This window comes from Erythrolamprus reginae, chromosome 2 (genome assembly GCF_031021105.1).
Source record: "Erythrolamprus reginae isolate rEryReg1 chromosome 2, rEryReg1.hap1, whole genome shotgun sequence".
Lineage (NCBI taxonomy): Eukaryota > Metazoa > Chordata > Lepidosauria > Squamata > Dipsadidae > Erythrolamprus > Erythrolamprus reginae.
The window spans coordinates 263,890,206-264,115,826 of NC_091951.1; the positions used below are offsets into that span (position 1 = coordinate 263,890,206).

The 225,621-nt window shown below is 40.0% G+C and overlaps 3 protein-coding genes across 7 annotated transcripts; all 3 read left to right on the forward strand.

Moving 5' to 3' along the window:
• The first annotated feature begins 18,365 nt into the window (after nucleotides 1–18,365).
• Nucleotides 18,366–140,188, forward strand: FREM1 (FRAS1 related extracellular matrix 1). 3 transcript variants are annotated; one of them, XM_070742547.1, is made up of 37 exons: nucleotides 18,366–18,430; nucleotides 27,741–28,181; nucleotides 37,311–37,405; nucleotides 38,415–38,716; nucleotides 39,922–40,073; nucleotides 42,314–42,637; nucleotides 45,292–45,400; nucleotides 55,002–55,133; nucleotides 59,506–59,850; nucleotides 61,209–61,351; nucleotides 62,508–62,704; nucleotides 63,299–63,389; nucleotides 63,932–64,099; nucleotides 66,342–66,550; nucleotides 67,973–68,066; nucleotides 70,057–70,309; nucleotides 73,411–73,602; nucleotides 77,736–77,921; nucleotides 79,828–80,024; nucleotides 81,500–81,725; nucleotides 82,787–82,931; nucleotides 92,481–92,622; nucleotides 96,362–96,557; nucleotides 97,663–97,927; nucleotides 106,141–106,555; nucleotides 107,084–107,285; nucleotides 109,498–109,642; nucleotides 116,205–116,334; nucleotides 117,758–117,830; nucleotides 121,710–121,859; nucleotides 126,802–127,031; nucleotides 129,164–129,211; nucleotides 130,549–130,704; nucleotides 132,346–132,474; nucleotides 132,838–132,953; nucleotides 137,103–137,188; nucleotides 138,524–140,188. In XM_070742547.1, the coding sequence occupies exons 2-37, from the start codon at nucleotides 27,960–27,962 to the stop codon at nucleotides 138,721–138,723; spliced, it is 6,465 nt and encodes a 2,154-aa protein (XP_070598648.1). In that variant the 5' UTR covers nucleotides 18,366–18,430; nucleotides 27,741–27,959; the 3' UTR covers nucleotides 138,724–140,188. The 3 variants fall into 3 exon arrangements, with proteins under 3 accessions (XP_070598648.1, XP_070598646.1, XP_070598647.1); XM_070742545.1 differs by lacking the exons at nucleotides 107,084–107,285; nucleotides 109,498–109,642; nucleotides 116,205–116,334; ... (7 more) ...; nucleotides 137,103–137,188; nucleotides 138,524–140,188 and having other exon boundaries at nucleotides 106,091–106,189; XM_070742546.1 differs by lacking the exons at nucleotides 107,084–107,285; nucleotides 109,498–109,642; nucleotides 116,205–116,334; ... (7 more) ...; nucleotides 137,103–137,188; nucleotides 138,524–140,188 and having other exon boundaries at nucleotides 97,744–97,927; nucleotides 106,091–106,189.
• Nucleotides 140,189–144,527: 4,339 nt separating this feature from the next.
• On the forward strand, nucleotides 144,528–146,865 carry CER1 (cerberus 1, DAN family BMP antagonist). 2 transcript variants are annotated; one of them, XM_070736259.1, is made up of 3 exons: nucleotides 144,531–144,842; nucleotides 144,939–145,094; nucleotides 146,143–146,865. In XM_070736259.1, exons 1-3 carry the CDS (start codon nucleotides 144,621–144,623, stop codon nucleotides 146,425–146,427), a joined length of 663 nt encoding a protein of 220 aa, XP_070592360.1. In that variant the 5' UTR covers nucleotides 144,531–144,620; the 3' UTR covers nucleotides 146,428–146,865. The 2 variants fall into 2 exon arrangements, with proteins under 2 accessions (XP_070592359.1, XP_070592360.1); XM_070736258.1 differs by having other exon boundaries at nucleotides 144,528–145,094.
• Nucleotides 146,866–161,687: 14,822 nt separating this feature from the next.
• ZDHHC21 (zinc finger DHHC-type palmitoyltransferase 21) lies at nucleotides 161,688–188,290 on the forward strand. Of its 2 annotated transcripts, XM_070742549.1 has the most exons (10): nucleotides 161,747–161,946; nucleotides 163,798–164,667; nucleotides 165,799–165,899; nucleotides 168,730–168,942; nucleotides 169,190–169,288; nucleotides 172,564–172,675; nucleotides 173,951–174,089; nucleotides 175,935–176,051; nucleotides 186,240–186,283; nucleotides 186,727–188,290. In XM_070742549.1, exons 4-10 carry the CDS (start codon nucleotides 168,789–168,791, stop codon nucleotides 186,857–186,859), a joined length of 798 nt encoding a protein of 265 aa, XP_070598650.1. In that variant the 5' UTR covers nucleotides 161,747–161,946; nucleotides 163,798–164,667; nucleotides 165,799–165,899; nucleotides 168,730–168,788; the 3' UTR covers nucleotides 186,860–188,290. The 2 variants fall into 2 exon arrangements, with proteins under 2 accessions (XP_070598649.1, XP_070598650.1); XM_070742548.1 differs by lacking the exon at nucleotides 163,798–164,667 and having other exon boundaries at nucleotides 161,688–161,946.
• Nucleotides 188,291–225,621: the final 37,331 nt, after the last annotated feature.

The following is a 225,621-nucleotide window of genomic DNA, read 5'->3' on the forward strand; positions in this document are numbered from 1 at the left end:
TTACCTCATTTTTGATACCTAGATATAGAGAACACATTTTGTCATTTACACTAGCAAACTTGAAGACCTGTGGCTAAATGTGTGGTTATGATACTATATTGCCATTCCAAATACAGTGCTAGCTCTACATATGAACTTAATTCATTCCGTGACCAGGTTCTTAAGTAGAAAAGTTTGTAAGAAGAAGCAATTTTTCCTATAGGAATCAATATAAAAGCAAATAATGTGTGCGATTGGGAAAACCACAGGGAGGGTGGAGGCCCTGTTTCCTCCCAGGAGATTCCTAGAGAGGCCCCATGGAGGCTTCTCCCTGCTCTTTTCAGCCCTGTTTCCTCTGAGGAGATTACTAGAGAGGCCCCATGGAGGCTTCTCCCTGCCTTTTCCGCCCCCGTTTCCTCCCAAGAGATTCTTAGAGAGGCCCCATAGAGGCTTCTCCTCGCCTTTTCTGGCCCTGTTTCCTCCCAGGAGATTTCTAGAGAGGCCCCACAGAGGCTTCTCCTTGCCTTTTCCGGTGACAGTTTTGGAGGCTCGGGTTTGTAAGTGGAAAATGGTTCTTGAGAAGAAGCAAAAAAATCTTGAACACCTGGTTCTCATCTAGAAAAGTTCGTAAGTAGAGGCGTTCTTAGGTAGAGGTACCATTGTACTTCAGTAGGTCTGACTGGGTTTTTTTACCTATTTCTGGAATTTTGAGTCATTTGTATACTCCTATTTGGAGATGCCTTCATTCTTAAGCAAACACTATGGGTTTTTTTTTAGTTTGTACAGCCCTTCTGTCAAAGACTTTGGTTCTTCTTGGTAATTCTGATGCTATGTTAAGCTTGCCTCAAATCCAGTCTAATGATCTCAGTAGAAACTATAGAACTGAGGCAGATTCCATTTCCGTTATCTTCATTTTATTGATAAGGGACTTCCAAGACCACAGTTTTATTTATGATTAACTTTGAGCAATGCTGTGCTTGATTTTCCTCAGCAGGTGGCAATCTTAACAAAGCCAAATGGGTTTTCTCTTTCTTTCTGCTAAAATTCTCATGTCCTTAATGTGTAATTTCATATTTTCTGTTTAACAGCTATGCCTCTTTTATAACTTGCATATAGAATAGCAGGGAACTCGACCTTATATGTTTACATCAGTGTTTTTCAAAGTTGACAACTTTAAGATGTGTGGGCATCAATTCCAATTCTTTTGGGGGAATTTTGGGAGTGGAAGCCCATGCATCTTAAAGTTGTCAAATCAAGGACTACCTGTACCAAATTTCATTCTGGAATTTCGGACATGACTATTCTATATATTGAATGGTTCCAATTCAGGAGCAACATAGCCGTTCTGAATATGGATTTGTTGCAATAGGAATGATTAGCAGACCCAAGAGCATTTTCTTCCCATTCTCCTTTCTCTTGCCCACCAAGCAGCACGAGGACTGTGCTATAATTTAACTGTTCCATCTAATCTAAAGTTGTAAAACACAACATGATTGTCAAATGAAGATAGAAAATCTTGTTTTCAGTCATATGTGAAAATTCTTATGGGGTCCAACCTATTTTATGTTGGCTGACACCAAAAATATTATATGGGAAAATACTTGTTTTTAATTGCATAAAAGTTGCAAAACCCATAAACCATAGGCTTAATCTGCAAACGCTTTGAAGAGCTGGATTAAGGCCAATAATTGACAGAGAATTCCTCTTCTGTGTTCCGGCCCACCGGATAAAATATTTTCTTCCACCAAAACATCTGAGAATGATGTTTTCCTTTCATTTGAGTATGTTGATATTGTGCTGGAGTGAAGCCTTAATCTTTGTTATTTTGGCCATCCTAATATTCTGTAATATATGCTGTCCAAATATTTCATCCAACTATATATTTAAACCTAGTGTGCTTAGGACAATGTCTACACTAGCAAATGTTTTTTTCCCCTAGCCTTTATTTAAAGGAAGGATTAATTTCATTCACAACTATGGTATACACATAGAAGATTAGAGTGATTGTGACAACAAAGGGCATTCAGCATCCAAAATATCAGCACACTGGTGTATAATTGTTATTGTAATATATGTGTCTTATCAGTAGAAAAAACCCACAACAGTTTAACCAAACTTTAGGACTTCGAAATTACTACGTTGCCTTAAACATGACCTAAGCATAGTCCGTAAAATCATCTGTCAACGACTGCTTCAGCTTCAACCACAACAATACACAAGCACACAACAGATACAAACTTAAAGTAAAACTTTACCCTTAAACTATCCACTGTTGACCTCACCTGATTCCTATAAGAAATAAGGGGCGTGCATAAGTGCACCAGCATTCCTTCCATCCCCTGTCCTAATGTATCTCTCTCACTAGTGTCATGTATATAAACATAGTTATATCTTTGTATACTACCAATATGTACTTGACATTAAACAAACAAACAAACAAATAAAGTATTTTGCTCTGTAGTATCACCATTCTTTTTTAGTTAGCCTTCCAACACAAATAATACAAGACTGCATTCTTATAATATAAGGGCAAGTGAAGTCCTATGCTGCCATAGGGGAAAAGAGTGTGAATGGGAGCCTCTTTGGATGAAGTCAGTCTGAGGGTGGTTCTGCCTCCAGATGATTCCATTTCAGAACCTTTCACTGATATAACACAGTTTGTTGAGATTTCACCCTCTAACCCCCAGCAGGTCAATTGGACCAGTTGGTCTTTGTCAGGAGAACTGATGGGCCTCCCTTTCCTGCTGCCATAGCTCTTCTCCATGAGGGGTTGACCTCATCCGTCAGACCATCATGGATGATAGCTCCATACCTACAAGAAGGAGCAGATCATGTAAGACTACGTCCCTTCTCTAGAACTGTCTTTAGGGATGATTGAGGTTTGCTTTTCCTGTCCTACTTGCTTAGCTCATTAAACACCTATTCAATCCGATTAGGACTTTTCTTGTGAAGACTATAGGTTAGTGATGGCGAACCTATGGCACGGGTGCCACAAGTGGCACGTGGAGCCACATCTGCTGGCACGTGAACCGTTGCCTTAGCTCAGCTCTAATGTGCATCTGTGTGCTGGCCAGCTGATTTTTGGCTCGCACAGAGGCTCTGGGAGGGCATTTTTGGCTTCCAGAGAGCCTTGGGGGGGGGGGGGGTAGATGGCTGAGGATATTTTTTACCTTCCCCTGGCTCCAGGAATGCCTTTGGAACCTGGGGAGAGCAAAACACGAGCCTATTGAACCCACCAGAAGTTGGGAAACAGGCCATTTCCGGCCTCCAGAGGGCTTCTGGGGCTGGGGGAAGCTATTTTTGCCCTCAGGCATTGAATTATGGGTGTGGGCACTCGCAAATGCGTCATAGCGTGCATGCACGCTCTTTTGGCCATTATAGTAAATCTTGAAAAAGGATTCCAGTCAGTTAAAATACCCACAGGAACAACTGTGACCACTGTAGAGCCCATGCTGCTTAAAAAGAAACCAGCAATCGATGTCTGGTTAGGAACAATAGTTCTAATAGATAAGGAACAACCAGTCTATCTGTATTTGATGTGTAGACATGAAAAACTATATTCACATGTTTTGAACATCAGAATAGGCAAATGTTCTGTGGGGAGACTTATTTGGAATGTTGGTCGCACTTACAAAATGGCAGCCAGGAAAGTCTTGCCTATCTACTGATATGACTTCAGACAATCTTTGACTTATGACTGGTTGCTTAGTAACTGTTTGAAGTTACAACACTGTCCCCCCAAAGCTACTCATGATTTACTTTCCAAGTTAATGTTCCAGTGTCCCTGTGGTCACATGCAGAAAACTCGGATGGATTTGCACTTACCTCCATTACCTCCCTCCATTCTGCCTTGCTGAGTATCCATAGGCCTTGGGGCTGGTTTCTCACCCCACCAGCTCCGACCACCTCCTCCCTCCCCATCCACCATCACCAATGTCACATTGTTTGTGTGGAACCAAAAAACATTGTTCCAGATTGTTTCTTTGCAATATGGCATCTATTTAATTTAATTTAAATTAAAAATATGTTTTTAAAAAACAAGGCAAAGAATCTGGTGAGTCCCAATGATGCTTTCAGAGGCACATTGGCACTACATTGTTGCCCCTAAATGATTCTGTTAGCAATATCAGCCAGATGTATAGGCATCCTTATTTAAATATTGTAAACATTTAGTACAATTTCATCATATGAATCACAATTTATTTGTGCTGAAATTTTGTTTAAGATAAATAACATAGCTGTCTCAGCATTGCGTATTATATGTACTATATCTAACTCTAGGTGTATAGCTTTTTTTGTAATTATGAAATGAAGATATAATTTCTAATTTAAAACACTGCCTTTTGGTCTTCTTGAAAACATCATGCTCCACCTTCCATTATTGCTATCTGGGAATTAAAGCAGAGTTTTGCACATTAAAAACCAATGAAACTTAGTGATGAATGATGGCCAGCTGTACATTCTTAGTACTTTTAATTACTTTCACATGTTCCTAGAACAGTCAATTGACACGTACCAAACAATGCTTAAGGCTCAGGACTAAAAAACATAAATACAATGCATGCTTTTATTTATTAAAAAAAAAAAACTTGAAAGAAGCACCCAAAAAAACGTACGCAAAGTTTACACTTTAAACTGCTCCCAACTCCCAATTTTTGCAGGTGTGGCTTTTAACTTGTTTAATCACGTAGGGCAAATCTGCTTTATGGCATGAATCTCTGGATTCCAGTATAAAACTGACTGGTTCAAAGTTCCTTCTTTATAAAAGATGTTAGAAGGGAGTGTTTTCTCAAATGAATGGCTTTCCCAGAGGAATTTATCAAATGAAAAATGACTCCAGAACAACAGCAGTCAGATCCAGACAGATCTTTTAAAAGTTGCCTTTTTTGGACTATCCTTTTATTTGTTTGTTTGTTTGTTTATTTTGTCCAATACACAATGAGGGTTTTAGTGGGTATATATCTATATACACATAGTAAAATACATGATGAAGGTTATAGAATATATACTCAAAGTAAAATATATCTAAGAAATAATAGAAAAGAAGGTATAGTAATAGAACATATCAATGAAAGAATAGAAGAAGAGATATAGGAATAGAAGAAAGGTATAGGAGATATAGGAGAGCACATGGCACCGGACCAGATTACCTCAGGGACCGCCTTCTGCTGCACGAATCCCAGCGACCAGTTAGGTCCCACAGAGTGGATCTTCTCCGGGTCCCGTCAACTAAGCAATGTCGCCTGGCGGGACCCAGGGGAAGAGCCTTCTCTGTGGCGGCCCCGGCCCTCTGGAACCAACTCCCCCCAGAGATTAGAACTGCCCCCACCCTCCTTGCCTTTCGTAAACAACTTAAAACCCACCTCTGCCGCCAGGCATGGGGGAATTGAGATCCTCTTTCCCCCTAGGCCTTTACAATTCTATGCATGGTATGTATGTATGTATGTTTGGTTTTTATATTAATTGATTTTTAATCATCAATACCAAATTACTATTGTACACTGTTTTATTGTCGCTGTTAGCCGCCCCGAGTCTCTGGAAAGGGGCGGCATACAAATCCAATAAATAAATAAATAAATAGGACAGGGGACGGAAGGCACTCTAGTGCACTTGTACTCGTCCTTACTGACCTCTTAGGAATCTGGATAGGTCAACCGTAGATAATCTAAGGGTAAAGTGTTGGGGGTTTGGGGATGACACTATGGAGTCCAGTAATGAGTTCCACACTTCGACAACTCGGTTACTGAAGTCATATTTTTTACAGTCAAGTTTGGAGCGGTTAATATTAAGTTTAAATCTGTTGTGTGCTCTTGTGAAGCTGAAGTAGTCGCCGACAGGCAGGACATTGGAGCATATGATCTTGTGGGCAATACTTAGATCTTGTTTAAGGATTTGGATTTTGGATTTGTTCTAATACAGCTATTATCCACTGTTTTAAATGTTTTAAAAATGCAGTACTACTAAAAAAAAACTTTTTGTGACATGGACGTTATAGGATTGACTTTTCTCAGAATTATTAATGCAACTGTAACTAAAGTTACGAGGTCCCACTAATAGCTAAAACAGATTGGCAAAAGGAAACAGTTACTAGAAATCTGGAAGAAAATTCAGTCAACAGTCTTAATTCTGCCCCCAGGTTCTATCTGACTTTCTCCTACAATAGCAGCCATAACTGGGGTTTTTTTTTTAAAAAAAAAATCTTTATTGGTTGTACACATTAAAAAAGACAAAAAAATGTATATAACAAAAAAAAAGAAAAAAGTAATAAACACTTTTCATAATACAGTGGTACCTCGAGATACGAGTTTAATTCGTTCCGGACCTGGGCTCTTAAGTCGAGCAGCTCTTATCTCGAACGACTTTTCCCCATAGGAATTAATGTAAATAATTTTAATTGGTTCCAGCCCTCAAAAAACTCACAAAGTTAGTCTAAATTATGCAGAAAGACATGTTTTTAATGAAGAAATGTACATGTACATATAAATGAATAATGAAGTTTCTTTCACTTAACTTGTAAACTTTCTTAAACTTTTAAATTTACATATGTTCAACTTCTCTGCCACCCAATCCTGTAGGACAGAGGTCCCCAACCCTTTTTGCACCAGGGACCGGCTTTAAGCGATCAAGAGAGGAATGGGTGAATGAATGGACGGAGGGTGGGAAGGAAGGAAGGAAAGAGGGAAGGGACAGGAACAGAGGAAGGAAGCAAGGAAACTTATGAAAGGGGAGAGTAAGAGAGGAATGAGTGAAGGGAGGGAGGAAGGGAAGAAGGTGGGAAGGAGAAAGAAAAGAAGAAATAGAGGAAGGGAAGGTAAAAGAGAGAAAGAAAAAGAGAAAGAAAGAAAGAAAGAAAGAAAGAAAGGGGGAAGGGACAGGAACAGAGGAAGGAAGCAAGGAAACTTATGAAAGGGGAGAGTAAGAGAGGAATGAGTGAAGGGAGGGAGGGAGGGAAGAAGGTGGGAAGGAGAAAGAAAAGAAGAAATAGAGGAAGGGAAGGTAAAAGAGAGAAAGAAAAAGAGCAAGAAAGAAAGCTGCAAGCACCCCCCCGAGCCCCCCAGGCCGGCTGCAACCTTTTAAAACACGCGCGCCGCTTCGCAGCTGTCTCCTGAAGCCGAACGCGGAAGTTAGCGTTCGGCTTCAGGAGACAGCTCCTTGGCGCTTGTATCTCGAATTTGGGCTTGTAAGTAGAACAAAAATATCTCTCCCCTCCCAGCTCTTATCTCGAGTTGCTCTTAAGTAGAGCAGCTCTTATGTCGGGGTTCCACTGTATAATTGTAGGTGATGCACAACATAAAATACAAAAATAGTAGTGTGACTATATGAGATTGTTTTTACAATACTTCGAGTTTGTTTCTTATCACTGTGTAGTCAGTATACGTATAAATATATAAGTATAAATTTGTATAATTGCATTTTTCCTCATATTCTTTGTGTATAAGTCATATACACAAGATAGATTTATGATGTTACTATCCACTCCTTCCACATATACAACTAGTTTGTCAACCATATTGTTGACCGCTAATTTGCGACTTTTTAGATTTAAATCAAAATATTTCAAACTATTTTAATTTTATTAACTGTCATTAATATGTCCATTGCCTGGATCACATGAAATTTTCTGGAGCCTCTCAGAAGCCATAAGAAGAACAGTACATTCCTGACCTTGTTTCCTTCTGTAATTCCAGACTATTAAAGATATTATTGAATTTGACTATGAATATAAGACCTGTCATGATCAGTAAACCAATTGGTGCTTTCCATTGGCACCAACAGGCACATATGACACAATATTAGGATATTCCTTTCTCTTTTTCAATTTGAGTTCCATTCCTTGTTTTTCAATTATCATCTAGGGCAGTGTTTTTCAACCAGTGTGCCGTGGCACACTAGTGTGCTGTGAGACATGGTGAGGTGTGCCATGGAGAAATTAAACATGGGTCCCCAAGCTACGGCCTGCATACCGGTTACGGCCCGCGGAGGCCATTTATCTGGCCTGCCGCCAGCCGCCTCCATCCGAACATAAACATTCCCCTCACAATCCCTCCAATTATCAGTGACAGGAAGAGTGGAGGCACAGGGAACACTCACTGACCAATCACCTTCTAGGATTCATCCCGACCACTAGCAATGAACCAATAGCAGGCCACCTCTCATCCACACCCAGGAAGGTCCCCGCTCGGGCTGTCTCGCACTCGTCATTGTGGCAAGTAGTTGAAGCTGCTACTCCCCCCCATGGTCCCGATTTCTAATCCTGGTCAGGACTGGAGGTAAATGTTGCCACCACTAAATGAAGCCTCAAAAAAGTTTGAAAATCATTGATCTAGGACAGAGGTCCCCAACCTTTTTAGCACCAGGGACCGGCTTTAAGTTAGACGAGTTTTCTACGGCCCGGGGGGGGGGCTTTGGTCATATGGGGGTGGGGTTATGGAGGGGTGGAGCTTAGTGACGCAGCCCTCCACACTTCTCCACAGGGCGGGGAGAATGAGGAGGCTCCTTTGGCGGCTGGGGGCTGCCTGGCTTTGTGATTTTGACTGGGGGGGGACTTAGGAAGGTCCTACTTCTCCCCCCCCCAGCCAAAAACTCAAAGCCTATCTGCTGGATACGGGCGATGAGCGGGACGAGCGGCGCCGAAGCCGGTGGCTTTGGCAGCTGCTGCAAGAGGCTCTCCGCTCTCGGGAGAGTTTAACAACAGAGGCTCTTTGGCTGCCCGGGGCGCGCGCGGGCGCACACACGCACACACCCGGAGACCTTTTCCCGTCTTCTTCTCCTCGCTCGCTCCCCTCATAACCAGCCGCCCCGCTCGCGGGGGGATGCTCGTTCGTAGCTACCAGCCCGCCAAGCGTCGAGGGGGCTTCTGAGGCTGAAGGGAAGAGCCGGAATGCCCTTCCCGCGTTTAGATTGGGGGAAACGGAGGAGGCGGCGGTTGTTTTCTCCTCGCTCCAGAAACTAGGCGATCGCGCCCCACCGCCACTGCCGCCTCCTCCATTTCCCCCAACGGCAAGCAATCTAAACGCGGGAAGGGCATTCCGGCTCTTCCCTTCAGCCTCAGAAGCCCCCTCGACGCTTGGCGGGCTGGCGTAGCTACGAACGGGCATCCCCCCGCGAGCGGGGCTGCTGGTTATGAGGGGAGCGAGCGAGGAGAAGAAGACGGGAAAAGGTCTCCGGGTGGCCCCGCTTGGCTCCGTCTCCCTCCACGCAGGATGGGCTTTGGGTCTCCGACGCCCTCGCCCGTTCCCTCAGGAGCGATGAGTGGGACGTCTTCTTCTCCTCGCTCGCTCCCCTCATAACCATCCCTCCAGCGTCGAGGGGGCTTCTGAGGCTGAAGGGAAGCACCGGAATGCCCTTCCCAGGTTTAGATTGCTTGCCGTTGGGGGAAATGGAGGAGGCGGCGGTTCTTTTCTCCTCGCTCCAGAAACTAGGCGATCGCGCCCCACCGCCGCCGCCGCCTCCTCCGTTTCCCCCAACGGCAAGCAATCTAAACGCGGGAAGGGCATTCCGGCTCTTCCCTTCAGCCTCAGAAGCCCCCTCGACGCTTGGCGGGCTGGCGTAGCTACGAACGGGCATCCCCCCGCGAGCGGGGCTGCTGGTTATGAGGGGAGCGAGCGAGGAGAAGAAGACGGGAAAAGGTCTCCGGGTGGCCCCGCTTGGCTCTGTCTCCCTCCACGCAGGATGGGCTTTGGGTCTCCGACGCCGCGGACCGGCTGGAAAACCCCAACGGCCCGGTCCCGGTCCGCGGACCGGCGGTTGGGGACCTCTGATCTAGGACAGTGACGGCAGTGACCTTTTCAGCACCGAGTGTCAAAATTGGAGCACACATGCCGGAGTGCCAACCTGAAACTCGGAAGAGACCAGCTGGCTGGAGCGCATGCTCACAGTGGCCAGCTGCTATTCTGTTGTGTGCATGCCTGCCGGACACCTGATCTCAGTTTCCGTTGCGTGCATGCACACTGGACAGCCTTTGGCCAGAAGAAAGCAGCTAACTGTCCAGTGGACATGTGTGCAATGGGACCCGGAATAGCAGCTGGCGGTACACATGCCCACAGAGAGGGCTTTGCATGCTACTTCTGGCACGTGTGCCATAGGTTCGCCATCATGGATCTAGGAAGATTGATTTGACTGGTAGAGGAGTACACAGTGATGGGCTACCAAAATTTTTACTACCACACTGTGGGCATGGCTTATGCATTTTGTTTCAACATCTTTCAGTGCAAATTGGGTGCTCTGGGATGGAGCTCCAAATTTTGCTACCGGAATTGCATTCCTGACCGTTCCCGTAGGAGCCCATCATTGTTAGTTTAGTTTAGTTTATTTAGATTTGTATGCCGCCTCTCTCCGAAGACTCGGGGCGGCTAACAACGATAAAAAACAATGTAACAAATCTAATATTAAAAAGTAATGTAAAAATTTAAGAGACCAATCATACCAACAAAAATACCATGTATAAATTCTATATATGTGAATAAATAATGTGGGTATATATGTGGGTATATATGTGAATAAATAAGACACATGAAATCAAATATAGCATGCCACAGTCATGGAATGGAACAAAATGGGAGATGGTGTAATTTCAACATTAAAATGGAAAATTTTCTCTTACATTTGAACTGATTGTATGGATAGAATGAACTCCTAGCATATGTACAGGAAGATTTTTTTCCTATTTCTACTGAATTCATTTCTATAAAGGATACTCGAGCCCTGAATAAAAGATTGTCTTTTTAATGGAATAGTTTCTAATGCACCAAGGAACTGAATCTTCTATTTATTACTAGTGGAATGGCTGCCAAGAGGCAAAAAGAGTAATTTAAATTAACATTTCAGACTCAAAGCCTATAAATATATGCTTAGTCTCTTGTCAAAATGGCACAGGCCCACATAAGAGTCTTCACTTTGCTGCCTTAAGGTAAGAAAGCAGCTTATTTAAGCATAGAAACCCATCATTCATATTATATTCTGCAGGCTGGTCAAATATTTACCCGGATTTCATTTTTAAGCTGGGTTTTACTGTTCCTTTTGCCAATTTCATTACATTCAGATTATAAACCCACCCAGTGCCAAATGCTCAACATCCCACTAGTAGTTCAATCTGTGCTTCATTTCAGAAATTATTGGACCTTTGTTTCTGCAATATACAACATAAATATTAATTGATATTTTAAATGGGATGCACTGTGTTTTTCTAAATACATCACTTCTCAGAGATAACCTTTTAAATTAAAATGCAGAGCTCTGGAAATTATTAACATTTCATCAGCCTCGTTGCTCAGTTGAATTATTACTCTATAATATTTTGGGGATTTATATTACTGGGCAGAAAATGAATTCTGTCTTATTTTCCTTTTATTGTATTTATGTTACAACATACATTAAACTTCACAACTGAATTTCATTATTCTTGCCTGCATTCTTTATAAGAAGGTCGTTCAGAAAGTGGTTTCCCAGCGAGGGAAGCCTCAGCGAAATCGTAGCATTGCAAAAACACAGAAGTCCTTGAAACCCCACCTCCGGACTTACATTGCCAGCGAAGCACCCGTTTTTGCGATACTGGGATTCCCCTGCTTGGATTCCCCTGCAGCATCGCAAAAACGCAGAAGTCCGTAGGTGGGGTTTTCCATGGAGGGGAGCCTCAGGGGAATCCCAGCAGCGCAAAAATGGGCTCTTCGCTGGCAACAGAAGGTCTGGAGGTGGGGTATGCCAATGAGAGGAGCATTTACCTGGCAATGGAAGTCCAGAGGCGGGGCATCCTGGTGGCGGCGGCAGGTTCGTAAGGTGAAAATAGTTCGGAAGAAGAGGCAAAAAATCTTAAACCCCGGGTTCGTATCTCGAAAAGTTCGTATGACAAGCGGTTCGTAAGATGAGTTATCACTGTATATAAATATAAATGAGTATATTGGGTAGAATAATTGTATATAATAATAATGTATAAAGACTCTATTTGATATCTGTTTTATACATTAATGTACATAGCGGAGAGGAAACCAGGATGGTCGTACTATGTCAAATATTTTAATATGAAATGAATAAAAATATATACCGTATATTTTTTAAGAGACAGAAAGAGTAGCCAAGAACATAAGATGAACCTGACTAGATGGTTCTAAATGGATCCAGCACATGAAGAACAAGACACTTGTCTCGTTGGATAAAAACAAAAACAAAAGAAGGATAAAATGAAAAATATTATTTAAATAAAATATTATTTAAAAGAAGATATGCTATTTCATCGGTTGCTCTAAATGTTCCTTGTTGCCCTAAATATTATTCAAACCAGATTCCTCTTGACAAATTGAAAAAAAATAGTTTCTAAATAAAGTTATGTTATTTAAAGAAAAAAAGATTGACCATAGGACTGAATCCTCTTAATATGCCTATGTTTTACCTTCTCTCTCTCTCTCTTATACCACATGGAGTTGGAGGAAGTCAACTTGAATCTGTTTTGAACACTTTCCTGCTCCCCTAGTCTTAAAAATTCTTTCTTCTACACCTACTGTTATTCTAGTGGTTTCTCATGCTTTCTTTAATATACTACAGTGACGAGGAGAAAGGGTGGCCAAGGAGAAGACTAAGGTGGGAAGGGGTGTTTGGGTCAGAAGGTTGGTTAAAATTCCTTTTTTAATATTTGAAATTCAATAAACTTTTTAAAAAATTGTTTTATATAAATTAGTGGGATTGGTTTTAATCTCATGATTAACTATATATCTTTATATATCATTAAAAGATCTCTCAATTACTCTTCTTCCAGTTTTAAATTATTGAACTAATATGTAAACAGGCTCAAGTCAATATAATTTAAATCAAGAATGTCCTTTTGAAATATAGATCATTCCATGCCTTAATACACTGGAGGAATTAAGATGATCATAAACTACTTTAAAAATAAATAATGCCGATTTTGTTTGCTAAAGTTTCCATGAAACTCTATCCAGAGATTGTGAAGAATGTAAACATTAGTTTCTGTTCCAGTTAATCAAAGTGAAGCCGATAGAAACCATCTGCCCTACAAACGAGATTAAGAAAAACAAGCAAATTCTTGCCTGCTACAAATCTAAAGGCACTTGGATATCTTTATTTACAGTACACCTCGCCCTGATTTTGAAAGAATTGAGATAAAGTGGAGAATTAAAAATATTATTAAGTGACTCATAAGAACCTTACAACTTTATCAAAGGAATTACGTGTAAAATTGTAAAAAGGGGTAGAATTTTGGAATGGTAGATATTTGCTCACTATAATATGATTGGCTAAACAAGATTGTCTATAAGGCAGAAAGAGAACTGCTGGATGTGGAGTTCAGTCCTACAGTGGAAGGATCATAGATTTGGTGGAAGCCCTAATAAGTGATGGGAAATTCAAGAGATTAGTTTAGATTTATTAGATTTATATGCCACCCCTCTCTGAATACTCGGGGTGGCTCACAGGATACAATATAAAACAGGGCATACAAAACAAATCTAATTAGTTAAAAAACTACAAAGCTAAAAACCCAATATATTAAAATCAAACAACCAATTCAATTACAACCATATATCACATTTATTGATCAGGGAGTCTAGATCTAGTTGCCCCAGACCTGGTAACATAAGTGAATCTTGAGACTCTTGCGAAAGGCGATGAGGATGGGGGCAGTGCGAATCTCTGGAGGGAGCTTATTCCAGAGGACTGGGCCCCCCACAGAGAAGGCTCTTCCCCTAGGTCCTGCCAAACGACATTGTCTGGCTGACGGGACCTGGAGAAGGCCAACTCTGTGGGACCTAACTAGCCAATGGGATTTATACGGCAGAAGGCAGTCACGTAAGTAATCTGGCCCGATGCCATGTAGGGCTTTGTAGGTCATTTCCAACACTTTGAATTGTGTCCGGAAACCAATCGGCAACCAGCGTAGTCCATGGAGTGGACATTGCTGTAAATTATTTACTAACAGAACATTCCAGCTGTTAAAATTAAAGCCCAGAATTGCTTTGGCTAGTGACATGGACAACACAGAAATTTAATAAATGGAGAGGGGTGTTGCCAAACACCATGGCGACATGGAGTTCCCCGTGCTTTGCCGGGGAATCCCAATATCTGTGTCGCCTGGGGATCTGGTTCGATCAGAACTGTGTCAGAACCATCCTGGAGGGGTGGTGAAGAAGGAAGACGTCATTGGAGATCTGGGAGGGATGGCAACCCCCCAAGGAAGCGATAAACAGCTCCCAGCTGGCAGCACCGGAAAACGGCTTGCTACAAGTTGTCCAAGCCAATGGCCACAGACTGATTGATTGGAATTTTGGATTGGAAGTCACCAGAAAGAAATTTAAGAAAAGTGCTGGAGAGACAAGTTGGAGAGCATAAGTTGATCTGATGAGTTACTCTGCAATGAGAAGATTTGGGACTTCTTTTAAAGTTTAAAACGGGAATAAAAGGACCACCAAAAAAATATATGGAAGCAGCTATTTAGCACAGAAGGCTATAGAACAAAATAATTGCTAGAGAAAGCAATAATTAAAGGCCACCCTTTGAGAACTCTTGGAAATATTGTTATATGGAATCAATTTTATACTGAATGAAATTTTTGAATTAATATGAACTACATTTAAAATACTTTAGTATATTAACCAACAGGAAGAATGGACTTGGGGAGCTAGCGAGGAGTGCCATATGTTGGCTGGAAGAATTATTATTCTGGAAAATTTTGGTGGATGTTTAGACTGCTGTTGACCTTGAATTGGGAACACCGGGGCTATTTTAGGCACTGAGACAGATAATTGCTGGCAGCTGGATTGATAGCGAAGACTGGTGAACAGTAAATTTTTGGAATATGGATGTTTCTGAAGAAGAGGAACTTAAAACCTTTTTAAAGGATTATTTTGAAGATTTAAAGAAATGCTTCATTGAGTGTCAAGACAGATTTAAAGCAGTTATTGAGGAAGCTTTGGAGTGCAGTGAGGACTATGATAACTTGATTGTAAGAAGTAAAAAACAAAGCAACAATGTGGAGAAAAAAACCAGAAGGATAATTGATGTTGATAATGAATACTATTGATAATGAATAAGTTTTCATTTAAGAATTTAAATCTAATATAATTTTTTAAAAGTAACGAATTATACAATTAAGTGATAACTCTGGGGAAAAATTTCTGTTATATTATATTGTAAATTGGTATAAATTGGATCTGTTGAAATAAATTTAAAATTATATATTTGTAACATTAGAGGAGAAGATACAGTATAATGAATAATGAATGAAAGAAAGAAGCTAATATGTTTAATTTTTGTAATTTGAATGATATCACCTTTCCTCTGTATTGTAAAGGATTTTTGTGATATATAAATATAAAATATTTAATATGAATTGATATTTCATTTTTGAAGATAAGTAAATGTGGGAAAAAATTTTTTAGGGGCATTCAGCTACGAGAAAATAGGGGTTAAGAAAAATGAATGATGAGTAAGGAAGTAAGGAAATGATCGAAGCACAATGGCTTAGATTTATTAAGCAAAAGAGAACAACCAGCAAAGAAAGCAAGCAATAGCATTAAAATTTAATTGGAAATGAAACAATTTGTGTAATCTGGGTGATGAAACTAGATAAAGGAGGCAGCATGAAATTAATGTCATATATCAAAAGTAATGGATAAGAAATCCAGAAGTATCAATAATTATTTTTAGTAGATGATACATGTTAATTAATTTGTATTGAAGTATATGATAGTCTATGTATGTTTTCAGTGGGGAGAAAAATAATAATAAAATCTTTGTAATTAGAATTATCCACTCAGGGAAAAATTAAGAGGGCATAAGAGGAAGTAGGAAAGAAGGAGAGAGAATAGAAGGGGAGGTAGAGAAGGAAGAAGGAGGAGGAGATGGCAGATGGAAGAAGAAGAGAAAGGAAAAAGAATCGAAAGGAAGGTAGAGAAGAAGCTGGTAGGAGGAGATGGTAGCAGGAAAGGGGAGAGAAGATGTAAGAAAGTAGGTATTAAACGTGAAATAACCACCTGAGATAGAAAGAGGGGCATGCTGAGAGGGATGGTTGGATAGACTGAATAATAAAAATTTAAATTGGAATGTAACTTACATTATTGTATTATTGTCTTTAAGTGATAATATATGCATATTGATTTGTATTGAAGGTGTATGCAATGTTATGTTTGTTTGTTTTTGTTGTGGAGTAAAAATAAAAAACTTTTATGAGAGAGAAATTTAATAAATCAATCCAGAAAAATAACTTGGGTCTTAAGATCTTATAGGAAGAAACTCTTGGGGGAATAATGCTCATCTTATAAAAAGTTTACATTGCAAAAGAAATAAATATACTGAATTTACAGATCCACTTTACTTTTCTAGAACATTAGAAGCACATGAAGCTATTTTAATATTATTACAAATGAGATTTTTTTTCTGCCAGTATCTTCTGGAGTCATCGTTTCATGAACAACTTGACATGGTTCTGTGACACACTAAAAACACAATAACTGAAATATAATAGCATATGCTATTGTATTATATAACACTGATAAAAATGTATAGCCCCCTCCCTTGTCCAGTAATTTTAATTACTCCTGTGATTATGAGGCTAATCTGCTTTTCTTTTAGAAAGCAGATCAGGAACTGGTTTTAGGGAATCAATTGCCAGAAACCTCTAAGAAGATTGCAATAATACAGCCTTTAGCTATCTTGTGATACTTCTCTATTAATTGAAGGATGGATTTTTCATGTAATTTTATCCTTTATAAATGTCTGGTTTGGTTCTGCAACCCAAGACACAGACTTCAGAGGATAATTGCTACCAATCTGCCTTCCATTAAGGGCCTGAAAAAAGGGCTGTGAGACACTTTACATCCTGGATACAAATTGCTTCAACTCCTACCATAAAAATGATGCTATAGGGCAGTGATGGCTAACAACAATAAAGAAGACAATGTAACAAATTTTTTCCTTGGGTGCCAAAAGAGCATGTGTGTGCGCTATCATTTTTTAAATATTAGATTTGTTACATTGTCTTCTTTATTGTTGTTAGCCGCCCCGAGTCTTCGGAGAGGGGTGGCATTCAAATCAAATCAAATCAAATCAAATCAAATCAAATCAATCAATCAATCAGTCATACATGCACAAGTGCTCACTCCCATAATTCAATGCCTGGGGAAAGTGAAAGATATTAGATATTTAAAAAACAATTAAATCTGATAATTCAGGAACTTCTTACACATATTAAGTATCAGGCATTGAATGTGAGGCATTTGTGAAGATGATATAATATAAGAAAAAATGTTTAACCAAACTGATTTGCAGAAAATATGTGCCTGCTACATTTTAATCTTGTTGTTGAACCTATTTCTCATCTTTTATTCTGATTGTAATTTTTAACCTTTTGCCCGGATAAAGCTACACTTGAATGTGGTAGTTCTCTCAGTTGTTGCTTCTTATGCATCGCTCTCCGCATGCGTGGCTGTATCATTAACTCTTGTTCTGAATCCAAAGAGGAGCTAGATAATTGATCTCCTTCTGAGCTGTCTGCCACACTCTCCTCCTCCCTGTCACTCATGTATTCTTGGTCAGAGGAGTCTTCATCAGCAGATTCCACCGGGAGCAAAACAGGCCTGCAGCATGTGGATGTCTCCCCCACATCCACAGTCCTTGGGGCAGGAGCTGGGCCAGAGCTAACCACAACAACCACCAGTATGTATGTGACAAAACAAACAAACAAACAAACAAACAAACAAACAAATAAATAAAATTAAAAGATGATGTCCAAGGAGTTTTTCAGTTCTAGAAGTAGATTTTTTTTTAGCCTTCCCATCCTTTGGTTACTCAAGTTACCTATTTTTTTCAGATCTAGAACTAATAACAAAATTTAGGCTCCTGAGATCTAAGGAGAGCAGTTTGCAAATTATGGCTCTCAGCTAGGATAGAGAACTTGCATTCTCTATAAAAGAGAGAGTTTCTCCTCTGAAATTTGCTGCTAACTCAAGAAATAAAATATCAGGGACAACTGCAGGAGAGCAATTGACTGTTGAACGTCTGGAAGGAGGTGGTGGAGCTGGGGTGGAGAAAGCCTATGCATTCAAAGGATGTATGGCTGGAATAAGGGAGGAGAAACCGCAGGAAAGAACAGGAAGGGCCCAAGACTTTTTGCCAAAAAATAATTGCTGAGTATGAACATTTGTAGGCATCTTTAGAACGTCCTTATCAGGAAGTTTTTGTATTCTGGACATTTTCAAGCCAGCAGCTGTCTGGCAGGCAGCTTTGCCAGTGAGTCTTTAATGTGGATGTTTCTTAGAAAGAAAAATAGAGGCTGACCAGAAAGACCGGAATTTCAGCTTCCCCCTCCCCATTTCCTTGGATTTCTTCTCTCCCCTGTTCCTGCTGCAACTCTTTTAGAGAAGACATGATTGGGTCAGTGCCTCATTTTTACCCTCCCCAAGCCAGTGGCTTCTTTGGCTAAAGCAAGAAAAGGACACTGTTACTTGTAAGTACAGTTTTTTGTTGTTGTTCTTTCTGTTTCTGATTCAGTTGCTTTGTCCAATAACGGAGTGGCGCAATATAATATTTTCAGAATAACACGTCTTGTAAATGCTCAAGTTTCATAGAATAGAAGTTTTCTTACACCATATGCATGAGAACTTTTTTGGGGGGGGGGGCATGAAAGTAAAAATCTAATGGTGACTGGGGAAAAAACAATATTGTAACAAAATGCCATTAGTAGTTTATGTTGTGTAATGAAACTCTGGACACAACGTGTCTTAAACTACTACATCTTGTCCTGACTGCTTCATTCTGCCTTTATAAAACTTGGAAAAAGGAAGATTTGTCTTTTCCACTGTTCTCAGCATGGGAAGAAACTGAGAAACATATTTTATACAATATGTTTAACCTGTTGAGCAGTGCAGTATCTCATGCTTTTTGTTGAACAAATTTGCAAAACTTTTAGAGCCTTGCAGTATGTTTACAAGGAACTTGTAGTATGTTTACTAGGAACAGTTTAACTTTCTAAGCAATTTCACATGCTTCAAATGGCAGGACAAATTTTGAATCCCAATCAAAAAATATTTTTGCAACTTTTAAACTATTATAATAAAGAAAAGATTCAATAATGACTGGCAAAGAAGTAAGATACATCTCATTGAATTGATTGGCTTATACAATTAGCATAAGGTTATAAGAGAAAAATAAATGGGTTTATAAACTGAATAAATAAATAAAATTATGTTATATTTTTAAGATGCCAGCTAAATCCAAGGTTTTAGGGAATAGCTTCCTGCTCATTATTGAAATGAACATGGTCTACAATCCAGCACACAGGCTGCTTAATATATTAATGATTTTAATGAGATTTAGGTTGCAATCTTAAATTAGCTGATTAAAGAATAAATCTCATCAAACTCAGCAGGAGTCTGTCTTTTAACTTGCTTAAAACTGAATTGCCCAATATTCCAACTGCAAAGGATTTCCCCCCTGGATTGTAAAAATTCCTTTGTCTGTCTGAAGACCATTTTCATCTATCATGCTGTTAACTTTTCATTCTTTATTTTCCAACAAATGTTTTATTTTGTTCTGAAAGGATTTTTTTTAAAACCTGGAAAGTTATAATATTTCCTTCGTATATTTAGTCAGCAATGAGATACACCTTGTAGAATTGCATCTGCAAGATCTGGAATTTTCTGCTTACCAGTAATCCATTTTTTCTCTGTAAAATATTAAATACCTTTCAGATTTATGGATCTGTTTTAACGTCTTCCTACACTCCTAAAGAGCATAGTAAATAAAGAAGAAGTTGCAAGACCAAGTTGTTTTTGTCTTTGGGGAAGACATTTGAAAATATTATTTAGTGTTCAGAATTTTTGCAGAAGGAAAATGCAAATCACATTTTGAGAATGTGATTTGCATTTTTTTCTGATGAGTGCCTTCCCAGAAAAATTAAATTAATTTAATCTCTGTTAATTTATCTGCTTTTCCAACAGTCAGTAATTTTAAATCTTCAGTTTGACTCTCTTTTTCTGAGATGTGAGATTCTTCCTATCTCTGTGAATGTTATATCATCCTTAACAGCGTTAAAAAGAAAGTTGCAACTTGCTGCCCTGATATGAAACATGTTCATTGGAATCAAGCCCGACATTTTTGCTTAAGTAAATAAACTTTTAAACAAGAAGGATAACAAAGTGAATATGTATACAACTAGCTTCCTGGTGTGTATGAAAGTTAAAAAAAAAAAACAAGAAAAAAGAAAAAGGACAAAGAAAAGGGGCATAAGCCAAAATTTTGGTACCAGGTCTGTTTATGCTACTCCCCCCCCATTATATTTTTGGTTCTCGGAATTTGTGGGGAGCAGAGGATAAGTGGCAGAAGCGATGAATTCTGCATTGTGATCTTGTAATACAAACTCATCTCGAAACTTTAAAAAGCTACTCAAAGTTTGTATCATAATGTCATGATGCATATTTCATCGTTTTGCATTTCTAGCTAGAAATGGATGCCTCAAGTGGGTGGGCTTGGAGTTCCCTGAGCTTCACAGATTTGGTTTTCAGCCTGAATATCTAAGTTCAAGTAAAAATTTTGATCGGACAGGTTTTATTTTCTCTACAATGATCCCTCATTTTTCGCGGGGAATACGTTCGAAGACCACCAGTGAAAAACGAATGTCCGTGAAGTAGAGCAGTGATTTTCAACCTTTTTTGAGCCGCGGCACATTTTTTACATTCACAAACCCCCGGGGCACATTGAGCAGGGCGGGGGGGTGGGGTGTAAAAAAAGTTTGGAGAAAAAAATTCTCTCTCCCTTCCTTCCTCTTTCTTTCTCTCTCTCCATCCCTCTTTCTTTCTCTTCCTTCCTTCCTCTCTTTTTTGCTCTCTTTCTCTCCCTCCTTTCCTACCTCTGTCTTTATCTCTCTCTCCTTCCCTCCCTCTCTTTCTCTCTCTCTCTCTCTTGCTCTCTTGCTCTCTCTCTCTTGCTCTGTCTCTTGCTTTCTTTCTCTTGTTCTCTTTCTCGCTCACTCGCTCTTTCTCTCTCTTGCTTTCTTTCTCTCTCTTGCTTTCTCTTTTTTTCTCTCTCTCTTGCTTTCTTTCTCTCTCTGAGCTTCGCGGCACACCTGACCATGTCTCGCGGCACACTAGTGTGCCACGGCACACTGGTTGAAAAACACTGAAGTAGAGGAAATATTTTTTTAATGTATTGAAGAACGAGTATTTGGACTTTTAAAACCCACCCTTTGCATTCATTCTAGAATGTTTCTCAGCTGGAACTACATGTGATATCCTACCAGATTCTTTAACAGAGTACAGTAGTACTGTAGAAGAATTTTATGAATTTTTAATGGATTTAAAATTTTTAATGGATTTAATGGATTTAATCCCCCTTTAAAAACACGTGGTGTGGCCATGCGGAGTAGGATGCAAACCGGCAGTGAGGTAAGTTAGAATCCACCCCTGCTTCTGATTATTACCAGTGGTGGGTTCCTCCCAGTTTGCCCCGGTTCTAAGAACCAGTAGCTCCAGCTATGAGAGGCTCTGCCCACCTGCCCGGGATGCTTCTGCATGTGCAAACTGGTAGTTAAGGGTTTTAGAACCCACTACTGATGATGACTACATACGTTTTTGTCCATGATGATCCATCTCTAACTTGTTTTTTTCAGATCTTCCAATAATGCCATCATCATCACTGTAAAACTAAGTCTATTTAACCTTCTTCTCTTTCCTTGCATCTTTCCCAGCATTAGAGCCTTCCCTGGAGAGCTAGGTTTTTGTATACAGTAATGGTCCAGAGTAGGATAAACCAATCCTAGTCATTTGTGCCTCACATGAAAACTCTGGACTGATCTGTTTTCTTGACTGTTTAGAGGTATTCTCTGGACTTCAAAAAGTGTCAATACTCTTCCTATCTAGGTATATTGACTTTGTTATTAGATAGATATTAAAGTGTTTCATAGTCTATTTTATTCTGCTGGAATTTTAAGATGCACACAGCTTATAGGAGGACCAGCTGCAAGCATTACAAATTCTCTGTGGCACTCACCCTACCAAAAAAATTGTTTCAACAGGCAGAACACGTGCACCAAAGAATGGATGAGAAGATAGGTATTTTCTTAAAGAAAAATGAAATATGCATTTTTGTGAGGAAATAATAAGGCACCTTTTAGCTACGTATAAAAAGTTAGAATACTTATTTATTTCTCACGGTTGTCAACAATAACAGGGTTTTTTTATTTGACTCCCCTCCCCAAGCATAAGAAAGCTTAATTATCTAAAATCATATTTTCTATGCAGAATTGCTCATGTGGCATTATAACAGATGATTATAAATCGCCTCATGAAACTGAACACAAAATTTAAGTAATGCCCAGTTTCCAATGCATGGTTTTATAAGATGCTATGTATAGTTCTTTTTTTTTTTACAATGAAAAAGGACACTGTTTTAACTGAATATAAAACATCTGTGTGCCATCAGAGTATTTTGGCTCCTCATCATTGTATAATTAAAAGATACCCCAATTATCAAATTCTTTTTAGAAGCCTTGGGCTGTCTTTTAATTATATAATGATGAAATTCTTGAAAAATACACTACTTATTTTTGCTACAGACTTAAAGAGTACAATGAAAGATAAATCCATTTTCCAACCTTGGTTCAATATATAAAACATATTTCTTGAAAATATTAATTGATTTACATATCCACATTCACTACCTCTGGACAGGAAAGGCCTAAATATGAGAGTCAGTTTCCACAGATAAATACAATCAATCAACATCATAATCATTTTCTGCATTAGTTTTATACATTTATGATAATTTGGGATAGACATTGCCTTACTTCTGTGGTTATCATGGGCAGACAATTGCCCGATCCACCTGTGATCCATATAAAAGCTATAAAAACATCACTTAATGAAGACCTATTGACATATATTTTCACCTCTGTAATGGTAAACAACGGGGTGAATGACAGACATCATTAAATGCTTTCATACATTTTGTAGTGAGACAGGAGTCTGTAGGAAAGATGAAGATTGCAACCACACAGTTCTCTGATTAAAGCTCTGCCTGTTTTTTTATATATGTTTGCTTGGTGTATTAAAAACAAAAACAAATGGAATTTCAATCATACCATTGTGGCCCCCATCTTGACTTGCCCGCCTGATACTGTAAGGCCTTTCTCATTTGATGGGTTGACATTGTTCTAGGCTTAGGAAGTGTTCACTGCATTTCATTTGTTTGTTTGTTCATTCATTCATTCATTCATTCATTCATTCATTCATTCATTCTTAATGAATTGCGCCTTAATGGCACAGTGGTTAGAGTGCAGTACTGCAAGCTGCTTCTGCTGACTGCTGACTGTAGTTCACCAGTTCAAATCTTACCAGGCTCAAGGTTGACTCAGCCTTCCATCCTTCCAAGGTGGGTAAAATGACCCAGATTGTTGGGGGCGATATGCTGACTCTGTAAACCACTTAGAGAGGGCTGTAAAGCACTGTGAAGCGGTATATAAGTCTAAGTGCTATTGCTAATATTGATTGTTTCCTGATTGCTTATTTGACCCCTATGACAATCATTAAGTGTTGTACCTCATGATTCTTGACAAATGTATATTTTCTTTTATGTACACTGAGAGCAAATGTACCAAAGACAAATTCCCTGTGGCCAATAAAGAATTATATTATACTCCTCTTATATAGCTACCAGGACATGAGGTATATGAGATACAAAAGTTGGCAAAATACAGTGGTACCTTTACCTACAAACGCCTCTACTTACGAACTTTTCTATATAAGAACTGGATGTTCAAGATTTTTTTGCCTCTTCTCAAGAACCATTTTCCACTTACAAACCCAAGCCTCCGAAACTGTAACCGGAAAAGGCAGAGAGAAGCCTCTGTGGGGCCTCTCTAGGAATCTCCTGGGAGGAAACAGGGCCGGAAAAGGCAGGGAGAAGCCTCTGTGGAGCCTCTCTAGGAATTTCCTGGGAGGAAATAGGGCCTCCACCTTCCCTGTGGTTTTCCCAATCGCACGCATTATTTGCTTTTACATTGATTCCTATGGGAAAAATTGCTTCTTGTTACAAACTTTTCTATTTAAGAACCTGGTCACGGAATGAATTAAGTTGTAAGTAGAGGCACCCCTGTATTTGTATCTCATGTACCTCATGTAAATAGGACAGGCATTTTCTATAGAGCTAGGCTTCTGCATTTGGTGGCAAACCTTAAATTCATTAAAACACTGCTCTAGCCAGTCATTTTGCTTATGGGGAATTCTGGGAGTTGACGTCCACATAACTTCAGGTTGCCAAGGCTGAGAAACTCTGATCTAGATATAAAAGAAGCAGAGATATGCTAGAACTATTTGCTGCGCTCCTCTAAAACTCTACTTGAAATCATTCCACTAGAAAAGGGTTGCTTCTTAAAATGTTATAAAATAAAAAATGGGTCAGATAGCTTTCATATTTTTATTTGTTTATTTTATTTCTTTACATTTTGTTAAATTTATATGCCACCCATCTCACCGATAAGGCAATTCTGGGTTGCTTACAAATGATAAAAAAAGATAAATATAGAAACAGTTATAGAAGTTATAGAAGAGCTATGAATAAGGAAATGGATTGCATGAGGCAGTAGTGGGTTCTAAATGTTTTTGCTACTGGTTTGTGTGTGCACTAATGTTCGCGCATGCGCTGCTTTGCATGCGCAGAAGTGTCGCGGGCATGTGTTTGGAGTCTCCCCTGCTGCTAACAGTTTGGAGAACCAGACTGAACTGGGAGCAATCCACCACTGGCATTACGGTGATATGTTCTTCTTATCCCATCACCCATCTCTACCAAGGAACTCTCAGACTCCCAAGTCACCTGGAAAAAACAGATCTTTGGGCTCCTCTGGAAGGCCAGGAGAATGGAATCAGATCTCATGCCAGATGAAGCTCTTCTCCTCGACTCTGCCAGTCAGAATTCCTTAGCACAGTGGTTCTCAACATGGAGGTTGGGGTCCCTTTGTGGGTCGAGTGACTGTTCCACAGGGGTCTTCTAAGGCCATGGGTCCAAAGACGGGCTACAAGAATGGTGGAAGGTCTTAAGTATAAAACGTATCAGGAAAGACTTAATGAACTCAATCTGTATAGTCTAGAAGACAGAAGGAAAAGGGGGGACATGATCGAAACATTTAAATATGTTAAAGGGTTAAATAGGGTTCAGGAGGGAAGTGTTTTTAATAGGAAAGTGAATACAAGAACAAGGGGACACAATCTGAAGTTAGTTGGGGGAAAGATCAAAGGCAACATGAGAAAATATTATTTTACTGAAAGAGTAGTAGATCCTTGGAACAAACTTTCAGCAGACGTGGTTGGTAAATCCACAGTAACCGAATTTAAACATGCCTGGGATAAACATACCAGTAGTACCTCGACTTACGAATTTAATTGGTGCCGGGAGGAGGCTCGTAAGGCAAAAAGCTCGTAAGATGAAACATTGTTTCCCATAGGAATCAATGGAAAAACGATTAATGCGTGCAAGCCCAAAAATAAAAAACCGACCGCCACCACCGAAGGAGGCTTGAGCCTCCCGATCCTCCCCGCCCCTTTGCCATGCATGTCATCCTGCATGCAGGATGCCATGCAGTCAGGAAGGTCATCCTTCCCCCCCCCAGCCAAAAACACAAAGGCGGTCTGCCAGGCGGCTCCTCCCGCTCCGCGCCTCCTTTCTGTTTGTTTTGTCTCTGGGTCTGCGGAGGGAGGGAGCGAAGCAGAGCGGCGCGGCAGGCGAGGCGACCCCCTCTCCATTCGCCAAGCACCGCGGGGAAGGAGGGAGAGAGAAGCAGGCGGGTTGCAGCCGCGGCAGAGGCCAAGTCTCGCTCCGGGCTGTGCCCCCTCCGAGCGCTCACCGCCTGTCCCTGTCAGCGGCCCAGCCACCTTCACCCACCCGGAAACTGCCAGAGGGGCTCCTCCGGAGGGGCGCACGAGGAAGGGCTTGAGCCGCCGCCTTCTCCCTTCCCAGTGGGAGCGCCGCACCTCTTGTCTGCCCGGCCCGAGAGGCACGAAACCGCAGCTCATGCTGGGCGGCCCGCCTGGAACGGCAGCAATGACGCTGGGTCGATTGCCGAGTGGGGGCGGGGCGCAGGAGGCCGCTCCGCCCGAGATGGGGCTCCTCCCGAGCCCCCGTGCGTCCCTCCGGAGGATCCCCATCCCGGATGGAGCGGCCTGAGGGGTCCGGTGCGGCGCTGCCTCCTCCCACGCCCCGCCCCCGCTCGGCAATCGGCCCGGCGGCATTGCTGGCGTTCCAGGCGGGCCGCCCGGCATAAGCAGCGATTTCGTGCCTCTCGGGCCGGGCAGACAAGAGGTCTGGCGCTCCCACGGGGAAGAGAAAAGGCGGCGGCTTAAGCCCTTCCATGTGCGTCCCTCCGGAGGCGCCCCTCTGGAGGAGCTCCTCTGGCGGTTGTCTGGGCGGGTGAAGGTGGCTGGGCAGCTGACAGGGACAGGCGGTGAGCGCTCGGAGGGGCTCGTATCTCGAATTTGAGCTCGGGAGTAGAGCAGAAATATCTCTCCACTCCTAGCTCGTATCTCGAAATGCTCGTATATAGAGCAGCTCGTATCTTGAGGTACTACTGTATATCCATTGTAAGATAAAATACAGGAAATAGTATAAGGCAGACTAGATGGACCATGAGGTCTTTTTCTGCCGTCAGTCTTCTATGTTTCTATGGGAAAAGACAAATTGACAATGGTGTTGGAACATATTTTTATAATCCAACCAATGAGACGTTTACAGTGGGGGTGTCCCTCTGATGTTCCTGCCAATCAGCTTAAAGCTCTGTTAGAATATTGGCGCTAGACTAATGGTTGGGAGCAGTGAAGGGCTACCAAAAATGTTACTGCCACACTGTGGGTGTGACTTACGAATGTCCTACATTTTCTTTCATCTTTCAGTGCAAATTGGGTGCTCTGGGGTGGAGCTCCATTTTCGCTACCCCACTGCCAGTGAAGGGCTACCAAAATTTTCACTACCATACTGTGGGCGTGGTTTATGCAGGATGCCCTGTATTTTCTTTGAATATCTTTCAGTGCAAATTGGGTGCCCTGGGGTGGAGCTCCATTTTTGCTACCCCACTGCGTCCCCCCATCTGGGCAGCAGCCCACTCCTGGTTGGGGGGTCACCACAACATGAGGAACTGTGTTAAAGGGTTGTTGCATTAAAAAGGTTTAGAACCACTGCCTTAGCAGATGGAATTTGAAGTAAGCCCCTTCCGCTGGAGGTCGTAGGGAAGGCTAATCCCATTGGGGCAATACAACTCTTCAGATACTTTGGATCCTAGACATAAAATGCTTTAAATATTGTTATATTCTATATCATATTGTAAGTACTTTCCAGGAATTGTATGTCCTTGCATAATTTTTATTCGTTTGTCGATTTGTATATAAGTTATTTCCATACTGATTACGAAAGCTTTCCAAAGCTTTCTGAAGATATGTGATTTCACAGACATGATCAAATTTAATCAGCATGCAATGATGAAATGTTTTATTGATCATCATGCTACCCTTTAAACGCAGTATTCCTGGAGTTTATCATCTGCCAATCTATCCGCCCGTCCATCCTGAGATTTAATAAATAACAGGTATAGCATTAAGATAATTGTGGCATTGCATTGGAAAGTAGATTCAAAAGATTACGTGAGAAAGGAGTATTAGGTATGTTCACCACATTGAATTATAAAAATAATAAAGATCCTATATAAATAAAACAATATTTAGCACGTTCAGAAAATACTCATCCCATCGTGTGTACATTTTTTTTCTCTTTCCATCTAGATTTTAGAAAAATATGTTCACCATTCTGACGGTTGGAATTGCTCCATATATTTATTAACCTGAGGATACCTTCAAAGATCTCCTGATTTTGCTATGCGGACATACCAGATGCTGGAACCTGGAACCATTGACTAAGTGTTGAAGCTTTGTGTTGTTTAGTTTTGGGAAAAGATTAAAAAAACACCTCATTGTGCAAGGTGCTTTTTCTTTGGAAACACTATGGGAAACATTTGGGTTCTGTTGCTCTTTGCACTGGATCTGAAAATTACCTGCACCACCTTTATCAGCATCAACCAGGGACTAAAAGTGATGAGGGGTCAATCGGTCTTCCTGTCAAAAAATGACTTGCAGTTTTCCATCCCCAAAGAGAGGGATACATGTAAAATAGAAGTGGTAATGAATGAGCCAATGTCCCAGAGAGTTGGGAAGCTGACTCCACAGGTATGTGGACTTCAACTAATTGTATAGTGATTATATGATGAGATGAAATTTATTTAAAGCTGCTGTTATTTGACAAGGTGGATTGCTGAGCTCTATCTGAATTTCTGTCTGAGAATGACGTTCTATGGCTAATGACAACGTATAAAAACCTGATTTATTTAAAAAAGATGTTCTACTTACATAATGGGAATGTATGGATGGTCTTGGGAAACAAGAGAGAGACATGCTGCCTAGGAAAGGATGAGATATATTTCATGCTCTAAAGTTCTCCAATATGATCTTTGGACGGTCCAGATATAACACCATCCAATTTCATGTATAGATCCAACATGAGATTGAGAAAAAGCAGAAATCTCTTCTCCTTTCATCTAACATGGGAAAAGTACAAATGCATGTTAGGTTTATCCCTATAAGTATAAGAGGACATTTTCAGGAATCGGAGAGTATGAAGAGTTTTTGTTACTTTAATACAAATTGGTGGGGGTGTTAGATTCATGTGAAATGAAGGGGTGATTCACAGGAACAGTTCAGCAACTTTATTATCTATTAGTCAGAACTAATACGGACTGCTGGCCGGCTGCAGGGAAGCCACTTTTAAGAGCTTCCTTGGAGCCTGCTAACCACTGAAAGCAGTTTATTTCTCCTGCCTCTAGATTGGCCAATCAGCAGCACCTATGCAAATCACGTCCATAACAGGGCAGTTCAGGGGAGACAGATTGATGGTATTTGCACTCACTCAGGTTTGGGGACAGATGTATTGATCATGAATCAAATTCTCATTCTCTCTCTCTCTCTCTCTCCCCCACACACACTCACTTTATAATGAAAGAAGGTTGGGATTTGGGGTGGAAGGTTGTGGAGAACACAACACCTCCTCGACTCCATGGAATTTAGCATTGAGACTAAATTCAGAGCTATCTATTCTGCTCTAAGTATTGTAAATGAACATCACTTCCAAATTAAACTGTTTTGCAAACTTTAGTTAGAGTCCCACGTTTATCCAAATGCTTTTCTCAGAATTCCAATGGAGGGAAGGAAAAGAATTTCCAGGGGACCACATGCTGTTAAAAAACAAACAAATTGTACAAGGGATATACAGGAAAGCAAATACATTAAGGGGCAGTGGTATAAATGTAAATCACATGTGATCTTTCAGCATTTATATCTTCTGTACTTAACACACACACACACACAAACTGCTACAACTCAAGATGCAAGCATAGTAAATATTGAGTTGTATTCCTTGTAATGTGACCCCTGAGCAACAATTCCAAAACTCTAGCATAGATCCAATGCATTTTGTTCACAACTTACAATGGTTTGCTTTGAGGAATTTAATTTGATTTAAACCAGAAGTATATCCCTTATTCACAAACTTCATGTTTAATAAATAATGGCACCTAGAAGGGTGACATCCATTCACTTGCTCCATATCCAATCCTGTCCATATAATCCTGTTCTGCTGTGAGTGGATTTATATGCATATACTGTATATCAATATTTTTACTACCGGTTCTGTGGGCGTGGCTTGGTGGGTGTAGCAGGGGAAGGTCACTGCAAATTCCCATTTCCTCCTGATCAGCTGGGACTCAGGAGGCAGAGAATAGATGGGGCAGGGCCAGTCAGAGGTGGTATTTACCGGTTTTATGCATGAGGCAGAAGACGGTCCCGAAGATAGTCTGGTCCTAAGTCATGTAGGGCTTTATAGGTCATAACCAGCATTTTGAATTGTGCCGGGAGACCAATTGGCAGCCAATACAGTGATGTTGAAAAGTGAGCAGATCTTGGCAGCCCCACTATAGCTCACGTGGCTGCATTTTGCACAATTTGTAGTCTTCGAACATTTATTTATTTATTTATTTATTTATTTATTTATTTATTTATTTATTTACTTACTTACTTACTTACTTACTTACTTACTTACTTACTTACTTACTTACTTACTTACTTACTTACTTACTTACTTACTTATTTAGTCCAATACACAATGAGGGTTTTAGTGGGTATATATCTATATACACATAGTAAAATACATGATGAAGATGGAGATACTCATAGTAAAATACAGTATATCTAAGAAATAATAGAAAAGAAGATATAGTAATAGAACATATCTATGAAAGAATAGAAGAAGAGAGATAGGAATAGAAGAAAGGTATAGGAGATATAGGAGAGCAATAGGACAGGGGATGGAAGGCACTCTAGTGCACTTGTACTCGCCCCTTACTGACCTCTTAGGAATCTGGATAGGTCAACCATAGATAATCTAAGGGTAAAGTGTTGGGGGTTTGTGTATAACACTATGGAGTCCGGTAATGAGTTCCACACTTCGACAACTCGGTTACTTGAAGTCATATTTTTTACAGTCAAGTTTGGAGTGGTTAATATTAAGTTTAAATCTGTTGTGTGCTCTTGTGTTGTTGTGGTTGAAGCTGAAGTAGTTGCCGACAGGCAGGATGTTGCAGCATATGATCTTGTGGGCAATACTTAGATCTTGTTTAAGGCGTCTTAGTTCTAAACTTTCTAGGCCCAGGATTGAAAGTCTAGTCTCATAGGGTATTCTATTTCGAGTGGAGGAGTGAAGAACTCTTCTGGTGAAGTATCTTTGGACATTTTCAAGGGTGTTAATGTCTGAGATGTGATATGGGTTCCAAACAGATGAGCTGTATTCGAGGATGGGTCTGGCAAAAATTTTGTAAGCTCTGGTAAGTAGTGTGAGATTGCCAGAGCAGAAGCTACGTAGGATTAGGTTTACAACTCTTGAAGCCTTCTTGGCTATATTGTTGCAGTGGGTTTTGGCACTTAAATCTTTTGCTATTAGTATACCAAGGTCTTTAACCGAGTGGGGATTATCTATGATAATTTGATTATTCAGTTCGCATTTGGAGTTCAGATTCTTCTTCCCAATGTGTAGGACAGAGCATTTGCTAGTTGAGATTTGGAGTTGCCATGTGTTAGACAACTCAGAAACAGCGTCAAGGTCTTTTTGGAGGCAGCCCCATGTAGAGAGCAATGTACGGTGTCAAAAGAAAACTGCAAATAAAACATGAAAAAAAAAAGTATGCTTGAAGCAAAACTAGCACCACAGTTTAATTGAGGTCAACTGGCTTCCTACTTTAAATTGGCCTGTGGCCCTCACCAACAACTCTTCTTCTATGACACCCAAATTCTGTTCCTGCCCACTGGTTCATCATTCACCAATCAGATCTTGTCCTATAACTTCCTGGCAAATGGCACTGCTTATCAACACTAACTATGCTGGCTGCTGTCATACCTGGTCTTAGATAAAGCCATGTATGGGGTGTTAAGGGAGGGGTAGCACCACTGGTGTAGGGGCATGGAGTGTCCTTTTATAGCAGCTCATTTTAGGGCAGCTTTTAGGGTAGCTTGTTCACCTTTGGTCTCTGCCTGTCACTCAGCTCTCACCTGTGGCTCCCAGAAGTTGTAGCATGCACAATGGCCACACTCCGTGCAACAACTTACAACAGGCTGACCAAACCTGAGAGTAACCATTGGGTCACTGATCTTGGGTGAGATAGGGACTTGTCTATCCCGAGCAGGGCCACCATCAGGAATTTTGGGGCACCATACAGCCTAAGTGTCTGGGGCCCCCCCTTCCACCATTTTAAAACTATTTTAAGTCGCCAAGCCACTCCATCCCCCGGGGATCATTTCCCACTTCACGCCAAGCGAGGCGGTCCCATAGGCCAGTGTTTCCCAACCTTGGCAACTTGAAGATATATGGACTTCAACTCCCAGAATTCCCCAGCCAGCAAACGCACACACCCGGCAGCCACCGGCGAGGAGCTGGAAAGGATAAGGGGAGAGAAAAAGCAGGGTACCAGCAGTCAGGCGGGTGTCTTGAGGGGGCACTCCCATCTGGAAGGAAGGGAAGAAAGGCGAGGGCGAGCTATGAAGGAAGGAGGGAGGGAGGGAGGGAGGGAGGAAGGAATGGTAAAAGGGGCGATCAAGAGAGGAATGGGTGAATGAATGGACGGAGGGTGGGAAGGAAGGAAGGAAAGAGGGAAGGGACAGGAACAGAGGAAGGGTGCAAAGGAAGCAAGGAAAGGGGTGAAGGGGGAGAGTAAGAGAGGAAGGAGTGAAAGAAGGGAATGAGGGAGGAAAGAAGGGAGGAAGGAGAAGGAAAGCAAGAAATGGAGGGAGGGAAGGAAGGAAGGAAAGAAAGAAAGAAAGAAAGAAAGAAAGAAAGGGGGAAGGGACAGGAACAGAGGAAGGAAGCAAGGAAACTTATGAAAGGGGAGAATAAGAGACGAAGGACTGAAGGAAGGGAGGGAGGGAAGAAGGTAGGAAGGAGAAAGAAAAGAAGAAATAGAGGAAGGGAAGGTAAAAGAGAGAAAGAAAAAGAGCAAGAAAGAAAGCAAGAAAGAGAGAAAGAAAGAAAGAGAATGAAAGAGAAATAAAAATAGAGAGGGGGAATGAAAGAAATGGAAGGAGGGAAGGAAGGAGAGAAAGCAAGAGAAAGAAAGAAAGCAAGAGAAAGAAAAAAGAATGAAAGAGCAAGAGAGCAAGAGAGAAAGAGAAAGAAAGAGAGAGAGAAAGAAAGAAAGAAAGGCAACTTCAAAGAAAGGCTCACTGAGCATCTCTCACTCTCTTTCTCTTTCTATCCCTCTTTCTATCCCTCTTTCTATCTCTCTCTTCCTTTCTATCTCTCCTCTTCCTTTCTCTCCTCTCTCTCAGCCTAATCCTATCAAGTCCACTGCATTCTACTTTAAATTTACAGTCAATTTTGATTGTTCTTTAACATCAACATATTTTTCCTTGTTCTTTTTAAAAATTTTACAGAATTTTTTTAAGAAACCAAAATTGATAAATAAGAAATAAAGAACAGAGACAGAAAAGAAGAAAAGAGGCATAAAAATGTAAAGGAATAACTTCCAATCTTCTTTATAGCAGTCCTCAGTGTTGTTGTTTTATCCCTTCAGGAGCATGGCTCCTTTAAATTAAACATCAAATGATTCTTCAGCAAAAAGTCCATCACCTTTTTCAAGCTTTGGACAAGGAAAGTCAATGGGGAAGGCTGATCCACTTAGCAAGCAGGTCACTAACTTATGAATTGTAGCAATCCACTTAACAAAGGAACCTTATAAAACAGGGCAAAATTCACCCCAGAAATGTCTCACTTAACAATAGAAAGTATGGGCTCCAATGTGATCATATATCGAGGATTACCTGTACAGATGTAACCCACTTTAAAAAAAAAAAACATGGCTGGAGGAAAAACTTTTGAGTTTCAGGAGTTGGGAAAAAGTGGGAAGATCGGCTTCATCCCACCGCAGCCATCCCCGAAAGGAGCACCACAAAAAACCTGCAAAACCTCTTCGAACCAGAAACGGGACTAGGCCACGCCCCCTCCAGCTCCCTCTCATTTTTAATCTCGTCCATCTTTGAGGTGACAGAACGTAATCGGCAGCTTAACTGTAACCTATAGAAGAGCCATTTAAAAAAAAAAGTTAAGTTGCGGGAGTGGCCGCCGACTGGCCTTGCCGATTTCACAACTCCTCACTTGAACTTCCTTTCTAACAGCGATCGCGAGAGAGACACAGAGAGAGACAGAGAGGGAGAGACAGAGAGAGATATGAAGGAAAGAAGGAAAGGAAGGAAGGAGAGAGAAAGAAAAGAGAAAGAAAGGAGAGAGGAAGGAAAGAAAAAAGGAAGGAAGGGAAGAAAGGGAAGAAAAAAGAAAGAAGAGAAAGAAAGGAAGGCGATTGAGAGAAAGAAAGAAGGAAGGAAAAGAAGGAATGAAGGAAAAAAAGAAAGGAGAGAAAATAGAGAGAGAAAGGAAGGAGAGAGAAAGGAAGGAAAGAAAGAAGGAAAGGAAGAAAGGAGCAAGCAAGCAAGCAAGCAAAGAAAGAAAGAAAGAAAGAAAGACCAAGCAAAAAACCCTGCAAAGTTGTTGTCCCTCCGCCCCCCCTCCCCCCTCCCCCCTCCCCTCCATGTGCTGAAGGTCGCAATCCAGGAGAGAGAGAGAGAAGCCTCTCGCCGCCCTTTTCCCCACACCGGCAGCCCCACTCCGCGGCCGGCCGGAATCAATGAAGCCATCCCGTCCCTTAAGGAATGCCTCCCCCCCACGGGGCCCTTTTCTCTCCGCTCCGTGACGGCTGAGGAAGCGCGCATGAAGCAACCCGGGAGCTTTTCCCGCCTTCTTCATTCTCTCAGGCTCCTCTTCGGCTTACCTTCATCGGGGCTTCAAGTTCTGCCTCGCCTTTTACTGCAAAAGAGGGAGGGTACAGTCTGCGCATGTGCAAGGAGCTGCTGATTTGGCGCCAGAACGCCGGGGCCCCTAATTGTTCAATTTGGCCGGGGCCCGGGACAGGACTCCCAGTAATACCCGTCTATCGGCGGCCCTGATCCCGAGCATGTGAAGACAGATTCCGGCAGACTGAGAGGATGAAATCTATTAGAATAGGACAACTGTTATGAAGGCGGCCTCTGCAAGCAATGTGGTACGCTAATAGCGCGATAAGACATGAAAGATTCTCTGCGGCCAGCCCATCTCCAACTGTCTTGTCTCTTGTCCTGCTATTGGAGCAAGATGGAATCTGGGGAGAGAGAGTGAGGCTGACAATGCGCATCTCTCCCTCATTTTAATCCAATCCATGCGCAAGTAGAAACATAGAAACATAGAAGACTGACGGCAGAAAAAGACCTCATGGTCTATCTAGTCTGCCCTTATACTATTTCCTGTATTTTATCTTACAATGGATATATGTTTATCCCAGGCATGTTTAAATTCAGTTACTGTGGATTTACCAACCATGTCTGCTGGAAGTTTGTTCCAAGGATCTACTACTCTTTCAGTGAAATAATACTTCCTCACGTTGCTTTTGATCTTTCCCCCAACTAACTTCAGATTGTGTCCCCTTGTTCTTGTGTTCACTTTCCTATTAAAAACACTTCCCTCCTGAACCTTATTTAACCCTTTAACATATTTAAATGTTTCGATCATGTCCCCCCTTTTCCTTCTGTCCCCCAGACTATACAGATTGAGTTCATTAAATCTTTCCTGATATGTTTTATGCTTAAGACCTTCCACCATTCTTGTAGCCCATCTTTGGACCCGTTCAATTTTGTCAATATCTTTTTGTAGGTGAGGTCTCCAGAACTGAACACAGTATTCCAAATGTGGTTTCACCAGTGCTCTAAGTCTTGACATCCTCCCCAAATCCCGATTGTTAGATATCAAAGTCCTCTTTGAACACAATGGATGAACATCATCAGATAACACTTGGGTTTTGACTGTACTAAACACTGACTATTTTGGATGACTTCAAAATTATATTGAATGAACGTGATTCAATGAGAATTGTAACTGAGCACATCTGGTGGGCATCAGACCGGTGAAGGCAATGCTAGAAATTGTTATTTTAACCAGCCTTTAGCTGCATTGTAGAAGAGCCTTTCCTATGATCTCGCTTCTGTCATTAAAGTGAATAACGTGCTAGGGATGTGTGACAATTTAATTACATACTGTAATTGAAAAGTAGTTGAAGTGGAAATAAAAGCACAGGCAGACATTAATTAAGAAAAGACTTAGCTCTCCTTTGTTTTACTTGTTAAATATATAGACAATTATGGATGCCTGTTTGTATAAAAGGAAAACATATTAGGTAGCATAAAACAGATGTTTCTTTTTAACAAAGCAGATTGCGTCTATTTTATAATTGCTGTCTGTTTTTGGTAACAGTCCTGTTGAGAAGAAAGCTTTCATTATTTATCTCCCTTGTTATCAATTAAGAGGAAGAAGCAGTGATGTCTTATGGAAAAAAAGGATAATTCATGAATATCATGACTATTATTCTCTGATGAATAAGCAAAAGCTGTACAGATGAATCTTTTTGCATTAGAAGAGAGACTGCATTCTCAAAGCTAGGAGTGGTTTGAAATGGGAAGCTTTAATTGGCGTTAATCTTTTCCCATCTATCTAAAGTCATTTTCACACATCAGCTTCCAATATGCTCTTTAAAAAATCATAAACTAATGTATGCTTATACTGAGTGAGGTGTACATCTGATTTCATTCAATTATTACCTGCATTAGCTTGAGGACACATATATATTTCTGTATGGCATGCATAAGGGGAAAGGCATTGTTAATAGCTGGTTCCACCATTGAACAGGATAAAGTCTATAAAGTCCTATATGGCTCAGGACCAGAGTATCTTTGGGACCGCCTTCTGCCGCATAACTCCCAGTGACCAATAAGAAAACACAGTTGGCCTTTTCCAGGTCCCATCAGCCAAGCAATGTTGGCTGCCGGGTCCCTGGGGAAGAGCCTTCTTTGTGGTGGCTCCAGTCCTATGGAACCAACTGCCTCAGGAGATTCGTATCCTCCCCACCTAACTAGCTTTCCGCAAAGCTGTAAAGACCTGGCTGTTCTGACAGGCCTGGGACTGTTGATGATTGAAACACCGGCCATGAATGATTTATCTTTCTCCTCTAGCATGGAACTTACCAGAGGATAGATGGATTTTCCTAAAACATGAATAAGTGATTTTTAAAAGATCTGATTTCAAATTAGATTGGGATAATCTGACATGAAGGAGAAATAGCTGAATTCAGGAGAAAAATTTCTTATGCATGACAAAACTAAAGCAGTCATCTACAGAGTTCTTCCACAATTATAATTTACTTTTTAAAAAAAATATCTTTATTAATTTTTTATAATAACAATAACAATAGAACATATACACACAACATATAACAATGTGCTCAGTATGTTAGTGCCCGCCACCAGACAACATTCATACCCTTCCACCAAAATGGGAGCATATTTTGTATATGCCATTTTAACTTAAGAGCAATATATCTATTTACATATTATAAAGTGATTCTGATTTATTCTTTATAGCTTGGTCTCGAATTCTACTGACCACATATTATCAATTACTGAAGTTTCAGTTTTACAACTTTCTAAATAACACAATAAAATCAGTATTCATTTTTGTACCTCAATTACATTGTTAGGTTCCTGTCTTTATCAAGCATGATTTAATTGTGAAAATCCCATCTATGTTGTAATGCATCCTTCTCAAGATATGAATGCATAATGATAAAAGAGAAATGTCTATAATACTATGTTCGTTCTTTAAACATATTCTTTGTGTAACAGGTGTTTGACTGCCATTTTCTTCCCAATGAAGTCAAGTACACTCACAATGGATGTCCAATTCTTGATGAAGACTTTATCATGCTAAGGCTATATAGGTAAGCAACATCTGAGTAACATATTAATCAAGGATATATGAAAATATATCTCCATCCCTGTTCTATCAAAGTTTCTGGTAGAATCCTCCCGAAAATTCACAGATACAAATTTCAGACACACACACGTTTGAAAATTCAAAACAATGTTCTTTATACCAAAATCCAAATAAACTAAGCACTCTTTTTGTATAGCAAAGAGCACTCGTCTCCAAACAAACTGGTAATTTGTACAAGTCCCTTATCAGTTGTGAGATACTTAGCTTGCAGCTAAGTCCTTCTTCACAGTCCTTCTTCTTTCACAAAGTGAAACACACTTTGCTCTGGTTTAGTTTCAAAGCGGGGGAAAATCAGTACACAAAGGTCGAAGTCAGCAAGGCAGGCACGAAACACAACGATCAGATAATCCTCCACAATGGCCAAATCCACAGGCTGCTATTTGTAGCAGCCTCACTAATTACCACAGCCCCACCCAACCACAGGTGGCCTCATTTTTTTTGATAATAATCTCTCAGTTGTTGCTGCCTATGCATCGCTCTCTGCATGCATGGCTGTATTCATTAACTCTTGTTCCGAAGGAGGAGCTAGATAATTGATCTCCTTCTGAGCTGTCTGCCACACTCTCCTCCTCCCTGTCACTCATGTCTTCTTGGTCAGAGGAGCCTTCATCAGCAGATTCCACCGGGAGCAAAACAGACCTGTGGCATGTGGATGTCTCCCCCACATCCACAGTCCTTGGGGCAGGAGCTGGGCCAGAGCTAACCACAACAATCCCTTTGTAGAGTTAATAAGAAAAGTTAATATTATTCACAAGAAATACACTTTTCCTTCTATGTTACCAAAAAAGACCAAATCTACTGTAGGTTTTTCATTTAATTTATTTTCATAATTTGGTCAACATTTTAATTGTCACTGTTGAGCCATCATCAGTTGTGGTACATTTCACCTCTCGTACAGATATTTCACTATTGCTTCCTGTATTCTGTTTTCATGGTTTCCTTATCCTTTGCAGATTTACAGAAACTGACACTGTCACAGAAACAGTCATTCTTCTTGTAAAGATACATGAACCAGATTGTAATATTATCAAGATGAGCTCCATTGCTTTGGAGGTCCCTGAGTTTCATGGACTGTCTAACATCATTAATAAGAACATAATCACTTTGGACTACGACAGGAAGATAAACTTGGAATGCACTATAAGATTGAACTCTTTAGAGACGTTTCTGCCAGCCCATGGGCAACTTGTTATGGGAGATATCAAAGAAGAAGTACCTAGAGGAGATCAACCTCAGAGTTCTTTCCATACAACCAGTACGTCCTGCATTAAAAATATTGATTATCTCAATATTACAGTGATCCCTCGATTAGTGCGGGGGTTACGTTCCAAGACCTCCCGCACTAATCGATTTTCCGCGGTATAGTGGTGCGGAAGTAAAAACACCATCTGCGCATGCGCGCCCTTTTTCCATGACCGCGCATGCGCAGATGGTGGAGCCGGGGAGCAACGAAAGTGCGGAAGCAGACAAAGATTGCTTTGAATGTCAGCTGCCCCCACCCCCCCAACACCCGCCCGCCCGCCGTTCACCTGCCCGGCCGCTCGCCCGCTCGCCGCTCTAGAGCAAGAGGGGGAGAGATAGAGAAAGAGAGAGAAGGAAAGAAAGAGATGAGAGAGGGAGGAAGATGAGAAGCAAGATAGAGAAAGAGAGAGAGAAAGAAAGATGAGAAAGGAAGGAAGAGAGTGAGAGAGAGGAAGAAAGAGAGAGAGAGAAGAGTGGAAGGAAGAGAGAGAGAAATGATAGAAAAAAGGGGAGAAAAAAAGAGAAATGAGAAAATGATTGAAGCAGAGAATGACAGGAAAGAAAGAGAAAGAGACAGAGAAGTGACTCTTGGTGATGACGTATGACGTCATCGGGTGGGAAAAACTGTGGTATAGCAAAAAAACCGTGGAGTATTTTTTAATTAATATTTTTTGAAAAACCGTGGTATAGCGTTTCGCACTAATCGAGACCGCACTAATCGAGGGATCACTGTATCTGCATAGTATTTAGACCAAGTGTTATTTTTTAATTATTATTTTTATTAATTGGGTTTATATGCCGCCCCTCTCTGAAGACTCAGGGAGACTTACAACATATAAAGAACAACCTACATCGAAATCCAATGAATTAAAGTTAAAAATCTAAAAACCTGAAAACCAATTAAAATACACTCATATCCATTCAGTCAACAAACTCACCATACAGTCATTGGCCAGGGGGTAGTGTCTAATGACCCCAAGCCTGGCGGCATAGATGAGTCTTCAGACTCTTACAAAAGGCGAGGAGGGTGGGGCAGTACAAATCTTTGGGGGGAGCTGATTCCAGAGGGCTGGGGCCCCCACAGAGAAGGCTCTTCCCCTAGATCCCGCCAAGCAACATTGTCTAGTTGACGGGACCTGTAGAAGGCTGACTCTGTTCCTCAGACCTATCTACATTGATTTCGAACCATAGGATGTCTGATAAAGATTTGTGTTTCAGGCCTGAAGATTGTTCAAAATATCAGAGTGAGCTGTGATGAGTTTCTTCTGATGGGACTTAGATACCAACACTTGGACCCTCCTTCACCTAATATTGATTACATTCCTATCAGGCTGGATCTCACTGATACCAGAAGCAAGATGTTGTATAAGGTATAAGATAAAAGGCCAAAACCAGTTCTGGTTTACCTGACTCTAACATCAAATCCAAATGCAATGCAGTCCTTATTTGTTCTGACTCTCATATTTTCAAGCAGTCTCAAATATCCTTCTACAAATGGCCTAGATTTTGGTTACTTAAAAAAAAAACTTGTGATGATCATAGGATGTGTTATGATCTTACTGGATATTATGAACTAGATAACAGTAATTGTATTCAAATATTCTCTTTCCTTGCCATAAAATACTGTGGAGCACAGGCAAGAGACCAGATGAGTGAACTTAATATATTATAAAGTTTTGCCACGAAACAGCTGATTGGAATAATGAGCCTATTTGTGAAGAAAGGAAAAAACCAGTTTTAATAGTTGATACAGCAGAACATCAGAGGGAAGATGATGAGTTAGTAGTTTACATTTAAACCCTTTAGACCTTTCTTGGCTCTGGGGACCTTTATGCAGCTTCTTCCCTAATGTGAATCATGGAACCATCAGCATTAACCACTTAATTTTTAAATAGCAAAGTAAATATAAGTAAATATTATGACCTATAAAGCCCTTCATTGCACCGGACCAGATTATCTCAGGGACCGCCTTCTGCTGCACGAATCCCAGCGACCAGTTAGGTCCCACAGAGTGGGTCTTCTCTGGGTCCCGTCAACTAAACAATGCCGCTTGGTGGGACCGAGGGGAAGAGCCTTCTCTGTGGTGGCCCTGGACCTCTGGAACAAACTCCCCCCAGAGATTAGAATTGCCCCCACCCTCCTTGCCTTTCGTAAGCTACTTAAAACCCACCTCTGCCGCCAGGCATGGGGGAATTGAGATACTTTACAATTTGAGATACTTTACAATTTTATGCATGGTATGTCTGTATGTATGTTTAGTTTTTTATTATAATGGGTTTTAATTGTTTTTAGTATTGGATTATTGTTATACGCTGTCTTATTATTGCTGTTAGCCACCCCGAGTCTCCGGAGAGGGGCGGCATACAAATCCAATAAATAAATAAATAAATAAATAAAATAAATATGGCATCAATTAACTTGGTTCCTTAGGACCAAGTTAATTGAAGTTATTCTTTAAATTTCCTGGAGATCATTGTGTGTTGTGTTGTTTGTTTGTTTTTACAAGCCAGTTTTATTCCACAGATGGAAATAAACCAATTAGGTAAGCTTTTAAGACTTGCAAGAACTGCATATTAATAATATTTAAAGAAAAGCAGTCATAACTAAAGAGTAAGCCCTAAACATAGAAACAACGTTTAAACCCTCTGAAGGTTATTTTTAAGTAGAGGACTACTTGATCTTCTCTTTACAGTGGGCCTATATCCATGTGTCTATTGTTATATTACTGTGTAAACCTTGCTGTTCTGCTCAGGTCAATATGACCCAAAATGAAATTTGAGACCCGTAGATTATTTGTCATGCGGATCTCAAACTTGTGATTAATTGACTTCTGCTCATTTGAGGGGTTCTTACTATGTGTGGCTTTTTTTCTTATTTTGTTTTCTTTTTGCTACATGCTGATTGTTACATTTCATTACACCTGAAACAGTACAAGTGTATATTTATTTATTTATTCATTCATTCATTCATTCATTCATTTATTTATTGGATTTGTATGCCACCCCTCTCCGCAGACTCAGGGCGCCTAACAACAGTAATAAAACAGCATATAACAATAATCCAATACTAAAAACAGTTAAAAACCCATTATTATAAAAACCAATCATACATACAGACATAAAATTGTAAAGGCCTAGGGGGAAAGTGTATCTCAATTCCCCCATGCCTGGCGGCAGAGGTGGGTTTTAAGCAGCTTACGAAAGGCAAGGAAGGTGGGGGCAATTCTAATCTCTGGGGGGAGTTGGTTCCAGAGGGCCAGGGCCCCCACAGAGAAGGCTCTTCCCCTGGGCCCCGCCAAGCGACATTGTTTGGTTGACGGGATCCGGAGAAGACCCACTCTGTGGGACCTGGTCGCTGGGATTCGTGCAGCAGAAGGCGGTCCCTGAGGTAATCTGGTCCGGTGCCATAGTAAATGTCAACACAACAGCAAGGTTAAAGCAATGCTCATATTCAGTTTTTTCCCTTCAGTTTGACCTGCTCTAAATAAACGTTATATTGGTGCATAACCTGAGATGGCTTATATTATTTAATGTTAAAAGTGCTATAAATATGAGGCTTTTATCTCTCACAAAGGAAGAATTAATTTATTGCTTCTTTGTTTATTTCACAGTCCGAGTATGCTTGGATTCCTGTTCAGATCAAAAATGCGGTTTCTAACCAGCCCCCACAGGCTGCCTTTATGGCAATGCTCATCTTAGAAGTTGACCAATTCATCCTGACTCCCCTTTCCACAGCCATATTGGATGCTGAAGACAGTGAAACACCCAAATCATTGCTAGTCTTTAATATCACCCAGCCACCCCTGGAAGGATTCATTACACACCTGCAAGACCACACCAAATCTGTCTCATCCTTCACCTGGACCAGCATGGATAAAATGCTGATTGCATATCAACCTCCAAACAGCAGCCATACACAGAGAAGAAACTATGAGGTAATTGAAAGGAGGCTGATGCTTCAATGTAGCATTTTCCTTTGTATATGAAATATTCCCTGTTCCTGATTAAATAATATATTGGTAAAAGGATCCTATGAGGATTTCACTGTCTACTTCATTTGTTCTAGGCAGCTAAGAGGCAAAGAAAGAATTTCATATTATTTTTTGTTCTCAATGACCTTTAAGAGTTTCAAGTTGACAAATGATCATATTTCGCAAAATCAGATGAGCGTCACACATGTCTTTTGCACCGATTCTGTCAGCGTAAGATGTTTTTTTCCTGATTTTAACCAATAAACTAGAAATATTATTACTTCAGCAGTGTCTGGGTCTGCAATAAAATCATTGCTCCCTCTTGTGGAGGTTAAAATTAATAACTTACACGCCAAACCTTAAATCTAGACGTCCAATCTCGGCAACTTTAAAGACTTGTGAACTTCAAGTCTCAGAATTTCCCAGGCAGTTGAAGAACACAAGCCTTAAAGTTGCCAAGTTTGGAGACCTCTGCCTTAAATAACTGTGCTGATTTAGTAGAAAGAAAATAAAGGTACAAGATTCTTTTCTGTCACTCAAAATGAGATGCTGAAAGCTGTTGTCCGAAAGAATTCGGTCCCAAAATATTGGTGTCATAAATGTTACTGATTGTAAATGATCATGTCTCTAGAATATTATTTGGTGGTTGTTAGATCTGTTCCCATCTTGAAGCAGATTTATGTATATGGTCTAGAGGTGGGTTCTGGTCAGGGGTGGGCTACTGCCTGGATGGGGGGGGGATGCAGTGGCGTAGCAAAAATGGAGCTCCACCCCAGAGCACCCAATTTGCACTGAAAGATGTTGAAAGAAAATGCATAAGCCATGCCCACAGTTTGGTAGTAACAAATTTGGTAGCCCTTCACTGGTTCTGGCTTACCTCACTGCCCCTGATACGATGCGCTCACACTTTGCATAGGTGCATGCGCAGTGCTACAAACCCAGCTTCTGCACATGTGCAGAAGCAAAAAACAAGATAGCAGTGTCTACGGCACCACTGAGAGTGCGAGTTTGGGAGCGTGGCAGGCCTGGGTCACTGCTGGTTCAGCGAGCGGGAGGAACTTCCTGCTACTGGTTCTATAGAACCGGTATGGAACAGCAAGAGCCCGTCTCTGATATGGTCACTAAGAGTTGACATCTAATCATCAGTCAGGTCTGCTCAGCAATAATGAGCCATGACCACTGATGGCCAGCAGCCGCAGCTTCCAGATGCACAGCTCCGATAGGAAAATCCTGGGTGCCTGCACAACTGTGAGATTTGGCTTCTGTGCATGCTCAGCAGGCCAAATCTTGCACAAGGATGCGCAATAGAGCGAGGTTTTGGCTATTTTTTGCCAATTTTTTGCTTCTGCGCATGTGCGGAAGCAAAAATATTGGCGAAAATAGCTGAAATCTCACTCTCGCGCATCCTCACGTGAGATTTAGCTTGCTGCACATCCGCAGAAGCCAAATCTCATAACAATGGGCGCTCATGCAACTGATGGGCGCACATGTGACCAATGAGCGTGCCCGCGTTCGCAACGGCCTCTGGGGGAGTTCCGGTAGCAGGCAAGAAGAGCGGCCTTTCACTGGCCTTGATCAACCTTGGTAATTTAAAAAAAGATTAGATACCGCAACAATATCGCCAAAAAAGCTTCTAGAGTTGTTAACCTGATCCTACGCAGCTTCTGCTCAGGCAATCTCACACTACTCACAAGAGCCTACAAAACTTTTGCCAGACCCGTCCTAGACTACCGCTCATTTGTCTGGAACCCATACCACATCTCAGACATCAACACCCTTGAAAATGTCCAAAGATATTTCACCAGAAGAGCCCTTCACTCCTCCACTCAAAACAGAATATCCTACAAAAATAGACTAACAATCCTTGGCCTAGAAAGCCTAGAACTACGGCACCTAAAACACGATTTGAGTATTGCCCACAAGATCATATGCTGCAATATCCCGCCAGTCAATGACTACTTCAGCTTCAACCACAACAACACAAGAGCACGCAACAGATTCAAACTCAATACGAACCGCTCCAAACTTGACTGTAAAAAATATGATTTCAACGAGTTATCGAAGCGTGGAACTCATTACTGGACTCAATTGTGTCAACCCCTAACCCCCAACTTTTCTCCCTTAGGCTCTCCACGATTGACCTCTCCAGGTTCCTAAGAGGCCAGTAAGGGGCGTACATAAGTGCACTGGTGTGCCTTTCGTCCCCTGCCCAATTGTCTTTCCTTTCTTTCACCTATCTTATATATTCTCTTCCTTTCATATATCCTCTCCTCTAAGTTCACTTTTACCCTTATATATATTACCACATGTCTATTTTTCTTCCTATTTATTTGTGTATTGGACAAATGAATAAATAAATAAAAAATAAATCCATAGAGGAAATACTCGTACTTGCTAGTAAATATAGTTGCTGTAGATTACCTCCATTATCAAATCATTTGTCTCGGTGGTTGTTGTTTTTTTCCTTCAGGAAGCTGAATGGCATTGTTTTGCTTTTGTCTGGACTGCACAGTTCCCGTAACATCCCATTAGCTGTTGTGGGGATAAAATTCTGAACTATGCTTTGCGGAGTGGGAAATAATGTTGAGTAAACAGTTTGCGTCTGTTTTATTTCACAGGTGAAATTTGAAGTTTACGATTTGTACTTTGCAAGAAGTGTGCCAATTACACTTTATATCTCTGTCAGAACAGCAGATACCAATGCACCAAGGGTTTCATGGAACATGGGTGAGATTTATTTTTATGTCATATCATCTTTGATTTAAAATGCAAAAGAACACTGACAAGATCAAATTAAATAAACCATGCAGATCTAATCTTTCTTGGCTTCGGGGTAAAGTAGTAAAATATGCAGAGAGAGAAAAATGGTTTTAAGCAAAGAGTTAGCACTGAATACCATGGAGTAAAAATACCTATGGGACAAAGTCTCATTGCTGTTTTATGTCAATACGTATTTCTAAGAAATCATACAGTCACAAAGTTGGAAAATTGTTCAAGGTAACTTCCCTCTTAGCGCAGGAAATCATCCTAACAGATGGCTACCTAAGGATTCATTTACACATGGTGCTTAACATGGTATGGATGTGCTCCACTGACCATTTATTACAGGCATCTCCTCACAATGAATCCTCCATCTTGTAGGCAACTATTATTTATTTATTTATTTATTCATTCATTCATTCATTCATTTATTTATTTATTTATAGTAGAGATAGGAAAGATAAAAAGACATTAGAACAGGGATGGTAGGCACGAAGGTGCACTTACGCACGCCCCTTACAGAAAAGGGCAGAGGTCTATTGTGGATAATGTAAGGATGAAGATTTTGGGATTGTGGGAGGGAACAACAGAGTCTGGTAGTGAATTCCAGGCATTGACCGCTCTATTGCTGAAATTGTATTTTGCTGGAGAGACGGAGTAACGACACGGACACCAGAGCTGGATTTAAATTGGGTCATTTTTATTAACATAAATTTGCATAATTTATTCAAATACTTTGCATAAATTAGCATAAACAACTATGACCCGGAACTGGACCTGCAGGGTCAAACAAATACTTCCGGGGCGGAAATGACGTTATGCCAGTAAACATTCCTGGGCAACTCATGGGCGTATCTCGATGCAAGGTCCAGGTGAGGGCCAGGCCGTCACCTGTGACCTTTTCTGCCATGCTGTGCATGAGGGGGGTCCCACCGGCTAACCCGAATCGGGGAATTAAAGGTGCAGGACCCAAAGACAGGTTCCCCCCAGCTGCTCAGGCAGAAACTCCCTCCATGAGCTTGCAGAGAACCTGTCAATCATCCCCAAAGATGCCCAAGGGAGAACGCGCGGTTGCTAAACCACCCAATTTTCCGCCCCTAACCTGCCTACCCAAATGACCAAAGGTAAGCCAATTAACCTAATTAATGCAAGCACCCCCTAACCGCACAGCCATCACCCCAGTGTGGAATGGGCGAAAAAACAGCTCAGCTAAGAGGCAGAACTGCAAAAAATTCCCATTCGGCCCCCTAAGGGCGACCCCTAAGCACACTGCAAAATAGTGGAGGGCGGGCGGGTGTCTGCTCAGGAGCTTGGTCCGGGCGAAAAGGAAGAGCCCCGGGCCTGCTCGCCCTTATATAGGGCAAGCAGGCCCCGCCCGGACCAATCAGGGCCTGGCCAATCAGGCCCCGATCTCCCGAGCGAAGTCTCGCATCGCGAGACTTCGCCCGGGATTCAAAATGGCGGCCGCCATGAGGGACCGTGTCTCCCGGTCCCTCCAGCAAAGCCTGCCTGCCGGGTAAGTCCGGCGCTGCCCTTGCTGGAGAGACGGAGTAACGACACGGACACCAGAGCTGGATTTAAATTGGGTCATTTTTATTAACATAAATTTGCATAATTTATTCAAATACTTTGCATAAATTAGCATAAACAACTATGACCCGGAACTGGACCTGCAGGGTCAAACAAATACTTCCGGGGCGGAAATGACGTTATGCCAGTAAACATTCCTGGGCAACTCATGGGCGTATCTCGATGCAAGGTCCAGGTGAGGGCCAGGCCGTCACCTGTGACCTTTTCTGCCATGCTGTGCATGAGGGGGGTCCCACCGGCTAACCCGAATTGGGGAATTAAAGGTGCAGGACCCAAAGACAGGTTCCCCCCAGCTGCTCAGGCAGAAACTCCCTCCATGAGCTTGCAGAGAACCTGTCAATCATCCCCAAAGATGCCCAAGGGAGAACGCACGGTTGCTAAACCACCCAATTTTCCGCCCCTAACCTGCCACAGGAGCGGGGGTCAGATCTCTATCTTGGCCCCCCGACTCCCCCCTCTAGCTGCGCCAGCTCACGCAGAGACCGCTGCAGGTCCTGTAAGAAGATGGCGTTCCCCTGGTCAGACAGGTGAACGCCATCATCACGGTAGAGCCATGGCTGGTCTATTGATATAAGGGGATGAGGTATTACTACTCCACCCAACTCTCTAACTGTTTTACCCATAGCCCTATTCACCCGTCGCCTAGCCCGGTGAATGGCCCTAAGGGAAGAGGCATCCCTCCACACAATCCTAGGTAATATTTCTGACCACACCACTTGCGTGGTGGGCCAGACCTCACGAAGCCTTCGCAGGTCTTCGCGTGCCTGGATGAGCAGCGCCAGGCCTCCCAGTATGCACAGGTCATTGCCACCTAAGTGCAATACCAGCCACCTGGGTGCGGCCACAGGACGCTGCCCACCCAGACCCCTTTGGGCGCGACTCCAGGAGCCGCCCCCCATATTGCCGGGCGCAGCCACAGAATGCTGACCGCCCAGCAACGCCGGTAGGAGACCCTCCCACCGCATACCTCTCCGGCCCATCCAGGTAACGTTGACCCACCGCCCCAGGGACAGGTGGGTCCCGATGGCGCTCCTGGCTGCCGCGCGGCCGGCCCAGAAAATCATGCTGTGGCCACACAGCAGCGCCGTCGGTTTCGTGTTAGCCTGGGGACCTGCAAGAGGACACAGACACAGAGAGGTTACCTAGCCTAAGCCCTGCCTGGGATCCTCAGCGGGCCTAACATAACCCAAATATGCCGCTGACCGCCAGCGGCCGATCTCCCGAATCCGATGGGCCGGGAAACCAGAAAGTGCCGCGCTAGTGGCGGCGCCGATACGGAACGAATGCGTTCCATAGCCGGCGGGATCCATGCCCACCTGGGCCATCGCCCTAGATACTAAAGCCCAGAATTGGAAACGGGTCAGAGGGGTACCATCACAATGCCTAAACAGGTACCCCTGACCTGACCCCCTCATACCACAATAAAGCTGTAGGGCGGCCACCAGACACACCGACTGGTCGGAGGCCGCACTAAGATTTAAGGTAACCCCTCTGCGCAGCTGATCCGTTTTAGACCTCCTCACTACAAGGGACACCCCCCCTTGTCTAAAGGCCAGATCAGCGAACTGGAAGGCCCGGAGCGAAGTGTCAGCCTGAGACGAAGCCATGGCCTCGCTGACCCGAAGGGCCCCAAAAAACATGACACAAGCCGCTGCTCTAAAAAGACGGGCCTCGTACAATGAGGAACACAGACTGCCAAAAACCACGTTGATTAAAGACAGCTGCTCCACCGTCAGAGCCTGACGAGTGTCACCTGGGGCCCCCGCTTGCTCCCTAAGCCAGCCCTCCAGCATCTTCCGGATGCGAAAGTCACCCGAAAGATCAGCAAACCCCCCCGCCTTGGACAGAAAGGCGAGGCCGGCTAACCGGGACCGGATCGTCCTAACCGACAGGCCACGCTGCCTGAGTTGGACGCAAAACTCGGCCAAATGCTCTACAGGGACAGGCCAACTAAGCTGGTAACCCCTGCCCTGCCTAAACTCCCCAAACTCCTTACCTGCACGCTGGTATGCCCTGAGGGTGCCGGGCGCTACAGACAAGGAGATTGCCCGGGATGCCTCGCCTCTCCACCACTCTGGATCCCTCCCAGACTCCAGAGGTGGCTGGGGAACGCTTCTGGCAATTCTCGGGCCCACGGGGCCAGGGTCCGAAACCTGGACAACTGACCACGGGACAAGGCATCAGCAACCCCGTTATCTAACCCGGGGACATGCTTAGCCAAAAACAATGCGTTTAGAGACAAGGACCTGTGCACAAAATGGCGGACAAGCCGCATGACCCTGTCGCTCTTCGAGGACAGGGCATTCACCACATGGACAACCGCTAGGTTGTCACACCAGAAGTGCACGGTCTTGTCCCTAAACTGCTCCCCCCAAAGCTCTAAGGCCACTATTAAGGGGAAGAGCTCCAAAAACGTTAGGTCCTTAACCAACGAAGAGGCACTCCATTCCGGAGGCCATGCCGACCAGCACCACTGGTCACCTAACACTACCCCGAAACCGCAAGTCCCCGCGGCGTCAGAGCAGAGCTGCAACTCAGCTTCCAACAGAAGCTCGTGCCTCCAGAAAGACAACCCGTTAAATCTATCCACAAAATCCCGCCACACGCCGAGGTCAGCCCTGACCCCAGCGCAAAGGCGGGTACGATGATGGGGCAAACGGAGCCCCTTCATCGCATCATACAACCTCCTGGAAAAAGCCCTCCCAGGAACAACTACCCGACAGGCAAAATTAAGAATGCCTGCCAATTCCTGGAGCTGCCGTAGGGTCACCTTCCGGCAGCCCAGGACCTCATCAAGCTTCCGCTTAATCTTAACCAACTTCTCTAGGGGCAATCTAGAAGATTGCTCCTCCGAGTCCAATTCAATACCCAGGAAGGTAATCCTGGTAGCGGGGCCTTCGGTCTTCTCAGAGGCTAAAGGCACCCCTAATTGAGCACAAAGGGCTTCGAAGTCCCGCATCAAAGCAAAACATTGCTCCGACTGCGCAGGCCCCGCTAACAGGAAATCATCAAGGTAGTGAACGACCGTACCCAGACCACTTTGCCTCCTGAGCGCCCACTCCAAGAAGGTGCTAAAACTCTCAAAAAGAGAGCACGAGACAGAGCACCCCATGGGCAAAGCTCTGTCCACGTAATAGCCCCCCTCGAAATGGAAGCCCAACAGCTCAAAGTCGTCTGGGTGTATGGGGAGGAGCCGGAATGCCGACTTAATGTCGCATTTACCCATAAGGGCTCCCACCCCACACTTCCTAACCATGGTCACGGCTGCATCAAAGGATGCATACCGGACCGAACACAGCTCGTCAGGAATGAAATCATTCACTGACTCCCCTTTTGGAAAAGACAAATGGTGAATCAACCTAAATTCACCACTCGCCCTTTTGGGGACCACACCTAAGGGAGACACCCGAAGATTCGGGAAGGGCGGCTCCGAGAAGGGCCCAAGGACCCTGCCCTCGGCAACCTCCTTCCCAATCTTCTCCCTAACAATGTCTTCATGACCAACAACCGACCTAAGGTTGTCAGACATGAAGGCCTTCCTAACACCCTGATAAGGGATCCGAAATCCCTCTGAAAAACCTAGCAAGAGAGCGGCCGCTCTCGAGCGAGGGTGGTAGTCGCCCAACCAACCCTCTAGCACCACTAAATTAATTGGGCTGGGCCCCTTTTCCCCCAGCAGGTGGGGGAGGCTTTGGGGGACCCGAGCCTTTCTTTTCAATCCCCTTCTTGGGGCGGGGGCACATGGCTGCGGAATGGTTTCCCCCACAACTTCCGCAGGCGTGACGAAACCGGCAAATGGGGCGAAAACACGCCCCCTTCGCCGCAAATTCGTGACACACGAGAGTGGCCCCTTTACCGACTACCCCCGCCACGGCCTTGGCCGGCGCGGGCGTAGCTGGCTCTTCCTCCATAAAGTGACCGCTATCGGTCCTATCACAGCCCTCCTTCCCCGACATATGGGTGGCCTGGAACCACAGGTCCGGAACCACCATATCCCAGGGCAAGTAGGGGTCATGGGCAATACGCATACGGAAGCCCTTGTCGTAATGCCTCCATATGGTGCCCCCATATTCGAAATGGGCCCTCGCTATGAGGTCGATGTACTTCAGCAAGGCAGCGGCCCTCCCCGGCTGCCTCTGAATGACCACCGACGCAAAGGTCAGAAAGGCATACAGCCACGAGCTGAAGCATTTCGTGACCTTTGTCTTTTTCACCTTCTCCCCAGGGACCACCTCCTTGTCCTGTTTAGGGACCTCCCTGTTCAAGATGGAGAACAAATCAACGTACTCCCCCCGCCAGATAGCCTCCTTAACTGACGGGTGCAGATGGTACCCTAAAGGCGTAGCGGGCAACCCGCAAGGGATGGCCCCAGGCTTGATGCTGGCGAACGGGTCCCACACCGTGGTGGCCCCCGAGCCCAGCACCCCAAGCCCCGGGGGATACATAAATGGGACCGGTGGCATAATGGCCGGTGGGGGAGGAATCCAACCCCCCACCCCCGCCCCAGGTGGGACAGGTACCCCCAGCGCCCCCACTGGCGGAGCTGGCGGAGACCAGACCTGACTACAGGTGCCTGCTGCCGCCCCCGTAAAACTGTTGCCACCCCCCAAAGCTGGTGGGATGAACCCGGGACCCTGTATGGGCAGGAGCGGAGATGTGCCTGTATGTGGTGCAACCTCACCTGCCCCGTAAGGGGTAGAAGACATCCACGGTGGGCCCATCCTGGGTGGGCCCTGGAACGATGGCCATTGCCCAGGCTGGGCCATCTGTCCAGCGTGGCCCGTCTGACCGATGCTGCCCGCCTGCCCGGTGCCCGCCATCTGTCCTTCGTGGGCCACTTGCCCTGCTGGGGCCGACTCCTCTTCGGGGTCAGCGCCCCATGCTGCGGTGGCAGCCGAGGAAAGCCCCTCCGGGCCAGCCCCCGACCGCCACCTCTCCAACTCATCGAGCCGCTCCAGTACCCTGGCCCAGGAGAGAGAAGGGGACACCGCGGGTTGAGGGACTGTGGGTGTAAACCCAACCACCCCCCCCACCGGGATCCCCCCCGGGGGCCCCTCTGCCGCCGCCCGAGCCCGGGCAGACGGCCTGGCAGCCCTCCTAGGCCGCACCACAGGTTGGGCCGGGAGGGCCTTAGCTGGCCGCTTCTTAGGGGCCATTACAGAAGAATAAATCTATTTTTCACCAAAGGGGTAGAGCAGAGACAAAGCCACCAACGAACCCTGCCCTGCGTTGGCAAAGGCCTGCCTGAAGCCGCAGGCCTCCGCAGAAAAACCCCCTCAGGAGGCTAATCCCTCCTCCCCTCGGGCAACAAGGCCCGACACCAGGCCTTTATCCCAGGCCACAAACCACCCCCGGGAACACCGCAAGCCCGCGAGGCCTCCCAAAGGCAGCACCCCCCACCACCCCCAAAGGGCAATGAGGCTCCAAACCGGAGCGGAGTCCAGCCGATGCTGGCTCCGCTAGTGACAGATAAGGCTCTTCGCAAGACCGCAGGCCACAAAATGGCGCCTCGCACGAGGTCGCCACCCAAAATGGCCGCCGGAGCAGACGAACGAACGTCTGCTCAGGAGCTTGGTCCGGGCGAAAAGGAAGAGCCCCGGGCCTGCTCGCCCTTATATAGGGCAAGCAGGCCCCGCCCGGACCAATCAGGGCCTGGCCAATCAGGCCCCGATCTCCCGAGCGAAGTCTCGCATCGCGAGACTTCGCCCGGGATTCAAAATGGCGGCCGCCATGAGGGACCGTGTCTCCCGGTCCCTCCAGCAAAGCCTGCCTGCCGGGTAAGTCCGGCGCTGCCCTTCTGCAGTCTAGTTTGGAGCGATTTACATTTAGTTTGTATCTATTGTGTGCTCTTGTGCTGTTGTTGTTAAAGATGAAGTAGTCACTAACAGGGAGTACATTGTGATGTATGACTTTATGAACAACAGTTAAAGCAGTTCAGAGGCGGCGTAGCTGTCTACGTAGTCTACGTAGTCTACGGAGAGGGGCGGCATACAAATCAAATAAGTAAGTAAGTAAGTAAGTAAGTAAGTAAGTAAGTAAGTAAGTAAGTAAGTAAGTAAGTAAGTAAGTAAGTAAGTAGTCACAGTCGTAGTTGGAGGTGTAGTTCAGAGGCGGCGTAGCTGTCTATGTAGTCTACGGAGAGGGGCAGCATACAAATCTAATAAATAAATAAATAAGTATGTAAGTAAGTCAGTAAGTAAGTAGTCATAGTCAGAGGTGTAGTTCATTACCACTGAAGTGAACTTGGACCAACTAAAGATGGTCCAAGATTTTCTGGCATAAAAATAGTGTTTTCCACACTATCAACATAAAATTTCCCATTGGGTCAAGCCCAAAGGGGATGGAGAAGCAATATACTAGACAGACAGCCGATTGAAGGGAAATAATTATGAGGAATTGCAGCAAGAAGAGGGAAGTAGTTGTGAGGGAGAAACTTTTCTATTTGCTTTTAGTGGAGCTGTGTCATATTGGCCTACTTCCTACTGTCTGGCCTACTATTTGCCTGATATCCAATGAAAGGGACCTGATAATCTCTCAGAGGAGTTTGTTTTATTATCAAGCTACTGTATTTGTTAATAGGTTTTTCCCCCCCTGAAATACAATTAGAATCCAAGATCCACTTTGGTGTAATGGTTAAAGTTCCGAAATGCAGCAGCCCCAAGTTCTAATTTTTCTAATTCTGGGAGTTGAAGTCCACCAGTCTTAGGGTTGCCAAGATTGAATACCACTGTTCTTCAATAAAGCACAGTGGAATCAGGTGATGTGGAATATAAAACAGAGACATGTTTCTTTAAAGAATAGTTTACTAATGTTTTTTTAGGTCCATTTAAAAAAATTATTGGATGCACAAAAATATAACCTATATTTTTGCTATACAGTGATCCCTCGATTTGCGCGTTCTCGATTAGCGCGAAACGCTGCAACGCGGTTTTTCAAAAAATATTAATTAAAAAATAAGTCCGCGTTTTTTTTGCTATACCACGGTTTTTCCCACCCGATGACGTCATACGTCATCACCAAGAGTCACTTCTCTGTCTCTTTCTCTTTCTTTCCTGTCACTATGCTTCAATCATTTTCTCATTTCTCTTTTTTCTCCCCTTTTTTTTATCATTTCTCTCTCTCTTTCTTCCTCTCTCACACTCTCTTCCTCCCTTCTCTCTCCCCCCCTCCACTTGCCCACGAGAAGAAAAAAAGCAACCTCTGCCGGGCAGCTCCCCTTGTGCCCCCGCTTTGTGCCTGCCTCTTTTGGGGATTTTTTTTTCTTTTCTTTTTTGCGCTGGCGGCGGGAGCTGTTGGGGAGGGCTCTGCCGGGAAGGCCTCTCAGCTGCAGAGCCGAATGGGGGTGGAGGCAACAGCGGAGCCCCGCGCTGGGGCCATGCGAGGCTGTTCATCCAGGGGGGCGTGGACTGGCAAGTCGCCCTCCTTTCTCTCTCTTTCTCAAGATCGCTTGCCGCTTGCCTATTGCAGCGAAGGAGGCGAAGCAAGGCTCCAAGCTGCAAAGCGGCAAGCGATCTTGGGCGGGAAGACCAAGGGAAGGTTCCTTCAGCCGCCCAACACCTGATCCGCTCCGCAGCGCGGCAGCAGCGAGGAGCCGAAGATGGGGTTTCCCCTTTGCCTTTACCCCATCTTCGGCTCCTCGCTGCTTCCGCGCTGCGGAGCAGATCAGCTGTTGGGCGGCTGAAGGAATCTTCCCTTGGTCTTCCCCGCCGCCCACACGCAAACTCCACCATCTGCGCATGTGCGGCCATGAAAAAAATGGCGCACATGCGCAGATGGTGGTTTTTACTTCCGCATCCAGTATAACGCGGAAATCGGTTAGCGCGGGAGGTCTTGGAACGTAACCCCCGCGCTAACCGAGAGATCACTGTACACCAATACACATGTACCTATTATTTTCTCATGTTAAACGTTTATCACATTGAATGCATATTAGTGTAATAACTCTGGCTGTATCATTGTTTCTCTTGTCCTTTTAAAGGTCTTGATCTCTTGGAAGGTCAGTCTCGCCCCATAGCATGGGAGCAGCTTCAGATTGTGGATAACGATGATATCAGCCGAGTTCGCTTGGTCCCTGTGGATGGGTTACAACATGGGCAGCTTACTGTAAGAGGTACCAGCTTCCTTCTAAAGTCAGACTGCAGTAATTGCAATTTGGTTCTCAGCATAGCTGAAAACATGAAAAACAAATCCCACCCCTTGGATCATCCTTGTTCCCCCAAATGTTTCTTTCATGAACCGCCTTCTGCCGCACGAATCCCAGCGGCCAGTTAGGTCCCACAGAGTGGGTCTTCTCCGGGTCCCGTCAACGAAACAATGCCACTTGGCGGGACCCAGGAGAAGAGCCTTCTCTGTGGCGGCCCCGGCCCTCTGGAACCAACTCCCCCCAGAGATTAGAATTGCCCCTACTCTCCTTGCCTTTCGTAAGCTACTCAAAACCCACCTCTGCCGCCAGGCATGGGGGAATTAAGACTTCTTTTCCCCCTAGGCTGATACAACTGTATGTATGGTATGTTTGTACGTATGTTGGTTTTATACATTAGGGGTCTTAAGTTAGTTTTTTAGTATTGGATTTTTTACTGTACATTGTTCATGATTGTTGTTAGCCGCCCCGAGTTTTCGGAGAGGGGCGGCATATAAATCCAATAAATGAAATGAATGAAATGAAATGATCTGGACCAGAGGAGCAATCACCTTACGTCCTACCTTCCATCTCTATTCTGTCGTCATTATGGAAACAAGAGGGTTAAAGCTGGAAAAACTAAATGTCCCTTTAGTCCATACTAATTGCTTCTAGCAATTCTGAAAAGTTCTGTACTTTTGGTGCAAGATTGAAATAATATAGGTTATCCACTGGGTGAGATCATCCAGGGGCATGGGGTGAGGTATCATCAGTACGCTGATGATACCCAGCTTTGCATCTCCACCCCATGTCCAATCAACGAAGCAGTGGAAGTGATGTGCCGGTGCCTGGAGGCTGTTGGGGCCTGGATGGGTGTCAACAGACTCAAACTCAACCCTGATAAGACGGAGTGGCTGTGGGTTTTGCCTCCCAAGGACAATTCCATCTGTCTGTCCATTACCCTGGGGGTGGAATTATTGACCCCCTCGGAGAGGGTCCGCAACTTGGGCGTCCTCCTCGATCCACAGCTCACATTAGAGAACCATCTTTCAGCTGTGGCGAGGGGGACATTTGCCCAGGTTCGCCTGGTGCACCAGTTGCGGCCCTATTTGGACCGGGACTCACTGCTCACAGTCACTCATGCCCTCATCACCTCGAGATTCGACTACTGTAACACTCTCTACATGGGGCTACTTTGAAAAGTGTTTGGAAACTTCAGATCTTGCAGAATGCAGCTGCGAGAGCAGTCATGTGCTTCCCCAGGTATGCCCATGTTACACCAACACTCCGCAGTCTGCATTGGTTGCCGATCAGTTTCCGGTCACAATTCAAAGTGTTGGTTATGACCTATAAAGCCCTTCATGGCATCGGACCAGAATATCTCCGAGACCGCCTTCTGCTGCACGAATCCCAGCGACTGATTAGGTCCCACAGAGTGGGCCTTCTCCGGGTCCTGTCAACTAAACAATGTCGGTTGGCGGGTCCCAGGGGAAGAGCCTTCTCTGTGGCGGCCTCGACTCTCTGGAACCAGCTCCCCCCAGAGATTAGAACTGCCCCTACCCTCCTTGCCTTTCGTAAACTTCTCAAAACCTACCTTTGTCGTCAGGCATGGGGGAACTGAGATATTTCCCCCGGGCCTATTTAATTTATGTATGGTATGTTTGTATGTATGTCTTTTTAATAATGGGGTTTTTAAATATTTTAAATTGTAAATTATTAGATTTGTCATGAACTGTTTTATTGTATTGTGAGCCGCCCCGAGTCTACGGAGAGGGGCGGCGTACAAATCTAATAAATAAATAAATAAATAAATAATAAATAAATAAATAAATAAATAAATAAATAAATACCCATACTAAACTCCCTCCCTTTTTTTTAATCTCTTGCCTGTTGCTCATTTTTTCCCTGCTTTTTGTCCTGTTTCCAGTTGACTGTTTCAGATGTTTGCTGATGTTTTATAACTATACAGCCAGCTATATATTCCACTAGCTGAACTGAGTGGTGTCTGTGCCTTCTCTGATCTCAATGTGCTGAAACAAAATTGGAAAATGTGCACAAAAATGTGCACCATTTAGTGTAGCCTCCTAAATGTGAAAATTTGAAAATAGACTTTCCTTCTGCTCCATGATTTTTGCATTGTACAGAACAGAGCAGAACAGTTGGAAAGAATATTGGAAGTCTTCTAGTCCAGTGTTTCCCAACCGTGGCAACTTGAAGATATCTGGACTTAAACTCCCAGAATTCCCCAGCCAGCATTTGCTGGCTGGGGAATTCTGGGAGTTGAAGTCCAAATATCTTCAAGTTGCCAAGCTTGGGAAACACTGTTCTAGTCCAAACCCCAAAATAGTGATTAGTTATATTGGATAAGGAGCAAAAATCAGAAAAGGCTTGCCTTACTTTTATCTGTCCGTTTCTGCACCTGTATTTATGTTTTTGTTGAACTTATTTTCTTGCTCCATTGTGTAAGATTTCAATTCAATTCAGTTCTCTGCCTCAGTTTCCTACTTCCTGTTGAACCTCTGCTAGTGAGTCCACTGCTAGTCCACTGAGAATGAGCTGAAATGGAAAGTGTTACACTTTGTATATTGGAGTGGGGGAAGGAGAATAAATTTTGCCTAAAAGACTAAGGTGTTGGTGTGTATTGGGAGGGAAGAAGCAGAGTTCTCTGAATATATGCACGTGCCTGTGTGTGTATATAGGGGAATCTGTATCAGTATCTGTATCAGTCTCTCTCTCTCTCTCATCTATCGATCTATCTATCGACGTACCTATCTACCTATCTACCTAATCTATAAAACATACACAGTGCAGAGATAAATTACAATGTGAATTGTCTAAATTTGAAGTATGTTATTTCAGGTTAATTTAAAAACAATACAACATTGATAAAGTTGAAAAGCATTTGACCACAAATCAAAATGCTATCCTTAAAATTGACAATACAGGTAGTGTTTGACTTACTATCATAGTTGACCCTCAAATTTCTCTTTTTAAGTCAGACATTTGTGAAGTAAGTTTTGCCTCATTTTACAACCTTTCTTGCCACAGTTGTTAAGTGAATGACTGCAATTGTTTAGTCAACAATATGGTTGTTCGGTGAAACTGGCTTCCCTATTGACTTTGCTTGTCAGAAGATCTCAAAAAGTAATCACATGACTCTGGCATATTGCAACTGTCATAAATATCAGTTAGCTGCCAAGCATCTGAATTTTGATCACACGACCAAGGGGATGCTGTAACTATCATTGCCTTCATTAGGACTTATCTAGAGGCGATCAAGGTGGCAAAATGTTCGCATCTTTTCACCCTGATTACATCTGTGAAATCATGCTCAGCTGCCATGTTTACGGTGACCCACTTGCTTCTTGATATGGGGGGAGTGGTTAAGGAGTTTAGCCAGTTTCTTGCGAATAAAGTCGCTCAGATTTGGACAAATTTGGACAGACCTGGACTTCAACTGGGCAGTATCGACTGGATTAAGACTTACCCCAGTCATCTCTGTCGATGTGACTTGGGCAAGTCTTAATCCAGTTGTGTGGGACGAGTTTGAACTGGCGATGCCCAATGAAGCAGACAAGGCCATGGGAGCTGTGAGCTCCTCCACCTGTTTATTGGATCCGTGCCCCTCCTGGCTGGTTTCGGTCAGCAGGGTGGTGAGACGAAGCTGAATAGAGATAGTTGGGGTGTTGTAGTCAAAACAAAATACTTGGGAACCAAGGACATTCCTATGGCTGTTCGGAAAAAGGGGACTGGAATCAGCTAGCAACTGGACAGTATCCTGATTGGACCATGCGACTGATTGTTTTGAGAAAGTGAAAAACTTCTACTTTTAATTAGGTGAAAACCACGGGAATAGTCAGAGTCAATTTTCACCAGCTTGTGCCAATAGGATATAGCCAATAAAGTTATTCTTTGAGGAATCTGCCTGCCTCAGAGTTTTCTTTGCTATGTGTTATGTTTGCATGCTGTTACGAAAGAGAGATCCCTGATTGGATCAGACACAGATCCCTGATTGGATCAGACACAGCCAATAGGAGCCAGCAGGCTAACCAATAGGAAGCCTGCAAAGACGACCAATCAGGAGCTTCAGCGCGAGGACTTGAATCCAATCCCAGCGCTGGCAACGAAGTATATAAGTGTGGGGTTTTGCCGGGGTTTCTCAATCTCTCTTAACACTATGGGTATGTTGCTTGGAACCCTGACATCAGTAGAATCACATGAGCAAATTTCTGGAACACACCTGCTATTGGTGTTTGTCCTGTTTCTCATCTCAGGAGCTGTCGTACCATCTTTATAAAATGGAGCGCATTTCCCAAAGCATACTCATTCTAATATGAATTGTTCACTTTCGACTGTCTAACAGGAGGGAAAGGATTCATGTTCAATGTCTTGGATCTCAAGACTGGCGTTGTTCGTTACCATCATGATGACAGCGATTCCACCAAAGACTCCATTGTCTTTAGGATCTTTGATGGCCACCACAGTAGCCGCCACAGGTTTCCAATCAATATTCTGCCCAAAGATGACAGCCCCCCTTTTCTCATTAGTAACGTTGAAATAGAGGTCCATGAAGGAGAAACGATCCTGATCCAAAGTTCAATGCTTCTAGCATCAGATATGGACTCCAGCGATGACTACATACTTTTCAATATCACCAGATCACCACAGGCGGGAGAAATAATGAAAAAACCTAAAACAGATTTTATTGGTAATGTGCTCAACTACTATGGTGCTCCTTATTCCTTATTCCTTTTCTTTATACAATGTTTGAGTTCTGTTTTCATATATGCCTGGAGATTATTTTCATGAGATTTCACGCTTGTACACTTCATTAGCTTTTGTGCTTTATGTTAGTTCTTTTTGCTAAGAGCTGTACAAATGCACTCTGAATCACAACTTTTATTATCAAAAATACAAAGAATAAACAACTTCAAACTCTGGGACTGCATGTTTCTAAAAGTCTTGGCTATGGGCCTAATTTGTCACAAAATTATAATTTTCATTTAGGCAGGATGTGAATGACAATTTGTAAAAGACAAGAAATACCATCTTATCAATTGTATCAGTTAACAATTGATTGGATTTATATTTAAATATACCCATGGTTATAAATTCAATCAAATTTAATTTTCACCTGATTCCACCTCTTCCACCCCCTAATCCCATATGGGTTTTTTTGACATATAGACTCTGTAAGTCCTCGACTTATGAACACAATTGAGCCCAAAATTTCTGTTGCTAAGTGAAGCACCTATTAAGTGAGTTTTGCTCCATTTTATGACATCTCTTGCTGCAGTTGTTAAATGAATCACTGCACTGTTAAAGTTAGAAACACAGTTGTTAAGTGAATCTGGCTTCCCCCATTGACTTTGCTTGTAAGAAGGGCGCAAAAAGTGATCACAATGCCCCAGGATACTATAACCATCATGAAGATGAATCAGTTGCCAAGTGCCTGAATTTGGATCAAGGGATCATGGGGATGCTGCAACAATTGTAACAGTGAAAAATAGTCATAAGTTACCTTTTTTCCAGTGATATTGTAACTTTGACAGTCACTAAATAAACTGTTCTATGTTGAGGACTACTTTTTATTGCCTTTGGTAGGTCATTCAAAATTAAAATTATTTTCTTAATAATAATAATAATAAAGATGAGATGCAAACAAAGACATAAATAAATTATCTCTAGAAATTCTATATATCGGTAGGGAGGAATAAAATAGTGGCTGTGACTATGTGATCAAAGACCTACCCTTTTTTATATGCAAACAATTGACTGCACAATTGAATCATCATCTTTATTGTTTTGAATCCTTCCACAGTAAATACTTCTCTTTGAGAAATAAAATAATTTTAGTGTAAAGTTTGACACAAGAAATTTATCCTAGAATATGGGCATGGTGTTTATTTACAATGAACTTAAGTCTTGTATACCTCAACAGTATTAAAGAAATGATTAATTTCAAAATTACATATATGCAGAATAATTATGTCTAAGTTTTCATGCAAAAAATAATTACGGTATTATCTAAGTTATGGATTTCTTTCTGTTACTGGTATTCAACAGGTTATCCAGTTACCAAATTCCTTCAAAAAGATCTGTTTAATGGGATAATTTACTACCATCACTTAGGAGGAGAAATATTTGAAGATTCAGTTGAGTTGGTTCTGTGTGATAGTCATGATCCTCCCAATCTTTCAGAAATTCAGGTAAGATTTAGAAATCATTATGGGGATTGCGAGAGAATGCAGTGACATTTCTGTATAAACTAAAATACACAGGTGAAACTCAAAAATATCATGCAAAATTTTATTTATTTCAGTAATGCAACTTAAAATGTGAAATGTAATATATGAGACACATTAAATGCAAGGCAAGATAGTTCAAGCTGTGATTTGTCATAATTGTGATTATTATGGGTACAGCTCATGAAAACTGCAAATCCTCCATCTGAGAAAATTAGAATGTTACATACAATCAATAAAACAAGGATTATACATAGCACAATATTGGACCTCTGAAAAGTATAAGCATGCATATGTACTCAGTACTAGGTTTGGGACCCTTTTGTAGCAATTACTACTCAATGCGCTGTGGCATAGAAGGTATTAGGCTGTGGCACTGCTGAGGTATTATAGAAGCCCAGGATGCTTCAATAGCGGCCTGCATTGTTCGGTTTCATGTCTCTCATCTTTCTCTTGGCAATGCCCATAATTTCTCTATGGTGTTCAGGTCAGGTGAGTTTCCTGGCCAATCAAGCACAGTAATCCCACATTAATTGAAGCAGTTTTTGGTGTTTTTGGCAGTGTGGGCCAAATCCTGCTGAAAAATTTAAATCACCATCCCAATAAAGCTTGTCTGCAGAAATGCTCCAAAATCTCCTGGTATACGGCTGTGTTGACCCTAGACTTAATGAAGCACAGTGGACGAATATAAGCAGATGACATGGCTCCCCAAATCAACACAGACTATGGAAACTTCACACTGGACTTCAAGTATCTTGCTGTGTGTGCCTCTCCATTATTCCTCCATACTCTGGGTCCAAATGAGATGCAAAAGTTTCCACAGTCTGTGTTCATTTGCATACTTGCAACCTGCCCATGTCATAATTTGGGAGAGCACATGCAAAAATGCTAAAATCTCAGTACATTTTATTTTTTTTAAAAAAATAGGGATAGTATCTAGGTAAATGCAGGATCTAAACATGCTTGAAAAATTTGACAATCCTTGTGCTTGAAGTGTGTGGTCCAAGAAGTTGCATAGATTCATTTTAAATGCCATGATTATTTAATTGCAGCATTTTGGATGGTCTCTCTTTAAAAAAATCAAGGTGTGAGATAATTGTTCTTATTATTGTTATCCTAGATAATAAGAGTACATATAATTCCTGTGAATGATCAGCTGCCAAAAGAATTTCCAGGAACAAACCGTCACCTGATTGTCAAGGAAACGGAGATTGCTTATTTAACAAAGACCCATCTTCATTACATAGACACGGAAACCCAGGACAGTGAGCTAATATACATCATTACATCTCCTCCCTACTTCTCCTTTGCACCTTAGTAAGTCTCAGATGATGCATACTTCTCTGACGAGAATACAACTAGTCCTCAACTTACAACCATTTATTTAGTGACCACTTAAAGCTACAGTGGCACTGAAAAAGTGATTTATGACAATTTTTCACATTTATGACCATTGCATCCCTTTGGTCACATGACCAAAATTCAGATGCTTGGGAACTGGCATATATTTATGATGGTTGTCGTGTCCCAGGATCTTTATGATCATGTTGCATTCTGTGGTGACATGATGATGAATTATGATATTCTTTTCTGAGTTTCTGTCCTTTGGGCTGGTTTCTTGCAAAAAAAACCAACCCCATAGGAATACAGCTACAGTATTCACTTTAAAAACCATGGCATTTGCATAATGGTCATAGCAAAATCTATTATAAAATCAGATCTGTATGTCATCTACATACAAATACTTACATAAACATTCTGTGATCACAATTATTTTACTATAAATTATAACAAGTAGAGAGAGAGAGTTATAAGGAACTTTCTGTCCTATTTTGGAATGACTGTATTTCTTCTCTTCAAAACATCCTGTGATTTAGTGCACATATATGACAGCATTTTTTTTTTCTGCAGCCACACAGATGCTGGAAAATTATTCATGGTAGAGAGTGTTCCTAAGATTATCAAGGATCCTTCTATTCCATCATTAAGATCATTCACTCAGGTTTGTCATTAAATTTAAAGCATTACACCCACTTTATCTAAAAAGAGTCAATTGAGAAAGAAACTGCTCTGCACATGATCAGAAGCGTTTTCACTATAAGAAAACTATGAAGGAAAAAATAAAGCCCAAAATTAATGCTTAGTTTTAAAGAATTCCTGTGTGGTCAATCTTAATTTGATCTAGGATGGTCTGATGTTTTTCCCCCTGCAGTCTGCAATGCTTATATTAAACATTTTCACATCCATAATTGAAAGGTCTTTTACCTTTGTTTTCTCATTCCTTTTAAATGATCAGCTTTCAGAGCTGTACAATAATTGAAATGTAAAATATAAAATGGGTTATTGTAAAAATGTATGCAACTTTATGACCTGTGGATTTTAATTTCCAGAATTCCTGAACCAGCATGGTTGTCTACCCTATGCCTAGCAGATTATGATTGAAAATATTTCCTTATTTTAAAAATGATTAGTGATACAGATACAGAATGGAAGATTTTTTAATGATATATAACAGATCTCTATTTAACTTCTTTACATCTGTAGCATGCCATCAACCACATGAAAGTTGCCTATGTACCACCCATGGAAGATATTGGCCCTGAACCTCAATATATCCACTTCACATTTTCCATCAGCAATCAACATGGGAGGACTTTGTATGGCAACTGTTTTAACATTACTCTTCTTCCAGTGGACAATCAGTCTCCAGAGGTATGTTTTTGATGCTAAAAAAAGTAGAAGAAAACAAAGACTACAGGTAGACCTTAACTTATGATTGGCCGCTTAGTGATCATTTGAAATTAGAATGAACTTTCCATGCAGTACTTATGACCTGGTCCTGAAATACTGACAGCCATGGCCCTGGTGGTTGCATGACTAATAGTGGATCTTATTACCATATGTGGTGAACCTGTCCAGTTATTAAATTATTTTGGCATAAAATTCAGACTTGGCTGGAGGAAATCATAAAACAAAAATAAATATGAAACCAGAAGCATTTCTGCTGGGAATACTGGACCAAAAAGTAGAAAGAAAATATTACAATATTATATTGCATATTCTTACAGCAGCAAACATTAGTCTTGTACAATACTGGAAACAAGGTGATATATCAACTGAAAATATTATTATTATTATTATTATTATTATTATTATTATTATTATTATTATTATTATTATTTATTGGATTTGTATGCCGCCCCTCTCCGCAGACTCGGGGCGGCTAACAACAGTGGTAAAACAACATGAACAATCCAATTAATAAAAACAACTAAAAAACCCTTATTATAAAAAACCAAACATACACAAAAACATACCATGCATAACTTGTAATAGCCTAGGGGGAAAGGATAACTTAACTCCCTCATGCCTGGTGACAAAGGTGGGTCTTAAGTAATTTGCGAAAGACAAGGAGGGTGGGGGCCGTTCTAATCTCTGGGGGGAGTTGGTTCCAGAGGGCCAGGACCGCCACAGAGAAGGCTCTTCCCCTGGGGCCCACCAAATGACATTGTTTGGTCGACGGGACCCGGAGAAGGCCAACTCTGTGGGACCTTATCAGCTGCTGGGATTCGTGTGGTAGAAGGCGGTTCTGGATGTATTCTGGCCCAATGCCATGTATGGCTTTAAAGGTCATTACCAACACTTTGAATTGTGGCCGGAAACCGATCGGCAGCCAGTGCAGGCCGTGGAGTGTTGCAGAAACGTGGGCGAATCTAGGAAGCCCCACGATGGCTCTCGCGCCGCATTCTGCACGATCTGAAGTTTCCGAACACTTTTCAAAGGTAGCCCCATGTAGAGAGCGTTGCAGTAATTGAATCTCGAGGTGAGGAGGGCATGAGTGACTGTGAGCAATGACTCCCTGTCCAAATAGGGCCCAGGCGAACCTGGGCAAATGCCCCCCTCGCCACAGCCGAAAGATGATGTTCCAATGTCAGCTGTGGATTGAGGAGGACGCCCAAGTTGTGGACCCTCTCTGAGGGGGTCAATAGTTCCCCCCCAGGGTAATGGATGGACAGATGGAATTGTCCTTGGGAGGCAAGACCCACCGCCACTCCGTCTTGTCTGGGTTGAGTTTGAGTTTGTTGACACCCATCCAGGCCCCAACAGCCTCCAGGCACTGACACATCACTTCCACTGCTTCGTTGACTGGACATGGGGTGGAGATGTATAGCTGGGTATCATCGGCATATTGATGATACCTCACCCCATGCCCTTGGATGATCTCACCCAGCGGTTTCATGTAGATATTAAATAGCAGGGGGGAGAGGACCGACCCCTGAGGCACCCCACAAGGGAGAGACCTAGAGGTCGACCTCTGACCCCCCACTAACACCGACTGCGACCGGCCGGAAAGGTAGGAGGAGAACCACTGAAGAACAGTATAATAATTAAGAAGATTTTAGAATGTGCAGAATTAGACAAAATGACAATGGAGTTAAATGAAAAGGAGTGATAATAGGAAACTTGGAGTTTATTCTATGATTGGCTTAAGGGGAGAAAATAAAATAAATACATTAAGTGTCTTAACTGAGTAATACATATTGCATTTTATTAACCGTAAGTTACTAGAAGTTTATATATTAGGTAAAAATTGTAATGTTAATATAGAATTATGTTAATTTAGGTATAAGCATGAATTGAATGTCTATATAATTTACCGTATGATAACCCTAAAGGTGTAAATGTATGTACCGGTATGTTATTGTCTTATTTTGTTTTGTTTAATGTTTGTTTGTCCTTTTTAATGTATATAACCAAATTTTAAAAAATATTTTTTTAAAAGAGAAAATATTGTGGAGAGTGTCTCCAAAATGCAAAACTTTTTGTTTCAGATGTGAGATTCTGAAGCCTGCAGAACTGTGTTCTATGGAAAAATATGCCCTAGTACTAAAACATCAGCAAAAATATTATTCTAAGAGGAAACGGTAACTGCTGTATCTTTTCTTCTGCTTAGGTGCTTACACATAGCTTGAAAGTGGAAGAAGGGGGTCAGAGCACCATTACCAAAGACAATATTTTGATTTCAGATGTGGACACCAAACTGGAAAACATACAGATACATATCCTTAAGCTTCCTCTTCATGGGAGGGTTGAATTAGACGAGACTCCTATGAATCCAAGAGATTGGCTGACCTGTGAAGATTTACAGAGGTCAAAAGTCAGGTTAGAGAGCAAATTGCTTTTGCTGTGAAGCCCTAAGCCTGATTTCAAGCCTGATCTAATTTTGATGAAAAGTAGCCTGTCTTATATTCATTGGGGAGCAAATGCGATTCAATTCTTTCCTGTCCTCTCCATATTAACTGTTTGCAAATATAAACTAGCCAGTCTGAGGAAATTGATCCAAAATTGTATCTTTCGAACAATTGATTCTGTATGTATAAAACCTGTTAAGCTCTCTGGTAGAACCCTCCCGAAAATGCACAGATACAATTTCAGACACACACACGTTTGAAAATTCAAAACAATGTTCTTTATACCGAAAATGCAAATAAACGAAGCCCTCTTTTTGTATAGCAAAGAGCACTCGTCTCCAAACAAACTGGTAATTTGTACAAGTCCCTTATCAGTTCTGTGATACTTAGCTTGCAGCTGTGAGGTAATTCACAGTCCTTCTTCTTTCACAAAGTAAAACACACTTTGCTCTGGTTTAGTTTCAAAGCGGGGAAAAATCAGCACACAAAGGTCAAAGTCAGCAAAGCAGGCACGAAACACAAGGATCAGATAATCCTCCACATTGGCCAAACCCACAGGCTGCTATTTATAGCAGCCTCATTAATTACCACAGCCCCACCCAATCACAGGTGGCCTCATTTTCTTTGATAATAATCTCTCAGTTGTTGTTGCCTATGCATCGCTCTCTACATGTGTGGCTGTATCATTAACTCTTGTTCTGAATCCAAGGAAGAGCTAGATAATTGATCTCCTTCTGAGCTGTCTGCCACACTCTCCTCCTCCCTGTCACTCATGTCTTCTTGGTCAGAGGAGCCTTCATCAGCAGATTCCACTGGGGGCAAAACAGGCCTGCAGCATGTGGATGTCTCCCCCACATCCACAGTCCTTGGGACAGCAGCTGGGCCAAAGCTAACCACAACAAAACCCAACTTTCCTATGGAGAGATATCAAGATATATAGGAATATAATCTCTGTGATCTTCAGGCAGCATGAACAATGCCCAATGAGAAAACATCAGTTATAATTAATAATCACCTCAAAATAGAAGTGTGTGTTTGAGGGTGGGGGGTATTTGTGTGTGTGTGTGTGTGTGTGTGTGTATGTGTGTGTGAGACAGAGAGAGAGAGGGGGGGAGGGAGATTAGAGAGAGATATGTCAAAATGGTGGATTTGACCATGTGATTAAAGAATAATTTAATTTAATTTCACAGTTGTATCTGATATCTTTACTTTTTTGACATGCCTCTTCATGGATGCCTCTTAGTGAAGAATGGGAAATATTAGCTCTTTTTTTTTAAAAGAAAAGACTGAATTTAGTGACAATGTACAAAATTTAGTGCATTACTGAAGCAGTTAGAGTGCCAGTAGTTGCAGTAGCAACCTTGCAAACCTAGGTTTATTTTTGATTCCATAGGTACCATCATGATGGTTCAGAATTTCAACAGGATCATATTCTTTTTGAGGCTACAGATGGCATCAATTCCTTCGAATTCATCCTCCACGTGAAGGTCAGTGTAAGATTCCTCCAAACACATGTCCGATGGAGAAGTGAAATTGTCAGAGGGATTGGCGCTTGGCTTCAGCAACTGGGAATTCATAGATGGGAAGAGTTTTGTTCTTCACTTTGGAGATTTATGTGACAGTACTTGTTAGGCAATTGATTTGAAATGTAGGAGCTGATAGACACCTGCACCTGTTCAGTTTATCCCCTATTGTCAGGAATGAATTTCATTTAGAGTTAAATGATGAAGAAAATGCAATGTGTCAGAAAAAGTTATTTCAGCAAAAGCCTCTTAAGAAAACCAAACTTAGGTTGCATTTTTATTTGGGTTGCCATTGCTAGATTATTACAAATCAGACAGTTCAAAATATTCCCCTTCTGTTTGAAAAATCAGAAAAATGTCAAGCCAAATATAGAAATTATGCTTTTTAGAGGTATGAGTCAAAAAAGTTTAATTCTGCAAACAACGGTCCTCGACATACAACCATATGATTAGTGACCATTAAAGTTGCACCGTACTGAAAAAAAGTGACTTACAATCATCAATTTGGAACTGTTATAGCATCTCTGTAATCACATGATCAAACTTGAGCACTTTGATAACATACATGTATTTACAATGTTTGCAGCATCCTGGAGTCATGTGCTTGCCACTTGTCACCTTTCCAACTGACTTTTAACAACAAAGTCAATGAGAGAACCTGGATTCATTTAATTGCTGCATGATTGATTTAACTTCAGTGATTCACTTAACAACCTTGGCAAAAAAAAGTTGTAAAATAAGGAGGTACTCACTTAACCATGTTGCCTAGCAATGGGCATTCTGGTACCAATTGTAAATTGAGAACTGCCTGTACTGTGATGCAATCATATGCCCTATAATCTAAATGCTGTTCTTCTGTTTTGTTTTGTTTTGTTCTGTTCTGTTCTGTTCCGTTCCATTCTGTTCTATTTGTGATCACTCATATATTTACAATGGTTGTACAATGCAGTAGAAAATGCAGTGAGTAGAGTAACAATGAACTGGAAAAAGAGAAAGGAATCACATTATTTTTATTGCTTTCCTCCCTATATTCCATTTTAGCATTTCTTTTACAGAAAACAGTGGGGGGTTTTTTAAAAAAAAATTGCTAAAATGTGTGGTTGACAAATAGTTATCCCATGGAATTCAATCTGTTGCATGCAAATTGTTTGAAAAACCTCAGATACTTTTATCCGAGAAGCTGATCATTGCTTTCTTCCCTGAGGTTTGATCTTAGGATTGTACATGTGTGAAGCATGTAATTCACTGTTTATAAGCACAACAGTTGTGCTGGGTATATAATCTGAAAATTTTTTCCTCTTCTTTTTATCCATTTCTTTCCGTATTTTAATAGGGATTAATAGGAACATTAATGGATTTTTTTCAGATATTTGCCATAACTAAGGCAAATTATTATGCATGACATAGGTAGGAGTTTTAGGCAGTGGGATTTTTTAATGTTGTAATCTTTCTGGAATTACTATGTATGATCTGGACTTCCAGAATATCTCCGGGACTGCCTTCTGCCGCACGAATCCCAGCGACCGGTTAGGTCCCACAGAGTTGGCCTTCTCCGGGTCCCGTTGACTAAACAATGTCATTTGGCGGGACCCAGGAGAAGAGCCTTCTCTGTGGCGGCCCCTACCCTCTGGAACCAGCTCCCCCCAGATATCAGAGTTGCCCCCACCCTCCTTGCCTTCCTTAAAACCCACCTCTGTCGTCAGGCATGGGGGAATTGAAATTTTCCCTTCCCCCTAGGCTTATAGAATTTATACATGGTATGCTTGTATGTATGATTGGTTCTTTAAATTGGGGTTTTTAAAGATTATTTTTAATATTAGATTTGTTTACATTGTCTTTTTATATTGTTGTTAGCTGCCCCAAGTCTTCGGAGAGGGGCGGCATACAAATCTAATAAATAAATAAATAAAATATACATTTGTTTAAATAAATAAATAAAATAATTTTCCCCTAGGTAATTTCTGTAAACGATGAACCCCCGGTGATGAAGGCTGACCTCATTCCCTTCATGCAGTGTCCAGAAGGACAGGTGGTGCCGATCACTTCAAAGCACCTCTATGCAACTGATAAAGATAGTGAAGACATGCAGCTGATGTTCATGGTTGCCCGACCTTCGAAGTATGGGGTTGTGAAGAGAAACGGGATTGTGATAGATCGCTTTCTCCAAGCTGACGTTGTTTCTGGAACGGTGACGTATGAACACACAAGTAAGTAAAAACTGGGGACTAATTTGTAGAAGGCACAGAGAATGGCCTGGAACGACAGTGGGATCATCAGGCAGACACAGCTGTCATAAAGGACAAACCGGAGAAAATGCTTCAAATAGTACCTTCCCTAATTCACACAAAGATAAAGTGAAGGAGGAGGGAAGCATAGCCAGGCATGCAAGATTCTGTTACTATAATTGTTCTAATAAAATGAGTTTATTGGCATTGGTTTCATAGTCCATTGAATATGATTGATACTATGTATGATTGGTTTTTATATAATGGGTTTTTAACTGTTTTTAGTATTGGATTATTGTTATATACTGTTTTATTACTGTTGTTAGTTGCTCCGAGTCTGCGGAGAGGGGCGGCATACAAATCCAATAAACAAACAAACAAACAAACAAACAAATAAATAAATACTATATAGCAGTGGTTCTCAACCTGGGGTTTGGGACCCTTTTGGGGATCGAACAACCGTTTCACAGGGGTCGCCTAAGACCACGGGAAAAGACAAATTTCTCATGGTATTAGGAACTAAAGTTTCTTTTCTGGCGCCTTGGAACATATTTTTACAATCTGACCAATCAGGCTTTTACAGTGGGAGGGCCTTTCTGACCTTTCTGCCAATCAGCTTAAAGCTCTGTTGGGAGAATTGGCACTAGATTTATGGTTGGGGGTCACCACAACATGAAGAACTGTATTAAGGAGTTGCTGCATTAAAAAGGTTAAGAACCTGCTATATAGAGACCTGAATTTTACTGGTATTGGGGAAAATTATTCCCCCTTGCAGTTCCCTTGAGTGGCACAAATATGGCTTTGCTATATCTGGAAAGGCCCTGTTTGCTGATTTATTGTTCGTTTGTATTTAACATTGCTACACTATTACTGAAAATAAATATATTATGTTTTCCAAGGGGGGAAAAACTCAGAAAAACAAAGAAGAAAGTCACTGAATGCTAAGCGAGAGTGAACTGTGCTCAGGAACTATGTAATAGATTAATTTACTGTCTATTTTATTACCTGTCAACATATTTTTATCACTAGTTTAATTCTTCAAGAAAGTTTGCTTCTCTTATCAAAAGATAAACTTTCCCCTTATAATGTACTCTCTTTTCACCAGAGGAATAGTTAGCAAAGAAATTTTTTAAATGTCTCTCCTTTGTAATGCTTGTCCCTGAAGAAGAAATTTAATCCCATAAGACATTAGGCAGAGGTAAATTGAATAGTAACTATCTTTTTGGCAGTTCTGCAGAATTATTCTTGCTTATTCTTCCAGATGAAAGTTGCATGTAATCAATAATAATTTAAAATATTGGTCAGGGTGCAGATGGCTTCTTTGCATTACTATGGCTAGATTTCAGGTGACAGATGCTGTAATTGATACTGAATTATCATTAATTTTATTAACTAGAGTAATAAGTTACTAAATTTATAGCTTCCAAAGCAAGACAGTCCCTTTTCACAAAGAACTGCATCACGCATGGCCATTACATAATGGTTTTGTGACTGATACCAGCTATTTCTGTTATTGAAAATACAAGATAATTGAAATGAAAAGTATCAAACAATAGCAGTCATGTGCAAAATTGACAAACATTTGATTTACTTAAATAAACCTTCCATTTTGACTGGATATCACCTCTTTAAGCTGTCAATATAAAACACAGAGTGTTTATGATACCTGTCTTCATGACATAAAATCAGATGATATTAAATAATCAGACTTACAACTTGGCTGATGACAAATGCTGGTGAGAGATAGTTGACAGAGATTCTTGTACTGGAAGAAAACATCCATATTTGCCATCAAATGACTCCTGGGAGTGAAGTTTTTATCTCACATTTTAAAATCGGTGTTTGTCTTGAGAATATGCATAAAGGCAAAAACTGAAATCATTTGTGAAAGTATCACTTTAATTCAGTTGATGAGTGTCTCTTCTGACATTCTTCCTCATGAGTCTTGTTAAAGAATTGTTCGGTGAAAATCTCTCAAAATCATCCATTAGGTAGAAAAATCTCTCAAAATCATCCATTCGGTAGAAAGCTAACAGATCTGATTTAGTTTTCTCTAAAATTGCTTTGTAGCCATTCTCTTTTAACAGTCCGAAAGGATAGCCCACCCAAAAAGTATTTCATATCAGAAACTGCATAATTTGAATCAGGTCTAGGAACTCAACAATAAACTTTGCTAATGAATTTAGACACAATCTTTCTTATTTACTGTATATAACAGGTTTGTTAAGGAGAATGTTAACTCAGGAACTGAAGCGCTTTTCAAATCAATTTATTTTTTCTAGAGGATTGTTTGGAATGTCTATAATTGTAATGGCGAACTTATGGTACACATGCCATTAGTGGCACACGGAGTCATATTGGTGGGCACGTGAGCTCAGGCCTGGTGCACACATGCGCCAGCTGATTTTTGGGCCTACTGAGCCTGCTAGGAGTTGGGAAACAGGCTGTTTTCAGCCTCCGGAGGGAGTCGGGCAGGACCATTTTTCGCTCCAAAACCTTTCTAGGAGCCTGAGGAGGATGAAAATGGCCTTCCCCACTCTCCTGGAGGCCCTCTAGAGGCCAGAAATGGCCCATTTCAAGTCTCTGAAGCCTGGGGAGATCAAAAAATGGGAGTCCCATTGCATGCCGGGAGCGGGGGGTCACACACACCAGAGACGCATGGAATTATGGGTATGGGCATATGCATGACACCCCCCCCCCAACACTCCCTTCCTTTTGGCGTCACTGGTCTATAATGATGTAGTGGGACAACCAAAATTCTTAATTTTGACTACCTTTTGTCACAATAGTTGTTAAAGAAATACTGAAATATTAAATTACTTTAGTCTTCATGCTCGTATCACTTATATGAGACAATAATTGGTTACTCCCTAATTTCCCACCCCAGTATGTGTTTTTTTTCTGTTTGCTTTGGAAGGAAAAGATGTGTGTAGAGTCTTTTGATAGTTTTGTGATTAGATTCAGCACAAAAACATGGATACTGCACTATAGCTGCATCACACTTTTAGAAGTTTCTCTTAAATCTCATTATTCATTAGGCTGCAAAATATCATATACTTCATCTATATATTTTATTTTTCTAGGTGGCGAGATTGGCCTAGCTCTTCTCTTTGATATTCTTACCTTTATTGTGTTGGATGATGAAATTGATCCTGATGTAAAAGCCTGCTGCGACGAGAAAACTTCTTTTTTTCCATATCATAAATCATATCCGGTATATGATATTAATATCACAATATTTCCAGTTGACAACCAGCCACCAGCCATTACCACTGGTAAACTTATTGTTGTTTTTTATGCCTATTTAATTGGTTGTGGTGATTGTGTAAGGACACACCAAATTTAGGAGATAGCAAAATAGATACAATAGATAAACATTTTCCATATTGGAATGGAACGGAACGGAACAGAACAGAATAGAATTCTTTATTGGTCAAGTGTGATTGGACACATCAGGAATTTGTCATTTGTCACTTGTTGTGAGTCGCCCCGAGTCTTCGGAGAGGGGCAGCATACAAATCCAAATAAATAAATAAATAAATAAATAAATATGACAGTGCATATAAAAGAAAGATACCGGTACATTTGTCAAAAATCATAAGGTACTATACTTAATGATTGCCATAGGATACAAATAAGCAATCAGGAAACAATCAATATTAATATAAATCGTAAGGATACAAGCAATAAGTTACATTCATACAGTCATAAGTGGGAGGAGATGGCTGAAAGCAACGATAAGGCTAACAGCAGTGAAGGGCTACCAAAATTTTTACTATCACACTGTGGGCGTGGCTTATGCAGGACGCCCTGCATTTTTTTTCAACATCTTTCAGTGAAAATTGGGTGCTCTGGGGTGGAGCTCCATTTTTGCTATCCCACTGCGTCCCCCCCTGTCCAGGCAGCAGCCCACTCCTGGCTAACAGTAATAGTAATGCACCCTTAGCGAATCGTTTGACAGTTTCAAATGACAGAATATTGCCACATTCTGTCATTTGAAACTTAGGCAGAATGGTAGATGATGGTAGACATCTTAATTGGTACCTGTTCCAGTGGAGCGATAAAGCTTATGTAGGATACCTTCAATATAGGTAGTCCTTGACTTGCAACAGATCATTTACTGCCTGTTCAAAGTTACAAAGTTACAAAGTTCAAAAAGTCACTTATGACCATTTTTCATATCTACGACCATTGCAGGATCCCCATTATCAGGTGATCAAAATTCAGATACTTGGTAATTGGCTCATATTTATGATGGTTACAGTGTCCCAGGGTCATGTGATCACCTTTTGTGACTTCCTGATAAGCAAAGTCAATGGGGAAGCCAAACTGACTTAACAACCTTGTTACTAACTTAACAACTTCAGTGATTCACTTAACAATTGAGGCAAAAAATGGAGCAAAATTCACCTACTGTCTTACTTAGCAACAAAAAATTTGGGCTTAATTGTGGTCGTAAGTTGAGGACTACCTGTAAAAGCAATGACTACCATAGATAATGATATCATTAGTGGTATTTATTTATTTATTTAATTTATTGGATTTGTATGCTGCCCCTTCCGTAGACTCGGGGCGGCTAACAACAATGATAAAAACAGCATGTAACAATCCAATCCAATACTAAAATAACTAAAAAAACCCTTATTATAAAAACCAAACATACATACAGACATACCATGCGTAAATTGTAAAGGCTTAGGGGGAAAGAATATCTCAGTTCCCCATGCCTGACGGCAGAGGTGGGTTTTAAGAAGTTTACGAAAGGCGAGGAGGGTGGGGGCAATTCTAATCTCTGGGGGGAGTTGATTCCAAAGGGCCGGGGCCACCACAGAGAAGGCTCTTCCCCTGGGTCCTGCCAAACGACATTGTTTAGTTGACGGTACCCGGAGAAGGCCCACTCTGTGGGACCTAACTGGTCGTTGGGATTCGTGCAGCAGAAGGCGGTCCCTGAGATAATCTGGTCCGGTGCCATGAAGGGCTTTATAGGTCATAACCAACACTTTGATATAATGGTATTATATCATTATCTATCAAATAGGCTAGTACAAAGTTGTCTAGGCTACAGAATTTGGAAGAAAGCCAGTAGTCAGTCATTCATACATTCAGTTCACAACACGACCCATATTTCATATGCCACTAAAAGGTTAACCTATCCTCAGAATTACTGTAGAGTAGGTTGTGTTACAAGTTACAAAGAAAAAATAATCATGAAACCACTGTAGTATTTGCTGAAATCTTCGGGGATTTGCTTAGCACACTGTCATTAAATTCCAGTATGATTATATGAATTGCATTTGAATGCTGGAGTGTGGTATCCAGTTTTTCCACAATCGATTTTCATTGTGTTTGTCCACATTGGCCTTTCCATTCCAGCAGATACTGCAGGAATGTTGCAGAGGAGACCTTCAATTCAGTCACCTTGCAATCTAGACTTCTCTGACAAGTATAAATTCAATTCCTAGAAAGTGAATTGTCACAGCAAATACTGCAGAACCTTTGCAGCGCACATTCTGTTCCATTTCAACCCTCTTTTATGTAGGCGATTAGTGGAATTGCTTGAAATTATGAGCCTTGGTCTTTTTGGCAGGGAGAAAACTAACTACAAAGAAAAACAAACAGCAGCCCAGAGTTGTAGGAATTAATCCCAGCTGCTTTTTTTGTTGTTCGAAGTCTGTGGTCAAGTCAGTTTTGAATCGGGAGGTATGATATTATAACTGCAGTCGAAAGGGTAACATAATAAAGATCTGCCAATAATTAAGTTGGCAAGATAGGAAGCAGGAGGTTTGCAGGCACCAGATAACTTTAATGTTTACACAGCCCAACTGCCTCCCCTAGTGTTGAAGAATGGCTTTTTGTTGTATTGGTAAAGGGGTAAGAAGAAATCTAGGATTTAAATGTTACTTCATAAGGCAGATCTTCCTTCTGCTGCATATGATTTTCTTCTATCCTGCTGAGTTCACAGCTCAGAAACCAGTTCCTAAAAAAATGTTCAATGTCTGGAGAGCTGAGATTTCTAACTCTGCTGCATAAAACCCAAATATCAGAAAGAACTTTACTATTTCAACTTGCAGTCAGTGTTCCCTCTAATTTTTTTTTTGGAGGGGGGGGGGCGGAAAAGTATAGTGTCTGAGCGGCAGTCCCTTCGGGACTGGGCGGCACAGAAATAATAATAAAATTTCCCTCTCGGCTTCTGGGCAGGTTTGGAAAACTCTGAGTTGATGATGATTTTTAAGTGAGCGGTTGCTCACTGCTCAGCTTAGAGGGAACTATGCTTGCAGGTGAGGATTTTGTTTAAAAATGTTTTTTGGATTATGAAACTTCTCTACAATAATTAAGTTGCAAAGATAAAGGAGAAATATATTCCAAGAGAGGGTTTTACAAAAATTTCCAAGTAGTTTACACACACACACACACACACACACACACACACACACACACACACACACAAAGAAAAGCAGTAAAAGTACATGATGATTTTTTGTTTTCTAAAATTAAATAGCACACTATATTCATTTAATATAGTAATTAAATGAAAAAAGGTTAAGTATTGGCTAAATTTTAACAACAAATTTTTAAAAATCAGTAGATAAATACTGATCATATTTAGGATTGTACTTCAGAATATATAAGGGTAAAGCGGAATTATATATAATTGCTTTATTTTTATTATTTGTTTATTATGTATCTAAACTGTACTAGGCATTAATTATAAATTTCAAGACAATCTTTCCACACATTTCTTTTAAAAAGTTTTTATATTAGGCCATATTAATTGGATTTTGAAGAAAATTTGTATTTAAAAACACGAGTTCTCTTGTGAATGAAATTATATGTGAGTCTTAAACATTGTGACTATATTTGCCAGAATGAGCTCTAGTGTTATGCAGTGGTTCTAATTAATATTTCTTTATTGCTGTTCCACATCTTGCAAAATAAAGCTGGTTTGCCAGTATTGTATGCAAGTACACCACATTTCAACAGCTCATTATTGGGCAAATTCGTGATTTGCTGTCTATCACCCAGGCAATGTTCTGAAAATGAAGGATTGTCCCAGCAGAGAAATTAAGAACTGATGCATGAAAAATGGTTCATTATGAGCAATTCATAATAGCTTTCAGGCAATTAATGCTGTGACAAACAGGGGTAACAACCCATCTTGAGCAACCCATAAACCATTCTGAATAGCTTATCAGCAAAATTGTTTTGCAAGTGTGGTTTTTTTCCCCCTCCTTTCTCTTGCGGAGAAAGAAGAGTCATTGGCCTGACTGGAAAACAGTGGTACCAAGTGGTTGAAGGAGAAATTTCCTCATTAATTACTATTTATATTCATTTTTTTTAGCCTGAAATGCCACGGGGATTGAATATGTTTAAATAACAGTAATCATCTCTTTCTTCCTTTTTTTCGCAGGACTTGGGTTTGCTGTACTGGAAGGTGCCTCAGCAGCTATCACAAGTAAACACTTGTATGCCACTGATCTTGACACCAATGCAGATGACTTAGAATTTGTTTTAACATCCCCTCCCCAGTTTGGCTACATAGAAAATATATTACCATCGCCTGGTTTTGAGAAAAGTAATGCAGGGATAAGTATAGGTAGGTCTCTGCTACAAGAAAGGGTTGCTTGTCTTTAAATACAGAAAATTTTGTCCCTTTTTTGGGGTGTCTTATGGCATTCTGGTATATGCTGATAGTTGTCTGTTGGGTTTGTTATATTTCTTATATCTCTGTAAACTTTTATATCTCTGTAAACCTTTTTTTGCATTATATGTGTTTTATTAATTATCTCTACTGTTATTTTAGCTAAGAGTAGAATTATGCATTTCATATTTATTTATTTATTTATTTATTTATTTATTTATTTATTTATTTATTTATTTATTTATTTATTTATTTATTTATTTGATTGATTGATTGATTGATTTGTATGCCGCCCCTCTCCGGAGACTCGGTGCGGCTAACAGCGACAATAAACAGTGTACAATAGTAATTTGGTATTAGAAATGATTAAAAATCCATTAATATAAAAACCAAACATACCTACATACATACCATGCATAAACATACATACCATATATATATATATCTCAACAGAAAACACACACACACACACACACACACACACAATTACATTTAAAAACATACATAACATACAAACATATATTACAATCATTATTATTACAATTGAAGGTCGGTTAATCAAAGTTAATACGAATACTATTTATGTATCCATCTAATGTACATACAAATATCTATATTTTCTACTCTTCAATATACAGTGATCCCTCGAGTTTCGCGATCTCGACCATCGCGAAACACTATATCGCGATTTTTTCCCACCCGATGACGTCACTCTCTTCCTTCCTTTCTCATCTTTCTTTCTCTCTCTCTTTCTCTATCTTGCTTCTTCCTCTCTCACACTTTCTTCCTCCCTCTCTCATCTCTTTCTTTCCTTCTCTCTCTTTCTCTATCTCTCCCCCTCTTGCTGGCGGGCGGCGGCCGGCCGAGCGGGGGGCATCAGCGAGGAGCCGGGGTTTCCCCTTTGCGTGGGCGGCTGGGAAACCCCGATTCGGCTCCTCGCTGCTGCTGCGCTACCGAGCAGATCAGCTGCTGGGCGGCCGAAGGAACCTTCCCTGGGTCTTCCCCCTCTTGCTGGCGGGCGGGCGAGCGGCGGGCATCAGCGAGGAGCCGGGGTTTCCCCTTTGCGTGGGTGACCGGGAAGACCCAGGGAAGGTTCCTTCGGCCGCCCAGCAGCTGATCTGCTCGGTAGCGCAGCAGCAGCGAGGAGCCGAATCAGGTTTCCCCTTTGCGTGGGCGGCGGGGAACGCAAACTCCACCATCTACGCATGCGCGGCCATAGAAAAAAGGGCGCGCATGCGCAGATGGTGTTTTTACTTCCGCAACCCTACATCGCGAATAATCGATTATCGCGAGGGGTCTTGGAACGGAACCCTCGCGATAATAGAGGGATCACTGTATACACATTTACTTTCTGCTCCTAGTTGATATATTAATATTTGTATCTCTTATACATTCTTCTCCTTGTTTTTAACCATTCATACAATCTTTTCCATGTTGCTAATATTCAGAATCTTCTTTATTCTGTAGCTCCTTAGTCATTTTGTCCATCTCTGCACATTCGAGAATTTTTTTTTACAATTTCTTCATCATGAGGTGTGTCATTTTGTTTCCATTTTGCTGCATAAGTTATTCTGACGGCTGTTACTATATGTACTTTTAAATAATATATCTCTTTTCAGTAGTTGCCTATAATGATTCCTAATAGATAAAGTACTGGTTTCCAATCAATACGAATTATTATTTTTTCTATTATTTTTCTGATTTTGATCCAAAATTTATTTGCTTTTTCACACATCCACCACATATGGAAATATGTACCATTTATATTAGGACACTTCCAGCACAGCGGTAAGGTTTTATTTGACATTTTTGCTAATCTTACAGGTTTCATTATTTTTCATTCCCTCCCCAACATGCTTAGCTTCATTTCACATGGAAAATGTGAGGAAGATGCATATTAACTACGTTCAGACCAGGCACAAGAGAATTGAACCAACTATAGACCAATTTATGCTGTACGTCACTGATGGCAAGCATCGTTCAGTGGAGGCACCATTTGATGTCTTAATTAACCCAACCAATGATGAAGAACCAGAATTCATGGCCAGGAATTTTACAGTAAGGAAGGAAACGGTGTACCAAGGATAGCTTTTAACAAGGCAATATAGTGATCTTTGGTTTTAATGTCCCCTGTCAAAATTATCCCATCTCTGACCCTCTGTGCATGTATATGCAACAATGTTGAGCAAAATACTGTGCTATGTTTATCTTCACAATACTTTGTTTATGCCTCTTACCTTTTTACCATCCTATGCTTTGAAGTCGCATCATTCACCTATGCCCAACACTTTCAGACCTCTTTTATTTCTTGGTTCTTTTGCTAAACAACCCCCCCCCCCTTGGGTACCTAAACTTGATTGTGTTGTTTTAGATTTGGGGAGGAGAGTATGGAGAATCAATGGAAAAAGCAGACTAAATATTGCATCTCTTGTTGCTGTTAGCTGCAAAGTCGTGTCCTACCCGTTGCCACCCCATGGACAACTTTCCTCTGGGTCTTTCTGTCCTCTACCATTCTCTGGCGTCCATTTAAGCTGACGCCAACTGCTTCAATGACTCCAGCCAATTCATTCTCTGTTATCCCATTCTTCTTTTGGACATAAATTGTTTCAACTCCTGCCCTCAAAACATCAGTATAGAGCACTGCACAGCAAGACCACTAGTCACAAGGTTTTTCCTGAGCGCCATCACCCTGCTAAACAAATATTTCCCTCATCACTGTCAAACTATTCACTAAGGCTGCATTACTATTACTCTTAGTTTTTCTCATCATTCCTATCACCCATCTCCTCCCACTTATGACTCTATGACTGTAATTTGTTGGTTGTAGCCTTACAGTTTATATTAATATTGATTGTTTTCTGATTGCTTATTTGAATCCTATGACAATCATTAAGTGCTGTTGTACCTCATGATTCTTGACAAATGTATCTTTACTTTTATGTACACTGAGAGCATATGCCCCAATGACAAATTCCTTGTGTGTCCAATCACACTTGGCTAATAAAGAATTCTATTCTATTCTATCTATTCTATCCTGCCTTCAATCTTTCCCACCATTAGGTGTGTCTATTGCATCTCTAGACCTTCCTATTGGCTAAGTTACATAGGTTCAGTTATGTTGTGGGAACCCAGAAGTCTGACCCCAAACTCAAATGAGTGTAGCTACTGCAGATGAGTTGTAAATGAAAATCTACTTCTTTGTTCTTTCCTTGCTTTTGTCATTGTTGTGTCGATTTCCACTTTCTGTTTCCTATTACCCATTTCAAGTCTTTTCTTTCTCTTTGTGTGTATGTGAGGTAAATCACAAAAAAAGCTCAGGGGAGAACATCCCTTTATGAAAAGTGAATTTTAATCTTTGTCTAAATCTTGGAGCTCACTCGTATTAATTAAAAAGAAGAAAGCCCTTGTTACACCGAACAGTCTAATTAATGGTAATTTATTGAGCGATATTTGATTGGTCTGTAGATCTGAGAATTCTACATCTTATTATTCATTTGTGGAAGAGTATTTTTTATCTTTTGTTGATTGTTCAGGTGCAAGAGGGACAGATGAAGGAGTTGGATCCATCAATAATCAATGCTGTTGATTTGGATTTACCAGAAGATATCCTCATGTTTACTGTCCTTCAACAGCCCCACCACGGATTTCTTGCTAAGGGATTAGATGGCAACAATATTTTCCATTACAGACAGGCAATTATTAGTCAACAGTATCATGAAATTCAGGTGGACAGTTTCTCCATGGAGGTTTTAAAAAATGGCAAGTATTATATTCCTTTTGGCCATGTTGGTTTTTTGAAACAATTTCCATCAAATAATGGGCAATAGAATGCTAAACTGAAAATTAGTAAATGAAACTGAATTCTATTAATAAAAGATTTCTCAGTTCATTAATTAAAAATAGCCTGTTAATAAAACAAATAGAGATCAAATTAGAACAAAGAGTCTGTACGCAGGATTTTTCAAGATTTTATCTATTGTGTAAATCTTAAAGTCAATCCAGTTTCCTATATTTTTGAACACAATTGACTTAAGGAATGTTGGGTTCCTTATTTTTTGCTATTTAATTGTCATATTGGCAATAATTTGCCATGTTAGAGGTATAACAAGCAGGAAGAGGGATATTATGATCCCGCTATATAGAGTGCTGGTGAGACCACATTTGGAATACTGTGTTCAGATCTGGAGACCTCACCTACAAAAAGATATTGACAAAATTGAACGGGTCCAAAGACGGGCTACAAGAATGGTGGAAGGTCTTAAGCATAAAACGTATCAGGAAAGACTTAATGAACTCTGGAGGACAGAAGGAAAAGGGGGGACATGATCGAAACATTTAAATATGTTAAAGGGTTAAAGGGTCCAGGAGGGAAGTGTTTTTAATAGGAAAGTGAACACAAGAACAAGGGGACACAATCTGAGGTTAGTTGGGGGAAAGATCAAAAGCAACATGAGAAAATATTATTTTACTGAAAGAGTAGTAGATCCTTGGAACAAACTTCCAGCAGACGTGGTAGATAAATCCACAGTAACTGAATTTAAACATGCCTGGGATAAACATATATCCATCCTAAGATAAAATACAGAAAATAGTATGAGGGCAGACTAGATGGACCATGAGGTATTTTTCTGCCGTCAGATTTCTATGTTTCTATGTCTCTATGTTGTAATATTAATTTCAATAACTAATTGGGCAGCAGCAACGATAAATACAGTAACTTATACATGTGCCATTTATAAATGTATGAATTTAAATGAATTTCTCCTTTTCCTTTCTCCCCTCCTTTACCTTGTTACCCACCTACATTCTCTACCTTTCAGGATTGAAGCTTCTATATCTACATGATGACACTGACAGCTTAGCTGATGATTTTTCAGTCCAGCTTTCGGATGGGAAACATAAAGTGTCAAAAACCATTTCAGTTAAGGTTATTCCAGTTAATGACGAGAAGCCGGTATTGAGCAGGTAAGCCACAAATACCTCTTCCAAACTGCTGAGTTTATACGGACCAAATGATTCCACTTTTCTACTTTGTGATTAAAAGAGTTCATCTTTGGCAAATATCCACATTTAATGTTAGCAATGTTTTCATGTAATATTCCTCCTAATTGAAGAACGTTATGTAATGAACAGTGAGATAGAAGTTAGCTAGTTCTGAATAAGACACACATACAGACACAAAATCACACACGTATGCACACACACACACACAAATGGAGAGGGAGGGAGAGAGACCTTGGATATGCACATTGAAATGGTATATGTTAGATCCTTACTGGATGAAGGACTGCAATCAATGGTAAGAACGATTCTTTATTGAACAAGAGGTAACGGGTTACAGAACAGAAAACAAGACAAACATGGCCGTGCCTGGCAGCTATATATATATCCCGGGCTGCCAGGCTGAGCCAACCAATCACCTTGCAGTATTTTCCCGCCCAAGGAATGTGGGACGGGTACAAGGCCTAACTGTCCTCTGGACACAACAGTATACATGCAAGCAAATGTTACCTATGAAATTCTTGTTTAGGAAGGTGATCAAAAAGCAATAAAAATATTAGCATACCCCCTATTAGTCTGTCTGTTTTTGCGCCAAGAATAGCTCTTTACCCCTTTCATCCAAGGAGATAAGACCTACTTATATTGCTCTCTATAACCAATCATTCTTTAACCTATTTGAAAAAATTGCTCTTACTTGTGGAGAGAATGCAAATCAAATTTCTCCTCAACAGTTCTTCAAAATCCTGTACTTTGGGTCATGCCTTCAGAAGTAAATGCACAAGGTTTCCAAAATCACCGTCAGGAGAAGAGAATGAACAGAAAGAATTGTGCAAATTTTCCCTTGAAAGTGAATATATTGGGCATTTTGGTTTTTAAAAAAAATATCTTTACTAGGTATTTACATAAAAGAACTATAAAAACAATGACAAGATACAGCTTACAAAACATACAAAAACATGTACACAAGTAAGAGATAAATAACTTCCATATTTATAAATATATATCATATCTTAAACACTCAACCATTTACACAAACGTCAAGCACTCAGTTGACCCTTATTTATTACTACTTGTATTAGTCTTAAATTACAAATCACCAGGGCCAGACGGACTTCATCCCAAAGTCCTAAAAGAATTGGCAGACACCATAGCGGAACCACTCCTCCTCATCTACCAAATATCCTGGATCACTGGAGACCTACCGGAAGACTGGAAGCGAGCTGACGTAGTCCCCATCCACAAAAAAGGCAAAAAGACCGACCCAGGTAACTACAGACCAATCAGTCTGACCTCTATACCTGGAAAAATACTGGAGAAAATAATCAAAAAACAACTTACCCACTTCCTAGAAACAAACAAGATCATATCCAATAGCCAGCATGGATTCATCAGAAACAAATCATGCCAAACCAATCTCATATCATTTTTCAACACCATAACCAAGTCAGTTGACCAATGCAACTCAGTGGACCTCACATACTTGGACTTCAGTAAGGCTTTCGATAAAGTCGACCACAATCTCCTAATCCACAAACTAGAAAAAAATGGAGTAGATTACTACACATGTAGATGGATAAACAGTTGGCTGACCAACCGCACCCAACGAGTTGTCCTCAACGGCACCAAATCCACATGGAAAAAAGTAGACAGTGGAGTACCACAGGGCTCTGTCCTGGGTCCTGTACTCTTTAACATCTTCATCAACGACCTGGACAAGGGAATAAAAGGGGAACTAATAAAATTTGCAGATGACACCAAGCTGGCGGGGGTAGCCAACACCCTTGAGGACAGGCTCAGAGTACAAGAAGACCTAGACAGACTATCACAGTGGGCCCATACCAACAAAATGAGGTTCAACACCGCCAAATGCAGAGTCCTCCACCTCGGCAAAAAGAACCCTAGACATACATACAGCCTGGGAGATACCCCACTCAGCAGTAGTGACTGCGAAAGAGATCTTGGAGTCTTGGTGGACAATCAACTAAACATGAGTCAGCAATGTGCAGCAGCAGCCAAAAAAGCCAACTCAATCCTAAGCTGCATCAACAGAGGAATACGCTCCAAGACCAGGGAAGTACTAATACCACTCTACTATGCCCTGGTCAGACCCCACCTGGAGTACTGCATCCAATTTTGGTCACCTCACTACAAAAAAGACATCGAAACTCTGGAGAAGGTGCAAAAAAGAGCAACCAAAATGATTAGAGGACTCGAAACCAAGACTTACGAAGAGAGATTGAGAGAACTGGGCATGGACAGCCTAGAAAAAAGAAGGTCTAGAGGGGACATGATAGCAGTTTACAGATACTTGAGGGGTTGCCACGGTGAGGAGGGGCTCTCTTTATTCCCCAGAGCACCAGAGGGCCGGACGAGGAACAATGGTTGGAAGCTGACCAAGGAGAGATTCAACCTGGAAATAAGGAAGAACTTCCTGACGGTCAGAGCGATCAACCAATGGAACTGCCTGCCAGGGGAGGTGGTGAACTCCCCAACTCTGGACACCTTCAAGAGGAGATTGGACTTCCATTTGGCTGGGGTGCTGTAGGGCTTCCTGCTCAGGCAGGGAGTTGGACTCGATGACCTAACGGTCCCTTTCAACTCTATTAATAAACAAATACTTTGTACTTTAATATAACTTACATTGGATATTCTATTTCTAAATCATGTTATTTTTATAACTATAAATTAGTAAAGATATTTGACAACAGTTCATCTATGTATTTCATGGTCTGGTTAAAGTATTTATAGGATTACTTACCATATACAGTGATACCTCATCTTACGAACCCCTCGTCATATGAATTTTTCGAGATACGAACCCGGGGTTTAAGATTTTTTTGCCTCTTCTTCTGAACTATTTTCACCTTATGAACCCGCCACTGCCACTGGGATGCCCCACCTTTGGACTTCCGTTGCCAGCCGAAGCGCCCGTTTTCGCACTGGTGGGATTACACTGAGGCTTCCCTCCATGGGAAACCCCACATCTGGATTTTGTGATGCTGCAGGGGAATCCCAGCATCACAAAAATGGGCGGTTCACTGGCAATGGAAGTCCGGACGTGGGGTTTCCCAACGAGGGAAACTTCAGCGAAATCGTAGCATCGCAAATATATATATTCATTTTCTGTTCGAATCCTGTGAGATCTTAAATTTTTAGATATGTTTTCTGATTCAGCCAATTGTATCATCTGCTCCATGTCTGATAAAATTTTGAGTCATCACTTTCCTGAAGTTCTAGAGTTAACTTATTCATTTCCACAATTTCATAGATTTTTAGTTATCAAATTTAATGTTGATGGGGTTGTTTCTAATTTCCAACTTTGAGCATATGCTACCCTGACTGCTGTCATTATGTGCAATATTAAATATCTATCTTCTTTGGTTAGTTTATGTCTAATTATTCCAAGTAAAAATAGTTCAGGTTTTAATGGGATTTGTTTGGCAATAATTTGTTCCAGATAATTTCTTATTTTTTTCCAAAACCTTTTTGCGGATCGACACCTCCACCATAAATGATAGTATGCATTGGGCATTTTGAATAATGCTAGGCTGAATCAGAGAACCAGAAGGTCCAGGACAGATCTCCCCCCTCCCCATCCTCTTCTTGCTTTTCAACAGCATTGAAAACATTTTGCTTTCAGAGAGGGTGTGGTTGCTTTCCATACATTAACTCCAATCAGCTTTTTCCTCTCCCCCCCCCCTTTATCTTATTCTCCTGACAAGAGAAAGGAGCCTTATACATTACAAAAGAGAAAGGATAGCAACTGAACATTTTGCATTGCTAGGAAGTTCACTAAGAGGGTGCTTTGAAATTCGAGGTAGCAGGGGGGTTTTCTCCCCAAACTTCAAAACAAACTCGTCTGCTTGCTAGAGGCACAAAGGATCCCTTTGTAGCCTTGCTCCAACTGCCTCCTACTTTTTATAATGTGGCATGGTCACTACAAACAGAAGAGAAAAGGGAGAACAGGTGTTCTTCTGCTGCTAACACAGATGGACACAGACTATATTGCATTAAGAAAAGAAATCTGTTAGAAAGCTAAGATGACTCTCTGCCGAATTCCAAAGGGAATTCAGATTCTATTCACCAACTGTTCTTTGTGCTTTATGTTTAGCCCCGTTAATTGGGATGAATTCACAGGGCAGCAAAAATCCTCTGCAGCACAAATGTTGACCGTTACATCAGAACACCTAAGGGAGTTTCCAACATTAAATCTGTACCTTTAAGCATTCATTATGAATGAGCTCTTCTTATTGTCCCTTTCTTGCCAGTCCTCCCTGTCACTTTCTTCAAGCAGCAGAGAACTACACAGAAAAGAAAAGGGCATTTTCTAGACTGAACCCAACAGATAAAATAATAATAATTTAATAATAATTTATTGGATTTGTATGCCGCCCCTCTCCGTAGACTCGGGGCGGCTAACAACAATGATAAAAACAGCATGTGACAATCCAATAATAAAACAACTAAAAACCCTTATTATAAAACCAAACATACCCACAGACATTCCCTAGAGGGAAGAGCTATCTCAACTCCCCCATGCCTGGCGGTATAAATGAGTCTTGAGTAGTTTACGAAAGACAGGGAGGGTGGGGGCAGTTCTAATCTCCGGGGGGAGTTGGTTCCAGAGGGCCAGGGCCGCCACAGAGAAGGCTCTTCCCCTGGGGCCCGCCAAGCGACATTGTTTAGTCAACGGGACCCGGAGAAGGCCAACTCTGTGGGACCTTATCGGTCGCTGGGATTCGTGCGGTAACAGGCGGTTCTGGAGGTAATCTGGTCCATTGCCATGTAGGGCTTTAAAGGTCATAACCAACACTTTGAATTGTGACCGGAAACTGATCGGCAGCCAATGCAAGCCACGGAGTGTTGAAGAAACGTGGGCGAATCTTGGAAGCCCCATGATGGCTCTCGTGGCTGCGTTCTGCACGATCAGAAGTTTCCAAACACTTTTCAGAGGTAGCCCCAAAATGATACTAGTCCCCAGATAAGTTGGAAAAGTGGGCCTGACTGGTAAGGTAGGTTGTTATTAGAAGTAGTACCTGATAGAATTTTGAGGGGATTCCACGTAGAAAGTGTTAAATGCATACAAATCCAAGTAATAAATGTTAAGGAGTGTGCAGAGCAACCCTTGAGTTATCAAGGATGCACAGAGCAAACATGGAGGTGGCAGATATGCAGCTGAGAGCCCAGAGATACAAGTAGTAATTCAGATAATCAGATACATTAAGTGTATAAATATTATTTACTTTGACAATAGCTTAGTCAAAAACAACCCTAGTCATTCACAATTACATCAGTCAATACTCAAAATACATATATAATTTATAAGCCTCTCTCAATGCATTAAACAATACAATGCATGGTATGTCTGTATGTATGATTGGTTTCTTAAATTGGGGTTTTTTACATTACTTTTAATATTAGATTTGTTCATATTGTCTTTTTACTGTTGTTAGCCACCCCAAGTCTACGGAGAGGGGCGGCATACAAATCTAATAAATAAACAAATAAACAAACAAACAAACAAACAAACAAATAAATAAATAAATAAGCCTTATTTACATAAAATACATTAAACCATTATTTGAACACAGTTCTACAGCATAGTCACTCAGAGAAACAAGAAATAGCAGAGAGAGAGAGAGAGAGAGAGAGAGAGAGAGAGAGAGAGAGAGAGAGAGAGGGAGACAGACGCTTCTGGCTCCCTCTTCTGGCTAACTGCAACACTAATTCTTAAAGCTATAGTGTTATAATTCATTTAAACATACATTGATAGTTTGCTTATATATTGCCAAACCCAGCCAGTTATGTACATAGTACTAACAGAAAGCATCTCCCCTTGAGATGGAAAGAAAATAATTTTTTTATAACATTAGTTTTATCAAATGATGCTCGGAAGATGCACGACAAACGCTACAGTGCAATATTTGTGATGTTGAGCATGAGCAGCAACCTCCTCATTGATAGAGAGGTATGATGTGATGAACTTTGATTTGACAACCTAAATACTGGTGCTGCAGGCTTCAGTTCTTGGTGTGTGTAGGGGAACCACTAGTCTAGGTGCGCCTGTCTATGAGCAGAGCTTTGAGCCATCATTTCAGTACATTTGATGGAGCTTTAAAAAAAACATAGACTTTTCCTTCCCCCAAACAAATAACTGAAGCAGAAATGTAGGGTGGGGAATTTACCCTCCCCTTCATTCATTTCATGGAGATGATCCATGGTAAATGTCATAATCCGATTTTATCGGATGATCTACCTCTTTATGATTGCAGGCCAACAACAATGCTGTGCCAAGCAAGCTTCAGCCTAGGGAAAAATCCCATTGGAAAAGCAGTAGCTAATGCAATCCTGTCTTAATGTAATAGAGTGATAAAGGTGCAGACCTCTGGCAACATGTGGCAAGACATGGGGAATTCTGTGACTCCTTGAAGGCTAATTAGTGTAGGACACATATGCTTTTTTCTTAGACAACAGATGCAGGAGGCTATTCCAGCTCAGAAGCAATAAAATGTCCCATTCTGTTTGTAATATGCATGTGACTTCCATTGTCATATTGGCTTTTCTCCTGGTCTTTTAATAGCAGATTAAAGCACAGGAAACAGTGGGGAGAAAAAGTGTTCCCAGTATGTATCTCCATCTCTGAGCAATTTCATCAATTTTGTTTCTGCCTTGGGTACAGAGAAAATCCTTTTGACATGTGAGCAGCTCACTTACTACTAGATTTTGCATGTTTGCAAAGGCACTGAAACGGTGTCTTTTGAAGAAAGAAAAGGGAGGGGCTGCTTGGAGTAGGAAAGATTTTGCAGAGAACAAGTGCTTGCAAAGGGACTGAAACGGTGTCTTTTGAATAAAGAAAAGGGAGGGGCAGCTTGGAGGAAAGATTTTGCAGAGAACAATGTGCTTGCAAAGGCACTGAAACTGTGTCTTTTTAAGAAAGAAAAGGAGGGGCGCCCCCTTGCCTTTCTTCCTTCCCACTCACCCTTTAGCCTAGCCTTGCTTCTTCCACCCGCCCCCTATAGCTGCTCCTCCCTGCCCTCTGTTCGCCTCCCTTCTAAAGTTTGGGATTTTTCCTGAAGGATTTGCACGCATTATTTGCTTTTACATTGATTCCTATGGGAAACATTGTTTCATTTTACGAACTTTTCACCTTACGAACCTCCTCCTGGAACCAATTAAGTTTGTATGACGAGGTACCACTGTATATATATCATATATATTCACTCTGTATCTCTTATATCATATATATTCTCTTCTTTTTTACTTTCTATCTTTATATATATTACTTAATGTCTATTCTCTTTCATATGTATTGTATATTGGACAAAGAATAAATAAATAATAAATAATAGTAATGTGATTGCAGTTTTGCACTTGATAAAGCTGACTTGAAAAGGGATGGAAGCACTTTGTGAACAGTTTTGTGCCATCAATCTTTTTGGAAGCTTTGTCAAGCTAGAGCTAAAAAAATAATCTGTGCTCCCAGCAGCCAAAATTTATGGATTTGTTCTAAAAAAAATTAAGCCCTTTCACAGAAGTACTTATGACCCAGAAGTACACAAAGATTTTTTTAAAACCATGTGGCAGCACTTAATCAAATTACTTGGAATGGGAAATACCAGGAAATCTCTGATAGGCTTGTGCGGTAAATTAAATGGGAAAGTTAAAAAACAAACAACAACAGCAAAATCCTGGAAAAGAGCAGTAACACAATGCTATTGTTGCCAATGAAACCACCTCAGAGAGAAGTATTTTATATATACAAAAAAAAGGGTGTTGGAAATGTATGTCGCCCCTCTCTGTAGACTCGGGGCGGCTAACAACAGTAATTAAAAACAGCATGTAAATCCAATACTAAAACAACTAAAAAACCTTTATTGTAAATCCAAACATACATACAAACAAACACACCATGCATAAATTGTAAAGGCCTAGGGGAAAAGAATATCTCAGTTCCCCCATGCCTGATGGCAGAGGTGGGTTTTAAGGAGCTTACGAAGGGCGAGGAGGGTGGGGGCAGTTCTAATCTCCGGGGGGAGTTGGTTCCAGAGGACCGGGGCCACCACAGAGAAGGCTCTTCCCCTTGGCCCTGCCAAACGACATTGTTTAGTTGACGGGACCTGGAGAAGGCCCACTCTGTGGGACCTAACTGGTCGCTGGGATTCGTGCAGCAGAAGGCGGTCCCTGAGATAATCTGGTCCGGTGCCATGAAGGGCTTTATAGGTCATAACCAACACTTTGAATTGTCACTGGAAACTGATCGGCAACCAATGCAGACTGAGGAGTGTTGGTGTAACATTGGCATTTTTGGGAAAGCCCATGATTGTTCTCGCAGCTGCATTCTGCACGACCTGAAGTTTCCAAACACTTTTCAAAGTAGCCCCATGTAGAGAGTGTTACAGTAGTCAAATCTCGAGGTGATGAGGGCATGAGTGACTGTGAGCGGTGAGTCCCGGTCCAAATAGGGCCGCAACTGGTGCACCAGGCGAACCTGGGCAAATGCCCCCCTCACCACAGCTGAAAGATGTTTCTCTAATGTGAGCTGTGGATCGAGGAGGACGTCCAAATTCTAACAATTGCAACCAATTCTATGTGGGACAAATATCACATCAATTAAAAACCATGAATACATGACCACCACCCGGCAGCCAAAACAGCAGAAGTTTGATTGGAGCGATCCAAAAATCATTGGCTGTGCTACCACCCACCCCATACACGAGTTCATTGAAGCTTGGCACTCCATAAGCCATTCTATCAACAGACACATTGACCTACAACCAGCTTATAAACCCATCAGAATTTGAATCAACTGCACAGCCAACCAGCGACAGCAACTCTCAACCAATCCCTGCAACCCCCTCAACCAGCACTTAATCTCTCAGTGACCCACATATGACCTGATCTCCCCAGCAGAAAACTCTCACTTGACACCCCTACCTAACCCAACAAAAGACTATGATATGACCCTCACCTGACATGACCTCCCCATCACAAGACCTATTGATCACACAAAGCCTTTATAAGAACACAAGAATACAGACACCAACTCCACTAAAGATATTACCTACCCTGGTAACAAAACGTTTGGAAACCAACCCAAGCTCAGAGAATGAACCTTCACCCACATCTTCCATCCAAGCTACTGATATTTGGCACTGTTGCAAAAAAAACCCCCTCGTATCTTACCTTTTAAAAATATTATTTTAAGGAAGCCAGGAGATACGGAATAATGCTTTCTAATTAACGTTATTCTTAAACGATAAGAACTATGTTTTACTTTAAATAGACTAAAGTGATAATTTGTAAAGAACACACAAAGGTGAGAGAGAAGGGCATGATTTAGTTTGCCTCTATTTGTCTTCATAAAACTTTGTGAATCAATTCATAATTTTAAATTGCAATAGATATCATTGAAGCACAATACCACCACAGAACCTTCTCTACTTGCAGTGAAATTTTGTGCACATAGATATGGTTTTTTGAGTCTTGAATAGCATCTTTGATTCTCTGTTGTAGAAAAAGTAAGCTAGAGGTGAACATGGGAGAAGCAGAGATAATATCGAGTGCTGTTTTGTCAGCTGAAGATAAAGATACACCTCGGGAACAAATTTATTATCTATTTGAGAGTGTTCCAGAAAATGGACATCTTCAGCTCAAGGTTAGTTTTTATTTTTCAACAAAACCAAACAAAGTGTTGGAAAAAGAGATTCAAGTTTTGGCTAAGAATGGGAGAGAAAATGTAATCCTTCTGTTTCTTAAATATCTCTCATGGGACTGAAATACACTGCAGTTACTAATATAATTTACAGTGGATTTTCATATAATCCATTGAAGGGTTCCCTGTTTAGTCAGGAACATGACTATGAGATAATTTATATCTTGTACTCATGTACTCATCTATCACAACTTTGTCAGAATTTTATTTATAACCAAAATGCTTCCAATGTTGAATCTGCTAAAGAATGTGGCCTGTTTTCTCAACCGAAACTATTGTGAGAGTTTCAGTCCAAACATTCAGGAGAGGCTCTGACAGAGGTGGGTTCCTCCCGGTTCGGAACGGTTCAACCAAACTGGTAGCGACCTGCTGGTGACATCACAATAATGTCATGGAACCAGTTCGGTCGGTGCCAGTCTGTGGGCACTGCCATCTTTTTTTAAATAAATTCTTTGGATTTCTTTTTTAGAATTTTTTAAAATATTTTTTTTCTTTTGAACATGCACAGAAGCCAGGTTTCTGGCACTGTGCTTGTTTTCTTGGGGGGGGGGGATTTGGGGGGGGAGGTATTTTTTTGAATTTTGGGGTGGAGTTGGATTTTTTTTCTGGATTTTTTTTCTTTATTCATTCGTTCGTTCATTCATTCATTCATTCATTCATTCATTCATTCATTCATTCATTCATTCATTTATTTATTAGATTTGTATGCCGCCCCTCTCCATAGACTCGGGGCGGCTCACAACACAATAAAACAGTTCATAACAAATCTAATAATTTACAATTTAAAATATTTTAAAAACCCCATTATTAAGCAGACATACGTACAAACATACCATACATAAATTGTATAGGCCCGGGGGAAATATCTCAGTTCCCCCATGCCTGATGACAAAGGTGGGTTTTGAGGAGTTTACGAAAGGCAAGGATGGTGGGGGCAGTTCTAATCTCTGGGGGGAGCTGGTTCCAGAGAGTCGGGGCCACCACAGAGAAGGCTCTTCACCCTGGGGCCCGCCAAACAACATTGTTTAGTTGACGGGACCCGGAGAAGGCCCACTCTGTAGGACCTACTCGGTCGCTGGGATTCGTGCAGCAGAAGGCGGTCTCGGAGATATTCTGGTCCGATGCCCTGAAGGGCTTTATAGGTCATAACCAACACTTTGAATTGTGACCGGAAATTGATTGGCAACCAATGCACACTGCAGAGTGTTGGTGTAACATGGGCATACCTTGGGAAGCCCATGACTGCTCTCGTAGCTGCATTCTGCACGATCTGAAGTTTCTGAACACTTTTCAAAGGTAGCCCCATGTAGAGAGGTTTTGCACAGAACGTTATGCATTTGCACAGAAGCTGAGTTTCCGGAACTGTGCGTGCAATCCACATCTTGTTTTCAGCTTTTATTGGGGGGATTTTTTTGGTTGTTTTTCCACTGTGCATGCGCACACAGGCCCATGAGGTGCGGCCATGCGGTATGGGAGGAAGCAAACTGGTAGCTAGGTAAGTTAGAACCCATCCCTGGACTCTGATCTGGAGCCACTTCAATCTAGGAGGCACAGTAGTTGTAGAGACCAGGACAAGCATGGTAGCTGCTGTATATAGAAAGGAGGTATAAGGCACCCTGTTTTAGTTAGAGGGGAAGTCTTAGAAAAGCACTGGAAATTTGGCAAGCAATGATATTACAGTTGCAGCTCGACTTGTACCATATTTTATATTATTCCAGTTACCTGCCTTCAGATGTGCACAGGGTTGAGTCATCATTACTATGCATGTCTTTGAAACAAATTGTGTTCTTTAAAAGGACAAAAATTGTCTTTTTCTGCCTTCCAAGGCCTCAGTAGAAGTAGAGATTATAAATTACCCTTTCATCCTTGGCACTTACCACATTTTTGACTCAGTTTCACAAGCCTTCCATTGAGACCTGTATACGACACAAGTCAAAAAGAGGGCTGTGGAAATATTTGTGGACCCCTCACATCCAGCACATAATTTGTTTCAACTCCTATCCTCAAAACGTCACTAGAGCACTGCACGCCAAGACAACTAGATGCAAGAACAATTTTTCCCCAAATGCTATCACTCTGCTAAACAAATAATTCCCTCACCACTCTCAAACTATTCACTAACGCTGCATTACTATTACTATTAGTTTTTCTCATTGTTCCTATCACTCATCTTATCCCACCTATCACTGGATGACTGTGACTTACGGTAATATTGATTGTTTCCTGATTGCTTATTTGTACCTATGACAATCATTAAGTGTTGTATCTCATGATGATTGACAAATGTATATTTTCTTTTATGTACACTGAGATCATATTTGGACCGGGACTCACTGCTCACAGTCACTCATGCCCTCATCACCTCGAGGTTCGACTACTGTAATGCTCTCTACATGGGGCTACCTTTGAAAAGTGTTCGGAGACTTCAGATTGTGCAGAATGCAGCTGCGAGAGCAGTCATGGGCTTCCCCAGGTATGCCCATGTTACACCAACACTCCGCAGTCTGCATTGGTTGCCGATCAATTTCCAGTCACAATTCAAAGTGTTGGTTATGACCTTTAAAGCCCTTCATGGCATCGGACCAGAATATCTCCGAGACCGCCTTCTGCTGCACGAATCCCAGCGACCGATTAGGTCCCACAGAGTGGGCCTTCTCCAGGTCCCGTCAACTAAATAATGTCGGTTGGCAGGCCCCAGGGGAAGAGCCTTCTCTATGGCGGCCCCGACTCTCTGGAATCAGCTCCCCCCAGAGATTAGAACTGCCCCTACCCTCCTTGCCTTTCGTAAACTCCTTAAAACCCACCTTTGTCGTCAGGCATGGGGGAACTGAGATATCTCCCCCGGGCCTATTCAATTTATGTATGGTATGCTTGTATGTATGTTTGCTTAATAATGGTTTTTTTTAATATTTTAAATTGTAAATTATTAGATTTGTCATGAACTGTTGTATTGTGTTGTGAGCCGCCCTGAGTCTACGGAAAGGGGCGGCCTACAAAGCTAAATAATAATAATAATAATAATAATAATAATAATAATAATAATAATAATAATAATAATAATATCCACGAAAGACAAATTATTTGTGTGTCTAATCATACTTGGCCAATAAAGCATTCTGTCCTGTCCTGTCCTATCCTATCCTATCCTATCCTATCCTATCCTAATTGATTGTACATAACCTGGTCTTCAAAAGTTCATACAGCAATCCCATAGTTCATTTCACAATGCTTATTGAACTGCACAGCATGCTTAGCAGGCATTTCTGTAATTTATGTCCTACAAATGAATTTCTTAATGCTGCCACTTTGATATGAATGGCAGTCATCAATTATAAAAGCTAAGCCTGTACAAAGCAGTCAGGGAAAAAGTGAATTTTTGAGAAAATTTGAATAGCCAGGGGATGAACGTGTGTTTTGCTTGTTGAGTGCCTTGTTGATGGGATGAGTACCAAGTTGAAGAAGATTGGATTTTGTTTTAGAATTTGTGTTCAGTGGCAAAATCTTTTAAACAGCTGGATCAGTAATATTATATCAGAGATATTAGGAGATGGAGATGGATAGATGTTAATAATAATACTCTAATCATGATAATAATAATAATAATAATAATAATAATAATAATAATAATAATAATAATACAAAACATAATATCTCAAAGTCATGATACATTTTTCCCTTCTAGGTAGATCATGATTGGGTGACACTGCACAAAGGAATGAAATGCACCCAGGAGAATATAGATGTGAACGCTGTGAGGTATATACACACTGGAACTCTTGGATCAAACAATGAAGACAGCTTCTCCTTTCATCTTTGGGATGGAAGCAACAGATCTCCAGAAGTGGTTTTTCCTGTTGCTATTAAGGATGTGGAAAAGGGTAACTTTATTTTAGATCTTCACATAGTCTGTCTAAACAAAACTAAGAGAATGATTACCCTGCATATAGAGTGAACCTATGGCACGCATACCACAGGTGGCCACCAGAGCCATATCCGCCGGCACGCGAGCCATTGCCCTAGCTTAGCTCCAGAGTGCATGTGTGTGCAAGCCAGCTGATTTTTGGCTCACACAGCGGCTCTGGGAGAGTATTTTCAGAGTCTCTAGAGCCTGGGGAGGCCTACAGGGGCTACTGGAAGTCATGAAATGGGGCAGGAGGATCGTGCATGCATGCGTGGGGGCGGGGCAGCCTGGGGGCAGATTGGGCACATGATATGGGCATGCAGGTACAATATCGGGCATGTGTGCACTTTTGGCACCTGAGGAAAAAAGAGGTTCGCCATCACTGATATGGAGAATGCTTGAAGTGTAGTACATCTGGATGTTCCCCAGTGGGAAAAGCTAATTTATTTATTTATCCCCCCCCCCCCCGATTTTTATGCCGCCCTTCTCCTTAGACTCAGGGCGGCTTACAACATGTTAGCAATAGCACTTTTTTAACAGACCTAGGCTATTGCCCCCACAATCCGGGTCCTCATTGTATATCTAATGTATATCTATGGCCAATAATATTTAGCCGAGTATACACTATCCTGATTGGAATTGTGCAGTGGCCTAGAGGTGGAGCTCTCACCTCTAGGAGGCTGAGAGTTTGATCCTAGATAGAGGCCGATATTTCTCTCTATGGGCACAATGAGAATAGATCTACTGAACAAAACTCCACATTGGCGACCTGAGGGGCATCTGGTCATTAAACACTCTGCTAACTCCATTCAGTTGCCCAGACTCCACCCTGCCAAGGATTATGGGGTAATTAAAAGAAGATGATGATATACTATCCTGATTGAAGAGGAGAGAGAGCATGTACTCCAAGATATCTAGAAAGCAACACGTTGGAGGAGGCTTGTGCATATGAATGTGTGGCAAAATATAGCAAATTTTATGTTTCTGATGAGGGGGTAATAAAAATTGTAACCTGATTCATGATATTGAGGAAGGATGATACAAAGTATTTGATGATGGTTCATATTTCAAATGTCTTATAGGAAACATTGCAATATTTATGAGACCCCTCACTGTGTTGATGGGTGACAAAGGTCTCCTGATGACTGATGTCCTCCTTGCAGTTGATGGTACCAAAAAGCCAGAGGAGCTACATTATATGATTACTTCTCCACCACAGTATGGACAGATAGAATATGTCAGCTACCCTGGAATCCCCATTACAAGTTTCAGCCAAATGGATATAGCAGGGCAGAAAGTCTGCTATGTCCACAGTAATAAAGCCTCTTCCTCTAAAGATACATTCAGGTAAGCAAAGAAGAATCTTATTTTATGTAAATTGTATTTAATTGGCAAGTATAATTGGTTAAACATCAGAGGACTTTCAGATATGGGTTGCAAAAATCTCAATAACTGTTACATAGCAGCAGAGCATGAGTTTTCTGTATAACTTTTGTGTCATCTTTATATAGACATAGACCAGGGGTCAGTAACCCATGGCTCTAGAGCCACATGTGGCTCTTTCATCCCTCTGCTGTGGCTCCTGGTCACTGGTTGGTGCCACAATTTTGAGAGGAGCTTCCTGTTGAGAGGGGGGAAAGCACAGTGCGCCAGTAGGAGATTCTATGGCAAGGGTCGGGTTTTCTGGTCAGCTCCACAATTGATAGGGCTTTCAGTTAGGAGAGGTAGAGGAAAAAGGACGCCATGCTAGGAGGAGACTCTGTGGTGGGGGAACGAGACCTCCGGTTGGCTCCATAAGGACCTTTGGGACCTTTGTGGCTCTTTGAGTGTTGCTGACCCCTGCCATAGAAAAATGATGTGTTGGACTAGCAGTTAGTGCCTACCAAATGTTTTAGACTACAGCTGGCATAATCCTTTGCCAAAAACTCTGACAACTGAGGTTCATAGGAGCTGGGAGTCCAATACTGGAACAAAGTGCTTCTCACAATCACTCATGCCCTAATCACCTCACAGCTGGATTATTGCAGCGCGCTCTAGATGGGACTACCCTTGAAGAGTGTTTGGAGACTACAGTTGGTCCAGAATGTAGTTGCAAAAGCTGTTGTGGGTGCGACAACATGCACCCAGTAGTCAGGTGAGAAGCCAGTGGGATGCTTTGGAGCCCCAAGTACTGTGGAGCTAACAGGTGGAAGGTGGCCTTTTCTGCAGCATCCCCCTTCCCTCTTTGGATTGCCCTGCAAGGGGGCTGCTCTGCCTTTGAAGAAATGGGGCAGGTTCTGCAGCAGCCTTGGGATATCCCCTTGTCCTTCTGCCGCATCTCTCAGAGTCTGCATTTCCATCAAGGGTTGCCTGCCCACCCACTGGCTGGGTTGGGCTGGACACTGATCTTGGAAGGCAAGCACACATGGGCGTCCACCGGGCAGGCCTGTGGGGAAGGGAGTAAGCTGCTACCTCCCTTCCCCACCATCCCCAACATGTTTTCCTGCCTTCCACGTGGCCCCTTAGCGCCCCCTGCTGCCCACTTGCCTCTTAGTGCCCACCTAAGTCATCCCACTGCCCCCGGGGGTGATACTGCCCACTTTGGGAGCCACTGTTTTAAATTAATAATCCAAAAAACCTATTTGTATTCCCATCTCTTTTAATTGGTAATCAAATGATAACAAGTTAACAACGATAATCCTATCCGTACCAGACTGATTATCACCCTATATAATGTGTGTTTGCTGAAATTCATGTTGGGGGCTGGTGTCAGTTCATTCACAAAAGAGGAGTATCTTGCATTGCAGTGCGGTAATCAAATCGTCCGGTTTGAATTCCTCTGTGTCTGGCCCAATCCTTTGATTCTTTTACAAAAACCTTGAAATCATATTATTGTTGATTACTTTCACTTAAAAGTTTTATTTGGCTATTAAATGGAATTCAATTTAGCTAGTGACTGAGCTAAACATTTAAAGTTGTTTTAATTTTACTGCTGCCTTTTATTGGTTATTTGTTCTGAGGTTAATTTAAATTTGATGTTCTATTATTGTCACTGATATAAGCTATATGGAGTAGTTTGCTATCCTTGAAGCCAGCCTAGAGTCTTAAGTATATTTAAATGAACAATGATTCTCTCCAAGTGTTCAATAATTCATGAAATGACCTGTTGAGGGCAAGTGAAATGCACAAACGTTCAAATGTAAACCAAATCTGGGTGTAAATGACTTTTAAATATATACTTTGAATGTTTTAAAGCTGGAGAAACATTTCTTTGGAACATTCAATTTTTTTCTTTATTCTTGCCTCTTATTATTTACCTTCTTCTAATAAGCATTCTCAGTATTCATCAGTAGTGATGGGTGAGTTCGGGTTCGGCGAGTTCAGATGAACTTCACTCAAAGTTTGGCTGAACCCGAACCCGAACGGTCCATGGCGTCAAAGCTCCGCCCCCGGAATCCCATTGTTTTTTATTTTTACGGATTTTTTATTTTTATTTATTTTTATTTTTACAAAAAAGGACACCGCAGTGGCGCCGCAAGCAAAGGGAGGTCTTTTCATGTAAAAATAAAATAAAAAATGTTTACATGAAAGGACCTCCCTTTGCTTGCGGTGCCGCTGCGGCGTCCTTTTTCATAAACGCCACGGACCGTTCGGGTTCGGGTTTGGGTTCAGCTGAATTTTGCGTGAAGTTCGTCCAAACTCACCGAACCCAAACACCGTTGGGTTCACCCATCACTACTTCATGGGATTCCCCAGCTCTTTTTGTGCCTCCCTCCCAACCTCCTGACCGGCCAACAGCTCCCCGGTGTTCGCCTTCCTCCGCCACCACTGGTGCCCAGCTCCTCCTCCTCTTCTCAGTAGATGACAGCTGGGCGGTGGCTTTTGCGGTGTTCGGTACGAACGCCGAACCGAAGCACGAAAAATTTTTTTTAAAAATCGGGTTCGGCATGCTGAACACCGCAAAATTCGGTATGGACCCGAATTGTGTGGGTTCGGTTCGCCCAGCACTATTCATCAGCCTTCTTGGCCATACCTGGGTAGCTTAAGTTTGGGGTTTATACTAGTAGTGAGTTCTAAACAGTAGTGGACTCCTGCTGGTATGGCTAATTATGCGCAGTTCCACAGCTTGGGGCTCGAACGCATGCTTGTGTGCTAGAGACCACAGAGTTGCATGCAATTAACCGTACTGGCAGGAGCTCACTAGTGGTTCTAAAACCCTTTACTCCCATTTCGCACAATATGCTTATGCATGTGGCACTTTTGTTCATGTACTCATGGATGTGACATTTTTGCGCATGCGCAGAAGCATCCCAAGAGGGTGGGCGGAGCCTCCCGCCACCAGTGCTACTGGTTCTTAGAACCGGGCCAAACCAGGAGCAACCCACTGCTGCATTATATGCTTCCTACCGATCTCTTCCTGTGACTTTTAAGAGCAGCTTCTACTTTCTTCTCTACTCTGAGGATGTGTAAAGATGGTAAGATTCTGCTAGCTTCCTACAAGGGCCATTAAGAAAGGAGGGTGACATAAATACAGAAAAGGAATTAAATTGCTCAAACAACAGTAGCCTTCTTTTAAACTTCAGAATTGACCCTTGTTAAATGCTGTTGCATCTTAATTCAGGTGAAACAATTAAGATGACATTTCCAAAATGCTAAAATAGTTTTTACATTGTTGTGAGACATATTTTCATTAACATGCTCTAAGACATTCTAATATATTTGCAATTTTGTGTCTCATTGCCTAACTGATTAAAAAGCATGGCAGCTAATTAATAAAACAAATCTATATCTATTAACAGTTTGGTATAGGTTTGTGCTCCTCATTTGTGAATTTTCTCTTTTTTAATTAATTGGTAAACCTGCTCTGATCCAGATTCAAAATGCCAATTAAATACCCATTTAATTGAAATGGTAGATATTACATTTGCTCGCTCGAATACTGAAATGGGTTCCACACTGACTACAGGTAGGGATAGATAGATGCTTATAGTTAAATTGTAGTGACATATCATCTAGATTATATGCCCAGTTTATTAAAATTTGGGCCAATTTAATTTTGACAAAACAATTTGAAGAAAAAGGAGATATACGTTCCATTTTAATTACTGTAAATTATGTTCCTGCTTGCTAGAAGTTGGCAAGGTATTTGGTTAGTACGGTGAAATATAAATACCACGATGGATTATTAAAAAGTAAAACACCAAGAGCTGGTGATATTTAATTAAATGGGGGGGATTAAATGATCAGATTTTTACCGTCCGTTAAGGCACTTTATTCCATCATAAACTTACAGCATTGTCTGTTGTTGCTGGCCTGGAAGAAGGATTTGGCAATGCTTGTTTGGGACAGATGACTTCAAGTGATTAGCAATCTGACATCAGATGCTGGCAGCAGGATGCTAAAAGAAGATGCTAATGTCCTCCATTTTGACACGGTGGATCAGTTTTGTAATGAGCTGGCACTATCATTGATTCCATTTTTCTGTCGTAAATACCACGGCAGATGGCAAGTTCTGTAGCCAACTCAATTGCCATGAACTCCAAAAGCATGATAATGGTGAAATCAGACCATGCAACTTGTCTTCCCAACTAAGCTGGAGAGTTATTTTTCCAAAATTTTATCAGAATTATGAGAAGGTTGGCTATTCCCTATTCCAGGGGGAAGACTTAGCATGAAATAAACAGCATGTGGGGAATAGGAACCTAGCACTTCCCTTCAAAACTTACAACCTTGTTGTCTTGAAGAATGTAGCAATTCGTGTTAATGTATTAATCAACCACAATAGCAAACTTCTTCATTGAAGTCTCATATCTAAATTGTTCGCTAAATCTTCTGTATGAACCCAGCAACTTTGTTGACCTTTTCGAAGTAGCAGTAATAATTTAATATTGATATTTTTATTCTTCTGGCTGGTTTTAATCCAATAGACATTAATGTAGCAGAAATTCCAGAGTTTATATAGAGAACTTGTGTCGACAGAAACACATCTCACCAGATGGGATGGTCTTATGGAATAATATACATTTCTGGAGCTATTATAGGGGCACTTCTGCTTGGCCTTCTTATAGTTCTTTAATTTTAAGTAGGAGTTGAAGCAAACCAGAGTTAGATTTTTCATGACATCATTGATACATCCTTCAAATTTTATTGGCAGCAATGTGAGGATGGTTTGCTATTTCTGTTTTATGATTTTGCTTTTGGTTTTTTGCTTTTACTTCTATTTCTCAGGAGTTCTCACGAAGGTCTCATCCTGTTTAATTTTCTAGGCCAAACAAAGTTAGACAGTTCCTGTTGTGTTCTGAAACAACTAAGGATACCTTTCAATTAAAAGACTATTGCCAGCGAAGCAAAACATTTTATCTACTTGGTGTTGGTGTCTTAGCTCTGAAAATCCCAAAATATGCTTATAATCTTTGTTATTCTGGATGAAAATCTGGTGTAACTAAACTGATTACAGAGAATGAGTTTTTCTCTTGGCACAAATACTAGGTCAGTGTAGGCAGCTGCTGTTTGATGGCACAGATCCTACATACAAAGTTGGTCAATTCTTAAGCAGCAGTAAAAGAGCCAGTAGCTTTGATATAAATATTGCTCCTCTCATCAATAGGTCCCAAATTCTATTAATGGAGGCACTAAACTGTAGGCATGTAAACCTAATATATTGACATATTCCTGACACAGGTGTTCAAGCACAGGCCGTCAGATGAAGAAAGACATTTGAATTATAGTTATAGTCAAATATTTATCATTTTATACATACTGGTTGCTTATGCGTGTGATATGACGATTTCATGGCACTCTGATTCTATTGTAGTGAACTAAATGTACCAGTGCTTGAATTTAGAATCAACAACATACAGTATCTATGGTAGATTTAGAATGAACACATCTAATGGGCTTTCTTATTTTTGTTGTTATAAAAAAATGAACTTTATTTATTTATTTAAATAAATGTCAATTCCGATTTCTCTTTGTCTTACTTTGAAGAATCTGTTGTTTTATCAAATGTTAGTATTTTTTTAAAGCTTGCATTCAATGTTATATGTACTTGAATATATATTTCTTCAAACCTATGCATTATTGTACATATTGTGTATGTGCTGAATATGCAAAAGTGTGGATTTTGAAAAGGAAGATTGCAAATCATTATTGGCTGGAAAACATGAAGTTTGGCCAATTTTCATTTAACCTTGCTGTTCAGTTCGGGTCGTATGTGACCCAAAGCCAAGTTTGAGTCCCTGTAAAAAAAATTTCCTGCATATCTGAAACTTGAGATTTCATGGCTTTTCATCATTTCAGGGGTTCTCTCTATGAGAATTTTTTTTGGGGGGTGGGGGGTTTATTTCTTGCTGAAAAACAAAAAGTCACACTAGTTGTGTTCCCGGGTCACCCTGACCCGGACCGAAAACTCTTCATTTGAAGTGCTTATGTTTGGTCAATTTGAATACTTTTTTCACTTGGAACATTTCTGCACACAATGATATGAAAATTGAAATGAAAAAAGTAATTCTTATTGGTTTATTTTGCTGATAGAATGCGTCCCCCCCCCCCCGTTTTTGTGAAATATTTTTCAATTTATGGATAGTTTTGCTTGCAAAATGTGTTCAATTTTACTAAAGTTGGTGTGGGATTGGTAGTTTGAACATTTCTGAATATAAGAAAAATATAAATGAACTGAAAGAAATGTTTCTTATTGGTTGTTTACAATCATAAATAAGCCCTCCCCCCCCATGGCTGCTTGCAAACATTTTCACTTTATATTTACGCAAGCTTCAAATCCGAAATATTTACCCATTTACTCAATTTAACATTGCTGATCATCAAAACAATATTTTTGGGGTGGTGGCTAATTATTTTCTGGGCAAAAAAAAATCCATCACTTCGAGTCTGTTTCTGTTCGTATATGACCGGACCAAAAAGAATTTTTTTAGGCACTTGAATTTTATCTTTTTGAAAACTTTTTCAACTGGAAAACTAGTTTGAACATTTATGAACATAATGATATGAAAATTGAACTGAAAAAATTGAGGGTTATATTTTATTTTTATCAAAAGCCCCTCCCCCCATGTTTTCTGAATTTCTTTTCAATTTATACTTTTTTAAGGCTACAAATCTCTAAGGAATATTCCCCCAAAAGTTTTGATATACTAAATTGAACAATCCTGAACATAAGAAAAATATAAATGAACTGAAAAAAATGATTCTTATTGGTTTATTTTTGCCACAAAAGGGCCACCCCCGGCCTTATAAACGTAAAAAAAATCCACAAACATGGGGGGTAGGCACATTTATGTGCAAAATAAACCAATAAGGACATACAATTTTCATTCCATTGTGTGCAGAAATGTTCAAACTTGTTTCCAGGTGAAAAAAGCTTTCAAAAAGACCAAATATAAGTACCTAAAATGATCAATTTGCAGTCTGGGTCAAATAGACCCGGGAACATAAGATTAGGGAGTTTTCTTGAACTGAACAGCAAGGTTAAGTGGGAATAAATACATTTTCTCTGATGCTCTTACTTGGAAATAATAATAATAATAATAATAATAATAGTAGTAGTAGTAATAATAATAATAATAATAATAATAATAATTTATTAGATTTGTATGCTGCCCCTCTCCGAAGACTAGCTTCCTAGACAATTAAAGAACTGTTACTTTGTTAATGCTCAGGGAAGACATTTTGATTTTTCACCAGTTTTGAGGATGTTAAATACATTGTATAACTAAAAACAAAGAAGCAAATATTTATGACATGGTTCCATGAATTTTATTTTGAACAGTCAGAAGGCAACCTAATAATATGAAGCATGCTAAATAAAATATTTAATAAAATGTTATAAATGAAATATTTAGTAACTTACTGAAATTATAAGGCAGTGCTGTGGCTCAGCGATTAAGGTTGGCTGGAAAGTCGGTAGCCCAGGTTCAAGAGTCCCATGCAATAGGGTGAATACCCTTCCTTGCCACCCTCATCGGTTGAAAACATGCAAATGTGGGTAGATAAATAGATAGCACTTTGGTAGGAAGGTAACGGTGCTCTGTGACATCATGGTAGCCACATGACCATGGAAATGTCTTAGGATAGCGCTGGCTCAATGGCCTTGAAATGGAGATAAACACCACTTCCAGTAGTCGGTAACATCACCTAGTACAGGGCTAGGCAAAGTTGGCTCTTCTATGACATGTGGACTTCAACTCCCAGAATTCCTGAGCTAGCATGATTGGCTTAGGAATTCTGGGAGTTGAAGTCCACAAGTCATAGAAGAGCCAACTTTGCCTACTCCTGTCCTAGTGTAAAATCCACAGTAACTCCTTTATCCTTACTAAAATTATTAGTAAAACATTGAAACCATTGTAACCCATTTCCACAATTTGTAGTCTGTTTCTAGAGTTGAATTTCGAACATTGTGCCTTTTCAGAGGCTTGAAACGTGCCAAGAGAGCCATTCGATCAGAAATTGGGTCTTGGTTTTTCTCATAGGTAGTAAGAGACAAGCTCTTCAGTAAAGGTGTTTGTTTCATTTCAGTAGATGGTGCAACAAGAACACATGCTGAAGGATGCCTTGCCTCTTTTTGCCAGATTCATCATCAGCAATGGGCTAAGAACTAAACATGGAGAATTTGAGATCATCTTGGAGACAGTGGATCGAGTTTTACCCAGCGTGATCAAGAACGAGGGCCTGAGACTGTTTGAAGGCAGCACGGCAGTTCTTTCTCCAGATATTCTCCAACTTTCAGACCCAGATACACCACCACAAAATCTTTCTTTTCTCCTAACACAGTTCCCACAATACGGTCAACTCTATAATAGGGAAACTAGATTATGGCAGCAAAACTTCAGCCAACAAGATGTGGACCATCTGAATGTGGCCTACAGACATGGAGGAGATGGTTCTCAGATGGACAGCTTTTCATTCATGGCAACAGATGGAGTAAATCAAGGATTTCTTGTAAACAACAAGCTGCAAGTAGACCCCTTGACATTTATTATTCAGGCAAGTTCTATATTAATGCCTACATGCATGTGTACAAACTTAATTTAAAATACAGAAAGTGTGTAAACATAAGATTTTTGTGTTATTTATTTAATAATATTATAATGTAGCCGGAAGCAGTCAAGGGATATCAAGACTGAGTATGCTTATGTTTAAAATAGAGCAAAATTAATTTCAGTGTTCTCTCTCCATTGCATGCGGACATTTTCAGAACCTTCAAATATAATTTGGATTATATGTGCCTGGCTCTCTATATCAGTGTTTCCCAACCTTGGCCATTTGAAGATATTTGGACTTTAACTCCCAGAATTTCCAGCCAGCGAATGCTGGGGAATTCTGGGATTTGAAGTCCAGATATCTTCAAGTGGCCAAGGTTGGGAAACACTGCTCTACATGATATTAAATCCAGTTCACAGCATGTATGTTGATTATACAATTGTTCAGTTTCACAAAGTAGATGTTACACATTACTTTTGTTAACAATCTAATCTTTGACCAGTAACGGAAATTATTATTATTTCCTTACAGGTGGATAGCCTAGCAAACACAGCCCCAGAAATTGTTCATCTTCATACAGTTTCAGATGTGGAACTTTTGCACAATGGCAACTATGGAATTTACATTACAGCACGGTCCTTGAAAGCATCAGATTGTGATACGGAAGATGATCAGATTGTTTTTAAAATTTTACGAGGACCTCGGTATGGTTACTTGCAAAATATAACAACAGGTATTGCGTCCTAGTAACTTTTTGACCTAGCCTTTCATATGTAATGTATCTTATGGGTATTACAGCATATGTTTCATTAAGGATGTAAGATTTTTAAAATATTTTTTTAATTCTACCTTTATTTTTTTATATATAAATAACTCAAAGTGGCGAACATACACACTGTTCCTTTTCATCCTACCACGGATGAAATGCTCCCGGTTCGCTTGTGGCTGTTGGTCGTCAGAGAGCCGGTCGTGAAGGTTCTTTTACCCTCTGTGCATGCGCAAAGCATGCGCAGAGGGTAAAAGATCCCAAATGGCAGTGTCCGGGCAGGTAGGCTCTCCTATGACCGACTGGCTCTCCTATGATTGACAGGCACGAAAGAACCAAGAGCATTTCACCCCTCCATCCTACTGTATTGTTCCCACAACAATTCTGGAAGATGTCCAGGGCTGTGAGCAGTGCTGGGCTGCCCCCGGTACCCATTGGATCACCAATCTGTTAGCAGAAATGGCGATGCATGCACATCTGTGTGCCCCCGCTGCCAAGAAATTGGCAAAAATTGGTGAAAATTGCCAAAAATTGGCCTTTCTTTGCTTCTGCGCATGCAATGTCCTCGTGCGAGATTTTGGCAATTTTCACCTATTTCTTTGCTTCCGCGCATGCGCAGAAGCAAATTCTTGCATGGGAGTGTCCAAGCCTGCCACTGCCCGCACATGCACTGGCCTCCGGGACCAATCTGTTAGCAGAAATGGCGATGCATGTACATCTGAGTGTCCCCGCTGCCAAGAAATTGGCAATAATTGGTGAAAATCACCAAAAATTGGCCTTTCTTTGCTTCTGCGCATGCGCAGAAGAAATCGCCAAAATCTCCTACGTGCAAATGTCCTTGTGCGAGATTTTGGCAATTTTCACCTATTTCTTTGCTCCCGCACATGCGCAGAAGCAAATTCTTGCATGGGAGTGTGCAAGCCTGCCACTGCCCACACATGCACTGGCCTCCGGGACCAATCTGGTAGGGAAAGGTAAGTGCAGCCCTTCACTGGTTGCAAGAGGGTGACTGGCCCAAAGTCACCCAATCATTTTCAATTCCTAAAATGCGACCAGAACTCACAGCCTCCTGGTTTGCAGCCTGGTACTTTAACCACTGGACCTAACTGACTATCTTATTCCTTCTCAGAAGATTAATATTATTTCCCTTCCCAGAAGGGTAGTCTTACTGTGACTAATTCAAAATCATTTTACCATTCTTCCAATTCTTCTTTTTACTTAACTGATGTATTGTGAGAAGAAACACAGAGGAAGCCTGGCAAAAGTTAGAATTGGAGGATTGCTTCTGGATGCCAATAACATTCTTCGAACGAGTAGTAATATCACCACAAAAGCCAAGTCTGGGAGTGTTCATTGCAGATTTATTATGGAATATGAAAAAATTAGACAACTTGATTTTCCTCCTGCTTGCTTTCCCCCCGGTCCCCTTCCATATGTTTTCTTTGTAAAAAACTTTTTAATTTTTTTTCCACATTAAAAACATACATCCAACATCATAGAAACATAGAAGACTGGAGGCAGAAAAAGACCTCATGGTCTGCCCTTATACTATTTCCTGTATTTTATCTTACAATGGATATATGTTTATCCCAGGCATGTTTAAATTCAGTTACCGTACTATGGATTTACCAACCACATCTGCTGGAAGTTTGTTCCAAGGATCTACTACTCTTTCAGTAAAATAATATTTTCTCACGTTGCTTTTGATCTTTGTCCCAACTAACTTCAGATTGTGTCCCCTTGTTCTTGTGTTCACTTTCCTATTAAAAACACTAATCATAAAAAATAATCATATACCTCCAATACAATATACTGTAACTTAGTAAACATAATATATCAATATATCTTTATAAACATATATCATAACCATTCTGCTATATCTTTACTTTGGGTATATGTTATTTAATTAATTTTTACTGTCTCCTTTGTCTAGTTTTGTTATCTGGATTACACAGATTATATTATCTTCCAATTACCGGTAACTTTACTGCTATTGCTTATTTCCACTGCTAATTGTTGTAGCTCTTTCTTGCTAGATCCAAGCCTTAGTGCTCCCTTCTCTTTTTTATTTCTGTATTTATTATTCTTTTGTTCTTATTTCCCCCTAGTCTAGATAAACACGGACAACTCTTTTTTTAAAGAACATTTTGATTTTTCTGTATCTTCTTTATTTTACCAGGAGAAATTATTCAAGAACAATTCAGCCAGAAAAATTTAAAGAGCAAAACAATATTTTATATCGTTGATCCTTACTGGGAGGAGAATTCAGATGATCTGGAATTTCAGGTTGTGGATCCTGAAGGACATGCTGCCCTCCCACAAGTGTAAGTTAAGATGTCCTTTTTCTAAATACTTACATCATTCCCAATAATTGTGTGCTTCCTTGACGCAGACCCCATACGAACAGCTTCGAAACTCAACTATTATTATTATTATTGTTGTTGTTGTTGTTGTTGTTATTATTATTATTATTATTATTATTATTAATTAGATTTGTATGCCGCCCCTCTCCATAGACTCGGGGCAGCTCACAACACAATACAACAGTTCATGACAAATCTAATAATTTACAATTTAAAATATTTAAAAAAACCCATTATTAAGCAGACATACATACAAACATACCATACATAAATTGTATAGGCCCGGGGGAGATATCTCAGTTCCCCCATGCCTGACGACAAAGGTGGGTTTTAAGGAGTTTACGAAAGGTAAGGAGGGTAGGGGCAGCTCTAATCTCTGGGGGGAGCTGGTTCCAGAGAGTCGGGGCCGCCACAGAGAAGGCTCTTCCCCTGGGGCCCGCCAACCGACATTGTTTTGTTGACGGGACCCGGAGAAGGCCCACTCTGTGGGACCTAATTGGTTGCTGGGATTCGTGCGGCAGAAGGCGGTCTCGGAGATATTCTGCTCCGAATATCTCTGAATATTATTATTATTATTATTATTATTATTATTATTATTATTAATTAGATTTGTATGCTGCCCCTCTCCATAGACTCGGGGCGGCTGATAGAATTGCTGGGCCTTACAGGTTTATACTGCAAAATCCACTATCAAAGCAGTGCCTTTTAAAAAGAAAATGCTGTTGTCGTTTTGTTGAAAGAAAGCTTTTGTCCAGGAAATTGCAACTCTTAAATGATAGTAATATTTAAAATCTGTTTACCGTGGATTTCACAGTGCACCCATATGCTTTGCCTTGATTTACCCACTGCTTTAAAGCATAATGTTGTTAACTTGGTTTGGTTTAATGCCATGTGAACCTAGCTGGGTTGGGTTTATGGCTTAATAGGATATATCAACTTATTTACCATAATCATTATCCTTAGGCATAAAGTTTGACAAAGATAAGAAATTGCCTTGTTGAAGATCTCCTGGCAGAGGTGAAATTCAGGCTGAGACGCTCCTATTGCACAGATAAAGTTAGTTGGTTAGTTGGGGGAAAGATCAAAAGCAACGTGAGAAAATATTATTTTACTGAAAGAGTAGTACAAACTTCCACCAGACGTGGTTGATAAATCCACAGTAACTGGATGGGTGTCAACAGACTCAAGCTCAACCTGGATAAGACAGAGTGGCTGTGGGTTCTGCCTCCCAAGGACAATGCCATCTGTCCATCCATAACCCTGGGGGGGAATTATTGACCCCCTCAGAGAGAGTCCGCAACTTGGGCATCCTCCTCGATCCACAGCTCACATTAGAGAAACATCTTTCAGCTGTGGCGAGGGGGGCGTTTGCCCAGGTTCGCCTGGTGCACCAGTTGCGGCCCTATCTGGATCGGGACTCACTGCTCACAGTCACTCACGCCCTCATCACCTCGAGGTTCGGATACTGTAATGCTCTCTACATGGGGCTACCTTTGAAAAGTGTTCGGAAACTTCAGATCGTGCAGAATGCAGCTGCGAGAGCAATCATGGGCTTCCCCAAATATGGCCATGTTACACCAACACTCCGCAGTCTGCATTGGTTGCCGATCAATTTTCGGTCACAATTCAAAGTGTTGGTTATGACCTATAAAGCCCTTCATGGCATTGGACCAGAATATCTCCGGGACCGCCTTCTACCGCACGAATCCCAGCGACCAGTTAGGTCCCACAGAGTTGGCCTTCTCCGGGTCCCATCGACTAAACAATGTCATTTGGCGGGACCCAGGAGAAGAGCATTCTCTGTGGCAGCCCCGACCCTCTGGAACCAGCTCCCCCCAGATATCAGAGTTGCCCCCACCCTCCTTGCCTTTTGCAAGCTCCTTAAAACCCACCTCTGTCGTCAGGCATGGGAGAATTGAAATTTTTCCCTTCCCCCTGGCTTATAGAATTTATACATGGTATACTGGTTTGTATGATTGGTCTCTTAAATTGGGGCTTTTTAGATTATTTTTAATATTAGATTTGTTACATTGTCTTCTTTATTGTTGTTAGCCACCCCGAGTCTTCGGAGAGGGGCGGCATACAAATCTAATAAATAAATAAATAAATAAATAAATAAATAAATAAATAAATAAATAAATAAATAAATAAATAAATAAATAAATAAATAAATAAATAAATAAATAAATAAATAAATAAATAAATAAATAAAACAAATAATCATGCCTGGGTAAACATATATCCATCCTAAGATAAAATACAGAAAATAGTATAAGGGCAGACTAGATGGACCATGAGGTCTTTTTCTGCCGTCAGACTTCTATGTTTCTATGTTTCTATAAGGGTGTATCTGCCCTGGTATGTGGCAGGTGAGTATGAACCACCAACAGCTTCTGTGTTGGCAGAAATATATATTGCTTTCTATTCACTTCCTGCCTATTGAGAATGAGACTTCCACCTATATTTCATGCTCTGAGTTGAAAGCAGGGTTTTCCAGGTTAAGCCACTCAAGTATTATTCTTCAGTTTGTCTCCTCTGTTTTGTTATTGACAATCCTCTGCATTTTCATTGGTTACTGCATAGAGGCAGGAATGCACTTGAAGCTTATTTCCCCAGCTTTTCTTCAGGAAATTCTGCTGCAGCTTTTGTATTGCAAGTTCTTCTGAGTGGCACAAGGCCTCTCCCTTCCTCAATATGTAGGGTTGAAAGCTTGGAGGGGGGAGAGCAGTCATGGGCTTACCCAGGTATGCCCATGTTTCACCATCACTCCGCAGCCTGCATTGGCTGCCGATCAGTTTCCGGTCACAATTCAAAGTGTTGGTTATGACCTTTAAAGCCCTTCATGGCACTGGACCAGAATATCTCCGAGACCGCCTTCTGCCGCACGAATCCCAGCGACCGATTAGGTCCCACAGAGTGGGCCTCCTCCGGGTCCCGTCAACTAAACAATGCCGGTTGGCGGGCCCCAGGGGGAGAGCCTTCTCTGTGGCGGCACCGGCTCTCTGGAACCAACTCCCCCCGGAGATCAGGACTGCCCCTACTCTTCCTGCCTTCCGTAAACTCCTCAAAACCCACCTTTGCCGTCAGGCATGGGGAAACTAAACATCTTCCCCTGGGCACGTTGAATTTATATATGGTATGCTTGTGTGTGTGTGTATGTTAGTATAGGGGTTTTTCTTAAATTTATAATATTTTAATTAATTGGATTAATGTATTGGATTGTCTTTTCACTTGTTGTGAGCCGCCCCGAGTTTTCGGAGAGGGGCGGCATACAAATCCAAATAATAAATAAAATAAATAAAATAAATAAAATCTCTTTTGCCCCAATTTTAGGAGCTCTCAGGACTATTTCTGGCCCGAACTCAAAGCAATCATCTCCTTCTCTCATAAATTGGGGAAAAGTACACACCTTTTTTTCAGTCTGTTTTCTTAGTGAAGGATTGACAAGCATTAAGCTCATTGTGATGCAGGCAGCATAACATTAATTATGTCACTAGAAAAAAACATTTCTGCTTGTGAGGGGAAATTTTGCTGTAAAATACTCAATTAAAGTAAACTTACATTTGAAAATGGGGAAAGCTACCTTTTGATGAGCTTTTCTGACAGCTAGAGGTCACTCTAGTTCTGGGATATTAACATGTCACAAATCTATGCAACAATCCTTAGTAAGATTTTTCAAAATGACAAGAGTATATGTTATGTATCAACTATCTAAATGGTTTCACTCAGGTCCAGCAGTTGAGTGGGAATATACTCAAATGCTATTGGTTGATGCATCTGACAGCTCCCTATAAATGGGCTAGCTGTCAGACCGCAAGTTGTTGGTTATACAGATAAGTTGCCAAGTAAAGAAGTTCCTATGAAACAATTAATTGTAAAGTAACAATGTCAGTGGTATACAAGGAAAACCAGTACAAGCTGTTCTACAGATGGCATCAACCACCTGTAAGAATTGCTAAGATGTTTCCAAACGCATTCCCTATATGCTGGAAATGTAAGAAGGAAAATGGAATTTAAAGACCGCCTATGGTGGACTTGTTTAAAGGCAAAAAAGTATTGGAATAAAAACAGATTGTGGTTGAAAAAAGATATAGATATAGATAGGAAACCTGAATTATTTTTACTGGGCATAATTGATAAAAATATATAAAGGAACTACACTATTTGATTATACACATCATTACAGCGGCAAGAATAACACGTGCAATTCTGGGAAAATGAGGAAATACCAAATGATGAGGACATAATTAGAAAAATAATGGACTGAAATAGACAAATTAATTAAGAAAATAACAGAAAAAGAAGAAACTGAATGCTACTTAGTATGGAATAAATTATATGAATGACTGGAAGAGAGAAAGAATAAGTAAAAGATGAATTAGAACTGCCACTGGATAATATGAAGTCTTTATAGAAGAATGCACAATTAGTGTACATAACAGTGTAAAATAAAAAATAAAAAACAAAGAAAGAAAGAAGTAATTCATAAAATGTAAATATAGGGATAGTATATATACTGCTCAAAAAAAAAATAAAGGGAACGCTCAAATAACACATCCTACATCTAATGAATGAAATATTCTCATTGAATACTTTGTCCTCTACAAAGTTGAATGTGCACAACAGCATGTGAAATTGATTGTCAATCAGTGTTACTTCCTAAGTGGACAGTTTGATTTCACAGAAGTTTGATTTACTTGGAGTTATATTGTGTTGTTTAAGTGTTCCCTTTATTTTTTTTTGAGCAGTGTATGTCGACACAAACTGAAGTAATCTTATTGTATAAATGGGAAAATTGTATCCCTACATGTTTGTTTTGTACACATGTGTGTTCTATGTGTATTCAATATTTTTTTTAAAAAAAGAAGTTCCTTTGAAGTCTGTCTCCTGTAGCTATTCCCACTACTCAACAGTGTAATTATATTCTGAAAGCTTCCCCAAAACCTGACCTTTTTCTCAATAGTGTTTCAATAACAGCTGTCAGCACATGCTCTGTCTTTTATCTAGCATTAAAATCTGCATACCGCATAAAATTATGTCTCCGAAAGTAGAAACAGTATATTTTGGAAATGTACCAGTGTCATTTAAAGGTACCTCATTTGCATTCTTCCATTTACAGCAGCAGTGATGGACAAGAGATAGATCTCTAATGTCTCTAAAGACATTAGAGACTTATAGACTTATACTTTTCATCGAATGCACAGAGTGACTAAAGGGATGTAGCTCAGCTTTAGCCACACCATGCATCAGATAAAGCAAGCAGTAGTATTTCACAAAGCCTGTATTTTTCAATAAAAAATAGCAAACTCTTTTTAAAATCCTGCCTAGTGTGACTAACTTTCTTTTATTATTCTTTTTTAGTTTGTCAAAATTTAAAATAGTATGGGAAAAGCTCTGTAGCTTTTAATATACCATATTTTTTGGAGTACAAGACATAACTTCCCTCCTCAAAAGAGGCTGAAAATTTCTTTGAATGTAGCTTTTTCAAAGCTTTCCTTCACCAGCCCTAATGGGGTGCTAATGATCTTTCTGGCTTGCAACCTTTTTCATTGCTATTCTCTTGGAAGAATATTATTTCCATCCCTAAATCTTTGCAGGCTTTTTTTCATTGCTACTCACTCTGAATAAGGTTTTTTAAAGCCCTAACCAGGGGGTAAAATAATGTGCTGAAGCTGACCAGACTAAGGACGCTGGCCAAATGAATACCTGGTAGGTTGGTTTTTGTCCCCTCTATTTTCTTCCCTCAAAACTACAGTGTGTCTTATACTCGGGTGTGTCTTATGCTCCGAAAAATACAGTAACTGGATCAGATTCCCTGGAAGGTGGCTTTAACTGAAACCTCTCTGCTGTATATTTCTTTGCAATTTTGGCTTTAAGCACAAAAATTAACACCGTGGAATGATAACAGTTGCTTCTGTGCTCTTATACCTCTTTTCCAGCATTAATTACTGGTACTGTATATTTATTATTAAATAGAAGATACTGCGGTACTTTCCCACTGAATTTTGGAAATCCTCCGATTTGCTACATATAGAATGGACAAGTGGTTCAGGTTGCAGCCTTAATAGGTAAAAATTACCTAGAACTCTCTCCCCCTCACCTCTCTCGGTGCATGCATACAATTGTGTGCGTGTATGTACAAGCAGTGATGGACTCCTACGGGAACGGTCAGGAACGCAGTTCCAGTAGCAAAATTTGGAGCTCCACCCCAGAGCACCCAATTTGCACTAAAAGATGTTGAAACAAAATGCATAAGCCACGCCCACGGTATGGTAGCTCTCATCACTCCATACAAAAGCTCTTTTGCTTTCTACATAGTGTGATTACATATACAACTACAGATAAAAACTCAAGCAAGTCTTAATTTTGATCGGAGAAACTGCTTACCTCTCTTAAAAGGACTCTTCTCTTTAAAACAGTGACAAACAACTAGAAAAAATAATTTTCCATTAACAACAGAGAACAAACTAGGTTTTTTTAAAATGAGATCTCCTTGTTATGTTTTCTTCCTCTTTTCCAATAGGTTAGAACTAAAATGGTCTAAAATTGAACTACAGCAGGATGTGTATGAAATATGTGAAAATGAGGAGATGCTATCTTTAAAAATCACCCGGTCAGGATACAAGGAAGATTCTGCTTTTGTGGCAATGAAGGTAATTCATCACAAAGGACAATTGTATTTAGGACACATTAATTAAGAACATGCAAATTAAGAATATGTCTGCTGGCTGGGGTATTCTGGGAGTTGAAGTCTAAAATTACCAACTCTTACATTCAAGCTATCAGTTATTAGTGCTATATCTTTTTTTCCTATTTTGCTTCTAACATCTATTGAATTTTCCTGCGTTGCCTGGCTGACGGGATTTGGAGGAGGCCAACTCTGTATGCTCTTATAGGTCTCTGGGAGGTATATGGCAAGAGACGGTTCTGTGAATATATGGGAATCCCTGATGTGTTAATGTAACTTTTAATTGGCAGCAAGTATTGCCTTATGCAGATTTCACTCTGGATGAGAGCAAATATTTTCAATGGCAGAAATTCAGCGGAAGGTTTTTTGATACAAACTTCTTTGTCAAAAGGTCTAGTTAATGGTGGAAGGTCTTAAGCATAAAACGTATCAGGAAAGACTTAATGAACTCAATCTGTATAGTCTGGAGGACAGAAGGAAAAGGGGGGACATGATCGAAACATTTAAATATGTTAAAGGGTTAAATAAGGTTCAGGAGGGAAGTGTTTTTAATAGGAAAGTGAACACAAGAACAAGGGGACACAATCTGAAGTTAGTTGGGGGAAAGATCAAAAGTAACATGAGAAAATATTATTTTACTGAAAGATTAGTAGATCCTTGGAACAAATTTCCAGCAGACGTGGTTGGTAAATCCACAGTAACTGAATTTAAACATGCCTGGGATAAACATATATCCATTGTAAAATAAAATACAGGAAATAGTATAAGGGAAGACTAGATGGACCATGAGGTCTTTTTCTGCCGTCAGTCTTCTATGTTTCTATACTATTAAATGGAATAACCTCATTTTTATAGACAACATAACAATATTTTTCTGTTGGCTTTCTTAATAATTCATTATGAATCCTCCATTTTGTGCATAGTCTCGTGTACAGAACCGTAGCAGCACAATTACTATGGGAATTGAAGAAGATATTTATCAAAGTTGTCTTTTTTGAAATCATGCCCTTAAAGCAAAGGCTTCAATAAGTAAAATACATTTTTCTCTCCCTGAAGAAACTTAAATACGCTAGGGATAATTCTTTTTGTTTGTTTTGGCTCTACTTTATTCCTTCCTTTCATTTGACTGCAGTTCATTTGACTCTCTGTAGGGAAATATAGCTGTTTCTTTTACTTTCAGCTGTGTCCTATGGTATTTAAGGGTTTAAATTAGAAACATCATGCTCAGACATTGTGTATTAGCTTGGATGGTTGCTGAGGGCTAGCTACATTTCAGGCATAGAAGCTGATAATTAGTTAAACCCTAATGGCAGATATCTTGGACTGGCTATTGGTGGTAATAAAAGATTAAGAGCTTCTATTTTATAGCTGTGTTTTTCCTCTCTCAGGTTAATGAAATGACTGCTTTATCAGGAAAGGATTTCATCCTTCCTCCTTCAAAACTTATTCAGTTTGATCCAGGTGAGCATTCATCAGTGGTTAAAGGGATGGCCTAAAACTGGGACTGTGAATTCAAGTCCTGTCTTGGGCATGAAAGGGTGACTTTTGGCCAATAACTCTCTCAAACCAACTTACCTCACAAGGTTGTTGTTATGTGGAAAATAGGAGGAAAAGGGAATATTGGGTTACATTATCACTTTCCCCCTAGGCCTTTACAATTTTATGCATGGTATGTCTGTATGTATGATTGGTTTTTATATAATGGGTTTTTAACTGTTTTTAGTATTGGATTATTGTTATATACTGTTTTATTACTGTTGTTAGCCACCCCGAGTCTGCGGAGAGGGGCGGCATACAAATCCAATAAATAAATAAAATAAATAAATATATAAAAGTAAGAAAGGCAGGATAAAAATCTAATTAAAAAATAAAAGAAGTTAGTGGCTTGAGAGATGTAAATCAAAATCAAAGCAGACAGAGAAGAAAATCTATCAGAATCTAATCCTTGTCTGAATTAGGAAGTAAATTTCCAAGCTACAATGATGTCAAAAATATAACATGTGCATCATGAAATCATTATACAAATTGCAGTTATATTCTTGAGGCCAAAAAACCCCCCTTATACAAAAGCATTTTTTCATACCATGATATACAGATCCATCCCTCTCCTCTTACCCCTACTGCACATGTTTGAGCCCTTGGGTAGTTATTATGTGGCTCAAGCTTAGATCGATAGGTCATTGGTGGTATTTCTCAGACAAAGGTAGTCTGTCCATGATGATTCATGTTCTGATAACATTCCATGTGGATAATTACTGTATAATGGACAGAAAATCGGCTCAGAAGTTCAGCAGTTACAAAAAGGCTGTAGTTGGTTTATCTGATAAGATCCAGATATCTGGACTATGACTGCACAACAATTGAGCTGGCTTCTGTTCCAGAATTCAAAGATCAGGACATAGCCTTTCAAATACCCACAGTAATGGGACTAGCATTTTTAGAGGAACATTTGCTCTCATATGAACTTGTGTAATGTTTTGGACCTTCTTTAGAACTTTATTTGGAGCTCACTAAATATTGATATAATAGTGTTTTTCTTTCTTCATTTGAATACCAGATTTTTAAATGACTGTTGCTATTGGCAATAGCAATAGCACTTAGACTTATATACCGCCCCATAGTACTATACACTATAAGCAGTTTACAGAGTCAGGGTATTTCCTCCAGCAATCTGGGTCCTCATTTTATTGACCTCGGAGAGCATGGAAGGCTAAGTCAATTCAATTCAATTGAATTCAATTTATTAGATTTGTATGCCGCCCCTCTCCGAAGACTCTTGAGCCGGTTAGGATCAAACTCTTAACAGTGAACAGAATCAGCCTGTGATGCTGCATTTTAACCATTGCACCACCATAGCTCTATTATTATTACTTTATTATTACTGTGGGTGTAGCTTATTTTGTGGGTGTGGCTTGCTGACCATGGAACCAGATAGGAGTGGCTTGATGATCATGTGACTGGGGGTGGCTTAAAGGTCATGTGACTGGCTTAAAGGTGGCCAGATTGACGTCACTCACATCAAGGGTTAGGGTTAGGGTGCCTGGCCTCTCCTCACCTTAAAGAAATACAATTTACTATTACTGAACATCCAAAATATATTATTTAATTCTATGTACAGTGGTACCTCGGTTCTCGACCACAATTCGTTCTGGAAATGTGGTTGAGAACTGATTTGGTTGAGAACCGAAACAATTTAAAATAAATTCCCCTCCTCAGTTGTCTCTCCCTGTAGCTTGCCTGCTTCTGTCCCCTTCTCTCTCTCTCTCTGTCTTTCTCTCTCTCTCTCTGTAGCTTGCCGGCTTCTGTCTTCAGCTCTCTCACTCTCCCGCTACTGTCCCTGGCTCTCTCTCTCTCTGTGTAGCTTGCCGGCTTCTGTCTTCAGCTCTCTCGAGTGTTCGAGTTCCAAATATTTGTTCGGATTTCAGGGCAAAGGTTTCTTGAATTTCCTGGTCGAATACCGATTTGTTTGAACTGAGAAGCGTTCAAAAACCGAGGTACCACTGTATATACCTATACACTATCTACCATAGTTCCCTCTAAGCTGAGCAGTGAGCAATCGCTCACTTAAAAATCATCATCAACTCAGAGTTTTCCAAACCTGCCCAGAAGCCGAGAGGGAAAGAGTGAGAGGGAAGGAGAGAGAGAGGAAGAGAGGAAGAGAGAGAAACAGATAGAAAAAAGAGAGGAAGGAAAAGAGAAAGAAAAAGAATGGGAGTAAGGAAGAGAGAAAGAAAATCAAAATCTAGTTTGAAACTAGCTCAACTATTTAAGTGGCATTTTGATATTGATAGAGTTGCCCTATTATGAGCTCACTGTTATAGACACACAGTACAGTATTTTATTTTGAAATTCTCTGAGGCAAAACAGGGTGGTTTTTTAAATTTATTTGTTTGTTTGTTTGTTTATTTATTTATTTAATATTTCTGTGCCACCCAGTCCCGAAGGGACTGCCGCTCAGACACTATACTTTTCCGCCCACCCCCCAAAAAAAGTAGAGGGAACACTGCTATCTACTATATAAACTGTATGTGTATGCACACACACACATTCAACCTCATTTATTGCGATATGAAAAACATATCCAAAGCCCAGAAAGGGAAAAAAGAAAAAAAATCAATGTTTTTCTACCGTGTACCTGACTGTACCTGTAGGAACCCATCACTGACTTAAACACTCCTTTCTGGAGAGCTGGCACTAGCGTGCAGGATTTCCATAAAATATCAGCATTTTGATTCAATGATGGCAGCCTTGGGAAATTCAGGGTTAGCTGTAGCTCAAGTACTTACATCGCAGCAGAAGAAGGAGATCTTAAAGATCTCAAGTAGGAAGCATTGTTCTTGGTCCTTGGGCCAAAACTGTAGCTGCCATCATTAATCCTAAGAAGCACAGATGTGCAAAAAGGGTCATTTAGGCCATCCACTCCAACCACTTAAGCATTGTAAGAGCTTAAAGCCCTTGACAAATGTTTGAACAAATCCAGTTAAAGAGACACCAATACTTTTCTGGTACTTGTGTTCAGGATTAAGCTGCTCTTACTCTAGGAAGTTTTGTTTTTTTTAAAGGCACCAACTAGAATTTATTTTCTATATGCCTATGTTATCCTAGTGACAATTCCACTGTTCTTTTTCTGGATGAGAATCTGCAAATATATTTTGAGTGTTTACATTAAACCAAAGTCAGTAGCAATTAAGAGATTGCAGTACTTATTTCTTCTTTTCACAATTTCTTGGACTTTCTGGCGAACTCTCCAAATTTGCATTGGTAGTAGTAACAACTTTATGCGTTTTAGTTTTTCTCACACATTTTTTTGTGGGTATATGTATGTGCATATGCAATGCATGGGATGCTTATTTCAACTTATAGTTGAACAGATTAAGTCAAGATACTGGCTTTGGTTCAAGGTGTTTGACAGATATACCTGGAACTTGGAACAGAGCTCCTGGTGTGGGTGATTGAAAATGACAATATTTCAAAACACAAGTTGGCTCCTTGCAATTAAGATTTCAAAATGAAGAGTTCTCTTAATTTCTTTTTAAAAATTTACATGAAGAGCCAATCCTCCCCTCCTGAACTGCATGCTATTATCCCCCATTCATTTACCCTGTAGGAAACCAATCTTTGTTACTGTTTGAATGGAATCATCAGTGCTTAGGAACAAATTTGATCTCTAGTTAGTGTTATTTCGGAAAGCCACAGGAGTCCAATCAATGAGCAGAAGCACAATAGAATTATACAAGCCAGTCTGTTATAGCTGTAGACATGTTAATTAATATATTTCTTCGACACCTAGGTTGATTGAAAAAGCAATTAAAGTGTAATTAAAATGTTTACTTCTGGTAGGAATGTCAACCAAGATGTGGAATATAGCAATTACCTATGATGGATTAGAGGAAGAGGATGAGGTCTTTGAAGTGGCTCTGATCTCCCCTGTGAATGCTGTTCTTGGCACGCGAACAAAAGCTATAGTGAGAATTTTGGACTCGGAAGGAGGTATTTTCTTTTGATCTTCCTAATGAAATCTGGAGCAATCTTGGCTGAGTAGTTGCTTATTTTTCAACACACAAATGTTGCTGTTAGCACCTTTGGATCAAAATGCTTTGTTTCTTTCTTAAAAGAAAGACAATAGCTTTGATAGTTGCAGATCCCTTCTCTTCTGTTGAGGGAGCACAGATGGAGGAATCAACAAACAACCACAGGAGCAGACACCATTGTCATCTACCAAAAGATCTGGCTGATAAACAAATGAAGTTGTGGCTTACAGCTCCTTTTGTGGGACTTGCAATACCCCTTCCATTCTTTTCCCTGTTAATCATCGGGCAGTTTGGGGTAATTTTGAGGATGCAGTTTTGGAAGGAGATGGCTAAATACAAACCAACCAACCAACTAACCAATCAATCAATAATATTTGGAAGACCCATTATATAAACTATCCAATATATAAAATGTAAATGGGAAAAGCAATTTTAAAAAGTAATGAAAAGGCAGGGAAGAGCTTTCAGGGTGCTAACCAGCCCCATGGCTGCATAGTCCTCTGAGTGTCTCAAGTAGGATTACAGAACCCAGGGGTGGGTTCTAACTTACTTTATTTTATTTTATTTATTTATTTTGTCGAATACACAATACATAGAATAGACATGAGGTAATATATATAAAGAAAAATATAAAATAGAGGAGAAGATATATGAAAGGAAGAAAATATATATGATATATGAGATAAAGGAAAGACAATTGGACAAGGGATGAAAGGCACACTGGTGCACTTATGTACGCCCCTTACTGACCTCTTAGGAACCTGGAGAGGTCAATTGTGGATAGTCTAAGGGAGAAATGTTGGGGGTTGGGGTTGACACTATTGAGTCTGGTAATGAGTTCCAAGCTTCGACAACTCGATTGTTAAAGTCATATTTTTTACACTCAAGTTTGTAGCGGTTAATATTAAGTTTGAATCTTTTGCGTGCTCTTGTGTTGTTGGGGTTGAAGCTGAAGTAGTCATTGACAGGTAGGACGTTGCAGCATATGATCTTGTAGGCAATACTTAAATCGTGTTTTAGGCGTCGTAGTTCCAGGCTTTCTACACCCAGGATTGTTAGTCTATTTTCGTAGGGTATTCTGTTTCTAGTGGACGAGTGAAGAGCTCTTCTGGTGAAATATTTTTGGACGTTTTCAAGGGTGTTGATGTCCAAGATATGATATGGGTTCCAGACAGATGAGCTGTATTCAAGGATGGGTCTGGCAAAAGTTTTGTAGGCTGCCACTTCGCTTCTTTCTGCTCCTTGTGGGTATGTGGTTTGCGCATGGGCGCATGTGCAATGGCAAAAAAATCACATTTTTTTAAAAAAAGCCAAAATCAAAATGGTGACCACATGCACAGTACTGGAAGCTTGGCTTCTGTGCATGTGCTGAAAGGGAAAAAAGGGAAAAAAATTCCCCCTCCCCTGAATTTTTTTTAAAAAGCCGCCCAAAACAAGTTGAAAACAAGATGGTGGCTGCATTCACAGTGCCGGAAACTCAGGTTCTGTGCATGTTCAGAAGGGAAAAAAAAAACGGGAATTAAAAAAAAAAATTAACCCCCCCAAGCCAAAAATAAGATAGTAACTGCATTCACAGTGCCGGAAACTCAGCTTATGATTATGTGCAGAAAAAAAGAACCTGGATAACCCACCCCCCCAAAAAAAAATTTGGAAAAAAACCCCCTGAAAAAAAATAACAAGATGGCAACCACATACACAGTGCTGGAAACTCGGCTTCTGCACAAGCGAAGAAGGGGGGGAAAAAACCTAGAAAAAAATCCTTCCCGCCAAAAAAAAAATCTTTAATTTTTTTTAAAAGAAAGATGGGCAAAATGGTTCTGTGATGTCACCAGTGAGTTGCTACTGCTTCAGGTGAATCAGTCAAACCAGGAAGAACCCACCTCTGACAGAACCATTTCTTCATGCTTTTCTGGAAGGCCAGGAGAGTGAGGGTCTGCCTCACCTCAGGGAGAAGAGGATTTTACTGGGCAGACGCAACAGCTTCAATAACTTCAATAACTTGAATTGGACCCAGAAGCAGACTGGCATCCCATGCAGCTACACAGTAGAGGTGTCACATGCACCACTTTGGGCACCCAAAATATGTTTGTTTGTTTGTCAGTCAGTCAGTCAGATTTATAAGCTGCCCAACTCCAAATGGACTCTGGGCGACGTACATGATAAAAACCATATTTAACATTAAAACCATTATAATTAAAAAAATATTCACCATTTCTAGGTCAGAGAAGGGTATTACAACTCAACGGCCCCAGCCTGCCGGCAAAGCTATGTTTTTAAGGCCTCCCAGAAGGCCAGGAAGGTGGAGGCGGTACAGATCTTCGAGGGCAGCTGGTTCCAGAGAACTGGAATTGCTCCTATTTGTACTATTGCAATATGCTTTACATGGGGTTGAAAAGTATCCAGAAACTTCAGTTGATACAAAGTGCTGCATAGTAATAATAATAATAATAATAATAATAATAATAATAATAATAATAATAATAATGTATTAGATTTGTATGCCGCCCCTCTCCGAGGACTCAGAGCAGCTCACAACAATAAAACATCATATACAAATCCAATGTTAAAACAGTCTTTAAAAAAACCCCTATTAAAACAGTCAAACAGCCCAAACACACCATCCATAAAATCAAAGGCAGCTAAGGATATATCAATTCCTGGCGACATAGATGAATTTTCAAAAGGTTGCGGAAGGAAAGGAGGGTGGGGGCAGGCCTAATCTCTGGGGGAGCTGATTCCAGAGGGCCGGGGACGCCACAGAGAAGGCTCTTCCCTTGGGTCCCTCCAGACAACATTGTTTCATTGACGGGTCCCAGAGAAGGCCAACTCTGTAGGACCTAATCGGTCACTGGGATGTATTTATTTATTTATTTTATTTATTTATTAGATTTGTATGCCACCCCTCTCCGTAGACTCGGGGCGGCTCACAGCAATAATAAACAATATATAACAAATCTAATAATTTAAAAGAAACACTAAAAGCCCCATTATTAAAAGCAAACATACACACAAGCATACCATACATAACCATATAGGCCCGGGGGAGATGTTTCAATTCCCCCATGCCTGACGGCAAAGGTGGGTTTTAAGGAGTTTATGAAAGGCGAGGAGGGTGGGGGCAGTTCTAATCTCTGGGGGCAGCTGGTTCCAGAGGGTTGGGGCCGCCACAGAGAAGGCTCTTCCTCTGGGTCCCGCCAAATGGCATTGTTTAGTTGACGGGACCCGGAGAAGGCCAATTCTGTGGGACCTAACCGGTCGCTGGGATTCGTGCGGCAAAAGGCGGTCCCGGAGATATTCTGGCCCAATGCCATGAAGGGCTTTATAGGTCATAACCAACACTTTGAATTGTGACCGGAAACTGATCAGCAACCAATGCAGACTGCGGAGTGTTGGTGTAACATGGGCATACCTAGGGAAGCCCATGACTGCTCTCGCAGCTGCATTCTGCACGATCTGACGTTTCCGAACACTTTTCAAAGGTAGCCCCATGTACAGAGCGTTTCAGTAGTCGAACCTCGAGGTGATGAGGGCATGAGTGACTGTGAGCAGTGAGTTCCTGTCCAAATAGGGCCGCAACTGGTGCACAAGGCGAACCTGGGCAATCGCCCCCCTCGCCACAGCTGAAAGATGTTTCTCTAATGTGAGCTGTGGATCGAGGAGGACACCCAAGTTGCGGACCCTCTGCGAGGGGGTCAATAATTCCCCCCCCCCCAGGGTGATGGACGGACAGATGGAATTGTCCTTGGTTGGCAAAACCCACAGCCACTCCGTCTTATCAGGGTTGAGTTTGAGTCTAAATTTGTGTGAGATGACCAAGTGATTGAGTAGAATAGCTTCATATCCAGGAAAGGGTGTCACTATCTCAGAATATAAATTGAGCAAAGGTCCTGGCAACCAAGTTTTAAATGATGTTGAGTTTAGATGTACTGCTGCATCACAGTATATATCTTGATATCATACATCTACCAAGGTTAATTTTTGAACCACTCTGCATGGCCGAATAGTTGCAGAAGCATGTCCACCCTTCTATCTTCAAAAGCATAAATATGCATTATTAAAAAGAGAAACAGAGAGAGAGAGAGAGAGAGAGAGAGAGAGAGAGAGAGAGAGAGAGAGAGAATACAGCATTTAAAACTAATACAGGTTGGTGCTTCCAATTTGAATAAATATATATTATCTGTATTGATCCATGTTTAGAAATGATAAACATTTCAGCACAGTTGGGGAGCCTGTAACATTTAGTTGGCTATCCTGACATGGGTGCCTGCTTTTCCCATTCTTTTTATTCCTTTTATCTTCACTTCTCAATACAATTTAACTAGTTTTAATTTTATACACTGCCTCAGGCTGTTGATGGCTCGGAGGCAATGTAAAATATTTAGATAAATAAAATCAAGCCTAGGCCAACAACGATTTGACAAGCCAATGTGAGCAAGCACAGTTGACATCTAGAGTCAAACCTTTAAAGTTGTGAAGTTCTGTAAATCAAACAGATGGGAAGAGAAGAATTGACACTCCAGGAGGAAAGGCAAGATTTAAAAAACATTAAAAACATACTTGTATATTTGTGTGATTATACTGTTGCTAATGTTTTAATGTGGGGTTTACGTCCACAAAGTTTGGGCATCAGCAGGGTTTTTTTTAATCACCCCTTTTTTAATTTTGGGAAATTCTATTTCCTTCATCTTTCACATATCAGACTTCTAAAATTGTTTTTCAGTTTTCAAATTGAGCATAGAAATAAGAATTATTTAAAAGAACTAAATGAAAATCAGATGAACTCTCATCCCATTTTTAATGACAAGCTGTTTCATCATCTTTATCAATGTGACCAATTCTCTGCTTTTATTTTTTATTTTTTTAAAAAAGACTGACCATCTGCCATCTTGTTTGCTTTTTAGGTCAGTGCAATTCATTCCGTTCCACAAGCCAAAATATTCTGAACTTATGGATGAAGGAAAGACCGCTTCCAGGTTCTCCTTCATCTTCCAGGCACAGCAGTGTTAATTTGGAAGGAATCCCGCTGCCCCCTTCCAAAGAAATGATAGCACAGAGACGGGACAAGTCACCCAAATTCAGCTCAGTGAATCTTGCAAGGAACTGGGTACGGGTCATCGGAAATGGCAAAATAGTAAGTGTTGTCTTACGAGCAGGGAGAAAAGAAGCATTGATTCAAAGTCATATGCATGTTTTCATGAAAATCTCACCTGACTTAATAAAAATGAGACTGTCTGTCGATGAGGCTGAAAAAAGGCTTTTAAGATATGATTTAAGGCAGGGGTGGGTTCCAATTACCTTCACCATCGGTTCGCACCTCAACGTTTCACACGCAACCCCTTGGGCGAATTCACTTCCGCGCATGCTCAAAAGATGATTTCAGCCCGAAACACAGCTGAGGAACTGCTCAGCTGTGCTTCAGCCAAAGAAATAAAGGTCGGTATTAACCCAGGGTAGGCAGGAGGACTTTTTTCACAGCAGAGAACGGGGATCAGCCATCCAAACACGAAAAAAATCGCTGAAAGTTTTTTTAAAAAAAGTGCACACAGACTGGCACAGACAGAACTGTAGCCATGATGCCATCTTCACATCACCAGCAGGTCACTAACGGTTTTGGCAATCTGGTCTGAACCAGGAAGAACCCACCAGTAATGGGCCCCACCTGGTACAAATGGGGTTGGTGATCCATTAGGACTGTTTAGTGGGCTCCAGAGTTCGGTGTGGATGGACACGCACCCGACAAATGTGCATGTACCTTCATGTGAGACTTCACTTCTGCATGTGCGCCTGAAGCGAAATTTCACAAGAAGACACTTGTGTGGGTGAGATTTTGGCTAAAAAATGGCTAAAATTGTTGAAATCGTGGCCGCAAGAGCATCCTCGTGCAAGATTTTGCTTTGGGCACATGCGCAGAAATGGAATCTCGTGGGAGGGCATGTACACATGTGTCAGGTGCCCACGCACCCGTATTAGCCTTGGGAACCCAATACCAGTAGGAGAAGGTAAGTGGAGCCCTTCACTGAAACCCATCCCTGATTTAAGGTTATGGTAGTCCTTGAATTGCAGCTCTAATGGACTCAACCGTCAGAACTTTGAATTTAGTTCATAAGTACTCTTTTTTTAATTAGTTGTAACTTCAAATGATTGCCAAGTCACCAGTGATACATCAAGGTATTGTTACTAGTATGCAGGGCCAGCTATGGACATTTTGATGACCTAGGCAAGTTGTGTTATGGCACCTCCTATGGTTTAGAATCATTACCTGATTTTGATCTCATCTTTTTTTCCCCCTTTGGCTCATGAGCCTTACACTTAAGAATTTCCAGTTCCAATTTGTTTCTCAGATATTTTTACCCTATTTACACAGTATTCTCAATTACATCACCAGCTATTTTTTTCACATGACAACAATTCTGCGAAATTATATTTAACCCTTGAGTAAGTGAATTAGCTCACTCAAGCTAATGAACAGCATTTTGTTTCTAAGCATTTTACTTTTTTATTGTGTTTTTGAGAACACAATTTTGGCACGCCCTAAAGTTTTAGCATACTCTTAGGTCATTGTCTACTTGGCCTTAGCTTAAAGCCAGTTCTGCTACATTTATTTTCTTAAAATACCCTATTAGTCAAACAGATTTTGCTATTTTCTGAAATATGACAAAAGCTGAAATAATTTAATCAGAAATAGTAATGCACACTGTAGAGAAGGATTCCCTTACCGTACCAACTTAAATTTTCCGTCTTTATTATGTACCATGTTGTTGGTTTTTTAATAGAGTCAATAGAAAAATATTCTCCCTAGGGGTCAAAAATTCAGAGAATGATAATGCTCAGATAAACTAAAGAAATCTTTTTTTAAAAAAATGTTCCATTCTGTTTGAATTGTAAAATATTTTCCCTTTTATATATTGGTGTATTGCGGTTAAAAAAAAAATCCGATATAGGTTATAAAACTGATTTGTTTGCTTTTCATTGCTCCAAGAATTGTAGAATAGAAAGCCAAGAGTACAAAACTAATAAATTAGAATCAGGGAAAGAATGCTAGGTAAAGTTGACTAATATCAATTTGTTTATAATAAAAAGCTCTGTGTTTTCTGGATGAATTTTGTATTTATAATTCAAAAGATCTCTTCCCTTCCCCCCAATTATTCAAATGATATAGATTATAGTTTTGTCTTATGTTGGTCAATCCTACTAACTACCTTAGGAAAATGTACAAATTATATTTTTTATGTTATTTAGCTATACTTCTCCCTTTCCTTTCAGATTCATCCCTCTTTTATCTTTCGAAATGGAACAGATGAGTTTTTCAAAGTAAGAACATTACTGAGTAACAAGTTCCTTATTTGTAATATTTATTTATAGTTCCATTACATAGAATACTTGATGAATTCAGGGTACTCATCACTTTCTGTGATGAAAAAAGTATTTAGTATAGATTCTATGTATTTTCAGTTTAATTGGCTTAGAAATGCTGATGACAACTATTTAAACTGCCTTGGTCAATTTTATGTGTGAAATAGGGTGAAGTTGAGAGTGTAGGTTGAATCTTAACAGCAAAAGCAAGGAAAACTAAGAACTGTTTTAGTGCAAAATATGTTTGTGAATGTTGAGTGCAAGAATGCTTTCCATGCTCATTTTCCCATTTACCCCCATATCCCCAATAAGCTTCCCTAGCCAGTGTTCTGTCAAGCTCTCTGGTAGACTCCTCCCGAAAATTCACAGATACAAATTTCAGACGTTTGAAAATTCAAAACAATGTTCTTTATACTGAAAATTCCAATAAACTAAGCCCTCTTTTTGTATAGCAAAGAGCACTCGTCTCCAAACAAACTGGTAATTTGTACAAGTCCCTTATCAGTTCTGTGATACTTAGCTTGCAGCTGTGAGGCAATTCACAGTCCTTCTTCTTTCACAAAGTGAAACACACTTTACTCTGGTTTAGTTTCAAAGCGGGGAAAAATCAGCACACAAAGGTCAAAGTCAGCAAAGCAGGCACGAAACACAACGATCAGATAATCCTCCACAATGGCCAAACCCACAGGCTGCTATTTATAGCAGCCTCACTAATTACCACAGCCCCACCCAACCACAGGTGGCCTCATTTTCTTTGATAATAATCTCTCAGTTGTTGCATCGCTCTCCGCATGTGTGGCTGTATCATTAACTCTTGTTCCGAATCCAAGGAGGAGCTAGATAATTGATCTCCTTCTGAGCTGTCTGCCACACTCTCCTCCTCCCTGTCACTCATGTCTTCTTGGTCAGAGGAGCCTTCATCAGCAGATTCCACCAGGAGCAAAACAGGCCTGCGGCATGTGGATGTCTCCCCCACATCTACAGTCCTTGGGGCAGGAGCTGGGCCAGAGCTAACCACAATAGCCAGTATATAGTATTAGAAACAAATCATGTAAAAATAGAGAAAAATAGGATAGGAGGATCTATCAATTCACTTTGCATATCTTGTTTGTTCTCAAAAATTACTGCCCACTTTATACAGTATATAACCAGAGCAGCTTTACTTTAAATATTATTCCCACAGATATTAGGTACCCTTTGCCTCTTTTGTATTTATACTTCCCTCCCTCCCTCCCTCTTATTAAATGCTTGTGGAATTAACTTGTGTGAAATTCTCTTTTCTATTTCTTACAAAGTACCATGGGTTGACAGGGCTAAAAGTAGAAGAGGACAATTCTGGGCCTAGAAAAACCAAGATGGAACCTGTATCTTTAAGAAGCCAAAAACAGCCAAGAAATAATGTAGATTCTTCCAAGAAAACAGAAGTTCTTCAAGCAGACTCCAGCATTCTGGTAGGTTCTGTTGAATTTGCACTTCCAGTGGGGAAGATGTCACCTTCCAGAATTAAAGTTCCCAGCAGCTTGAGAGTAGTAAACTGTCCAATGGGATAGAGCTATAGGAAGATAAAGTCCCATCTCTCTGGTGAATTTTGAAGCATTTTGAAAACCAGAAGTTTGACCATTTCACATGTTTTTTCTTAATTTTTTAATTTTATATATTTATTTATTCATTCATTCATGCATTCATTCATTTATTAGATTTGTATGCCACCCCGATCCGTAGACTTGATTTATGACAACAATAAAAAGTAAAGCTATAGGAAATTTTTGTGATGGAATCTAGTAGGCAAGTGGATTCCCAGGAGGGAGGAGATGCATTTAAAAAGGAGTAAGAGGTAACTCAGCCCTGATCTTATATGTGAAAGAAAGAGGGTGCAGACAGACCTTCCCTAATTGTTCACTGGGTACAGTATATGGTACAGTATATGCAGATGGTAGAGTACTCAATCTGTCCAACGATGTGAAAACAATAAAGAACTTAGCTTGGAAGAATCACCATTCTTGGTTTGGAGCCTGACAATGTTGTACACTTAATTCTGAAAGAGGTTTTTAAACGATGGATTTCTTCAATGATGTCACTGATTCAACATCTATTGACAAAAATACATAAACTTAATCTTAAAAATAAACAATGAATAATATAGAACAGTGATGCTGAACTTATGTTACGCAGGCCACAGCTCTTATTCCCCTACTCCTTCAAAGGGAGGTCTTCATGTAAAAATAAACATTGTTATTTTTACAAAAAAGGACGCCGCAGCGGCACTGCAAGCAAAGGGCGGTCCTTTCACGTAAAAATAAACATGTTTATTTTTACATGAAAGGACCGCCCTTTGCTTGCAGCGCCGCTGCAGTGTCCTTTTTCATAAAAATAACAATGTTTATTTTTACGTGAAGACCTCCCTTTGAAGGAGCTGGGGAATCCCTCCCACAAAGAGATTCCGGAGGCGGAGCTTTGACGTCACCGGCAGGTTGCTAAGGACGCCAAGGTGATCACTTCCTGGATTCTATGGAATTCAGGAAGTGATCACCTTGGCATCCTTAGCAACCTGCCGGTGACGTCCAAGCTCCGAATGCAACCCCGAACTTTGCCTGAAGTTTTAAAAAATTTCGGGTTCGTGTTCGGCATATCAAACACCGCAAAATTCAGTACAGACCCGAATTGTGCGGGTTCAGTTCATCCATCACTACATGCGAGGTGTTGCTCTATGTTAGCTCCAGTGCATATGCCAGCTAGGTTTTGGGCTTGGGGAAGGCTGTTTTCCTCCCAGAATATGAAAAACAGCCCAATGGGCAAACCGGAAGTCCATTTTTTCCAAACTTCTGATTTGCCCATTTCCCTGTTTCTTTTCACTGTCCCAGGATTCAGTGAGGTGTTGTGCAGATGTGCATTGCGGGGCAGCGCACATGTGTAGGGAGAGGAAATGGGTGTGAGTATGTGTGTACCCACTAGTGCATATGCACCCTCCCTCTTTGGCACGTAAACCAAAAAAGGTTCACCATCAGTGATAGAGAATGTTGATATTTTAAGTGTTCTCTTTCACAACACCCATAAAATGTTGTTTACCTCATAAATGTCTTCCTCGATTTCAGGTTGACAGCCTTTCATTTCCAAATAGATGCACACCAAATTTGAAGGGTCTTCTGTATTTTGAAGAAAACATACAGAAGATGTTTCTGTGCAATGGTACTGGCTGGACGTTATGGAACTACTCAAACAAGGTAGGGATTTTGCGTGTGTGTGTGTGTGTGTGTGTTTGAAAGGCTAGGAGGGTGGGGGAAATGCGAACCTTGGGGGCAGTTGGTTTCATAGAGCCGGAGCTGCCACAAAGAAGGTCCTCCCATGTGATCCGCCAACCTACATTGCCTAGTCGATGGGACCTGGAGTAGGCCAACCCTGTGGGCCCTAATTGGTTGCTGGGAGGTATGCGGCAGAAGATAGTCCGTCTTCATAGTTTAGAACAGAAATGACTCAATTAACCAATGTTATCTTTCCCAAGCACAATTCTGAAATGAGTCAATCAATTCCTTTGAGGTGGACAACTTAGCAAGTCATTCTGAACTTTAAAAAATGCTTTATTCCAGGATATTAAAATGAAAACCTGTCAGTCAGGATGGAGCTATCATGATGGAAGATGCTATATACTAATCACTGAGTCAAAAGCCACATGGGCAATTGCTGCTCAAACTTGCAAGAAACGGTAGGAACAACCTTGTTCCTTTTCTCCTCTCCTCTCCTCTCCTCTCCTCTCCTCTCCTCTCCTCTCCTCTCCTCTCCTCTCCTCTCCTCTCTTCTCTTCCCCTTCCCTCCCTTCTCCTCTCCTCTCTTCTCCTCTCCTCTCCTCTCCTCTCATCCCCTCCCCTCCCTTCTCCTCTCCTCTCTTCTCCTCTCCTCTCCTCCCCATCCCTCCCTTCTCCTCTCTTCTCCTCTCCTCTCTTCTCTTTTCTTCTCTTCTCTCCTCTCCTCCCCTTCCCACCCTTCTCCTCTCCTCTCTTCTCCTCTCCCCTTCCCCCCTCCCCTCCCTTCCCTTCCCTTCTCCTCTTTTCTCTTCTCTTTTTCTTTTTTGTTTGCTTGATATTTATCTCATCTTTATTATTTTATTAGTTACTCAAGGGGGTGAACATGCATAATACTCCTTTCTCCTATTTTCCCCACAACAACAAACTGTGAGGTGGACTGGGCTCAGAGAATGATTGGCCCAAGGTTACCCAGCTGGTTATTCATGACTAAGGCTGGACTAGAACTCACCGTTGCCTGGCTTCTAGACTTTTCATAATACCCAAAAGCAATTGTCCGAGACAACCAACTTTTTAAATTAACCATGGTTCTGCTCATTTCTATTGGAAGACAGGATAAAACAATGAGGTATTTAGCAGCAAGACGTTTCAGAAGTATGTCTGAATTAAGCTTCTTGGATGATGAGCAAAGTGTTTCCAAAGAAAAAACAGGAAAGTTTAGTTGCCTTTTGGGAAAAAAAAATCTTTGGGTTTTCAGAAATATGCCAGATCTAAATCTTCTGTTGTATTGGTAGAAATGTTCTTGAGACACCATCTCAATAAACTTAGTTTCATTTGACAAATAAGAAGTTTTATTTGACAAATAAGAAGAATCATTCCTGTTCACAGTAAATGGTTTTATGATGAGTTATTTTAAGGCAATAAACTTTAATCTGATCTATAAACTTTTCCTATAGAAGAGGAATTTGCATACATATTAGACACAAACATACACACGCACACACTTGTATGGGCAAACAAAAATATTTTTCTTTTCAAGTAATTATTTACGTAAGAGTTGAAAAAGCATAACCAAGCAAGAAAAATATATATTTTAATCACCTGACCGTTTTCAGCCAACTTCTGCTGAATTTATGAAAATTAAGTTAGAATGTCTTCCTATATGATTAAGGCACCATACAGGTAACATATTTGTCATCCTTTAACACAGTGTTTTTCAACCAGTGTGCCGTGGCACACTAGTGTGCCATGAGACATGGTCAGGTGTGCCATGAAAAAGGAAGCTCAGGTTCCAGTCTCGCAACTTTTTGCTGAGAGAGAGAGAGTGAGAGAGAGAGAGAGAGAGAAAGAAAGAGAGAGAGAAAGAAACAGAAACAGAGAGAAACAAAGAGAGAGAGAGAGAAAGAGAGAGAAAGAAAGCAAGAGAGAGAGAGAAAGAGAGAGAAAGAAAGCAAGAGAGAGAGAGATAAATGAGCAAAAAGGGGAGGAAAAAACTGCTGAGAGAGAGAGAGAGTGAGAGAGAGAAAGAAAGAGAGAAAAAGAGAAAGCAAGTGTCAGAGAGAAAGAAAGCAAGAGAGAGAGAGAGATAAATGAGCAAAAAGGGGAGGAAAATAAGAGAAATGAGAAAATGATTGAGACAGAATGAGAGGAAAGAGAGAGAAACAAAAGAGAGAGAGAAGTGACTCTTGATTTAAAGCATATGATAAAAAGCACCCAAAGAATAAGAGAGAAAAACCCCCCAGCCCTCACCTGTTTTTGGAAATGGCTCAAGAGTGTGTATACACACACACACAAGGGTGGGGAGGAGACAGGGATGGGAAAAGAGAGGAAAGTGTCTTAGGGTGTCATTTTGTGTCATTTTGGTTGGTGGTGTGCCCCAGGATTTTGAAATGTAAAAAATGTGCTGCGGCTCAAAAAAGGTTGAAAATCACTGCTTTAACAGTTGTTAAGTCATCCCTTAACAACTGTTTAAAATTACAAGGGATTCCCCAAAAGGTACTTATGACCTGTTTTGAAGTTTTGATGGCCACAGCCCTCCCTGCCCCATAGACAATTGCATTTTGGATCTTTGGGAACCAGCTGATCTGTACAAGCTGTTTTGAGTGACACATGATTGCAATTTTTGACTTTTTTGCTGATTTCTGACATTTACCTCTGGTTTTTTGATGGTGGGGGAATCCATTGGATAAAACAGATTTACTTAATGACAGCTGTATCTGTTTCACGACCACCACAGAAAAGGTCATAAAAATTGGGCACAGGCTCAAGGTGGCCTACTTAATGAGTGCCATGACTTAACGGCCATAATTCCAGTCTCCATTATGGTCGTAAGTCGATGACTATCTGTAGAGCATGTTAAAAATTTCAGCATGCTTAGGTGAAATAAACTGCTGCTTATATATAATTGTATTTGTAGATATAAAGGGATGCAGAAAACCTTTTTCAAAATGTCCTTTCAAAAATAATTCCTAAAACTCTTACTAATGACTCCCAGTCTTGGTGTCTATCGTTAAATTGCAAGTAATTAGTGCACTTATTATATCTTGATGAGTGAGGGGTGTGGCGGCTCATTGGTGTTCTGCCTGACTGGCTCAGCAATGCGTAATAGTCCAATGAAAAGAAATCAAACACACTTGTGCTCTGCTAATCAGCAAACTTGTATTAGATAAACAAAAATAGCTTACTCAAAAAACAGTTCTTAATGTCCGAAAACCATGCATGACTTACTTCAGCCGCATACAAAAAACACATGGAAAAACAAACAAAGACAACCTGGAATGAGCAAAGACATTTCAGGAGTCCTGTTGAATCTTTGAAGCAAACAGCAAGTCCCAGAGTTTTCACCTCCTACTTGTCTGAAAAAGCTAGGTTGAAAACTCCAACGGCACAGAAACTTTGAAGCAGGAACCACAAAACAACACAGATAAACAGCCACAGTTTGCCTTGGCCCTTGTTCCCTTTTATCCCTTTAGCCCTCATTAAGGGAACCACACCCAGCCCAGGTGCTCCTATAATGATTTGTAATACTCCTTAAAGCGATCCCTTCTTTGCATAGCTCTTCGGCTACGTAGATCAATATATTGATCTGCAGAAGAACTCAGGGAGGAAAGACTGTTTGAGGGACTGCAGGCCAAATCCCCTGGGCTGTCTGCTGAATCCTTCTGGCTGTCTGCCACATCTTCCTGGCTGTCAGTCAGGCTTTCACATTCACTTTGTGCCGCGTCTCTCCCATCTGTGGGAGCAACGGCTGGCCCAGGCCCAAACACAACAATTGGTGAGGATGTTCCCCTACCACTTTGAGAGTTCAATTCTAGGTAGAGGCAGATGTTTCTCAGGAGAAAATTTCTGCTGTGAACTCCACTCAGGAAAGGAATCTGACCAGTAAAAGCTCAGCTCCCTTCAGTTGCCCTGACTCTAGTCTAAATTAAGAGATTATAGGGTTGTATAAAGAAAGAAAAAATCTTGATGAGCAGTGTTCCCTCTAATTTTTGGGGGGGGTGGGCGGAAAAGTATAGTGTCTGAGCGGCAGTCCCTTTGGGACTGGGCGGCACAGAAATATTAAATAAATAAATAAATATTAAATAAATAAATAAATATTAAATAAATAAATAAATATTAAATAAATAAATAAATAAATATTAAATAAATAAATAAATAAATATTAAATAAATAAATAAATAAACAAACAAACAAACAAATAAAAAACCTACCCTGTTTTGCCTCAGAGAATTCCAAAATAAAATACTGTACTGTGTGTCTATAACAGTGAGCTCATAATAGGGCAACTCTATCAATATCAAAATGCCACTTAAATAGTTGAGCTAGTTTCAAACTAGATTTTGATTTTCTTTCTCTCTTCCTTACTCCCATTCTTTTTCTTTCTCTTTTCCTTCCTCTCTTTTTTCTATCTGTTTCTCTCTCTTCCTCTCTTCCTCTCTCTCTCCTTCCCTCTCACTCTTTCCCTCTTGGCTTCTGGGCAGGTTTGGAAAACTCTGAGTTGATGATGATTTTTAAGTGAGCGATTGCTCACTGCTCAGCTTAGAGGGAACTATGTTGATGAGTAGCAGGTATTGTGTCTCCTCTGATTTTTTTAAAAAATATCTTATTTCTAGGTACCATGGCCATTTAGTAAGTGTGGCTTCCAAGTCACACATGCGTTGGCTCTGGAACTTCAGTGGAAAAAGACCTTTTTGGATAGGTAGGTATTCTTACAATTTCCCTATGAGAGATGCTGAATTCTACAATGCGAGAAATCCACCAGAGCTCTCCTCACTGGCTCTCCAAGTCCATTCTTCCTGTTAGTTAATATACTAAGTACTTTAAATCAGTTCATATTAATTCAGAAATGTCTTAGTTTCATAGTTTAAAATTGATTCATTATAACAATATTTCCAAGAGTTCTCAAAGGGTGAACATTAATTACTGCTTTCTTTGGCTTTTTTTTTACTTCTATATACTTCTATGCTAAATAGCTGCTTTCATTTTTTTTTGGCAGTTCTTTTATTCCTGTTTTAATCTTTTTAAAAGTCCCAAATCTTCTCATTGACAGAGTAACTCACCAGCTCCAACTCGTCTCTCTAGCACTTTTCTTTGTGATTTCCAATCCAAAATTCCAATCGATCAGTCTGTTTGTGGCCGCTGCGGCTTGGATGGCTTTTAGCAAGCTGTTTTCCAGTGCCACCAGTCAGGAGCTCTTTATCAGTTACTGAAGGGGGGTTCCATCCCCTCCTGGATCTCCGATGATGTATCCCTTCTTTTACCACCCCTTCAGGGTGGTACTGACCGAGTCTGATTGAACCGGGTCCCCAGGCAACACAGATATCAGGATTCCCCAGTGAAGCGCAGGGAACTCCGTGCCGCCATGGCACTTGGCTATGCCCCTTCCATCCATACTTCCATTATTATTATTTTTAGATTTTCCCTTGTGTCCCAAAAGTAATGGAAGAATCGTTCTCGGTCAAATGGTAAAAAGACAGTCAGAAATCAATAGATATGATCATTTGCAGCAGTTCTGTGCTTACAGCTACTAAACCTTCAGAATTTTTTCTAGTCTAAATCCCAGAAGAATCTGTTTTTGCAAAAAAATGTAATATTCCTTGTCCCTGGAACAAATTTATTGTGGAAGGGAGAAAAATCTGAAAATTATTAGAAAAATCTGTGTCATGGAAGATCAGATAGGACCAATAAAATTTTATTAAAATGCTTGAATCAGTTGTTCTCAGACTGTCTGGTTATACATATAGAAACATAGAAACATAGAAGTCTGACGGCAGAAAAAGACCTCATGGTCCATCTAGTCTGCCCTTATACTATTTTCTGTATTTTATCTTAGGATGGATATATGTTTATCCCAGGCATGTTTAAATTCAGTTACTGTGGATTTATCTACCACATCTGCTGGAAATTTGTTCCAAGGATCTACTACTCTTTCAGTAAAATAATATTTTCTCATGTTGCTTTTGATCTTTCCCCCAACTAACTTCAGATTGTGTCCCCTTGTTCTTGTGTTCACTTTCCATATACTGCATTATAGGTTTGAATGATCAGCGAAACCCAGGTCAGCTGGAATGGAGCAACAGGGAACGTGTTGTTTTCACAAACTGGAGAAGAGGCCCACCTCGTCTTTCAAAGCAAAGGAGGAACTGTATTTTAGCCCAACAGCAAGGAAAATGGCAAAGAAAAGACTGCAGGAAGGGCAAAGCATACAGTTATATATGCTCCACAAAACTGTGAACAAAACTGATAGACACCTGCTGGGCCTTCCATATGCTACAAGAGTTTTCAGGCAGTTGGAAGTATTGATGGAACTTATAAATGGACAGTTGCTTGGCGCATTTGCAAAAATTACTACATGATAAAAGGGTTCAAATGTGATGCTGGATTTTGTTTTCTGCTTGCCATCCTATCTTCTGTTGATCTCCTGTGTTTGTGATACAAGGGCTATGTGTCAAGAATCAAATTTATTGGTTCTAGAGTTCATTTCTGTCTCTTTCAAGGTGCTAAAAGGTTAACTGTAAAGAGCTATAAATGAATATAGACATTATATCATATGCTACTCACCATCTTTCTTGGGTAGGATGTTTCATGCACCACAACTGTTCTTTAGAAATTAAGGCAATTTTCGGCTCTTCATTGGGTCAAATGAAACTGGTTGCAGATATATATATATATATATATAAAGGGGGGGGACATTATACCACTCCATAATGCTCATGCCCATTGTATAATATACCTGGATATGAACTTCCAACAAACGTCAAAGATTCCCGTAACAAAATTGCATCACATTATTCTGTGATAAATTTCTCTATATTTGGGGTGAATATTGGTGTCATGATGGCATAGTGGTTAGAATACAGTTGTCAACACTGTTGACAGTATTAAGCAGGAGAACTCTGCCTATAACCAGGAGTCAACCTTGACCAGTTCAAGGTTGACTCAGCCTTCCATCCTTCCAGGGTCAGTAAAATGACCCTGGAGCCAGATTGTTGAGAGCAATATGCTAACATTTGTAAACCACTCAGGGAGTGCGCTAAAGCACTATGAAATGTAAATCTAAGTGCTATTGCTACATGTCAAGGGAACTTTCCAATTCTCATGGTAACAAATTGAAATGTGTTCCCTTTACAATAGACTGAGTTATGAATATACATTCAGAAATATTATAGGATTTCCCTAGCCATCAATGTTAGTTGATTTCCCAACAAAAGCATATTAACTTTTGCTACCATCGCTGATCAGCTCATCTAAATTTCCCCCAATCTCCCTTTGATAGTTTTCTTTCCTTTCCTCCATTAACATTGGAGACATTCTGAATGTGCATTAAACTTTTGTCAGTTTTGTGATGTGTTGAGACTACAACCAACCTAGACAGGAATTCTCGATGCTGCAGTCCAACACATTTTGAAGGTGTTAGACTGGGCCAGACAAATCTGAGAAGTTATACACATTTCTCAATCCTTTCATGTGGGTGCTTGCTAGAAAGAATTGTACTGCAAATGGGAGATATAATTTGAAAATAAAATCCAATTGCACATAAAAAAAATATATAGGAAGAATATATGGGAAGTTCACATAGACTGGAATGTGTTGTAGAATGTGCAAAGTAAACTTGGTAATCTACTTGAGTTATTATTAATCAATCAATCAATCAATTATAATTATGGAATTATTTATTCAATTCCAAGCTTTTTATTATTATTATCTAATAAATAATAATAATAATAATAATAATAATAATAATAATAATAATAATAATAAAAAGCTTGGAATTGAATAAATATTCTGACAAATTCTGAAAGGGAAAAAAAGAGATGTACTAAAAAAAACTCACTGCAGTTCACTTTGACATACCAATAATCTTCTAATACACCCTTGTATATAAATCTGAGACTGCTCTTTAGAAAAATGATGTGTAATTTTTGGAAGTCCAATTTTAACTTCTATTATGCCATATTAATAAGTAGGTGAAAATATTTATAAATACAACAATCCATTATGGGCATATAGCCCCCCTCCTTTTTAGTGGCACTAAAAATAAATGTTTTCCTGCAATGTGTATTTAAAGGGATAGAATGAATCTAGATAAAATAATATGTTTATTTGAACTTAAAGAGTGCCAATCTACTTTTGCATCTTAAATGGCATGCGTTGTGTGCTGTTTTCTACTGTAATATCTAAATTTGAATGTATTAATAAAAAATGGCATTGGAGATTGCTCAAACTGTATAATCAATCTTCCAGAAATAAAAACTTGGTGCTGATGAAAGTACAGTATATTGCATCAACAGCTACCCATAGAAGGGAGGGGGAGGCAATTTGAAACACAGGTGGTGTTTGTTCCTATTTCTGCCTGGTCTCTTCCTCCACACAAATACATAACACACACACACATACACATCATGTGGCTTTTCCAGCACGGATTGTCCAGGTGCATGATTGTCATATTCAGTGACCCAAACAATCACATAGAGTTGTTTCGTTTCCTTTAAAAAAGAGAGAAAAGGGAAGGTGGAGGGCACAGGTGGAAGAAATGAAAAGAAAAAAGGCTGAGGATATTTCAAGTCATCGTTTTTTTCATCTCTGTAAATCAACGTATTTTACAATAGACCAGTGTTTCCCAACCTTGGCAACTTGAAGATATCTGGACTTCAACTCCCAGAATTCCCCAGCCAGCGAATGCTGGCTGGGGAATTCTGGAAGTTGAAGTTCAGATATCTTCAAGTTGCCAAGATTGGGAAACACTGCACTTATACAACCAACTGAGGAGTTCTCTGCCTGAAATTTACAACACTTTTACTTCCAGAACTTCAAAAATGCCTCCTTTCTGGGGCAGTGAAACACTTATATTTGGTTTGCTACTTGATTGTTTTGAACTGCAAAACAACAGAATCTCAGTCACTTAATTACCTCTTTAATTCTGAAGACAACAGTCTTTTCAGCCATTACACCACCTCCTTGCAATGGGACAGAGGTTATCTTGAGTGACATAGCAGTAAGCCTTATAGGATGTATACCAAATGTTTATTTGTAGGGATAAGTAACAGCAACATTTGTTAAACACACACACACACACACATCTCTTCTTTCTTTGTGTCCTAAAGCTGAATGCAGGTCTGTCTCCTTCCTCTCAGGATGGCTATTCCACAAAGAAAACAACAACTATGCAAATATGTATTATGGTGGCATGTGTCTCCCGAAGATGTTTATTCATTTCAGTCCACATCCATTAGAGCCAATTGCAGCAACTTACAATATCCAAATTGAAATCTGTAAGGAGGACCCAGACAGACTCTTAAACAATGCAACAGCTTCCTTTGGACTCACTGCTTACCAAGATTATTATCTCTGCCTCCATCCCTGTCTGTTTTATGTGTTCATGAGAATAGAGACATCTCTTCCTGCATCCAGCAGTTATATATATATATATATACCTGTGTGTGTGTGTGTGTGTGTGTGTGTGTGTGTGTGTGTGTATATATATATATATATATATATATATATATATATATATATATATATATAAATTTATATATATATATAAATTTATTTATTTTGTCCAATACGCAATGAGGGTTTTAGTGGGTATATATCTATATACACATAGTAAAATACATGATGAAGGTTATAGAGGAGATAGTAAAATATATCTAAGAAAGAATAGAAAAGAACATATCAATGATAGAATAGAAGACGAGATATAGGAATAGAAGAAAGGTATAGGAGATATAGGAGAGCAATAGGACAGGGGACGGAAGGCACTCTAGTGCACTTGTACTCGCCCCTTACTGACCTCTTAGGAATCTGGATAGGTCAACCATAGATAATCTAAGGGTAAATTGTTGGGGGTTTGGGGATGACACTATGGAGTCTGGTAATGAGTTCCACGCTTGGACAACTTGGTTACTGAAGTCATAATAAAACGAAGCTTTTAAAGTGACTTTCTCCCCTAGCTTCTTAAATCCACATTCTATCTCAGATAGAAACTTACATTCCCAGTTTTAGAGAAAGCACTTATGTTTTTACTCGCTATTTTAGAACATGTTATATGGGTTGTTTTTTAAAAAAAATATTTAGGTTATGGGTCAAGCTATTAGAGAGCTGCTGTCCAATGCTGTTTTCAATCTTTCAAATGAGAAGTATTATGAAATTATGAAAAATTATACCATAATATGGAAAGACATAGGATCCATCCCTTCTGGTGAGATTATTGTGATATCATGTTGAACAGCAATAACTTGCAGCCAAACAATCTTTGAAAGTTCATATATGAAGACACTATTGAAATCTATAAACATTGTAGATACTGTTGGTGCAGCATGAGTAAGATACTTATATCAGCTGGGGGGTTTTGCATATAAACTTTAATATAAAGTCAACTTTCTCATTGTACCCAACCGGTTCATTGTGGCTTTTAGAAAAATGAAATAAGAATGTTCACTTTTCATTTTACTGAACTTTTGTGGCAAGCCCACTTCTACAGAAATAGATAAAATGTCTACAACTACGATGATACCCATGGAAGGCCATAGTAGTAGTACCAAGAGTAGACATGTACATTTCCCTTTTACACAGAGTGTAAGATCCAAACCAATGGACACCTTTTTTTGGAGTCATCCATGATTTACAAATAGTTCATGTTCTGTGATACTTAGCTTGCAGCTGTGAGGCAATTCACAGTCCTTCTTCTTTCACAAAGTGAAACACAATTTGCTCTAGTTTAGGTTCAAAGCAGGGAAAAATCAGCACACAAAAAGTCAAAGTCAGTAAAGCAGTCATGAAACATAACAAACGATCAGATAATCCTCCACAATGGCCAAACCCACAGGGCACTATTTATAGCAGCCTCACTAATTACCACAGCCCCACCTAACCACAGTTGGCCTCATTTTCTTTGATAATAATCTCAGTTGTTGTTGCCTATGCATCGCTCTCCGCATGCGTGGCTGTATCATTAACTCTTGTTCTGAATCCAAGGAGGAGCTAGATAATTGATCTCCTTCTGAGCTGTCTGCCACACTCTCCTCCTCCCTGTCACTCATGTCTTCTTGGTCAGAGGAGCCTTCATCAGCAGATTCCATGGGGTGGGGGGCGGCAAAACAGGCCTTCAAGCATGTGGATGTTTCCCCGACATCCACAGTCCTTGGGGCAGGAGCTGGGCCAGAGCTAACCACAACAAGTTCATATGTAAACAAGGTTGAGAATAATACCTACCTATGAGAAGGAAGACTATACTTAAAGGCTGCACTCTGGGGATATGCATGCACTAATACTTTCCCCTTGAGGTCTATAAACATTCTGGATACTGTTGGTACAACACTGAGAAAAATATTTTTATCAGTGCTGCTTTTTGCTTATAAACTGTAATGGTGATTTGAAAGGCACCCCTGCCATATAATTAACTATTGTAAGACTTTAAAAGACCTACATAACTTGGAAAGAGCCTTGCAATAACTATTGGTTGAACTAGAACATTTCCAAAATTGTAAGAGTTTTTAAAATCTGAGTAGTGAGAAACTGGCTCATTATTTCATTTAGTATTTGCATTTTTCAAAAAGTGCATCTTCTGTTAGTCTTTGCAGTGCTAATGTTTTTAAAAAAAATCTTAATTAGATCCATTCAAAATGGCATATAACTTGGCTAGATATAATCTAGCTATTATTTTCAAATGATAAACTTTCATCTGACTAAGAAATGAAATTAAACTTTGTTGTAATGTGTAATTACAAACATAGTTTTCTCCTTGTTGTTGTATTGAATCCATAACACCTTATGTGACTTGGGGCTAAATGTATTGGGTAAATTAATAAGCACCCTAGTATCTAGACAACAGCTAGACTTCTAATCCAAATATTCAGAATGATCTCTACTAAAGAAAACAGATGTAACTGAAATCCAAACACAAAACACACACCCAGCAGGACAAGCTAACTTTATCTTTGTTAGAGGCTGACCTTAATGAATGTTAATGGGTGTTAATCACTGATTAGCCTTCCCCTCTTCCCTCCCCATTCTCAACAGCTGGAATTGAGTACTTTAGGCTTTCTTTATAAATACAACACTCTTCCTACTGGCTGTTTTTTTATTTTTAGCAGAAGGGAATTGAAGGAGAAAGGCAACTGTCAAGAATAATGCTTTTACTATTGTTTCAGATACTGTTGATTTCATGGTTTGGAAAAGCAGAGCAAAAAGAAGAAGGGGGGCAGAAAAATTCCATACGTGATATGTTCAACAAATATTTAGGGGAACTTGAAGGCGTTGGTAAGAAACCTGAGAGGCCAGTGGTATCCTTGATGGAAATGAAAATCAAACAAGACTTCCCACGAGGCCCTCGGTTTATGTTCCCAGATACAGTTAAGGAAGAAGTGGCTGGTGACTTGGGAGGTTGGGCTTCTGCAAACATAACCCCATCCCCTGTGTATCCAAAACATCCATCTTCTCGCCAACAGAACAGGAGAGACGCAGTGGCAGCCTTCAGAAAAGATGCCAAAAAATTCTGGGACCTTTTTAAATTGAAGACCAAGTCAAGATCTGAAGAGGTGATCCTTCCAATCAAGATAAGTGAGATTCATCAGGAGGTTTGCAACAAGCTTCCTTTCTCCCAGGTAAAGTGACTGCCAATAAATATAGTACTTTCTTATATTATATTTTAATTGGAAATAATCCCTGCTCCACTAAATAGTTCAACCTTAGAATAGCTCTGGAAGATGAGCTATTTCCCCCCCCCCCCATTTATAGATGGAAAGCTAAAATAAAGGTTATAAAACTATACGCAGCTCATAAGGTGAAAACAAATATGATCTGAAATATCAAAAGCATAAGAAACCCAGAAAGTTGATAACTTTGGGCTGGAAATTTCTGCTACAGTAGACTTTAAGTTTGTTCTATTGAAATTGCAAAAAGCTGAAAACAGGTGTGTAACTTGTATTCTGCTGAGAAATTCTTAGGCAATAACTTTGAGAAATTTATTGAAATGTCTGTATATTTCAGAGAGACAGCAAAAAGTTTTCCCCTTTAAATCTTTCTGCCTTTCTAATAATATCTAAGACAGTAAAGTTATGATTTAGTATCAAACACTTCTCACCTTTGTACTACAGTGTTCCCTCGATTTTCGCAGGGGATGCGTTCCGAGACTGCCCGCGAAAGTCAAATTTCCGCGAAGTAGAGATGCAGAAGTAAATACACCATTTTTGGCTAAGAACAGTATCACAAGCCATCCTTTAACACTTTAAACCCCTAAATTACTATTTTCCATTCCCTTAACAACCATTTACTCACCATTATTACTGGTACTCACAATAGAATAAGACACTTATAATTATTTATTAACAATAATTATTTTTTTTGCAATAAAAATGCTGATTGGCCGAGCGTTTGGCCAATCAGCAATGGCAGACGAAAGTTTGGCGATGACGTATGATGTCATCAGGTGGGAAAAACTGTGGTATAGAAAAAATTAATTAATATTTTTTTGAAAAACCGTGATATAGGCTATTCGCGAAGTTTGAACCCGCGAAAATCGAGGGAACACTGTACTGGCTTTATTCCTAAAGAGTTGCAGGAACCCTTTGGTTTCTATATCAGGGGATGTCTCATTTTGGGGAAAACAGGGTAGTGCCATGGCAAGTATTTTAATAATGTGTTTCCTTTCAGAGCATTACACATGAAAATTGTGACAGAGTGGTGATACAAAATAACGTATGCTTTGGAAAATGCAGTTCTTTCCATGTTCCTGGCGCTGACGATCGCTTTTATAGTTTCTGTTCCCTCTGCATGCCCACCAAATTCTCCATGAAGCATCTGAAGATGAACTGCACCATGATTAATCCAGTTAACAAGATGGTTATGATAATTGAAGAATGCAAGTGTGAAGTTCAGAATATGGAAGAAATGGAACAAGGGCTTCTACACCCACCTCTGTATTCGAATGAGCCTTAGCACAAATGCACCTTCTGATATGACTTGACTTTTCTACCGAATCTATAGTTGCTAAGGACCAAGGATACTGGATAAATCATTTTATAATATTTTGCATCTGTCTTGATAAAGACTGTTGTAGCTTATATGAAACAGCACACTCTAAACATAATTGCAACTTGATATGTTGATTAGCAACAATCATTTTAATAGTCTCCATACATCTTTTTAAGGATACATTTTGGTATGTTTTATGTAAGTTTTAGAATAAAATTATGATTCTGATAAATGTGGAACACAGATTAGGACAGTAATAATAAACCTATTGGAGTGAAGATTTAGTAAAAAAGCAAAGCTTTCGCTGCCTCCTCCTGCACCAGTAGTATTAATACTATTAATACCAGTAGTATTAAATGCGTAATGTGAATATTATTTATCCACAATAAAATTATGGAATACTGTCTTTCTATATGTACTTTGAATAAAAATGTTTTTTAAAAAAGTATGGACTGAAATTAATGATTTTACAAACTATGTAAAACTTTAGCTTCAAGGCTTTTTAACACTTATTTCTTGAAGTCATGGTTTTAGTAAATCCTGTGCATTTGTCCATTTTGAAGCTTTTTGAATATATAGTGGCCTGCATTTGGCTACAATAGACAGCAATATAGAGCTTAAATTGTCTTTACCTCTCCATCATATCTGAATTTCAAAGGGGCAAAAACCGTGAATTGAAGGGAAATCAAGCTATCAGTTCTTGGCTGCAAACCTCCATATTTTGTAGCCCAGCATTAATAGCTCCAAATGTGACATCAAGTTGATTAGAGATCTGAACAGCTCATTTTAAAAAATGCAATGATAACATTCTAATATGTGGTGGTATAACTAAAAGAAAGTGTGATAATTACTACATTTATATGCTGTCCAACTCTCAATAGTAAATATACAGGAACTCAAGACCTATTAAAGAACTTTAAACTTCTATCAATTCCTTTCTAATGAGTACAATTTAAATTTCCCCTATATATTCACACGTAGGTATATCTATACCAATATTCAGTAGAAATTTAGGCACAAAACTCTACAATATTATGTACATGTGCACATTAATCCCAGTTCTAAGAGGTGCTAAATTTAAGGTTGCCTTTCAATGAGTACTGTAAAATTGCTATGTTCAACAGTTAAAGAGGTATATACAAATAATATATATATATATTAGCGTGATCTTAAACAAGCACCATTATATGCTACAATATCAAATTATTTCTCAAGTATTCAGTTCTCTGAGTGCTGACCACAATTTCTAACCTCTTTCTGCCATCCACCTCAAAGGTGGAATTCTTTTAGAGGAAGAATTTGCTGGATTAGGACTGAAGTGTGAATATGCACCATTTAGAAAGCATGTGTAAAGAGAAAACAGCAGCTGTAGTAATTGTTAATTAGATTAATGCCTTAGCTGGGAGGGGTGAGTGTTTAATTAACCCAGCAATGATCAGCTGCATGTAATTAACACTATTCTGTTATATCAAGGATGTGTTAATTGGATCTGATTTTAAGAGTCAACTCCCATATTCAGAGCAAGTTGAGCCCAGGTGCTAACAGAATATTGCTTCAAACAAAAACAAAAAAAGGAGGGAAAGGAAAAGAGAACAAAATTGCCCCCCAGGGAGAGTGGTCAAGGGCTTCCATACAATCACATTTGACTGTACATAGGAGATGGGATGTTCTGAAAAGTAGCTGGTGTATTTTTGAGTTTTTAAAATTCAATTTAAATATTCTGGGTTTTCAAAGGTCTTTCCAGTGGGAGGGGAAGTAATTAACAGTTCCCAGTTATTGCTATACTTATCTTACTTAAATATAAGTACTGTAATTGTCAGCCTCCATAGTACATTTCCCCGGTTTAAAAATCAAGGTTAATTAACATAAATAGTTGTTCTGGATCACAAATATCCCAGTGACGCCTCTAACAATTAACAAACTATTACATATTTATGGTTAGCACAGATTTTAGGGAGGTAGGGGATGCAAACATTTTTAAAAAATAAAAATTGTGAGAAATATTTAAACCAGTATCTGTAATGTTAATGAATGCTATAAATCACATTCTTGTAAGAAAATAGGAATGGGCTACCAATGGTTACAAAATACTCATTAATATGACAGTAGGAAGACCAATTTTTAGCATCCAGGACTATTATGTAGGCTGTTTGTGTAAGGTCAAAAGTTAAAATATTTGTCCATATTGAATTGGGTTAATTGGTGAGGATTTCATGTGTGAACATGCTTTTTTTTGTCAAACTGTTCGTTTATGCTTTAGTTCCTTTGATTAGTTGTAAGTTTTATATATGTATACTCAGCAGTAACTCAACAGTGTTTTCTCAAGTTTGGAACTGGATTACAGCTTGAGTACAGACCTTCTTCAAAGTACATCATCTTTACGTAAGCAGGGCTCACTTCTAAATAGACATGTACTGTCACACAAGTGCAATATAACACCCAGGTTAGTGTAGGAGTTAATGTACTGGACAAGAAACCAGGAAATCATGAGTTGTGGTCAGAGGTGGCCTGCTAAGGTGGAACGGTGAACATGTGCTCGCCCCCGTGGCTCTGAGTGGTAGCGGAGCCCAGAGCGATTTTTCTACTGCCTGTGCAGGTAGCAAAATCGCGCACAGAGACGCATGTGCGTCCTTGTTTCAGTGCGTTTTTTTGCTATGCAGTAGCAAAATCATGCAGAAGGCTGCTACCACTCATAGCCATGGGGGCAAACACATCTCACCGTTCCACCTTAGCAGCCCACCTCTGGTTGTGGTCCTTGTTTAGATGTGAAAACCAACTGGATGGCTTTGGCTTGGGTATTTTCTCACAATTCAGTCTCAGATTTGTCATGGACAAAATAGGAGAGGTGAGTATTATATTTATTTTCTGTTGCACACATGACAGGTAGAAGTATAATAAAGATGCTAAAATACTTTCTGTCTAACTTCATGTATAAGAAGCTAGCCAATGCAGAGCTAGCATTTAACTGAATGAATGAGTGAATGGATGAATGAATGCATAAATACGTTATCCTTTGTGAAGATTAGTACCTGGCATATATCTTATTATCTATTAATCCAGTCTCACACTCTCAATAAACTGGTAAACCTGTACCAAGCCTGTATTGCTAAAGATTGTGAGACCATGTAGCACAATGCTTCTCCCCCACCCCCATTAAAAGGGTCCTGAAAGCAATGAAAACTGAAAGAAGAAATTTAAGATGGTACTGTTTTCCCTTATGTGTGTACTGTATTTGTTTTAGTCACCGTACATGGAATATTTCATTTGTGTCAATGAGCCCTCCCTCCCTACAAATTGCAGTGGTATAATTAAATTGCCATGTTACTATCCTGAGTACAAAATAGATCTTTCAAGCAGACAAAGTTAAACACTACTGTTGTGATGTTCAAAGGCAGTTTATTCTAAATTAAGAGGAACAAATTGTAAGGTGAAGCAAGATCAGTGTGTGTGTTTTAAAGCAGGGGTCACCAACCTTTCGGACTTCAGGGACTACCAAATTCATACTGTAATTCAGTATTTCCCAACCTTGGCAACTTGAAGATATTTGGACTTCAACTCCCAGAATTCCCCAGCCAGCAAATGCTGGCTGGGGAATTCTGGGAGTTGAAGTCCAGATATCTTCAAGTTGCCAAGGTTGGGAAACACTGCTGTAATTTTAAATCTTGCAGACCACTAATATCCATTTTTTAAAAAGATAAATAGTATTTAGTGCAATATAAAAAATGCAAATAATTTTTCTGCCGACCACCAAAATTTTCTCACAGATTAGTATTGGGTTGCTGGCCGGTGCGGGCCACACTGCATACCGATAGTGAAAATGGAGCTGCATGAGCAGCTCCCCATCATTGGTGTGTGCATGCGCCCCAGTGAGAATTTGCTTCTGCGCATGCTCAGAAAGCAAAATCTTGCAAGAGGATGCAGGCATGAGATTTCGGCAATTTTTTACTTCTGCACATGCATGGAAGCAAAAGAATTGCTGAAATCTCATGCATGCATGCGGACTCTCACAAGATTTTGCTTCCTACACATGCACACCAGCAATGCGGAGCTGTATGTGCATTGTACTTTTAGTGGCAGTAAGTAGCAACCCTCGCCTGCCAAGGATCACTGGTTGTCTGTGACAGCGGAGGGTTGCTAAGGACTAGTGATGGGCGAACCCAACGGTGTTCGGGTTCAGCAAGTTCGGAATAACTTTGCGCAAAATTCGGCCGAACCTGAATGGTTCGTGGTGCCAAAGCTCTGCCCCCGGAATCTCTTCATGGGAGGGATTCCCCAGCTCCTTCAAAGGGAGGTCTTTTCATGTAAAAGAAAAATTATTTTTACAAAAAAGGACGCCACAGCAGCGCCGCAAGCGAAGGGAGATCCTTTCACGTGAAAATAAAACCTTTTATTTTTACATGAAAAGACCTCCCTTTGCTTGCAGCGCCACTGTGGCGTTCTTTTCCGTAAATTTTTTTTAAAAAAATTTACATGAAAAGACCTCCCTTTGAAGGAGCTGGGGAATCCCTCCCACAAGAGATTCCAAGGGCGGAGCTTTGATGTCACATATCCCGGTAGATTGCTAAGGACGCCAAAGTGATCACTTCCTGGATTCCATGGAATCCAGGAAGTGATCACTTTGGCGTCCTTAGCAACCTGCCGGTATACGTGATGTCAAAGCTCCGCCCCCGGAATCTCTTCGTGGGATTCCCTAGATCCTTTTGTGCCTCCCTCCCAGCCTCCCGACGGGCTGACAGCTCCCATGTATTCGCCTTCCTCCACAGCCACTGGCGCCCGGCTCCTCCTCCTCTTCTCAGCAGATGACAGCCGGGTGGTGGCTTTCGCGGTGTTCGGCACAAACGCCGAACTAAATCACAAATTTTACAAAAATTTCGGGTTTGGGTCCGGCATGCCGAACACCACAAAATTCAGTAAGGACCTGAATTGTGTGGGTTCGGTTCGCCCAACACTACTAAGGACCACTGGTTGGTCTCACTGTTTTAAAGGTTGAGGGTGTAGATCTCTGCCTTTCCTATTCATTTAACATTAGAAATGAGCTTTGGTTCTCATCTTTGGAATAGGAAGTTTGTTTGTTTGTTTAATTTTATTTATTTATTTATGATTTGATTTGATTTGTATGCCACCTCTCTCCAAGGATTTGGGGTGGCTCACAACATGTTTAACACAATATACCATATACATATCTAAAAATCCAATTAATATACTAAAAACTTTAATAAACTCTAATAAGATTTAAAATCGTTCATTACCATTCACACAGCAAAAATATGTAGCCAAGATCATCCACTGGTGTTAATCTTAAACCGTTTGCGATGGATGCAAAGGAAAGATGCAGCTCCTGTTTCAAGATGATGCTTACAGGGTGACCCTGCCAAAATTTCTCATGAAGAACCAGGCTTGTAGACAACACCGTGTATCCCCTTCTCTGGTTGGCTGCCTCCACAAGAGAGCATCAGCTGCTCAGGCACATGGCATGATTTCAGCCTGCTGATTTAATATTTACAGAGTGCCAATAAATTTTTTATGATGACAGCTGGTGATTCCTGTGATAATTTATAAACAACAACATAACACATACATCAGGGAGCCCCAAGAAAGATTCTGCATGGCTGTGCAATATTTAGGAACCTCCGTTACAAGGATTGCCCCCCCCCTTCCGACAAATAGGAGAAGTGTGTGTATTTATTTGTTGGTAAGATTTTGAGGAAACAGTACAAGGCCCTTGCTGAAAGACAGCCCTTAGGTACAATTCAAATTAAAGTTATGTAAATCCATTCCAGTTATTCATACTCTCACATTTTCAGGACAATTTTCCAGATGGCTTGCAAATTATATAAACAACTATAAATAAAATAGCCAAAATATTGAAAATAAAGACTTTTCTACGATTCATTCCAAAACAGCAGGCAGATGATGAACATGGCAAGTTTGACTGAGTAAACTTTGAGGACAGTCTGCAGGCGCTTGGTAGAATTTGGACAGCTGATATGCACTGCTCAAAAAAATAAACATACACGCAATTCTGGGAAAATGAGGAAACACCAAAAGATGAGGACATAATTAGAAAAATAATGGACTGTTCTGAAATAGACAAATTAATGAAGAAAATAACAGAAAAAGAAGAAACTGAATACTACTTAGTATGGAATAAATTATATGAATGACTGGAAGAGAGAAAGAATAAGTAAAAGATGAATTAGAACTGTCACTGGATAATATGAAGTCTTTATAGAAGAATGCACAATTCGTGTACATAACAATGTAAAATAAAAAATAAAAAACAAACAAAGAAAGAAAGAAGTAATTCATAAAATGTAAATATAGGGATAGTATATATACTGCTCAAAAAAATTAAAGGGAACACTCAAATAACACATCCTAGATCTGAATGAATGAATTATTCTCATTGAATACCTTTTTCTGTACACAGCTGAAGGTGCGCAACAGCATGTGAAATTGATTGTCAATCAGTGTTGCTTCCTAAGTGGACAGTTTGATTTCACAGATGCTTCTTTGCAAAGTGCTTAAAATATGGTCACATGCAGTGAAGGGCTGCAAAACATTTTACTACCACACTGTGGCTGTAGCTTATTGTGTGGGTGTAGCTTGCGACCATGTGACCATGTGGGAGTGGCTTGATGATCATGTGATTGTCACGCTGTGGGTTGACAGCCTCCAAAGACATTCAGAAACATCCAGTAGTTAAATAGTTAACTCTTGTTTGTTAATGTAGCTCCTCCCTTTCTATGATGTATCGCTGCTTTCCTCACTTCCTTTCCTACACAGGAAGAGAAGGCTAGCAGACATCTTTCTATTCTAGTCTTTAAGATGTAAAGACATGCTTTTGCCTGCTCCAGGCATTATAATCATTTTTTACTTTTCTAATAAAGTTAACTTCGTAGCTCAGTTCCATCGACCTCTGTGGTTAGTCTCATTTCAGCTCATGCGGGCTGATCCCAATTGAGTCCTTTCCACGACAGTGATGAGGTGGCTTAAAGGTCATGTGACTGGCTTAAAGGTGGCCAACTTGATGTCACTCACATCAAGGGTTTGTGTTAGGGTTAGGACGCCTGGCCTCTCCTTGCCTCAAAGAGATACAATTTCCCTTACTATTACTGAACATCCAAAATATACTCTTTAACTCTATGTATATATGCATATATGTACATACATATTACACACAGGCACAGAAAAATATACATTATCTACTATATAAAGTGTATGTACACACACGCACACACAGCTCTTCTAAAGTTATACACATTCAACCTCATTTACTGCGATAGGAAAAACATATCCAGAGCCCAGAAGGCTAAAAAAGAAAAAAAAAATCATTTTTTTTCTACTGGCTCTGCAGACATGACCAAAATTTTTCTACTGGTTCTGCATACCTGATCAAACCCATAGGAGCCCATTACTGAGTCACGTGACTGCATGGGAGGGGGTTGTAATTTTCTTGGGGTGGAGTGTGTGTGTGTGTATCATAATTTCAAACAGTCACTAAGTGACCAGTCATTAGTTGACTACAGTGAACCCTCGAGTTTCGCGTCCTCAAGGATCGCGAAAGGGCTATTTCGCTAGTTTGCAACCCGGAAGTAAACTCCACCATCTGCGCATGCGTGCCCTTCCACGCATGCGTAGATGGTGAAGTTTCCCCGCCGGGCAGAGGCTTCCCTGGGTCTTCCCCCTCTTGCCCCGTAAGACCCCAGCGGCGGTGGGCTGGAGCGAGAGCTTGGGGCACCCTAGCTCCGCATCCCAGCTGGGAAGCGGAGCCGGCAACAGCGTGGGCGGGCGGGCGGCGCGCGCGAGCTTGGGGCAGCCTAGCTCCGCTCCTCAGCTGGGAAGCGGATCTAGGGAGTCCCCACGGCGCGCGCGTTGCTGGGGAAAGCGCGCGCGCTTGGGAACATCCCAGCTTCGCTCCCAGCTGGGGAGCGGATCTAGGGAGTCCCCACCGCGCGCGCGTTGCTGGGGAAAGCGCGCGCGCTTGGGAACATCCCAGCTTCGCTCCCAGCTGGGGAGCGGATCTAGGGAGTCCCCACCGCGCGCGCGTTGCTGGGGAAAGCGCGCGCGCTTGGGAACATCCCAGCTTCGCTCCCAGCTGAAGAGCGAAGCTGGGATGTTCCCAAGCGCGCGCGCTTTCCCCAGCAACGCGCGCGCGGTGGGGACTCCCTAGATCCGCTCCCCAGCTGGGAGCGAAGCTGGGATGTTCCCAAGCGCGCGCGCTTTCCCCAGCAACGCGCGCGCGGTGGGGACTCCCTAGATCCGCTCCCCAGCTGGGGAGCGAAGCTGGGATGTTCCCAAGCGCGCGCGCTTTCCCCAGCAACGCGCCGCGCGGTGGGGACTCCCTAGATCCGCTCCCCAGCTGGGAGCGAAGCTGGGATGTTCCCAAGCGCGCGCGCTTTCCCCAGCAACGCGCCGCGCGGTGGGGACTCCCTAGATCCGCTCCCCAGCTGGGAGCGAAGCTGGGATGTTCCCAAGCGCGCGCGCTTTCCCCAGCAACGCGCGCGCGGTGGGGACTCCCTAGATCCGCTTCCCAGCTGGGGAGCGAAGCTGGGATGTTCCCAAGCGAGCGGGCACCCAGGGAAGCCGTTGCGCGAGCAACGGGGTGGGCGGGCGAAGGGCGGGCTGCAGTAGAAGCAAAAACACCATCTGCGCAAGCGCAGATGGTGTTTTTACTTCCGCACCGCTACTTCGCTAAAAATCGATCATCGCGTGGGGTCCTGGAACGGAACCCTCGCGATGATCGAGGGTTCACTGTACCTGCATAGGAAAAAAAAGCTAGGAATAAAAGAACCAATTAGTTGGAAAGGACAGGTCAACACTAACAATCCTTGACATCTTGGAAGCTATTTAATTTGAATTAAAAATAGCCCCCAGCCTATAACAATTTTATTACAGGTAATCCTCAACCTATAATCATTTACTTAGTGACCAAAGTTAATCAAAAGTTAAAACGGCACTGAAAAAAGCCTGTTTTTCCTACTTTACAACCATTGCAGCATCTCCATTCATGATCACATGAACAGAATTTGGACGCTTGGCACTTGTAGGTCAGCGGTTCATATCTCACCACTGGCTCAAGGTTGACTCAGCCTTCCATCCTTCCGAGATGGGTAACATGAGGACCCGGATTGTGTGGGTAATATGCTTACTTTGTTAAAAAAGTGCTATTGCTAACATGTTGTAAGCCACCCTGAGTCTAAGGAGAAGGGCGGCATAAAAAAAATATCAATCAATCAATCAAACAAACAAACAAACAATCTGTGATGGTTCAGTTGACAAGAAAGTATCAAATAATAAATTAGATTAGATTAGATTAGATTTATTGGATTTATATGCTGCCCCTCTCCGCAGACTCGGGGCGCCTCACAACAATAGCAAAAAACAGTACATAGTGAGAAATCCAATGCCCACCAATCCAATTACAATTTTAAGTTAAGAAATTCATAAAACAATCCCAATATATATAAAGAACAAGCACACAATCAATCAAACAGCAAAACAACATGGGCAAGGGGGAGATGTTTTAGTTCCCCCATGCCTGACGGTAGAGGTGGGTTTTAAGGAGTTTACGAAAGGCAAGGAGGGGGGCAATCCTAATCTCAGGGGGGAGTTGGTTCCAGAGGGTCGGAGCCACCACAGAGAAGGCTCTTCCCCTGGGTCCCGCCAGACGACATTGTTTAGTCGACGGGACCCGAAGAAGGCCGACTGTGTGGGACCTAACCGGTCGCTGGGATTCGTGCGGCAGAAGGTGGTCCCGAAGACATTCTGGTCCGGTGCCATGAAGGGCTTTATAGGTCATAACCAACACTTTGAATTGTGACCGAAAACTGATCGGCAACCAATGCAGACTGCGGAGTGTTGGAGTAATATGGGCATACTTAGAGAAGCCCATAATTGCTCTCGCAGCTGCATGATCTGAAGTTTCCGAACACTTTTCAAAGGTAGCCCCATGTAGAGAGCGTTACAGTAGTCGAGCCTCGAGGTGATGAGGGCATGAGTGACTGTGAGGCAAAATGGGGCAAATCTCAATAACTGTTTTGCTTAGCATCAGAATTGCTAAACAAACTGGATACACCTATTAACTATTTAGTCTTTATCGCTTTAAAAATATTTCATAGTTGTAGAATTATTTTTCCAAATATGATTAAAGCTGATAGTACATAGCTGTTCTGAGTCTGTTTTAGAATGAGCGGCATATAAATACAATGAATAAAATAAAATAATATTTAAGCTGCCTTCTCACCTATAACTTTTAGAACGTTAATGCAGAGCTGAAAAATCGGACTGGCTCCGAACGGGCAACCTGCCACTCTGACAGATGGGAGGTGTCTTCACAGCCAAGAGACTGAGTATGTGCATCGGTTGTGGGTGCTCCAGGCAGAATTCCCAGCTGGTAGCGATAAAGCTGCCATCCATCCTGATCTGCCTATGGCAATTAGCCATAATTGATTTTGCTCTGGGCAGAATTTGTTTAAAATTTTTCTTTCTATAGAAACCATAAAATACATTTCTTAATAGACGCCATACAAGATAATTCATTGGATTTGGATAATGTGCTAGAAATTCTTCTTGATGTAATTGTGCCTTGATGAGATTCAAAATTAAGTCAAAAATAATGAAACATCTGCAAGAAAAAAAAAAGCAAGCTCAGGGAGCACCAAGAATCCTCCAATTTGACTTTTGCTGTTTTTTAAAAATATATTTTGACATTGGTGTGTGCATTTGTGTGCATGTGTATACATACCATCAATTATCTTTCTATCTGTCTATCCGTCCATCCATCCTAATTCACACAAGAACATTTTCCCTGAACGCCATCACTTTACTAAACAAATAATTCCCTCAATACTATCAAACATTTTACTAAGTCTGCACTTCTATTTCTAGTAGTTTTTTCTCATCATTCCTATCATCTTTTTCCTCCCACTTAGGACTGTATGACTGTAACTTGTTGCTTGTATCCTAAGCTTTTTATTTTATCCTAAGATTGATTATTTCTTCATTGCTTATTTGACCCCTATGATAATCATTAAGTGTTGTAGCACATGATTCTTGACAAATGTATCTTTTTCTTTTATGTACACTGAGAGCATATGCACCAAGACAAATTCCTTCCTTCTATTCTATTCTATTCTATTCTATTCTATTCATTTCTATTCTATCATGTATGTACATACTGTATATATGCAGCTAGGGGTGCAATAGTTCAACTATTAAAGATGCTGAGTTTATGACAGTCGGGTTCAAAACCCAGAGATCATGATGTCTGTCGTTTCTTCGTGTGTGTGTGTGTGTATAAGGGTATGGATAGCTGATGAGAGCAAAATAGCTTGAAATAGATCTATACTAGTCTCCCTTCCTTTTCATTATCAGCAAAAAATATGTTTTACATATACACACACACAAGAATTTTCTGAAGGTAGCCAAGGATTACAAGTTTGCTTACTTTGAGTTTCTAATATGTTCTGCCTTTCTTTCAATATTTCTGTGCATATGTGAATGGAGAAGAATTGTATTCATTGTGACTGTTCCCAGAAGCATCTGTAGTAAACTGCAGTAACAGCAAAATGACCACATATGCAATGTCACCACAAAGACGCACAATCTCTCAATTACATATTTGCATTCCAATGCCTGGTGTATGCACACAAATTGCAATATTGCATGATGCTGTCACTCATTACCATAATTTTACCCCACCCAACATTTCTCTCATTTGATTTTCCAGTGAAAAGGTAAAGACTCTGTAGAATTAAGTTTGATTCCTGTGAGCTTCAAGGAAAAATCTATGTAATTTTCTTGGCAACAATATGGCTTGCCATTGCCTATGCTCTGGGATTATCTGTCAGGCAGAAGATCCGACTCAACCCTGCTTGGCTTTTTGTAGTTCAGATAAGATCATAGCTAAGTGCTATGACTTACATAGAATAAATAATGACCTACATACCTTGCCTTTATTTCTGACATCCGGTTGCAACCATAATCAAAGTTATCGGTTTCTTCACATGGATTCTTAATTGGTGACTCGACCTTAAGTATGTTTACTCAGAAATAAGTCTTACTCACTTCAGAAAGGCGTATTACCTGATAATTTTGTTTTGTGATTGAAGCAAGGATTTCACGTAATGGTCATCTGAATTTTTTTCGAACCCAACTCTGGTAATTCTAATGAAGTTGATTTCTAGTTCACAATAACATACTTGTCTAAAATTATGAAATGGATTTTATGTAAATTTCATGTAATACTGTAGTTAAAATTTCCCATAAAAGTACCAATGCTTTTGTAGGATTTTCCCCTGAATTTGCAATTTAAGAAATTATTCTTCACATAGATAGCCTACTGACCCATTTATATCATCTTATTAAAACAGATAATAAGACAGACTCAAACTCAACTCTGATAAGACGGAGTGGCTGTGGGTTTTGCCTCCCAAGGACAATTCCATCTGTCCATCCATTACCCTGGGGGGGGGGAATTGCTAACCCCCTCAGAGAGAATCCGCAACTTGGGCGTCCTCTTCGATCCACAGCTCACATTAAAGAAACATCTTTCAGCTGTGGCGAGGGGGGCGTTTGTCCAGGTTCGCCTGGTGCACCAGTTGCGGCCCTATCTGGATCGGGAGTCACTGCTCACAGTCACTCATGCCCTCATCACCTCGAGGCTCGACTACTGTAATGCTCTCTACATGGGGCTACCTTTGAAAAGTGTTCGGAAACTTCAGATTGTGCAGAATGCAGCTGCGAGAGCAATCATGGGCTTGCCTAAATATACCATGTTACACCAACACTCCGCAATCTGCATTGGTTGCCGATCAGTTTCCGGTCACAATTCAAAGTGTTGGTTATGACCTATAAAGCCCTTCATGGCACCGGACCACATTATCTCCGGGACCGCCTTCTGCCGCAAGATTCCCAGCGACCAGTTAGGTCCCACAGAGTGGGCCTTCTCCAGGTCCCGTCAACTAAACAATGCCATTTTGTGGGACCCAGGGGAAGAGCCTTCTCTGTGGCGGCCCCGACCCTCTGGAACCAACTCCCCCCAGAGATTAGAATAGCCCCCACCCTTCTTGCCTTTCGTAAGCTCCTTAAAACCCACCTCTGCCATCAGGCATGGGGGAACTGAGATATTCTTTCCCCCTAGGCTTCTACAATTTATGTATGGTATGTTTGTATGTATGATTGGCTTTAAAATAAAGGTTTTTAGCTGTTTTAGTATTGAATTGTCGCATGTTGTTTTTACCACTGTTGTTAGCCGCCCCGAGTCTATGGAGAGGGGCGGCATACAAATCTAATAAATAAATAAATAATAAAGAACCCTGCAACAAAGTTAATTTTGATTTTAGTTTATAACTTGAGGCAACTCAGAGTAAAATATGTTCAACTTTTCTATTAAGAATTTATTTTACTGTTCCATATGGTACTGCCCTTGAAGGCCATTCAGAAGCATCAACCAGTCCAGAATACAATGGCATGGGTAGAGATGGGCACGCTTTGGCATGTTGACAACTCTACTTCGTGAGTTGCATTGTCTGCCACTTTATTTTCTGGATGCAATTCAAGATGCTGTTGTTTGGTTGAATGTTTATTTATTTGTATCCCGCCTTTATTATTTTTTACAAATAACTCAAGCCATCAAATGTACTTAATACTCTTCCCTCATCCTATTTTCCCCACAACAAGCTGAAGAGATGATTTGGGTTGAAAAGTGTGACTGGCCCAAAAATCACCCAGTTAGCTTCTATGGATAAGAGCAGTATCAGGTGTACTGGTAGTGAAAATTGAGCTGTGCGCGTAGCTTCACTTCTGCTGTGTCACAACAGGCGCGTCCCAATGAGATTTGGCAAGGGCAAGGGGACGTGCGCGTGCGAGAGATTTTGGTGATTTTTTTGCTTCTGCGTCCCCTTGTGAGATTTTGCCTCCTGCACAGGCACAGAAGCAAAATCTTGCTGTGCATGCAGCGCACCAATAGCAGTGAAATCGGGAATCCATCCCTGGATAAGAGGATTTGAATTCAGGGTCTCTAAGTCTCTAACCTTGTGCCTTAACCACGAGACCAGGGTTCCCCAATCTTTCTGAGTTGGCGGGGAATTTTTGTGGGAGGGGCAGGCACATGTGTGTGCGCACGCATACCTGAGCTACCATGTTTGCACTGACGCGGCTTGTGCAAATGGGGCCGAGTACCCACCATGAGGCTTGTGTGAGTGGGGTTGCAATCTCCTGCATTTCTTGCAATGACATTCATGTGAGTGGGAATGCTTGTGCGCTGCTGGCTACTTGTGGCCCGATGGTGATTAGGCCAGTAGTGGACCATAGCCCACAAGTTGAGGATCCCTGCACTAGATCAAACTAGCTGTCACCTATAAAGCTTTACAGAACATGGGATGAAGCTATATGAAAGATTGTATGGTACAAGTTGTCCTCAACTTACAACAATTCATTTAGGGACTGCTCTATAGTTATGACGGCACTGCAAAAAGGGAGTCACAGTCACCGCAGCATGCCCTTGGTCACATGATCAAAACTCAGATGTTTGGTAACCGGCATATATTTATGACAATTGGGAGTGTCCCAGGGCCATATGATCCCCTTTTGCGACCGTCTGACAAGCAAGTCAGCGGAGAAGCCAGATTCACTTAACAACCAGGTTACCATCTTAACAACTGCAGCAATTCACTTAACAACTGTGGCAAGAACAGGATGTTGAGGGGGAAATATTTTGAAATTCCCTGATATTTCCCTGTAACTTGCGATCCAGTTAAGGCATGGTCATAGATGACATCATATCATAGCTGGGGAGACATATAGGTAGCTGAGGAAGCAAGTTGTTGCCAGTTATGCTGATTTTTGCTTGACTGCCAGGCAGTGCGATGCGGGTTTTTTTACATGATTTTTCCCCTGACTTTTAAACATTTTAATAGTTTGTTTTTGCTGTTTTATTCCGTTTTTTTTCACTAATTCCCTGATATTTCCCGAACTGCTGATTTCCCTGCTTTAGATTTTCAGGACACCCTGCAAGAAAGGTCGTAAACGGGGCAAAACTCAGCAAACGTCTCATTTAAGAACAGAAACTTTGGGCTCCACTGCGGTCGTAAGTCGAGGACCACCTGCAGAGACTTGGTTATCAAAGCTCGCATGCCTTTCAAACGAACCGGCGCTTCCTCCTTCTTCAGGCCGGAAGGGTTTCCACCCAATTAACTCTCTCTCTTGGACGGAAGTCAAGCGAAAGCAACAGGAAGCCGCCGGCTTTTTATTTATATATTTATATACACATATACAGCAGGGGGGAAAGCGAGCAGGGTAGGAAGCGACGAGCTTTTTTTTTTTTTTTTCCCGCCACCCAACCAGGCTCCTGGCGCGAGGGCGCGCGAGCCGTTGGTCCAGGTGCCTACTTGGTGCGCGTGCGTGGGACGGTTTAGAGCGGAAGCCGGGCGGCACGGCGCGGAGTCTCGCGCGCCGGGTCCGCGGGGGGTCTCCCCGTCGGTGAGTAAACGACGCGAGAGTGACGCCAAGCGCCGGGAGGCAGCGCTGTCGCTCGGACGGAGCTGATGGGCAAGCGGGCGGGGGGAGGAAGGGAGGGGAATGGACATTGGCGGTGGGGAAAAAAAGAGGGAGCCGAATGAGCCGGGATCCTTGCCTGCCTGCCTGGTCCGTTTCTCCTCCGCCCTTCTGGCAGGGCTGCTCCGCGCCTTCCTTCCCCGAGGTGCTCGGGCTCTCTGCTCCTTGAGGCAAATCTTGGGATCGGGCCGTGCTTCGGGAGCAGCGACGCCCTTCGGTGGCCTGGCTTGCCTGCCCTGGCTTCTTCCTGCTGAGCAAACGAGCAAGGGGTGGGTGGGACATTCAAGAGGGTCGACCAGTGCTTCATTTGGAAGAAATGTTTGTGTGGGGATGTGAATGAGTATGGATATGCTGTAGTAATTTCCCTGAGACTCGCCAGAATTTAATTTAATTTATTAAATTTATAATAGATTTAATAATCTGTATAGAACTCAATATCGTCTGTAGGACAGAAGGTAAAGAGGGGGGACATGATCGAAACATTTAAATATATTAAAGGGTTAAATAAGGTTCAGGAGGGAAGTCTTTTTAATAGGAAAGTGAACACAAGAACAAGGGGACACAATCTGAGGTTAGTTGGTGGAAAGATCAGAAGCAACATGAGAAAATATTATTTTACTGAAAGAGGAGTAGATGCTTGGAACAAACTTCCAGCAGAAGTGGTTGCTAAGTCCACAGTAACTGAATTTAAACATGCCTGGGATAAACATATATCCATCCTAAGATAAAATCCAGGAAATAGTATAAGGGCAGACCAGATGGACCATCTTTTTCTGCTGTCAATCTATGTTTCTATTAAGCGCAACATTGTGCCTACCATCCCTGTCTTATTGTTTTCTTTTATCATTACTTTATTTATATTACGCTTATACAAACTACTATCATATCTTTGGTGCTCTCAGTGTGCATAAAAGAAAATATACATTTGTTAAGAATCATGAGGTGCAACACTTAATGATTGTCATGGGGATCAAATAAGCAACGAGGAATCAAACAATATTATTATAAATCTTAAGGATACAAGCAACAAGTTACAGTCATACAGTCACAAGTGGGAGGAAATGGGTGATAGCAATGATAAGAAAAATTTATATATACAGTATATAAAAATTTATATTTATATATAATTTGTATATATAAATTCATATATATATATATGCGATTCATATATATATGAATCGCAGGGTAGCTGTAGTTCAGCCGTTCAAATCTCACCATCCGCTGAAGTTTGATTCAGCCTTCCTGCCTTCCTTCCAAAGTGGGTAAAATGACCCAGATTGTTGGGGCAATATGCTGATTCTGTAAACCACTTAGAGAGGGCTGAAAAAGCACTATGAAGCGGTATATAAGTCTAAATGCTATTGCTATATGTCGAAAACCTTGTCCTGGTAGCTGGGAGATCTTGCCCAACGCCATAGCTGTTTTAATAAGACAGTCCACATACCCACCCCATACATTGCCATGCTCCCTTCCTCTCTTTTGGATCCAAGCAAGAATTCAATCTGTTGGTTTGATAGTGGAGACAAGCTCGGAAAATGAGCCTCCACTCTCAAATAGCCTCCTCCACCCCCACCCCGCAAGGACTTAAAACACAAGTCAGTGTTATTGTCAATGCAGCTTTAATGGATAAATTCCTAAGGGCTGTAAATGGGTCGCATGACTTGACTGAAATTCCAATGGTGAACATTATTCGCCACATGAAAAAACCTCTGCAGAATTGGCATACACACGATGTTCGGCTGATTTTCCATTCATTTAATTTTGTTTTCCTCATAGAATGACTGAAAGTTTTATTTCTTGAAATGACGGGACAATCTGTTCAACTGGTCAACCATGTAAGAAGACATGAAAAGAGTGCCTTGAGTTGGTGATTGAGAAAGGATTGGCCTGAGAAAGTCATAAACTACCCAAGAACATTAAGTGAGGAACTATAGTTCCTCCCAGCAGTGGCTACTAGGAAAGAAATTCCCTGCTAGGCAGGGTATGGATATAGAATGGACAAATCTTTTCAACTTTACTTTCAGTTACATATCTAAATATCAGCCAATATCAGCCCTTTATGGTAGCCCAGTTTAGGAAACTGATTCCATAAAGATTACTGGAACTTTACTTTATTGTTGCAGAATATAATAACACAATCTTGACAGCCTGATGAAAATTCTCTCTCTATGCTCTTATACTAAAGTAAATCAAGGTGAGACAATCTTGAGGGCTTTTCCCCCTCACTCCTTCCAGAGGGCTAGGCTGGTGTTTGCGTAAATGCTGTTGAATTTCTTCTTCAAGAGCAACTCCATGTTCCTCTTCACCTATGGCTATTCAGTTCAAGGGCTTTGCACTTTAGGTCAACTGGTAAATCTATGACACGATTTTAAAAAGTGACTATGAAAGTCAGAGTCTGGTCTCCTTCACACCCAGAGAGGATCAAGAGTGCAAGAGAATAGATCAGGAGCTGGATGAAAACAGACCTTCCAACAGGAAATTGGCCGGATCAGTTGGAGCCACAAGTTTGCCTACTAATCATTTCAAAGTTCCTCCTCCATATATATCAACACAACCAGCATTTCTGACATTCCATATCTGGAGGGAAGAGAGAAAACACAGCTTCCAGAGCAGAACATCTAAAGCTGTCTTCAGGCTGCCTCACTTGTGAGTGGAGAAAAAGGCCTGTAGATTTCTAGTTTGGAAAGAGTTAGTGAATCCTCTTCATATGGAAATGTATTAAGCTAAAATTAATAAGCCCATTTTGTCATGCAATCTTTTTAACCTATTCTGTTTTCCAGATCTTAACAAAAGTTTATCATTTGTACATAATTCAATACCAATTTCTGATTATCTTCTTATCCATATCAAACCTTTCTTTTAACCGAGTAGATGAAAACGGTTGAAAACAATTGTTGTCTTGACTTTATATAAAATTGTCCCTCCTGTATTAATGTATCATAGGTGGGGTTTTTTTTCTGTCTGCTGTTTTAGAGCTTGACACTTCTAATGGAACCTTGTATAAAAGAGTTTTTCTACAAAGTCTAATTTTATACATTTTCAGATAGAGATTGATTAGAATTATGGAGCAGATAATTCCATCCCAGTTTATTCTATAGCTTTCACGAGCCAAAGATGGTAATGATTGATATGGTAGTTACATATATTAATCTTCCCATGCTTACTGTTCTAGCTTTTTAGTGTTCTTTTTGCAGCAGAAAACATGCTCCATTCTTAGCTATTGCCTCTCTAATAGTAAAGTAACACTTGATAATTAAGTAGAAAATGCTGTATGACCACTAGAATGGCTAGATACACCCTCGGTGAAGTAATCTTTCTTCTCTTGTATGTTTGCTGAATATGACTTGTTTTCATGCAAATTCTGGTTTGTTTGCTGAACTTTTCTTGGGAAAGAAAAACTTGCTTTACCTTTTTTCAGTTTGAACATTTCCCATAGACTGTTCTGTTTCTGTATGTGCAAATCAGCTTCACTTAACATATTTTTGTAATGGCATTTTTGCTGGAGCAAATTCTGTAAAAAACTATGTAGGCGTTGAGAATAACTATTTTGTGTTATAGTTAATGCTTACAATTTAACTAAGCTTCTAAGCTAAGAATCTCACACAAGTGAAAAGCAAAATGGGAAGAAGTAGAGGGGGAAAAATAACTGATGTTCAATTTAGGTTTGTGTATAATTTCAATTTTTAATAGTATATGGAACAAGTGAGTAAAATTGGCAAAGGTTAATTATTACTATTTTTTAATTTCAAAATAGTTTCTCTTTTATATGTCACTTAGATGAAGCTACAGAAGTCCTGAATCAGTACCTGGAACCAGTAATGGGCTGGATGAGAGCCAGGAGATTAAAGTTTAGCTTCAACACATTGAAGATTCTATAGGTATGTGGTTCTCTATTCAGAAATTGAAATTTAACCTATTCTTTCTTGGAGTCCATTTCAGAGTTTTCAGGAAGGCACTTTGTTCCAGTTTTGACCAATGTTTATTTATTTATTAGATTTGTATGCCCTCCCTCTCCGTAGACTTGGGGCGGTTACCTTATCACATCATGTTGGATATTGCTTAGGATAGTGAACAAATTATGTTATCCTTTGTCTGGAAGTAGGTTGACTGTAGTTTGGAAATAGGTTGTCTGGAAATAGGTTGACTGTAGCTACAGTTATAAAACAATCAGGATGAGTGTTTCCATGCCATGTACAGTATGTGAGGCTGTCTTTGAAGATTTTGTGAAATGACACTTTATAGCTGAGCTCTTGCATTGTCTACTAAAATGCTGAGCATTCATAACCTGATTTTTGGCCCATTTCTGTACATAATTTAGAGTCCTTCTGTGGTTTTAAACTTGTTAATTTGAAAAACTGCATTGAAGTAACAGAAGGAACGTTTTTCAGAGAGATCCAATCTAGAATTAAGGAGAAATTTCCTATTAGGGAGAATGATCAGAGAAACAGCTTAACTCCAGAAGTTGTGGATGCTCCATCACTGGAGGTTTTTAAGAAGAAACTGGACAGCCATTTGTTTGGAATGGTATTGGGCGTGAACCTTTGTTGTTCGCATGCCAAAAGGTTGTTTGTGTGTGCGGTAGAGCATGCCCATGTACCTACACCGATTCCATCCCACCACGCATGTGCAGCTGCCTCTGCGCATGCGCACAACGCCCACGCACAGGTGGACAAGCCTCACTGAAACCGAGGACGATGAAAAAATGGGCAGACAGGCAAACCAGAGGTTTGGAAAAAGAGACTTCCGGTTTGCTTGTTGTGTTGTTTTGTGCCCTCAGGAGGCTTTAGGGAAGATTCTGAAGCCCTGGAGTGTGAAAAACAGTACAACAGACAATCCAGAAGTCCATTTTTCCAGACTTCTGACTTGCCTGTTGGGCGGTTTTTCGCACTCCAGGGCTTCAGGAAGCTTCCCTGAAGCTTCCAGAAGGTGAAAAGGCCTTCCCCAAGGCCGAAAATCTGCTAGCCAGCGCACACATGCATGCTGGAACTTACATAGGACAACACCTCTCATGGCCTCTGATATGGCTTCACATGGCATCAATGGCACATGTGCCATTGGTTCATCATCACTCCTCTAGGGTTTCCTTCTTGAATAGTGAGTTGGACTAGAAGACTTCCAAGGTCTCTTCCAACTTTTTTTATTCTATAATTCTGAAGTCACCTTGGAGGAAACCACACCATTAATGGCAAAACTGGGGATTTTAAAGACTTGGTCTTATTGATAGAAATGCCCCATCTTTGAAATTGTTTTAAGAGGAAGGCTTACCTGCATCTATTCCATTGTCTTTTTGGGAACAAGATATCAGTCTTCCCAACTGGTGTATGCTGCTTTTAAAAATTATTTTATATAACCACTGGTGTATTTTCATTTATATGGAAGCAAATTTGAATTGAAAAGTTGTATAGACTCCTCTAAATATAAAAAGAAAAATCCAAGATGCATAAAGCTAGAGAGTGTAAACTACAGGTAGAGACTTGAAAATCATTTAAATAAAGAGTAAGAATTACAATGTGGCCTTGGTCTGTGATTGTAGATGGTCCTTGACTTACAAGTGGTTGCTTAACAACTGTTTGAAGTTATGACAGATTTGAAAAAAAGTTACAACCTGTTTTCAATGTTACGACAGTTACACCACATGAGTGTATTTCAGATGTTTGGCAACTGGCTTGCATTTATAATGTAACGTCTCGGAGTAATGTGATCAGCAAAAAATGTCAATGCTCATTGGATAAGCTAGAAATAATAATAATAATTATTATTATTATTATTATTATTATTATTATTATTTATTAGATTTGTATGCCGCCCCTCTCCGAAGACTCAGAGCGGTTCACAACAAACAATGTGACAAATCCAATACTTAAAAACATCTAAAAACCCATATCATTAAAACCATACAACTCAGTCATATCATACATAAACTATATTAGCCTAGGGATATCTCAATTACCCCATGCCTGGCGACATAGGTGGGTTTTCAGTAACATACAAAGGCAAGGAGGGTGGGGATGGTTCTAATCTCTGGGGGGAGTTGATTCCAAAGGGCCAGGGCCGCCACAGAGAAGGCTCTTCCCCTAGGTCCCGCCAGACAACATAGTTTAGTCGACGGGACCCGGAGAAGGCCAACTCTGTGGGACCTTACCAGCCACTGGGATTCGTGCGGCAGAAGACTGTTCCGAAGGTATTCTGGTCCGATGCCAAGTAGCGTTTTATAGGTCATTACCAACACTTTGAATTGTGACCGGAAACTAATCGGCAGCCAATGCAGGTCGTGGAGTGTTGAAGAAATGTGGGCGAAACTAGGAAGCCCCACAATTGCTCTCGCGGCCGCATTCTGTACGATCTGAAGTTTCCGAACAGTCTTCAGAGGTAGCCCCATGTAGAGAGCGTTGCAGTAGTCAAACCTCGAGGTGATGAGGTCATGAGTGACTGTGAGCAATGACTCCCTGTCCAAATTCCAAATTGGAATTGGACTTAAGACCACATGATTTGCTTAATAACAGTAACAACTTGCTTTACAACCATTATAAAAACTATTGTAAAATCAAGCCCAGTGATATGGTGATTTGATCTAAAACAACCTATTTACTTATAACCAGGATTCCAGGGACAGTTGTTATTGTAAATCGAGGACTACTGTATTTCACTTCAACAAGGTTTCTAAATTATTCATATTGCTAATCTAATTCTAATTCTATTCTCCCTTAGGCTGATTTTCCCCTTTCAGTGTGGGACACTGTGTAATCAGTGTCATCAGATTATGTACAATGGGACTACGAATTCATTTTGTTGTTGACCCTCAGGGCTGGTTCTGTATGGGCCTGATAATCTTTGTCTGGCTTTATAATACTCTCTTCATTCCAAAAATTATCCTCTTTCCGCACTATGAAGAAGGACATATATCTGCAGCTGCTATACTATGTAAGTCAAGTTTGTCATTTTCTTAATTCTATCCAATTCCTACGTGGAAATAGAGTAGACATCTACATACTTTTCATGTGATTCTGCTTGACAGTTTGGTATTGCTTCTTTAATATTCTTCTTTTATATGACAAGCATGAGGTAGAGTGCCTTTAAACTTTCAGACATGTGTATGCAATTCTTCTCTGTAAATTCCAAAAATCCTACTAATTAAAGTTTTCTGAATGGAAATGTATCTGTTTTTCAGGCTACTATCTATTTTCATTGTTCTGTATTGCCTCGTTGTTAAGAGCTTCAGTAGCAGATCCAGGGAGATTACCTGAAAGCCCAAAGATACCAATTACAGGTACAGTTTATATCAACATGACTGAAGTTGTGTGCTTTAAATTGGTCAAATACCCAAAATATCGATCCATGTTTTGATCTGTCTCGTGGTGGAAACTGCTTTGGTTGCCTAAGTCTTTAAGGAATTGATACCCTTGATCTTCTGAATCTCTCAGCACCTTTTCATATCCTCAGTCATGGTATACATTTTGACTTATATGCAGGTAATCCTTGACTTACAAGCATTCCTTCAGTGATTGTTCAAAGTTACAGCAGGACTGAAAAAGAATGACTAGTTGTAACATCACCCCATCGTCACATGATCAGAATTCAGGCACCCTAGCAACTGCATGTGTTTATAATAGGTGCGGTGTCCTGGGCTCATGTGATTGCTATTTGGAACCTTCCCAGCAGGCTTCTGACAAGCAAAACCAATGCGGGAAGCCAGAGTTGTTTAATGATGGCATGACAACTGCAGTGATTTGCTTAACAACTCTGGCAAAAAAAAAAAAAAAGGTGGTGAACTGGGGCAAAGCACATTTAAAAACCTGCCTTGCTTAGCAACAGAAATTTGGGGCTCAATTGTGGTTGTAAGTGAAGAATTACTATACAAATTTACTGGCTGCTTTCAAGAAAACACTGACTGAAGAGCTTGATGGGATTCTGGAAAATACAGTAATACCTCGTCTTACGAACTTAATTGGTTCCGGAAGTAGGTTCGTAAGTCGAAAAGTTCGTAAGACGAAACATTGTTTCCCATAGGAAACAATGTAAAAGCGATTAATGCGTGCAAAAAGAAAAAAATCGCAAAATGGCACTCCGCTGGGCGCCGCCGCCCAGCTGTCACCTTTTAAAACAGCCAGGCGGCTTCTCGGCGTTCTCAGAACCCGAACCCGAACAGCGCCGCTGCTGTTTCAGAAGGTGACGTCAAAGCTCCGCCCATGGAATTCCCTATTGGGATGCTCCACCTCCTTTCCAGCCTCCAGATCGGCCGAAAACGCTGCTGCTGATCGCAAAAACGGCGCTCCATTGAACGCCGCCGCCCAGCTGTAACCCTCTGAAACAGCCGGGCCCTTCTCGGCAGCCTCCGGAACCCGAACTTCCGGGTTCGGCGTTCGAGAAGCCCCCCGGCTGTTTCAGAAGGTGACAGCCGGGCAGCGGCGCTTCTTGGCGGCCACCCGAACCCGAAAAGTTCGGGTTCGGGTTCAGGAGAACGCCGAGAAGCCCCCCAGCTGTTTTAAAAGGTGACAGCCGGGTGGCGGCGCCCAGCGGAGTGCCATTATGCGATCTGCGGTGGGTTCGTAAGCCGAAAAAAGTTCGTAAGAAGAGGCAAAAAATTTCCGAACCCCGGGTTCATATCACAAGGGGTTCGTATCACGAGGTACCACTGTACCTTGAACTGACAATTGCTGACAATTGCAGCTTGCAAATGAGGCTGGGGAAAGTGGGGTGGGCAGGACAATTGCATGCCGACCAAGAATACCCCAGCCTTGATTTCCATTCAGGGGATTGTCCAAAAAATTGGGCGTGTGATGTAACTGTAAAGTTTATTGATAATTTCCTTTGTTTATCTGTCACCTGGTTTTTCTGTCAATGTTAATATTCAAGAAAGTAAGATAGACCTTCAAAATAGTTTTTAAAATGAGGTGTTTTTTTTTAAAGAATAGAACACCCTAACATTCTCAAAGCCCCCTGTAACAATTGGCCTAAACCAGAGGTAGGCAAAGTTGATTTTTCTATGAATTATGGATTTCAACTTCCAAAATTCCTGAGCCAATCTTGCTAGATCAGGAATTCTGGGAGTTGAAGTCCACGTGTCATAGAAGAGTCAACTTTGCCTACCCCCACCTAGACTAGAGAACAACCAACTAAATCTCCATCTATCAACACAAGAGCCAGCTTCCAAGCACAAAGAGAAGAAAACGTAATTGCTGTGCTATGTTGTAAAATTGACTGAATGTCCCAGCAGAAGAGAATAAGAAAGCTGATCGTTCTTTCTTGCCTTTCTCCATGCAATGTAGGTTTCATTGCTGGATGATTGGGAAGTGGGGAAAGAAAATGAGGAAAGGGTGGTTAATTCTTTCCTCTTTGAAAAAGCTTCTATTGGCAACAGTGGATACTCATAATTATGGACAATATATTTGATGAGAGAGGGAGGGGGAGAGAGAGAATTAGGACTCAGATCCCTAGAGACCTTAGAATCAAGTATTGAAGCAACATTAAACAGAAGAGGCAGTATGTTATAATTAAGATAAGTGCCTACTGAAATCCCATGTGTGTATTGCATGCAAATAGAAGAAGTTTAGGTTATATTCTTGATTTTTTTGAATTATATTAGTGCAATCTGGAGAAGGTTCTTTTTGCGGGGATGGGGGGGGGATGCAGATATCCCCAATATTCTAGAAACACAGATACAATACTTGTATGGTCAGATACATTTATTCTCTGCTTTTCCTCCACAATTACACTGTGGAGCTTTGCCTTCTGTTAATGGTAGCTCTCTTATTAAAGAGTAACACCTTTGTGACATTGGCTTTATGAGAACAGACTGAAAATCAGTTTCCCATCTGGCATTATTGCTAGTTTAATGATCTTGAATATTAGATTTCTAAACTGCCAATGTGTAAGTATGTCATTTTTCACCAAGTTGAGAAATATGGCAACTCACAGAAAACTTAAAATCAATCTTTATAAACATTTTTTTTTAAAAAAATGGATTATTCATTATAAATGTAATTTTACGGAAGTACTAGGTTTAGTATACATAAAAGAAATGTTGGGCTATTTCAATGTCATTCTGTTTAAGTTTCTGTTTCAAAATAGCTAACTTTAATGGGCTCAGATATAAACATAAAAATATGCTTATAAAGCAAATATAGGTATCATAGCTTGCATTTAAAGTTCTTTTGTGCAGAATTAAATGCATTCTTAAAAATAAAATTAATTTAAAAATACATGCACAGATAAATATTGGAAGCAGTTAGATGTACCTAAATATATTTAATTTGTATGGACTATGTATAAGTTTTAAGATTTAATTTAAATTCTGAGGTTTAGCTGGATATTATTTTCAGTGTGGTTTTATTATGACCTGCGATTCCATTTTCAGTCTCTACATGGGAAAATCCAATACTTTTAATTGATTACAATAAGGGACATAATTTTATATGCTTCCTTCTAAAATTCTCAACATTCGTCCCTATAAGTACAAGAAGTCTGTGGTTGTTTTTGACGAGAAGCAAGAACTTAGCAACAATTCTGCCTTTCTGTTAATGTTATTTTTGTTTCCCTCATTAGAAAAAGACCTTTGGGAATTATGTAACAAGTGTAATATGATGAGACCAAAGCGTTCCCATCACTGCAGCAGATGTGGGCATTGTGTTAGGAGAATGGATCATCACTGTCCATGGTAAGAGGACTCCAGTATGTCATCTAATTTCATATTTTTTAAACTTCTAATTTAATTATAGTGACTCAGTAAGCTTTTTCTAATAATTAAATTCTTCTAAATTTTACAGCAGGGGTCACCAACCTTTCGCACCCCAGGAACCACTTAATTCAAAATTTTAAATTCCATGGACCACTAATATGATTGGCCTAATGACCAGCTGCCTGGGTGTGGCTAGTCATGTGACTGGGTGGGTGTCACTCACATCAAAATGCACCTTGCCAGCCTCTAATCGCCCCTCCCCCCTCCAATACACTCCTCTCCTGCCCACCTGGGCTCCTTAGGGCCCCATCAGGAACCAGTTATTGGAGCTAAGCAGCCACCATGAGAAAGAGTTGGCAAAACAGCTAGCTCAGTTCAAATTGGATCTGACCAAAAAAGAGGCTCAGCATAATCACCTCACTGGCAAAAAAGATCAGAAAATTAGACATGACTTACCTAACGACTGCATTATTATTATTATTATTATTATTATTATTATTATTATTATTATGTCAGTACAACACAGCAAACGAGATCACTATGCTGGATTTCGTATTTCATCACCAGTCGGGCGCTTCCCAAGCACCTAGGACTGTGTGATGTAGCGGCGAATTATGTTTGCCCATCCCAGTAAAGCGGCTTTTTGCAATTGACAGATGGAGATTTTGACAATTCGATGGTTTTCAAATGTCCGCTGAGATCCTTTGGTACTGCGCCCAGCGTGCCAAGTACCACTGGGACCACTTTCACTGGCTTATGCCAGAGTCGTTGTAGCTCGAATTATTATTATTATTATTATTATTATTATTATTATTATTATTATTATTTAGATTTGTATGCCGCCCCTCTCCGTAGACTTAGTAGTAGAATTTCCAATTGTGGTTTTAAGTTCAGGACTACTGGCATATGCTATATAATCATCCTCTGACCTTATTACAAGAAAGATATTCATTCAAGAGCAAAAAGATGCAACTTTATAAAAATTCCCTACGTAGCTAAATTGCTTTTATCATTGTGAAAGGTTATAGCTGGTAGAACTGGATCTCTATAAATTGAGGTGATGAAGGCAAGGAAAGGAGGAGAAATGCAAAGGAAAGTAAGAGTGCAATGTTTTTTTGTTGCCACAAATCTTTCAGACACTATGGGAAACACACTTCTCCCCTTAGAGGCCATTAGGGTTTTTTGACGCACCTGCTTTAGTGTTGAATCTTATGAATCTTTGACGTTCCTCTGTGTTTATATTGTTTTCTGCAGGATTAATAATTGTGTTGGTGAAGATAATCATTGGCTATTTTTGCAGTTGTGCTTCTACACACAACTCCTGAGTTCGTACACACTCCTACTTGATTTCTGCCACTATTACTACTTTGAACCACTAAGAAGAGTTAATGCGGTAAGAGAAGCTTCTGTTTGTCAGAATAGGATAAAAAGTGTGCGCTAACATATTTTGGTCATTGAAATAGTTGCTTTTGGAGCAGGGAATTCACTATCTCACTTTCATAGATCGAACATTACTATTACACTCCCAAATCTGTTGGGCATTTGGGAGGACAGGATAAGAATCCATGAGAATTATGGGATAATCTAGAGCAGGGCTTGTCAAATTATGGCCTTTAAACCACACTCTGCTTGCCATCTGTATAACCACAAGAATGGATGGGTAGTAGGTAGCAGATTGCCAGGTCTGAGTGTCTGCTGAGATTCCAGATTGGGTTCCTTGGCCTGCAGATCTTCCAACAGCATCCAGAGAGGTGGGGTAGCATCTGACCCTTTACAAAAATAATTCCCTGGGGAGGGACCAGGCCAAGAGAGAAAAAAGTGAGCGGAGAAGAAAGAATGAATGCCCTGGGAGAGCAAGAGAAGAAGGGAGGTGGTGAAAAGGTAGTAGGAAATATAAAATAATTATTTATTTTATTTTAGTTTCAAAAATGTTTGGTAATCCTCATTTAACGACTGTCTCATTTAGCAACTGTTTGCATTTATAACAGTGATAAAAAAGTAACTTTGTAATCAGACCTGGCACTCAGGACCGTTACAGGTCTGTGAAGCAAAAGAAAGCTGATCATACAATCATGGTATCTCATTTAGTGACCACTTTGCTTAATAATCAAGTCCCAGTTGAAGCCACTAAACAATGTCAGCTGTAAAGTCAGCTAAATTTGGGGATGATTATTATGTATGGAGTTGAGATCTCATCCATTCTTTATTCTGTCCTTTGGCAATAAGGAACAAATATAGTGAGGAAAACCTGTTTTATCAAGACAAAAATTCAGTATAATCAATATTTCATCTTACATGGTATCAACTGCAGCAATTAATGCCTTGTCATATTTCATTCTTTCTCATATTCTTTACACTAAGTGGTCTGAAACATCATTACCTTCCTGACTAATTATAGGACTAATTTTATGATGCATCATAGCCACAACATCATATGCAACAATTGTCACAACTGTTCATTAGGCTGCACTGCAGTTAAAATCAAATTATTGGTTACTTGGGTTTTTCCCTCCCAGATTTTAAAATCTAAATAAAAGTAATATCTAGTAGGTGGTGACTCAGAAACTTTGTTTTTGGCAAACTTCAGCAAGATCCAATCCATAAAAAATTTAATGTTTGTAATGTATAAAAATTAAAAATGAACTTCCATTAGGTCTATGTTAAATTAAATAGCTTGAAGATAAAAGCTTTTCTTATGAACTAACAGATATTAGTGTAGTAGAATTGACTATAATTTGCACATTCTGCTGGAATGACTGCAGCATAGAAATAGTATTTGATAAAGGAGTAAAATAATATAGATCTTGTTGGAAAGTCTGCAGATACTGCAGTTGTTTGTCCAGTAGGAGGAGTAATTTTGCAAGATCTTTCTAGAAAGGAATTGTGTGCAACATACAGATTTCTTGATAATTATCGGAAGTCATTGCAAATCTCAAAATTTAATAAACTCTCATAGGGAAACCCGAGTTGTTGCAAGACTTAGTTTTCACGATAGTTTTTGCTCAATTTGTATTTTTAAAGTGTATCATGGTTACTATGTAGAAGAGGATCAGAGGCATCACTGACCCCCGTAGTAAATAATCTACAGGGGTACAAAATATGAGTAGCAAAAAAAAAAGTATGAGGGAACACTTTTGCTACTCATATTTTGGCCAAAGAACCTGCAATTTGGGAGAACCTTTTTGCATTTCCTGCTTATCAGAATAACAACTTTAAACTGTTATATTTTCTTTCACAGGATGTCTTTGCGTTTAGACATGAGCTTGCCCTAACAAGAATATCAACATTCATGGGTTTAATTATGTTAGTTGGAATTACTGGACTATTTTATACTCAGCTAATTGGTGTATTTAATGTAAGTATTTAATTCCTTTGAAATATTTTTATGAATATATTTATGCAGTGCTGAAAGTATATAATCTGTTGTTCTTCAGCTGTTCAATTGTTTTCGACACTTTGTGACCCAGAACTTAACAATTTGCCAAATTTGTCTGTCAATAGCAACTAGTTTTTAATTTTTTAAAGCTCCAACTTGTGTTGTATTATGCAACAGTATTATCTAAACATCTTGTTTTGTTCTGACCTTTAACTTTTCTAAGCAACAGGGTTTCTCTAATAGCTCTTGCCTTCACATTATGTATCTATAATATTTTAAGTTTTTTGCTTCATTATAAGCGCTTCCCGGAAACAGTTGTATTTAATCTAGTACTGAGCAATTTGTTCTTCTTGTCATCCAAAGTGTTCTCAGCATTTCCCTTCCGGTAGTATAGTTATATAGGTTTTAGTCTTTATTCATTCAGCCTTTCTGATAGTGCAACTTTCACAACTATTTGTTACAACTGGAAAAACCATACTGTTAAATGATAAAGTTCTACAATTATTGGCAAAGAATGCTGGGACTAATGGAGAGACAATTAGAAAAGAATCATGGAACATTGTTTTTGTATTTGATAATTAATGCATGACCATTATATGCATAAAAACAGAGTCTGAAATACCCCAACAGATGAATAGTTGGTAAAGAAGATAGCAAAATGGACTTGCCTGATTAGGCAAAGGACAATAACTACATTAGTGACTGGAATCCTTTATGGGTTTTTTTAATGAACAAAAATTGATTTACGTGATTTATAGATTTATAATTTATAGGTAGACTATGAAAAGAAGGGAATTGTAATCTTAGCATGTAATTTTAAGAGAGAGACGTTAAAATATAAATATATTTATAACCATTCTTAAGATCAGAACCTGCTTCTTTATAACATTGCCTTTTTCCTTTCTTATCTGATCTTTATTTTTTTCCTTATTTCCTTTATTTCTTTTCTAAAATTTGTACTGTCCTATTATAATTTCTTTACTAAAAGTTATAATCAAAAATTATTTGCCAGGAATGAGTTAAAAATATAGCAGAGGGGAAACAGGCAGATTTGAAGACTTAGAACAAATGCTTATTACAATTTTTTAAAAAAAGATTGCTGAAGTTAGTTGAAAGGCCATATCTCTGAACTCATACTGCGTAGTTGGATGGCAGCATTAAAAAACTCCCTTTGCTTGCAACTATCATACTTCTCTTGATACAAGCACCAAAAGAAAAACTCAAGGATTTTCGTAAATACACGTTTGAAGATTTCATCTTTTAGTACTTTGGGCCCAAATCAGTTTGATGTTAAAGGGTCAAAACAGAGTTGGAAACCAAATAACAGCCATTTTGTTGGCAATAATATGTTCACAGTGCTGAGTTCCAGCAACCAGGCTCAGAACTTTATTATCATTTGACTGAAGTTTCTGGACCATTTTCAGAGGCAGCCCTGCATTAATAGTAATTCAAATGAGAGTTTCCCAGAGGATGTATTATTGAAGCAGGCTGATCCCCATCTAATTAAGATTGTGGCTGGCACAGAAGCTTATGCAGAAGAAGCCATCCTAATCTATGGTAACATTTGTGCTCCTAATGATAATTATGGATCATGAGCACTTTTAAATTAAGAGCACATTCTTTGAAGAAGGTGTGTTTGCTTGCAGGACAGGATGGACCAGCTCAATTCAGAATTAACAAGCTACCATAGTAATACCGTCTTGTCATAATTTAGTTTCAATTTATTAGCATTTTTCTAGTCCATTATATGTGACAAAAAACCAGTGTAGGTCATCCAGTGTTTTTTAGGAGTTTGATGCAGAGGATAAATAGTTGGCGATGATGAAGACATAACCTTAAGTCCCTAAACTAGAAGATATTAAATTTGGTGGTCATTAACTTGTGCGCATCCTCTCTTTCACTGTGCTCTGATACGGTTCTCCCTCTCTTTGTCCAGTCAGAATTGGGACTGTGATCTGGAAGTGTTCCAGCTACCTTTCTCAAGCAAGACTAGTGTACCTAAAACTGGACTGTTTCTAGAAGTAGTGTCTAGGATTCTGCCTAGCCTCTGGCCCTAACACTTTCATCCTTCCATCGGCTGTTCCTGAATTATCCCCAACCTGTTCTTGAAATACGACCCAAAGTGACTTAATCAAGATTAAGTCTATCTTGTCTAGTCTAACATTCTTTCTCACTCCAGGGTAATATGGCTGATTTGGATTTCTTTTGGGAAGCCGCCACACTAGATCATGGCCCTGAGACTGTTCTCCAGGGAGCCTAAACGCTGCCCTTTTTTTTTCTTTTTTCTAGTTAATCTGTACCTTTTGAGGTGCCCCTACCAAGTTTTAAGTGAAATGATTGGGGAAGCATTGATGCAGAATCTAAGGATAGACATTTGGGTTGAAAATTTAATTGAGTAAAGTAATTTAATTCAAAAATCATATAATACTGGCAACTAAAAGATCAGTTAACAGATTAAATATCAGAATAGTCAAACTAGTACTAATACCAATACCAGTATTTATAATATCAATACCAGTAATTTTATTTCATAAACACAACTATTTAGTGATCTTATATCTTTATGTTTGCTTGAACTTTTAACTATTATGTCATATCTATTGAGGTTGCTTAATCTCTCTCTAACCATTTTGAGTCCTAATAAAGAAATATTTATACAAGGTTTTTGGCCTGTGATAGCTCCAAACCTATGAAGTTCTGTTTAAAATGAAACTTGTTCCCTAATAGAGAATTATAATTGGCTTTCTAAAGATTGCCTAGTTCAGCAGGAGTTGTTGGGGGGAAAAGTAGAAGAATCTACAATATGTAATCTGAATTTCATGTCCTGATCTTTTCCAAAGAAATCTTGTTTGGAAACTGGCCAGAACCAATAAATAATGGAAGATGAAAGTATCTACAGCACTCATGAAATAGGCACACATCTTTGGAATAAACTGTGCAGGGGCATTCAGACCTCATCTCCTTAAATGAATCTGGTCCTTCCCAGGACCATACAGCTGCCCTTGGCAGTTGCAAAGATTTCGGAGAAAAGGTATTTTGGTTGAGGACGTTGCTAACTGATGCTTCATATGCACATAGAAGCCCTAGAGCACGGATGTCAAACTCGGCGTGTCATGTTGCCATTGTGTGACATTTCGTGATATTTTTTCCCTTTGCCGATCTGGGGTGGGTGTGACCTACATGTGACGCATCCGACATGCGGGTCACTGGTTTGACACCCCTGCCCCAGAATAAAGTTTAGCAAAGAGGACAAATTCTGGTATTGTTATGGGGACACTTTGCTGTTCTTCTAGATGCACTTTTAAGAAGGAACAAAGGAAGTTTAAGGTCCTAGGGCAGTGACAGCGAACTTGTGGCACGGGTGCCAGAGGTGGCATGCGGAGCCTATCTGCTGACACACGAGCCATTACCCTGGCTCAGCTCCAATGCGCATGCCGGCCAGCTGATTTTTGGCTCGTCTGGAGGGCATTTTCGGCTTCCAGAGAGTCTCCAGGGAAATGGGGGAAGGCATTTTTGCCTCTGGAGCCTGGGGAGGGCAAAGAACAGGCCTACTGGACCCGCCAGACTTTTGGAATTGGAATGTTTCAGGCCTCCAGAGGGCTTCCGGGGGATGGCAGGGGAGGCCATTTTTGCCGTTCCCAGGCATTGAATTATGGGTGTGGGCAGTCACACATGCACAATAGTATACATGCTTTTGGCACCCAAGGAAAAAAAGATTCACCATCACTGTCCTAGGGCCAAGGAGACAAATGGCATGGGATAAGATCTTCTTACCCTGTCAGTTACCTCCAGCGGTGAATGCTCCTCTAGAAGCCCCAAGCCCCAAACCCTCAAAAACGGATTTGATACCCTTCCAGAAGACAGCAGTTCTTGTTTCTGGAGGTAGGATGTTCTATGGCTCTGGGATCACAGCAGAAAAATGTTCTTCTTGACCCCACCAGCTGGAATTCCTTGGCCGACAAAGTCTGCAGCTGAAGTAGCCTTATGGCTAAATATCACCTATCAATAGCCTGAATTATTCCTCATTTCTTTAGGTGTATTAGAAAGAAACTTAAAATCTTTTAGCATTTTAAAGCATTAACTAAAGAAGGCTTATCTTTATTCTTTGCCTCCATAATTTTTGCTAAAAAATCCCCCCAACACCACTTTTTGCCAGTGAGAAGATACTGTTATCTTTTAATGGATAAAAAAAATAATGTAATGTGCTTCATTGCTACAGGCAAGCAGTCTTTTTTTGTTGTTGCTATTTTTAGTTTAAAGTAGAAACAGTTTAAACCAGTGTTTCCCAACTTTGGCAACTTGACTTCTGGGAGTTGAAATCCAGATACAGTATCTTCAAGTTGCCAAGGTTGGGAAACACTGGTTTAAACTATTAAAACACTTGAATAGAAGGAAAAAAAATATGCTTTGGAGGGTTTAAATGTATTTAAAAGGAATCAGCCTTTCCCTGTTAAACACACCTGTAACTTGTAGGAAACTGTTCTTGTCTTATTTATAAAACAGTAATTATTTTCACCCCAAGATGTTACTTGTGATCCCTAGTTGTGATCCGAATTTGGTTCTGGCAGTGTATACATGTATACTATATGTATATTTCCTATGACTGGTGTTGGTATTGTTAATGTCCTGTGACCTATATTGCATGTGTTCAATGTCTTGTTAAAGAGGTGGTGAATTATTTTTCAGTGAGAAATTTGAAATGAGTTCATTTGCTTTTGGTTGCGAATGATTTAAAGAGCTGTTACTGAAATGGTAATTTCCTGGTATACTTACTTCCACAATTCCTGTACAAAGCTTATCAGTATGGTTCTAATCACTTAGCTGCTGATTTTTTTAAAAAAAGTACAAATCAGTATTTTTAGCTTTGTATTGTATTTCATGCACTTTTCAAAGTTTCAGTTATCTGAAGTCAATAATAAAAAAATCAGTCTGAAGTTAATGAAAATCTAGCATGATAAAACATATATTTAATATATTATACAATAAATTAGTATTTAGTTAAAATGAATAAAATATTTAGCATTTTTCCTTTTTTTAATTTTCTGGTAATTTTGGAGGCAGAAACATTTTGAATTCATTTTTTTTTTAAACCTAAATTTTACATTAGATTTTTATTTTGTCAGCCACTTATCTGGAGTGTTTTGTATAAATGAAAAATCCAGGTTATCAGTAACTGCTGAAAATAACAGGATAATCGCTTAAGCAGTGATTCTCTGATGTCATTGTGGGAGGTTAGTAAAAGAGGATTATCCATGACCCAGATAAAATAATTAGAAATTACTTGGACACTTACAAATGAATGATTTACTGTACTAATCTCATTTCCAAAGTTAGAAAAGATCTGTCTCTCAATATAATACTGCCAGATGTTTTTACTTGAAGTGCATCCTTTGAAGAGACTAATCTGAAGCCTAATTTTAAGGATTATCTTTGATTATTTTTATTTAAAATCTTAAACAGGATCGGTTTTTATTTTCCATATGTTATTGCAAATGATTAACAGAGTTAACAGATTTTTTTTTCAAAAGAACGATCATCTGGAGCACATTGTATTTAGATGTACATCGTGATATCTGTTTTTGGTATTGTTTGGAGGATCCTTCAAGTTAGTCTTTTGGAATTCTTGAATAGTTTAAAACCAAAACAAATTGGTTTCTTCACACATTTTTTATTAAAATAGTGGTCAATTGAACAAGTGTTCTATCCAATGTTATACTTTCAATGTATAATGAGTAGATCTGCGTATGAGACATTTTCAGACTTTGTTGTAATGAGTGAATCCAATCTCACTGTTATCCTTGGAAAAAGGAAAAGAATATTTAATTGCCTGACATTAGCCATTTTACAGATGAATTTTGGCAAGGCAAATTTGAAGTATGGGCTGGGGAAGGGTTGCACTTGCAGTCAATAGGTGGCCGATCTTTCAGTGGTTACAGTTATATGTCAGTTGTACTGTGATTACACTCTGGCTATAATTTTTTCAGATATCCTAACAATAAATTCAATTCATGCTCTAAAAGGCTTATCAGCGAACCTCATTTATGCTCTATTAATCTTTCAAGAATGAGGGCCTGGTAGAGGAGGTTTCTGGGAGGCAAACTATTTTAGCCTTCATGTCTAAATAGGCCTCTAGGAAACTATTTTGTCACTAAACGGTAGCAGCATATATCTTTACTGTTTAGGGAGAGAAGGATTGAACAGACTTAAGATTTCAGTGACTTGGGGGAAAGCTCAGAGCTCTTTCATTTCCATTTCTCTCCATTTCTCAACCCCTGTAAAGCTCAAATTGGACTGAATAAATGAGCTTTTTCGCCAATAAAACCTTCTCAAAACTGTAGCAGGAACTATATGGTTTTCTCATATTGGAAAATTTAGTTTATCCTTGCACCTGAATTCATTGGTTGACAGTCATGATATTTAAAGATCATGGTATAGTGCATCAAGTAAGCAATTAAAAAAAAGTATAGAATAGCCATCCTAGAAATGAGTAACAAATTCTAGTTCAGCTAATTTTCTGAAGCCTAATAAAGTAGGAACTGGTTGAATTTCAGAGGGCAAAGAATTCCCTAATGTTGGTCCTGCAGGAGAAAAAAGTTGTTGGGACTTCATCCACCTTTTCTTCAGCTTCTCCTGCATGTGAGATAGGCTAAAATTGATCAGGGAAGCTGATCCTAGATTGATCTTTCTGCCTATTAAGACATTTTCAGATGTCTTAATATTATTTTTTGACCAGTTGATACTATAAATTTTTAGGACTCTTGTTATTCCGTATAAGCTATTTTTATGTGTAATTTAAGATGCCACTGAGCTATGATGCCTCCAGCTGTGATCTCCTCAGATGTACTGAGCTAAGTAGGGTCATTCCCGGTCAGTAGCTAGATGTACAGCTATGGGAGAAAGCTTAAACACTACAGGAAATGTTGACAATTCAGAAAGCGAAACATTCCTTCGGAAGTGTTTTAAATTAATCAATGCCCCGATAAGGCCTGCTATTGCTTCCTGAGGTCAGGTCAGGGTGGCAAATGTATGTCTTTTTTTTACAGTTTTTACATCTAAATCTAGTCTGAAGGCAATTTTGCAATAATGTTCTTTTCTTGCTGTGTAAATGAATTTTTGTACAATACGGAAGAATTGTAGTCTTTCCTAAAGTTCTTATTTTTTTAATTGATTCACTTGATGCCATGTTCTTCCCATAGGGTATGTCATTCATGTCGAAAAAGCTATTCTTTTCTCAAGTATCTAGACAGCCACCCCGAGTTTTTGGAGAGGGGCGGCATACAAGTCTAAAAAATTTATTATTATTATTATTATTATTATTATTATTATTATTATTATCATCATCATCATCATCATCATCATCATCATCATCATTATCTTTAGCATGAGCAGATTTTCATTTTTTGGAGAATTTTTCCTTACCATTCATGCTTAGCATTTTGTTACATAATCATTCTATGGATTCTCACAATCCAGTATAGCTTTTGTATTTTGGGGTTTGTGAGATGTTCTCTGGGTAATGTTGTATGTTAAACACTGATGTTGAAAACTTTGACTCCAAGGTAGAGATCTAAGATTCTTATGTTTCTTATATAAAAATGTGAACATGTCCATATTTAAATTGTAAGCCCAATGCCTTGTGATGATATTTCTTGTGATTATGTGGGCACAGCATTGCCTTAATCTGAGGTGTGCATGTCTTTTAATTTGCTAGTCTAGATTATAATCATACTGGTTCCAATTCAAATACTAAGTAATCCTATCCTGCTTAGTTTTCAAGTTAAGTCAACCAGATGGCCATGGTTAAAAGTTTTTTTTTAAAAAATCCAGATAATGAAAATTCTTGAACTAGGAAACATACTGTAATTAATACATTAATGCTGTATTAATATGGTTATAACACTCTTTATAAGTGAATATTTATAGTGAAATGGAGTCAACAATATTGTTGTTGTTGTTGTTGTTGTTGTTATTATTATTATTATTATTATTATGCAATATCTGCACTGTCTGCTTAAATTTTGTTTTTTTAAATACCCCCATATAAACATGAAAATAAAGTAAGAATAGTCAAATGTAAGTTTATTCAGTCAGCCCTTTTTGGATTTTTTTTTAACTTTGACATTTTTTTGCATTACAGTGATCCCCCGCTCGTTGCGAGGGTTCCGTTCCAGGAGCCCCCGCAACGAGCGGGTTTTCGCGAAGTAGCGATGCGGAAGTAAAAACACCTTCTGCGCATGTGCAGATGGTGTTTTTATTCCCACAGCGCTAGCGAGGAGCCGAAGATTGGGGGCGGCGCGGCTGTTTGCCGCCGGCATGGAGGGCTTCCTAGCAGCCCCCCAAACCCGGGTTGGGGGTCCGGGGGGCGCTGGCTCTCGCCGCTTTCGAGCTGAATCCGGGAGCGAATTCGCTCCCGGATTCAGCTCGAAAGCGGCGAGAACGAACGGCAAGGAACGCCTTTTCCACGCCGTTCATTCTCGCCGCTTTCGAGCTGAATCCGGGAGCGAATTCGCTCCCGGATTCAGCTCGAAAGCGGCGAGAACGAACGGCAAGGAACGCCTTTTCCACGCCGTTCATTCTCGCCGCTTTCGAGCTGAATCCGGGAGCGAATTCGCTCCCGGATTCAGCTCGAAAGCGGCGAGAACGAACGGCAAGGAACGCCTTTTCCACGCCGTTCATTCTCGCCGATTTCGAGCTGAATCCGGGAGCGAATTCGCTCCCGGATTCAGCTCGAAAGCGGCGAGAACGAACGGCAAGGAACGCCTTTTCCACGCCGTTCATTCTCGCCGATTTCGAGCTGAATCCGGGAGCGAATTCGCTCCCGGATTCAGCTCGAAAGCGGCGAGAACGAACGGCAAGGAACGCCTTTTCCACGCCGTTCATTCTCGCCGATTTCGAGCTGAATCCGGGAGCGAATTCGCTCCCGGATTCAGCTCGAAAGCGGCGAGAACGAACGGCAAGGAACGCCTTTTCCACGCCGTTCATTCTCGCCGATTTCGAGCTGAATCCGGGAGCGAATTCGCTCCCGGATTCAGCTCGAAAGCGGCGAGAACGAACGGCAAGGAACGCCTTTTCCACGCCGTTCATTCTCGCCGATTTCGAGCTGAATCCGGGAGCGAATTCGCTCCCGGATTCAGCTCGAAAGCGGCGAGAATGAACGGCGTGGGCGGGCGAAGGGCGGGCGGCAGCGAGGAGTTTGCGTGGGCGGTGGGGAAACTCCTCGCTGACGCCAGCAAGAGGGGGAAGACTCAGGGAAGCCGCCCAGCAGCTGATCTCCCGGTTGCCATCTACGCATGCGTGCCCACGGGCACGCATGCGTAGATGGTATTTTGACTTCCGGGTTGAAAAATAGCGAAGTACCCTGTTCGCAATGGTTGGGGACGCAATAAACGGGGGATCACTGTATTTTTAATTTATTTTCCCTTTTGCCTTGTGGTTACTATTTGAATTTAAATTATTTGAAAGAAATCTAATACTGTAACTTTCATGACTTTGTATGTGAAACCTCTGGCAAACCCCAGTTCAAAATGAATGTCAGATTTCCCTTCTGCTTGGTAAGATAGTTTGAATTAATCTTGACGCAGGAGAGGTCATCTGCCAGCCCCGTCATTACCTAAGATCTAAAGACAAGTTTTCCTTGATGTGGCTGTATTGCTCAAGCTGAGGACGCTGAACTGCATTCTTTGATATTGGAGAGATTTTTTAATTTAATTTAATTGTCCTGTTCAAATAGGTCAGTGAAGACAGGATGAGACTAAGTGTTTACTTTTATTTCAATTTGACCAAGGTCTGAATTACAATCCCAAAGAAGGCCTACATGCTATACTGTGCAACTTGATTTTTAAAAAATAAGGAATTGCTTCTTAATTCAAAGTTTAAATTAAGGATATATTTTAATTTCAGAAAATACATGAATTATTTCAGTCAATAGCTCACTATTCTCAATATAATATTTGGTAAAAGAATAAGTGGCACACTAGTTTGATCAAGTATAACAAATGAAATAAATTATTTTGACTACAGCTTTAAAGATCCTTTATATTTGGACATTTGAAACATTTTTGTAAGCATTCTACATACGTGCTACTTGTATATATCTTTGAAGAATAACATTCTTTGTATTTTCATGACAGGAAGAAATATTTAAGATTTTTTTTCCTCTTAAAATAGGACATTACAAGTATAGAAAAACTGGCCAACTGTTGTGAAGAAATGTGAGTATCATTTTGAAAGTCTTTATAGAGCTTGGCAATAAAATGCATGTGTGCGGCATGCTTAGGGCATTAATGAAAGCTTAGCTTCCCTTTTTCACAATGATTCACATGGTGTTTTAATTAACAAAAAGTTCTATCTGATGCAAGCAAAACTATTCTCTCAAAGCATAGTCCAGAAAGGGGAGTTGTTTTGTTTTCTCTCTTTTGTTGGCAAACAGATTCGTTGATTATGAGAGACATGTTAGTTCTATAAGCGCAAATGCAGTTTGTGTTTCTTAAAAGTCTCAGCTGCCGCTGAAGTGAAAGAAAAGCTTTGCTTAATGGTGGCTCAGATGTAATTCATCAGAGTCAAGTAATGGATCCCCAGCCATCCTGTATTGTTCTAGTTGACTGAAGTGCACCATGGGAGTGCTGTCTTTCACTAATAATGCTGTCGTCTGTAGATCAAGACCTCGAAAGCCATGGCAGCAGACCTTCTCAGAAGTTTTTGGCACTCGCTGGAAGATCCTGTGGTTTATTCCTTTCAGGCAACGGCGACCACTGCGCATTCCCTACCACTTTGCCAATCACGTCTAAACAGATGGATGGTAGGCACAGATGGGTTCTCCATGCTGGATGTGTGTTGCAGGTTTTGTGATAATAGAACCATGGCACTCCTAAAGTCAATTAAAATCTACCCACCAATCTTAGACGTCACAACGTGCCCCAGGCTTTATTTTAATAATGAAGATCTTTATTCTGCTTAGGGATTAAGGCACACATCTCTATTTATGTTCAAAGTGTACTTACATTCAGACTAGCATTGCAGAGAAATCACTGCAGGTTCATAATAAAAACAATGATTGATCTACAAATATTACTTTTCTTTTGATACTGGATAATGCAATTGATTTTGCTAGAAATGCTGTCATTTACACAGATCAACAGGTTTGGAAGTATCATGACTGATTTCAATTTCTTATTTTTTTTTTATCAGTCATACTAGCTGGATTATGTAGAAATCTCTTTTTCCTATTCATCACTCCAATGCCTTTTTATTTATGATGCATGATATTAAAATGCAGCTTATCTCTGGAGAAGACTGGCATTTTAATAGTGGATTTTTAAAAAGAAGAATGATGTTTGTTCCTCATGTTTTTAAAAAATGTTATGTTAAAAACAAGATATAAAATCCATTGCTGTTTTGAAAAAAAAGGTTATAAAATGTACAATTTTATCTTCTTCGTACATGCAATAATTAGCCTTAAGTGCTCGATGTGTCTTAAAAGTATATACTGAGTTAAAAACAAAACAAAACTTATGCCATGATCCAACCAAAGTTAAGCACCTTTTAAATCCTACTTATATTAATGATATATTTAATATTTTTTTCATTCACTCCCAAAAGAACAGGCAAGCTGCTGTGTTGCAAATGGAATACTGTACTGGGAGAAATGTTTTTCTGGGTTTAAGCTGCAGTCCTACACACTTACCTATAAGTGATTTATTTTGAATACATATGCATAGGATTCTACTAAGTGCCTAATTTTGGTGCGATTGTGCCTATAAAATTTATCAACATCACTATATCATATATCTACTGAAAACATATACATTACTGTGTTGTTGTTTCTATGTACTATGTTTCTTGTTTTGTATTGTCACCACTAGAAGTATTTAAAATTTAAATTTCATGCATTCATAGATCGGGTAATATATGTTGGAGATATTTTAACAATAGTATTTATATAGTAAATATAGATGTTACATCTAGCATTATCTACTATGTATTATATTCTAAATAGATGATGTGAAGTGAAGCAGGCATGCCTATAAGATGAGATTATGATTGATAAAAATTGATAATTTGAGTTGTAGATAAATCAGTCTCTTGGTTTGTAGATAAATCAGTCTCTTGGTTTGCATCCCAGCTATTTTTTAACAGTAAAATTTTAGGAAGACCATTCTTTTGAAAATAATGTTTGCTGATCTGAGGCATTTTATATAAATAAAATCAGTGATCAGTAATCAGTTTTGAAAACTGTCTTAAAAACATCCATTTATGTAATTAAGAAGCATGAGCGTATGAAAGTGGCCTTGAGTTTCTGGAAAAAGGACAGGGTATTCTTCCAATAAATAAATAGGCTTAACTGGGAGGACATGTTGGCTCAAGCTCATGCTTACAACACGCATGATGCACCTATGCTAGGGGTGGGTTCCACTTACCTTCGCCACCGGTTCGCATCGCAACTTTTGGGTGCATCCCCTCATGCAAATTCACTTCTGCGCATGCTCTGAAGGTGATTTCAGCCCGAAACACAGCTGAGGAATAGCAGAGCTGTGCTTCGGGTGAAGAAATAAAGTTCAGTATTAACCCAGGGGTGGGTGGGAGGACTGTTTTCAAAACAGAGGACAAGGAGAAGCCATCCAAGCATTGAAAAAATCAGCAAAAATTCTGAAAAAAAGGTGGCAACATGCACAGACCAGCATAGACAGAACCGGATTTGTGACGCCATCTTCATCTCATCAGCAGGTCACTAATGGTTCAGATGACCTGGTCCAAATCAGAAGGAACCCATCTCTGACTTATGTGCATTGTTAGGAATGCATTTTTTCATTCAGTTGGCCTTATCTTATCATTTTTCCACTTATGTTTGCCAAATAAGTCAAGAAGGGAAAGATAGCTTCAGTTCTTGCATCTGTACTGCACTTTTGAGCCTTTGTGCTTATAAGATCTGCAAGCCTGCCATATGTAACCTTGAGGCCCATAGTTACAAATAGTCTAACTTACAACCATAATTGAGCCCAAAATCCATGTTGCTAGGTGAGAAATTTGTTAAGTGAGTTTTGCCCCATTTTATAACTTTTCTTGCCACATTTGTTAAGTGAACCTCTGCAAGTTGTTAAGTGAATCTAGCTTCTCCATTGACTTTGCTTCTCAGAAGGTTGCAAAATGACCCCAGGACACAGCAACGGTCATAAATATAAATCAATTGTCAAGCATTTGAATGTAAATCAAATGAGCAAGGAGATGCTGCAATAGTCATAAGTGTGAAAAATGACCATGTTATTTTTTTTCTGTGTCATTGTAACTTTGAACTGTCACTAAACGAACTGTTATAACTCAAGGACTACTTGTATTTGGGGGCAGATACATACTGAGTCAGCCCCAGGAACAGATATGGCTTCTTTTGAGTGCTAAGGAGTGCATGCAGTTATGCTTTCAATCACCTTTTCCGTACAGATCTGGACTGGTGATAGCATCGCTATCATTTTACAAGTAACGGCACTCAGAATAAATACTGATGACAGATGTTGGTTCAGATGATATGCAAAAACAACAAATTATGCTAAACCATTTCTGACAGATGTTTACACTGATTATACATGCATCTGTTAATATAACATTCTGTTCACTTGTTTCAAACAGCTTCCATATCCTCTTTCCTTATGTCTACTTTCCATTCACTCTGATTGGAGATTATCTTGTCTTCTAACACTTTTTTGTCATCTTTCTGAAATTGACTAACTTTCATTAGTTTCATTTTCCTTTTCTGCCATGGTCATTTCCCCCCCATCCTTTACAGAGTCAAAAATGGTTTGTTCCACATTTGGAGCCTCTTACCATGCCTCTATCCCCTTCAAGCTTTCATCATAAACAATCAAGAAAACCAGGATTTTAAATTTATGTGCTTGCCATATGTACAAATGAACATATGCTTATGAATTTGGGGGGAAATGCAACTTTTTCTAAGCAGATATTTGCCATTCTAATTCATTTTATGATGTCTAAACAGCCTCTATTTCTTAAATGCGCCACGTTGTTCTCCTATCTTTCCTGATGGGCCTAATAGGTAATGTGGTCTAACTCAGCTTTGCTTAATTACGGTATTCTTTGCCCTATCACCTTTTAGTAAGAGAAGCTATAAAGTATCTTACTAGCTGTAGTGTACCTATGCCACAGACAGCATTCCCTGCTAATGGAGAGTACAGTACTGATCATGCAACCAAAGTATTGTCAATGTATTCTTTGCAAGATTCAATCTCTAATATAGAGACTTCCTTGGAACCAAATATTCTGTTAGCTTCACCCTGTCATATAGGAGTCATATACTATGTAATGACATATACAGGGGATGTTATGAACTGTAATAGCTGTGAAATATATTTATTACCAAATAATTCACAGATGGAACATGAATTTCACCATTAATCTGACACCCATCTCCTCTTACACATACTGTACGTGTTGCCAATTTTTATTACATTACTGGTATATTTATACTATTACAGCTAGTTTGGTCTAGACCAGGGGTCTTCAACCTTGGCAACTTTAAGACTTGTGGACTTCAACTCCCAGAGTTCCTCAGCCAGAAAGCTGGCTGAGGAACTCTGGGAGTTGAAGTCCACAAGTCTTAAAGTTCGCAAGGTTGGAGACCCCTGGTCTAGACAACCAGTTTTGTCAGGAGACTGAGTTCTAGCCCTTGCCTTAGGCACAAAAGCTGCCTAGGTGACTTTGTGCCAGGCTTTTGCTCAGCTCAACTCATGCATTATTACGGGGAGAATACAGTAGGATGAGGAAGGAATATAGGTATGTTCCTTGAATTATTTATAAAAACAATTGGGATATAAATAAATAAAACTTTGTTTTGTATAAATTTTGGAATAGCCGTTTGATAATTCCATCTTGAGAACTTTGGCACATAATAGGAAATTGATTGAATTTAAAATAATTTACAGATAGAACCTTTCAGATAAATTCCTAATGAGATGACTGCATTGTCTTCCAAATGTCTTAAAAGTCACTCAGACATCTAGATCCATTTACAGGGTCTAATGACTCCTGAATGCATTCTTTTACAAACTGTTTATGCAATGCCAATAGAGTTTAAATCTGAAAAGCTAGTCTGTGGAGAATATTGATGACATTTAGCTCAAACCTAAAATTGAGAATAGAGAAAGCGTTGAAAACTAAACATATTATTAAGCAGATTGTTTGTACTCTCTCATGCATTCCATATTGTTGTTTAAATGTGGCAAAAAAGTGTACAAATAGGTCTTTTTCAAAAAATTAATGCTCTCTAGAATATACTTACATAGAGTCCCATATTGTTTGTACAGTATTTGAGATATCTATCCTTATTTTGTTCTTGAAGTGCCCTCTCTTGGTTGATCTGTGCAATTTCATTACTATTAAGAAAAATAGGTAGTTGTATGCCTTATTTTTTTCATGCACATATAATGAATTTGAAGGAGAAAAAAAATAATTAGGCCATGATATGTGACCTGATGCAGCAAGATTATTCACCAAATTCTTTCTATAATACAATAAGATTCTGTACTTTCTTGATCTGTCAGTTAATAATGTTAGCTGCTTGACTGGTCAGTGATCATAAAATGGATCATAAAAAAAGAATAATCCTGTCAAAAAAACACCAAACACAAATCAAGGTGTTTCAGAAAAATAGTTTTTTATGCCTGTTAAGATAAAAAGTTCAGTAAAATGTTTCATTTTAAATATTCTCCATATTCTTTGAAATATTGACGTATGTCATATAATGCATATAATGTTGGTTTAAAGAGTATTGAGAATATCTGTTCTGAAATATTGCCTTTTTAATGTTGATACTCTTGTGTTTTTTCATAAACATTAAAATCCAGTTTTAGGAAAATGTTTTTCCTGTGTATATAAAAGATAATATTAGGATAATAAATTGAGAGATTAGTTGGGACTAAATATGTTTTAATATGAGTAGGACAGCAGCTTAATTTTCTTTCTTATTCTGCATCTGTTATATTTGTTCATAATCTCTTGATTTTTAAAAAGTGTTCAGAGTAGATATTGTTCACAAAATGCTAAGTATTATGGTGCAAATTATACAGTGTTTGGAAATGTGTTTTGCACCTAAATTATTTACAGATATTTTAGACTGCATTATTTGCTTAGTTATATATTTTAGCATCTCTATTTAGGATCCCATGAAAATATTTGGGAATAATTAGCAAGTTTTGTTTCCTAAGGACCTATTTTGTAGCTGCAATTCATCCCTTCTTTAAAAGTTATTAACCCCAGTGTTCTTATAAGATAACTATATAGCTGTCAATATCTACTGTATATATAGTATGTTAGATTCTCCATTGTCCAGAACTGTTGCTAAAAATTGCAATCTTAATTTACTATTGCCCTTTAGAAAGATGAATTATAATTCAGGCTTGTATTTGCCAAGTGGAGTATATTACCAAGAGGTCAGTGAATAATCTGCAACTAAAAGAATGCTTGGGGGCTTTTTAATAACAACTGAATAATTATGAAGACAAATTGGTAGGGTGATGACAATGTTCCCAGTGGTCAGAGTGATCAGTTGGGTTTTATTGACTGATGGAAGTTTTAAGGATTAACATACCATTCTCCACCACCATTCCCAAGTATATAGCTTAAAATGGGGGTCCAAAACATTCCAGTCCTTAATGGGGCCCACAGTCCATCTTAGCTGAACCTTCTGTGCATTCTAGCAGCCATCTGTGTAGCACAAGTGACTTGGCTCAGTTAGCTTACATCCGTTTCTGCCTGAATTCCAGTGTGCTTTGGATGCATGTGAAACCTCCGTACTGTGCCATCTGCAATGCTTCTTGAGATAAGGAGTTCCATTGCAATCCATCTTTTGAAATTTTTTTCCTGAGATTTCAATGACAAAAAGTATTTCTTGAGCTATAATATAATTAAAGTAAAATATAGAAAAATGGTTTTGACTGAAATGTGCAAGAGGCATGGGCTTAAAATTCACACTGATACAGCTGTCGTTTTTGTTAAATCACGAGACCTATTTGTAAATAAAAGAATCCTATTCTAACCTTGAAGTTTTAATGCTTTGTGCCATATGCGGTTCTTATAAATAAAAGTCACTTGTTTGTGGACATGACATATTTCCATATTTGTTCTTGCCATTTAATAGACACCTTCCTACTAAAGTTAAGAATTCGACAAATTGACTATGACCCAAAAATTAACCATTTATTTTTATTAACTCTGGAGCTTTGTACTAGGATAACCTTTAACAACAGGATAGTTTGGGCAAAAAAAAAAAATAGGGCTCTAAACAGGATGCTTTATTTACATTGTACTTCTGACTTTTGCCTTAGTTGCTGATCACTTGTAACAGTAAAGCAAAAATAGTGTCTTTCAGCTGACAAAGTGAAATATATAGGAGTATGATCGCTGCAAGTCGATTGTAATCCACAAAATAAATTGCTTTTCATAACAGTCATTCACTTAACCCTGATAAATTCATGTGCTTTTTTAAAGAACGGTTTTCTTAAAACATGAAATAGAGTAGTTTTACCAAAAGAAATTGGATAACTGTAGAAAACTGCCTAAAAATACTGAGGTAAGGATATCCTTCCAATCACAACTCAGGTCTATAAAGTCCAGCTCCCATGTATTTATTTTACACAATGCCATGGACTTCCACTTACTAATTTCTGAACTTTAGAATATGGAGAGCTACTGATAACTATATATTTAGAAATGGAGGGACATTAGTTGCACTATCATTTGAAGTATCTTTTCTATTTGCTATTCTAAAAAGTATAGCGGTGGTTCTGAACAATTTGCAGCTTAAATGCCATGATAACTATTGTTCTGTAATGACACGTAAAAGATAAAATTTTGTAATAGGAAATTAATTTTTTTACTCCAAATCTAACTCCTCTACTATTTGATTCACACCTCTTGTATCTAGACTATTTCTAAAATCATAAAAACTGTTTACATTCAGCATTCATTGCTGCTTTCATTTAACTGTTGGATTATTGTGTGCAGATATGGTTGGGAGAAGGGAATTGGGATAATATTAGATTATAAGGTTACTGTTATTATTGTACAGTAATATCTTGAACAAAAATGTGTTTACTTTTTAGACCTTATTTTTGTACTTATATTGGTGATTATATTTGGGTTACATTTATTATTTTTTTTAAAAAAATATGGGTGATTTAATTTACTTCTGTTAAAATGTTCTGTACTGTATTTTGGAAATCTTATTTATAAATACATTATTGTGTGCTTGTATTCCCTTTAATGCTTAAAATGTGTATATTTGAACAGTTTTCTAATATTTGAATTCAAATCCTAAACTCCTTACAGAATTTCCATCTGTAATAAACTTGTTGCACATTGGTTTTTATAATTTAAATGAAGAAACCGTCTAAACATAGTTGTCGTTCCATATACAGACTATCATGAAATAAATCATTAGAACAATATATTTTGTCATTTCTGTGTTTCATTGTTATAATTTTATTGGATGTAATGGATACTTCATAGATGATTAATATAGGGTGTCCCCCCCCAATAGTATGTGACTAACCAGTTTTGGGAACAAATACTAAAATAGAAGAGTCTTTGCTGTAATCCATCAAGGCATACACAACACACACACACACACATACATACACTCACACACACTATGTGGTATATTATCAAGTGTGATGAATAATAGCACAGGTTTGCATAAGAAATGTGCACATCGCATTCAGTAATGAAAAGTGCTTTCCGTCTGGAAGAGATTAAGTTAAATATCTGATCTCAATGGACATATTTTATTTTTCTGAACCACATTTATGATAATCTTATCTTTCTTTTCATGTACAGTAGTTAAGAGAATTGGGAGGCTGGAAATTAATTTTGAGGAGTTGCCTGATACCACATATGAGCAAATGCATGATAACAGCACGGTAGGTTAGCCATACTTACATGAATGGCAATTATATGAGCGTTCAAGGACCAATGTGAAGAAAATTGGATCCTGTGGATATCCAGCTGAGTAAACAGGCTTGAGGAGAGATAGGGGATATGTTGGTTTGAATTAAATACAACAAGGTAAATTTTAAAACACAGTTTTGATGATAATAAAAGCCATTTTCTAAGTTCTTGTGTTCCACTTTATTTCTCTAAACAACCCCTTTGCTAAAATTTGGTGTGTGTTTGGATGTGACCCTGGGTTCAAGTCACACATAACAGTTCCATATTTTTAGGGCTTGTTAGAGGGCAACATACAAAATCAAAATACTACCTTAACATTTATATAATAACTGCAGCGAGACTAGCCCACACACATGTGGAATGACAATAATCTCCCAACAGATAATATGGTTATAAGTAAACTTATGGACTGCACTGAAATGTCCAGGCTTACATTTGAATTACAAAATTATTTATTTATTTATTATATTTGTATGCCACCCCTCTCCGTAGACTCAGGGCGGCTAACAACAATAAAAACAGCATATAGCAAATCTAATATTTAAAATAACTAAAAAACCCTTATTAAAAACCAAACAAGCACACACACAAACATACCATGTATAAATTGTATAGGCCTAGGGGGAAAGGATATCTCAGTTCCCCCATGCGTGATGACAGAGGTGGGTTTTAAGGAGCTTATGAAAGGCGAGGAGTGGGGGCAATTCTGATCTCTGGGGGGAGTTGGTTCCAGAGGGCCGGGGCCGCCACAGAGAAGACTTCCCCTGGGTCCCGCCAATCGACATCGTTTTGTCAATGGGACCCGGAGAAGGCCAACTCTGTGGGACCTAACTGGTCGCTAGGATTCGTGCGGCAGAAGGCGGTCCCGGAGATATTTTGGTCCGATGCCATGTGGGGCTTTATAGGTCATAACCAACACTTTGAATTGTGACTGGAAATAAACAAGAGAAATATTTTTATATAATTTGGGAAAACGTTTACAAATGGCTTGAAACCAGAAGAAACAACCAATAAATAAGTAAATAATGGGGAGGGGGTCCTTCCCGGATCCCTACAAGGAGGCACTTGTGCGCCCCCTCCTCAAGAAGCCTTCCCTGGACCCAGCCATTCTCAATAACTATCGACCAGTCTCCAACCTTCCCTTCATGGGGAAGGTTGTTGAGAAGATGGTGGCACTCCAGCTCCAGCGGTCCTTGGAAGAAGCCGATTATCTAGGTCCTCAGTAGTCAGGATTCAGGCCCGGCTACAGCACAGAAACTACTTTGGTAGCGCTGATGGATGATCTCTGGCGGGCCCGGGACGGGTTTCTTGACCTCTCAGCGGCTTTCGATACCATCGACCATGGTATCCTTCTGCGCCGGCTGGAGGGGTTGGGAGTGGGAGGCACTGTCCTTCAGTGGTTCTCCTACCTCTCTGGTCGGTCGCTGTCGGTGTTAGTGGGGGGTCAGAGGTTGACCTCTAGGTTACTCCCTTGTGGGGTGCCTCAGGGGTCGGTCCTCTCCCCCCTACTATTTAATATCTACATGAAACCGCTGGGTGAGATCATCCAAGGGCATGGGGTGAGGTATCATCAGTATGCAGATGATACCCAGCTTTACATCTCCACCCCTTGTCCAGTCAGCGAAGCAGTGGAAGTGATGTGCCGGTGCCTGGAGGCTGTTGGGGTCTGGATGGGTGTCAACAGACTCAAGCTCAACCCGGATATGACGGAGTAGCTGTGGGTTTTGCCTCCCAAGGACAACTCCATCTGTCCATCCATCACCCTGGGGGGGGAGTCACTAACCCCCTCAGAGAGGGTTCGCAACTTGGGCGTCCTCCTCGATCCACAGCTCACATTAGAGAAACATCTTTCAGCTGTGGCGAGGGGGGCGTTTGCCCAGGTTCGCCTGGTGCACAAGTTGCGGCCCTATTTGGACCGGGAGTCACTGCTCACAGTCACTCATGCCCTCATCACCTCAAGGCTCGACTACTGTAATGCTCTCTACATGGGGCTACCTTTGAATAGTGTTCGGAAACTTCAGATCGTGCAGAATGCAGCTGCGAGAGCTATCATGGGCTTTTCTAAATTTGCCCATGTCACACCAACACTCCGCAGTCTGCATTGGTTGCCGATCAGTTTCCGGTCACAATTCAAAGTGTTGGTTATGACCTATAAAGCCCTTCATGGCACTGGACCAGAATATCTCCGGGACCGCCTTCTGCTGCACGAATCCCAGCGACCAGTTAGGTCCCACAGAGTTGGCCTTCTCCGGGTCCCGTCAACTAAACAATGTCGTTTGGCGGGGCCCAGGGGAAAAGCCTTCTCTGTGGCGGCCCCGACCCTTTAGAACCAACTCCCCCCAGATATCAGAGTTGCCCCCACCCTCCTAGCCTTTCGTAAGCTCCTTAAAACCCACCTCTGTCATCAGGCATGGGGGAATTGACATGTTCCTTCCCCCTAGGCTTATAAAATTTATGCATGGTACGCTAGTGTGTATGATTGGTTTTAATTCGTGGTGTTTTTTAAAGTAATTTAAATATTGGATTTGTCGTACATTGTATTGCTATTGCTGTGCGCCGCCCCGAGTCTGCGGAGAGGGGCGGCATACAAATCTGATTAAACTAAACTAAACTAAACTAAATAATACATGGATATAATTGATAATTGCAAATAACATCCTTCCAAGGTGGGTAAAATGAGGACCCAGATTGTGGGGGCAATATGCTGGCTCTGTAAAAAATGCTATTGCTAACATGTAAGCTGCCCTGAGTCTAAGGAGAAGGGCGGCATAAAAATCGAATAAACAAACAAACATACTGAAAATGTAAATAATTTATATAGGGACTAGATAAAGTAATAACGAGATACATAGTTTGCTTTTTGATTCTCTTTCCTTTTCCTCTCTTTTTCTCTTTCTTCCTTTTTGCTTTCTTCTTTTTTCTCCCTTTTCTATTTGTATGTTTTAATTGTTATTTATTTCCGACTTTTTTAAAAAAAACACAGTTCCATATATATATTTCTTGAGCAGTGAAGGCCTGCTCGTTTTTGGCGCCACCGCTGCGCCCTCTGAAGCCATTGCGGGCACTTGCACACTCATTTGCATGAGATTTGGCTTCTGTGCATGCGCAGCAAGCAACATCTCATGTGATGACACGTGCGTGAGCAAATTTTGGCAAGTTTTGCCAATATTTTTGCTTCTACACATGCGCAGAAGCAAAAAACCAGTGAATATCGCTCAAATCTCATGCTCGTGGCTTCAAGCAAGATTTCGCATGCGCGGAAGCCGAATCTTGCGTGGGGGTGCACATACACACGGGGATGTGCAGCTGCGTGCACAGTTCCCATTTTCCCACCTGAAGCTGCGCACTGGTCCGCGTAACCAGCAGCCCATTGCTGGACTCTTGAGATGATCACAAAATCCCAGAGGCAACTATCCAATATCCTTTGATCTTTAGATTTTTGAAATGAAGATGAAGAAGCATTTTCTTTAATTATCAGTGCATTCAGCCATATACCCACAGAGAAGCATGTCAGTTTAATACCTATGGCATGACAGCCTGTGAAACTTTCTGTATTAGAAACAGAATTTGGCAAGTAATGAACAGAAGCAGCCTCCTTTTAATTTAAGTATCAATCATACAATATTATGCATGCTGCGCCAGGAAGTTCCATTTATTCTAGCTCATGTTCAATTTATTTTTGCTATGGACTTGAAAAAATATGTTTGGAATTGTGTGAAAAATTTCCAATCCTAACTGTACTGGGGTTAAATTGCTAGCATCTATCAATTGTTCTTGCATAGAACTATTAATGGGAACCCCTCTTAAGGAATCTTCTGCATAGATTTTGAAATTAATATAAATTGTTTTCTAATATTTGTTTTTAATAGCTTTTGCATCAAATGTAAAAAAAATTCTACAAACTGACATACACCCCATAGTACTGTAATGCTACTTAGCACTAATGACATAGAGCTTTAAGTATTTATAAATAAGAACTCATGAAAACCATTAGGGCATTTTTATTGATTTGTTAGTTGCCTCCTTTGGATTCACATCAACTCGGTATGTAACAGTAATACAACAAAATTCCCATTTGGTTCATTGAAGTCAAACTACACCAATTATTAAGTCTCTGCATGATATCAGAAATGATGTAAGTTAGGTCTTGATCCAAGTTTGTTATTTCTGAAATTACTGATGAGACATTTGTTCACAATAGACCTTGTAGTAGGAAAGCCATGCTTGTCTGTGGTAGCAGGCCATAGTGGACAATGACACTGTATTTCCTCAGATCGTGTATGGGAGACCTATATCTGCATGCAGATAACACCTAATCTGATTTTCACAAGCAACAAAAAAAATAACAGTTGTTGTGTTTGGCTCTGGCCCAGCTCCAGCCCCAAGGAATGTAGAGGTGGATGCAGGGGAAACATCAACATGTCATAGGCCTGTTTTATTGCCGACAGAGTCAGGTAGTGCAGTTTCCTTGGACGAAGAAGAAGGTGGGGGTGACTTGGAAGAGGGGGGCTTGGCACACAGCCCAGGAAGCCAATCTCCATTATCTTCGGTTGATTCGGATGAGGAAGTGTTAGATCCACTCATGCACAGAATTATGCATCGAAGAGACCAATTGAAGAAATATTACAGGAGATGAGAGAGGCCACCTGTGTTTGGGTGGGGCTCCAGTAATTAGAGCTGCTGATATAAATAGCAGCGTGCTGGCTTGGCCATTGTGGAAGATTATCTGATCGTTATTTCTTCAGGACCGTGCCTTGCTGTTTCCAGACTTTGTTGATTTTTCATAGCTTTGAAACCAAAGCAGAGCAAAGTGTGTGTGTCTCACTTCATGGAAGAAGGAGGGCTGTGACGTTTCTTCACAGCTGCTAGCTAAGTACTTCAGGACTGATTAAGGAGATTGTACAGCCTACAAGGTTGTTTTGGGACAAGTGTTCTTTGCAATACAAAAAGGGTGCTTGTTTCTTTTGAATTTTGTGAACTTTCAAGTGTGTGTGTGTCTGAAATTTTTACCCTTGAATTTTCGGGAGACTCATACCATAGAGCCCTGCAGAACAACAGAGACAATGATATTTAATGGGAGCAGACCTTACAACAAACCTACTTTGCCACCACATCTAGCCCAACAGCATCATCACTGGCCCTTACATTAAATGATGACATGTGGCATTGCCAGCAATATCCTTCTGAATTTTGTGTACTGTAGGACAGAGGAGATAAACTAAGATAAATACAGTAATGAGCACACGTTTGATGTTAAGAAAAACTTTGACATAAGGAATTAAAGACAAAAGTAATACCTGAGCATTTTTTCAATCTTTTAAATCATAACTGAGTACAACTATTGCAAATCTTTAAAACGTCCATTTTGGGAAAGTAAGCTTTTTATCAACACCACTGATTGGGAAACTGTTGAACTTGCATACATCAGGTTTCAGGCTTTCAAAAGGTTTCAGCAACCACAATGGGGTACAAACGCATTGCAGTAGCTAATTGTGAGGTGTTTTAATCTGATTTAGGTGTTATCTGCACACACTGTTATCCTTTGCCACCTCATGCCAATTTAAACCCTACATCAGTCCAATTACACTGCATTGAGTATATGAGCTGCAGCTATGAAACTATTTTAATAAAATTTGTTAGATGGAAAAGTAGCTACCAAACTTGATATTTAGTATACGATAAATCCCTTTGAGCTGCATAAATCTTGAACTTGCTATACATTTAAAAAGAACTCACCAACACAAGAAAATTGGAGGCTGTTTTTTAAAATAAAAATGATAAACTTAAGGGAAATAAATAACATTACACAGGATTGCACTGTCAATTAGAAAATAGTTTTATTGTTCAAAGAAGTTTCAAAGAACTTTATCGATTAATTACCGGTATTACCACCACATTTTTCAACTTCCTTCTATTGGTAATATCACTGTTTGGTACCCATCGATCATGGCAGAAAAATAGAAGATTACCTTTTTAAAATAGTGATCATGAATAATCTTTCCCTTGATGTCTTGAGAGTAAGATGGACTGTCTGTTTCTACCAATCTTTAATGTTCTGGAGGTTAGCATGGTCAATTTGGACATTAACCCTCGAATGGGAGCAGGATCAGCCGGGTAAGTCTTGTGAGAAAACCAGCCAGCATTCTGAAACCAAGAGAATTTTGAGGACGGCAGCCATCTTGCTTTCATTGTATTCCAATGCCTGGAAGGAGACACCAACCATCTCAATGGCTTCAAGCCCTGAAGGGATCTGCAGGAGCACAACCAGCCAAATTATAAGAAGAAGAATAGAAGAATAGATTTTTTATTGGCCAAGTGTGATTGGACACACAAGGAATTTGTCTTGGTGCATATGCTCTCAGCGTACATAAAATAAAACATACATTTGTCAAGAATCATGTGGTACAACACTTAATGATTGTCATAGGGCTCAAATAAGCAATGAAGAAGCAATATTAATTAAAATCTTAGGATATAAGCAACAAGTTACAGTCATACAGTCAACATGGGAGGAAATGGGTGAAAGGAATGATGAGAAAAACTAGTAGAATAGAAGTGCAGATTTAGTAGAAAGTCTGACAGTATTGAAGGAATTATTTGTTTAGTAGAGTGATGGCGTTCAGAAAAAAACTGTTCTTGTGTCTAGTTGTCTTGGTGTGCAGTGCTCTGTAGCGACATTTTGAGGGTAGGAGTTGAAACAATTTGTGTCCAGGATGTGAGGGGTCAGTAAATATTTTCCCCGCCCTCTTTTTGACTCGCGCAGTATACAGGTCCTCAATGGAAGGCAGGTTGGCAGCAATTGTTTTTTCTGCAGTTCTGATTATCCTCTGAAGTCTGTGTTGATCCTGTTGGGTTGCAGCACCAAACCAGACAGTTATAGAGGTGCAGATGACAGACTCAATGATTCCTCTGTAGAACTGTATCAGCAGCTCCTTGGGCAGTTTGAAAGTCCTGGAGTTGCAGCCTTTTTCGAAAAGTAGGTGACAATTATGTTCAGAAGGCCTTTTTACAAATTTGTCTTGAGTGCTAAATCTACCTGTTCCTGGGTTGGAAGGCCCTGCTTGCTATCCCTCATGCCTCCTACCCTAATTGGACTATTGCAATATACTCCACTGTCCTTGCAGATCACCTGAAAGCTACAACTGCTCCAGAAAGAAGCAGCATTGCTAGTTACAGGTATGCCTATATGATATTCTCTATTCTTCACTCTTTACTCTGAGCTGCATTGGTTTCCTACGGGCTTCTGAGTGCGATTCAAGGTGTTATATAAAGACCTGCGTGGTACAGGTAAGATAATCTGGGAATGCCTTTCTTCAGTGCTATCATCTTGTCCCAGATGTTCCAATATGTTGGGCATGCTTTGGGTCCCACCCTTGAAACATTGCCATTCCTGTGTTCCTCATTCCTGACTTAAAGTGATCCTGGCGGCTTGCTTAGGCGTTTGGACATGAATGGTTAGGAGTTTCCATCCAGAAGAGCAAAAGAAATATGATCGCTGATCAGTTCCTGTTTTTCTCTTTTTGCAGGAATTGTTTGATTCTTACACTTTGTAAGCTGCCCATAATCACAATGTTTGAACTGGAGAACAATATAAGTGAGGATGATGACAATAAGATAAATAGACAGAAGAGAAAGAGATATACAGTGTTCCCTCGATTTTCGCAGGGGATGCCTTCTGAGACCGCCTACGAAAGTCGAATTTCCGCGAAGTAGTAATGCGGAAGTAATTACACTATTTTTGGCTATGAACAGTATCACAAACCATCCCTTAACACTTTAAACCCCTAAATTACCATTTCCCATTCCCATAACAACCAACAAACATCTCCCACTGGGCCCGCTGAATTTATGCATGGTATGCTTGTGTGTGTGTATGTTAGTATAGGGTTTTTTAAAACTTTTCATATTTTAATTAATTGGTTTATGTATTGGATTGTTTTTTCACTTGTTGTGAGCCGCCCTGAGTCTTCGGAGAGGGGCGGCATACAAATCCAAATAATAAATAAATAAATAAATTTACTCACCATTATTACTGGTACTCACCATTGAATAAGACACTTAGTGATCCTGATATCTATAAACATAATTATTTATTAACAATAATTATTTTTTTGCGATAACAACATTGATTAAGTGAGATTTCAGCCAATCCGCAATGGCAGCCGAAAGTTTGGCAATGACATATGACGTCATCGGGCAGGAAAAACTGGTATAAAAAAAAGCACGAAGTATTTTTTAATTAATATTTTTTGAAAAACCGTGGTATAGGCTATTCGCGAAGTTCGAGGGAAGACTGTATATATTTTCCATTCACTCTCCCTTAAACAATATCCAGCCCATTTTGGATCTGGTTAGGTTGTTCAGATGTGCCTCAATCAACACTGCAATATTGACAACTTGAGTTTTTCCAAAATGTTGTTAATGTTCTTTTGCTGGTCAGAGCCTTTAGAAAACACAGAAAAGAGAACATGACTATTTTTTGGTCAAGTCTTAATCTATGTCACAATCCCCTGCATTGTACCAGATTGCTAATCTTAGTCATAAAACCTTACAAAGATTTGGTTTGAGAGGTGAGATCAGCTGTAGAAAATCCCTGTTCCCTGTCATAATTAAAAATAAAAGTCAGGTTTGGAACACTTAAACATTCTTTAAAAACAGAAATGGGAGTGTTTGTGTTTTCTACTTTTTAGATGGAATCTGCATTTCATTTAAGAAAATGCAACCTGGTGTAGAATAGTTACAGAAATCATATTTAATGCCCTTGGTCACTGGAGAATTAATGATTATTTTTTTTCCAAAGAAGAAAAGCACATAGCACATGCTGAATGATGGATCCATGGCATAGGAAAGGAGGAAAATAGTGATGAGGGGGAAAGCTAAATGCTACTTTGATGAAGAGAAAGACAAGACTTTTATCTTAAGAAGGGGCATTGTGTTCTTCCAAACACAGGAACAATGGAAGCCTTATTCTCTTCACCCCATGCACTGCTCTAACACTAAAGGTTCTGTAAAAGGAGTAGAGGAAGAGAGCTTTTGTACAGGAGAAAGAAAGAACAATTCATAAGCACAGAGGATGGGAAGATTCGTTGGTTGTCTGGAATTTGCATTTCATTTAAGAAAATGCAACCTGTTGGATGGCACTAGGGTTGACTTGATGTAGAATAGTTACAGAAAGTCGTGCTGTACACAGATGTTAGCTTTAGCTTACAGTTCTATAGAGAAGGTTGCATAAGGGGTATAAATGAACAATAACATAAGGCATGATTGGTTGTTCCATGCATAGAATAGTTAATGAATGGCGCTCTGCATATAAAAACGAAGAGAGAGAAAAGCAAAGAACGATGGTTTGTTTCTTTGTAAAATGGAAGTATCATTTCATTTGCAGATATTTCTGTAATTCAAAGAAAAAGAGACAATTTCTTCTAGCTGCTTCTTCCTGGGGGTTTCTCCATTATGGTCTTCCTTCCTTCCTTCCTTCCTTCCTTCCTTCCTTCCTTCCTTCCTTCCTTCCTTCCTTCCTTCCTTCCTTTCTTATTGATTTGATTTGCCACCCCTCTCCGTAGACTCGGGGCGGCTACATTTCTTTTACATTTCTGGATCAGGGGTAGGCAAAGTTGGCTCTTCTATGACTTGTGGACTTCAACTCCCAGAATTCCTGGCCCAGTCATGCCAGCTCAGGAATTCTGGGAATTGAAGTCCACATGTCATAGAAGAGCCAACTTTGCCTACCCCTGCTCTGGACCAAATTTCTAAGAATCATAGAATCCCAAGTACATTGGAGGTCTTCTAGTTCAACACCCTGGACAGGATAGGAGTTTATTCCATCCTGGACAATCTTTTCTTGAGAACCTCCATTGATGAAGCACCCACAACTTTGGGAGGCAAGCTGTTCCACTGACTAATTGTTCTTACTGTCAAGAAATTTCTCTTTAGTCCCAAGTTGGCTCTTCCTGTGATGAGCAGCTATCCATTGCTACCCTCAGGTACTTTGGAGAATAAATCGAGCCCCTCTTCCCTGTGACAGGCCTTCAAGTATTGGAAGACAGCTATCCTGTCACCCCTATTGGGCTAAACATTTAGTTCTCTTAGCTGATTTCTAGAGCATCTTTTCTATATTGTGGTGACCAGAACTGGATGTCGCATTCCAAGTATATAGCTTTAGTAGTGCAATGTAGAGAAATACTATGCTGAGTCATACTTGAGCAATGATCTACTAGGATACCTAAATCCCTCTCAGGTACTACTGTTGAGCCACAGACTGCAGAGAAAAAGAGGAATCCACAACATTTCTTTCTTTTTGGACTAGGCAAAAACCAACAGCTCTTGTGTCCAAACCCCCCCCCCCCATGACAACAGCATTATGTATGCTAATCAGTGTCATAAAAGCTAACAGTGAAAATAAAGTAATGGATTTCTTGATGCACAGAAAAATATTAATTTTGTGTAACACATTTCTGAATAAATCCTTTTTCAAGACATTGAATACACATAAAACCATGTTATCTACCTAAGAACAATAATATCATGATGGCACGTTTAGATAAAATCTTCCTTAAACTGAGCTCAACTCTTCGTAATTACATGAACATGATGATTTCATTTTTATTTTCCTGGCAACAACTTGAGATTTTCTGATGAGGTCTCGTCAAAACAATGTCAAGAATATTCCTGCATAGATTTTTTGAGGTCCTCTAATGCCAGCTCACTCATTTTATTAGCAACTAAGCAAAAGGGCCCAACAATTTTTAAGCAAAAAAGCAAAAAGCAAAAAAAAAGGTAGTTCATTTACTGACTGAAGTTACAGAGGCACTGAAAACAGTGACTTATGACTTTTTTTTCACACTTATAATGTTGCACAGCCCCATAATCATGTGATCAAAATTCAAACACTTGGCAACTGGCATGTATTTATGACAGTTGCGGTGTCCCAGGGTCAGGTGATCACCTCTTGTGACCTTCTGACAAGTCAATGGGGAAGCTAGATTCACTTAACAAGTGCGGTAATTCACTTAAAACTGTGGCAAGAAAAACCTCACTTAAAAGCTGTCTTGCTTAGTAACAGAAATTTTGGGCTCAGTTGTGATTGCAAGTTGAGGAATACTTGAATATTTTCAATACAGTACTGTACTGCTTATAAAAATTAAAACAAGGAGGCTTTACTCCCCAAAACTATTTAGAAGGCTCACCGTGTTACTGAAGAACATAGAAATTAAAATGTTTCATTGTGGCAATAATTGTAGCAAAGATAGCATGTGAATCAAACACTATAAAAATGTCTGTGTATGTGTTTATATATATACATTGAGGGTGAAACGCTTCCGGTTTGCTTGTGCCTGTGGATCATTGGAGAGCTGGTCGTGAAGGGACTGTGAAGCTGCCCACCCGCCCGGATAAGAGTACAGTAGTAGATGCTTGGAACAAACTTCCAGCAGACGTAGTTGGTAAATCCACAATAGCTGAATTTAAACATGCCTAAGATAAAATACAGGAAATAGTATAAGGGCAGATTAGATGGACTATGAGGTCTTTCTCTGTCGTCAATCTTCTATGTCTATGTTTCTATGATACTGCCATTGGGTTCTTTTACCCTCTGCACATGTGCAGAATGCTTTGAACATGCACAGAGGGTTAAAGAACCCAAATGGGGGCGTCCAGGAAGGTGGGCGGAGCCTCATGCTCCCTTTGGAACTGGAAACATTTCACCCTAGTACACATGTATATGCAGTTAATTCTTGACTTATAACCCTTTGTTTAGTGACATTCAAAGTTATAACAGTGCTGGAAAAAAGGTGATTTAAGGAGTGGTCCTTGCTTTAACACCCGCTGTAATATCTTATAATGGTTGCAGCATTGCAGGTTCATGTGATTGCCATTTGAAACCTTTTCAGCTGGCTTCCCACAAGCCAAGTCATTGGGGGAAACCAGTATTGCTGAATAGTTGTGTGATTCAATTAACTGCCAGGATTTATTGAACAATTTTGGCAAAAAACAAACAAACCAATCTGGATCGGGAGTCACTGCTCACAGTCACTCATGCCCTCATCACCTCGAGGCTTGACTACTGTAACGCTCTCTATATGGGGCTACCTTTGAAAAGTGTTCGGAAACTTCAGATCGTGCAGAATGCAGCTGCGAGAGCAATCATGGGCTTCCTAAGTATGCCCATGTCACACCAACACTCCGCAATCTGCATTGGTTGCCAATCAGTTTCCGGTCACAATTCAAAGTGTTGGTTATGACCTATAAAGCCCTTCATGGCACCTGACCAGATTATCTCAGGGACCGCCTTCTGCTGCACAAATCCCAGCGACTAGTTAGGTCCCACAGAGTGGGCCTTCTCCAGGTCCCGTCAACTAAACAATGTCGTTTGGCAGGGCCCAGGGGAAGAGCATTCTCTGTGGCGCCCCCGGCCCTCTGGAAGCAACACCCCCCGGAGATTAGAATTGCCCCCACCCTCCTTGCCTTTCGTAAGCTCCTTAAAACCCACCTCTGCCATCAGGCATGGGGGAACTGAGATATTCTTTCCCCCTAGGCCTTTACAATTTATGCATGGTATGTTTGTATGTATGTTTGGTTTTACATTAAGGATTTTTTAGTTGTTTTAGTATTGGATTGCTACATGCTGTTTTTATTACTGTTGTTAGCCGCCCCGAGTCTACGGAGAGGGGCGGCATACAAATCCAATAAATAAATAAATAAATAAACAAACCATAAAATTGGACATAACTCCTTAATATCCTTCTGAGGTGGGTAAAATGAGGACCCGGATTGTGGGGGCAATATGCTGGCTCTGTTGAAAAATGCTAACATGTTGTAAGCTGCCCTGAGTCTAAGGAGAAGGGCGGCATAAAAATTGAATAAACAAACAAATAAACAGATAAAATAACTCGCTTAACAATTAGCCTTAATTAGAAATAGAAATTCTGGTCCCAATTGTAATTGTAAATCTTTCTCTTTCAATCAATCTCTCTCTCTCTCTCTCTCTCTCTCTCTCTCTGTATAACTAGATAGGTGGTGATGAGTATATGTACCGTATTTTTCAGAGTATAAGACACACCTAGATTTTAGAGGTGGAAAACAAGGAAAAAAGTATTCTGAACCAAATGGTGTAGTAATATACTACTCAAAAAATAAAGGGAACACTCAAATAACACATCCTAGATCTGAATGAATGAAATATTCTCATTGAATATATGCTGTTGTACACAACAGCATGTGAAATTGATTCTCAATCAGTGTTGTTTCCTAAGTGGACAGTTTGATTTCACAGAAGTTTGATTTACTTGGAGTTATATTGTGTTATTTAAGTGTTCCCTTTAATTTTTTTGAGCAGTGTATATTATTTAATAAAATACCAGTGTAGCAGAATACTTTTTACAAACGCGTATACTTTCTACAACCCTGTACACTTTTTACAAACTTCAAACTTGACAGCGTTAAGACTTTTGGCCTTCAACTCCCAGAATTCCTCCTCCAGTCATGCTAGATGGGGTAATTAGAAGGCAAAAACAGCCCCATTTTTGCAAAAATTGCCCCATTGTTTGCCCGTTTTTTCACAAAAATTGGGTGAGCAAAGGGTCTGGGGTGCCTGCAGACTGCTCTTGGGTGCTATTTTTGTAAAAAATGGACCAGTTTTGTCTGTTTTTTCACAAAAATGGAGGGATTTTTGCCTTCCTCCAGTCCTCAAGAGCTGTCTGCCTGCTGCCCAGACCCCTTCCTCACCCCATTTTTGCAAAAAATGGCCAAAAAACCACCCATTTTTTGAAAAAAGGGATATTTTTGCCTTCTCCCAGTCCCCAGGAGGTCTGCAGGGGGGGGGCAACTTAGGGACAGCCAAAATGGTTACATTTGATGTATAAGACATTTCCACCTTCTTTTAGGGGGGGGGAAAGGTGTGTCTTATTCTCCGAAAAATACAGTATATGTTATGTTTGTTCTTTTAAAATGCGTTATGTTTGCAAGCTGTATAATAAAGGTGATAGCTGATTGGAGCAGGGCAACCAATAAGCAGCCTGCTAGCACAACCAATGGGAAGCCTGGGCGCGACCAATGAGGAGCCTCCGGGCTCAGCCAATAGGAAGCTCCAGCGCCAAGTCTTGAAACACTGTCACCAATCCCTGTGCTAGTAACCATGTATATAAGGTGCGGGTTGTGCTACTTGTTTCCCAATTTTCACTTATACATCGAGCTGGTCACTTCAACTGTTCCTGAATGCTAATAAAGATCTATTAGCCTTTTCCTGAGCCTCCAGCCTCTGATTTAACAGTACTGTACTATATATAAAATATCTCCTGTTGATCTTGACTCTTGGTGATACATGGGTGCTACTGTCTTCATAACAGCATGGTTAGCCATTGTCCCTTTTTAGCAATTTTTCCCCATCTTCCCATTCTAGTTCATAGCCCTGGGATTGATATCCAAAGTAGGAACTAGGCTAGGCTCGGTTTAGCTTTTTTGAGATCAGCCAAGCTTGCCATCTATGGTGACAGACTCTTGAAAAAGACGTAAAGAGGTTACGTTTCAGCCAGTGGGTTGGATCGGAAAAAGGAGAAGAGGAACAAACAGTAAACTTGGGACTGACATTCAATGATATACACCTAGAATAAACATTTGAAAAATACACCGCAATAGCTGAATTAGAAACCCATCTACCTCTGGTAATGCAATCTACTCCTGCATATCTATTCCCTAAGTATTCTTATTTATGAATGTAAAAAAAAAAAATATGACTCTCAGTTTGGTTTAGAGATTTTAATTTTATGACGAGTGGGAGGATTGTATATTTCATTACATTTCCACCATTTCCACTGTCTTAATAAAGTAATTCTTTAAAGGGTTGTCTCTTATTTGAATAATCTGGTAGGATGCCAAAATTTATAAAGCACCTGCGATATTCAATCTTGCAGTGCATAGACACCATGCATGGTTTCTATATCCAGGGTTTCCGGTTACGGAAATCATATTTCAGTTTGTAGGATGTTTTGGCATTTCAGCCTTCTGTTGTGATGACCTGTGTTGGTGTGTTGGCATAATCTGAAGGATTTTACATGCAGTAATACCGGAAGGCTTGAGAAAAGTTCTTTCTATATTGCTTGTCAGCAGCGTTGAAAAACGACATAATTGTCATTTTGTACTCAGAAGACTTACCATTAAAAAAGAGAGAGAGAACAAAGTGGCATTCATTTAGTTCCCACTTCCTTCCCTGTCCCCCAACATAACTGCTTGGAAATATTTATGAAATGAGGCTTGCAAAATAAGCTGAGCTTTGTACTGCTTCCACTTAGAAGAATGTGCTTGTTTCTTTTTCTTTTTAACCAAGAAAACAAATACATTCTAATTCAAATAACATGCCAAAAAGAACAGCATTTATAACTCATTTCATGTCATAGTTCCCAACAGAGTTTATTGCCATTCAGTTGAATGGGCTGAGATGTTAATATGCAAATCTCAGCCTTGGTGGAAGCAGAGCAGAATGGAAACATAGTAATCTCACACTGGAATGTCATTGGTGTATTTTATATATATATATATATATATATATATATATATATATATATATATATATATATATATGACGGTCTTGGTATATTCGGGTTTCTTCCCGTGTAGAATTTGGAAATTTCTGGCGAACAAGGACAGAAACACCAGCCTGAAGATGACGAGTGGGACCTCGTCGAAACGTCGCCAGAAATTTCCAAATTCTACACGGGAAGAAACCCGAATATACCAAGACCGTCATACCTGTACCCGTGAAAATCTACAAAAACATATATATATATATGACTTTCCAAACTTAGGGACCATTAAAAGTTAGAAAATTATGACTTGGATTCGGTTTTCTGACTGAATCTCTGAGGTACAACAGCGCAATTGCATTTACAGCTATTTACCATATTTTGTGATCATCTGATTGTGTTTTACAATGGTTTGGCCAAAACTCAACACTTCCTTTTTTCAGCAAAAGCATGCCCAGAGTAAACACTACAAAAATGCTCATAAAATCAGTTTGATCACATAACTGTCCCATTATACAATTATAACAAATTATGACCATTACAGGCAGATTTGTTTGGTGGGGCCAAGGGGAAGAGCCTTCTCTGTGGGGGCTCCAGCCCTCTGGAATCAGCACCCCACAGAGATTTGCACTGCCCCCCTCACCTTCCACAAGACTCTGAAGACTCATCTATGCCGCCAGGTTTAGGGCCACTAGACCTTGGTCCCTGGCCAACGAGTGTAATGTATGCCTGTTGTTTGAATGGGAATGAGTGATTTTTAGAGTAATTAGTTAAATTAATTAATTGAATTTTAGATATTTATATTGTATATTGTTTTTTTATATGCGGTAAGCTGCCCCGAGTTCTTGGAGAGGGGCAGCATATAAATCCAATAAATAAATAAATAAATTCCATTATGGTCATAAGCCGAAAATGACCTGCACTTCAGGTAGGCCTATCCTTGAGATTAATCCAAAAACTATTGACTTATAAAGAATGCAGTGACTAACTGCTTAATGGAACTCCTTAGAAACCTACCGTAGATATATGGTAAAAGATCTCCGCTGTCTACTGATTGAAATTCCTCTAAAGAGGATACCCAGTGGCATCAACCTGCCAAATATCAATGACTTTTGAGGGGCTCCTGCTCTGTATTTACAACTGATGCTTACATCCATGGATTTTCCATCTGGTGGCATGTATTGATAAAGTCCCTCAACTAATATATTTTAGGTAGTATTATTAGTTAGAAGGTCTGGAAATATTAAAATCACTGCGAGACTCCTTCTTCCACTAATTTCTAATAGATAATTTCTGATATATATTAGTTACGGTAGGTTGCAATCTGTCTGACAGAATTTCCTTAGAAACTAATTTATTTAGTTGTTAGTGTTGAGTTCCGAAACTGAACAGGCAGGAGATTGATAGTGTGGCTTCAGCTCTTTCTTGGTTATAGTGAGCAAACATCAACCCCTGCCTGCTTTTGGTAGGGATTTGTTTGTTTGTTTGTTTGTTTGTTTGTTTGTTTGTTTGGTTGGTTGGTTGGTTGGTTTTTATGCCGCCCTTCTCCTTAGATTCAGGGTGGCTTACAACATGTTAGCAATAGCACTTTTTAACAGAGCCAGCATATTGCCCCCACAATCCGGGTCCTCATTTTACCTCGGAAGGATGGAAGGTTGAGTCAACCATGAGCCGGTGACGAGATTTGAACCGCTGACCTACAGATCTAGTCAGCTTCAGTGTCCTGCAGTACAGCACTCTACCTGCTGCACCACTCCGGCTCTTTTTTTTATTTATTTATTTATTTATTTATTTATTTATTTATTTATTTATTTATTTATTTATTTATTTATTTATTTATTTATTTATTTATTTATTTATTTATTTATTTATTTATTTATTTATTTATTTATTTATTTATTTATTTATTTATTTATTTATTTATTTATTTATTTATTTATTTATTTATTTATTTATTTATTTATTTATTTATTTATTTATTTATTTATTTATTTATTTATTTATTTATTTATTTATTTATTTATTTATTTATTTATTTATTTATTTATTTATTTATTTATTTATTTATTTATTTATATAGAGAGTCCTTCTGCGAAGGAGCCAATCAGAATTTCCCCGCTCAACTGCCCAGTTGGACTGGAGTAAAAACCTCCCAGCTTCTCAGTACATAACAGTTAGCAACTAGAGAAGATTCAATAGGAAGTTTGTATGGATCTTCCTACCCAAGTTTAAAACTTAATAAAATGTTATGAACATCCCAGAGATACAAAGAAGTCTACAGCCATGCAGTTCTGATGGTGGGGAAATTGTTAAAAGAGAAATGCCATTTTTAAATTAGTGAAGCCAAATTCTTAGATATAAAAGGAGAAGTTCATATATTAAATTTATTACATACAGTCTGCCTTGGTACAAATTACCTTGAGGTAGTTTGAAGGAGATGATCTGGATTTTGGGGGGGGAGTGAAACTGTTGTTTTGTCAGATCAAAGAAAATATCCATCTCTTAACATCATCAGTCTAGCCAGCAAATTAGAAACTTAACAATTGTACCTCTTGTCCCAACAAACATTTGCTTAAATGATAAACCAATTACTTCATTTTACAAAAAGGATTACATGGATTATTGAATTTAACATCCAGTTGTAATGATGCTGTGGAGTCTTACCAATAAACAGAAGGTGTCTTTTAAAAAAAGTCTGCCCTTTTATGTTGACTTTACCGAGCTATTAACATTTTAAAAATATTTTTGTTTTAATATTTTTAGTTTTGTTAAATTTGAATGAATGTACGTTATTGTAAACAGCTTTGAAAATTTATCTAAGCACAGCAGGTAAATTAATTCATTGGATTTGGAGTAAAAAAGCAGGCCACTATTGTGACTGACCCATGAATCTATCATTAACATTGAGGCTGGAAACAAACAAGCTATGAATTGAAGTCCTGGCTTAGGCACAAAGCCAGTTGGGTAACCTTAGGCCAGCCACCCTCCCTTAGCCCCAGGAAGCAGGCAATGGCAAACCATTTCTGAAATCTTGCCAAGAAAACTTCAGGGACTTTGTCAAGGTAGTTGCCAGGATTTAATGCAGACATGAAGGGATGAAAAGAAAAAGAAAAGAAAAATTTCCATTCTTTCTTTCCTTCCCATGTCATATTCCTTTAGTTATTTAGGATTCCAGCCAACCATCATTTCATGTTACAAGACAAATTCCTTGTGTGTCCAATCACACTTGGCCAATACAGGATACTATTCTATTCTGTTCTGTTCTGTTCTGTTCCATTCCGTTCTGTTCCATTCCATTCTATTATAATAAATAAACAGGAGTCGCAATTAGGTTCAAAGTGATTTGGAAGTTTAGTTCATATAGAGATGGAATATGTTTTTCTTGAACCATGAGGTAACTGAATCTCAGTTCTTCGGGAGAAAAGAAATACGCAACTCTATGCATTGGACGGAAACTTAGATAAATCATGACTTATCTTTAAGTACATTAACATTTCAGTGTTAATTATAATTATCTTAGATAGTTTTCTTTCTTTGATTCTAATTACAGATTTGCCATATGAAGGTATCAGATATTTTTGTAAGTGACCATTTATGGAAAAGAGGGTGCAATTAAATGACACTACAATTTAATTTACATTAACTTTTCCAGTTTGGAAGCTATTTATCAATGTGAAGAAGATCCCTTATTTTGTTATTACATATAAATATTTATGTTACTTAATGTGTATTTAATTATTTAATTAAACACTTCAGCTTCCTCAATGACAGAGGAAAAATTAAAAAAAATGCATATTTTTAAAATGTTTTTATATTTAAATGTAAATATATATCTGTCTAGAAAAAGATTTAGAAATATCTAAGACAACTTGTTTCCAACTATTCCAGTTATGAAATACAGATAGTCTTTGACAACAGTTCAAAAGTGACTTTTGACCCTTTTTCACACTTATGAAAGTTGTAGCATCCCCATGGGCACATGAGCAAAATTCAGATGCTTGGTAACTGACTCATATTTAAGAGAGTTGCAATATCCCAGGGTTGTGTGATCCCCTCATTTATTTTTATTTATTTTATTAATCAAATTTGTATGCCGTCCCTCTCCGTAGCAGACTCGGGGCAGCTAACAACAGTAATAAAACAATATAAACAAATCTAATATTTAAGTTAATTTACGTGCAACCTTCCTACAAGCATAGTCAATGCAGAAGCCTGATTCACTTCATAACTTAACTTCAGTGATTCATTTAACAACTTGGCAAGAAAGAAAAATTGTAAAATGGGACAAAACTCACTTACCAAGTGTTTCACTTAACAAGAGAAATGTTGGGTTCAGTTCTGGTCATAAGTCGAGGACTACTTGTATTGTCTTCTCACTTCCTGGTGTTTTTTGTGATGGACATGATCTAGAACAGTGATAGTGGACCTTTTTTTGCTCGGGTGAAAAATGTATGGGTGCGTGCCAAGATGTTGCAAAGTGAATCACTGCAATTGTTACGTGAGTGACACAGTTGTTAAGTGAATCTGGCTTTCCCCATTGACTTCGCTTGTCAAAAAGTTGCAGAAGTTGATCACATGATCTTACACATAACTATGAATCAGTTGCCAAGCATCTGAAGTTTGATCAAATGATCAAGGGGGAATGCTCCAGCAATCATAAGTGTGCATAACGGTCATAAATCACTTTTTTTCAGTGTCGTCGTAAATTTGAACAGTCTCTAAACAAACTGTTTTAAATCGAACATGAATTTAGCACTCTTTGAAAGAGCAGTAGACATGGGTTTTAAGCAGAGTTTAGTGTTGTTCCAAAATAGTCTTAATCCTTCTGTGCTCTACAGAAGTTTCATTTAAAACCTTTTCCTCAGAAAAATGTTTTTTCCTCAGGTTAAAAACCCCCCAACCCTGACCGCCTGTAGGTTTCTTCCTCCGTTACCAATGAGGGGATTATAAACTTTCAAAAGAAAAAGGAGTTTCACCTAGTTCAGGGGTGGGTTACTCCTGGTTTGGCCCAGTTCAGCGAACCAGTAGCGGTGATGACGGGAAGCTCCGCCCACCTGCCCAGGACACTCTTGCGTGCGTACACAAGTGAACCATGGCGAAGGGATTTACAACCCACAACTGATCCTGTTTTATTTCTTTTCCTGTTTTTATTCTTTGGGAAGGTATTGCATCGTTTTGCTTACTGACTAGGCTACGTCTGGGTCTTGCTGGGCAAGGCTGCTCGTTTTCAGCTTTGCGTTCTATTGGGCCATTAATTGAAGATCAGACTCCCGTATTATCAGTGGTTGCTTCCTATTTTATCTCATCTCTCTCCTCCATCCCTGCTGGTGTGGCTAAGTGGAGAAGAGTACAATGATGCTCTCTGCAATTGATATCCGAAGAAGACCATCCCACTAACCGCCCCCTCCACCGTGTAGTGTCTTATCCTGTGCTCAGGGTTGTCATTACCGCCGCTTCTGGTGTGCTGCAGGTGCAGCTTTGGTTCTTTTATTTATTTGTTTATTTTAGTTATTGGATTTGTATTCTGCCCCTCTCCATGGACTCGCAACGCATCCCAGCAACGTATCCCAGCATATTTTTGCTTTTGCGCATGCACAGGAAACAAAAATGTGCTGAAATCTCATGAGGGGCCTCTTGCACGCATGAGGTTTCAGTGACTTTTTTTTAGAAACACAGAAACATAGAAGACTGACGGCAGAAAAAGACCTCATGGTCCATCTAGTCTACCCTTATACTATTTCCTGTATTTTATCTTACAATGGATATATGTTTATCCCAGGCATGTTTAAATTCAGTTACTGTGGATTTACCAACCACATCTGCTGGAAGTTTGTTCCAAGGATCTACTACTCTTTCAGTAAAATAATATTTTCTCATGTTGCCTTTGATCTTTCCCTCAACTAACTTCAGATTGTGTCCCCTTGTTCTTGTGTTCACTTTCCTATTAAAAACACTTCCCTCCTGAACCTTATTTAACCCTTTAACATATTTAAATGTTTCGATCATGTCCCCCATTTTCCTTCTGTCCTCCAGACTATACAGATTGAGTTCATTAAGTCTTTCCTGATACGTTTTATGCTTAAGACTTTCCACCATTTTTGTAGCCCGTCTTTGAACCCGTTCAATTTTGTCAATATCTTTTTGTAGGTGAGGTCTCCAGAACTGAACACAGTATTCCAAATGTGGTCTCACCAGCGCTCTATATAAGGGGATCACAATCTCCCTCTTCCTGCTTGTTATACCTCTAGCTATGCAGCCAAGCACCCTACTTGCTTTTCCTACCACCCGACCACACTGCTCACCCATTTTGAGACTGTCACAAATCACTACCCCTAAATCCTTCTCTTCTGAAGTTTTTGCTAACACAGAACTGCCAATGTAATACTCAGATTGAGGATTCCTTTATTTTACATTTGGAAACATTAAACTGCAGTTTCCATTGCTTTGACCATTTATCTATCTTTTGCTTCCATGTATGTGCAGAAGTAAAAACCCACCAAAATCTCACACGTGTGTACGTCCCCTCACGAGATTTTGCTTCTGCGCATGCGCATGAAGCAAAAATTCGAAAAACATTGAGGAAAAAAGATGGCGGCATCCATAGGATCGGCACCATAGTGGCCGCACACAAATTGCGTAATTGGGCAGCTGTTACTAGTGCACCATCCCCTACTGTAACAGTAGCAACCCACTACTGCCTGTCCTCATCCTATCAAGGGGTCAGCTACCCTATTTCAAGGCACCAGTTTAGCACTCTTTCAAAAGTTTATTATGCTCTGGAGATCTCTCTCTCACAGCTGTATTCATGTATTAATTGTGCAACTTGACAGATCGTTAAACTCACCATTCCAAGTTCTCATCTGGAGACTTTCAGCAATGCCTCATTACATGCTTAAGGGAATAACTGGTGGCAGTTTTACTGTATTGAGAAAAGCATTAGATTCACTTGATTCATTCTTTTTCCCCATTATTTTATAAGTATTTTTAAATTACAGGTAGTCCTCGCCTTACAACAATTCATTTAGTGACAATTCATGGTTACAACGGCACTGAAAAAAGTGACGTATGATCGTTTTTTACACTTACAACCTTTGCAGCATCCTCATGGTCGTGTAATCAAAATTCAGATGCCTGTCAATTGGTTCATATTTATGACATTTGCGATTTCATGGGTGTTTGTGTGTGTCATGTGATCATCTTTTGCGACCTTCTGAGGAAGGTCGCAAGAGTCAATGGGGAAACGAGATTCCCTTAACAATTGAGATACTAACTTATCAATGCAGTGATTCACTGAACAACTGAGGCAAGAAACAGGGTGAAACAGGACAAAACTCACTTAACAAATGTCTTGCTTAACAACATAAATTTTTGGCTCAACTAACATGCTTAGTGTGAAAAATTCTGCACTTTTTCAATTTCTGAGAATCCCAATAGACTAACAACCTCCGCCGACTGATTATTATTAATAATAATAACAACAACAGAGTCGGAATGGACCTTGGAGGTCTTCTAATCCAATCCCCTGCATAGGCAGGAAAGCCTAGACTACTTCAAACAAATGGTATCCAACATCTTCTTAAAAACTTCCAGTGTTGGAGCATTCACAATGTCTGGAGACAAGCTGTTTCACTGATTAATTGTTCTAACTTTCAGGAAATTTCTCCTTAGTTCTAAGTTGCTTTTCTTCTTATTTAGTTTCCGTCCATTGCTTCTTCTTCTACCATCAGGTGCTTTGGAAAATAGGGTAACCCCCTCTTCTTTGTGGCAACCCCTGAGATATTGGAACACTGCTATCATATATCCCCTTGTCCTTTTTTTCATTAAACTAGCCATGCCCAGTTCCTGCAACCTTTCTTCATATGTTTTAACCCCCAGACCTTTGTTACTCTTCTGTGTACTCTTTCTAGAGTCTCAACATCCTTTTTGCATCGTGCTGACCAAAACTGAATGCAGTATTCCAAGTGTGGCCTTACCAAGGCCTTATAAAGTAGTATTATCTCTTCACATGATCTTGATTCTACCCGTCTGTTGATGCAACCTAGAACTGTGTTGGCTTTTTTGGCAGCTGCTGCACACTGTTTGCTCATATTTAAATGGTTGTCCACTAGGACTCCAAGATCTCTCTCACAGTTGCTACTGTTGAGCAATGTACCGCATATACTGAACATGTGCATTTTGTTTTTCAAACAAGTCACCTTATTTTAACAAACAAGTCACCTTATTTGAAAACTAGAGAACCCCTTATGTAGTACGATTGAAAGTCATTTATGGTATCACAAGGGTAATGAGTAAGGCTGAATAGTTCTGTTAATTATTAGATGGCTTATATATTTATAATTTAGAAGACCAATGACTTAGCAACCATGTGAAGTTATAATGCACCTCCTCAAAGGTCATCTGAAGACCATCCCACTAATCATGTGATCACATTTTAAGAGCTTGGCAACCAACCTGCATGTGAGGCTGTTTGCAATGGCCCACAATCACATGACCATGGCTTACAATGTTTTTTGCTAGAAATTTTGAGGCGCCATTGAGTACAATGAGTTCACTGTCTTAACAACAATGGTGTTTCCTTAGTGACCCCAATGCTTGCTTAATTGTGGTGTTTGCTTAACAACCAGTGCATAAAAAGGTCAAAAAAATTGTGTGGCGCCACTTATACTGTAATTCCAGGCTCAATTATAATTATAAATTGAGGGCTACCTGTATACAATGGAAAACCAATACAATATCTAGCTAAAGATTTAAAAGCATAAAAAGGGAACAACATGCCATTATTGAGCCAAAAAAAGTCAGTTTGGTCTAGTGGTTAAGGTAACAAGCTAGAAAGCAAGAGGCTGTAAGTTAGTCACTCTTTCTCTTTCTTCTCTTTCTTGTTCTCCTTCTCTTTCTCTCTCTGCCCAACTCACCCCACAAGGCTGTTGTTTGTGAGGAAAATAGGGGGAAGAAAGTATGTTGAATTATTTGTAAAAATAACAATGGCGGGATATAAATAAATATCAAATGGGAACATCAGCAATCTGTACAAGAGTTTGGGGAAAGAGATGGTTTTTTTCAAGATGGTTTAAAGGTCTAGGTAGGTACCATAGCAGAGACGGGGCACATTTTAATTCCCGTTAGACAACATTGCATAGCAAAGGGAATTTTGGACACATTCTGTAAGTTAGCTCAGTGTTTCCCAACCTTGGCAACTTGAAGAGATCTGGACTTCAACTCCCAGAATTCCCCAGCCAGCATTTGCTGGCTGGGGAATTCTGGGAGTTAAAGTCCAGATCTCTTCAAGTTGCCAAGGTTGGGAAACACTGAGTTAGCTAATTTGAGGTACCTTGGTTCAAAAATTGTTACCCTACCTGTATGATGCCCATTTTCCTCCTAGTTAAAGATCATGGTAAGAGTTATAGTAGCATATAGATATGCATTTATCAACATTTCTTTAATTCAATCTTATTTCAGCTCATTGTGAAAGAGGCAAAAAGATTCCGTCAAGAGAATATATGAATATACTATATATATATATATATAGTACTTATTTGCCGAGAGGCAAATAAGGAGCTTGTGATGTTCCTTCAATACACCAGGGTGATTCAACACAAAAATATGTAACCCTTCCCTGGTGCAGAGCTGAAGGGATTGGATACTGTAGCCCAGAGGATAATTCTCTGCCTTACAAGGCAAAAGTTGCAGGTTCAAGTCCCAGTGGGTATGGCTAGCTGATGAGGCCAAAATAAGGCCGAAATAGATCTATCCTAGTCTCCCTTAATTTTCAAATTCAGCAAAAAAACATGTGATATATATATATACAGTATATATAATTGGGTGGCATACAAATAGAACTAATAAAATAACTAACTAACTAAATAAATAAACAAACAAATTATTGTAAACTTTTTTGGGTCCTTTTGTTTCTATTTCTGTTTGGAAAACAGTCCTTGAATAGGTGTATGGGTTAATCTGATGTAATCAGTGCATGATTACTTTCCATTTAATTTATCACCATTGAATATAACAATGCAAATCGTAATAAATCTTGGAACTAATTCATGCACGTTAAAAGAGGGAGATTATATCATTTCCTCTTTATTACCTCTTCCACCAAAATAAGATATGGTTAGAATGAATTTGGGAAATCTCATTGGAAAAAATGGACACCAATGACCTCCAGCCGTTTTCTGCCCTGCTCCTTCTCTACCTCAATGTACCGGCCACACCTCCATTGTTCGTGCCAATTTATTTCATTCCATCCCTGCTAGTTTTCCTGTCAGACAGTATGTGTTAAATTGTTCCCATATGTCTGGTGTGTTAGTAAGGCTTGTAATCCTTGGCATCTTTATCTACAGCTGCTACCTATATATTCCTGTCTGTCCATATATTTTTATGTCTGCCTGTGGGTGTCTGTGTGAGAGATATACCCTGAGTGTCATTTGAACTGTGGCGGTCTAAAATTGTGTAAATTACACATTCGCACCTATTCCGGAGTAGATCTTCATTCAGATCATTTTATAATGATTGTGTTTTTAAGATTTTTTAGAATTTTAATATTAGATTTCTACATTTTTGTATTTATCTCTGTTGTCAGCTGCTCTGAGCCGATGGAGAAAGGCGGCGTAGAAATCTAATAAATTAATAAAATAAAGCCTCCTCCCTGTTTCTTTTGCTCTCCGAACTGATCGCAGAGAATGCCAAACAATGTACAAAGGAAAAGAAGGGCTACATAGCCCAGCAAAGCATTTAGCCACCCACTTGAAAAATGCTTAACTCTTGTACACATGATACTGAAAGAATGCTAGGGAATTGTACCAGTCCCTTTGGCTCCGTATGCATCCTCCACCGTCAACACACACACAACCTGAGCCTTGTCTCTGTAGCTGTGAGGATGGAGTTCTTACTAATAAAGGAGCTTTTCCCATGATGCTGTGTAATAAGGATTGGTAGGCCAGCAAGCTACTCGGATGTTTTCTTGATTAGGTGTCTTATCTTGCATTGAGCTGCATCAGATGAAGGTCGCTGACAGCATAATGGCAGGGAAACCGTCGGACAGCTCCATAAAATGGCAGCTATGTTATGACATGTCAGCCAGGACGTGGTGGATGGTAAGTTGGCGCAATAACAGGGGTGTTATTTTCCCCCTCTTTCTTTCTCCAAAGATTTTTTTTAACTCCTCCTTCGCTGCTGAAGTGCACGTGCTATGAAGTTCACAGTCGGGCAAAAAACTTTGAAGTGGCAGTTCAGCGACTCGGTGGCTCGTTAAGCATCACAGCACGTTAGATAAGGTTTCTCTTGTAGGGTAGAGGGGGTCACTGACAGCCATTTTAGACCTACCGCAATGACCGGGGTTTAGACCCTTTTTGTTTTATTGAAACAAATTAGCATAAATTGTCCGTTTTACCCGATACGCAGGACGTTAGTTTTGAGAAGTTAGAGACCTAGAAGGAATCATGGAAAGTAGCCGCGTTGCCATAATAATTTTGATTGTTCTTGAACTGATGCTGAAACAATCTATTTATTTCAATTTTCTCTGAATTTTCTCTATATAGCTATTGCCTCACATTGCAAACAGCCTCTTAATCAGTTTTTCCATTCTCCTTTTTAATTTGCAACCTTTCTTCTTTTCAATGAATACAGTAACTGGAGCAACTACTGATTAATATGCTGCTTGGCATAATTAAATTTAGTTAATGAAGCTGTGCGTGTTAATTCCAATTCCTTTTTGTTTAGGCAAGCATGAATTTTTAATGTGTGTGTGTGTATCTACAGCTGAAAAACATAAACAAAAACTGTGACAAGGCTGAACTTAAATAGACAGAACTTTTATAATAATGTTGTTGAGAAGAGCATGCAAGTTTTCTTGAACAAAATCCTATGATTTTGATAAGAACCGGCTGCTGGAGAAGACAAGCTTGTCCGTTTCTCCAGGGTTTTTGTGAAATTTTATTCATGCGTTCATTTTATTGTCTAGACAATCGCCCCTCGTATGAAATACTTTTTCCTTTGAATGGAGACATTTGGCTGGCAACTCTTCTATTGCGAATATTAATTCCATTTCTGGTCCGCTTTCTCTGTTCATTTATTTTTTTTAACTCCTTTCATTTGTTCCTTGATTGCCTTTGCTTGTTTGTCTGGATAATTATTATGCTTGGTGCACAGGCTGTTGGGGTTTTTTTCCCCCAGAATTAGTACAGGGCAGAGACAATAGGGACTTTATTCCTGGCCGGCGGGTATGAGGAACACCGCTGGATAACTCGTCCCACTGCCGGTACAGGAGGCAGCTCCCTAATTTTGGGGCTCTTCCTACGCCACCTCACTTTTCAAGGACTTTATTCTTGTTTTATTTATTCTTCTTCCCAAAGTGGATGTGACTCTGTGCCCTTTGAGAAGGTCATTTCTTAAAGGACTATTTTCCTCCAAAGGATGCTCCGTGGGGGAATTTGTGTTGTGATTCCTTCGTGCAAGAAGAGAAACTATTTCTACTTGTTGAACACTTGTTGGCTGGGTGATCTCATTAGTCGAGTTACACAAAGAGAGTCGGTGATTAAAAAGTGGCTTGGTTGAATCTGGGTTTTCAATTTGGCATTAGTGTTTGGTGAGAACAGATTGCTGTTTAATGCTTGCAACAAAATTTGGTACTTGGGGTGTGCGTGGCTGCTAGTTAAATGAGCCATCGAAGTAAGAAAACATTGTATAGAAGCTGGTTTAGAAAATGTATGTTGTGACAGGTTTAATTAAATTATTGTATATTTTTAGAGGGTTTTTTTTTCCTTTTGAAATAACATGCCTGAGTTTTAACAAAGGTTTTTAAGGACAGCTTTCCAGTAAGCTGGTGTTGTTAAAAGAAAATCAATACTTTCACTCATGAGTGTTTTATTGAGAAGCATTCTTTAAATTACAGGCAATTAATGTAATCATACTACCATATTAAAATGATGTTGAACAAAAGTGTATCTGACAGCTACAGCCGGTATCTTTTTTTGGTAAAAGATAGTGATTAAAATAGATAAAAAATAAAATGTATTTCAGTTATTTGTTAATTTCAAAATTGTTGAGTTCTTCCTTCAGGAGCTGTTATTATTACTATATTTTAGATAATAAAAATTTACTTTTGGGGGGAATATAAATTAACGCTGCAGATTTTTTCATAATGACTCAAAATTGCCTTAATTTTGTTTATTATGTTTGATAATTTATAAATAAATGCATCTTGATAATTAATATTTTTATAAAAACTGAAATATTAAGCATACTATATTGAAAGTAAATCTCATTTTCTACTTCTGAGCATACTAAAAATTTGATTGTAAAGCTGTGATTATAATTTTAATTAAATTCTATTCCATTTGTTATGTTAGGTATTTAGAAATTCTAAATAATTCTAAATATGTTTAAAATAAGATAAGGGAAGAGATTTTCTGTTTAGTTGATGTAATCTAATTGTAAGAGGCACAATTATAATTTAAATATTTTTAAAGATATGTTATGTCTATTTTGGAATACAGTATTGTATCAATAGATGTTTTAGTCATGCTCATTGCATACTAATTGCACCTGATTTGCACTTAAGATTTTTAATGTTTCATTCTTGTAAAATGTTATGAACATTTATGTACTTTTTAAGACTTGTAAAGATTACTAGGCATTTTTAGATAAGAACTGTGTAATTTGGAAATATAAATTTCCTGTTTCTGTCTTTACTGTTTTTCCCCAGCAGTCTTATTTCTCATATCTGTCTTAATTTAAAAAGCTTATTGAAAAATTAAAATGAGAAAAAATTATTTTCAGAATTCTAGTTCTACTAAACATGTTTACTAAACGTTTGGTAAATAATTTTATAATTATCAGTAAAATAAAATGTATTTATGATAAATACAGAAATAAGAAATAAATGTATATGAATAACAATGGATAGACTGACTAATTTTAGGGCGGTCATGTTTTCTTCATACCCAGAATTGATGGCATTATAATTGTATTTTTAAACCATTGAAATGGGGCAAATATTTTATTTTATTTATTTATTTATTAGATTTGTATGCCGCCCCTCTCCGTAGACTCGGGGCAGCTCACAACAAAATAAAAACAGTTCCTGACAAATCTAATAATTTACAATTTACAATTTAAAATAGTTAAAAAATAAAATAATTTGTTATCCTATGTCATTGGGTTGATGTACATTGTAAAATGTAATATGAGGGTATCTTGAAGTCGCTGCTCCCTTGTGTGACAAATACGCTGATTAAAATGAAGGGTAAATGCTTGATAATTATAGTCTTTAAATACATAGCCTTTGGATGAAATCATACTATCACTTATAATAGCTGAGGTCAACTTTTCAATTTTATAGAAATATGCTTTTTACTTTATTTTGCCCTTCCTAATGTTCCTTTATAATTTGTTATGGTTGTTTGACTAATCAATAAAAAATAAATAAACAATAGACTTGCCTTGCCTGTGCTTTCTAAATTGCTCTATAAACTGTAGAGAAACTTCCCCCCCCCCTTTATTTCTTTTTTGCTTCAAGTAACGGAGTATAAAAATTACATCGAGACATTGGTGTAACTTTAATGTTGTAGTCAAAACTTAAAAATATGGGTATAATCCTTCCAAAGATCATTCTTGTTTATCAGCAGTATGAACTAGAGAACCAGAAAGTAATAATACATATAAGTGTAATGCCTAATTCATGCTTCGTGATTTCAAAAATGGCAAGTAAACCTATTCTTTAACAAGGAAGATAAATTTATGATGCTATTTTTTGCAGCTATAACAATATTTTGGTTTTTTTAATTGTTTGTTGATCACCTCAATTATTAAATATATCCATTACTTTTTCTTCAAGTTATATGTGGATATTTGATATAAAATATTATTCTTAATAAAAATCAGTTAAATGAATTGAAATTCTTTACCCAGCGCTACTTATTAATTACGTTGAATCTTATTTGCATAGACAGGATTGCACTGATATTGTGTTATAACAATGTTAATAGAAAGACATACGTCTAGAGAAACTTGGGCTATCCAGCAGAGCCTTGGAAAAGACTGCTAAAAAGGAATTTAAAAGGCAGTAGTTTGAAATCTACTGAAGT

What these genes read in the sequence shown, in the direction of transcription:
- FREM1 (XM_070742547.1), top strand. Translation starts at nt 27,960, where the DNA reads ATGGGAAACATTTGGGTTCTGTTGCTCTTTGCACTGGATCTGAAAATT. An exon ending in TTGGGAAGCTGACTCCACAG is followed by an intron (nt 28,182 to 37,310) that starts GTATGTGGACTT and finishes TTTGTGTAACAG; the next exon opens with GTGTTTGACTGCCATTTTCT. An exon ending in TCATCGGAAATGGCAAAATA is followed by an intron (nt 127,032 to 129,163) that starts GTAAGTGTTGTC and finishes CTTTCCTTTCAG; the next exon opens with ATTCATCCCTCTTTTATCTT.
- CER1 (XM_070736258.1), top strand. Translation starts at nt 144,621, where the DNA reads ATGCTTTTACTATTGTTTCAGATACTGTTGATTTCATGGTTTGGAAAA. An exon ending in ACAAGCTTCCTTTCTCCCAG is followed by an intron (nt 145,095 to 146,142) that starts GTAAAGTGACTG and finishes GTTTCCTTTCAG; the next exon opens with AGCATTACACATGAAAATTG.
- ZDHHC21 (XM_070742548.1), top strand. Translation starts at nt 168,789, where the DNA reads ATGGGACTACGAATTCATTTTGTTGTTGACCCTCAGGGCTGGTTCTGT. An exon ending in ATGGATCATCACTGTCCATG is followed by an intron (nt 172,676 to 173,950) that starts GTAAGAGGACTC and finishes TGTTTTCTGCAG; the next exon opens with GATTAATAATTGTGTTGGTG. An exon ending in CACTAAGAAGAGTTAATGCG is followed by an intron (nt 174,090 to 175,934) that starts GTAAGAGAAGCT and finishes TTTCTTTCACAG; the next exon opens with GATGTCTTTGCGTTTAGACA.